The 271,615-nt window shown below is 32.3% G+C and overlaps 19 protein-coding genes, 1 long non-coding RNA gene and 2 other non-coding genes across 33 annotated transcripts; 17 read left to right on the plus strand and 5 right to left on the minus strand.

Annotated features, from left to right (window-relative positions):
• Positions 1-3,343: 3,343 nt before the first annotated feature.
• LOC103491871 (laccase-7) lies at positions 3,344-7,125 on the plus strand. The gene is made up of 5 exons (XM_008451990.3): positions 3,344-3,499; positions 4,335-4,486; positions 5,002-5,375; positions 5,460-6,428; positions 6,863-7,125. The coding sequence occupies exons 1-5, from the start codon at positions 3,401-3,403 to the stop codon at positions 6,991-6,993; spliced, it is 1,725 nt and encodes a 574-aa protein (XP_008450212.1). The 5' UTR covers positions 3,344-3,400; the 3' UTR covers positions 6,994-7,125.
• Positions 7,126-11,283: 4,158 nt separating this feature from the next.
• Positions 11,284-13,903, plus strand: LOC103490917 (fructose-1,6-bisphosphatase, chloroplastic-like). Its single transcript, XM_008450669.3, has 4 exons — positions 11,284-11,871; positions 12,730-12,954; positions 13,046-13,552; positions 13,697-13,903. The coding sequence occupies exons 1-4, from the start codon at positions 11,437-11,439 to the stop codon at positions 13,766-13,768; spliced, it is 1,239 nt and encodes a 412-aa protein (XP_008448891.1). The 5' UTR covers positions 11,284-11,436; the 3' UTR covers positions 13,769-13,903.
• A 530-nt stretch (positions 13,904-14,433) lies between these two features.
• Positions 14,434-16,887, plus strand: LOC103490926 (fructose-1,6-bisphosphatase 1, chloroplastic-like). Its single transcript, XM_008450682.3, has 4 exons — positions 14,434-15,110; positions 15,607-15,831; positions 16,093-16,599; positions 16,687-16,887. The coding sequence occupies exons 1-4, from the start codon at positions 14,688-14,690 to the stop codon at positions 16,756-16,758; spliced, it is 1,227 nt and encodes a 408-aa protein (XP_008448904.1). The 5' UTR covers positions 14,434-14,687; the 3' UTR covers positions 16,759-16,887.
• Positions 16,888-17,748: 861 nt separating this feature from the next.
• On the plus strand, positions 17,749-20,713 carry LOC103490936 (uncharacterized). 2 transcript variants are annotated; one of them, XM_008450702.3, is made up of 5 exons: positions 17,749-18,358; positions 18,775-18,953; positions 19,328-19,631; positions 19,754-19,857; positions 20,344-20,713. In XM_008450702.3, exons 1-4 carry the CDS (start codon positions 17,942-17,944, stop codon positions 19,832-19,834), a joined length of 981 nt encoding a protein of 326 aa, XP_008448924.1. In that variant the 5' UTR covers positions 17,749-17,941; the 3' UTR covers positions 19,835-19,857; positions 20,344-20,713. The 2 variants fall into 2 exon arrangements, with proteins under 2 accessions (XP_008448924.1, XP_008448915.1); XM_008450693.2 differs by having other exon boundaries at positions 17,809-18,358; positions 20,216-20,713.
• Positions 20,714-32,771: 12,058 nt separating this feature from the next.
• On the plus strand, positions 32,772-34,472 carry LOC103490949 (L-type lectin-domain containing receptor kinase VIII.2). Its single transcript, XM_008450712.3, has one exon. The coding sequence runs from the start codon at positions 33,031-33,033 to the stop codon at positions 34,147-34,149; it is 1,119 nt and encodes a 372-aa protein (XP_008448934.1). The 5' UTR covers positions 32,772-33,030; the 3' UTR covers positions 34,150-34,472.
• A 1,086-nt stretch (positions 34,473-35,558) lies between these two features.
• On the minus strand, positions 35,559-37,790 carry LOC103490956 (tubulin beta chain-like). The gene is made up of 3 exons (XM_008450721.3): positions 37,086-37,790; positions 36,713-36,982; positions 35,559-36,437 (listed from the first exon to the last, which is right to left on the minus strand). The coding sequence occupies exons 1-3, from the start codon at positions 37,477-37,479 to the stop codon at positions 35,761-35,763; spliced, it is 1,341 nt and encodes a 446-aa protein (XP_008448943.1). The 5' UTR covers positions 37,480-37,790; the 3' UTR covers positions 35,559-35,760.
• A 3,604-nt stretch (positions 37,791-41,394) lies between these two features.
• Positions 41,395-46,274, minus strand: LOC103490964 (uncharacterized). Its single transcript, XM_008450732.3, has 7 exons — positions 45,925-46,274; positions 45,605-45,811; positions 44,871-44,937; positions 43,664-43,995; positions 43,329-43,470; positions 42,993-43,118; positions 41,395-42,036 (listed from the first exon to the last, which is right to left on the minus strand). The coding sequence occupies exons 1-7, from the start codon at positions 45,944-45,946 to the stop codon at positions 41,652-41,654; spliced, it is 1,281 nt and encodes a 426-aa protein (XP_008448954.1). The 5' UTR covers positions 45,947-46,274; the 3' UTR covers positions 41,395-41,651.
• A 2,251-nt stretch (positions 46,275-48,525) lies between these two features.
• Positions 48,526-52,399, plus strand: LOC103490980 (mitochondrial uncoupling protein 1). The gene is made up of 9 exons (XM_008450752.3): positions 48,526-48,923; positions 49,639-49,851; positions 49,940-50,018; positions 50,704-50,837; positions 50,913-51,011; positions 51,136-51,240; positions 51,393-51,467; positions 51,585-51,671; positions 52,037-52,399. The coding sequence occupies exons 1-9, from the start codon at positions 48,840-48,842 to the stop codon at positions 52,073-52,075; spliced, it is 915 nt and encodes a 304-aa protein (XP_008448974.1). The 5' UTR covers positions 48,526-48,839; the 3' UTR covers positions 52,076-52,399.
• A 3,794-nt stretch (positions 52,400-56,193) lies between these two features.
• Positions 56,194-56,289, plus strand: TRNAY-GUA (transfer RNA tyrosine (anticodon GUA)). Its single transcript has 2 exons — positions 56,194-56,230; positions 56,254-56,289. It is a non-coding gene; the product is annotated as a tRNA-Tyr (tRNA).
• Positions 56,290-68,298: 12,009 nt separating this feature from the next.
• Positions 68,299-73,563, plus strand: LOC103490986 (acetyl-coenzyme A carboxylase carboxyl transferase subunit alpha, chloroplastic). Of its 4 annotated transcripts, none has more exons than XM_008450757.3 (12): positions 68,299-68,572; positions 68,852-69,279; positions 69,374-69,448; positions 69,565-69,672; positions 69,776-69,936; positions 70,160-70,274; positions 70,345-70,499; positions 70,663-70,714; positions 70,804-70,872; positions 71,435-71,512; positions 71,598-72,750; positions 73,033-73,563. In XM_008450757.3, the coding sequence occupies exons 2-11, from the start codon at positions 68,953-68,955 to the stop codon at positions 72,747-72,749; spliced, it is 2,292 nt and encodes a 763-aa protein (XP_008448979.1). In that variant the 5' UTR covers positions 68,299-68,572; positions 68,852-68,952; the 3' UTR covers position 72,750; positions 73,033-73,563. The 4 variants fall into 4 exon arrangements, with proteins under 4 accessions (XP_008448979.1, XP_008448988.1, XP_050945273.1 ...); XM_008450766.3 differs by having other exon boundaries at positions 68,314-68,699; XM_051089316.1 differs by having other exon boundaries at positions 68,314-68,699; positions 73,185-73,563.
• A 3,540-nt stretch (positions 73,564-77,103) lies between these two features.
• On the plus strand, positions 77,104-89,027 carry LOC103491007 (uncharacterized). 4 transcript variants are annotated; one of them, XM_008450800.3, is made up of 19 exons: positions 77,104-77,428; positions 77,565-77,604; positions 77,729-77,954; positions 78,385-78,520; positions 78,837-78,988; positions 79,255-79,338; positions 79,441-79,503; positions 79,868-80,002; positions 80,139-80,345; positions 81,998-82,120; positions 83,824-83,873; positions 84,292-84,454; positions 84,577-84,714; positions 85,740-85,862; positions 85,947-86,045; positions 86,947-87,036; positions 87,122-87,206; positions 88,176-88,303; positions 88,387-89,027. In XM_008450800.3, the coding sequence occupies exons 3-19, from the start codon at positions 77,826-77,828 to the stop codon at positions 88,528-88,530; spliced, it is 2,049 nt and encodes a 682-aa protein (XP_008449022.1). In that variant the 5' UTR covers positions 77,104-77,428; positions 77,565-77,604; positions 77,729-77,825; the 3' UTR covers positions 88,531-89,027. The 4 variants fall into 4 exon arrangements, with proteins under 4 accessions (XP_008449022.1, XP_008449009.1, XP_008449017.1 ...); XM_008450787.3 differs by having other exon boundaries at positions 77,123-77,428; positions 86,947-87,039; XM_008450795.3 differs by lacking the exon at positions 77,565-77,604 and having other exon boundaries at positions 77,124-77,428; positions 86,947-87,039.
• A 2,480-nt stretch (positions 89,028-91,507) lies between these two features.
• On the plus strand, positions 91,508-97,715 carry LOC103491031 (protein DEFECTIVE IN EXINE FORMATION 1). Of its 2 annotated transcripts, XM_008450821.3 has the most exons (13): positions 91,508-91,909; positions 92,112-92,222; positions 92,374-92,456; positions 92,562-92,679; positions 92,788-92,948; positions 93,105-93,649; positions 93,746-93,816; positions 94,223-94,479; positions 95,053-95,234; positions 96,208-96,491; positions 96,590-96,707; positions 96,789-96,971; positions 97,097-97,715. In XM_008450821.3, exons 1-13 carry the CDS (start codon positions 91,767-91,769, stop codon positions 97,412-97,414), a joined length of 2,574 nt encoding a protein of 857 aa, XP_008449043.2. In that variant the 5' UTR covers positions 91,508-91,766; the 3' UTR covers positions 97,415-97,715. The 2 variants fall into 2 exon arrangements, with proteins under 2 accessions (XP_008449043.2, XP_008449053.1); XM_008450831.3 differs by lacking the exon at positions 91,508-91,909 and having other exon boundaries at positions 92,120-92,222; positions 92,358-92,456.
• An 8,385-nt stretch (positions 97,716-106,100) lies between these two features.
• LOC103491042 (uncharacterized) lies at positions 106,101-117,029 on the plus strand. 2 transcript variants are annotated; one of them, XM_008450842.2, is made up of 20 exons: positions 106,101-106,283; positions 106,379-106,597; positions 107,090-107,198; positions 107,294-107,638; positions 107,725-107,780; positions 108,285-108,531; positions 108,605-108,660; positions 108,768-109,005; positions 109,177-109,340; positions 109,434-109,576; positions 109,651-109,752; positions 110,128-110,266; positions 110,404-110,490; positions 110,554-110,715; positions 111,895-112,242; positions 113,941-114,125; positions 114,214-114,332; positions 115,334-115,650; positions 116,068-116,256; positions 116,459-117,029. In XM_008450842.2, exons 1-20 carry the CDS (start codon positions 106,239-106,241, stop codon positions 116,921-116,923), a joined length of 3,735 nt encoding a protein of 1,244 aa, XP_008449064.2. In that variant the 5' UTR covers positions 106,101-106,238; the 3' UTR covers positions 116,924-117,029. The 2 variants fall into 2 exon arrangements, with proteins under 2 accessions (XP_008449064.2, XP_008449072.2); XM_008450850.2 differs by having other exon boundaries at positions 115,349-115,650.
• Positions 117,030-130,024: 12,995 nt separating this feature from the next.
• Positions 130,025-132,544, plus strand: LOC103491096 (protein OCTOPUS). Its single transcript, XM_008450928.2, has one exon. It carries the CDS (start codon positions 130,169-130,171, stop codon positions 132,212-132,214), a length of 2,046 nt encoding a protein of 681 aa, XP_008449150.2. The 5' UTR covers positions 130,025-130,168; the 3' UTR covers positions 132,215-132,544.
• Positions 132,545-144,206: 11,662 nt separating this feature from the next.
• LOC103491116 (pentatricopeptide repeat-containing protein At3g09060) lies at positions 144,207-147,330 on the plus strand. Of its 2 annotated transcripts, XM_008450949.3 has the most exons (3): positions 144,207-146,755; positions 146,843-147,016; positions 147,113-147,330. In XM_008450949.3, exons 1-2 carry the CDS (start codon positions 144,716-144,718, stop codon positions 146,972-146,974), a joined length of 2,172 nt encoding a protein of 723 aa, XP_008449171.1. In that variant the 5' UTR covers positions 144,207-144,715; the 3' UTR covers positions 146,975-147,016; positions 147,113-147,330. The 2 variants fall into 2 exon arrangements, with proteins under 2 accessions (XP_008449171.1, XP_050945275.1); XM_051089318.1 differs by having other exon boundaries at positions 144,207-147,016.
• A 176-nt stretch (positions 147,331-147,506) lies between these two features.
• LOC103491104 (uncharacterized) lies at positions 147,507-148,938 on the minus strand. The gene is made up of 2 exons (XM_008450938.3): positions 148,339-148,938; positions 147,507-148,227 (listed from the first exon to the last, which is right to left on the minus strand). Exons 1-2 carry the CDS (start codon positions 148,672-148,674, stop codon positions 147,787-147,789), a joined length of 777 nt encoding a protein of 258 aa, XP_008449160.3. The 5' UTR covers positions 148,675-148,938; the 3' UTR covers positions 147,507-147,786.
• Positions 148,939-153,381: 4,443 nt separating this feature from the next.
• On the minus strand, positions 153,382-155,807 carry LOC103491137 (uncharacterized). 2 transcript variants are annotated; one of them, XR_007823299.1, is made up of 3 exons: positions 155,658-155,807; positions 155,018-155,500; positions 153,382-153,677 (listed from the first exon to the last, which is right to left on the minus strand). It is a non-coding gene; the product is annotated as an uncharacterized LOC103491137 (long non-coding RNA). The 2 variants fall into 2 exon arrangements; XR_538016.3 differs by having other exon boundaries at positions 155,639-155,785.
• Positions 154,254-157,153, plus strand: LOC103491128 (laccase-4-like). Its single transcript, XM_008450958.3, has 6 exons — positions 154,254-154,379; positions 154,766-154,917; positions 155,035-155,279; positions 155,381-155,509; positions 155,624-156,550; positions 156,686-157,153. Exons 1-6 carry the CDS (start codon positions 154,293-154,295, stop codon positions 156,814-156,816), a joined length of 1,671 nt encoding a protein of 556 aa, XP_008449180.1. The 5' UTR covers positions 154,254-154,292; the 3' UTR covers positions 156,817-157,153.
• A 738-nt stretch (positions 157,154-157,891) lies between these two features.
• On the plus strand, positions 157,892-157,964 carry TRNAA-UGC (transfer RNA alanine (anticodon UGC)). The gene has a single exon. It is a non-coding gene; the product is annotated as a tRNA-Ala (tRNA).
• A 2,662-nt stretch (positions 157,965-160,626) lies between these two features.
• On the plus strand, positions 160,627-163,167 carry LOC103491144 (transcription factor DIVARICATA-like). Its single transcript, XM_008450974.3, has 2 exons — positions 160,627-161,926; positions 162,404-163,167. Exons 1-2 carry the CDS (start codon positions 161,508-161,510, stop codon positions 162,882-162,884), a joined length of 900 nt encoding a protein of 299 aa, XP_008449196.1. The 5' UTR covers positions 160,627-161,507; the 3' UTR covers positions 162,885-163,167.
• Positions 163,168-196,855: 33,688 nt separating this feature from the next.
• LOC103491152 (BAHD acyltransferase DCR-like) lies at positions 196,856-198,508 on the plus strand. The gene has a single exon (XM_008450981.3). The coding sequence runs from the start codon at positions 196,984-196,986 to the stop codon at positions 198,397-198,399; it is 1,416 nt and encodes a 471-aa protein (XP_008449203.1). The 5' UTR covers positions 196,856-196,983; the 3' UTR covers positions 198,400-198,508.
• A 28,937-nt stretch (positions 198,509-227,445) lies between these two features.
• On the minus strand, positions 227,446-238,655 carry LOC103491156 (shaggy-related protein kinase kappa). Its single transcript, XM_008450985.3, has 13 exons — positions 238,449-238,655; positions 237,651-237,889; positions 237,376-237,468; positions 237,216-237,275; positions 236,852-237,124; positions 236,304-236,378; positions 235,302-235,358; positions 235,075-235,215; positions 234,942-234,992; positions 234,405-234,500; positions 228,335-228,418; positions 228,152-228,254; positions 227,446-227,821 (listed from the first exon to the last, which is right to left on the minus strand). The coding sequence occupies exons 2-13, from the start codon at positions 237,813-237,815 to the stop codon at positions 227,733-227,735; spliced, it is 1,287 nt and encodes a 428-aa protein (XP_008449207.1). The 5' UTR covers positions 237,816-237,889; positions 238,449-238,655; the 3' UTR covers positions 227,446-227,732.
• Between the last annotated feature and the right edge of the window lie 32,960 nt (positions 238,656-271,615).

A 271,615-nucleotide genomic window follows, 5' to 3' on the forward strand; every position in this document is an offset into this window, starting at 1 on the left:
CGACGTCCTTTTCGGCGTCGAGAATGCTCCATTTTCTTGTAGTGAGAGTGAGGGATCTATTTATAGTGTGGGGGGATTACCAACGGTCATATTCACAACGATTACAAATTAATTTTGTAAACAATCAAATGATCAAAAAATTAATTTTGTAACGTTTAACGGTCAAAAAATTAATTTGTAATAAACATTTCATAATTACTTACAAATTTTTCATCCAATAAAATGTAATTGTTTATACGGGATTTTGGGAGAAACGTAATTTGTGGAAATAAATTTTGTATATTGATTTATATAATATTATGGATACAATCTCTAGTATTTACTCATTTGATTCCTTCTCTTGAATACAAATGAAACTTAGAACTTCTTAATCTTCGATCTTCAAAAAGTTATGGTTACAAGTCTATTTGAACTTCAATCTTCTAGAATTCAAGGAAAGTTTAATCTTTCAAGTCTTCGATCTTTTAGAAGATAATGATCTCGAGGTTGGTAGAAACTTGTACGTCTTGAGAGCTTTTAGAAGTTTGTCTTTAATTCTTCATAGCTTCAATTCTTCCTTCAACCAAAGATCCCCAAGTGAATGACAAAGGTCTCTATTTACAGAGAAATTTCATGGGCTCTAGGTGGGTTTGGACCCATTTTCTTCTTAGGCTTGTGCTAGGGTCCATTTTCTTGGCAGACTTAGGCTTGAGCCCATTCGCTTGGTGGGCTCAAGCTCGGGCCCACTTGTTTGACGGGTTCGGGTCCATTATTTCTTTGGCCTAAAATCTCAAATATTTTGGTTGGACCTTTCAAATATTTCAAGAATGTTAGTAATATATAATTAAATTTACCTTGCCCAATAACTTAAACTTTTGGGTGAATTAATGGTTTAATATAGTACCCAAACTTAAAACTCTTTAACCTTATATCTTTTTTATAATAACGTACAAGGAAGAGTTTCTTGTGAGTGTGTTTTTTAACATGATTTCACACTCTAAGAATAAATAAATAATAGAATAATTTAGGGGTCTTTTCAAAAATATAAAAAAAAATGGCAAAGTATTTATACTGTATAGAACAATTCCGAAAATGGAAAAAGCTCAGAGACCCAACATGTAAAATACCTAAAATGCCCTGCCAACAATGCGCGTAACATATCTGGTAACGCGATTTGGTACACGATCGTTTAATTAATTAGGTTACACGATCGTTTAGATTTGGCAACCTCAAATCTAAACCTTTTTTTAAAAAAAATTTGGTATACGATCGTTTAGATTTTGGGTTCCAAATCTAAACGATTTTTTTTTCAAAATTTGGTATACGATCGTTTAGATTTGGCTACACGATCGTTTAGATTTGGAGTTCCAAATATAAACGATTTTTTTTCAATATTTGGTATAAACGATTTTTTTAATATTCTTTATACACAATATTTTGATTACCCTAATTTAAATGTATAACCAATTTTTTTAAGATTCTTATACACCATCAGATTTGGTTACCAAATTTAAACGTAAAAAAAGACAATACAATGCATGCCATGAATGAAAAAAAAAAAAGAAAGAGAAAGAAAGACATGCACGCATCTAAAAAAGAGAAAAAAAACAAGAAAGAGATAGAAAGAAATAGATTAGGTTACCCAAATCTAAAAACAAAAAAAAATGGAAGAAATCGCAGCTAATACAAAGGAAGACGATTAAAAAATTAAAGAGAGGAGAAAAGATGGAAGAACAAACCTAACAAACCTGAAATATTTAAATATTTCACTCATTTGTTATATTTAAGAAAGTTTCCCAATAATTTACGTGAAAACAGAATAAAGATTTAAATAGACACAAACAAAAAAAGAAATGTAGATAAAAGATTTCACAAAAATTATATTGTGAAGGGTACTGTTAATTAATAAATTTATTTTGAAAGATATTTTAAAATAATAATATTAAGCATCATGAAGAAGTCTTCTTTGTAAATAAAATATTTAATTAAGTGAATATTATTCACTGCCTAACTTAAAAAGAAAATTCTAAGAGGGTTTTGCTTCCAATTATTTATAAATGCTACAATATTAATTTTATATATGTAATGGCCGCCTCTTAGACTTATGTCTACACCAAGTTTTACATTATACATGTTTAAGAAAAAAAAATTTACATTTCACAAAATTTGAATTCAAACTATTTTAATTTATTTAATTAAAAATCGAATGAACTCGTGATTAATTAATTTAATGAAAAAAATTTGCAAACAGTTTTGTTATTTGAAATTATTTTCTAAATATCTTCAAAAGGATAGTTAATTTTGTTATAGTTATGGAATATAGTTCTATATATAACGTTTTTTTTAAAAAAAAATGAATTAATTATAAATTTAATTTAACTATTCTTAATAAATCAAAATCATGTTGTAAAAATACATCAACTAAAATTATATATTTGATAGTAAAGAGACTATAACAATATTTTAAAAATAATATAGATCTAAAACTACCATACTTCTTTACTTAGTTATGGAAAGCAAATATATGTATATTAATCTAACAATTATATAAATTTGAGTTTATGTATTGAATATAATGGAACCATAGGCTCTAGCGACAATATGGCTAATAATAATCATCTTAGTTTGTTATTATTAAATATCAATCCATATTTCTTTTAGAAAAAGCTAAGAGAGGTTTCATGTACCTTACACCAAATTGACAATAGTAAAAAAATAACACATTTTAGATTAAACGTGGGATCTTTAACATATAACTTCTCGGGATGACATTGATTTGAACAATCTCTCCCGACTACTTTTTAGATCAAATTCTTATTTGAATTATAAAATACTCTAAGAAGAAAATTTATTATTAAATAAGCATGAATTCAATTATACTGATTAAAAATTCAATATAATTAGAAAAACGTGTAAATAATAGATGATTAACACAAAAACTTACATATTAGTATAGTTTTATATAAGTACACACCCTTTAATATATTGAGACTAGAATCATAAATAGAATAAAATAGGAATACAATTTAAACCATTTCACAACTAATTTATCATAAAATTGTGGGAAGAAGACAACCATTTTAGTTAAGACCTTATGTTGGGTTACATGTTGGGGATTTGGTGGGATGTTTTTTTAATATATATTCAATATCCAACTCTAACTGGTTTTTCTGTTGAATAACGAAAAATTTGAGTAAAATTATGAAAATACAAAGGGCCACCATTTTCAATTCCAATGAGCTGAAAATTAAATATATTCATTTAATTATTTAATTAGGTAAAGCTTTTAGAACTCATCATCTTATTATTTAATTCTGAGTATCTCTATAAATATAAGACCAATTGTGTCAGTTTTCTTGTTCCATCTCTCTCTTTTCCAATCGTTGATCTATTTTTAAAGTTCTTCATTTTAATTATATTAATGGCTTCTTGTTTGGTTCTTCTTCTTCTTCTGTTTCTGGCCTCTTCTTCTTCTTCTTATACAATGGTTTCTGCTGCCATTGTTGAACATTCTTTCACTGTAAAACATCTTCATTCCTGTTTCTTTTTCTGTCTTTATTTTTTCATCTTTCTTCTTTCATTTCTTTTGTATTTTTTCTAAATAATAAATATATGCATACACCATATTAATTTTTATGCATTCATCATAATATACGAATATACGAATATTGCATGCAATAGACAAATATACGAATATTGCATGCATTAGACAAATCAAAATATTAAAAATACCTAGAATTAGAGTTTACTTTAAAAAGTATATAACTTCAAATTGGTTTGATTTTAATACATTTTTCTAATAAAAAACTATTCAAACTAGTAGCCTTTATGTTTTCTTCAAAATGATTAATTTTATACATACAAACATACCAATGATTAAGTTTGGTTAATTTGGTTTGGTTTGTTACTTTTTAAAATAAAGAGGTATATATAATTCATTATAACCCCACAATGGCATAAGCCATAAACTGTTTTTTCTTTAAAAAAAATGATGACCGTTCAAAATCTTCCCATTATTTGATATTTTGTAGTGTGAAAATTTATGTATTTGAGTCCAATAAATTTTAAATATTTAAAATATACCATAAGATTTTTTATTTTTGATTTCATAATGTCTATGACATAGTCAAATTTTAATTTTTGTATTTCGCTTGAGTGTCTAATTTTTTTTAGAAGGTTGAATATGTGAGATAAAGTTTAAAATCTAAGGCATATCCAACAAAAAAAAATTGAAGATGTATAAACATTTTTTAAAGTGAATGAAATGAATACGGGTAGACTAAACTTGATATTATGAACTTGTTTATTATTTTCATTTATTTGCTTAGAAAATTAATATTTTACTTTTCCCAAAGGTGGAAGATATGAGCGTTCGACGACTTTGTCGTGACCAAGTGATAACAGCGGTCAATGGTGAATATCCGGGTCCAACCATTCATGTTCAAGATGAGGATGTTCTCGTGGTCCATGTTACCAACAATTCCCCACATGATTTAACCATTCATTGGTAATTTCTCTCTTAAATACAATATTATATATGTTGAAAGATCCCAATAAATTTTGTTGTTTGTTATGACAAAAAGAAAATGATCAGTAGTTTGAAGTTATTTTTCAACTCTATATTTACATTGGTATATCTCCATTAATTACTTATATAGCCTTGTCATATTAATATAACTTTCAATTAATGCATCATAATTTGAAAACATATATATTAGTAAATTTAACTTTCTTTTCTTCTCTTCTTACCATTCCAAGCACAAAAAACATTCATATTTCAAATATATCCTTTTCTTTTCAAACAAATTGTAAAATCCTTAATTTTATCTCATTAGTTAAAACTTTTTCTTGAATCCAAATACAAATTAATGGTTAAAAACAAAGAGTTTGATGTTCTAAAAATACTTGATTTTAATTATTATATATTTTCATTTTGATCTAATATAATAATATAGTTTATAATCCTTATTTGAGGGACTAAACTTGTATGTAATTTAACAATGATCGCGAAATAATGCTTAGGCACGGAGTATTCCAGTTGCTAAGCGGCTGGGCAGATGGGCCGGAAAATATAACTCAATGTCCGATACGACCAGGTAAAAAGTACACATATAGATTCAAAATCAAAGGACAAGAAGGAACTCTGTGGTGGCATGCTCACTCGTCTTGGCTACGTGCCACCGTCCACGGCGCCCTTCTCATCCGACCCAAGTTTGATCTGCCACTACCGTACCCAACGCCATACAAGAAAATTCCAATATTGTTGGGAGAGTGGTGGAATGCCAACGTTGTCCAAGTTGAACAGGAAGGCCTCGCCACTGGTCGAGGTCCTAATGGCTCTGATGCCTACACCATTAATGGACACCCGGGAAATCTCTACCCTTGCTCCCAAAATCGTAAGTTAATTAATTCTCTATAATATTATTATAACAAATATTATTATATAAGAAATATCTTCTTGACTTTTTGTTGATATATAGAAACATATGAATTAAAAATGGTACGTGGAAAAACATATTTGCTTCAAGTAATCAACGTTGCACTCAATAACCAACTCTTCTTCAAGTTGGCCAATCACAAATTCACGGTCGTCGCCGTCGACGCAACCTACACCGACCCTTACATTACCGACGTCATCGTCCTAGCTCCGGGCCAAACCACCGACGTCCTCGTCAAAGCCAACCAACCCATCGGCTCATACTACATGGCGGCGCGCCCCTACGCCGATACACAACCCCAAATAGGCTTTCCGAACTCCATCACACGCGCGGTCGTAATCTACGACGGCGCATCACCCTCCACCACTCCAATAATGCCAACCCTCCCAGGTTTCAACGACACCCCAACAGCACACAAATTCTACACCAACATAACCGCTCTCGTTGGGGCCCGCCACTGGGTCCCAGTCCCTCGCCATGTGGATAATCACATGTTTGTGACGTTTGGTTTGAACTTGGCCTCGTGCGGGGCAGTTAACGGAAGCACGTGTGGTGGGCCGAACGGGCAGCGACTATCGGCAAGTATGAATAACGTGTCGTTTGTGATTCCAAACGACGCCGGATTGTCGATGTTGGAGGCGTATTTTCATAAGGTGGAGGGAGTTTATAGTAGAGATTTTCCGGATGAGCCGACGGTGAAATTTGATTATACGAATTCGAGTTTAGGATTGGATAATTCTTTGATATTTGCTCCAAAGGGGACGAAGGTGAAGAAATTGAAGTTTAATTCGACGGTGGAGATTGTTCTTCAGAACACAGCTTTTATTGCGAAGGAGAATCATCCAATGCATCTCCATGGATTTAATTTCCATGTTTTGGCTCAAGGATTTGGGAATTACGACCCGATTCGTGATCCCTATATGTTCAATTTTGTTAACCCTCAAATTCGGAACACTATCGCCGTCCCCGTCGGCGGCTGGGCAGTCATCCGATTCCAAGCCAACAATCCAGGTCATTATTTATCTATAATATTTTTATTCAGCCTTAGGAACAAACTTGAAAGTTTTGATAGAGATTGAGAATGTTTTGAAAGAACACATTTCGGTCCATTACCAAAAAGTTCTTAATAACTTTTCAATTCTTAAAACACCTTTTTATTGCTCTATTTCATTTTAGTCTATATTATTAATTTTATCTGTCGTCACATATGTTTTACTTTCTTTCATGAAAATTGTTATTATTATTTAATTAATTTAAAAAAAAATTCTTTAGTGATTAAATTTAGGATTTATCGAAAATAAGCTAATAAAATGAGATAGTTGGTTTATCGAAAGTTTAAACAAGGATTGAAATTCTTACGAAAGTTCACTTGATGATCATTAAAATGATATTTCAATATTATTTAAAATCTTATTTAAAGGAATTTGAGTGTATTGAATGCACAGGCGTTTGGTTGATGCACTGCCATCTGGACGTTCACTTACCGTGGGGATTAGCCATGGGTTTTGAGGTCGAAAATGGACCAACTCCGTCGACCAGGTTGCCTCCACCGCCGTCCGATCTTCCCAAATGCTAAGAATATTGTAATATCGTTGATAAAGTTCCTCCAAATTTGAAGACAATCAAGAGTTATATAATTGTTTCTTATAGTTGATGTTTTACCGTTTGAAGATGAATCACATGAGTATAAAATAATTGTTTCATTTTATATACATTCCTCAAATTTAGTTTGCATGGGTCAATAATGTATTATTTTAATTAAAGCAAACTATAGTTATTAAAACTATAACAAAAAATAAAAATAAATAAAATATTCGGTTCGAAATTGTTATAATTTTTTGAACTCATTTCATAGATTTGATGTATATTGTTTTCTTTTTTTAAAGTAAAACAATGTAAGATTAAAAATCGAACTCCAAACAATAAAGTTAGTGTGTTAATAACACTATGCTTTGATCGATTACTTTAAAATATGGTATTTTCAACAAAGATACACATGTTTAAGTTTAATTGATATTGAAATAACGATCAAACATTATTCCAAATTAAATAATGGAATGTGTGAACCATAGATTTGAATCTCTTACTGTTTTTGTGAGGAAAATATTTATAAATATAGCAAAAATTATGATTTTAGTATTTCATTATATTTTATAAATATTTTTATTTATTTTCTATTTTAAAAAAAATTGTGCCTTAAAAGTGCAAAGTGAATATCCAATCTAACATCTCAAAATTTTAACAAAACTACTAATATAATAATATTATAAAAATTTCAAGAGACTACATATTTTATTAAATTGAATAAATGAAATAAGAAAATATCAGAATCACAATCTCAATTAGAATGCTATATTAAAACTGGGTTTTAACTTTAAATTAAATTAAGTTGGTTAACAAGATTGACTTCCTGATGTTATTAAAAATGTTGTTTAATATTCAAACACAAAAGTTTTGATAATAATCATGTCTACAATTTGGATTAATATGAATTAAGAAAACAAAACATATAAATTCTTAATCTAGATTTTGGCTTTGACTTTGACTGTTGTTGTTGTTATCTTGAATTGTCCAACTAAACTAACAATCCATTATTCACCTCCTGCTAAAAAAACAATAAATTATAATACTAAAATCAAATAAAATTTCTATCCATTCTTTTTAAAAATTTAAGGGTGGATGAGAAAATAATACAATTTTTTCTTTTTATACTTTCCTATAAAAGGATGATATCCCACCTCAATTGACATAAAACTAATCTTAGAATTGAAGATCTATTTCTTCACATTACAACATTATAATTATAAAAAGAAATCATCTAGCCATGTATATATATTTCTTTTAATGGAATCTTTTTAAAAATATAAAAAACCGTCAAAATATTTACACCTTATAAAACAATTTCGAAAATGAAAAAAAACTAAAGGTCCACCATGTAAAATATCAAAAATATCCCGTCAACAGGGCGCCTAATATATTTGCGATCGTTTAGATTTGGTTATTGTTTAATACATGATCGTTTAGATATGACTACAACACATTCGTTTATAGATGGCTACAACGTGATCGTTTAGATATGGCTACAATTTCTATGCGATCGTTTAGATATGGGTACAATTTATCTTTTCAATTCCATCCTTTAATTTTTTTAAACGATTGTTTACTTTTTTTACACGATCGTTTACATTTGGCTACTTTAATCAAATGATTTTTTTCAAGATTTTTTATACACTATCTTTTATTTTTTTTCACAATCGTTTATGTTAATGATTTTTTTTTCAAGATTTTTATAGTAGAAGGAAGACGAATGCGAGTAAAAAAAGAAAGATAGAAGGGTAAATCTGGAATATTTAAAAAAGGATTAATTTTATGGACTTTGTTACAAAGGTAGTCTTGGTGGTTTTGGTGTTTTGTTACATTTACACAAATTTCCCTTTTCTAATCCCAATCTAGCTAAAAATGGGCTTTATTTCTATTTTAAGTTTTTGTATTTTCGTTTTTGAATAATTTTTAAAAAATTAACTAACTTTAACTTTAGGAATTATTTTGAAAGATAATTAGAAAAGAAAAAAAAAGGGGGGGAAATTAGGTATGAATTTTAAGGTCAAATTAAAAAAACAATAATAATTAAAACTTCATCAAACGCTTTTTAAGTTTGACAAATATTTAATTAGGAACTCATCAGGGGAGGAAAACCAAAAAAAAATAAATAATAATATATACATATATAATTTTTTAGTATAATAAATTGAGATGAACAGACGGTTAGCACAAACACAAACTATTATCTTTCATAAAACAAAGGGTAAACCAAACATCAAAATAAGAATATATCATCAAGACATTTTAGTATTTACTCCATCTTGGCCAACCAAAATTCTGCCGTCAAATTTGAAGGCAAATTTATTCCTACAATTACCTAAATTATGATGATGAACATTATTCATCACATTCTAATTCTCACCACATGCTTACATTTGACAACTACTTATCAAGTTTGGCACAATGCAAGTGTTTATTTTTTCTTTTGTTTCTTCTTCTTCTTCATATATATATATATATATATACACTCTTAATTTTAAAAATGAAAATAGTTATTAAACCTAGGCGTTAACAATTTTATTTAATCTTTTCAAAACTATTTCTTTTAGGAGACATGACAAATTGAACTATAGATCTCTTTCTTTTTTTTTTTTTTGGTCACAAATACATCTATATGTCACTAGCTTATTTAATTAATTTCAAATAGTTATTTAGATGTATTTTGGAAACTTTATTAAGAGATTGTGGTTGGTTTTTAAAGTTAATTTAATTAATTAAGTTAAATCTATCTATCCACTCAAAATAAATAAATAAATAAGGATCATTCCAATTATTTTTTATCTCTAATTTCACGCTATATACACGAGGTTGAAGAATCAAGTCATTAACTTTAAAAAGTCGATAATACAAATTTTATGTAGGTTAAACTTCTTCGTTTAAAGTTTAACCTTTTATCATTATTTAATTTGTATATTTTAAAATCGTAAATAAACTTAAACTTTTTTTCTTTTTTTACATGCCTGCCCAATTTTTCATTTTACATCATCAATCTTAAAAATAATAACAATAATTAAAAAAAAAAGTACTACAAAAAAAAGTGTCACATTTCTTCTTCTTCTTTTTTCCTAACAAGAAATTTGAAACAGTCTAATTTCTTATACTTATAGCAGTTAGAAGTTAAAACAAATGAGTTTATGTTTAAATGGGTGGTGTGAGACTTTAATACATTATTGTTAATTAACTGTCTAATTATATTAGGGTTAGCAAAGTAACTAACTAGCAATACATGTCAATATATAAACTAAAGAGCAGCGCTGCTCTCCCTGTTTCCTTTTATGTAAATTCGAAAACCATTTCCTGAATTTTCCAGTGACCTGCAAAATTAAAGCAACACTAATTGTTTTATTTTACACCCCATAATTTCTCCTCTCCCAATCTCTATAAATCTATGTTTATTTTTCTTCTCTTAAGTCTCACTTAATCTCTATTATAATAATAATTCTCTCTTTAATTCTTTGTTACTTCTTTGGCTCTTCTCCTCCTCCTTCTTCAATGGCTTCTGCTGTGGGGAAATGCGTCGGGAGAGGATCTTCCGACGCCTTGTGTATGGTTCAATTGCAAAATCAATTGTCAATAAAATAATTAACTAATCTACCTTATAATAACTACGAGATCCCTTTGTTTTTTTTTTCAACGTGAGAATATTCTTAAAGAAAAATTTTGTCTTTATAAAATAGCAATGAACCTTACGGTAATATATTACTCGCACACTATCTTTTAAATACACCACTGTTGCAAACATAAATAAAAATAGTATGAAAAAAGTTTCATAGTATTGAATCCTATAGCTAGAAATTTTCTCCCCTAATATATGAGACTATTTTCTTTTATGTATATTTAGGAGTAAAAATGTAGCTACTTTTACGCATTTTACTCTCATTTCACGTACAAAAAATTTGAATTAAAAATTTTCACAAAAAAATATAAAGAATTTGTCACGTGACAAATTATGATTAGACAATTTAACGTATACACAAAGATATGCACAAGATGATGTACCTAAATACATGTAGAAGGTGTTCATGAAATGCACCTAAGTAGTTGTTGAAGGTCTTCAAAGCTTCTAAGTTTCAATTTGAGATTTAGATTATAAACCTTGAAATTACTAATGCATTCTTAGGTTAATTGAGTTATAGCCTCGTGGTGATATTTTGTTAAAAGTAGAAATAATTGGGCTTGAAGAGGCCCAACAAAGCCCAAACAAGAAAAGGAATCTAAAAGCGGATCAATCTTGCATTGGACTCTAGAGGAAGGATCATCACAGAAAAGAGCGAGATAAAGTGGGTCCCAAATTCGCCGAAACGGTTGCGAACCTCACAAATCCCCTCAACACTCAAAAACTATGTAACTAAATCAATCACAAAGAGAGGAGAGCACGAACAGCAACAACAACTAAAAACAAGAAGATTCCTCTTCAATGGCTTCAGCCGCAGCGACGCCGTCGCCTTGCCATGTTTCTTCACCAGTAATCTCTCGTTCTCTCTCTCGCCTCTCTCCATTCCACCTCTCCCTCTCATCCGCCGTCCATCCCCCTTGCCGCGGAAACAGAAGGCACGGTGGCAGCACTGTTTCTTCTACCATCCGGTGCGCGGCCGTCGGAGCTGCCAAAGAAGCGGAAACGAAAAGGAAAGGCACGTTTCAGATCGAGACGTTGACGAATTGGTTGCTGAAGCAGGAACAGGCCGGAGTGATTGACGCGGAATTGACTATTGTGCTTTCGAGCATTTCGATGGCGTGTAAGCAAATCGCATCGCTGGTGCAGAGGGCGAGTATTTCCAACTTGACCGGAGTTCAGGGAGCCGTCAATGTTCAGGGAGAGGACCAGAAAAAGCTCGATGTCGTCTCCAACGAGGTTCGTTAGTTTAGTTCCTACTTATCTACTACAATAACTAGAAATATAAAAAATTAACAAACATCTAATTTATGTGTTTATATAATTCCTCAGTATCCTTTATATATATATATTAGTAACTACTGGAGAAAATCTAAAAGAAGTAGGATTTACTTCTTTGGGTGTAAGACATGAAAATTTAAATTCTAGATTATAAAAATTCGTGATATAAGACCTTAAATTAGCAAAAACTAACCATCTTATTGTTATTATTTAGTTGATAAAATATTGAGTACATGAACCAATGTAACCTCTATCTTGATATAGCTGAAAGAGGTTCGTTTTATTAAAAATATTAATTATATTAGTTAAATTACGGTGAGTTGATGAATTGATATTGATAGGTATTTCATTTAATATCTTTTGAAATGTTTTTCATAAAATGCTCTATTAGAGCATGACGTAAACTTGTAGATTATAAAAATTACTCTTGAATTTTTTCATTTACTTAAAAAAGGTTCTAATATTTTTAAAATTTGCAATATTACTTTTAATTTTTATTAAGTTCTCAAAAATATCTTTGAGGTAGAAGTTTTTTATAGTTTGAACTGTAATTGAGATTTGAAATAGTGTAGTAGGTGATGTAGGATGAAGATTTGAAATGGTGTAGTAAGTGATAAAGAACAAAAATTTAAATCATCATGTAGTTTTAAGTTATCTCCACACAACTCTAAGTTTCAATTTAGGTTGAAAATTCTAAACAATTTATGAAATGTTTATAAAGATTAAAGAATAATGTTGGAGAGGAATTTTGAAAAAAAATGCAATATAAATTGAGTTTAGAAGTTCTAATACAACAAGACTCATACATTGCAATAGGTGTTTTCCAATTGCTTGAGATCAAGCGGGCGAACGGGGATTATAGCATCGGAGGAAGAAGATGTGCCAGTGGCCGTAGAGGAGAGCTACTCCGGCAACTACATCGTCGTTTTCGACCCCCTCGATGGCTCCTCCAATATCGACGCCGCCGTCTCCACCGGCTCCATCTTTGGCATCTACAGCCCAAACGATGAGTGCTTGGCTGACATCGGCGACGATTCCACTGTAAGCCAATCCTCATTCTCTTTCCCGCAACTTCCCCTCCCAAAAAAATGAGCCATCACAACTAACTGTTTGATGAAATGCCGAAGAGCAGCTAGGCACAATAGAACAAAGATGCGTTGTGAATGTGTGCCAACCAGGAAGCAACCTTCTCGCCGCCGGCTATTGCATGTACTCGAGCTCCATAATCTTCGTGCTCACCATAGGACAAGGCGTTTTTGCGTTTACTTTAGACCCAATGTATGGAGAATTTGTATTAACACAAGAGGACATCAAAATTCCCAAGGCTGGGAAGATTTATGCCTTTAATGAAGGGAATTATCAATTGTGGGATGACAAGTTGAAAAAGTACATTGATGATTTGAAGGATCCAGGCCCGAGTGGGAAGCCATATTCTGCTAGATATATTGGTAGTTTGGTGGGTGATTTCCATAGAACCTTACTTTATGGTGGAATTTATGGGTACCCCAGAGACAAGAAGAGCAAGAATGGGAAACTGAGGCTCTTGTACGAGTGTGCACCGATGAGTTTCATAGTGGAACAAGCTGGAGGCAAAGGCTCAGATGGCCATCAAAGAATTCTTGACATACAGCCAACAGAGGTTAGTTTGTCTAATCCATTGCTTGATCTATTATTTATTTATTTATTTGGTCTAATAGTGATTTAACAGAGAGTTAAATGGGAATTGTGATCTGGGTTTGATTCGAGTTTGTTATTTTCATTTGCTTTTGTGTTGTTTGAATAGATCCATCAACGTGTGCCTCTGTATATTGGAAGTGTGGAAGAAGTGGAGAAAGTGGAGAAGTATTTAGCTTGATTGATAAATGTGGGAAGACAAGGTAATGGGATTTTGGTTGATTGGGGATGAAGAAAAAAGGTATATCAGTTGTATTCTATTCTTGTAAAGTTTATTTCAGTGCTGAATAAAACATTTGAAGTTTTGTGTAGTTTATATTTGCTTCCATATCAACTCTTGCCTATTTCTATTTTGTAACATTTTTGTGTTTGAGAGTAGGAGGGATTAAAGATGAGAAGGTTTCGACAACTATATAAGTTGAGAATTCAATCCTTGTTTATTCTATAGCAAATTAAAGAAAAATGAATTAAGTTCATAAAAATACAACTGATAATAATTATATACGATACTTATAGAAATTATAATAATATTACCATTTTAACGAGGAACATACCTTTTAATAATAACTAATTTCAATATTTTACTTTTACAATAAAGTATAACATAACACTAATTTTGTAACTAAAGACGCGTGTTTGTAGCATAAAAGTGATCACAAAATAAGAATATTGTTCCTTGTCTTATCATGCTAGAATGCTACTAGCAAATTTTCTTATACTAATATTAACATTTAGAGATGGACATAATCAAAACAAACATTATTAATAGATTCAATAAATATATTTTTATGTTTTCTATTAATATTCAAGATTCGCCTATTCGAAACCCAAAGCTCAAAATTTTATAAAAAAAGTAGTCTTCAAAATACCTCCCAACGACAAAAATATAGAAATACTCGATCTATGGTTCATCTTAAAATCATGAGAATTGAGAATGAGAACTACATTTGTATTTCATACTTGGCAGCCATGGAAGCACAAACTGTTTGATTCAACCAATCAGAATCACACAATTGTTTCACAAAGAGATAAGCCACAACCACAAACACACAAACAGACCCAGAAGAGAGAGAGAGTGAGGAGAGAGAGAGAGAGAAAGAATGGTTCGTACGATTTCATCTTCGCCTCAACAAACTCTCTTCTCCACCTCTCTTTTCTCCAGCTCCCGCGGTTTCCCTTCTTCCAATTTCTCCATCCCCCGCCCTTACAGATTCTCCGGCACCCCGGCAGCCAAGTTCTCTACCAGAGCTGTGAGCTTGGGGACGACCGAACCGGAGATACGATCGAAGAACCCGACCCGATCCGGATTCGATGTGGAAAACCTAACCACGTGGCTACTGAAGCAAGAACAATCGGGACAAATCGACGCGGAACTAACCATCGTCCTCTCCAGTATCTCTCTGGCCTGCAAACAGATTGCTTCGTTGCTGCAGAGATCCAGCATTATCAACCTCACCGGCGCCCATGGTACCATTAATGTTCAAGGTGAAGATCAGAAGAAACTCGACGTCATTTCAAATGAGGTGATAATTAGAGTATGAAATTAAGGATTTAAATTTAAACTTAAATTTTATTATTGATAAAAATAATAAAATTTAGTTATTTATGACTTTTTAAAATTATTTTAAATTGAGATTAATAATAAATACGAACGGAAAGTGTTTGCTTACAATTTCAATCATATCTTACGACTAAATATTTAAATTCTAAAACAAAAACTATTTTGAGAAATTATCAAAATTTTACTATATGTTCATTTCGAAAATGTGCATTCTTAGTCAAATTCATCTACTACTTTTTTGAGAACGTTGTTTTTGTAATTATCAAATGTTGACTTGGTTTCTGAAAACATGAACAGAAAAAAAGTAGATATCAAACAAGAAAAGCAGAGACGAAAATTGTGTTTCTAGATTTAATTTAAAAAACGAAAAAGTAAATACGATATGGTTATTATACGTTGTTAGAAATAAGGCCTAAAGGGTTATGGAAAAATGTTTGAGATGTGGGAAAATGTTTCAGTTGTTTTGCAGCTGCCTGAGATCTAGTGGAAGAACAGGGATCATTGCTTCAGAGGAAGAAGATGTGCCAGTAGCAGTGGAAGAAACATACTCTGGAAACTATGTGGTTGTGTTTGATCCCATTGATGGCTCTGCTAATATCGACACTGCATTGACCACTGGTTCCATTTTTGGGATTTATGCACCTGATAAGCAATGTCTCTTTGACATTGATGATGACTCTGTGGTAACTTTTATTATTCCCCATATCTCTTCTATCAATCATCTCCTCTTTTTAAACCCTCTCTGCTTCTCAGGTTCAATCTTATCGTTAAAATTACTAATGATCTCGAAAGTTTAAGTTGATGGATCAACAAACATACAACTTATTGTTTATATAAGAGATGGTTGTTTAATGTAGCACACAGAGAATCAACAGATTATTAGTTGAATAAATCATATTTCCAATAGATAGAAATATGATCGTTGATCTTCTACATTACTACAGCTTAATCAGGAAGAACAAAAATGCATCATGAATGTATGTCAACCAGGAAACAACCTATTAGCAGCTGGCTACTGTCTCTATTCAAGCTCAGTTGTCTTCACAATCTCTATTGGAAAAGGAGTTTTTGCCTTCACTTTGGACCCTACCTATGGAGAATTTGTGTTAACTCATCCCAACATCAAAATCCCAACCTTGGGTAAGATCTATTCTTTCAATGAAGGGAACTACGATCTTTGGGACGACAAGTTGCAGAAGTACATCGATCATCTCCGACAACCGACGTCCTCGGGCAAGCCTTACTCTGGACGCTACATAGGTTGTTTAGTAGGGGAAATACATAGAATGTTGCTTGTTGGAGGGATATATGGAAACCCCGCTAATGTTAACAATAAAAATGGAAACCTTAGATTGTTGTATGAGTGTGCGCCGATGAGCTATCTGGTCGAACAAGCGGGTGGGAAGGCGATAGATGGTCAGAGGAGAATACTCGACATCGAACCGACCAAGGTAATGTGACTATATATGTATGGTACGAATAATGTGTGTGTGTGTATAACTATATATATAGTTTGCTAATGTGATGCTATTGGGCAGATTCATCAGCGCTCACCAATATTCATTGGAAGTTCAGAGGAAGTGGAGAAACTGCAGAAGTTTTTGGCTTGATTCTTTTGTATTTCTCAAATGGTTTTTTTTTTCCTCTCTAGAAATCTCACTTTTAATTTCCTCATGAAGTTGAATTTTTCTCAAATTCCAATATTTGTATACATCAATGAAATAGTAGAAATTGTTGTACATCATCTATTATTTAACTTAGATATTTGTTATAATTCTTTTTTAGAAAAAGAAAATGAGATTTGCAAATCTAGCTTCTTTTTTATTATTTTTAAAAACCTAGCCTCATCTATTCTTTTTTGTGAAATTTTATAAAGGTTGGAGCATGCATATACAAACGAGAGGAACCGAATCTCTAATCTCAAAATCTATATTATATTATTTTGATAATATAAACTTTGCTAATTGTTATAATTTTGAAAAAAAACATTACTTTCGTAAAAACAATGTTATAATAAAATCTTTCTATGTACTTTCAATTTGGTAACGGTTTAGACTTAGAATTTTGATTTGTAACAATTTAGTCCTTATACGTTATAATTTGTAATGATTTAGTACCTAACTAAAGTTTTAATAAATATTTTTGAATAAATAAATTAATAAACTAATTAAAGACTTAATGTTATTATAAAATACAAAGTCAATACTCAAAATGGCTATAAAATTAAAAGGTAAAAGAACTCGCTTACTAATAAAGATAGTTGCAAATGTAGCAATTATATTTAAAATAATTAAGTATATAACAACATTTTAAAAAAATTACAAATATAGCAAAATCTATCAAAATCTATTATTGATATGAGTCTATCATTAATAGACCATGTAGCAAGTGATAAGTCATAACAGTCTATCAACAATAGAAGTCTATCACCGATAGACTTTGCTATATTTTCAATTTTTTAAAAATATTGCTACATAGTTAATAATTATTCTAAAAAATGATACCTACTATAATGTTTAATGTTTGGGGGACCAAATCTATTGTAGGGTTATAAATGAAAGTTACTAAATTGGGGCTTCACATTCACTTTCAAATGGGCTCAAACTATCCAGCCGGGCCCAAGAAAACGTATCACCTATTCTCAAAGCCGACAAATCGGCTCGCAACCCAAATTATCTTCTTCATCAACCAAACGACAAATGGGAGTTTCAATAACGACCACTCATCGGCGTTTATCGTTGCCGGCGACTCCACAGCCTACCCAGTAATTGGAAACTTGTTTCCGCAAGCACAATGGCCTATGGGCTTCTGATTTGGAGCCCAATTTCCCTTTGCTCTACCTCTTTACCTGCACTTTCCTTCTCTCTCTCTTCTTCCAGACGTACCCAATTATCAATATCCGCCTCCGTCGAAACCCCCGCCGCCGCCGCTGATGATGTTCAGCAGCTGTCGGCAAGGGATCGGAGGAAGCTGAGGAACGAGAGAAGAGAGATTAAAACCACCACCAATTGGAGGGAAGAAGTAGAAGAGAGGCTCTGCAGGAAGCCCAAGAAGGAATTTGCCACTTGGACTGAGAAGCTCAACCTTGATTACCTCGCTAAATTGGGTCCTCAATGGTGGGTTATGCGTGTTGCTCGTGTTCGAGGCCAAGAAATTGTCGAACGCCTTGCTCGTTCTCTTGCTAGGAACTACCCTGACCTCGATTTTAAGGTGAAATTTCTTCATTCCACTGTTTTGAGTCTGGGTTTGTGGCACAAATTGTATGGATTCTGTTGTGTTGCTTTCGAAATTCATTAACAGAACCCAGTATATGAAAATCTACTGAGTTCCATTGTTTGGGAACTGGAGGGAATGCTTAAATGTTTCTGTAAACATAAATGTATATCTATATTTCATTAGCTTGATTATCTTACAATGTAGTATTTAGATTGGAGAAGAAAGAATTTGAAACAACAGCTAAAAGATTAAATAATGAGGTGGTTTTTTTTTTCAATTTTATATAAGATGCCAAAGAAACAAAGGTTATCTAAAAAGGAATGAAGAAATGGGATTTATTTTTTTAGTTGCTACAAATGGTAGAGACGATAATGTATATCAACATCTCAAGTTCTTCGGTTGGATTGCAGATATATTACCCGTCGGTTAAGGAGAAGAGGAAATTAAAGAATGGTACTTACACCGTTAAACCGAAAGCTGTTTTTCCTGGATCTGTATTTATAAGGTGTGTCATGAACAAGGAGATTCATGACTTCATTAGAGAGTGTGATGGAGTTGGAGGCTTTGTTGGTGCGAAGGTCGGAAACACGTGAGTCTTTATTGTTTTCTTCTTTGTAAAATCAGTTGAGCAATTATTTGTTTTCTGGGAACACTCTACTTGAAATTACTTGAGACTCCCGACAGGGAATGAGGGAACTGTATTGGCCCTTTGAGATTATGTAATTTGTATTTCTTGTAGTCTATAGATTCTGGAGTCTAGGAGGTTATGGCACTTAACTGATTCATAACTTGATCTGGATTTCAAAATTAGGAATAATTTTGGATTCAAATTTCAGATTTTCATACTAAGATTGACGGTAGCTTTCATCCGAAATTTTAGATAAAGAAAGATGTATATTTCTCTATGTCAATTATGTGTTCTCAGTCCGTCTGTTGTTCTGATATAGTTTTGGCAATATACAGTAAACGACAGATAAATAAACCGAAGCCAGTATCCGAAGCTGACATGGAAGCAATCTTCAAAGAGGCAAAGGAAGAGCAAGAAAGACACGACCAGGCTTTCCTAGAGAAAGAGCAAGAGGAAGCTCCAAACTCTAGCGCACTCAAAACTGACTTAGATACAAATGGTACTACTGCTACGAAGCACAAAGGAAGAGGCAAAAAAGCTGTTAATACTTTGTCGCCAGGGTCAACAGTTCGAGTGGCATCAGGGACTTTTGCAGAATTTGAAGGCTCTCTTAAGAAGCTGAACCGTAAAAGTGGAAAGGTTTGCTGTTTTCTTTTAGATGAAGAGTTTGCTATAAAGAGAATAATTAGAAGAAAGTTGTGTCCTTGAGACCAGAGGGCTTGTTAGAAATCTGTTAACCATAATTGATTTCCTTCATGCAGGTAACTGTGGGATTCACACTATTTGGGAAGGAAACCCTTGTAGATCTTGACATTGGTGATATTATAGTAGAGACAAAATGAATGAATGTACTTTCTCAGTCATGGTAAGTAAAGTAATCACAAGACCCATTTATTTGAGGTTTCTTTCTTATATTTTGATGCAAAATGGTATAATCAGTCAAAACCTATACCTATTTCATGTAAGTACAAGTGGAAAACAGAGAAGCCATATAAACCATTAGCCTTAGTCAATTCATAATCATCACAAGAACTTGCTAGGATCTTGTTTTGGTCTTTCAAATCATCCAACAAACTGTTGAAATCGTTAATAATAGGCCTTTATTTGTAATGAATCTTTTCCAAATCACAATAGATGCAGATTTAGTAATCATGTCTGCAAGATTTTGGCAAAAGATATCATGGTTTTGTTACTTCATAACGCTTCGTACTCAATCTTTGTAGGAGTTGTGGATTTAAAGAAACGGAAGATTTTTCTGAGAATATTGTTTCAAGATTTGAGTTGTTGGAAACGCTAATCGGAGCGTCTTTGATAGCTGGACACTTCACTTTACTCTGTCACTGTTTTGCAGTAAAGTGTGGAAGAAATTCTCGGAGTTGGAGGATAAGCAAGCAGCTCCAGCTCTCAGCTCTCAAAGCACATCCATGAACCAAAGAACATGAAAGTACTGTTGCTTGAATTGCCAAACAGCTCACGTTGATGAACATGTCCACAAATCAGCTTTGCTTCTTTGAAATTACTCTGCATTTGGAGATTCTTATTGGAAATCAAATAGAATCTTGAAGGAATTGGCAGCCAAATGTATTCTTGTTAGACTTTTGAGAAAATCAAACTAGGAAATATTATGATGAAATCATACCTGAGTAGCACTTGTAAATTCAAATATTTCTGAAGTCACAAATTCTAACCATAATTATAGAGGTGTTCATGGTTCGATTCAATCTAACTGTCAAACCGGACCAAACAAAAAAAAATGGTTTTGGATGTATACCAAACCAAACCAACTTGTTTGTTTGCTCGAAACCAAAGTGAACTGCAAATATCCAGTTCAATTATAATGCATATATGTATATATACATAGTTTATTTTGGTATTTTGTTTTAACTTTTAACTAATAGAAACGGTTTGATTCACTTTTTTATTTTAACTAATTTAAATGGTTGAATTCTATTTAGTTTTTCAAATCCTAATTCAAAATTGAACCAAACTGGTGTTCCAGTAAAAATTTAACTTTTGGTAATGTACGATTTTGTTATTTTGTTCTATGGTTGCCTTAGTTGAGGAAAATATTGTACAAAGTAGCTATGTTCTAAAAGTATTTCCAAAATTGTGTTACCATAGATTGATTGATGTTTGATCCCCTATTCAATCTGTACATGCAAATATTCATAACTTCTCCAAAACTTCAATAAAATCTAGAGTTTGGATGGAATCTGTGGCCTTCCATGGTCCCATCATTTAGTTCCAACCTCCATTGTTTAAAAATGGTAAGAACATAAAAGAAAAATGTTGATAAACAATAGGGATATGAGCTGCCCAATGGATTACAATTCACATGGGCTGCTGTCCCTTTTGCCTCAAAATCTTAATTTAATGTAAACATGTGGGTGTTGTTGTTAAGTCACTACCTCTCTTTCTTTGCCCCCACATTACAACCTTCACCCTTCTATCCAACATTTTTTTTTTTTTTTTACTTTATTTCTTTTTCTTCCTCTATTTGATGCTTCCATGGAATCTCGAGTTATAAAATGAGAAATCAAAGGAAGTGATAAGAAAGTATGAGAAGTAGGGGTGTGTGGTGTTATTATATAGGACAACTCACTCATTTTATTATGGGACAACTCTTAATGTTGGTATCAATCTATGATGTGCCTCCACACATCTATTATATGTGTGTAGACCCCATCAAATAGTTGTCTTATTTCCAACCTATGTTTTGTTTCATTTTTATAACAATCACAAAAACATTTTTAGTTACTTTAATTCTTTTTTTAAAAAAATGTAATAAATTAAAGAAACACGGGACCATGCTTCCATTTACATTTCTTTGTCTTAAATTCGAACACTTTGTTCCAAATATAGCAATTAGATTCAAAATATTAGTATATATATAATAATATTTTAAACAAATTGCAAATTTAGCAAAATATGTCAAAATCTATCTCTGATAGATCAGATCGTGTTGAAAATAGTGGTCTATCATTGATAGACTATCAACAATAGAAGTTTAATATATATATGTTGCTATATTTCGATTTTATTAAAATGTTTCTATACACTTAATTATTATTTCTAAAATTACAACTTATTATAATTACTCTAAAAATGTGTTTCAACATTTTGTTACGTAAACTAGAAGAAATGGATTTATGCTCGGGAGTGAGGTAAATTATGCTCATGTGAGTTAGATTTCAAGTGCCAAGTAGCATCTAGATGATATGTCTAAGTGACTTAATTTAAATGTATGGGTATTTATAATGGGAAACAATTGCAAGAATAATAATTAAGCGTATACCAATATTATAAAAGAATTACAAATATATTAAAGTCTATTGGTGATAGACTCTTATGGTTTATCAGTAATATACTAATATTTGCAATATAGTCTATTAGTAATATAGACTTCTATCATCGATAGATTTTGACAGATTTTGTTATATTTGTAATTTTTTAAAATATTGTTATATATACTAATAAATTGAATTTAATTTTTATCGATAAAAACAACCATTTAAGAGTACAACAATCTTTAGTGAACCATTTTTAACAATTTCTTATAGATGTAGTTAAAAAGAGATTATACATTTAAGAATATAATATATAATTTTAAGCTCCATTTAGGGAACATTTGGTTTTTTATTTTTTATTTTTTAAAATTAAACTTATTTCTTCCCATTTTCTTGCAAGTATTTTCATCTTTCCTTAGTATAACTACGAGAGGTGAAGTGTTAGCCAAATTTCAAAAACAAACAATCCTTTATAACTATTTTTAAAAAACTTGACTTTGTTTTTTGTCAAGTTTTTAAAACATAAGTAAAAAAGAGTGGATTGCAAAGTAAAAAGTTTAGAAGTGGAAATAATATTTATGTTTATAAACTTAAAAATAAAAAACGAAGTGAGTCCTACTTTTGTTAGTTTTCAAATTTTACCTTTGATTCTTTTAATTTTTAGTTAAAAAGTTGTAGCTTAACATAAATCTAGAAGTAAAAAATGTGTAAGTTCGTACAATAAATTACCAAAGAAGACTTAAAATAGTTAATAAATGAAACCTAAGAATCGAATTTGGTATGAAATTGAAATATTTATAAAAGAAGAGGGAATAATTTGATATATTTTTCTTCTCTGCTCCTATTCATCTCTATTAGTCTCAACATTTGTAAAGAAAGATTATTAGATGATCAAGTTATTTTAATTAGAACAAGACAACTTATTTTAACTGAAAAAAAAAAGGAAAAGTGAAAGGTAAATGTAAATATAAAGGTATGATGACTAAAGGTATAAAATATATATTGATATTTTTCGATTAATTTTTGTCATATCAATTGAATTATGTTTACTATGATGTTTTAATTAATCGTTGTCTTTCATAAAAAATGATTATAATACTTGTTCTTATTTTTACTTGTTAAACTTTACCGTCAATTTTTTTCAAAATAATTTTCAGTTGAGATATACGATTGTCTTAATAATTTATATTAATTTACTCATACAACAAGGGAAGAAAATTAGTTGATGCTATAATATGTTTTGTGAAATTTTAGAAGAATGGATTATTGATATGTAATATAATAATGTAAAATAAAAAGTTAAAAATGATAAAAGGAAAATTCTATTCAACACCAACTATTAATCATCAACGTTAATAATGTTATGAAAATTATTATTAACGTTAATAATGTTAATAATGTTATGAAAATTATCAATACAACAAAACAAGAGAACATGTATGTATATAGATTTGAGCCCAACGAATTCACGTTATCTCTTAAGACAAATTTAATCACCCTAGTGCTTGAGTTTTTAGAGTAATTGTCTCCCAGGATAGGACAGATTACCTTTCTTATAAGAGTAGCACCCCGTCTAGAAGATCAGCGAACAAAACTTTGTGGATCTACCGAACGTGAAGATCGTGGATAATGGAAAGAAAATAGTTTTTGGAAGAAGACAAATGATAATAAAAATTTTCCTCTTCTTCAACCAAATAGAAAATGACCTATTTATAGACTTATTCGTAGTCATTCGAAAAGTCGTGTCCTTTTTTCTATAACACTTTTCATGAAGCGATGCATCCACTCATGATGCATCCGTTCATGAAGAAACACAGATAGTTATTGGTTTTCATGAAGTGATGCATCCATTTATGATACATCCGTTCATAATGAAACACGAACAATAACCATTTATTCCAACAATCCCCCCATAAATGATAAGTTGACAAATGGAAGAAAATAAGCATTCGGTATTTTCTAATGGAGAACTTGCATTAGGATAAGTAGTATAAACTTTGAACTTTCCCTAGTGAACATCAATCAAGTTTACTTGGTTAATCGGTGGACATGATGCCTTGAACTGTCAACCGTTCTAGAGTAAACTAAAATAATAGATATCACACAACTTCTCATTATAACAAAGTTTGTTCTTATGGTTGTGTTCGTTTTGGCCTTGAACACTGCCTGGTCTCATGAGTGTTTTAGAGAATTCGCCTTCAAATTCTCACAGAAGCGGCCCTCTCACACTCACATAGGTGATTCCTGTATAGAATATCATATATGCTCTTTTTTATTAATAATTATCACTCACATAAATCATTAAAAGCACGATGCTTACCCTAAAACCATACTAGCACTACCTCATCATTTTATGGGTGAAAGATTTTAATGCAGTGCTCATTATGTTACCTAGAGATCGGTTTTTCCATTGAACCTAGATCTTGGGATCTCCAGTCAACTAGGTTGGGTTGCCTCTTTAGGTAACTTCATATTATAGGCTTTAATCCCATTCTTTTTTATGAACTTTCAACCAACTTCCTAGTTAGGCCTTTCGTAAGTGGATCCACAATATTATCTTTTGACCTCACAAAGTCAATTTGTGATAATTCCACTAGAGAGTAGTTGCATGACTGTATTATGTCTATGTCGTATATGTCGAGACTTACCATTATACATAATATTTTGTGCCCTTCCAATAGTTGTCTGGCTATCACTATGTATACATATTGCAGGCACCGGTTTAGACTAATTGAAAATATCTTCCAAAAAATTTCGAAGTCATTATGCTTCTTCTCCAGCCTTATCTAAAACTATAAATTCATATTTTCATTGTGGATCGTGCTATACATGTTTGTTTGGAAGATTTCCAAGATATAGCCCCACCTTCAAAAATAAAAATGTAACCACTCGTATTGTGAGATTCATTCATTAGAATCAAGAGAATGTTTTTTTGTAACCTTTCTTCACAAGACATTTTGTGTGGAAAAACATTCTCAAAGAATTTGCATTCCTTGATTCCATGTTTGTATTAACATGTATATCTTAAATATCTAATTTATGAACTAGAAATTGATATGCACAACTGTTGCTAGCATAACCAATGAATATGCGATCAACAATTTTTGGTCTTATTTTTAACCATTTCAGGTTTAGGTATTGCAACCTTTGCTAGGCACCCCCACACTTTTAAGAATTCGTATGAAGGTTTTCTTCCTTTTCATTTTTCACAAGAAATTTCCTATGTTTTCATATAGGAAATCCTTATACAATATATAACTAACCTTCAAAACATGGGGAGACATCACAAAATGTGTCATATCGCAAATTTGGAATCATTCATTTAAAAGATCATAAAATTTCCAACCATCAACTTGATTGTTATGACATTTCTTTCGTGTGTGTATGTATGCATGTATGTATGTGTATATATAGCGTACTAATGATTCCCATAAATTCTTGTCAAATCCACCACAATAATCATTATATAGTGTGTTATCTAATCCACTCTAAGTGTGATTGTTGCATACATATTTTGAATATAATTTTTATCCCTCAAGTGCAAGTAATTTTGTTTTGCTGACTTCTCCTTCAACATTGCAATAACATGAATTTTCAATATTAAAGTCAAAGAATAACATTTCTTATAGCCAATACACACACATGTATTAATACAAAATTAGTGCATAACATAAAAAATAATCCACTGCACATATGTCATATGCCATATGGTGAACTTATGCCAAAATTATATAAGTGGCAAAAGAAAATTATTAAAATATTGCCAAAGGGAAAATCTCAAAAGTCATTTACCCAAGATTAAAGTACATAACAATTCACTAAAATTAAGAATCATTTGAAACTCTTCATGCAAATATCAATTGAATGAAAACTAACAATAATTTTCAGTTAATTTGTGAAGTTATTGTAGCTATGATTTAATTTGTTGATTTATGTTGTTTTGAAAATTTTGGGCCTAATGACAATTTTCTTTTTTATGGTTCAAAAAGTTTTGATTCATTATAATAGTTTTTAAGTGGATCCCACAAAGTATAGGAACTTAGAGTGGAAAGAAAAATGGACAAAATTGATATCAAATGGTCAATGCCATAGGAGACGAGGTAGGTGAAGAAAAATGATATGATGTCTAAAGTTTAAGGAAAATGAGAAGTGGATAGATTATCTAAAAGACAATAATCTATAATCTCAATTTTAATCGAATTATGATTTCTTATTTATCATAAAATGTAATCAACTAAATTCTATTAAACAAAATCATTTAAAATCGAAAAATCTTAAGAAATAGTATATATATAAATTAACTCAAATGAATTATTTGTTTAGGAAGGGTAAAAGTTTAATTTTTATTTTTGAAAAACCATTATAAAAATTTGTAATTTTGAAAATAAAAGGATAGAAATATAATCCTATGCATCGTGGAAACAAAAAGCAGGAAAAAGAAAAATTGTATTTTGGGAGGGAAAAAGGAAGAAGTGAGAAAATGGCATAATGAGGAAATAATAGAGAGAGAGAGAGAGAGAGGGAATTTGAAGGAAGGAATAGGAGTATTGAGTTTGTTGTCGGACAAAGGCTTTGTTTGTGTTTGGTAATGCCAAGACGACAATTCAAAAGCACGCGCACTGTCGTCGTTAAATTTTTCTATGTGAAAAGACCGCACATGCCCCCCCCCCCCTCCGCCTCTTTTCCTGTGCAATGGTCCCCCAATCCGACACGTCGTCCACTAATCTTCCCATCCCACCAATTCACTTTTCTTTTTCCTTTAATTTTTATTATTTGCTTCACCTTTCCCCCATTTTAAATTCTCTTCCTACTTTTTCCCATAAAATCAATCCTTTTTTTTTTTTTATGAAAAATACCTTTCCTATCTTACATAACCTATAAAAATATTTAAATTACCATACCATATTTCATCTCATCTCTATCTCTATTTATCAAACCTTAAAATGTATTTAAAAATTAGGTGATATTGGAATAATTTCTAACATAACACAAAGGTTAATCTTTTATTTATTTACACTGTATATATATTGGTCTTCTCAGTTATTAGTAGTAGATCTTACGTGATTGCATGTCACTTCAACATGTTTTATTAAAAATAGTATAAGATTTATTAGTTTTCATGAAACATATTCATAACGTATCGAAAAGGAGAGTATGGTCTTTTATAATTTATAATTATTTTTAGAAGTCCTCTCTTTTTATAATTGATTTCATAGTTAGATTTTCTGTTGTAATATATTTGCTCGTAATTGAGATTTCTTTTAATAAGAGTGAACATATATTTTCATCCAAAAGTTACATTTTATTAGTGAACGTGGTTTAGGAAGTTTTTATGTTCAATCCTTATATTGTTAATTATTTTCTCTCTCAATTGATATTATTTTTCACTTGTTAAGTCTTTCACATATTTCAAGTTTTGGCCAGGTGATAAGAGAATTCTAAAGAAGAATAGTCATATCATCCCACAAGATCTCCTTCCTCCCTCTCTTTGTCCAACTCCTGTATTCACTACCTTTCTGATTCTGTGCGATATGAGGTAGTCGGGAATTTTGACTCAAACTATCTGTCTGTCTGTGTCAGCATCTTGGCGAACTACCACCATGTATATTCTAGCTTTTTCTTAGAAGGGGATGAGACTGAAGCCTTTGTCAGTTTTTCAGGACTTGGAACTATATGCCTCCGGGCCCATTTCATAACCGATGCTTTCTATCATGACGAAGCAGCCTTGGCATATCTTCCTGCTCAGAACAAAACCTGGTTCACAACATCATCTAAGGCTATTAATTACATGAGTTTAAGATATTTGAAAGATACATCTTATTCTGGGTCATGGGGTATTGTTTAAAAAGTCTTCAAACATAATGGTAAAGTTATATAGTGATGCTAGTTGGATTGGAGAGTCAACTTATCATAAATTTACATTTCACTTGGAAAAGCAAAAAACAACCGGTTGTAGCTAGAAGTGCTGTAGAGATTGAATATTGAGCTCTAGCTTTAGGATTTTGTGAAGGGATGTCGATTCAAAAGCTTTTGGATGAACTAAGGATTGAAACTCAAAGTTCATTCAAAACATTTTGTGACAGTCAAACAACAGCTAGTATAGCAAAGAATTGTATCGATCATAACAGAACAAAATATATAGAGATCAATCGACATTTCATATATGGGAAGGTCAACAAAAATACACATTGAACCTAAATTATGTTTTGTCTCACTGTCAAATCGTCGATATTCAAATTCCAAACATGGAATGTATTCTATATACAACTCAACTGCTTGAGTGGAATGCTAGATTTGTGTATATGTAATCATTTATAGTTTTTTTTTTTTTAATTTATAAATGTCCTTTCCTTTTATAATTAAATTCTTTAAATAGAGTTTCTTTTGAAATATATTTCTTTCACTATTAGATTTTTTCATAACAAGAGAGAAAATAAAATATTCATCCAAAAGTTACAATACTCGAAGTATACTATAAATTCTTGTCTGTAAAATAAATATTGAACATATAAAGTATGTTTATATTTGTGCTTCTCATCCAATTGTTTACCCATAGTTTATTGTCTTACGATAAATTTTTATTGCTTCTTTAGTTTCTTTTGTTTGAATTTATTTCAAAATGCACATTTAGCATTCATAGGTCCTATTTGTCACATTTTTTTCATTATGGTCATCTTTAGGATCATCATAATTAGTTGTGATTTGATATCAAATCAATTTTTCGCAAAATAACTCTACTAATAATCTTTAAATATAGACAACGAAATCTTCATTTTATCTTTACAATGATATGATATCGTTCATTATACATGATAAGCATACATGACAATATCAAATAATCATATATTTATATGATACTTTCGACTCCAAAGAGGGTTTGTTCTCGTAAAAGTTAGCTATTCTTTTTTTTTTTAGTAAATGTTACACTACATCTCTAATAAAACTTAACCATATATTGTTATGACTAAATTTGATGAGGTTGACTATCTTTCTTCATCATCACTCAAAATCACACACAAGCATGTATGGCTAAGTTTAGGGACGACAGTGATCTAATACCAATTGTAATTGTTTAAAATTCTATATAACTTTAAACTTACGTGATATTATGTCTACTTTTCGAACATGAACTCTCGTATCTTTACCTTTTTATTTTTATTCAAATGATCATCTCATAAAAATTTAGATATTGTTCTTTTACTTATATACTTGAATTAGTATTTCAAAAACTCCAACCATAGCCTCAAAATCATTTTAAGATAATTGCATTTAAATAATTTTATTGTTTCAAAGTTCATGCATGCACTCTTGTGAATCCATTTTCCTAATGATCTATTTCTATAATAATTTTAAAGAATTTATGATGGGTTCTAGAAATTTGTTTGTAAAAAACTAGGATCTTTCACGCTATTTGATAATAAAAAAAAAAAATGTAATCTTGCTTAAGTGAATTTAGCTCTTTTCTCTTTAATTGTTAAATATAATTTAAATAGATCTTAATTTGCACACCTAACTTAAATTCTATACTTTAAGTTTGTTGTGTGTGATGTTTTTCAAAGCATATTAAAAATTATATCATAAGAAATTGAAACTAAAGTATAGCTTAAAAATGCATCTATCATGATGTTAAAACCACTTTTCTTTTTCTTTTTTGGCTCAAAATTATCTTTCTGGGTTGTTTAATAAAAAACACTTTAAAGAGTGAAAAACCAAACATCAAATTAAGTGTGTTCTTGTAGCCAAAATCAAGTTGGGGATCATATTCCTCCAGAAGAAAAGAACATAAAGTTGGTCATGTTGTGGTACTTTGGCATAGACATTTGTTCACGGATATTTCTTCCATATATATATATATATATTTGCTAAAATCACTTATCTTAAGAATATATGTATTTAATAAGTTTGTTTTTTCTTTTTTACATTAAAAATCAAATAATTTCAACTCTATTTGAGGATGAAATATATGTGTTATTTATTAAATCAAGCTTATAAACACTTTTCTTTCTTTCGATTTGTAAGTTTATTTATTTATTTTACGTTTTTTCACCTTTTGTTAATATTTTCATAAACTAAACCTATTTGAAAACTAAGACTCCGTTTGGTAACTATTTGCTTTTTAGTCTTTTGTTTAATTTTTAAAGATTAAATAAATATATTTTCTTCTCATTTCTTAACATGATTTGCATTTTTTAGATGCAATTGTTGAATTGTTAGTCAAATTCTAAATTCCAAAAACAACTTTTAAAAAACTATAATTTTTAGTTATCAAATTCCAGCTTTTGGTTTTTTGAACCATTAGTGAAAAGTAAACTACAATAAACTTCTTTTTTTTTTTTTTTTTCTTTAAGTGAAATTTTGCTTAGAAGGTAAATGTTTCTTAAACAAATGGTGAGAACAAAATTAAATTAAGTAGACAACAAAAAGAAAAAAAGAAAAAAGAAAAAAGAAAAGTAAAATTTGTGACTAAAAAGGATAGTGCTTTTAATCAAACTTTTTCAAAAAAGGAAAAAATAATTGAAGAAATTTGTATGAAGAATTTGAAATGGGTTTGAAAAAGAAAGCGTACTCGCTGCCTCACTGAAACAACTGTCCCCATTCCATTCATTAATATTATTATTAATAAATAGATTTAAAAAGAAGCAAGAAGCGCGTGACTTTACAACACTCTACTTCCCCCCCCCCCCCACCCCCTCTGCCCTCTGTCCTTTTCTTTTTTCTGAACAACGGTTAATTATGTTTCCATTATTTGCTAAATTCCCCTTTCCATTTCCCTCTTTTTTCAATTCCCCCCATCATTTTTCCTTTCCTTCTAATTATTTCCCCACCTTTCTTCTCTATTCATTATTTCCCCCCCCTCCCCTCTCCCCCTCTCTACCTTAATCATTCTTTCCCTTTTTTACTCTTCACCCCTTTTCTTCTTCAACTTACCCTCACACTACCCTTTAACCTATATTCAATTTCACGTTTTAAATTAATCGCCAATTATAAAATTAACTTTTACTTACCATTGTACTCTCAAACATTTATAATTAAATTCTCAAATTTTAGTTGAATAATTGGGTTTTTAAATTTTTTATTCTATTATAATTTGACCCCTCAAACTTATCATAATTGTAAAATGAACAATTAATTATGTTAAAACTTAATCATATAAGTTTGAGAAGTTTAAAGGTATAATTATAATTACTATTATAGTTTTTGTAATTTGGTCTTAAATTACTAATTGCATCAATCTAACCATTTTGTTTTATTGTCATTATCGCTCTATTGTATTTAAAATTAGTTAAAAAAATATTTTGAAATATAATTTATTTTCCACATTCATTTTTCTAGATAAGTAGAGAAAAATAAATGAAGGCAGCAAATGAAAAAGTAGCTCAATTTTAATCAAAGAAAAATGCTACCATCCATTTTAGTTCTCACATTTCTCAATAGTTTTATACAAATGTGAATATGTTATCTATTAATAGTTTTGAAGCAAAACTACAAAAGAGTTTAATTCACTTAACATAAAGTTAATTGGAAAAAGTTTGAAGGTTTTGGTAAGGAAAATTTGGGGGAATTGGGCAACCTTAAAGCCTAATTACACATGAATTATTAAATCACAAGTGTTATTTTCATTTTAGTTAAAATTTTACCCTTTATTCACATTTAGATTGATGGATTAGGTTAGGTTAAAATGGCCTACAGTTTAGGAAAAACCTTTTCTTTTCTTTTCTTTTTAGGTTTAAATTTGTCACATGTACGGATGCTATAAATAAGGATAATGTAGAATTATAGAACTCAACTTTTGAATTCATAGCATAAACACAAATTGCACTTAAACTTAACTTTATGAACTTCTTAGTTATACTCCTAAGTATTGGTCACATGACCTCATACATTCAAATAGTAAAAAAAAAAAAAAAAATTAAACAACTTTTTAGATGAATAGGCTAAAAATAAGTAACCATATATTCTAACCTATTGAGTTAAGTTTTTGGATCAAATGTTATTCATTGTTCAAACATATATGGAATTATATGGCTATCTTTCGTTCAAATTCATCTATTATTTGCAAAAATAATTTCTTTATTATTTTTGCTTTCGTGTAAATTTTTTAATCTATATATTCTAGTATTTTCTTTCCAATAGAATGTGATAGTACAAAATTGAATCATTGAAGTATAAGAAATGTTACATGTTTAATGACCAATTCAATTTTATTGCAATCTACGAAATATAAGAATCTAATCTATTGTCGGTAAGTTGATAGTACACAATTAAAGTATATCTATATTGGTACGTGTAAATGACTTTATACTTGATTGGATTACACGAGTTTACAAGTCCTCAAACTTCATATAACTTTATCCTAAACACCCAATAGTGATTAGATGGTTAGGGTAAGAATGAGGAAGATGAGCAGTGAATATTAGAAAATGAAGGGGCATATTTGAAAAGTGAAAGAAGATGAAGGGCATGGTGGCAAAAAGAATGAAGTAAAAGAGTGCATTTAATTTCCTCAACCTCCGAGCCCACCCAACACCCAATGTCCTATATTCTTTACTTTCTTCTTCAGCTTTCCATCTATCTTCAAACCCTAGTGAACCAATAAATCAATACAAACAACTTGCAGAAAAAAAAATAATAATAAAGGAAAAAGCTTCATTCTCAGTTGAAGAACATGTTTTTACTCCACAATCCAAAGCAACCGCACTAATCTCCTTAACCCACAAATCATCTCCTTCAACTTCTCACACACTTCATTCATGGCCGCCTTTCATTTCTCTAACCCTTTCCCCTCTCCCATCATTTCCATCTTCTTATTCTTCTTCCTCTTCTTCAAATCTATCCATTCTCTTTCGTCTCCCTCATTTTCCCTTTCTGGGTTTCATGGAGATCCGCAGTTTGAGCTGAATGTTGCTCTGTACGGCGGTGCGGCTGTTGTCGGCGGCGGTGCTCTCCAGCTTGCCAGTTCTAGCGGTGGACGAATCATTTACAAGAAACCCATCAGGCTTCTTCGAGGTAAACCGAGGAGATTGATGTCTTTCTCTACAGATTTCTCGTTTTCTTTATCTCCAAATTCAGGGGAGAATGGATTGGGGTTTGTTATTGTTCCTAGTAGTTTCAATGTTAGTAGTTTTGGTGATGGACCATTTGGGTTTCATTTTGGATCGGAGATGAAACAGAAGTTAAATATGATCCTTGTTAAGTTTACTACTTCTTCTGATGCTGAAAATGGTGATCTGATTAAAACTTTGGTGGGAATTGATGTGGGTTATAAGAGTAATAAATCATTAGCGGATTCAGGCAATTTTTCAAACAGTTCGTGGGCGTCAATTAGAGGGAAGAATTTACACGCTTGGATAGATTACGAGGTGGGTTCTAGGCAATTAGAAGTAAGATTAGCTGAAAACAGTAACAACAAAAGACCATTTGCGCCATTGCTTTCGTACCCAATTGATTTATCTCAAATTTGGGGTGAAAATGAGGAAGTGTTGGTGGGTTTGAGTTCATCAAAAGGGAACCCATCCCAGCCATGTTTGGTTTATTCCTGGAGCTTCAAGGTCAAGAGCATACCAAATTGGATGCATTCAGAGCCACTCGATCCAAAGACAATCGCCGTTGCGAGGGAATCGGATCCGGAAAGTGTTGTTAAAGAGGAGGGGAAGAATTGCTTGATGAAAGTGGTAGCAGCCACGATTTTTGGGACTGGATGTGGGGCATTGACAGCTTTTGTTGGATTGTATTTATGGACAATCTTTGGCAATAGAAGGCCGGTGGTTCCGGAGGAGTTTGCTGTGCAGCAGATGGATGTTAAGTACAAGAAAGTTGTGGTGTTGGATAAAGCCATTGAAGATGATGGTAGTAGGAATGCTGATGTTTGAATTTGAAGAGAAGGGAAAAGAAGAAATTTGTGTTGTAAAAATCCAATTATGTTTTTGTTTTATTTTATTGTATTTGAAGAGGGTTTTTTTTTTTTTTTCCTTTCTTTTTTGTGTTGTTGTAATTTGGGTATCAATTGTCTAAAGATGTAGTTTTTTTTTTTTAGTTACATTATGTGCAAATGGAAAGCCATTCCCATCTGGCTAATTGTACTGGGAATGTAATTACCCATTTAATGGAACCAATCCTTTTAACCCACCCCTCAATTTGGGCTGATTTCAACCTGTGGGATTTTTTATGAATGATCCAATTCTAGCCATGTTAATACTTAATTGCAATGATCCCATTTTAGAAAACTAATCGCACTCATGTCATGTCACAAAGCACTCTGCCACTGCCTAGAAACACTAATGCAAATTTTATTTTTAATCACCAGATTGTTAATTAAAAAAGATAAAAAGAAAAATGCCAATGATAGAATATTCAAAGTATGTCATACTTTTCATTTTGTAAATGACTTTTTTTTTTTTAGTATATCGTGTGTATCAAGATATCAAGTGTATTGTGTGTATTCAATAAATATCACGTTATTTCTCCTTTTACTTGTTTAGAGATGTAACTGAGCTCAACTATTACTTGTTTAGGGATGTAACTGAGCTCTATAACTTGTTTAACTTTCTCCTATTACTTGTTTAGGGATCCAATAGTGCTCTATAACTTGAACAGAATGTCAATTTTCATTCTACATAAATGCCTCTGGAAATTGATCGTCCATACACAGACCTCTATTTATGCCACAGTACTCTACATCAACAAAACATCAGTTTTCATTTATTCTCTAGTGGTAGAAATCAGTTGTCCATACACCTCCCTCCAACCAAAAAGATGCAAGTTACAAGTTTAGTCCAAACACAAGAACAAAGCGTCTGTAAACCTTAAAACTTTTTGGAACTCATTATTTAGCTCCAAATAAATTATATCCTTTCATTAGAGTTGAATTCAAATTTTCAGTATTATTACCTATTTGGAAAATTCATCTCTAGTATCTAGTCTTTTATAAAATATGTGACCATAAACTCACGAGTCCAAGAGACATTCCTATTGTGCTACTAAAGGGATCCTTTAATTTTCACTCCAAGGACGATGAGCAGTGATGATTTAATGCCATCATTCAATGCAAATATATCTGAATCATAATTCATAACACAACTTTCCCGTGAAAGCAAGCCATAAAGAGAAACCAATAAATCATATCAGTTACCTGCAGCTGCTCTAGATTTCTTTTTCTGGATTTAAACATCTTCAATGTATTTGATCAAATAATTCAACACTACCAAACAAGAGAACAAAGAACAGTAACACATGTCTACCGTGCGCGGCTATTTAAATCAAAAGTGATGTTTCACATATGGGATTCGAACAAAATTCATATTATGTAGGTTAAAAATTCAACTGTCCGAAGACAAAATCAGTTCAAAAGTCAAGCACATAATAAAAGACAACAGAAAAATAGACAAATCCACATGACTGGCAACAGATAGTTGCAAGAGTTGCAACATATTACATCCCTACAAACATCATTCATAAAACCCCATCATTATACTATCTTCTTCTTACACATTATCTTCAACGTCATCATCTTCTTCTTCGTAATACTCATCTTCGGCTGTGGCGTCTTGGTACTGCTGGTACTCAGAAACAAGATCATTCATGTTACTTTCAGCTTCAGTGAACTCCATCTCGTCCATTCCTTCTCCTGTGTACCAATGCAAGAAAGCTTTTCGTCTAAACATGGCAGTGAATTGCTCGCTCACACGGCGGAACATTTCCTGAATTGATGTGGAATTTCCAATGAAGGTAGATGCCATCTTCAAACCAGTTGGAGGGATATCACAAACAGTCGACTTGACATTGTTTGGAATCCACTCAACGAAGTAAGAAGAGTTTTTGTTTTGCACATTGAGCATTTGTTCATCTACTTCCTTAGTACTCATCTTCCCTCTAAACATAGCAGAGGCGGTTAAGTAGCGTCCGTGTCGTGGGTCAGCAGCACACATCATGTTCTTGGCATCCCACATTTGTTGGGTAAGCTCGGGAACAGTCAGAGCTCTGTATTGCTGGGAACCACGAGATGTGAGAGGAGCAAAACCCACCATGAAAAAGTGGAGACGAGGGAATGGAATGAGATTAACGGCTAGCTTTCTGAGATCGGAGTTGAGTTGTCCCGGGAATCTCAAACAGCAAGTCACACCGGACATTGTTGCAGAGATCAAATGGTTCAAATCACCAACTGCTCCAACCACACATGTGAAACAAATTAGTACAATGAATAAATTAAACCATCTTCTTTCCAACAATACACTAGAAAAAAAAAACATGAACCGAAGATGCATTTTACTAGCCAGATCTCATCATTAATTTACAACAACTATCAGCAGATCAGCTTTAAGGCAGTGTATTAAACTCAGTACATGCTAGAGATTAACAAACAAAAAGCAAACTACTAAACAATATGATAAAAGTAAAGAAGAAAGTTCAAGAAGCTAAAACGAAGTCAGATCTTACAGCTTGGAGTGGTGAGCTTGAGAGTACGGAAGCAGATATCATAAAGAGCTTCGTTGTCAAGAACCATGCACTCATCTGCATTTTCAACTAGTTGATGAACTGATAGAGTAGCGTTGTAAGGTTCAACAACAGTATCAGACACTTTGGGAGATGGAAAGACAGAGAAGGTAAGCATCATCCTGTCGGGGTATTCTTCTCTAATCTTGGAAATCAAAAGAGTTCCCATTCCAGATCCAGTTCCTCCTCCTAGAGAGTGGCACACCTGAAACCCTAAAAACCCCAAAACCGCACCAACGTTCAGCCAAAATAAAAGAGATAAGTACAAAAAGAAAAAAAAAACACAACCAGAAAGAGAGTGAGGTGGAGAGCCAACCTTGCAAGCAATCACAATTCTCGGCCTCCTTGCGTACAACATCGAGAACGGAATCAATAAGTTCAGCACCTTCAGTGTAATGACCTTTAGCCCAGTTGTTTCCAGCACCAGATTGACCAAAAACAAAGTTATCGGGCCTAAAGATCTGTCCATAAAGGCCAGATCTGATACTATCCATAGTACCAGGCTCAAGATCCATAAGAACGGCACGAGGTACATACCTACCACAACTGGCTTCATTGTAGTAAACATTGATCCTCTCAAGCTGAAGATCGGAATCTCCCTGGTACTTTCCGGTAGTGTCAATGCCATGCTCGGCACAAACAACTTCCCAGAACTTAGCACCGATCTGGTTACCACATTGGCCACCTTGAACATGAAGGATTTCTCTCATTTTGGGAGAAGGAATTGGGGGGATGGAGAGAAATGAAATGAGGTTTGTAGGGACAGAGAGGGAGAGAGAGTGAAGAGAAATCTCTTTACAGAGAGAAATGAAGGGTTTGGTTATAAAGGGGGGAGGAGAGAGAGAGAGTGAGAAATTAGGGTTTTTTTTATATATATATATCTTTTGTTTGTTTGTTTGTTTGTTTGTTTGAAGTTTTGAAGGGTTGGAGGAGAGAGATGAGGTGTGAAATGGCAACGGGCTACCTGGTGGAGAGGTAACGGTAAATGAAATGCGCTGTAAGGGTTTTTTTCAAAATTTGAAATTTGAATTTGCATTTAACAGCTGGAAAAGACCCGGCAATTTTCCCCAAATCCAATAAATATATTTTATTTATTTATTTATTTATTTAAATAAAACTAAATATTCGGATATGTGTGAAGCTGTTAACATTTTCTATGAGTTAATTAAACACACACACCATAGCTATACTAAAAATATATAAAAACGTCCATGTGAACTTCTCTTCAACTAAGATAAGAGATGCCCGCTTTACTTTTATTTTAAGAAAATAATAATACTAATACAATTCTCCGTAATTTGTAGGAGTGTTCAAAATATCTCATAACTCCACCGACCTAATTATCCAATTCAAATAGTAAGCTTTTGGGTTGGGTTGAATTGGAAAATTGGAGAAAAAAATAAGTTGAGCCAAGTTGCGGGGTTGGGTTGACTTAGCTCAACCCAATTATGATATATATATATATATATATATTCTTGCATCTTGAATGACAATTTGTTCTAGGTTAAAAAACAATACTAAAGTTTATCTAAACCATGGAGAGATAAAAAAAAAAAAAACAACCCACAACTTTTTTTATAAGTTTTAGAATAATAGGTTATATCAAAATTCATTAAGTAGCTGTGGTTTGCGTTTGGATGTTTGTCTATGTTACTATTGGGTGGTTGATGCTTATATCAAAATCAGTATTTATATATGGAAAAGAAAAACAGAGTGTAAATATGTTTTTGCAAGAATTGCTTGTGACAATAAACTAACTAGTTTTAAGCTTTGTTGGGTGTAACATGGCCTAAATTTAAATATTTGAAACTATTATTACTTAAATATTTTGTATTATACATTTTTTTTTTTTTGTATAGATGGGAGTTTCATAATTTTCTTTCTTTCAATTTTGAGATATTTTTTGTGGAGTGTTTGTTTGATATTTCTAAGTTGAGATGGTGACATAGATTTCTTTTTCTTTTCTTATGATACACTACTTAGCTTCATAGATGGAGATGTGCTATTTAATTTTATTTGTCACTACTTAGCTTCATAGTTGGAGTTGTGCTATTTAATTTTATTTTATTTTAGAAAACAAATAATAAGGAATTTAGGAGAAATGTAGCTCTCAATGTGAGTTGTAATTTGTGATTTGTTATTGTGTTTTTATTCTTTTGAAAACAAAATGTCACTTCTCATTCCATTCTTCTAAATTTTTTTTTTTAAAAAAAATCAAATTAATTAAAAGGAAAATCAAGAACAAACTTGGGGATTGCCTTTTAGAAAAAGAAATATATAAGTTTAGTGGGGAAAAACATTGGTTTTGTATATTACGAGTAATAGTGATAATGAATGGAATAAATCAAATTTAGGTTTGAAATTATTTTTTCTCTATTTAGTAAAACAATCGTTTAGAATATAAATTCTTATAGCAAAATATTAAATATATTGGTAAAATGTTAAATAAGGTAGGAAATAATTTTTTGTAATATTTTATAAATAGTATTTTTTGTTATATTTGAAAATGTCTCAACTTAGTCACTATTTCATCGTCCAATACTTCAACATTGACGAAATTGTGTCAAAATAAGTTTAGTTCAACTAACTTCTTCATACATATATCATTGAATATCTTAGATTTGATCCACCAAATATAAATATTACTAACAAAAAGTGTATATTTCATATAAACGAGATAGAAGTTTGAATTTTCACTATTCGTTGGACTAACAAAACGTTATCTAAAAATTCATCTCTTCATTCTCTCATTCCACTTTCACCGTTACAAACTACATATTCAATATTTTATGTTTTTAAGTTGATTTTTCGACAATTAAGGACCAATCATAGGTGACCTCCAAATTACTACATGATTCATAAAAAACCTCTGCATAACCTATAGAAGATCTTGTCATCTTATGGAGAAACTTTGCAATGACTCATAGTAGAACCTTACAGTTCCACAAAAGAATATAAGGGCCTATAGAATCCTATGAAAGACTCGTATGGTCTCGTACTAAAGGATTGTAAATAACCTCTATTCAATCATAAAAATGACAACAATAATGACTCCAAGCATCATTTGCATGTAAGGATTCGACCTACTTAAGAAATGTGGACAACTTATCAAACACACACCAAGATTTTTCATTATATTCACTACTAACTCAAAGTGTCAAAATATTGGCATCACACTAATGTTCAAATTACTTTATATTGTAAATAAAAAAATGAACACTAATTTTGTAGCAGTCATCCTTTTATATATATATATATCAAACGATGTTAGATATATATGTGAGGCTTTGATTTTGGTTATTATTGCTATTATTTGTATAGAAGGAAATGAGGAGAAAGGATATTAAAGATTGTGGGAGAAAATCTAAAAAAATGAAAGGTTAAATGTGACATTTAACAATCCAATGATTTACCATTCCACCTTATCCTATGTTAGTGTGTTACCCAAATATAGAAGAGGAAGAGTTAGACAAATATTATTTGGGATATTAAAATTAGCACCCACCCCTTATATAGGGACCTATGCTCCAATTCTCTTAAATGGAGAGGGACATTTTTGCAACCTTTTCTTTTTTCTTTTTTCTTTTTTAAATAAAATATGAAGAAAAATCTCTTCCTTAATATCACACACACACACACACACACACAAATGTAATTAGAATATGATATATAATGAAATTTGAAAATATCTATCTGTCATACTCATAGTCTTAATTTTACACCTTCGAATCACATAATTTGATAAACAATAATTCCTTTATTTTCTTTTTCTTTTTATGAAAAAAAACCAATTGGACCTTAAAATGTATTGATTAAAATTCTGAACTGATGATTATATATATCAATTTAAATTATTTTAGTTATTTTTATAGTTATGTTTTTTTTTTTAGTTTTGTTATTTACAATGAATTCCCAATAAGGTGAATTATTTTAGTTAAATTTATAGTTATGTTCATTTGATGATATTTTAAGTTAATTCAAAATTACCAACGTAAAACTCTTCTTCCCCCAAGATATAATTAAAGTAGCAAGATAATTATTATTACACGATCTTAAAAAGAAACAAAAACAAAGGACAAGATAAAATATCTCTATCTATGTCTACATCAGTTTCTCTAATTTTCTATTGGTATTGGATTGATATGGAGTTATTTTAAAATTGGTTAAATCAAGTTTATGTTTGAGTGATTTGGAAATTGTTGAAATTACTTTTAATTAGTTTAAAGTTGTTTAAAAACTTATACTTGGTCAATCAAATATAATTTATAATTTAATTTTACATTTTTAAGTTGTTAATTCTTATGTAATCAAAACTGATTTTGAATGATTAAAATTATGATTTATTCCTTCTCACAATCAATTCTAAAGTATACATACATTCAAAAACTGAAATTAAATTTTGAGAGACTAAATACATGTTTTTTTTTAATGATTTTTGTCCATTTCAAAATCACTTAGAAAGAATCTGAAAGTTATTAAAACTGATGTTTTTCTAGAAATACCTTTTTACCGGCACAATAGTAGCTCGGAATTCCCCTCTTTGTTGTTAATATTAATAAAAAATTGAAAATGATTTTAGATTCTCATCCAATGAAATATAGTTTGAAAGATAAGAGAGAGTGATGTATATGAAGCCAAACTTTGAAGCAAAGCAAAACCGAGAGGGTTCTCACACTCACTCTGAAAAGCACAAAGCCAAAAAGTAAAGGTTTGGCCAAAAAGATAACCCATGACAGAAGGCAACATTTGCCAAAGTAAATAAATTTACACAACAAAGAAAGAAGAAGAAGCCACCCCATTAGGAGAATTCAGAATCACATCACAAATCTATGAACTGGCAATGGCAGTAGCCACCCATGTGATGTGGTGGTTATCTATATCTTTACACCTTCAACCACTCCAAGCAAGGACATAGCCCCCAACAGAATCTTGAAGGGTAGTAATCCTTCAAGTAAACTTCCTTACTCAAACCAACAATGTAGAAACTGAAAAACCTACCACGCTCAGCCATTGTGACACGGGTCACAGGTACAACTGAGATGATATGTCGTTCGCATATGACACGTGCAGTGGGAGAGAAAGGTGCTCGATCTGCTATGACTTCAGAAGAGAACTTGTTGAGGAAGAAGGAATCTGCAAAGAAAGCTGGTGTACATTGATAGGCTTGTGTGTTGCATAACTGAACCCCTTTGGCTCTGTGGAACACTTCGTCGGGTACAGATGCTGCTCCGCTCATAGCGCTTACTTTTCGAGTTGAAAGTGTCCTCCTGAAAAAGAAGAATTCCTTTCTTGTTGTTGTTACACACATCTTTCAACAAGAGAGAATATAGAATCTGGTTAAATAAACAATCCAATTAATTTGTTTACACTACTGTTGCAGTCTTATTAATCTACAAAATGTGTTCCATATTCCAAATCCCAAATCATGATAAGAGGAGAATAGGAAGGTCGACTGACAAAAACTGTGTACTATAGCCATGAAAATATGGGGTAAAGGAACAATGGGAAAAGTCAGATTCTTCATGTGGGGCTAAGCCTTGAGAAGTCGTAACGTGGGGTGGGAGCAGATTTCATCTACTTGCAGCTTTCTTTGTGGTAAAGGGGAAGAAACTCAAGTTCATATGCTTGTGCAGTGCCACTATACCGAAAAGTCATGGACCGTGGGGCTTTTGTTTATCACCTTTAGGAAGTACTTGGGGAATAAGAGAGTTGGAAAATATAGAATTGTGAACTTCATTCCTTGTTTGGCCCAAAGAGTTTGTGGGTTTAACAAGCATCGATTTTATATCTTATCAACATTTTTAATATTGTGGACTCTAAGAGTTTGCAATTCCATCCCTTGCCTCAAATTCTCCTTTAGTAAGCTCTAGTTCAATTGTTAATATAGCCGCTAAACGTCTCTTTTGGAAAGTATGAATTAAAACAGAAGAGTTTTCCATGATAAATTCAGAAGCATGTAGAATATTTGAAACTATCATAGTTTTTGTGGGTTTTCTTTGGAGCTCTTTGCACCGCTATCGTGGCAAGGATTCTTTTTCTTTCATTAAAACTAACCAACTGGATTTCTTTTCTTTGTAATCCCTTTCCTTCTCCGCTTTGGGTCGGTCTCAAATTTCTCTTTTTATTGATCATATGAATGTTACTGTTGCTTCCTATCAGAAAAAGAAATTATAGCTAGGGGAAGAGCAAGTTCTAAAAGATGTATCAGAATTAGTATGCACACCATCTAACCACGGCAACACTCCGAGTCAAAAGAGAACCGGTATGTTGGCAAGTCTCGCACTTAATTAGGCCACGAGATCCACAGGTTGCACAAGGAAGTTTTCCCTTCCCATCACATTTTGCACATCTGCACATGACAAGAATTATTCAGCATATACAAAAATAATTAAATTTCAAACAAAAGTTATCAAAATATCAAATACAATGGTAATGCCATTTTGAGTTCAAAGCGCTGATATCATAGCTATACATCAAAAGTTTTACAAAGAGTCTCGTGCAAAAAGCCACTAGTCTAATAACCGCACAAGACATGAGAATCTACCGTTAAATAACTTACATGGTGTCAGATCCATCTCTATGAGCAATCAAACCCCGACCATAACAAGAAGGGCATTGAACCATATGATTTTCAACGTAAAATCCAGGTTCTTGATTTGCATTACATGTCGGACATACAAGATCTCCTCGTCCTGCACAGACTGCAGAGTTTTTCAAACACAAGTGTTAAAATCGAATGATAGTGAGTCTAATAAATGTTTAGCATTGTTTTTGGACCCATAAAATTTCCACTCAAGTTACTAGGAATCATCGATGGGTTAAATCAGAAATTCCCATCAAGTAAGAAGTAAAAAGCATTCCAACAACTACTTATCTAACTTCCAGGGTCATCACCTGAACACTTCTCAACGGTTTCTGAATGGGGAATCCTTTTCCTTGATTCTTTGGAAGGTACAAAAAGAAGAGGGAAGTCAGATTTCAAATCCAATTCCCAGATTCCAAGTTCAGGTCCATTGTTTCTTCCATCGATTGTGCCACCTCTATATGGCTCAGTTTCTTTTATAACATCCCTTTCCTCAATAAAAGTATCCAGAGTTCCCACATAAACATTACAGTCTTCCACAGCACTGATCTTCCACCTACGAGCAGGACGACTTCCCCAGCAACAACGATGACCAACATGATCAATAAGCAGTTCTCTTATCTCTACTTCATCCAATATTTGTCTGCATATAGGTCCATTGAGGAGCCACATTAATGATTTGCTATTGAAAGATAGACTTCACTCGTCACCAAAGAAAGCAGGGGTTGTCTGAAGACTGTTTTGGATAAAGAGTTTACAACTTTTAAATTTTTATTGGAACAAAAATTAAGTAAAAACATGTTTGAATAAAGGTTTCTTCAAAATTATTTTCTCTTGATTTTGTTTCTTTAGGGTATTTTCATAAATGATCTCTACCATCAAAATACAAGTACCAAGTCTTTTAAAATATTGATTCTAATACACAGTAAACTTAACTCTTAGCAAATCAATCTTTTCGAATGCATTTCATGAAACAAAAACAAAACTGCTTTCAATACAGCCTCTAAGCTTTGAGATAACTAAGGCCCCATACAAAAACAATTTCAATTGTAATTTTCTGTTTTGAAAATTTATGTTTGTGTTCTCAATTTCTCTCTTGACTTATCCTAAATAGACACTCGATTTCCTAGTCAAATTCCTAGAACATAGTTTTCAAAACTTAACTTGAACATACTAGGAAAGAAGATAAGAAAACATAGAAAATTATTTATGAAGTAATGTTTATATGCTTACTTTTTAAATTAAAAAAAATGGAATGGTTATCAAATGAGGTCAGAAAATTTGAGTAAGAGTCTCATCATACAAACAAGAGAATTTTGAAATGGCAGATGAATAATGAGCATGTAAAAATTAACCGGACTTGTTATAGACACTATTTTCCCTGCCACAATTATTACTGTCTACTGATGGGAATACTTAACTCAGGCAACGACCATATTTATCAGCCTATTCATTATCTAGTGATCTACATTTCTCAATGCTGTACAAAAGAGAAACTAAATCCTTTACCCTTCTTACCTTCCTAAACTATTACCGGTTTGAGCAAACTCTCCTCCATAGCCACCTTGATAAAAGAGAACTTGATCTGCAACAAACAGCTATTCATCAACTCATCCATTATGATTTTCACAAGAACAAACACAACTTTACGATCCTAAAGATTTTATTTTATTTATTTTTATTTAGTTTATAGATTTTAAGATTTTAGATATCAATTAATATTTATCCCTTTTATTTCTACTAAGTCAAATAGTATTTGGTTTGATTCTCTATAATAGTGGTTAGTGCTTTCCTTAGTTTTTGAGTTTTTTTAGTTAAATTGTGAAAATCCAGAAGGAATAGGAAGAATTGCACACGTTGAACTCTCCATAAATCAATTGGGAAGGTTGGGAATACTCAAGGTTTGAGGTTTAGACTCGCTCGAATGAATTTATAATCATTTGTATAATTTTATTATAATCTCTTTTCTTCCTTCTATTTCCTTTCATCTTGATTTCGAATTGGGTTCGTAACAGCAGCAAAATTCTTATGATTGTAAGCAATGTTCATTATTTCTCTCAATTTCTAAACAGAAAGAGTCAAATCTCTGACCATACTTAACAGGAAGCAATTCATAATCTAAATGGAAAATTCAAGCAATGAGTAATATCATCAAAGTCCAAATTTCTCTACTAACGCTAAGTAAAGCTTCCATAAAAGCTCAAAATCATTAATACCCACAAATTGATCTTCCGTAAAAATCAATTTCGTACCTCTAGGATCAGGCTCCGGCGAACTAACCAATGCGCCATGAAGTGAAGGCGGGTAATAATGAGAAACATTAGGCGCCGATCGAATTTCTTCAACGCTAACTTGGGTTCCTGCAAATGAATCGATGGGGTTTGCAGAACCAGTTGTTCTCAAATACTGATAATGATTCAACTGATCCCTCCCTCCATCTCCCAATTCGCTTCGATTTTCTTCTCGAAACCATGGTGAAATAAGAAATGGGGAGAACCCCACAAACAAAAACTGTCAGCAAAGCCAATTGGGTGTCTAGAATTTTCGATTGCAAAGAAAAATGAAAGTGTACCTGAAATCAAAGGTTCCTCCATGTCCGTATCTTGGTGGACACGATTTGGGACGGAAGAAATTAGCGTAATAACAAGTGGGTTTCCTTCACAGCGAAGAAATCAATCAAATTTTTGGTGATGCTATAGGATTTGTGACGCTGATCTTGATTTTTTGATATTCCTCCATTGTTTGGTTTTTTCTGTTTGGTCCACGTATTGATGGAGTTATTTCCATGTCTGTCGTCTTCCGTCGGTTGTTGGTCTTCCTATTCGAATAAAAATAAAAATCGATCTTGTTTGGACGATGGCAATTTTCGTATATAGAAGATCAAAGAAGAAATGTCTTTGAATTTAAAGTAGGTGAAAATTCTGTTTTATCATTTCAAAGTTATCTCTCTTTTTTTTTTTCTTCCTTCTTTTATAATAAGCTAACAAGATGAATAAGAGGATACTTGCAACTTCGAACTTCAGTAATAACTACTCGTAAATAACTCAAATGAGAAAATGATAGGATGGCAATGTTGTAGTTGTTGATGACTAAAATTTTCCTATAAATTATGCACACATATATCCAATTTTGTATTGTTCGTTTTAATTTGACAAAAAAAATTCATGAAAAGAACGACAATTTAGATCTGAGAAAATATACAATTAGATAATTGAACGGATTAAACAACTCAATTAGATAATTGAACGGATTAAACAATGACGAATATCAACTGTAGTGCTCCTCGAAAAGCATATCAAAGAATGATGATATGAGTGGCTCATAAAGCTACTAGAAGCTCAATAATTATTGATGGTTTAATGTTTCTCTCCTTTTACATCTTCTTTTTTCTCGGTGGTTGAATCTAATCGAAGAGCGATGGTGGAATTGTTTAACTACTACTTGAATTTCTTTACTCAATGTTGTAGTTATTGAATCAAGAATTTGACAATTGGTTGGATTTTGTCTTAACTGTGTGTGATATGGATATTGTCCGAGTAATTTGTTAATCATATTACTTTTTGGAACTCTTTTCACTTTAGACGATGTTGGTGCTTGGACTTGCAATTTCTTAAGTTAGATTTTAAATATCATTCTTAATGGTTTGTTAGTTTATTTGGTCATTCAAATAGGGAAAAAATCTTTTAATCTCTAAATTTTGAAAGAAACAGAGACATATGAAAGATTGAGCATAAATGTTGATATAATATAAGATGCAAGCAAATATTTGAAAATGGATGGTATGGCTAACATATATCAAAGGACAGTAGGAAACAGGAATGGATTCTCATCCAAAAATGAAAGCTCCTGAATATGGCAGCCCTATTTTCAATGCAAATGCAAGTGGCCTATAACTATTAACTGTTAACTTTCCATTTTGTAAATAATTTTATTATTATACTATTTTTAAGAATATCCCTTCAAAAAATGAATACTAGATTAGAAAAGAACAAAAAGAAATAATATCTAAAAGAATGAACATTAAAGAAATTTATTTAATAATTTTTTAGTTGAGGTAGTTATTCTTCGACTTACTCACACCAAGATGTATCTATGGCTTCAATGGACAAGATCGACATCTCGATTTAATTAAATTCTGAATCTACATTGGCCACTTAGACTAGAGTATGCTTGAGACATGTTTTATTAGGAATTTGGTGAGGCTCAATCTTGCTTGAGTCAGGCATAATAGCTTGGGCCAAGTCCTAACTCATTAGTTAATATTTCTCCTAAACCCTCTTTAGTCTGATGTAGTTGTCCTAAACGTGAATATAAGGAAAAAGTTACAAACATTATAAAGATGTACAAGAGACGATATTAAATGTTTTTTTCAGGAATTGTTTGGATCACATATATTGTTTTATGAATATAGATATTAAATATACGAACTTTGAATGTATGAATTTTAAATGTTTAGGATAATTAGTGTATATATTTAGACATACAAAATAATTGGTGTATGAAACCTAAAAAAAATTGTGTTTAGTTCAATAATTTGTAAAAAAAGGAATAATAATTAATCACTTAAGTTGAGATCAATGAAATGTAATATAAAAGAATTTATTGCTATATTAATTAGTTCTTAGTTAATAAAAGAAAAAAAAACCTTTTAAGTATACACAATTAAATCAAATAGTGAAAAAAATAAAATTAAATAGCAAAAATTAATTAGAATATGAACAATTATGAAGAAATAGGTTATGGTTTGGAGATAGAAGTTTTGAAGCAGCCACATAAAACCACGTCACCTCCAACTCAATTTTGCTTTGTCCAGTTGGATGGTCAAGATTGTCAATTTCCACGTGGGCATCTTTAAATTTGATAGTCAATGTTGATCCATAATCCATATAATGCGCCACACAATTAGCTTTAAAAGCCTAAAACCCACTTTATTATTTTTCTTCTATAAAATATAAAATATATTTAAGTAACAAAATTAAAACAATTTATAAAATATATTTAAATTCAAAATAAAAAAGACTGTTTTTTCCAAAAGGAAATGGAAAAACATTTTAGTAGCTATATCATTTTCACATACTAAAATTATAATTTAAATACACTTAAATTATTAAACATACAATCTAAACAATATAAAATGCATGTTATCAAATAATAATTAAAAAAAAATCTTTCCAATTTTTTTATTTTTTCTTAGCGAAAATTGGAAATAGCAGAGATTGTCAGAGTGGCGTAGTAGACCGAAACCCAAGAAAAAGGAATTGCCAAGACCAACAAACAAAGCTTCGCTAACCCCATTTCTTTCTCGTTTTCCTTTGCTTTTCCCCAGATTCCCACCTCAACGACGAGACCCATTATTCTTCTTCTTCTATTCCTTTGTTCTATTTTGATTTTTGTTGCTTTTCTCTCTGAATTCCTCCTGATCTTCTTCTCTCCGGTTCAGTCTAGTGGGTTTCTTTTCTTTTCCCCTTTGGGTATTCCGGTTTAGCCATGGTTGCCGATTCGAAAGGCAAATCGGACATCTCATTTGCCGGCACTTTCGCCAGCAGTGCTTTTGCTGCTTGTTTCGCTGAGGTAATATATTACATACATATTCTGCGCTGCATCTTCTTAAACCCCCCTTTTGGTGTTTGTGTTCTGTAGAGTTTCTTGTTGAAATTTTGTTTTTGTTTACTTTTTTATTTGGGGTTAATGAGTTTAGTGTCTGGTGTGTTTTGTAGTTGTCAAATTCAAATTATAAACTGGGTTTGTGAGATAATTGGCTGATTTTATCTCCATCTTGACCATTTTGAACGTTGGTTAGTAATGTACTAGGATTGGCTTAAGCGATTTTGGTTTTAAAAAGGTTTTTTTTTTTTTTTTTTGATGGGGTTGAAGTTTGACTGCTGTTTGGAGGGATCTTGACCATCATTAACAATTGGAACTGAATTTTTATTACTTTGATTGATTGAAAGTGTGATTTTGCTACTATTTGATTTCTTGTGTTTGTTTGGGAAACCATGGAAATCGATCTATATTGTTGTTAACGTTTGCTAGGGGCTGTTTCTTGTTTTTAGAAATTTGCTAAAATCGTACAAGTGTTCTTAAAAGGCGGAATGCTAAACAAATAACATAGCTACCTACGAGTAGATATTTTGAACTTAATGATCGAAAACAGGTAATTGAATCTAAAAACAAAATTGTTATGCTTTATGCACTCAAGAAACTGTTGCGATCTTCATCCACCTTACATTGTTGGATCTTGTAATGATTTTTGACAATAATTGGCATGCATTTGATATTGATGCAGATATGCACCATTCCATTAGACACTGCCAAGGTTAGGCTTCAGCTGCAAAAGAAAGCGGTTGCTGGTGATGTCTTACCAAAATATAGGGGCATGCTGGGCACAGTTGCAACCATAGCCAGAGAAGAAGGTTTGGCGTCCTTGTGGAAAGGCATTGTTCCTGGATTGCATCGTCAATGCTTATTTGGAGGCTTAAGGATTGGGATGTATGAGCCTGTAAGTTTTTGAGTCCTGTCTGGCCGTCTCTACTGTTTTGTCTTTTAGCTCATATCTAACACAAACTTTTATATTGTTTACATCACAGGTCAAAAACTTTTATGTGGGCAGCGACTTTGTTGGTGATGTTCCTTTATCGAAGAAGATTCTTGCTGCACTGACAACTGGTGAGGATGGATTGAACTTGTTGCCATGTGGAACAGTTTTTCTTGAATCCACCATTGCATGTCTATGGTTGCAATATTTGTTTTTAGCATTCATGCCTGTGTTTCTTGTTGAGAGCGATAGAAAAATTTCGAAGTATCAGGATTTAGAGTTTCTCAAATATCAAATAATAACAATAACAGTAAATAAACCATCCATAAAGAAAAAGAATTGGCCTATAAATTCTTGATCAAGACATGCTCTTCGTCATTCCTCTTCCAAGTTATAATAGTCTGTTAAAACTCTTATGCAGTCATGTCCTCCTCATTGCCTTTAAGCTAAAAGAAAACTATGAATAAGTGGATGTTTTGATAAGATTGAACCAGAGAAAATTTGAAATAAAGGAAGAAACGATTTCATTGGCTTTGGAAGTAATCGGGTGCTAAATAAACATTTCTTCCAAGTGGTTATTGTATTCAACTCTCGCTCATGTTTTAGAAACTCAACCAATTTGATGTAGTAAAACTAGACTATTTAAAGATCTGGTTAGAATGACCCTTAAGGGCTTGAAAACAATTTTTTGAACTTATTGTTTCTTTAAGTACTCAAAAAGATGTTCCATACAGGGTTGGTCAACTAAAATAATCCAAAAAAAAGAAGGAGCGGGAAGTTAATTTAATAATTTTCCTATCCTCCTCCTGTTAACAGGTGCTTTAGGGATCACAATAGCTAATCCAACTGATCTTGTGAAAGTTCGACTTCAAGCGGAAGGAAAATTACCTCCTGGTGCGCCTAGGCGTTATTCTGGGGCATTGAATGCTTATTCAACCATTGTGAGACAGGTTAGCCATTTGACCTTAAGATCAGAGAAAATTTTGTTGCCATTTCCATTAGCTTGATTTTCATATAACATATAGGAAGGAGTTGGTGCTCTATGGACTGGCATCGGACCAAATATAGCAAGAAATGCGATTATAAATGCTGCAGAACTAGCAAGCTACGATCAAGTGAAACAGGTAAAGGCATTTGAAATTTGTGTTCTTAGAACTATTTTTGTTTCCTGCCCTCAATGCATCACGTGAAATAGGTAAAAGCATTGGACTTTTTGTGCCAATTTTTATCTTATTCTGTTTGTTGCAGACAATTTTGAAAATTCCAGGTTTCACGGATAATGTTGTTACTCATCTTCTTGCTGGTCTTGGAGCTGGGTTTTTTGCCGTATGCATTGGCTCCCCGGTCGACGTGGTAATCTTTCTATATCTATGATATAACACCTCTTTCATAAGGGTTTTCTTCTAATGGTTTCTAGGTGTCACACTCTCTTTCGAATATAATTCATGCCGATTCATGGGACTCGAAGTCATTTGCACATGATCGATCATATATCTCTTTGACAGGTGAAGTCAAGAATGATGGGAGATTCAACTTACAAAAGCACACTTGATTGTTTCATCAAGACTTTAAGAAACGATGTATGTTTTCTTACTCTTCCTTTGTTTTCATTAACTTACTTGAGTTTGTTTCTTGATTATCTGTTTGTTAAATTAAAACAAAGTAAAAATATATTATCTGGGATTTTCATTTTGCAGGGACCTCTAGCATTTTATAAGGGCTTTATCCCAAATTTTGGTCGGCTGGGATCATGGAATGTGATCATGTTCCTAACTCTAGAACAGGTACTTCCTTTCGACCCCTATGCTCTTGATGTCAAATTGTCATCAGCTACACAATTACTTAAAGATTATAAAACATGTTTCTCAGAAACATTCTTTTCTTTTCCTTCTCAATTTCCAATACTAAATCAGTCTCTAAAATTCAGAAACCTCAATAACTCTTCTTATTTGGGTTAGAACCAAAATGATTGAAAATTAAACTAGGAAAGAAGCAATACGTCAAAAAGAAAGAATTTGCTGATTCTTTTTCTCCTGTCTGAAGATAACCAAGAATTGTCAAAGTCATTGTTATCTAATTTTCTTCTAAGAGGCAATACATACATGTAATCTATTGAGTCATTGTGATTCAATTGTTTGTTATGTGATAGGCCAAGAAGTTTGTGAGAAATATAGAATCTTCATCTTGAGCTATGGGGGAAGTGTTGTGCAAGCAGGATTGCTCCCTTTTCAAACCATTGCTAAGAGAATAAAAAGCACCCCACAGGAATAACTTTTACTTTCTGTGCTGATTCCATTGATGACATTAAATATTCTGCTCCGGCCATGTGAGAGAATAAGATGAAAGTAATCCTCAGACCGATGGTTCTTTCTCAATGTTGCCATTCATTTTCTGTACTACGTGCAAAAGAATTCATTCTGCTAATCAGAGTGACAATGGTCTAGACTACAATCTTCTTGTATTTTAGTCCATTTGAAACATCTTTAAACGAAATTTTTTGAAGTTCCAGAGATATTTGGCCTTTTTATCTATTTACCTTCAGTTAGGAAGCTCAAATTTACTTACTTAATATATTGATTGTTTGGCCTAGTGTGACATACAGGTTGTGTGGGTATAATAAATAACTTTAATTAGGGTGATTGCATACCTTAGATTGAATATCTTACATATATTTTTTAGTATCTCAACACCTTGTGAGAGTCAAACAAGTTATCCAAAATAATTAGATGGTATATTTAACATGCGCTTATATTTGTCTACCATGCAAATTACATAAAAAAAAAAATAGAGGTCTATTTTTAACCACATGCGTCATTGAATAAAACAAAAGCATCTTACCTAAAAATAATCGCAAATAATCTTAAGAGAGTTCATTGTTCAATAAAAGAAAGAATTAGGAAAAAAACATAATCTTACCGATACTAAAACAATCCTAATCTCTTCTAATATCTCTCGTTTCTTCTTCTAGGTCTTCTGATTCTTTTAATGTCTCGTATCTTTCTTCTGCCAAAATGTTTTGAAGTAAATCGAAATTCAAATATTCTATTTGATGCACATAGACTTCTTTTGATTTTTGGTTATGATCTTTCTCGTTGATTTTCTTCCTCGTACTGGAAGGATTATACCAACAAAAAGAAAAAGTCATAATTAACCATACACAATAGCTCTCCATCCTCAAAAGGCTTTGATGAGGGTAAGGGAGCCCCGATTATTTGGTATGTATCAATAACAAGTCGTTGGTTATGAAAAAAGTTGCACAAACACTACCATTAAATTGCTTCCAGGATTCATGGGAGGTGGAGCAAGGACCAAATCCAAGACAAGATCTAAGACATCACTTAATTCAATTTGTTCAGTCTCTACATTTTGAAAGTAGAGCATGTATGATATGCTCATTTTTTAATCTTTTGTTATTCCTATCCGGTAGATGCCATCATTCAAGTAAGCACCGTCGCCGCAGATGTGAGGAGGGAGAGAATGGAGTTGCCTCTGTTGGTTATCGTTATGATTAATTTCACTTCTACTAACTCGAAACAATTACAATTCAATTGTTTTGTTGTAAGGTTAAAACCTAAATCAAAATCTACGTCTGGTAGTATATCAAAACGACATCCTGGGATTAAGATCAAGGTAATTGAGATCTCTATTGCATATGAAAAGAAGAAGGCATTTGCGTTTGTAAAAAAGAATTAACTGAAATAATGAGCATAATCTATATATAAAAGCTTATATGTGGAAAAACTTTTTTTATCTCCGTTATATCCATTTTCTTAATACATTATCTATGTTACTACTTGGGTTTTATAGTAATTCTCTTTTTAAACCTTAGTATTTTGTTTTTACAATAAAATAATAGGCTTTTAATGAATAATTGGTATTAAATATCAATTATGGGGTTTGCTATTAAAAAAATTTTCAAGTTGAAAACAATAACGTCTTTTATTGTTATTTTTAATTTAAATTTGAGAAGTTTACATTGAGAATTATTGAATGTATTAAAATAGATTCTTCCTTTTCCAAGTTGCTTTCAATTTCCTTCCTCTTTACCAGTATAAAACAATTATCTCTATTCACATAGAAGAGGGTGAATAAAATCTAGAGATTAATCTATCAATAATTGTAAAGTTTTTTAGTTTGTATCTTATTTTATCACTTATTATGATAAATTTTAATAAACAATTTATTATTTGAGAAATTTATTAGGTTTTCCTTTCGTTCAGTTGCTTTCTCCGTATTATTATTTCTAAATGTTGAATTTACTTAGTTACAACTTTGGTTTTATTATAATTGTCATTTTCATTTCATTTTATTATATTTATAATTAATTATTGCTTTTAACTGAAAAAATGAATATTAAATATTACCTTCACTTTTATTTTCTCAATACCCAACAAATAATTAATAGTTAATTGTTTTTATTATTTTTTTTTGCAAAGATTTATTTTAAATAATTAATAGTTAATTGTTTTTTCATAAACTAAGCTTAATTTCTTTTCCATTATTTAAAAATACTAACTACTAATTATTTATATTTTTTTTCACTATTTCTATGAAAATGACAATAAAAAACACTCGAACCTAATGAAATTTTAAGTTGTTATTGTTTATTTATTATAAATTTACATAAATGAATTCTCAAAAGTAAAAAAAAAATCCAAATGTAAGCTTTGGGAATATGAAAATAATTAGTTGTATTTTTTAAATATTAATTATATAATTAACGATTCTATATTTAATTATATTTAATAACTGAATTTAAGAGTTATTGAGCTCCTAGTTTTACAAAGAGTTATCATCTACTATCTTTTTTTCGAAAATTTTAATTCATTTTTCTTAATTTGTTTGTTGTGTATTTTTTTCTTAATTCATTCTCTCAATTTTTTCAATAATACATAGCAATATTTTTGTATTAATAAGATATGTATATATATTTTGACAAATGTTGTTAAACTAAGGTTTCAATCATTTCGAGTTCCATATGTATTTTTAAGTTATTTTATATAATAGTCTTACATCAATAATAAAAGGTTGTAATCTTTTTTAACTCTTTTGCTATAACATTTTTCAATAAACCTTCTGGTTATAACTATATCTATGTAAAGTCAACATTTCCTTTTATTCAAAATAAACTTTTTTTTTGTTTTCTCATAATTCACTTAGTGGTAATTTTGTCATTCAATAATAAATATGTAAAAAGGTTTCTCCCATAATTTTATTTCTAAACGGTTAATAAAATAATTTTATGTATTTTTCTAGATTTTTAAAGTAGTTAGAATGATTCTTAAATTTAATCATAATTAATATTATAATCATTCATTATTACATTTAAGTAAAACAACTTAATAAATAAATTAGTTACTCAACAACGAAGTTACAAAATCATTTATTATTGACTATAAAAATTCATACTATGCTATTTATATAAATTTCATTTTTTTATATACTAAAATAAAATGACAAATTTCACGTGCAATATACGTGTTACTAACTAATCTAAAATAAAATAATTCCAAGTTTTAGAGACAACCCTCAAGTTCACAAATTGGTATGGAAGCCCTCTTCCTAACTATTATCCAAATCTCAACAAATTACTAATTAATTTAGTTTCAAAATAACAATGAACCCATCTCATTTAAGTACCCAGAATTTGGGCTCTTTTTTTATTTAATTATTTATGAATTCAAACATTAATTGTGAATTAGATTCATATTAAAACTACAGATTAAAATTTAATGTATATAATACACATTAATAGATAAATTTATATTTGAATATGATTCAAATTCGTATTAAATTAAATATAAGATAATTTAATTAAAGTTATAGGTTACGTGAGAGGTTCTTTCATGTATTGGTGTTATAGTAGATATAGAAAATAGAGAAAGTTTCTAAGCTATAGTGCCCTAATACCGGTGTTATAGTAGATAAAAAGATTTCAACTAGAATAAGTCCCTTTTTTTTTGTATTTTTTTTATAAAGCATGTTTAGCCTTATAATAATTTATTTATGTATTTTTTTTTTTTCAAATGTAATGATATTTTTAATTTTTCAAATAAATTAAGTGTAGGGTTATGTTAAATTATTCTACTTTTTTATCCGTTCATTGATATCTTACAATTCTTTTTTAGTATCTTAGTGTTGTGAGAGTGAAACAAGTTGTGTAATAAGATTGAATATGATATTTTATTATTATAAATGGGAAACATAGAAACTTTAATTTACCACTTTAGACATGTTTTTCATTGTAGTGAATGGGAATGGTATGGATCATCTAACTTTATTTATTGTATATTTGTGAATCACAAACCGACCTTAGCTCAGTTGGTAGAGCGGAGGACTGTAGTTGGAATTTCATTCCTAAAAGCCATCCTTAGGTCGCTGGTTCGAATCCGGCAGGTCGGATTTTACTTTTTTTATTTTATTTTATTTCATTCTTTCCTGTAAGTGTCATGTGATAAGTAAATATTTGTTTATAATATTTTACATGTTCTTGTGTTTTGTCATTTTTGCAAATTACATTAGGCTTTTCTATCCACGTGGTTGATTAAAACAAGATACAATCTTATCTAATTTTAAAAGTGTTTATCGTTCAAAAAGGACTAAGATCCAAAACAACGTTCAATTTGTTTAGTTTCAACATTGAGAGCATGTATGATATACTCTTTTCTTTTCTTTTTATCTTTTGTTCTTCCTACCCAATAGATAACTCTATTCAGGTAAGCACCATCACTACAGATCTGAGGAGGGAGAGAATGGAGTTGCCTCCGTTGGTTATGATTATGGTTAGAATAAGTTTTGCTTCTTCTACTGAAGGTTAAAACATCCATTATTGACAATTTATTGTTATGGTTACCATCAATAAAGAACAAGCGAGTAACTTGAAATAATTTGTATTGCTTCCTTGTAGGGCTAAAACCTCATCCAAAGAAGTGAATATCATTGTCTAACTCAAGTCGAGGAACTTAGAGAAACTCATTAGTTATAGGATTGAATATGTCATCACAACGAGAGTAAAAGGCGCATTTACAAATAAAAATGAGGTTTTTGCAGGAATTATTCACCATAGAGATAAAGGACCATTCACCATCAAAATTTAATGAGTGATTTAGTTTTGATTTTATATCAAAATCTACGTTTAAATCCAAACATAGTATTAAAACAGATATAATGCATCTTAGGATTAAGACTATTGCAATCAAGATCTCTATCGCATGTGGAGAGAAGGAAGACATTTACGTTTGTAAAAAAGAAATCACGAGAAGAATGGGCATAATCTAAAAAAATGATTCCAAGTTTAGAGACAACCGTCAAGTTCGGCAAATTGGTGATGACAAACTCTACCCAAGACATATCATTTCAAAACTTTCAAATTCTTTTTTATGGAGTATATTATTTTTATAAAATTTTCGACGACATAATCTTGAAAATTTGAAAGCCCAATTTTCTAGAATTCTTGAGGTGAGGAAATGAATTTTTTGGAAATATGGGATCAATCTTCAATAGGTTTTATCTCAATAGGCTATTTTATGTTTATTTAATTTGATGTTTCTTTACTTCTGTTTTTACTTATCTAATCTTTATAGATCTTTCTATTGAATTTTTCAATGTTTTAAAATTCTCATAATTTAAATTTCTCTACGTTTTAAAATCTTTCACAAAATTCTTTTTAAAATCATCTAAATTCTTTTTCTTTAATGTTATAATTTTTTTATATTTTTCAAATGTTAAGAATTTAATCTATGAATTCATAAAGTTTCTTACCCCATCTTTTCTAATAATTTTTTTCTTAAACAAAGTCATACGATGGAATCTAGGATATTTGGGAGTCCGATTTTCTTGAATTCTTGAGATGAGGAATAATATCTTTGGGAGTCCGAGATTTGATCATAAGAAAAAAATATTTTAATTAATGTTTTTAAAAAATATCTCTTTATTAGAAGGCTATTCCTAGGACATATTTTGAAAATTTGTACTAATGTCTCACTTTTTTTAGGTTAGATTTTTTTTTCAATATAGTCTAATTGATGGAATGCTCTATACTTATTTTATGAGATCATTGCTTCAAATATTGGAGTATGGGGTAAAATAAGACATTATTCTTTAAAAAAATTAAAAATATTTTTAATTCAAGATTTGAAATTTTGGCCACTGTTTTCTAAACAAATGTCATGGGATGCTAACACTCTTCTTCATACACAAATGACTCCTGAACTTAACTTTAGTTTTTGCAGACCATTTTCTATTATTTTGTTTAAAAATTGTTTACTTCATTTCGGTGTCCAATCACGCTATAAAAAATTTGGTGACTACTCTTTTTTTGTTTTACCATTTTGAGGACATTGGACGCTTTGTGTCGTCTTGGACACGTGGCAACACTAGATAAAGGAAAACTTGCCGGTTTTGCTTGACTCATGTAGAAACTTTCAAGCACTTTCTCTAAGATGTGGTATGTAAAACTTCTTGGATGCTCAGTCTCAAACTATTTGAATTTCAAGAATTTTCTTTGCTGGCCCCAAATTCTTTATGGTGAAAGATTTGCTCAACAATTGTTTCTTCAAATGATCAATTTTCGAAACATTCCTGCCAACAATTAAAATATCATCAACATAGAGCAATAATATAACAAAATCATCGTTAGAAATTTTCTAAACAAAAACACAGTGATCAGAAGTAGACTTTTTGTAGCCCTGCTCCCCTATAACTAACTCAAACTTCTTTTTCAACCCATAAAGACTTTTCTTTAGTTTACACACCAGATGCTTTTTACCTTTCTTCTTGAAACCCTCTAGTTGTTCCATATAGATTTCTATATCTAAATCCCCATGAAGAAATGTAGTCTTAATATCCATATGCTCAACCTTTAAGTCAAGACTAGCTGTAAACCAATAACTACACGTATGGAAGACATCTGGACAACTAAAGCAAAAATTTCGTCAAAGTTGACACTTTTCTTCTAACTAAACCCCACACAACCTCGTTTTATAACGTGACTTTTAGGTATGTTCTTCCTGTTTTACTCTGTATACCCACTTATTTTTCAGGGAAATTTTTCCTTTAGGCAACTTCACAAACTCAAAAAGTGTGGTTTTCATGTAAATACTTCATCTCATCTTTCATTGCATCTTTCCACTCTCTTTTATGCTCATCTCCTATGGCCTTTTCATAACTCTCAGGTTTTCTCTAGTCAATAGCTAATATTCATTAGGTGAGTGTCTTATTGATGGACGTCGATCTCTGACAGATCTTCTAAGTGAAACATATGTAAAAACTACTATTTCTGACAACTGTTCTTAAACATTGTTCTCTGCCTTAACTTGCTTAAAACTCTCATTTGTATAAACAAACTGTTATAACCTCATCTTCTATTTGTGTACAAGGTTGTGTAAAAAAAACTAAACTCAAATCAATAAGATTATCATTGTGCTTAGACTCTAGTTTATCTGTCTACTTAATATCTGTTCTCGTTTCGTCTTCAACAAACACAACATCTCAACTTATGTGCTTCTTTTGAACTGGATCATATGGTCTATAACCAAACTCATCTAGGCTATAGCCAAGGAACACGCATGGTCTAGTCTTTGCATCAAGCTTCAATCTCTCATCTTTAGGAACATGGATGAAAGCTTTACAGTCAAAGACACGTAGGTGATCCTAAGATATATCCTTATATGACCATATTCTGTTCAAAACTTCTGATCCCAAAGGAACACAAAGTGTGAGATTTAAAATATGTACAGTTGTATTTAATGCTTCACCCCAAAACAACTTTGGCAACTGTGACTCAAAAAATAAGCATTCCACCCTCTTAACTAGTGTTCCGTTTAATCTTTCAACTATCCCATTTAACTGAGGAGTCTTATGAGGTGTCTTTTGATGTCGAAATGCCATGATTTCTGCAATGCTCTCCACAATACTCACCTCCATTATCAATCCTAACACACTTACGCTTTTTACCAGCTTCTCTCTCAACAAGGACAAAATTCTATTTAAACACTTGTAACACTTTATCTTTAGTCTTCAAGGTATAAACCCACGTTTTTCTTGAATGATCATCAATAAACTTCACAAAATAAGATGCACCCCCAAGTGTTTTTGTTTTCATAGGACTACGCAAATCAGAGTGTACTAACTCTAGTACATTTGGTTTCCTTGAATGCTGAGATGACTTAAAGGTAACTCTTACTTGTTTTCCTACCAAACAATGAAGACACTATTTTGGAGGTGCACTTTTTATACCATGAAGATGATTTTTCTTGGCTAAAATTTTCGAACCCTTCTCACTTATCTAATTGAGTCTCTTATGCTAGAGCTCAGCATTCACTTCAACATTCACTATATTTATATCACAATCTATGATTTTAGCCTACATGTAATACAATGCAAATATTTTTATGCCTTTAAGCTACTCCCATAGAGCCTTTGGTAAGCTTTCATTTGCTGTTATCGAAGGTATTGCAGAAACCTTTGTCATCAAGTTTACATGTGGAAATCAAATTCATGCTGATATCATGAATGTGCTTCAAATTTTTCAAAATCAACCTAGAACTATTTTTGTACTTCAAGTGTACATCTTCAATGCCAATTGCATTTGCTGATCCGTCATTACCCATCCTATAACTGCTAAAATCACAAGGTGTATAGGATGCAAAGAACTCTCTCTTCGATGTAGCATGAACTAAGGCACCACTATCAATCACCCAACTACTATGTTGTGGAGCAAGATTTATAACATCACCATTAAATAAGATGTAGAAATCTTTGGCGGCTATGGTGATTGTATCTGCAGTACTATCATCATCATTCTTCTTTTCTTTGCACTTCTTTGACCTTTACTCTTACTCCTCCTCCCCTTATTTTCAATAACTATAACATTTGGCTGTGAAGAATCCTGTGACTTTCTTCTCATCTCCTCGTTCAACACGCTACTTTTTACTAAGTCCGTACTTAATACACCATTTGGGGCTGATCCACGAGTCCGATAATGTACTAATAACTAATAACCCATAACCCATCTATCTCATCCTCAAACTTGATATTCATCCTAAATAACTGATTCAGGATACCTTGGAATGTATTCAAGTGATCTAACATAGGTGTTCCATCTTGATACTTTAATGTTTTTGTTGTTTATTACATAAAAATGGTTCTCATCATCTACGACCATGTGTATGGGTGTAGTAAAAAAAATTTACAACAATAATAATTATTTACATAATTAGAGTATTTTTGAGAAATATTATTCTTAGTAAATATTATTCCTAGGAAATATTATTCATATATATTCTTTCCTTTAGTGTCTTTTAATTTGAGTATATATAGGGTTGTAGTCTTTGATTATTATTAATGCAATACCAATATTCTATATGAACTAGCCGTTGTCGATCTCCATTTGATTCCATCTTCTCCATCCACAAATCATGCCGGCTAACGCCTATTTCCATATTTGACCTTACCTAGCTGCCGCCACCTCTTACTCGTACCAGACGACTCCTTCTGGTTGAAGACTCACAAATCTGACGAAGAAGGTAAATCTCCTTTCAGATCCACGATCTTTCGCTCCCCGCTTCAGTCAACTATTGAACAATGTTCAGATCCACGTTTTGCATGCTTTGCCTCGATCCGACGCTCAGATAAGATCTGTTCCGTCCGAATAACCCACTCAAATCCACGTTTTTCTTTACTCCATCCGATTTCGTTCATCCTCCGTTCGCGAAGTTCGCCGCTGCGAAGAACGCCGTAAAGGCCTTTGTTCACGATTGTTCACCCACCAAAAAGTCTGTCTTCTTTTTTTTTTTTGCTTCAGTTTTGTGAAGAGTTTTGCTCATCTTCAACTGTCGAATATTCATTTATATTGTGAGCATCTGTTTAGTTTTTCTTTTGATCCAACACTGATTCGTTTAAGACACCCAGTTAGATTCAGTTTTTGAAGTAGGTCTAGTTCGGTTCAAATTTTTGGTTCAATTCATTTAATCTAGTCTAGTTCAATTTTGGTTTTAACTGTGTTTTTGTCTAGTTCTGAATATATATATCTTTGTTATATTTTCAAATCAGTAGTTCTTGGATTTCGTTATAGATCTCTCAATGGGGATCTATGTTTCTATCTCGGGAGTTCTTCGTGGGTCTGTCTTTAGCCTAGAAGTTCCTTGTTTTTTTGTTCTTTATGGTTTTCTGATTCTATCCTAAATCTATTGATTTGATTAAGAAGTTTTCTTAGCAAACTCAAGTTTCTGATTTTAGCAACTTGAGTTTGAGGAAGGGTATTGACATAATTAAAGTATTTTTGGGAAATATTATTCTTAGTAAATATTATTCTTAGGAAATATTATTATTATATATTCTTTCCTTTAGTGTATTTTAATTTGGGTATATATAGGCCGTAATATTTTATTATTAAAATAATAATATCAATTATTATTATTGTTATTATTTTATTTTATTTAAAAGTAACGAACACGAGAACATGAAAAAAAAACTAATGTGAACATGAAAAAAAAAAGATAACTAAAATTTTTTATTAGGAGAAATAGAACATGAAAAAAAAAACTAAAATTTGCTATTAGGAGAAATAGAACATGAAAAAAATAGAAATTGTTCGGTTAGATTTTCCCATGCCACTAACCATGTTTACACAACCCTACCCCATGGGTTTTGACATTATTTTTGAAACTCTACCCCGTGGGTTTTTGATAGAAAAAGAGACATGTGTAGCGGAAAAAGATCGAAATTCTATTCTAATTGCATCTAAACTATTTTAGAAGATTAACATGCAAATTACCCTAATTAGAACAAAAATAGAGTTAAAGGAATACTTACTAGTTATCTTTGAAGATTTTTCAAATCCTCGATAATAACCTCACGAATTCGAACTGGGACCATCACTATAATTAATCTGCTATTCTCCAGACTTAGAATCGGGTTGTGGGACTCGTTCAATGAAGGTAATAAAAAAATGATGGATGAAAATTGGAGAAAGAATTTTAGGGTTTGAGATTTGGGAGAGAGAAAAACTTTAGGTTAATTTTGTAAATTTAAAAAGAATAACAAATTGCCCAAATTTTTTTACTAAATTCCAATAGAAATATTTATAACCTAATTACATGCAAAATTGCATGTAATTAGATGACAAAATCTCAATACCTAGTATTCCACTAACCATTAATGGAACTTAGTGAGCTAGGTGTTTGCATCTTATATAGTCATCTATCCCACTAAATATTGGGTTATCCAACAAAATGTTGGATTTTTCCACTAACCAGTCTAAGGGAATTACAGTCTTCTGACCAATTTAAGTCAAAGTCAAAACTTTGACTTTTCCAATCAAAAGTCAATATTTTAGCTTTTTAACATTTTATCCGTCTTAACTAATTTCGACCTCTCGAGCATGAATCTGCGTTCACTTTCTAAAATTCAAATCACATTTGAGTATAAAACCAGTCAAAGTTTAACTTTTCAAAGTTAAAGTCAACATTTTGACTTTTTACAATTTTGACCATTTCCATCAATTTCGAGCTTTTAAATATGAATTTGTATCCATATCTTTAATATTTAAATCACATTTAAACATAAAACTCTTTCTTAAAGCTATAATCGATGACTATATCACATATACTTGTCGGTTTCTCTCTCTTTACCTAATTCAAATTATTCCAACATGTTGTTTTAAGTTAAATACCTATGAGCTAGTAAGAGAACCCAAAGGATCTATAGATCATGGGCTCCAACGATCTGAGATTAAATGACTAAACCTTTTTAGACCGAGCTAATCAACATTCGTTAACTAACAAGTCATTCCACTAAAGTCCCGTAGTTGCACTCCCCTTACTATAGATATATTTTTGTCCATCTGATATAACCACGATCAGTAAGTTAATCACAGGTTGTTCGTAACCTCGATTGGATCAAAATACCATTTTACCCCCGAGACTACATCTTGTTCCTTAAGTCCAACTGATTCACTATTAAACAATTGATTTAAGGTTCAACCTATAAACCAAATCCCTGCCAATGAGAGAGTGAGGCGCCTTGTTCAAGTCTTGGATTCAATCCTTAAGGGAACAACCTATCTACTAACCCTAAAGCGGGTAGAAGTGAATTCCGTCTTACACTCTATGTCCCTACCCATCCACCCGGTCTTACCCTTAAAATGGGAGGCTTGTTGGGCCAGCTACGTTGAGCTGCCCTCACCTATGCAGATCTAAGGATAAGATCATTTAAACAGAAGTTCATAGTTAGCTCAAGAATAAGATTAAGTTACCTAGGTTATCATAATAAAAATAGTCAGTTTTATATAGTGTTATAACTTAAAAATGACTATTTCATGATTCCAATCTTATGTAAATTCTTTACATATGACGCCCCTAATCCCATGTCTCTACATGAACAATTCAGGATCACGTCGTCTGTACTAACTACAGAGCGAGCCACATATATAGCATTCCTAGAATAAGGCGCCCAACCTTATTCATACACTATAGACTATTTGGGTTATATACTCGAACTTGATCCATGTTTATGTCTCCAATAAAGTTCAAGTCTACACTAGATAGTCTCGAGATCTTTGTTTATTGGATTCAAGCTTATAGTAATTAATTTTCATTAATAAGTCCTGAATAACTAATTTATTGAATAGAATGTAATTTAAACTACAAACTACGAGTTTTAGGACACAAATTCCAACCGTTTTGGCATTATTTCTGCACCGCTTATTGCATGGTATTTCGCGACGGACACATCCCTCTTAACCTGCAATGCTCCTCTCGGCCGCAGATGAATATGGATTCTTTGGAGTCTCTACTTCCAACCCCATATTATGGATAAACATTGATTAGTTTTAAAAAGAGTAAAAAAAAATTCAAAAACACTTCTTCAAGTATTTTTAAAATTTAAAAGTAAAATTACATAGAAAAAATTTGATTAATGAGATCTTTTTAAGTTTAAGAATTAATATTTATGAAACTTTTAAATAGTTAAGTGATTCTTTTTAAACAAAACTTTTAACCATTCCATCCAAAACTAACTAGAGGTTTTAAATATTTTCTAAAGTTTTAAAGTATTTTTTAAACTTTTGAATTTTAAGGTTTAAAGTTTATTTGTAATACCTAGAGAACATTCTACAAAAAAAATGAGTCAGGTCTGATCCAGTCTGACCCATCCGACCCTAAAGATGTATTTTTTGTTGTTTGTTATATAAAAATTGGTTCCCATCTTTTTCGACCATGTGCATGGATGTAGTAAAAAAATTACAATAATAAAATTTAAAAGTTTAATTACATTCTTTCAAATTAATTTTTAGAAAAAATTCAATTAATGTGAATATTTTTTTAGTTTAAGAATTAGTATTTATGAAACTTTTGAATAGTTAATTGATATATTTTAATTAAAAATTTTAACCGTCTCATCCAAAACTAATTAGAGGTTTGGAATATTTTCGAAAATTTAAAAGCATTTTTTAAACTTTTGAAAGTTTAGGATTTAAAGTTTATTTGTAACGCCTCGAAGATCCAACGTTATACAAAAATTAGTTAATAGACGGGCCTAGTCCAATCCGACCCTAAAGATGTGTTTTGTTGTTTGTTATATAAAAATGTTCTCATTTCTTCAACCATGTGTATGGGTGTAGTAAATTTTTTTGTAATAATAATAATAATATCAACTATTATTATTATTATCATTGTTATTATTATTATTATTATTATTATTATTAATAAAAAGTAACCATATGAAGTAAAAAAAAAAATGACTATGTTTACCAACTCTACCCCATGGATTTTGACACTATTTCTGCAATCTCATCTACCCCATGGGTTTTGGCACTATTTCTGCAATTCCATCCTACTCCATGGATTTTGGCATTATTTTTGCACACCTCTTGGCATGGTATTTCGCGACCAACACATCCACAATGGCCTGCAATATTCGATATAGATTTTTTTGAGTCCCTTATATTATAGATAAACATCGATTACTTTTAAAAAAAATTAAAATCATATCGATTAGTTTTAAAAAAGAATTAAAAAAATCATTCAAAAACAGTAAAATGTTTTTAAAATTTAAAAGTAAGATTACGAATTAATTTTTTTTTAAGAAAAATTCGATTAAATGAGAATATTTTTTTCTTATTCTTAAAATTTAAGAATTAATATTTATGAAACTTTTTAAATAGTTAAATAGATATTTTCTAAACAAAAGTTTTAATAATTTCATTCAAAATTAAGGAAAGATTTTGAATATTTTCGAAAATTTAAAAGTATTTTTGAAAGTTGAAGGTCTAGAGTTTTTTTATAATAGCTTGAAAATCAAACCAAATCAAACCTTCTATAAAAATAAGACAATGGACAGGTCTGGTTCAGTCCCACCTTTTTTTCTTTTTTATTATACAAAAATGGTTCCCATCTTCTTCGATCATGTGTATATGGATGTAGTATGTCTTCATATTTTTAAACCATTTTTACAAAAAGTGTTTAAAAAATATATTTTTTAAAATACATTTTTCCATAGATCATCAAAGATACAATTTGAATCGTGAGTTTTATTTGGAAAACATGTTTTTAAAAATCTAATTACAAATATGTAATAAATAGGCTATTTATTAAAATTTACTTATCACAGCTCTTTGTATACAAATTGTAGGTAACTCAAACATCATACATGTAATAATGATAAATAAATTATTAAACAAAAAGATCTTCAATTTATATGAGAATAAATTAAATTCCTAATAATTTAACTAGTGTTGACCTTAGACTTGTAACGATACCATTCATATTAATTATAGCACTAATTCGAACTAATTGATAGTTTACTTTTTATTTATTTGTTTATATTTGAATTGTAGTTTCAAATGTTACCTTTTTAGTAAATATTTGGAGTAATAAGTATTTTATAGTCTTGAGTTATAATAGTTTGTATTTGAAGATATGAAGTATTTTAATTTGAATAGTAATAGTACGTGTTTTTACTATAGATTATTTTAGTTCAAGAACAAAATAGTAAACATGTACCTAAGAATAAAAAATGATGAACGTTAAAAACAGTAGCAAATTATGGATTTTAAAATATGAAGAATTTTAAATAATATTTTACATAATACTCGCCTTAAACAACCTATAAATTTTGGATTTAATTTCAATTTAATACATGTTTCAAAATATTACGATTTGATTTACACAAATAAGTTTAATTTTAATATTTGTTGTTAATGTATATTGATCAATTTACACAATTCCTTCTAAGTCATTTTCATTATTCCTTTCAATCCCTCTATTTCTTCCTCAAATACGTGGTGTTGTTATTATCATCATTGTTATTTTAATACTATATCAAAATAAAATTATCAAATGAAATGAAGCCTAATGCAAGGACATTTTGTACGATAACTTGTGATCGTCTATTCGATTGAACCGCATGATTCATTTTTGTTTTGGTTTTCATTGATTTTTTTTTTTTTGCATTATTGTGATGTACAATGTAATTGACATTCACCATTTAACTACATTTGAAAAAAAAAAAAAAAAACAATTGTTTCCCATATTTTATTTTGTTTCAATACTATTATATTGGTTGTAGTTTTTTAAATCAATTTATCGATAATATTGCACTTACAACATCAATTTAAAGAAAATAGATGTAATTTTTTGACACTGAAAGCTTGTATACAAAGCGTTCAAAACTGACATCATATTTACGAAAGCTAATTAAACATGTTTTCTAAAAAAAAATCTAAATTTCAATAAATAAAATACAAATATTTGTGTATTTGATTAAAGTACAAATTTTTAAAAATACATTTCTACCATTAAAAAAAAGAAATAATAATTTTTTTTTTGTCATAATCCTTCTCCCAAACAAAGATTATCTTAATCATTCTATAATCTTCCCACCTATTCCTATCCTAAACAAGGATTATCATACTCTTTTCCTTTTCCTAATATTTTACTGTTATTCCTTTCCTTCCCCCTAATGTCACCTAATTTCTTAATTTTCCTCGTCCCTGAATTTATAAATTTGTAAATATAAGCATATAAAAAATGAAGTAACACGTGAAATATTATTCCTACCAAACCTAAATGGTAAGAAGAAGGGGTGTATGTTTCTTTCCACAGGAGGGAAATAGAAGGAGACAACATTAATCATTCTAAAAAATGGCAATGCATAGAGAAAGTAGGTATAGAATGAATGGAGGGAGGTTTAGAGATAAATAAACAAAAAGATTAAAGATGAAAAAAATCATGAAATTACAATTTAGATAATCCAATAATTGGGGAAGCTAAGACAGGCGATGAGTGAGAGAAGCCCTAGGAAGAATAGCATCGAAATCATCGAAAAAGAGAGGCACGTGCCTTAGTTGGACTGGACACGTGCCAGTCTAAGGGCTCAAATAAATAATGAATTTTATAAAAACAAAAAACCTTCATTTTTCCAAGACCTTCTTTCTTCCTTCTCGTTCAACTGCCTAACAGAAAAAGACTGCCTCTTAATACCCCAAACCCCTTTTCCTCTCTCTCTCTCTCTCAATATACTCTCACTTCCTTAAGAACTATCGCCACTTCTTTTATCATCTCTCTCTCAAACCCCAAAACACAACGCCCCTCGTTTATGACGATCTCTTCGATGCTAGATTAGTTCCTCCCTCTTCATTGCTTTTAAGACAGATCCTCCTTTCCCATCTTTCCTCGCCCAATTTCCGGTATTTTTCTTACACAATCTACTGCTTTTCGTCTGAGTTCTCAGCTTTGATTTTCATTCATGCATTCCTTATTCCAACTGGGTTCTTTCTCTTTTCTTGATCTGGAAATGGGGTTCCTTTGGATTTGGTATTTGTTCAATTCTTCTTTTACTTCACCTGAATCTTGGATTTGGTTGATTGGAGTTTTTTTTCCTTCTTTTCTTTTCTTGTAAGATTTTGAGTTTTCATTGCGTTGATGTTTCTAATACTCTCTGCATTCTATTTCCCTGCTCCTTTCAGATTTGTATTTCCGGAGGCAATATATTGTGGTTGTTAGAGGTCTCCTTGGTGGGCGTTTTTTTTAGCTGAAAAAGTAATTCGTGTGCGATTTGGAGAAGGGAATGGCGTCTATTTCTACTCCCCCAGCTTCATTCTTTAGTTCTTCGGCATCTGATCTTCTTCGTAGCTCGAGTAATGGGGTTAGTGGTCTTCCTTTGAGGGCACTAGGGAGAGCGCGATTCAACCCAAGAAGGAAGGATATGTCAGTCAGTGCAAAGTTAAGGAAGGGGAAAAAGCATGAGTATCCATGGCCGGATGATGCGGATCAGAATGTTAAGGGTGGAGTTCTTACCCATCTCTCACATTTCAAGCCTCTGAAAGAGAAGCAGAAGCCTGTTACTCTTGAATTTGAAAAACCACTTATTCTTCTTGAGAAGAAAATTATTGATGTTAGTATTTCCTTTCACTAATCTTAAGTTGCTTCTTCTAGTGGGGTCTCTGACATATTTTTTGACAATGATTGTCTTTTCATTCTTGATACAGGTGCGGAAAATGGCTCATGAAACTGGTCTAGACTTCAGTGATCAGATTATTTCGTTAGAAAATAAATATCAACAGGTTGTTAATGTTATTACTATTCCAAGAATTCTTATTCCAATTAGTGTTGAAAATCGATCTTTTCCACATAAATTATCCTCAATGAATTTGGTTACTTTTCTTGTGGCTGGCTTCAGGCTTTAAAGGACTTGTACACTCATTTGACTCCCATACAACGTGTCCATATAGCTCGGCATCCTAACCGGCCAACTTTTCTCGATCACGTGTTCAATATCACCGAGAAGGTTTGGTACTCATTATATTCTGTTGAAAGTGATATTGAAAGTTTTGGATTGTGGATTTGCTCATGTTAATGCAAGAAATATGTTCTACGTCTCTGCCTTACAGTTCGTTGAACTTCATGGAGATCGGGCAGGGTATGATGATCCTGCCATTGTTACTGGTATAGGAACTATAGATGGGAGAAGGTACATGTTCATGGGTCACCAAAAGGGTAGAAACACAAAAGAAAATATTAAGCGAAATTTTGGAATGCCTACACCACACGGGTATGTTGTCATAGAGTCCCATGTTGTTACAGATTATTATATAACAGTATACAAGTTTAAAGTAGAAAAGAATATGAGAAGTTTAAAGTAGAAAAGAATATGAGAAGTTTAAAGTAGAAAAGAATATGAGTTACTGCTAGTTGATCGCCAACTTGTTGGAGAATATGAAGTTTGGGTATTGGATATTTAGTCCTGATTGTAAGTTTTGCTTACTTCCTAACAGTTACCGGAAGGCACTTCGCATGATGTATTATGCAGATCACCATGGTTTCCCAATTGTTACTTTCGTTGATACGCCAGGTGCTTTTGCGGATCTCAAATCTGAGGAACTGGGTCAAGTATGTAAAAATTTTTCCCCATAGAGCTCTTCCTTTATCTGGAGAACTGATTTGCTTCATACATTTGCAGGGCGAAGCTATTGCTCATAATTTGAGGACTATGTTTGGCCTCAAGGTACCAATAATTTCAATTGTCATTGGAGAAGGTGGTTCTGGTGGTGCCCTGGCAATCGCTTGTGCTAATAAGTTGCTAATGCTCGAGAATGCAGTTTTCTATGTTGCCAGGTGCATTTCATGTCTAGCGCTTTAGTAAATTAAGATAACTTCACTATGATATCTTGTAAATTGCTGGATTATCCTTTACTGATAACCAGTGAAATCTTAAAATTGTAAACATGCATGGTGATCAAGCTTTCTTCTTTCTGTGATTGTCTATTCTTCATACTAGTCCTGAAGCCTGTGCTGCAATCTTGTGGAAGGATTCAAAAGCTTCCCCGAAGGTTTTATACATTGAACTCTCACTATCAGTCATTTGAAGGTTTATATGTATTTGTTGAGTTTTTATTTATTGATTTATATTTCTTTGCAGGCAGCAGAGAAGCTAAAAATTACTGCAACTGAGTTGACCAAATTAGAAATTGCTGATGGCATAATCCCAGTAATGATGCTTTTGCTTTCCTTCACATATTTTTAATTGCATGCTTTTTTCTTTTCTGTTCTATCCTAACTTCAGGACCATTTGTAACCTCTTAGAAATGAATACAGGTGAAAGAAAAACATTTAATGCTATTCAAACGTTTCAAAATTTTATTAATGTGTTTTTCTTTTAGTTTGTTCTCTCCTCCACAATAACTGCAACTCTGAATTGAATGGCTTTTCTATAACTTCCTCTAATTTTGAATTTAGGCTTTCCTCTTACATCTTATTGTTTGGATAAAATCTTGTATGTTAAACGTTTTTTTTTTCCTTTTTTTTCCTTTTTTTGTTTTTTGTTTTTGTTTTTTGTTTTTTGTTTTTTTCTTAAGAAACATAGCTCGTAATAGTTTCAACCATCATTGAGCATTGAATTTAACTTTAAATTAATGTTTCTCCATAACTTCTTTTAGCCTCTGGTTGAGGCTTCCTTTGTATATTTCATTATTTTGAGAAACGTGGTCTGCTTTTCCCCATTTTTTTCGTTTTAATGATTATTTGGATGTTTTACGCATGATTGTTTACAGGAACCTTTGGGCGGCGCGCATGCAGATCCTTTGTGGACCTCACAACAAATAAAACTTGCAATAAATGAGACCATGGATGTAGGTTCTTGAATTCTTCTAAAACAATGAAACCTGCTCGTGGTATTCTGTACATTAATGTGTTTTTCTGCACATTTCATTTCAGGAGCTTTTGATGATGGACACAGAAAAACTATTAAAGCATCGAATGCTGAAATTCCGTAAAATCGGAGGGTTTCAAGAAGGCATTCCAATTGAACCAGAGAGAAAATTTAAAATGAAAAAGAAGGAAGAACCTATCGTTGGGAAGATCTCAGTTCAGGAACTAGAAAGTAAGGTGGAAAAAGTGAAACAACAAATATTGAAAGCCAAGGAATCCTCCAATGCGCAATCAGATGTGGATCTGCATGAAATGATTGAACACTTAGAGAAAGAAGTTGATTTTGAATTTTCTGCGGCAGTAAAGGCCATGGGACTAAAGGACAGACTTGCCTCGTTGCGAGAAGAATTTTTGGAAGCCAATTCATCCGACCAACTTATCCATCCAACATTGAAAGAAAAAATTGAGAAACTTCGAGATGAATTTAACCAGGGGTTATCTAAAGCTCCTAACTACGAGAATCTGAAGAACAAACTTGACATGTTAAAGGACTTATCTCGATCCAAGGCTCACTCAGTAAGGGATGCCAAGGAGGCTTCACTGAAGCAGGAAATCAACAAAAAATTTGCGGAGGTTCTGAGTCGACCTGATATACAGGAGAAATATGAAATGCTGAGGGCTGAAATTGAAAATTTGGGGGCGTCTAAATATACAGATTTAGACCCTGAACTGCAAAATAAAATGGACAAAATAAAGAAGGAAATACAAGGGGAGTTGGCAGCTGCCCTCAACTCCTTGGGTTTAGATGTTGAGGTATTAGCATCAAAAGCACAAGTCCTTAGCGAGCAGTCTTCATTGTCGCTGTTCAAACCAAAGATAGAAATGTTAAATGAGGAACTTAGTCAGGGAATTGAAAGTGTCATTGCAAACAGAAAAGATCTAAAGGATATGATTGAATTACTGAAATTAGAGGTAGCTAAGGCTGGAAAGACGCCAGATGCAACCTCGAAAAACAGAATTGGGGCTCTCAAGCAGCAAATAAAGGAGAGGCTTGCTGCCGCATTGGATTCTTCAGACTTGAAGAAGAAACATGAAAAACTGAGGGAAGAGATATTAGAAACTGCCGAATCAGGGTTCGATCCTACGGAAGGTGATAGTTCTGTGTATGGTGATGCCAGAATTCAGACAAATTCGGGTGCTGAACATACATTTGCTTAATGTGAGTTTTTCAATCTTTTTAACTGCACGTTTTAATACAGAGAAATACTCGTAGAAACTTGAAAGGCTTAGTGCATCAAAAGCTTCAAAAAAAAAAAGTACTCTTTCCGTTTTTTCATTTTCTGATCAACATTGGAAAATACCAATATCTCAATAGTTGTGACATATTCTCTTAACCTCGAGAAAGTAAGTAGAACTCGGATGATGGAACAGCTCTTTGCTAGTTGATGGAAAATGACTACGTTGAATAGTTTTACTTATTTAACTTTTCAAATTTTTGCAGTGGTTTTTAACACCAGTACGGATGACCAGGACCATGTTTAAGAAGAAAAAATTTGATGTAACTGGAAATTAGTTAGAGCTTCTACAATGGCCAGAAAACCAAGTTAGCCATTTCCGCTTCTAACCCGATACGACATTGCATGGTTTTGATAGGTTACAAGATGTAGCATGAAATGAAATAGGAGCAGGAGAAGGACACGGCAGAGCTACATTTTCATTTTTCCTGTTCTCAGGGATATTTCTTTCCGAAATTAGATCTCTTGAGTTTTAAATTATTTAATCTGGCTTCTGGTTTTGTTGTTGCTGTGTTTCTTATTTTTTCATGAATAGATCCAAATAGCTTTGTATAGATTGCAATAGTATCTTGGAGGCTAATAATGTTTTTCATACTCTTTAAGTGACACATTTCCCACTTTTGATGATTGATCATGGTTGTTCAGAAACTAAACATCCACCCTGGTTAGAACATTAAATTTGGACCAAAGGGTTTAATGGTCTGTTCCAAATGCAAGAGTAGCAGCTTCTCTTTTAATTGTCCTTGAGGTATGCTGGTTTACAGTCTATTTGGGCTCAAACAAGCATGTCAGCTCAGCCATACTTGTGATAGTTGTTACTTGTTAGACTCTTTTTCAACTCGTTTCAAACTTTTTAATGAAAGTTTCATCTCTTATCTTTGAGATAATCCTTGTCTTTGTGATAATTCTCATGTATCTTGCGATGTGACATTTTTTACCCATTTAACTCTACTGATGTGTCATCTGATTTGACGTATACTCTTGATCAAAAAGTTGTCTCTCTCATCCTAGATGTTGTTGAACTAAAAAGGGACTACTGGTTCGACAAAGCTCTACTTTTAGAAGCTTTTGCAACTATCTTTTCGGCATTCTTTACGTGTTTACAAAAGTCTTGTTGTTCTTACTTATCCTTTGTCAACTTTATGCAACTTCAGCCGGCAAAAATCATATATGTGCTGCAATGCATCCAGGGAGATGATTGATAGTAAATTTTCACTCACATATGTCTTTCTTTTTTTCTTTTAATTTAAATTATTGTATTGGAGATTGGTATTTGTTATTGTTATGGCTTGTTTTTTACTGAAACTATATATAAAAGAATCATTTATATATATATATATATTTTTTGGAAAAAATATATTTTTCCATTTATTTAAAATCATATCCCTGTACTTTCGAAAATTCAATTTACTTTTCATTTTTTATGAACGTTTCATACAAATTCTTTGGAAGTTCTCAAGGATTTCAATGGTGTATGTCATGATCTTTTACAAAGCTGGGAGGTTTTTTTATCAATCGAGTTTCTTTTTATACAAATGAAAGGATAACGACCATAAAATTAACACAAATGTTGTGTTACTATCAATTATTGTTGTTATAGATATTTTTGGACTACTTACATAATCGACTTAAAAGTGAAACATAAGTAACCTAGTCAATAAAATAGGGCCAAAAGTAGCCTTCCAATACCAAAATAAGCCTAGATCCAAGCCAACGTGCTCATCCAAGTTAGACCTAACAAAATGTTTAACGGGACATGCACACCAAGAACATCATCCTAATACCAAAATGGGCCTAGGGGAAGGAGGGGTTAGGGATGAGCCTAACAAAATGGCACCCAGACATGCTTTTTGTATGCTTCTAGAGTTATCTTATAACGCAACTCTAAAATCAATAGTTTAAGTCATCTATTCATATAGAAAAATCATTGTAGCTCAATTACGTCGACTCACCTTCAAGTCCTAAAACTTCACATTTTTGTTATTTGACTTAACATTGATGTGTACAAAAGTTAATCCTCACTACAATAATATGTAACTTTTCATTTCTATTTGTATGTCACATTATTTATCTCCTCAGATAAATTTATGGTTGTTATCACGTAAATTTCACTATTTTCTACAAAGATTGGTTTTATCATTCACTGCTATTACTACTATTATTTTGACAAGTACATAGACGTCACCAACAATTACCAACTGCATGCTATTTTCAATAAATTATTGAAAAAGCATTGTGATCATAATCTTGGTCAGTAAATTATTACTGTAAAAAATTATTGTCTTCGTTATAAAAAGTATCGTGCAAGATAAATTTTTTTAATCAAAACTACATTTTCTTCTCTGCCCATTAATTAAACTTGCCTAAAAGTTTAATTATTATGTAATAAATGTAACATGCCACGCAATAATAGGTCATACCTATTTAATTCAAGTGGCTGGATTTAAATCTAAATAGTACTGTAAGGACCATGTTGACTTATAATTTTTTTTAAATAACTAATTGTACAATTTTTTCATAAATTATTTGCTTACTAAAAATGATACTTACAAGTATTAACAATAAAGGAACTGCATTTTTTATTTAATTCCAATATTATATATATATATATACTTCTCTTTTTTCCATTTTTTAGGGGTTGGTGTAATAATTTAACTCTGAGGTAGATTTTGGTTATTAGGTATATTTGTTGTGGGACCTAAAGAATACACACCCAAATGAGAGGACTCCCTTAATTAGCTTATAGTATCGGTGTTTATCTATATTTGTTTTAGCTTTTCACCGAGGGTAAAGCTTGTATGACAACTAACTCGAGTATAACTCATTGAATTATATATTAGTGGCTCCTACTCTAAAGGTAGTTGTTGTTTTGATCTTCGACCTTAGCTAAAAAAGTTTTGTGTGGCACCTCAATTCAAATTTTATTTGTCGTGATAATTTTTTTTATAGTAAAAGTTTCTCAAGTGGTGATTATTGGATGAAAATTTTGTAAAAAGAAAAAAAAAACATTATTCTCCAAAGCATTCAGACGTTGATTATTTTGGAATGTGGATGCTTCTTCATATACCTATTAATTGACCGATGGGTTTGAATAGGTAAATGAGGATATGCCTACATCTAGATTGCTTACTTGACTATTATTTGTTGGACAAGTTTTGCGTTGAAGACTGTAAGGTTAAGGTTTCCAAATAATTTAGAGTTAGACCCATAAAATTGAATAACAAATGGATGCTTACAAATACAATCATACAAATGGTTAAGGATGCCTTGACGTGTTAAAGATCAAGAGGTTTATTGTTTTGAATAATATTTATGGTTCAATTGAACTAAAAAAGAAAAAAACTAATACGTATTTGAGAAGTTTTTCCAAATAAAATTTCGAGCTTGTTAACTTTGTAAAAAAGTGTACTTACGTGAACAATAATTATATAGACATACATATTTTTTACATAATTTAAAACATGCTCACCAAAGAGAAAGGTGAAATCATGAAGATTTGAACACTCTCATCATTGTGATACCTCTCGCCATGGTTATTCGAGTAATAATAAGCTATGTATAATTAAAATGAATACTCTTATATGTTACTATAAGAATGACATTTTTTTTATCATATGCTAATTGAATATTTTATTTTAATACTCGTAGAAGATCTAATTTCCGACTGCGTGAGGTGTCACAATTCAATACAAATTTTTGTGCATCCCAACTATCGATATTGATATATTGAAAAAATCTATGCTTATTTCGAACTATATTTAATTATCTAAATATAAATTTGAATTTGAATTTGATGTAAAATGAATTTAGAATATTTATTTCATTCAAACAGGTACAAAATATCACACTTAAATTAAAACAGTAATTTAACACCAACAAAGTTAAAATGATTTCTTTTTTGTTTTTAATATAATAAGAACAATATAATATGATATAATTAAAATTCTACAAAATATTTTATATTAAAATTTGAGTGAAAAATATCAAAAATAAACAAAATATATATTTTTTACAAAAACAATAAAAACAAAAATATTAAAATCAATAAAATAATTGATAAAATTACAAAATTGTCAATTGAAGGAAAAAATAGAAAGAAAAAAAAAAGAGAGAAAATTGAATGAAAAAGAAAAGAAAAAAGAAAAGAAAAGAAAAGAAAGTGTTACCATTTAATACCCAAAAATAAATAATAATAATAATAATAATAATAATAATAATAATAATAATAATAATAATAATGGTAAGCTTCTCAACCTGCTTAATATTTTGATTTGGTATAGTTAGTCCATACATCTTTTTGCACCCACGTTTCTTCCTCTCTCTTCCCCCGTGACATTGATTATTAACTATCATCTTCTTTCTTTCTTTCTTTCTTTCTTCCTTAGGGTTTCCAATGCGATTTCCACTCCCCTTTCTAACCTCAATTATGTAGCTTTCTTCTTCTCCTTCTTCGATTTTTCATCTCAATCTTTCTTCCACTACCCCTCCTTCAATTTCTGATTTCCCTCCTTCTCTTTTTTCTTTTACTTCCTTCTTCACCCCCGCCGTTGCTGGATCTTACTTCCGGCACGGGTTCATACTCGATTGTAATTGCTACCCCAGGTTCGATTCCTTCTCTTCTCTTTTCCCTTTTCTCTTTTCGTTTTCTACTACTTTTCCTTTTTATTCTTTTATTCCTATGTTCTTTTTACGTATCTTTTTCTCTTCCTTTGCTTGCTCATTTGCTGTCAATTTGCAGAATCGAAACACCGGGAGTATGGGATTTTGCTTTCTTTCAGGTTGTTTCGTTATTTAGGGTCGTGGGTTTTCGTTATATGAGTAATGCGGTTATTAGTTGGGGTAAGCGGTAGTTGTTGTGATTTTAATTTTGCGTTGTTTTGGGGGTTTTTTTTGGACTTGTAGGGTTGTGCAGAACATTGGGTTGTTAGTGAAGTTCAGGACTTTTCATGTGTTTGAGGAATTGGGAGGTTCGGTTTAAATGTTGGTTGGTAGACGTTGAATGATTGTTTCCATGGACTTAAATGCCTCGCCGGTGCCTGAAGACGATGAAGAGGCGTTTGAGAGGCATGAAGAGGTGTACATAGCTCCTGAGGAACATATAGTGACTGGTGTCAGTATAGCACGGCGGGTATGTGTGTTTCTGCCTTGTTTATTTTTTTTTATATGAAATGTAAATGTTCAATGTGGAGAATGAAGGAAAATTTTGTGCGAAAATACTGTTTCTAACTTCCTCTTTGTTTTTTTTTTATACGACGACACCTCATTAGAATTTAGAACTATTTACACGGACTAGTGGATAGAGATAAGGTTGTTGGTTTTCTATGTTCTCTTTAGTAAGATTTGATATTCGAAGATACCAACTCCCGTTAAGAAAAATGCTAGAATATAGCGATGAAAAAAAGGAGATACTTATGGACAATTGAGAGATGAAACTTTGTCTTTTTGTGAGTGCATCTGTGTATTATTGTACTTGCATGAACTCAAGCAGTATTCATGCATACACGTTGATATCTGGACGTGCACTCCATATTGATTGTGCATCTATTCATTTGCTTTAGGAGCGAGAAGAAAGAAAAAGGCGGTTGAAGAGAGATCGCTCTCTCGAGAGACCGGTACATGAATACCAACAACCTGCACGGGATCAGTTTTACCCTTCTAAAAACCAAAAATCTGATAGAAACAGGCTTCCTCCAGGTGAGGCTCTTTTTCTTTGGATTTCACCTTTTTCCTTCTTTTACTCCTGCTTTAAGATTTACCAATGTTATGGTTTCGATGGATGTTACCTGTCGTAAATAATTCACTTTTCAACTGATCAAACAAGAGGAGGTTCACGAGTGGTTTATTATTCCATTAATTTTTTCTGGATCTCTTACATGTAAATATTTGAGGCTTTAAGTTGAGTGCTCATGCTAAAACATAGACCATGTCAAGCAAACATTCCTGTCAAGAAACTTTCTTTTCTATGCATTTTGTCGTGACCATATTTTTCTAACCGCACTTTTACTTGTAGGTTGGCTGGATTGCCCTGCATTTGGTCAAGAAATATGTTGGATGATTCCTTCCAAGGTTCCTTTGGGGGAATCCTTCAATGATTGTATAGCACCTGGTAAAAGATACTCATTTAAGCAAGTGATCCATCAGCAGAGAGTTTGGGGAAGAAAAGTAAGTCTCTATTTTCTCACCCTCCGCCACCAAACACATGCACACATAAGAAAATACAGTAGAGAAAGAGAGAAAAGAGAACTACAATCTTTTAAGGGATGTAGCATCTTAATATTGAATCATAAAGAAAATAAAAGAAATCAACATATGCCCAGTTGTTCTTATGTTTATGGATAACCAAATGACAGAATATGGTAATAAAGGATTTGTTATTTTGCTCATTTTACCACGTTGTAATAACAGATTATTTTGAACTATATTTTCAGCTCGGTTTGGTGATTGATTTGACAAATTCTTATCGTTATTATACAACATCAGATTTGAATAAAGAGGGTATCAAGTATGTTAAGGTGAGTAATGGAATTTGGGATAATATCTTAATTATACATTCTAATTGTAGGGATTAAACTCGACTAATTTTCCGTGATCTCTGTTCTTCATGTCGGGGGAAGATTCCTTGCAAGGGGAGGGATTCTGTACCTGACAACAAGTCAGTCAATACATTCGTTTACGAGGTTTGTACCATTTTTCTGGACACACACTGAGGAGCTTTTGTCATTTTCTTAGAAGTGATTTCGTTATTAGATTTTGAGGGGAATGGGTTAGCTTTTGTTTGATCTTTTTTTCTGGGAATATTGGGTACAACGTGAAATAAGGAACTGAACAATATCAATACTTGTTTCTGGTATATTGCTGTCTAGCTACTGTACCAAATTTCTATCAATGTCCACCAATTTCCTTAGAAAGCAGCATCTTTGTCCTTGCAATGACCATTAGGTCTTAGAATAGTTATCCACTGTATCTGTTTGTTTTGAAAAAAACAAAGTATGCTGGCATGTAGCATGCATGCTCACTTCCATATTTTATTTTATTTTTCAGGTCATTCAGTTCATTTCTCGTCAGAAACAACAATCGAAGAAATATATTCTTGTCCACTGTACACATGGCCATAATCGCACTGGATATATGATCATAAATTATCTTGTGCGTGCACTATCCATTTCTGTTACCCAGGTTAGTCAGTATACCTGTAAAATAAATCAAGTGTGACGATTGCTTCTTAATTTAGCTTTGTTCGTCTCATTGATTCATATCTCGTTTCGATTTGCTACCCCTTGAGAGGGGGTGTTGGGTTATCTCCATTGTACAGGCTCTTAAAATGTTTTCTGATGCACGTCCTCCTGGAATTTACAAGCCAGACTACGTTGATGCGTTATATACCTTTTACCACGAAAGAAAACCTGATGCAGTTGTTTGCCCATCCACACCCGAGTGGAAGAGATCTTCGGATCTTGATCTCAATGGGGAAGCAGTTCCAGATGATGACGATGATGGAGGTCCTGCTGCTCTTTTGAATGTAAGCAATTTTTAAGGAGTACACATTCTTATCTAATTTCATTTCTTCATATTAATGGAGCTGATATGTAATAAGTGTAGAGAATCTTATATACATCATTAGTTAGTGAAGAGTATATAGATTTTTTGTGCTTAATTGTCTTTTCAAGTAAAAAATGAAATCATAATTGCTCGATAGGAAAAAATGATGACTTCTTCTAGAATAACCCTAATTAGGATCCAAAACTTGTAGGGTCAATGGATTTGCAAAATTCCTATGGCATAGGCTTAGATGGATAGAGTCACAAGACATTTGCCCTTTTCTCTTTAACACGACAGGGGAAATGGTTGTGATTGAAGAGTATCAATTTGAAACTTTTGCGCTCTTTTTCATTGTTTTTTTTTTTTTGGAAAAAAGTTCCTTTTGACACGTGGGTGTAAATCATAAATTTAGTCTCTCTGTAGGTGGGTGGAAATGGAATCCTGGCTTTTGTGGGTACATTTGTGGGCTAGCCCTTGGTTTTTTATCCCGACTACGAGCAAGATCAGAAAATCCAATTATCTAAGTAGCTTGTGAAGGAAACTAGCTTCAGAGACTAAGAGCAAAAGAAAGGAAAGGTCTCTTTACCTTAAGCCTCCGAGGATCTAAATCCTTTTCTGACATGCCTATTTGAATAGTTTGATTGCACATGGAATCCATCAGGTTAATCCTTGCATTAGGCTCCATCCCAGTAATCCATACATTTGCACTCAGTTTGCTAGTTCATGGAAAGATCAGACCGTAGACATGGTGTATTGCTTTCCCATGGCCAGGTCCCAAGCTCTCGGCCAATATGGTACACTACTCTCTATAGGTTTTCTTGAACCCTCTCGGGCAAGGAATTAGAAGAGAACTAGTTCATGACATTTATAGGTTCGGAGACCAGGTCGTTTTCTAGATCTATGGGTCTGTTTGGTGGAGAAACATGGGTTCTGTTTCATGTTTTCAAATTCACTGAGTTAAGTGAATATACATGTGTTTGGTAGGTAATCTAGATTTCTTTTTGGAACATGTTTTCAGATGATCTGAATCATCTGATCCAAACCGTGCACATTCTAAAAAAAGTTTTTATCTTTTTAGCATGTCTAGATTTTGAATTTGAAATTTAAAATGCAGAATTATATTAAAATGAACAAAACATTAATAAATATAGTATTTCATGCCGTAGATTAAACTTTTTTTTAAAATTTATTTATTTTAAATAAATATATATATGGCAATACAAATTATATGAAACAAAACAATGATTATACAATTTCTTTTTCATGAAACGTGTGCATAATTTAATTAATATTAGTTGATAGTCAACCTAATATCATGTGGGTAAGTATAGTTTTATGGTTTACAAATACATCATTAAATATCTTTTGAACAATGTTTAAATTAGAATTCAATTTTGAATTTGCTACCAAACAAATATATGAAAATATGAAATACAACTATGTTTCTATTGAATCTCTTGTTTCCAATTTAGCTTTCAAATTCCCTACCAACCGTGCCCTTAATTAATGTTTAGATGTTTTTTGTGATTAATATAATTCCTTGTTTCTTATTAAAAAAACTGTTTGGATTTAGCTTATTTGAATTTTTTAGAAGAATTATTATTATTATTTTTTTTTTTTTGTTTTTTTCAGGAAAATCATGATGATGGTGCTCAAGTGATGACAAATGATGATGTTTTGGGTGATGAGATACCTGAAGACCAAGAACGTGGTTTGAAACAATTCTGCTATCAAATGCTTAAATTGAATCCTGGAGTATGCTCTCTTAGACTTATTTTTTTGTTTTTTTCCCCTCCCCTTTTTTCATCATCTTCTTCTATGCCTGCACTTTTATACCAAACTATGGCCAAGATAATCATTGTTTCTCTTCCTTCATTGAATCTAAGCATCTATTCCATCTAATATTCGGATAAGCCTGCTGTAGAATTTTACATGGGGGGCTGTTTTTTTTTCCGCTCCTTAATGAACAATCTTGCAATTTCACTCAAACTATCTAATTACAAAGCTGCATTAAAAATTACAGGGAAATGTTTTATTTTTATTTTTATAAGCTTTCTTTATTAATTTCAGAAAAGGTTAAATTACAAGTCTAGTCCACGAACTTTGAGGTTTGTGTCTATTTTGTTCTTGAACTTTCAAAAGTCAATAGGCTTCTAAACATTAGTGTCTAATACCTCCCTAACAAATTCAAAAGTTTAAAATTAATAGATATCTTAGATATTAATTTAAATTTATCTAATGGAGTCTTAAACTTTTAATTTTTTGTTTGATAGATTTCTTAATTTCAAAAAATTTGGAAGCTCAAGGACAAATTTATAATTTTAAAGGTTCGGGCATCAAATAGACACAAACCTCAAAGTTGTGGGACTAAATTTGTAATTTATGCTATAAAATTATCTTTTGGTTGGATTGTTGGTCATTGTTATTCTTTTTTGCAACTCATATTTAGGAATCATATGTTTACCAACTCTTGTAATGATCCCAACTTAGTGTGTTGAGGATTTTGAACTTAGAAGCAGTTGGCTTATTTTTGTTGGTTGTCCTATTCAATTCTTATATACGTCATTAAGATATGAGGATGATGAATGATCATGTGAGTTTTCAAATTGGATAATAGGGGGGCTGAGGAAGGACAGCTCAAGTGCCACTGGGGCTTGTCCCCAATACAACAGTAATTTTCGGGTTCCAATACCCTAAGGGGAGGTGAATAAGAGGAGAGGGCAGCCCTTGCTCCTTGATTGGTTTGGTGGGTGTTCCGCTTTGGGGTAATTGAGTCTTCTTTACAGTTCCTCCAAAAAGGAGCAATATAAAAAAGACCTCTAGCAAGGCTTTAAACTCTTTTACGTCCAATAGCGATTTGAATATGGAGATACTGAATTCTTCTAGTCTCCAGTTTCCTACTAGTGGAAGTGCCAGGAAATTGGTTTCTGTTTGCCTATCGAGGATTTACATCTCCCTCCCTCCTGCTGAAAAGTACAAGATAAATCTTTGGTCAGAGTATGGAATTGAGTGTTGCAATTCATTCCTCCAGTGCCACACACACTAGGCCAAAAGATGTTCATTTCATCACCGAAGGAAATCCAAAACTTCATCCATACTATCATATCTCAGAATTTCTGCAGCTAATGCTTAGTGGATAAGGGGGCAGAGTGGAGAAAAGAGAATAGAACTTATTTCTATTTTATATGAAACAACCATTTCCATATTACCATTTAAACAATATGAATACTCTTGCTCTATCAAACCCATCCGTCGGGTTTGTTCAGTTTGAACCTATTACTGAAGGCAACATGCATGACTCATGAGTTTATGCAACAATATTTTATAAAAAATTATAGTTGGAATGTATCCACAAGATATATTATTGTAATTGAAGCACTTGCATGTTTAGATTGCTAATGCATAGCCCATTTTTTGTGGTTGAACTTTATTCAATATTTAACTATTTTATTTTACAGGCAAGAGCAAATTTGCAATTTCCAGGGTCGCATCCAGTGTCTCTGAACAGGTCCTGTTTCGGCTAGTTGCTTAACTCACCAAAGATTTTTGTTACATTATTATAGTCTGCAGCTTCTATTGTAATTCAAGAGATTTGACTATTGTAATATATTTGTACCCTTTTGTGCTTTGAATTGTTATTTTAGTAGTAGAGGGTCAATTTAATCTTTTCCAACATGTTGAACACAGAACTTCTAGAGCTATTTTAGAGATTTAGGAGCATTCTCTTTTGTTTTTTAAAAGCTGCCACCTCCTCCTTTTTTTTTTTAATTTTTTGCATATAAATCTTGGAATTTAGCCCCCCTTTCTCGCCTCACACTCAGTTTCTTTTGGTGATGCTAATGCTTCTTATCCTGAAAAACTTATTTGGTTTTCTATTTAAATTTAGCCTCGTGATATTGAGTTCTATTTTATTTTATGGCTTGCAGAGACAATCTTCAACTGCTAAGGCAACGCTATTATTATGCCACATGGAAAGCTGATGGAACGAGATATATGATGCTAATTACCATGGATGGATGCTACTTGATCGACAGAGGTTTTAAATTTAGAAGAGTCCAAATGAGATTTCCGTACAGAAATGCAAATGATGTACGTTAGCCTGATCCTTCACTGGAGATCTCTCTCTCTCTCTCTCTCTCTCTCTCTCTCTCTCTCTTTGTTTAATTGTGTCTGCATTCAATCTGATATACACTACTCATTTTGGTTTCAAGGGCCAAGTTGAGAAGATTCACCACTACACACTACTTGATGGAGAAATGATAATTGATACTATGCCAGACTCGCAGAAGCAAGAGAGAAGATATCTTATATATGATATGATGGCGATTAATTATGTTTCGGTCATTGAGGTTTGATTTATATGTTTGCTAACGATGAAAATTCTTCTCATGGATGAATTGTGCTTGTGCATGTTTTTTTAAAAGGGAGCGAACCTTATGTTCTTTATGTAGTTTTTAACCAAAAAATGTTCTGCTTAAATTCATATATGTATATATATGTGTGTCAGTGTGTGTGTATACACACGCGCACATACATCTATACTTTGGGTTTTTGCCACCTCTATTGCATTGCACAACTTACAAGACTAATGTGATTACAAACTTAACCGTGGCTTCTGATGCTTGATTCTCTAGTTCAAATCTAGCTAAATAATCAGTTTGGAGGCCTTAGCTCCATTGGGTGCTACTGAAGATGTTTTCTTGTGATTGTTCTTTGTTGTCCTTTCGCACTAATGAGATAGTTACTTCTCTGAAGAAATGTGCTAAGAATCAAGGTAGTATGGACTGCCTTTGACTCACATTGGTTAGAATGGGATGACCAATGTGATACTTAAGTGGCATGGCTCTTCCACTACAGTAGCTAGCTTTTGGGGTGTGGTTCTTTAAGGTGCTTAAGTTCCTAACAAAATGTCCTGTTATAACCTTATAATCTGATTAGTGCTAGGAATTGAGCCTTGGGAATTGGTTTGCTACATAAGCTTCCATCAAGTTGAAAAAGTGTTTTCGCCCATAATTTAAAATCTTTGAATTCCTTGTTTAGTGGTAAGCTTATCATTTCCTTCCTGTATTATTCTGACCTTATTTAATGTGTCATACTACTATCTATATCTTCTAATTACTTTAAGCAACTATGCTCCTATTTCTACCATTCAAGATGCACCTGGTAATATGTATTTAAGAAACGTTCAACGGTATTTAAAATTTTTGGTTTGTATGGTCAATGGCCGACTTTATAAAACTTCCATATTGACTGTTTGGTTTAGGGTTTTCTCCCTCCTCCTCCCATACTGTCCAACAAATTGTGTGCATATATACGTCTTAGTGATAAGTTGTTATTTCTTTTTTATAGCTCTAATAGCTTGCCACTGTTGTAGCGTCCTTTCTACGAACGGTGGAAGATGCTTGAAAAAGAAGTGATTGAACCTCGCAATTTTGAGCGCCAGAATATTTATCAAAGCAGAAACCCGCATTATAGATATGACCTAGAGCCATTCAGGGTTTGTATCCATACTTTTCTTGTTATTCCTTTCTTCTGGATGTGGCTATTGGTTCAAAATAAATAAATAATAAATACTCATTAGGTGAGGAGAAAAGATTTTTGGTTGCTCTCTACAGTTACCAAACTTTTGAAGGAGTTCATACCGAGGCTTTCTCATGATGCTGATGGTCTAATATTTCAGGTAGTTGGACTGTTGGTATTTAAAATATTAATGGATGGCTTTTCCAATTTTGATAAGATTTTAACCGTCTTATGTTCCAGGAAACTTGTTTTCTTCTTGCAAAGCGAAGTAATTTCATTAAATAGCTCCAGGAACTATAAAAATTGTCTCAAATATAGAGTTGTAGTATAATTATCCATAAGGAAATATGATACTCGTATTATGGCTCAAAGTTTACTAGCATGTAATCTCTTGTAAGTTTGTAACGCCTCTATTTAATAACATTGCTTCTTCCATTTATTCTCTGTTTTCATTAAAAATAAAAAATGACATTTTACACTCTCGTCTTTTGTTTGGGGTTGAGACTATGGACAATCCATTTGTACCCTTAAACATTTCAAGCTGACTATTAAAATCTCAAGCTTTTCATAAATAAATTAATTTTGACCCTGGTTAGTAATTCATAACTGTTTATACAGGATTTCTATTTAAAATTAACTCAACGTTACCTAAATAATACTAATCTTCTTCCAAAATCCTATCAAAGTAGCATGAAAAATTATCATGTAGCTTTTTAAATAACAAGATTGAGGTAGGAGAGAATGAAAAATGCCCATTATAATGGCATTTTCTACTATCAAGCAATTTCATCATTTTTCTCTAATATTTTGTTTATCTCTATATTTGAAGAGGTCTTAAACAGTGAGTTATGCATTAACAATTTTGAAACAAAAGCAAAAATGGCCGGTCTAAATTGATTCACTAATAAGCTCTCGAGTTTTAATTGTTACTATCATTAGTGCCGAGTTTAATTGATTTAATCGGGGAAGTTTGGGGGTATAAATTGATATTTACCCGACTTTTTATTTGGAAATTTGTTAATATCATTGTGATTAAATGATTTTTCATTTTTCTTTTCTAGGGTTGGGATGATGCTTATGTTCCTCGAACACATGAGGGTCTTTTAAAGTGGAAATATCCGGAAATGAACTCAGTCGACTTCTTATTTGAGGTTGTAAGTAATTTCTTGAGTGTTGAATTTAATTGTTGCTGCTGTAGTTGACACTGAAGTAATTTGAAGTTATTTGGCTCGGCAGTTGGGTGAAGATGATTCTCAGGTTCTTATTTTGTTTGAACGAGGAAAGAGGAAGACCATGGAAGGAAATCGGGTTAAGTTCAAAGGTTGACGCAAATAGTTTCTGCCTCTTACTTTGTATACTCATGTTCTCTTTGCATGATTATATCATTTAAATCATTTTAATGATCTATATGGTTATTTGCAACTTAAATGAACAAATGTACACTTGGCCACCCATTGGTCAGAACTGCAATTTTATTGTGAATCATCTGGATTGTCAAAGACTTGGGGGATGGTGGAAAATTATTCTGAGGTTTATCCGTCTCTGTTTTTAAAATTGAAGAGTTTTTATTGTTGTTGTTTTCTTTCTTTTTTTCTTTAAATAGTAAAAAAGAAAAATTGAAGAGAATTTATTGAGAAACTTATAAGTGAGAGGAGTGTCTGACCTGCCTTCTAAATTGAACCTACTGGACTAGATCATGAAGCAAATTCTTTCATTAACTCGAGAACCTTTCTGCTGACGCTAGATGTTGGCTCAGTGTTGCTATACAATCTAATCACTATAGAACTTCTCTTCCGTTCTTCCTTAAACTATAAGTCTGACGCACTGTTGGATTCTGCTAATGAAATCATGAACCCACACTTGTACTCATTTATCGTTTTATAGATAATACTGGGGTTATGTAGCTGAATCTTTGCTACTCGAGTGCTTTGATCATCACTAGCTCTTGTATATGTTGGCTAATTCTGGCTAGCAAGCTATCTAGCTTTCTCAACCTATATTCTCAGGCTTTTATAATATATGCCATGGTTCCCAGATAACTGGGAGGTCATTGGTTTAAAATCCTTGGATTTGTTGAATGAGATTCTAATTTTGAAGGAAATAGTGTAAGATTGAATAGTAGTCTCCAGTCCAAATCAGCTGACCTTCTTTTTTTCTTTTTCGGGACATGAGTACATTGATGTGTCACATGTTTCTTTCATTCTTGTGTTCAATCGACTGGGGATGAATAGTCCATAGATATAGTTCTTCAGTGTATATTATTTCAAGTCTTATTTTGAAAATTTTGCAGATGGCGATCCCTCCTTTTATTCAGGAAAGATTGTGGAGTGCTCTTGGGATTCTGATGAGCAAGTATGGGTCTGCATGCGAATTCGGACAGACAAAACAACTCCAAATGATTTCAATACTTATAAAAAGGTTCCTCTGCTGCCAATTTGATATAAAGTTTTGCTGATAGTTTAAAACCTGCATCAACTGATATTTCTTGATATTGAAAACAGGTAATGCGGAGCATTAGAGACAATATCACGGAGGAGGATTTGTTGAAAGAGATTCATGAGATCATACGCTTGCCCATGTATGCAGATAGGATAAGGAATGATAGTAAAGCGGCTCAACATACGAATTCAACACGACGGAGGTGATAGCTAGAAGATGGTGCACAGATACAGAAATTAGGCAGTATTAGTCGGTAATGTTCGGATGAGATGCTCAAAAAGGGTTCCTATGTGTCTTGCTTGTTCCATCTCTGTTGCCAGCTAAATTTATGATGTCTCCTTGGTAGAGTTGTGCATATATATTATTTAAAAGGTGACCAAGATGTCCGCCATTAGCTTCTTCTTTGTGCTATCCTTTAGTGTGTGCAAAGCCTGGTGAGTTGTATGATCCAGTCATTGCACTTGATAGATGTCTTCAATTAGGGCTTTGAAAATCCATTTCTTCTAGTTTTCCAGGTGAAGAGATGTAGGATTAGGATCCATCATGTATATTAGTATTATTTTTACTTTCGTTATTTAGCAATTGCTAAGCAGCAAATTGAAAGGCAGTCATTTTAAGTAAATCTGAGCCAAATTTTTATAGCAAGGTTTTACATTTTACTATTGTGAATAGCCTTTTACTTAATGAACATGTCTCTTCTCTCTTTCTGTTTTGCCCTCTGTTTTCCCTTCTACTATATTTTCATATTTTGAACTAGTTCTTGAGCTGAGAAATAAGAACACGATCTGTTATCTCAGTTTCAATTCCTGAATACTGTTCAGTGGTTTGTTTGCCATTTCTTTGCAGAAAAAAAGTCAGAAAATGGGGTTCATATTGAATGGAACTCCATTCACATTTTTCAGGTTTTTATCATCTCAAAATGGAAGACGTCAATTTTATTCAGTTTCATGAATTTTTTGCTATCAGAATGGAAAAATACAGATTCCAATCACATGCTCCATATCATTCATTTTTGTATAAAACAAGCATGTTTATTTGCTTTCGCAATCTACGAGAATCAGTCAAAAACAGTCATTGGCTTGTAACAAGAGAGCATTTTATTTTTTTAGAATGGAGATGGAAGTTTTTGTCATATGACTTGGTTGGATGAGAAATGAGTTCACTACCTTTTTTCTGGTTCATTTGGTAAAATCTAGGTGGTTTAAGGTAGGTATCTTTGTTGGACATCTTTACTTAGTAAACTTTGGTGCATTCTCATTTCTATCTTTATGCTTCCTTGCCTATCCAAACTACAATTTATCATTTGATAAACCTTTTTTCTTTCCTTTTCTTTTCCGTTCAAAATATAATAAATAGTTGCAAGGATTTGCGTTCAACTAAAATATCCTTGTTGTAACTAATTTAACATCTGCCATTACTTTGAATATTATGTTGGGTAGTTGGCAAAATAAAACTAAGTGTTGCTCAATATGCATTCAAACCTTGATAATTGGTATTTAGTCAATTGACATTTGTTTTTAATCCTTTTGAATACATCAGTTGGTGGAAATGTAACCATTTACTCTAAGCACATCTGATTTTCTTTTTTTTCTTTTCTTTTTCTTTTTTTTTTTTTTTTTTGACAAAGGTATTAAACTTCAATAAAAATAGCCCAAGGTTAAGACAAATTCAAAATACAAACTCTACTAAAGAAAAGAAGAGGAGAGCAATAACAAAAGATCAAATACATTAATAGTACACACACAACTTCAAGGGGAAAAAAACCTAATGAAAGTTTCAAATCACTAAGGACAAAGATAAAATCTTACCTTATAAGAATACTAAATAGTAATAAAGGTTATGCTTGCGTTGATAGAGAATGACACATTAAAAGTCTTGTCTGAATTTACGCATTAAACAATTAGTTGTATTAAAGTGACAAATTTGATTGAGCGATCTTGTATGTACACTCTTCACAAGAGCATGGTCCTTTAGACAATCGGGTTAAGAGGGCAATCAAATAATAAATGATATTTGATCTCAACTCTACTAGTACACAAGACACACCATTGTAAATGCGAGTATTACATGATGCTACAATCATGCATGTGCAATCAATTTTAAATCCCAAGCCAAATAATGAAAAAATGTTTGGAAATATAACCTCTTAAATCAGAGAATGTTAGACCAAGTCACCACAAGATGCCTAAGGGGGAAGAACTTCCAAGCACCAATAATTAGAAATACTTCTAAGTGACAAGAAAGTTAGGTCGCACGATCTTCTCTTCCAAACTCAATCACAATCAATTATACGTGCTTGAAGAGATCAACCAATTCTCTTTAAGTTAGAATATCAATTCTAAGTTCCATTAGTATGGAGACAATTTTCAACCTGGAGTGGAATTATTCACATTCAAACTAATAACGATAGTAAATTGTTATAGAATATAACGTTCTAACCAAAGTTCAAGCTAAATTGAAAAATGGTGCCGATCTCCCGTAAGAATCAAACCAAAGGTGGATAGCCTACCAACACCCAAAAGAAAATCTAAAGTACCCAAGCCCAAATGCTTTGATAGGGCAAACTATACACCTCCACCCAGGTGACCTAAAAGATGTACATCTATTCATTTTTTCCTTCTTCATCATTCATCAATTTGAATGTTAATTTGTTACATAGTATTGTATATTATCTTCTGTAATTTATAAATCGACACTTTTTTAAAAAAAAAAATTAAAAAGTAAATATAGAACATTACAGAGGATAGAAACTAACTTGAATCTTTCAACGTTTAAGATATTTATGATTGGAAATTAATGTATTTGATCCTCCAACCACCATCACGTAGTATCCTCAAATAAAAATAGAAAAATCAAACCAATTTTTTGAATCATAATTATTATCCCACAAGTCATTCCATCGTAATTGTGAAAGTAAGAATTGAAACAATGTTTTACAAAGCAGAAACGAGATACATTTTATTAAAGATGGATGTTTGTGAACACAACAGATGATATTCATTGACTTTCATTTTTAGAGGGTAGAAGTTCAATATCTTACACTACCTAGAACGAAAAAATTATATATATATATGTGTGTGTGTGTGTGTGTGTGTGTTGTTTCCTTAGATAAAATAAAAGAAATCATGACGATATAAAAATTAGAGGTATTAATAATGCCAATTAACCCCACAAATTAGAAAAATAGAATAGTCAAAATTTTTCGTTCTAAAATCTTTTTCATTTCATTTCATAGTCGCAAAGCGGAAAGACGCCACTGCAGTTGGAATTACACACATCATTTTTTGGCAATTTCATGTTTTGTTGGTTTTGCGTTTCATCTTGCGGAGTCTCGATTGAGGGTCTCCAAGGCCGTCCTTCCCTCAATTTCCATTGATCTTTTAGTCGAATTCGAGTTTTCGATTCTTTCTCTTGTTCCTTAGGCTTCGGTGGTGGCAGATTCATGAAATTCTCGGTGATTTCAGTTCTTTTCATTTGTTTCATTCTCTTCTCTCCGTTGAAATGCATTCACGGCGAGGAGGAGGCTAATAAAAACAAATTTCGGGAACGAGAAGCCTCCGACGATGCCCTTGGATATCCTGAGATGTAAGTTTCGTATCGTTTGTTTAAATTTTTTCATTGTGCGTCTTTTGTGACCTGCAGTAAGTTAGTTATTTGAGATTAAATTGGAATCGAGATTTTTGGTGTATGTGGTTTGGTTGCTGTGAAATTGGCTGGAGGGTTTTTGGGGGAATGATTCGGTTCAATTTAAAGATTTGACTTTTTTTACTTTCGATCTTTTCTTTAGAGATGAGGATGCTTTGTTGAATACACAATGTCCAAAGAATTTGGAGCTAAGATGGCAAACAGAAGTGAGTTCTAGCATATATGCTATCCCCTTGATCGCTGATATTAATAGGTATAGTAAGCCTCTCACTAGTAAATTCCTTATTGGCATGAAGCTTAACCAATGTGTAAAGGATTACTTACAGTTTTAATGCTATGACAATTACACTTGGGGTGCGACCTCTTTACCTAAGCTTTATTTTTCTAGTTTATCTGTTTTACAGTGATGGGAAACTTGAGATAGTGGTTCCATCTTTTGTTCACTATCTTGAAGTTCTAGAAGGTTCTGATGGAGACAAAATGCCAGGTAAAAGTTGTGGTTGTTTTTTGGGGAATGCCAATTTATCTGGTTGATGATATGTTCATGTGGATTGAACCAAGCTATCAGCCTAAATTATGCATTTTTTATTAGGGTGGCCTGCTTTCCATCAGTCGACTGTGCATGCTAGTCCTCTTCTATATGATATAGATAAAGATGGTGTAAGGGAAATAGCTTTGGCCACATACAATGGGGAAGTACTCTTTTTCAGGTGCTTAGCTTTGCATCCTTTCACACACAAACCATCCCTTACATTTTTTATAGTTCAGTCCTAAAAAGGATGCGTATATATACTCCTAAAAAGGTCAATTGTTGTTAGGGTGTCAGGATATATGATGACAGACAAGTTAGAGATACCGCGTCGTCGTGTGCGCAAGAATTGGTATGTGAGTTTAAATCCTGATCCAGTGGACCGGTCTCATCCAGATGTTGATGACGAACAACTTGTCAAAGAAGCAAATAAGGCAAAATCAATCTCTCGTGAGTATATATCATCCATTGGACTATTAGTTTGCCTTACTTTCTCTGAAATCTACTGTTCATCTATGTAAATATTGAATTTTATGGCTGAAAACAATGTTATGATTCTCGTGAGATAAGGCAACTGACATCACAGTGTAAATATTGTTCCTGTAGAAACAAATGGAAGCGTTCCAGAGTTAAACCATACTATTGAGACCACAATGAATGGAAGTGTGACTGAACTAAATACTTCGTCTACAATACCAACTCATATGTCGAATATTTCAGACACAGTGAATAATAGTACAGTGAATGACAGCAAACTTGAACCGGGTATTGTCCTGCCTACAAGCTTAGCCAGTAATCCTTCTGTGAATGCTACAACTGGAATACTCGATAATAAGAATGGAACTGGGACAAGTAGACGACTTCTGGAAGTTAGTGACTCCAAACAATCTCAAGAAGATGGTTCTAGGTCCAAGGCAGATGGTAGTGGAGATGAGCATGTTGCCACAGTTGAAAATGAGGAACCTTTGGAAGCAGAGGCTGATTCATCATTTGAGATATTCCGTGAGAATGATGAGCTGGCTGATGAGTATAATTATGATTATGATGATTATGTTGATGAATCCATGTGGGGAGACGAAGAGTGGACTGAGGTTAAGCATGCAAAAGTGGAGGAATATGTGGATATTGACGCACATTTATTGTGCACCCCTGTAAGTTAACTCTTATACTTCAAATGAAGTTCTGTGTGATTCCTTACTAATCATATTACTCATTGTAACGATCTTTTAATGGTCACTAATTTCCAGGTCATAGCTGACATTGACAACGATGGGGTATCTGAAATGATTATAGCTGTTTCATACTTTTTTGATCACGAGTGAGTCCTCTTCGATACTGTCTCTTGTCTTTGGTGCTTCCTGTTTCTCACACATTAGATTGTAATGAGTTTCTCAGACATTAGATTGTAATGATTGAGGAAACTCAAATCAGGACACTTCTAAGTTTTATGTTTTATTTGGACTAAGTTTTTCGATGTGTATATTCAAATGTACATCCATGCACTTTTTGCAGTGTTTTTTGGGGGGGTCAAGAACTTGGTATATTTACTTGGAATCTTTATAATGCTCTGGGTGTAAATAGACTGTCTACTTTCATTTCCCTTGGCAATTACAAATGTGTCTTTTTTTTTCTTGTCTCTGTGTGTGTGCATTTGTTGGGGGGAAGCTTTCAATTATTATTTTGGTATTGATTATGGAGGAAATTAATGACCTCTATAATAATAGGTACTATGATAACCCTGAGCACAAGAAAGAATTGGGTGATGTTGATATTGGGAAATATGTAGCTGGGGCCATCGTTGTTTTCAATCTGGATACAAAGCAAGTGAAGTGGACGACTGAACTAGACTTGAGCACAGATTCTGCAAACTTTCGTGCTTATATATATTCCTCCCCTACAGTCATCGATTTGGATGGTGATGGGAATCTGGATATTCTTGTTGGCACATCCTTTGGCTTGTTCTATGTCTTGGACCATCTTGGTAATCAATTCTGAATACTTATTTTATTGTTTTATATATGTGTACTCTTAATTTGCTCCTAAAGCATATAAATTTGGGGAACATATAATTGGTTTTTCTTTTGGTTCCCTTTTGTTTTTCCTGTTTTAGGATTTTATACACTTTGTCAACTGGAAAAGATTTAAATGAATATCTTATCTTCAAAATAATGTACTGGCCTAACCTAAAGTAGCTTGTGGTTGTTTCTTCTCATCTTTAAATTATCTTTCTGATGCTTAGCACTTCATTACCCCCTGCAGGCTTTTACTGTACACCTTCTTCTTCCTCCTTTTTAGAAGATGACACTTATCTCTTGAATAGTATACTAATTTTCAGTACGTCCTCTGTTATGGGCCCCTGGCCTTGCTGGTTTTCCCATAGTAGGCTGATTAAATTTGTTTGTGCATTCTTGCATGTGCAGCCCATGGCTTGCTGTTGCTGGTTCATAGTACCTAATTATTAAATTTGTTCACGCGTTCTTCAAATTGCAATCTTCCACGAGTAACCTCTCTTCCTAATTTCCTGTAATTTGAATCTTGATTTCTATTTTTGCAGGCAAGGTGAGAGAAAAATTTCCCCTTGAAATGGCTGATATTCAGGGAGCTGTTGTTGCAGCTGATATCAATGATGATGGGAAAATTGAACTTGTGACTGCTGATACACACGGAAATGTTGCTGCTTGGACTGCTCAAGGTCAAGAGATTTGGGAAGTGCATCTAAAGAGTCTTATACCGCAGGTGAACCTCCTGTTTCTTGCTAGTTACTCTCTGCATGAAAGGATGCCAACATCAAGGTGCTGGTATAACATTCATGCATGACCTAGGATGAATCATGGATACTTGGATGCTAACACGTTATCAAAATGTGCAATTTTGCAAAATGATAGAAAGTAGAGTTATGTCTTCTGTTCACACTACCTTGAGGTGACGCTCGTTTAGGGAAAATTGAGATAGGAAGGCTAATGTTTAGATCGAGCTTGCATCTTTCACTGAATTTCAATTATATCATTTGCTGCTGTACTCCAAGTTACTTTCATTCTAACTTTTCAGATGGTGAAACTCTTTTCATCCAAATTTAGAAAAATAAACGAAGGAATTCATTTCATTTATTAACCCCTTGTGTTTTTCTTCTGTTTTTATTTTATTTGAGTTTGAGCTCTGTTTTAGTCAATGATCGGAAATGGCTTTTCTCAGCCATGATATCGATCATAGGTTCATGTGGTTTACTGCTGAATCCTACTGTTTGGAGAAATTGAATTGAGATAGATGGCTTGTTTTGAGATGGATATTTTTTTCCTAATGCTCATACAAAAAAGAAAAGTAATAAATAAATAACGTTGAGAAGTGCTGAAGTGAGACAAAAAAAAAAAAATGATAATGACAGAACCAGCTATTGCAGAGAGAGAGAGGTCAAAAGATCGTTGTGAGTTGAGTGTTGGGATTTAGGAGCCTGTTTGGATTCACTTTTTAAGTGCTTAAAAAATCTTTTTGCATTTAAGAATAATTTTTCAATCTAGGCTTCCAACTGAAATTGATGGCCGCCCTTAATTAGAAAGTTAATACAAACAGTCCCTTATACTGGGTTATTGATCTGGAGTTGTGTGTCTGTTTCTTGGAGATCTCTGTTTGTTGCACACGCAGTATCTGATATTTTCTTTTATAGGCCAGTATTTATTTAGCATTGTTTTTATGCATAAACTTATTTTCTCAGGGTCCATCCATTGGCGATGTTGATGGGGATGGTCATACTGATGTGGTGGTGCCGACGGTATCAGGAAATATATATGTTCTCAGTGGCAAGGATGGTTCATTTGTTCGTCCTTACCCTTATAGAACCCATGGAAGAGTGATGAATCAAGTTCTTCTTGTTGATCTGAATAAACGCGATGACAAAAAGAAGGGGCTTACTCTTGTCACATCATCGTTCGATGGGTATTTATATCTCATTGATGGACCTACATCATGTGCTGATGTTATCGACATTGGCGAGACTTCGTAAGATATTCTCTAAAACCTATGGGTGTTGTGACCAAATATCTTCTTTTGCTCTCCCTTCTTCAAGATTTCACTATCAATGCTTTCTTCCATCACAGATATAGCATGGTTCTCGCTGACAATGTTGATGGTGGTGATGATCTTGATCTCATTGTCTCCACCATGAATGGAAATGTTTTCTGCTTTTCCACTCCTGCTCCTCATCATCCTCTCAAGGTATATGATGATCTCAATCTGCTTTGCTGAATTCTTTTCTCACTCTCCCACATAAACTTAACATTACTTCTTTTGATTTAGGCATGGAGATCAAATAATCAAGGAAGAAACAATGTAGCAGTCCGGCACAACCGTGAAGGTGTCTTTGTTTCACATTCATCGAGAACCTACCGTGACGAGGAAGGCAAGAACTTCTGGGTGGAGATTGAGATTGTAGACCGTTACAGAAATCCATCAGGGACTCAAGCACCATATAACGTCACTGTAATTCAAACCCTACCTCCGTGCTTTTATTTTTCAAGTTTTGCACTTTGGAGTTGTTCTTTGAGAATTTACTCATTCTCTTTGGAATCGTGATTTTGATTAGAATATTATGCTAAAACTTGCAGACAACCTTGATGGTTCCCGGCAATTACCAGGGAGAGAGAAAAATAAGACAAAACCAAATCTTCAAAGAACCCGGAAAGCACCGGATAAAACTTCCGACGGTCAGTGTTAGAACAACAGGCACTGTGTTGGTGGAGATGGTTGACAAGAATGGACTCTATTTTTCGGACGAGTTCTCCCTCACATTCCACATGTATTACTATAAGCTTTTAAAGTGGCTTCTCGTCCTCCCAATGCTTGGAATGTTCGGTGTGCTCATGATCCTTCGTCCACAAGAGCCCGTACCATTGCCATCATTTTCCCGGAACACTAACCTATGATCACCGGCCCATACAGACAGATTAACATGAATGGACAAGGTATCCCTAAACCAAGAGCTGGATTATGCACGAATTTTTGTAATACATGTGTTTAGTGTTGATTGTTCATCTAATCTACCGACCCTTCGGACTTGATTAGGATTGGAAATTTTTGATGATGGAGTAGTGGGGTTTCTTATGAACATATATCTGGAAGTTATACAATCAGAAAATGTTGCAAGATCATGTCGATTTCGAGATCAAAAGGATTAAGTAGGCGATACATTGATATATTTATATGCAATCTATGTCCTTCTACTGACCTGTACTTCATTTGTTATTCTTGTATGAATTGCACTACTTTGTTTAGAGATGTCTTTGTTGGGATTTACCTACATCTACACCAACACAGTGGTCAACAAATCCATTTGGCGCAAAATTATCTTCAAAATTATATGAAATGAACCTACTTGTTTGTTGATTGAAATCAAAATTCACTAATTTTGTTCTATTTTAGTCTCTAAATTTTAAAAAACATCCATTTCATTTGGAACCTTTAGGGGCTGTTTGGGGGAAAGGTTAGTACTGTGGGCTTGGGTTAGCCCAACCCTAACCCCCGTTTGGTCTACGGTTTATGGAAATCCTAGTTTTAGGATTTCTTAAATACGATTTTCTTCTCCTCCAACCTGGCGTACGTTTCGTCTTCAACGCGTGTTTCGTCTTCCCCTCAATCGTCGTCTTCAACCCGTGTTTCGTCTTTTCTCATGAAATCCCATCAATTCTCCCTCTTTCATTGTCTGGTCTCCCTATTAAAAAATTAAATATAAATTAAAAGAATTATTAAATAATTAGGTACACGGCTATCCCAATTTTTTTTTCAAAAATTTGGTATACGATTGTTTAGATTTGGCTAGAAGATCGTTTAGAGTTAGTTAGAAGATCGTTTAGATTTGGCTACATGATCAGATTTGGCTACACGATCGTTTAGATTTGGTTGAAATCTAAACGATTTTTTTTTCAAAATCTAAACGATCGTGTAGGTAAATCTAAACGATTGTGTAGCCAAATCTAAACGATCGCGTACCAAAATCTAAACGATCGTATACCAAATTTTGAAAAAACAAATTTTGACACGGTTTTGGATACTGCGGAGTCACCATTGTCTAATTTTACGGTAAGTTAAATAATTTGATGATTAACACTTTCTTTTCATTGTAGGTGGTGGAATTATGTCTTTCGGCTATGGAGTCTAAACTATCAATACAATGAAAATAAAAATTACAATAGAAATGAAAATGAAATGATGCCGTATAACACAAATTTTTGTGTGCTTGGCTATTCAAATGTAGATGGTTCGACGCTGACAATAACAAAAATCATAAAACACATATGGAACTAGGCTATAAATCAATCAACACATTTTGTTTTTGGTTCGACACTTACATTATATTCATTTCCAAAGTAGATTTGAACTTTTTAAATTACAACCAATACAATTAAATCTCATTATCCTTTATGAGCTAGGAAAGGATCTAATGGACCTACAGATCAAAAGCTACAACGATATGAGATTAATTGGCTAAAATCATTAACCACGTTAATCAATATAGATATTCTTTTATATAGATATTCTTATTTTTTTTTCATATAAGTATTATCATTCTCACAAATCTTTCCAATTCTTAAAATAATTTTCAAAGTTTTATACAATAACCACTTTGATCACTACTTCGTCGTTCACCTTACTTATCATCGCAATCATCTTAGATCAACATGCTGATACCACAAATAAAAAATCGCGTCAATATATAGCCACTCTATCAAATCTTCGAGATCTTCTTTAAAAAATATAGATAAAAGATTCATATTTATGAGAAAGATCTTTTATTTTTAAAACAAATATCTTTTTAACCTCTTTATTAAATAAGGGAGTAGGTGAGGAAGAGTTTGGCTTTTCCAGAGGATAAGGTTTGCATCTTGAGAGAATGTCTAATATGAAGTTGACCGTCAAGCTTACGTCTCAAGTGGAACCCCAAATCTAAACGATCGTGTAGCCAAATGTGAACGACCATGTAGCCAAATCTAAATGATCGTATACCAAATTTTGAAAAAACAAATTTTAGATTTGGAATTCCAAATCTAAACGATCGTGTAGCCAAATGTGAACGATCGTGTACCAAATTTTGAAAAAAAAATGGTTTAGATTTGGGGTAGCCAAATCTAAACAATCGTGTAGAAAAATATAAACGATCGTGTAGACAAATTTAAACGATCGTGTACCCAAGTAATTAAATGATCGTATACCAAATCGCGTTACCAAATATATTACGCGTATTGTTGACGGGACATTTTTGGTATTTTACACGGTGTCCTTTACAAGGCCTGGTCTGACCTGTTTTCGTTCTGTCTTCTCTCAATCCATCTTCTTCCTCGTTCGTTTTGTGTTCTCCCTCAATTTGAACATCTCCCTCCTTCGTCTGACGACCCTCTGTTCTCCCTCATCAAAAAGTTTTTTTTCTCCTTATTTCGTTCTCTATTTTTCCTCGATCCGTTTTCATGCAAATTTATTTTTCGTTGCGTTTCGCCGATTGGTGAGGATTTCGTGTAGCCGAATCTCTATCTACATCTCTCTCATCCGTCTCTCTCACTCTCAAAAGGGTATGTCATTTTTGTTGAAGCCGACCCTTCCACGGCGTTGGCTCCAAACACGACAACCTTTTGGAGTATAGGGTTTTGCCTCCAAATAAATTTTGTTGAAGGCGACCCTAACAAAAAATCCTTGCCGCTCGAGTTTCCATTGTTGCAGCTGGATGTTTCGTTTGGCTTGGTGTTGTTCCTTCACTGATAAGGTAGATGCTTTGACACCATCGTTGTCTGCCAATGGTTGCCGAGCTTGGTAGGGAGGTATTGGACTATTTTAAATCCAATTTCAAAGCCGATGATGAGTTTCATGATTGACATATACTGATTTTGTTACATTTTTTGTTTTCCATATATGTATGTAGCTTGATTTGTGGAATCTGTTCTACTTTAATTACTAATTGCTGATGTATATGGGATTGCATTTTGTCTTTTGGTTAAGTTTTTTCTTAAAAAATGTATGTTGGCCTTATTCTGTTCTTTTTCGGTTGCTTTGTTTCGGTTACTTTGTTTGGTTTAGTTTGGTTTACTCTGTTGCTTCTTGTTACCCGAGCATGGTAGGGAGTTACTTCTGAATTAGATTTGTTTCATTTCTGTTTTGTCCCTTTAATTTTTGTCTTATCTTTTCATGTGTACTTGGCTGCAAAATAGCTTCCAATATCTACTTTGACTGTTGTTTGACTTTGGTTTACTTGTTGGATAGGTTTTGTTTGTGTGGGTTTAGTTTGGTTTACTTTCTCTCCCTTCAAGTTGTTTCTGCCCTTCATTATGTATATTACGATATTGGGAAAATCTCTTCATTTGTGTTTTGTCTCTTCAATGGTTTTTCTTATCTTTTCATGTGTACTTGGTTGCAGAATAGCTTGGTAAATCTACGTTTGACTGCTGTTTGACTTATCTTGTAGCCTACTTTTGCAGAGATTCTCCTGACTTTTCTTGGTTGGGTAATTTATTTGCATATTTAATCCCCATATCCTCTCTATATAAAACCTTCTTTTATGCTTATGACTTACCACTTCCATTTCTCTTTGCTTGGCTCTTTCCTTCATATTTTTCTTCTTCTTTCATAGGTAAATGACTCTTTCCTTCATATTTTTCTTCTTTTGTATGTCCACTATGTTTGTATGTCTTGTTCTCTCACGGTTTGTATGCCTTCTTCTCTCTCAGTTTCTGCGTTGTTCTCTCACCGTTTATGTCCTCTTTTGTATGTCCAGTATGTTGTATGTTATGGACAGTTTATTTATATACGTTGGTATCATGTTTATCACCTACTTTCTGCCTATTTTTTTACATGTGTTTCTGCATTTTTTTGTTTGTTTTTTTATCAATCTTAATTGATGTTTCAACCACTATGAAATCTAGTTCAAGTTATTGAACCGATTTCTAAACACTGAGGTTGCTTAACATTTGTTTTCAAATTTTATTTTTTGTTTTCAATGTTTTTTTTACCGTTTCAATATTGGGTTAGTGATTCTCAATACAAGGTATGCACTTCTTCCATTTCTTTTTTTTTTTTTTCAATTATGTTGCATTTGAAAAAGTATATTGTTTTTGGCCTCACTTGTATATTAACTTGTTCATTTTTTTTCAGAACGTCCCCGGTTATCCCACACTTATAAGAGGTATTATGGCTTAGGCATACGTACATTAAACTTCCATGTTCTATTTCTTCATTTCATTACATTATAAATTATGTATGTACATATTTTTATAGACTATTTGTTTTGTAATAATTTATTTTGAGGGACATTTCATTTATATACATTCAATAATATTAATTTTCTTTCCATTGTATGTTTTCAATATCTATTTAAATTAAACTTTCATGTCCAACAATCGCCCTTTGAACAAATTTTCATACCAATGTTTATAACTAAGAGAAATAAAACAAATAACTTAACAAATTAACATACCAATGTTTATATGTTCACAATTTTTTTATGAAAAAAGTTTTCAAAGTTTTAACGAACCTTGTAAGTAAGACAAATAAAGCAATTAACTTAACACCATACTATAGTTATAAGTTCACAATTTTTTTTATGAAAAAAGTTTTCAATGTTTTAATAATCCTTCTAAGTAACACAAATAAAGCAATTAACTTAACACCATACTACTTACAAACCAAAGACGTTCTTCTCTTACATACCAAAAAAAAAGTTTGAAAATAATATTTTTATCATAACGTTCTTCTCTCACATATGATTTTTCTAATACCTATAACACGTTGTACTTACAATTTTCATACGGCCTTTAGAATGCAACCTGTATTTTAAAATAACGTTCAAAACAAGTTATTTGTTTTATGTTACACAAACGAAGTAAGATTGAAACATTTGTACATATGCTATTTGTTTTTTGTACGTAAGTTTTAAGTAAAGTTACAACTTTTTGTACATAAGATGGAAACATTTCATACATGTCATGTATCGCATATTTTATAGGGGGGTTTAACAAATTACTAAGTTTAGAGTATTAGTAAGTGCGTAATAAGCTTTAATTAGGGACTTTTCACAATGTATATGGATATTGTACTAATTCACTTAGTACATATTTTTTAGGAAACTTTACATAGTTTATAATGGACCAACAAACACTCATTGGCGTCCTAACTGCATTCACGCTAGCCCAACGTCAGATCTTACTAATGTTGGAGCTACTAATGAACGACAATAGGCGTATCACACATATACCGTCCGATACACGCCATAGAATAAGGCAGCTTGCGTACTTTTGCATGATACACGAGTTAGATCTTATGTGTCGGCAAAGCACGCGAATGAACAGGCGAACATTCGCAATTCTATGTCATTTACTTCGGATTGTATTTGGTCTTTTGTCCACCGAGATTGTCGACATTGAGGAAATGGTAGAATTGTTCTTGCACGTCCTTGCCCATGACGTGAAGAACCGCATCATTCAAAGGGAATTTGTACGGTCCGGTGAGACAGTATCGCGACATTTTAACCTTGTACTATTGGCTGTCGTTCGACTATACGAGGAGTCGATAAAGAGACCTGTTCCGGTGACAAACAACTACAATGATCAACGTTGGAAGTGTTTCGAGGTGGGCATGGTACAAGTTTAATGTATTTGAGCTTAATGTATAGGACACTTATATCGGCGTGTTTATTACAACCTGTAGAATTGCCTTGGCGCGTTAGACGGACGTACATAAAGGTGAATGTCCCCCCAACGACGTGTTTATTCGTGGAAAGTCGTACTATCCCCTGCAAGTCCAGTGTCGTACCATACTAGCATGTTGCTTGCTCCACAATTTGATCAACAGAGAAATAACATATTGCGACGACGTTGACGACATGGACGAGGGAGACTCCATGTACGCGACGACCACCGCTTCATAAGACATTCACTACATTGAGACGACAAATGAGTGGTCTCAGTGACATGACGAACTAGCCGAATCGATGTTCACTAATTGGCAGTTGCGTAACGCTTAGATAAGACAATTTTATATTACAAGTCATCGATTGTATGCGAATTTCTATCACCTGTAAAATGTACTGTTGCATATGAAATGTACGCGTGCCTTTTGTTTGTGACTGTTAAATGTGAAATTATGAAATTACTAACGTACTCCATGTATTTCTTGTAATTTGTCATTCTTAGTATGTCAATCTCAAACCGTGCCCCGAGACATGTCTGGACGGAGGAGGAGGAGGGCACTCTTGTGGAGTGTTTAATGGAGTTGGTGTCAATGGGGGGATGGAAATCGGATAATGGTACGTTTTGGCTAGGTTACCTGACCCAGTTGGTACGCATGATGGCGGAGAAACTACCTGGACGTCAGGTCTGCGCAACGACTGTAATTAACTGTAGAACAAAGACACTGAAGCAGACATTCCAGGCCATCACCGAAATGTAAGGGCCAACGTGCAGTGACTTTGAGTGGAACGATGAAGAGAAATGTATCATTGCGGAGAAAGAATTATTTGATAATTGGGTTAGGGTAAGGAAAATAATATAAACGTCACACAACGTTCGCAATGTATATTTACTTAACAATTTTTCTATCAGTACTCATAAGTGATCTTTTTTTTCCTCGCAGTCGCATCTTGCAGCGAAGGAACTCCAGAACAAATCGTTTCCATATTACGACGAACTTACATATGTGTTCAGTCGCGATAGGACGACAGATCGGTTCGCTGAGACATTCACCGACGTGGGGTCTAACGAGCCTGGGTGGTATGATGGATTTGATATGGGGGATGGAAACGAGGAGTTCCCGCCCGTGTATAGCCAAGGGATTGACCTGTCGCAGAACAATGTACGCGCGTCACAACCTTCTCGCGCTTCAAAGGGTAGGATCGGATCGAGTGTGTCCAAGAGGAAGAGGGTAAGTCAGCGGGAGGTGGATGTTGAAGGCATACATCTGGCGCTTGACCAAACAAACGAGCAACTCAGGATGATTGCGGAATGGTCTGCACGCCCCCTTGCCAATGACAACCATGTGCGCACGAAATTGTTATTGCGTGAGATGCCAGAACTAACGAGTTTGGATAGGGCGCTATTACAAAGGCATCTTCTGTCTCGTATGGACGACCTTCGAGGTTTCGTACTTATGCCTGAGGATGAGAGAGAGAGATTTTGTAGAGTCCTCCTATGAGACATGACGAGATAGTTTATGTTTGTACTGACCTGGGTTGCTTCTTATTTGCTTACTTTTTTTTTTTTTGTATGATATTGACTGTTTATGCTTTTGCTATTGTAGACAACTATTTTTTTCCTTCATAATGTTTATTTAAAATTAAGGAAAATAGTCACAATTTCACCCAAGCTTTATACCAGGTAGTTATATATGTTCAAAATATGGGGGCATCGCTATCGCCAATTACAAATAGGAAATAATTAATGTCTTTCTAAAAAATGAATTTTAATAAAATTTTCACAATATGTTCAGAAATTAATTCCAAATTGGACAACTGTCTTTACTAATTTAATAACAATACACATACAATAAATTATTTGCAATAAGACGGGTTTAACGCTTTCGTAAAAAAATATGCAATAAGATTTTTTTTTTTTATCTTATTTACAATCTCATTTAAAAAATATTATATTACATAAAAAAATTTTATTAACCCAAGCCATATAACACTTTCCCCAAATAAATTTTATCATAAATTTCACATAAACCTACCCACCTAACCGTTCCCCCAAACACATCTTATCATAAAATTTACATTAACCCTTCCGACCTAACCCTTCCCTCAAACACATTTTATGATAAAATCCTCATTAACTCTTCTCACCTAACCCTTCCCAAACATATATTATCATAAAACTACATTTCTAAACCCTTCCTCCAAACAAGGGTCATGATAAAACTAGTTTTTTTGGAATCATAACACTAACCCTTCTTTAAATTAACCCTTTCCCCCAAATGCACCCTTAAGTTTTTTTTTTCTTTTTTCTAAAATCTATTTGATTCATGTTGTAAATATGTCATTAATGAGTTAATAGAATGAGATATAATCTAAAATTTAGATGACGGAGTAAGTGTGCCATCAAATAAGCATGTGTAGCTATTATACAAAAATTTAAGATATATGAATATTGCTTTAATGGGAAAATGTATGACGATCATGACACGAGGCTCTATAAAATGGGCATAGGGAGAAACCCAAAAAACATAAAGATTCGAAGAATACAAAATCGACCTTCGGCAACTCTTGGCGCTAAAACGGATTATGTTAGAGAAATATTTGTATAGTCGTAAAATACTTTGGAGGTTTATTATAAATAGTTATTTGTATAAAAAGATATAAAACAAAACAACTTTTTTGAAAAACATTAAAACTCAATCTTTCAATCACAACATCGTTAACTTAATCATTGAAACCAAATTAGATACTTTTACTAAAAAGGACATTTTAAATATTTAATGACTAAAAGAAATGGAAATTAAAAAAATGATTCAAAGTTGAAAGTTTCAAATTATATAATATTATGTATAGATGGCAAGAAACAACCACTTGTCCACGTATTTCCTAATTCATTTTTTTAAAACTTTATTACCATTATTTTTCCTTTTCAATTTCCGCAAATTTCCCGCCGTCGTTCGTCCATTCCATTCCACTCCCGACTGTTTCCTCAAATTTCCTTCCGAGCAAAAACCTCCGTCCCATTCTTGAAGCTGATCCTCCACAGTCAACCAAATCATCTCTTCTTTTTTTCTTCTTTTGATATGAAACCGAATCGCAAGCTCAAGAAAACCGATTCAACTTCAAAGGTATCATCAATCTCTTTCTCACTGTTTCTCATTTCAGTTTCCTGTTATCAAAGCCCATTAGTTTCATTCTCCTTTCCGTTTGTTGTCTCTGTTAGCTTGTATTGGAGGAAATTATTGGTACCACTACAAAGAACAACAATGGACTGGCTTCCAACGTTAATTCTGCAATCTGCGTCTATTTGGCCGGATGCGTTGTTGTTGTGCACAATGTTGACTCTGGTACTCAATCACATCTCGTGGTGCCTCATCGGTCGTGTAAACCTTTGAGCTGTGTGGCAATGTCCCTGGATGGCCGCTTCGTGGCTGCTGGAGAGGTGAATTTTTCTTTCTCCTGATTGTTTGTTGTTTTTGCAGTTTTATGAACGGAACTGGGACATGATTGTTTGGATAATGTTGATGTAAATGCAATAATAGATTTATTCGATAGATTGGTTTTGTTTATGCAAATGATTTTACCTGCTTTAAGAATTTGCGTGCATATGGTTTTGTTGGATATGATTGATGTGCATGAGTGCGTCCTGGGGATTCTATACGTAGTGGTTAAGTAGTCAGCACGATCACCAAACAACGATCAAATTTCATTGACTGGGTTATGATGGAAGTTCAGATTCTTGTTTCTTAGGACGTTTTGATTAAGGAATTTGTCTATGAAGATGATGCCTTCAAGACAATTGATATATATTTATATACATAATCAAAAGCTGAGACACGGCCTTTTTCTGTTCTGCAGTTTGCCATGTGAAAGATCAAAAGATTCGCTTATTATGCATACTTTTCTTACCCCATGTTCTATATTATTTTTGCAGTCAGGGCCACAACCTGCAGTATTTGTGTGGGAATTAAGTGGCATGGCCTTTGTATCAGAACTGAAAGGTCATCTGTATGGTGTTGCTTGCCTTGCCTTTTCACCTGATGGTAGTTATAAAATTAGATTGATTTTGGCTCTGCTGCTACTTGTTCACTTTTTCGTTTCCCATCTTAAGGAATTCGTTATTCTTTATTTATGTCAGGGAAATATCTAGTGTCTGTCGGGGGATACATATATATTTGGGACTGGCGGACTACAGCGTTGCTAACAAAGCTCAAAGCAAGTTCATCTTGTACGGCCATCTCATCTGTTTCCTTCTCATCAGATTCAAAATCCCTTTTAACTGCTGGGAAGAAGCACTTGAAGTTCTGGACAATTACATCTCCTAAGACCCACTTTAATTTAGGGACAAGTTCACTGTCTTTGCATGGAAAGCCTGTTAATCTTGGTCCACATCAAGGAAGCTCATTTGTTTCTATTGCTTCTGGATTTTGGGAGGATGGTAGTTCAAGTGAAGTTTTTCGGATGTATGCATTGACTGAAACAGGTTAGCTTTTCTCTGCATGGCATGTACATTTTTCGATTGATGTTTCTGAGCCTTGTTTCATTCTCGTTCTTTTCTTTCATCAATAGGTGAACTCTGCCTGGTGAACTCTGGATTTTCAGTAACAAAGTTCGTCAATTTAAAGGTACATAGGGCTTCTGCATCTTATCTTAAAGATTTCTTATCTTCAGAATTTGAAGGCCGAGATTACTTGTGGAGGGTCACAATTTCTTTCAAAATTAAAAGAAGAAACTTACTTTGAGAGGCTAATGTGCTCAGTTATGGAGGACCAATTATCCCCAATTATTTTATATGAACCTACCTTTGTTTATTTCCTTTCTCTAAGTTTGGGAGTCCAAATATTTCGCAATGGTTACGTAAAATAACTTACATTTTGACGAACAAAATTAAGAATGATCGCTGGAGAGGGACTATCGGAGTTTTATGGCTATATACCGCGGTAATAAAATGGAGTGTTAAACAAACACCTGCATAATAGTTGCAGTTGCGTCTATGAATCAAAATGTATGTGATATAAAATACAAGTTTATTGAGGTCGACATCTGAAGGAAAAAAGTATCTTTTGGTTGCATGTTTGAACTCACATTCGAATTGCTTCCTGACTCTTTTGAAGCATGATATTCATCAGGTAGATAAAAGTTTCGCTGTATCTGCATCGAGCAAGTTAATTGCTTGTGCTTGCAGCAACGGAATAGTACAACTTTTTGATGCTGAGAATCTTCAATATGGTGGAAGTTTAGTCTATTCAAGATCTAAGCAATTCGACGGTGCAAGCAATATTGTTTATCCTATGAAAGATGATGGAAATGTTCTACAAAACTTACCTGCCCTTCCTGATGCTATTGCATGCTATTTTTCAACCTCAGAAAAGCTTGGTGCGCATTTGAGTAATGAATTTAGAGTAATCAAATCCCCCTTGTTTGAATACTGATTGATTCTGCTTTGCAGTGGTTATTTATGGAGATCACTATCTTAACATATGGGACATCCATGACCCGAAGCAGGTGCTTATTAATTATTACTAATTGTTGCGACAATTTTATTGTAAGGTTTCAGAGTCATGCTGGAGTTTTTCTAAGTTCGTTCATATTTCTTTTGTACATTTTCTTAGGCTACCAGGACTTGTGTGCTAGTTTCACATTCTGCTTGTATATGGGATATCAAGGTTCTTTGTTGTGAGAACATGCACGATCCATCTCTTGCTTGTGTTGCGAGAGGTTGTTCAGGAGGAATGTCTTTTGCAACGTGCTCAGCAGATGGTACTATAAGGTTGTGGGATCTAGCTCTGGAACCTGATTCAGAAGATGCAATGGACAGTCAAGTTCGACGAGCGAGCACTACACGATTTGGTAGAATCTATTTTAACCCTCCATAAGCTGTAAACAAATATATAAAGGAAAATTTAAAGATAATTATTAAATGTTAAATGTATGCTCAATGTTCTATGTAGTGAATTTTCTAAATACTAAGTCATGGTTGTCACATTTTTTAAAATCCCTTTTATTGGGTCATTGTAACAGAGAGTGCTGGAATATTTGAACGAGAAACTGTGGAAGCTGGTTGTAGCACTCAAAGCTTTCGTTCTCTGGCAGCAAGTTCAGATGGAAAATACCTCGCTGCTGGTGACCTTGATGGAAACATTCACATATTTAACCTGCTAACTTCCGATTATACATGTCTTCAGGCAAGCCCCAATATTTACTGCTTGAATGGCAGACACAGGCGTCCATGTCCTTTATGAATTAATCAATAAATAAGACATGTTTCATTCTTGTAGGGTGCTCATGATGCAGAGGTCCTATCATTAAGCTTTAGCTTGGTGAGTAGTAATGAAGCTATATCTAAAAAAGTTATGCAAGGTCATTACTACCTGGCTTCAGCAAGCCGAGATCGAATTATCCATCTTTACAATGTTGAAAGGTACAATTTCTTTTATTGGTATTCCTACTTTTCGATCTGTATTCTTAATGCTACATTTTTTTTTTTCATGTCAGGAATTTTGATCTCACTGATAGTATTGTCGATCACTCAGCAGCTGTAACTTCAGTAAAGATCAGTTGCAATGGACACAAAATTATAAGCTGCAGTGCTGACAGGTGTAATTGTAAAAGCTTTACTTTGTGCGCACATTATTTATTTGATATAGGAAGTTTATCGGTATAATTTGTTGCTAGTTAGTCTACAATATATCCTGGGCTTGCTTTTGACTTTTTTTGTCTATAAGCTGGATGCTTGATGGTACCAAATCGATACATGTATAAAATAAAGAAATTATGTCATAGAATGGGAAGGAAATTTGAGAGCCCTCGTCTACTGTTCTAATCACTATTCACTAATCTCTATTATTTAGTCTTTTATGTTTCTATGTCTTCTCCATGATATAAGACAAATTATCGACTTGATTCAAGAGGCAAGGAAATTGCACAATTAATTGCATTCATCAGTCATCCATTACTGACTCTTACATGCAGGTCTTTGATTTTCCGTGATTTCACCACAACAGATAGTGGTCATATGATATCCCGCAGTCATCACCAAATGGCATCTCAGGGCACTGTCTATGATATGGCTATAGATCCTAAAAGAGACGTTGTTGTTACAGTTGGGCAGGTATGTATGTTAATTGCATTGCAGTGTAGTTGTTCAGATTATCTGTTAATCAGATAATGTGCAACTAGGATTTCTCATGGTTGTTAAATACCATTTCTGGAGACTAGAATTGACTCCGTTAGTTATCCAACATGTAGGATAAGAAGATCAATACATTTGATGTTGCTTCCGGGAAGCTAATAAGATCTTTCAGGCTGGAGAAAGATTTTGGAGAACCAATAAAAGTAAGTAATGATGTTTGTCAGATTTTCATCTCGGTGTTGTGCTGAACTTAAGATTGTGTACAGGTTGCAGTGGATCCGAGTTGTAGTTACCTTGTTTGTTCCTATTCAAACAAATCTATATGCATGCACGATTTCATGACGGGGGAAATGGTTGTACAGGCAATGGGGCATGGTGAAGTAATTACTGGTGTCATTTTCACACCAGACTGTAAACGCATTATTTCTGTAAGTTCCATCTTCTTTTTGGCCTTGTGTGACTTCTTCTAGTAAGCCTGTTTTACATGCTTTTAGTTCAGCGCTCGACTTTGACTACTTTCCTGTTTAAAACTTTTACGCTCATTTTATTTATGATTTTAACCATAGGAAGGAATGAATGATGTGCCAAAATTTCAAATCAATAGCAACTTTGGACCTACCTGATAATGTAGTGCAAACTAATTTTCTTGTGACAATGGAGAATTCTTCGTATTCATCTGAAGAAGAGTACCTCTTACATCCTAGGGCGGCCCCCCTATTTAAAGTCTACAAACCCAGCCTTTGTTTCTTAAAAAAGAGTAACTAAACCAAATAGTAACTTAACCAAGATAAAAGCATTAAAAAAACATGGCAAATGCTAAAACAGAAACTAAAAACTATAAAACACCAACGTGCAAAATGATTTGCATAATATTGATGATTGAGTGGGCGAGGAAGAAACTTTTTCCCCACTCCAAGTAAATACCGCAGAAATTTCAAAATTATCTTATAGCAATACTGTGAAACATCAGAACAATGTTGCAAGATTGCCAACATTCTTGAATCCAGTTTTTTCTTTATAAACGGAAGTTGAGGAGGGGAAGTAGAGCATGTTGAATAGGGAAGGGTGGCTAAAGAGATTTTATTTTGACATATCTAGAACCTTAAAATTTCCATTAATGATGATATACTTTTCCTTTGTTCTTAGAACCGTGTGACCACATTGTGGTCTCAGTACCCGGTCTAAGTATTGAACAGTAACTTCTTTTGATCGCTCAATTTTTTTGTTAGACTAGTTATCCTAAATTCCTTTAACTGGATTTCTTAACATTTATTTAATGGTTTTTTCCTATTTTCTAGTCTTGGGTCTGGAAAAAAGTTTAACTGCAGATAAGAAGCTACATAGACAGAACTCCAGTTGGTTTCTCCAAGTTCTTCTTGGAAGTCTCAAATTTATCCTTGGAAAGATGGATGGTCAATTTAGACCAATCATTTGTATCGTGAAATTGGAACTTCTATCATATTTGAGCAGTTTATAGTATGAACTTTCACCTTTGTGTGCAAGTTAAACTCTCTTAGACATACTAATCAAGGTTACAATAAAATCCTTCAAAATATTTTAGTGTTCAAATGTCGCTCTTATTTTTCTTACTCTGGTTATGCACACAGATAGGAGGAGATGGTTGCGTTTTTGTATGGAGACTTCCTGCATTTTTATCTTCAAGTATGCATCAGAAAATGAATGAAGGTTCTGGTCCAGTGTCTCCAGGAATCATGGCTAAGCCTATACCTTTTGGTAGAACCATGATTTACGAAGAGGATGGAAATGAAGCAAAGCAACATGCAACCTATTCTGGTGATGATTCCATGCAAAATGGTTTTCAAGTGCTTCATCAAGGAGAAGCTGCTCCGGAGGCAACATTTAGATTTAGCATTTCAAGACTGCCCAGATGGGCACAATATAAAGTAACAAACTCTGACAGTGCCCAAATAAACAATGAGTCCACACCTTTGCAGGTACATGGAGTTCTAAAATCTTTAGCTAGATGTCGGATGACATATTAAAGTACTAACCATAATTTTGTTTAATAAGAAGTTAGGATTTTTCTGAGATATAGTTGTGTTCAACAAATCAGGAGAGAAAGCCTTGTTTTCTTGAATATATATTCTGTTGCTTGAATTCTTAAGGACTTTTTAGCATTTTGATGGTTTACTTCAATACTTCCTGACTAACATTCTGCCTTGTTTAATTTGCATTTGTTGGCTTACGTTCCACTAGCTATCTTAGAATAGTAACTATTTTGCTTGAATTCTTTTCTAAAACAGGTCTACCTATGGTTTTTCGAATTTCTCTCTGCTTTTGTTGAAATTCTCTATACATTTTTTTAAAAACAAAATCTAGCAAGTACAAGCTCGAACATTCTACATGGATGTGTTGCATGTAGTTGTTTGTGTTTTACTTGTAATTTATTTTTCAAGGTTTGATGTGAGGGGAAGTTGATAAGGATTCTCATTCCTTTATCTCATTTCATGGTTAGAATGTGTGTTTGCATACATAATTTTTATTCAACTTTCAATTTATAGCACGTCTGGGAGTGATTTTTTAAATCACTTTGATATAAGCTTTAGCAATTCAAAACCAATTTTGATGGAATTAAAATCATATTTGATAGTATAGAATAGAACATCAAATTAAATTTGAATGATTAAAGACATATTTTGGATTGTACGAAAAAAGTGATTTTAACTATTTCGGGATTAATCCCAAACATGTTCTAGTCCTAGATCCACCGAGCCTTCAATATGTTCACTAAGGAATGCCTTGTCTTTTTGGTCCACACTTGTGAATGCTAGATTTTTGTGGTCAAAGTTTCTTGCCGTCATTTTGATGTAGAACATCCCTTTCTTGATGTTTTTTTAAAGTTCTTTAATATTTCTTTAGCTAATTCTTGAATATCTTGAATTATCATTCTTGTATCTTAGATTAGTTACTCTTAGTTAATTCTTGTATCTTGAGTTAGTTCTAAAATAAACTAACTCAATTCTAAAAAGTTAGTTCTAAAATAACTAACTTCAACAACTCTGGTAATTTTCCAGCCAATATAAAGGTTTTTCCTCTCGTTAATAAAATACATCGGAAGTATTATTCGGTAAAATTCCCTAAAGTTTCTGCATTACTGCATCACATTCTGTCAAGAGTCATTTCCAATCACCGGTTCGTTTGCTTCAGAATCCAGATGTTAATATCATTGCGTTGAGTATTATTTAGTTCTTTTATGGATGTGAAATGTGTAACTGTAGAATGCATAGTAATGTAATACCTAATATTAGAAATGTTTCTTCATTCACATCAATACTTCATGCAATGGACATGGACATACTATTCTACATTTGTGCCCAATATACTTGTCCTTAAACAAGGGATACACAGACTTCCAGAAAGTAAGGATATCATATTACTGGAGATCTATTTTCATAAATCAGTTTCATTATAAAGTCATGGTCAAGTCATAGGTGTACAAATAAGAAATTTCTCAATGATTCAGCGTGGTTGTCTGACCATCAAGAATCAAACTTGATTTCTGTATGATTGCATGTCCAATGTAAAATCACATAGTTTAGCAAGGTTTTCTCGATTATTGGCTACCCTGCATAAGTAAATAATCAGACATTTTCATGCTCGGTCCAATTTTTCTGTTTCTGTGATATAAACAGAAAAGTCGCTGTTCTTTGGTTGTTGATGATCAAGGAAATGCTCCTCCACCTCCAGAATTTCAAATTTGTTGTGAGTCTTCCGATCACATCCTTCGATCTGTTGACTCCTGCACCAGCAGCTTATCCGGAAACTCTTCTGATTATGGTGATACTAATGGTTCTAATGTGCCTCAAGAAACATTTAGGTAATGGGTTCAATAAACTTCGAGTCATCTTTCTTTTAAATGAATCTGTTTTTTAATCTCCATGCTTACAGCGCATGTCTGACTTCAGTGGCCATCCTGGCATGGAAAACCGCTGGCTCTCTATTTATAACGTGTGTCTTGATCTACCGAGTTCTCCTGAAATGCAGAATTTTATGGACAGGAAATCAGTGTCTTCCACTAATGGACGTAAGGTCACATTCATTTTTTGCTTAATCTTGATTGGGTAATACTCTCTTGAGAATTGATTCATTTGTTCGTGATGACTTCGATGTTTGCATCAAAAGATACTTGCAGCTTCGATCACTAGGAGAAATGCTTTATAGCCTATGAATTTTAACTATCTAAATGGTTTTTCACAAGGATCAGCTTGCTTTCACATGTTATTGAGCTTTATATTTGTTGGTTGCTTTCATATGTCATTGGGCTTGTATTTTTTTTTAACAATCTGAATGATTACTTCTAATTATTTAAGTTGGTTGCTCAAGGTATTGTGTTCGTTATCTGTTACTAGTACTTCTCCCTTCTGGTTGTTTTTATAGAGTTGAGTTTATCTCACTATGCAACATAGAGAGTACTAGGGAGGGACTAGTTGCCTATCCTGTCCCTACACCAAGAGCGACCGTTTTGAAGCATGAGTTGCATTCTAAGGCAATAAATTTCTTCCATGCAAGAGATTCCAGAGTGTTGTTATTAATTATTAGAAGGCAATTGGTGTTTTTGAAAATAAAAAAAGTATGCTGATTTTGTTTGGTATGTGGGATAGTTGATTTGTTACTTCCTCAACCAACCTTTTTTGGAAGATAGAATGCGATTTTCCCTTTAATGTAGATGTGTATGGAAAAAACCTCCAGTCAATAGAAAACAGCCAGAAGGAATGGTTATTGCAAGGAGGCGTATGGTGTGTGTCACTCTATGCTTCTGAGCCTACATCTTTAGTTTGATGTTTGCATAATGAGAACCGTTACAAAACCATCAAGTTTGAATACCTTTTCTCATATATCTGTATTTTGTTTGGTTTGGATTGCGAGCTCTCCTATGGTCTAGACATTAAACAGCAGACCAGGTTACAATTTCAGTGACCTGGAAGTAGAAAGTCTTCCTATGCGTAACTGCACCTGTATTTAGTTACTATTATGACGATTGACGAGTCATTGCAGTAAAATTTGTTTATCCTTTTTTCTGAGAAGGGTTGTGCTTTGCAGTACAAGATGCACCAAAGCTACCAGCTTCTAATGGATGCTCTTCTGGTCAAGCTAGTAATGATATAGATATTGGGGGAGAGTTGACTTCCAGTAAGATTGCTATTTTTCACAAATCTGTACCTAGTAAGCGTGAATCTCACACGAGAGTGAATGAGGTTCATTCTGGGGAAATGGGAGAGCTTCATTCCAGCAATGTAGAAAGTGAAAAGCAAGCAATTGGAGATAGTATTCCGTGCCACATTAAGGCTGAAGATAGTGATCTATTCAAGCTACATTTCGGCAGTTTGTCAATGTCACACAAGGTTAGTGGAAATTTGAGTCCGTAAAATTAGCGGTCATGGTTTGGGAATTCAACCAAAATGGGGAAGCTGTTTTGTCAAGTGTGTTGGGGCTTCTCTTCGTATATCTCTTTTCAATTTCTCTTCTCAGACATACTATAAAGCATTCAATTAGTCTGAGCCATATGCAACATCTAAGAGTTCTTCATAGCTGAAGATATTTTCAGATAATGTTCCGCCCGTAAAGAAATGGTCTTATTGCGTTAACTAATTTTCTTATTCTGTTTAAACATAGGTGATAAATTCTAATCAGAAAATAGATGGGAAGTGGAATTTTAAGCAACCTGGATTGCACATTCATTAGTTTCATAGTGTAGTTGAATTTTTTTTTTACTTCTAATCCAAACTACACCATTTAATTGATGGGTATTTATTATGCAGAGAAAGAAATCATCAGCAAGGGGAAGATACTTTTCCAAATATGTTTTGCAGGACTGTCTTGGAAGCACCAAAAGACTTCGAATGCTTCCTTATGACTGTGGTAGTAAAACTTTGAATTACATGGACGAAGCAACTAATCATTCTCCATCAGAGATATTGCCAAGTCAGGTTTTGGCAGAGCAACCATTGGTAGGTTCTTTCTAACTAATAATAATGATATTATTATTATTATTTTTGTGAAATAAATAAAGAAAAAAAAAAAAAAGAAGGCTCTGAATGAATGAAAGGAGATATGGCCGGTCAAGATTCTCACTTCTCATAAATTAATTCTTTTAGTGCGAAAATGACTTCAATGGACCAATATTAATGTTATGAGTTGCCAATTATGCAGGGTATTACAAGAACGACAGATACCTTGCTAAGCTCAAAGTCGTCACGCTTTACACAAAATGAAAGCTATCCAGGTGAAAAAGAGTCAATAAGAGCAAAGCTGACAAAAGAAGGAAATAATGATAGTTTTCCAGTTCCAAGTGTATTGCAGGAGAAACCAACTAGTTGTAGGGAAGTTCTACTTGGTCTGGATGCTGCAGCTGAGAACGCAGTTCAGTTCTTCTCAAGATTAGCTACCCCGGCTTGTCATGAAGATAGTTTACCTTTACAGGATTCTGGATTGGAGTTCTACGATGAAGCAGCAATGTTACTTCCCTCAATTTTAGAGAAAATTAATGCAGTTGCCAAGTTGGTACAATGCAAGAACAAAGATAAATGTGAAAGTACGAAAAATGTTACTATTACAGAATCTAAACCTCTCTTAGAAACATTTGCTAAGAATCACTCTGAAAAGGTTGAAATATGAGGATGAATCTTGGTAGGAATTCACAGTTTTCTATAAATACATATGGACAATGAAGTACCTCCTAATTATGGTAAATAAATTCAGAGGTAATTCTTTGGATATCAAAGCCGTTGACAGTTAAATCTTTTTCTACTTGTTTTATCGCTCTTGCCTTGAGTTCTTGTTTTAGGACGGAGCTCTTCGGAATTTTGCCAAAGATGCCACTTCCTAGCCAAGCATGACATCAAGGGTGAGAACTCTAAATAATAGTATATTATTTTTCAAGAGAGCTAATTTGCAAATGTACTAGGCTCCTGATTAGCGTAAGGAACCATACTTCCATGAAAAGAAAAGGAAAATGAACTGCATTGTTCCTTTTCTTTTCTTTTCATTTTTAGTTGTAGAATTCCTTATTTTCTTTTATTTTCTGTAGGCATAGTTCTTGTTTTCCAAACTTTATAACATTTAATAATGAAATGGGAATTAAAAAATAAAGAAAAAGGAAAAGGCAAAGACCAACTTTTCTTTTTTCCCTCCTGAATAAAAAAAAAATAAAGCTTTTCTTTTTCTCTCCCTTCACTTTTAACACGTTTCGTAGTTCTGATTTTCATGTATTTCTAATTTTAAAATGTTTAGAAGCACCTTTTTTTTTTGTGAATCTCTAGGTATGCTAGTGAATAATTATCTCTCCAATAACTTACAGATACCGAAGGCCTGTTGGAATATATACAAATCCCTAAGAAGGTATGCCTAGAAACTAATCTCTAGTATCCTCATTCCCTTGCCTTTCTTTCTCCATAGTAACATGCCAAAACCCATATACTTTCTTGGGATTCCTTCACTCCACTCGTATGATGTAGTGTTTTTTATAAGCCTATCGTAGTAGTTGCCTCGAGGAAGTGGCAATAAGAGGTCTATCCATTTCATGCAATGCTATCTGGGCTCATCATGACCATTTCAGGCACTATGAACGATAGGGACCATGAAAACATATCCAGAAAAGAAAACCTCTAATGGTTATCGTCCCTCCCCCATCCACACACACTCGGATCAGTAATCAATGATTACTATTCTAATTAGTCGTTGTCATTATTATTATTATTTTTCGAGTAATCATGGATCAAAAGACGGAAAATCCCTCACATAATGCCAGGCATTGAAAGAAATGAATGTGTTTGAGTATGACATACTCAATTCCTTTTTCAGGATATAGGATTAACATCTGTTAAGTCTACTTTTCTCTGTTTCTCTTATTTCTTCCCGTTTTAAATCTAAAAGGGAAGAAAAAACGGTTCACACAGCCTAAAGCCTTCCAGAATTTCCTTTTTACAACTTCGTTAACAAATATTTCCAAGAAAATAAGCCTCATTCTCTGTAAATTTTGAATTGAAAATTTTCACATGTATATGGGGTCCAAGGTGGAGGCTCTCTGTTAAAGTCCGCTATTATTTATACATTGTTTTTAATCAGAAAGCAAAATGGGAAAGGAAAAAGCCTCTGATTTATATGAGCTGTATGTATGTGGGGTAAAGGAATGGGGGTAAAGGGACTTCATTTGATTGTCCTTTTGCGTTCATTTTTCACTTGTAATGATGGGTTTTTCTCTTTTTTTCTCTTCTTTTGTTTCACAGCTAGACTTGTTTTTGTATGCTATTTTCTCTTTACTTAATAAACAACAAAAATAACCAAAGGAAAAGAAGTTATTCCACTTGGAACTGTCACTTGGGACTCACTTTTTGTGTGAATATGGGTTGCCTTGCCTAATTATGGGCAATAATAATCTAGGCATTAAATTAGACAACATTATTTGATATTATAACTTTGGAGAAATTTTTGAAAATCTTTAGATGCGCATGTTTATGCTCTATCTGCTTCTCATTAGTTTTTATTACCACTGGCGGATTGTCGCTGTAATATGTGCTACACAGTTCACACCATTTTACCCTCATTATGAATCGGAAAAGGTAACTTTCATAAGCCCAAGATTATGTTACCTAGTATTCTAATTATACTGTTTACAGTCTGCTATACATTCATGCAATCAGGTCATTGTTGTTCCTTTTATGAAACCTTTTATGCCCTAATTATTGATAAATTCAGCTTGTGCCAGAGGCTCAATCCCATTTTGCAGTTTTAGATTTCTCCATTTAACCCACCAGTTTGGTCTCTATTAGTTGAGATGATTGCCAGAGTCTTACATTTTTTTCAACACAACTGGACGCTTTACAGGTATCTTTTTATGTAGTTCACTTTATTTTATTTTATAAATAAGTAGATTCTACACAAGTTTATAAATTAATATCACATCAAGAAGCAGGTATCCTAGGTACTAATATGGGAGCCAACTACTTTTGTTCTACTTATTACCCTTTTAGCCTCTTTCAACTTTGGCGTGTTGATTAAATTGAAAAATTAACAACTGTTTAACTTTAAGTATCAACTAATTAGAAAAATTAAGAGAGGAAAGAAGGCAATATTACATTGGATTCAATTGGATTGTATGAGAATATATATTTCCTTTCAATCAACTAATTAAATCTTTAGTTAATGGCTCTAAAAGAGCTTTGGATTCATTATCTCTTACTGTTAATCCCCACTGATCATGAAAATAATAACAAAATCAAGTCTTTGTGACACACTGATGAGAAAATGGACTGATTATGCTACTGCTTTTTTTGAGTTTTACAATATTTGGGTTTGTGGATTTAAATATCTCTGTCTTTTAATTTCAATAAATGCCTAATAAAGTTATGTTCAAGTTGGTTGCTATTAAAATGAAAAAAACCCAATATTGATGAGAAAAAACTGATTATGCATTTTTTTTTTTTTTTATGAGTTCAACATCATTTGGGATTAAAGGATTTTGATCTCTAACCACTTAATTGATGATATATATCTAAGCAAGTTAAGTAATGTTCAAGTTGGCTTGATTACATGGGTGATTAAATGAAAAATGAACTGATTATGCTACATTTTTGTTGTTTTTTATTTTTGGTGTTATGCTCAAATAACTCAACTTGGCTTGATTATGATGCTCATTACATGAAAAAAAAAAACCCATACATTTGTTGTTAGGTGGAATTACGCTTAAGTTGCCTTGATTATGCTGCTCTTTACATGAAAAAAAAACCCATACATTTGTTGTTGGTGAAACTATGTGTTGTTTGGAGAGGTTGCAATTGGAATATATTCTTGAGTGTGGTGGGTGGATATGTGAAACAAAACTGGGAAACTGTTTCAGATTTCTATGCCTTTTTTTTTTTTTTTTTTTTTTTTTTTGCATAGAGAAAATGACAAAGAACTAAAGAAATGAAGAAAGCTCATTCTCACTGCGTAAAGCAGCACGGGAGAGACAAAAACTGCACACTCTGATCCTTAGAATCTGCAGTTCCCCCCTTCACTAAAGAACATGAACCAAAGCCTAATTCAATCTCTTCCCTTCCTTTTGCCAAATCCAAATCTGTTATATCTTCTTAATCTCAGTTTGCCAGGCCTTTGAAATTCTTATTTCTTTTTTTCCCTTGCAAATCTGACTGCTCTAGCTTAGCTACATTTCTGTGGCTTCATTTCTCTCTCTCTTTCTCTCTGTTCTGATTTTTGTTTTTTTTTTTTTTTTTTCTAGTCTTGGTGTGGATCCATAGGCATGCATGAATTTATTATTATTTTGGTGTTTTCTGGGCACAGGTGATTGAAGTTTTGTAGGCAGTTTTAATATTGTTTTTAGGATCATAATAATAATTCCATTAGATTGTAGTGTGAGAAAAATCTTTGCCAGATTCTTTTGCTGTCCATTAGCATAGGAAGGAGAAAACAAAATGAAATGATTGAGTTGCTTTATTAATACTCTTTTAGATCCATGTAAGACAATTTTAAACTCTTCTTTATCATTGTTATTATTATTATACTCATTAATTTGTTTATAGAGAGAGAAGGCCAAAGAAGATAAACCATATAAAAATCTTGTTTGTGGTACTCTAACAAGCATGGATACCGATATGGTACGACACGGGACAGTAAAGGTATATTTATTTTTATCATATTTGTGTTTATCAGTCTATCAAACATCAACAAGTGTTTGATATATGTCTAACAAGTATTAGAATGTCCAAGTATTCAACATATATAGAAGAGGGACAAGTTAAATGAACTAAAGTGGCTATACTTATTAGACGGTAGTAATTTGTTGAACATTACATGAATGGTTAAAGTTAACAAAGCTCTAATGTATTTATTTCAGGTTAAATAATATTATTTGATTAAAGAGTTGTATAAATGAAACATAGTGGAATTTTAATCTTCATCTTATTACTAATGTCTTAACTATATGGTTCAATTACAAGGAAAACTTAATTATATCTACTTAACATTTCTCATCCCATCTAAACATTTATGCCAAAAAAGAGAAAACTCAAATCATTGGGATTGTTAAATTTCAAAAGACCAACAATTTTGGAAATGAGAGAGATACTTAAAAGAAAAAAAAAGAGAGAAAGGGAGAGAGAGAAATCTAATTGTATCTTAGTGGAGCATAGATGGGAATGTGGTTGATTATTGTAAGATGTGGGCCATTATCCCCACAAGTTGAAGAATTTTGGTCCCAAATTGTAAATTTTTTTCTCTCTCTGAATTTCCATGCAAAATATATCCTTATGGGTCATATGAGAATGATTTTCAATAATCCAAAAAAAAAAGCCCAAAAAGACAGATCACTTAGACAGAAAAAAAAAAGGGAAAGAGAAAGACAAACTCTTAATCCTTTATTATTATATTTTCTCCTAGAAAATTTAAAAATTCTTTATTTCTTTCTTTATTACTATTATTATTATTATTATTATTATTATCATTATTGTTTTTAATGAACAAAAACTCTTGCTTTATTAATAAAGGAAAAGTTAAAGATAGAGGACATTTACACACTTTACGCCTCATATATTCCAGCCTCAGCCTCAGCCTCAGCCTCTTCCCCAAATATTAAAAAAATTGCACACACACACACACACACCCACAAAATTGCTATTCCCAACCCCTCAATCAATGAAGTCGGTGTTAATTACCATCATACCCCTCCCTCCACTTTGAGCCTCACAATAATATATATATATATATATAGTTTTCTTATTATTTATTTATTTTAAATTTTTCTTTCATGTGATTGTTTCCAACGGTCTAATAGGATTATGCCATGGCTGGCTGCCCCCAACCGCCTCCTCTTCCTCGTGACTTTGCGGTGCTCTAAACCTCTTTTTTCTTATTTCACTGTTTCTTTCATTTTATTTTCTTTTCTTTTCTGCCATCTCTCTCTCTTTTTTTCTTTTTTTTTTTTTTCTTTGGGTCTTTTCATTTAATTTAAAATTTTGTTTGTTTATTTTTTCCCTTTTTCTACATGATGGTAAACAATGGTCTCGATTAAATACTAAATTTGTCCTAACTCATTTATGTATCTTTTATCTTTTAGTTCATTAGTGATTTAATTGGATATTAAAATCGGTGGTTTGGTGTTTGAGTTCTTGGAATTTTGTTTTGACGACATCTTTTCATGCTCATAATACGTATCAAGTATGTGACTAAGATATTGAAGTTATCTTTCTATCTTATTTGTTTTATTTTATTTATTATTGAAATTTTTCCATGGATGTCCCATCCTCAAAAGTTCAACCGAAAATTGATTCAAAATTTTAAAAACATAAAAAATAAAAATTGACATTTCGCCAATGTTAATTATATGCAACAAAATACTCACACTTGACTTTACTTTTCCATGAGATCCCTTCTTGATCCTCATTCAACATAGTTACAACTTTCTTTTCCTTCGATAAATTGTGGAGAACGAAAAAGAAAAGAAAAAAAATTGCAAAATAGAGAAGGCAATAAAAAAGATTAGTTTATATTCTTTATAAATAAGATTATAAGCGAATTTCTTCATTCATGATCAAAACCTAATTGGATGAAAATGAAAATTAAAAGAGGAAAAAAAATATCTTTAAAGATTTAGGTTAAAATTAAAGTTTAGTGAGTTTGAAGAAAGATTTAGAATTGATAGTAGAAGCTCGTATAATTGAGGTTGGGGGAAGATGATTAAAAGTTGTAATTAGGAATTATTTAATGAATAAATTTATTTCAGAATGGGAAATATTAAAAATGAAATAGGTGAACCAAATGTTCCAATAATAATGAATATGCATATGTGTGTAAGTCTAATTGTAATATAATAAAATGCCACGTATATATCCACCACACGTGAGAACAGATCACTGCTTTCCTCTTTTTTTTCATTAAAGAAAAGGAACGAAGAGATCAGGTGCGGTCGGGAACATGGAAGTAGATATGAGTTTTTCATGTGGGCCCCGCCCCCCTCCCAACCCAAAAATCTGATGTTCGTGAAAATTGATATTTGCAATTTGCCACCGCACCCCTTTGTACATTCAATCATACGTAATCCTTACGTATGCACGTGTGCGCTTTCATTTCCTCATTATTATTATTTGTAAATTAATTAGCTTTTTTGTTATTTTTTTTTTATTATTATTTTGAGTTTTCATTATTGTTGTTTTTATTTTTAGTTAGTACAATTTATTGTTATTGTTGTTGTTGTTATTTTATTGTGAGTTTGTTTTCATAATAAGGTAGAAGAATTATTGAAATTTATGGGTAGTTTGAGAGAGAGACTTATACACCTTCTTCAAAATAATTGTGATCAAATGGGTGAATTTGGAGAAAACACAATAATAGTTTTTTTAATATGGAATAAATAAATATGATATATATTTCTCAAAATCAAACTTCAAAGATGATAAATATGTTTTATTATTTTTATACTAATTATTGTTACTTAACTCCTGATTTTATGCACACAACTTCCTTAAGAATGGTGTACCTTTTCTTTTTCCTTTTTTAACAAACATTCCATTTATGATTGGAAAATTAATTGGTGAAGTGATCATTTTGGGTGGGATTTTATTTATTGTGGTTGGAAGCGTGAGTCATTTGTGGAAGGGAAAAATGTTGTGTTTTAAGGTTTTGGCTCGATTGAGTAGAGTCGGATAATATAAATCACAATTATAAGATTATTTAGATCCTTCGTGGAAGAGACTCATCAAATGAATACGAATATTACAATAAGCTTTGAATCATCTGACAGTTTCTTAGGTGTTAAATATGACGTTATTTGGATCTTTTTTTTTAATATTAGTTTTGATTGTTTTCTATATGTAAGTTCTTAAAAAAAACCATAAATTTACGGATGCAAATTGTTTTCTAGAAAAAAAAGGAAAAGAAGAAAAAAAAAACAAATAGTTTTACGCAACATTCAAATAACCAATCCTAAACATAGGTAAGATGTTTGTTTATAAGGACTTCTAATATCAATAAAATCAATTTCTAAGTACACATAATTAATATTTTAAAAAACATATGTGAAATTGAAACATTTTAAAAAATAGTAAAATAAATTAAGATTTTAGAAACTATAGCAAAACTTTTTGATTCTATCAATGATATAAATTGATAGGCTTCTAGCATTATCTATTGATGCCACTGATTGTTACTTATAGAAAGATATCAGTGTCTATCAAATGTTTGTTATTGATAAGATTTAAATTTTTCTATTTTGTCAAATTTGCTATTTTTAACGATTTCTTTATAAAATTTATAATAAACAAGGTAGTTATGAACAAATAGAAAAAAAAAATGTGTAATATAATTTAGTGATTTTTATCTAAATAGGTTTTTTCTCTATTTTTAAAAAAATTATATTTAAATAAGAACAAATTATTTTATATAATTATAGTAAAATACGAAAGATTTAAGAATAGTTGCCATGTTTAGTACTTTGTAATTATTAATTAAGTATATGTCCAACATTGTAAAATTAGATCGACAAATATAACAAAAATACTTATCACCTAGTGATCACCGATAAGATTCTTATAACTAATATAGCTTAGTATTCATACAATTCATGCTGAATCTAACTTTTATTATATCCACTAATATTTTAACTATGATGGTTGTATTTACGACCACCCAAAATTTAAATGAAAAATATTTAGATGGATTCTAGACATTGTCTATTTTTCAAAGTCCTACTAAATTGTCCAATCAAAAAATTTTATATGCGAATTTTTTGCATTTGTGAATATGATAATTACTTGTGTGTATATATAAATGTAAATGTATGTTTTCCAATTAGCTAATAATAAAAAGGACATGGTTGAGACTTAAAAGTAGATTGGAAGATATTATTATGTATATATATATAGATATATATATAGAACCATTTAGAAAATTATTTGATATGACTACTTATTTAGAAAATGAAAGGTTCGATATCCATCCATCCTACAACCATTGCACTAAAAAGATGACCACCCTAATTTGAGTTTCTTAAAAGAAAATAAAACTTATTGGAGTGTTTAGAAAACAGGAAAAGGCATGCCAAAGCCAAAATACCATAAACGACGTCGTGGGATGATTCATGTCTTATGTTTACTTTTTTCTTTTTTTGAGTTTTAGAATGGTAATTTAGTAAAAAGACCATATTACCCATTTTCTCTATTCCAATTTCATTCGTTAAAGAGTCTTAAGGTCGTATTTTGATTCCATGTCTGTTAATAATAATATTGTTCATGACCTTAACTCAAATGTGGTTTCTGTTTTGTTAATTAAAGTTTAAAAGTTATTTAACTTTCAATATTTAAAATTGGTTTCTTTTTTATAAATCATATTGAAAATGATGTTTATGTTTTTTTAAGTATAAATTGAGGATAAAAGAATCAAACAAAAATCAAAGATTTAGGGCATAGACGAATGCTAATTAAACTTCTTACCAATTAGTGATTCTTAGTATAAGTTTTTTTGAAAAGAGAAAAAGAAAAATAAGCATATTTGTCAGATGTAGTGGTGAACTTTGCTATAAAGATAAAAAATGTTTAGTTTAAAATTAAATTTAGATACATTAAATCAAATGTCTTAGTTTCTAGAACTTATTTATGATATAACATAAGTTCAAATATCATAGGCAAAGTATATTTTATGTTGATATTTGTTTATGTTTTTAAATTTTAAAATTACTACTGAAATACCTGATGATTTATGAGTTATTTTAACGGTACATGTTTAAAAGGTAATAGTTATTAGTTAAATAACGACTTCGGAAGGAGAGATCTTAGGTACCATGATTTTCATGTAATTTTTTACTTGAAATTATGATTCTCACTTCGCAGGGTGAGCTTAGTTTGTTTAACTGCACCGTTTCCTAAGTTTAATATTTGATTTTCCATCTTTATAATTTTTCACTAGAAAGACATTTTTCTAAGTAAGAAATGCTTATCATATTAATTAAACTATGATATTGCAAATATGTTAAATTGCTATATATATATATACACACACACACACACCTATACATATATATACACATATACACATACGTATCTACATATACACATATATGTATATACATATATATCTACATACATACATATATATATCTATACATATCGTACATACACACACATACATATCATACATACACATGCAATGTGTATTGTAATATAACATTTCAAAATTAATATTAATTAAAATATAAAGATCGATAATGTGAGGGGCCTGATACGTAGATAAATATCTTAAGAAAACATTTTTCCCACAAAATTTCAAATAGTCTGACTAAAAGAATAATAAAAGAATAAATGGTCTCAAGACTCAACCTCATTAATTAATGAAAAGGAAAAAATGCATTCAAGATACAAGGATACTACTAGCCTATACAATCACACGTTTGAAGCAAATTCAAAATAGCAAGCCATGCAATTAAAAGCATTGTCTTGAGATGTTACCTCCCAAAACCAAAGAAGATTAAACTAAGGCATCCAAAGGTTCATACGATGGGAGGACTCTTAAGCATTAGCATAAAAAAAAAACACTTCCGACTAACAAGGGAGTCAAGTCTCGTGGTCTTTCCTCCCAGCCTTACTCACTTTATGTCATACTCACTACCATAGTTAAACCAACTCTCTAGAATTAGAAAGTCATGCTCAAGTCTTAGTCCACCGAATGCATGAAAGAAATCATACACCTTGGAATGAACAAAACTATGCCTTTGAAAAGAAACATCTCAAACCAAATAGGAACTAATGACCAAATCAAACCAAATAGGAACATCCATCTTAAAAAGAACAAATCTAATGGTCGCAAAAAAGATAATTTGCCAACACAATACGAAAAGCTAGATGAATGGATTGTCTATGTACTTTTATAATTATGTTTAAATGACCACAAACTTATTTGTTCTAAGTGAACATGACGACCAAGACCATAAACTTTTGGTCACTTATTTATTTATTTAATGTTTTAGGTCTCATTAATGACAAACTTTTTTTTGTCTGAAAATGTATTGTGATATAATTTGGGATAGGGGAATTTGAACTCGAAGACCACTTGTTCTCAGGTACAAACATGTGTCAGTTGAGTTGAGCTCATGTTGGCCATTAATGACTATTTAATCTTTTGTTTTTAATTTTTTTAAAAATTAAGTTTATGAAATCTAGTTCCACTTGCAACTTATTTGCTTTTAATTTATCACATTTTTATATAAATATTTATAAAAAACAAAACTAACATTTGAAACTAAATCTGTCATTTTCAACCATTTGTTTAAATAAATTAACTCATTTGTTACACATGAAATTGAATTTTGTGGCTGATAGAACGTTTAACTTTCAATTTAACCATTTTATATGAGATTTTTTAAACGATCAAATAAATTCAAACTAGACACAAAATTAAAAACTTAAAAAACACATTAAACACCATTAAAGTTTAAAGATCCACCGCCAAAAAGCTAATAGCACTTGTTATTAAAGTTCATGACTTCAAAATTATAAGAGAGTAATTTTGTAATTGAAATTAGATAGATGCGACGAGTGACAAAATAGGAAAAGTAAAAAAGAAAAGGAAATTAAAAAAGGAAACGATCCTTCAAACTCAAAGATGAAACGTCAAATTTTGTTACTTGTTATTGCAAAACAAAACAAACACAATGCCAAAGAGTAACACAACCAAAATGAAAGATTGGGATTTGGGAAGCAACCCTATATGTTTGGGCACAAAAAAGAAAACAAAGAAAATTGAAAGAAGAAAAAAAAGAGTGAGAAAGCCATAAAAACCAAAAAGAAAGCCCTAAAACATGAAAAGAAAAAGGGTGTGGGAAAAGAAATAAAAGAAAAAGATGAGAAAGCAATGTGAAAAAAAAAAAGAAAAAAAGAAAAAAGAAAAAAAAGAAATCAAAGCCAACTCTATAGCTTGATTTAATTAAATAAATAAATAAATAAATAATTTTCACCTTTGTTATCATCTCATCTCAAGAATCTTTTTAAAAGGAAAATTCACTATAAAAGTAAATAAAAGAAAGTACAGTGTTTTCTTCCCTCAGTTTCTTTTTTTTCTTAAAGTTGATGATCATTTTTCCCTTTTTATTTCTTTAATTTGCTTCCCATTTCTTAATTATGTTTTTACTACTTCTTTTGGTAACATTATGTATAACTTCACTCTACTTTTTTTTCTTTTCTTTTTTTAAAAAATGTATAACTTCACTATAAATTATAAATCTATATATAAAGGAATCTTATAACTAATATTTAAAATTGAAATTAGATTATTTTTTCTACGATTAAATTTAAACTTTTAAACTGAAAAATAACAATATCGATAGAAATATACGTTGAAGGTTAATTATACCGATGTGTTTTTTTTTTTTTTCAAATTGGTCCAAATGCCTTAGAAAAATCTAAAAGGAGCTTCATCCATGAGCCTAAAGCTACAACGAGATATCAATTTTACATGTATTGATGAAAATATTGATAGAACGTGAATGTTGGTGAATATTTATAAAATAATTGTAAAGACAAAATTAATAATTATTTATATTACTTTTAAGGAACATTTAGAAATAATTATACGAAGAATTTTACTAATGCTAAACATCGATAAATTTTTAATACTATTTATCAATATGGCTCATAACAACATGTCAGTGTCTATCAATATCTATCGTTGATAGAATCTAAAATTTTATTATATTTTGTAAATATTTAATCAAATTGTGATTTTTTACGATTTTCTCTATTTTTATTTATATTGAATTTACACTCATGAAACTTTCATGTTGATTATATTTTTCTTTTACAGTATATTAAAAATGTCAATTCACCCGGTATTAACATTGAAACTATATGAAAATACTCAAATTGTAAAACAAAAAATTATAAAGAGAGAATAATTAATTCCATGTAAAATGATATTTAGGTTAAATTTACAAGTTGATTTTATGTCCATTGAGATTAAATTAGAAATTAATTTAAAATTTCAGAAATGACCAAATTAACTTTGTAATTGTTTTTTTTTTAAAATTTAAAAATATTTAAAAGATTATAAAATATATAATTTTAGAAATTATAATAAAGAAGATTTAGTTTATTATATAATTACATTACATGATACATCCATAAAAAGTGAAAAGTATATTAGTAAATGAAAATAACAGGAGTAATGTAACCAAATTCTGAAGACGTAGACGTAAATATAGTCCTTGGAACATAAATAGAGTGTAGTGTAGATTAAAACACAAAATTATTGGAAAAAAAAATATTAGAAAATTGAATTTCTCATGAAAAAAAGATTACCCAATTTCTGGTTGTCTTTTTATATGTTGAGGACCATTGTTTGGTAACCCCAACCAATTAGTATAACATAAGTGGTACACTATATTATTAAAAATAAAATATAAATACATGAGAAAAAAGAAAAAAGAAAAAAAAATGTGTTTATTCAAAAATGAATTGCTTTTCATTAAATTAAATTAAAAAAAAAAAAAAAAAAGAAAAAAGAAAAAAAAAAGGTTAGCCATACAGAAGCTAGAAAGTGTAGGCCTGGGGGCAATAAGAAGGGTACAAAATGGTAATTTCGCAGAGGCGCATGTCCCTAGAAGAGTAATTTTCCCTTCTTTTAACAAACGCTGAAAGGGAAAAATAAAAAAGAAATAAAAAAACAAGAAAAAAGAAAAAAGAAAAAAGAAAAAGGGGAAGGGGGAAGCGACACTCAGCTTGTGGACCCCACTCGTAAAGAATTTCTCTCTCTAAAATGTTTTGCACTTCGTTTTAACCTTATTTTCTTTTTTTCTGTCCGTTACACTCAATCTCTCTCTCTCTCTCTCTCTCTCTCTCTCTCTCTTTGGAACATGACCATCCCCTGTTCCTTTTCTCACCGGAAATGAATCCCGTCACGGAGGCGCTACCACCCTTGCCGCCGCAACCTCACCGTCCTTCTACTTCCTGTGACCGTCATCCCGAAGAGCGTTTCACTGGTTTCTGTCCTTCATGTCTTTGCGAGCGTCTCGCTGTTCTCGAACCTTCTACTTCTTCTTCTTCTTCTTCTTCCTCTTCTCGGAAGCCGCCGATTAACTCCTCTGCTGCCGCTGCCGCTCTTAAGGCCATTTTCAGACCTTCTGCTACTGGACCTGGAGCTGGAGGTCCTTCTTCTCGGAATAAACCCTCTTCCTTTCTTCCCGAGCTTCGTCGGACTAAGTCGTTTTCCGCCTCTAAGAATGAAGGGTTTTCTGGTGTGTTTGAGCCTCAGAGGAAATCTTGTGACGTCAGGGTTCGGAATACTCTCTGGACTCTTTTTACTCAGGATGATGAACGGAACCCGTTGAAGAATGAAGCTCCGAGGCTTAGCAATGCCGCTGCTGGTGTTCACATTGAGGATGAACGTGAACCTAGAATTTTGGCTGCTGCTTCTTCTGTTGTTCGAGGTCCGGTTTTGGAACCTGAGGATCAAGAAGAAGAGGATGACGAAACTGAACCAGAAATTGAGATTTTTGAGGAATCCAATGCCGGTAATGTAGTGGAGGAGAGAGTTCAAGAAATTCTTGAAGAAGAGGAGGAAGAAGAAGAGGAAGAAGAAGCAGAGGAAGAGGAAAATGAAGAACCAATTAGGCCTGAAATTGAAGTTGTACAAGACGACTTCAAAAGCATAAAGGATCACATGGATCTCGATTCTCAACCCAAGAAACCCTCCGGCCGGGATTTCAAGGAGATTGCCGGAAGTTTCTGGTCCGCTGCTTCTGTTTTCAGTAAGAAATGGCAGAAATGGAGAGACAAGCAGAAGCTCAAGAAGCGCAGAAATGGCGGTATCTCCGCTACATTGCCGGTGGAGAAGCCAATCGGCCGTCAATTTAGAGAAACACAGTCGGAGATCGCTGATTATGGCTATGGTCGCCGGTCCTGTGATACAGATCCGAGATTCTCACTTGACGCCGGGCGAATGTCGTTCGACGATCCTCGTTACTCCTTCGATGAACCAAGAGCTTCTTGGGATGGCTATTTAGTAAGCCGTACTTTCACCAGAATGCCGACGATGCTCTCTGTTGTTGAAGATGCTCCTATTCATGTTTCTCGAACCGATACTCAAATTCCAGTCGAAGAACCCGCAAATTCCTGCAATGACGACGAAACTATCCCGGGTGGTTCGGAACAAACCAGAGATTACTACTCCGACTCCTCCTCTCGCCGGAGAAGAAGCCTCGACAGATCAAGTTCGCTAAGGAAAACAGCAGCGGCCGTCGTGGCGGATATGGACGACATTAAATCATCCTCCAACGCCAAAGTTTCTCCAGCCACAGCCGATTTCTTTTCCGGCCCGAAATTGGTAGTTCCAGACAACAAACTCCAAAGAGATTCCAACTCGAATTCCTTGCGAGACGATTGTTCAGAAACCTTCGAAATCCCTTTCAGAAACGGCGACCGGAAGGAGACGAAAAAGTCCCGCCGGTGGGGGAAAGGCTGGAACATTTGGGCATTCATATACCGTCGAACCGGCAACAAATACGAAGACGAAGACAGATACAGCAGCAGAACGAACGGCGTGACGAGATCGTTATCGGAATCGTGGCCGGAATTTCGAGGCGAACGGAACGGCGAGGTTAGAGGAATCGGAGGAGGAATGGGGTTTAATCCAAAAATGATGAGAAGCAATAGCAGCGTGAGTTGGAGGAGCTCACAGAGCAACAATGGCGGACCGTTTGGGAGTATGAGAAAGAGCAATGTGGAAACAAGCGGGGGATTCTTGAGGAAGAAGAAAGAAGATTTTGTGCTGGAGAGAAATCAGAGTGCGAGATTTTCACCGAATGAAGTCGTCGATAATGGGCTTTTACGATTCTATTTGGCGCCGATGAAGGGAAGCCGGCGAGGGGGGATAATGAAAAACCGGCCGAATCCTGCTCAGTCCATTGCTAGAAGTGTATTGAGATTGTACTGAAGAAATTGAAGAAGAAGAAGAAGAAGATGATGATGATGATGAAGAAGAAGATTTTAGTGCTTTTGTTAAATTTGGTGGTGAATTTTCTTTGTAATTTTTGTTGGAATTGGATTCAAAAAAAGCACCATGAAAAAAAGAAAAAAAAAAAAAAAACTGCCTCTTGATGCTGATGCTAATTATGATTTTACCATAAAATTCTCAATTTACTGAAATAACAAAGATTTCAGTGTTTCTTCTTCCTTCAAATATGTATATTTTTTCTTCTATTAAAATTGTTATTACATTGCATAAAATGATGGTTTGGGTTAAGATAGTGTTTGATTTTTGAGACCCTTTTGATCAAATATTTGTTTTTCTTTAACCTAAGTTGTTTTTCTGCAATTACGTACAATTAAATTTAAGGATATAATTGTAACTATATCTCTTTAAAGTAATTTACTTTATTCTTAAACTATTATGTTCTTGTTCAATATCAAAATTATTGTACATGCTCTCTTTTGAAAATATGATGCTTTGTTTTCAAGGGACATATCTTTTTAAGATGGTGTTGAGTATTTTTATCGGCCAATTTATTCAAAGTCAATTAATTCAACTCAAGTGGACAAATTTTTCCAAAACATAGATTAGATTGATTACTAAGACAAATGCATGCTCAATTTGAAATAGCATTATTATAGGAAAATTTTGATTTTCATTTTGTATCTTCAAGTTTTGAACAACCAAACCAAGTACGTGCGTTTTAATATTAGTTTTTATCATCTTTTCATAAGGTTGAGATGAAATGTAACTCACCATTATTAAGAACCTTACATGTGTGTGATTCAACTTTTAATTTTGATTCTTGATCTCAACTACTTGCTATCTAGTGTTGTGTATGAATGACAACTAAAAAACATAAAAGAAAAAAAATTCATCGAGTAACAAGATTGAGAAAAGAGTATCAAGACACATAAACAAGTCACAATACATCAATACTGTAATTTCGTTATATATAATGCAAACCGAAGATTATAAAAACATAGACTTTTAAAAGTTAGGTCATATTTCATTTGAGAGTTATCACAACAAAGATTTGTTAATAAGTTGAATCACATTCATTCCGGCTGCTCGTTCTCTGTTTTTAAACAAACGACAAACAATAATTATAAACCTTAAACAAAATAGTAGTGGGCGAAATTAGACAAGTTGAGAAAAGAAAAATGTGTGTTAATGGTATGTAAGTAATAGAAATCTTTGTGTAAAGAAGGAATTTTGATAGAGGAGGGCTCGAATCCCATGATATAAACAGTAAATAAAGGTAAAGTAATGATTTTGTCTTGAAGAAAAATAAAAGAAAAAAAAGAAAAACAAAGATTGATTAGGAACACAAGAGATGGAAGAGTCAAAGCAATCAGACATTTTATTTATTTTATATTATTAATCAATTTTCAGATAATGTTTTTTCTCTTTTTCCTATATGTTTTACTGAAAAAGCAAACTTTAGACAATTTTGTGTCTAAAGTCAAAAAGACATACTACCCATTTATATTTATATATATAATATGAAAGCCTTAGCAATAGCGCCAATTTCTAAAATATTATACTTTATAATTAAATTCTTTTATGTACCGATACAATCAATAATTACAAATATAACAATTAGACTTAAGTATCGATAAAATAGTATAACTTAGATCGTATTAGATAATTTTTTTAATTTTTTTTAAATATTGTTGTATATTTAAATTGTTATTCTAATGATATGTGGAGTAATTATCGATAAATAAAAATGCATGCCACAAAGTTAAAAGATGACACACTACTACTAGAATAATTTAAATTTTATTTATTTTGGTATGTTAATTTTTTATGTTGTTCTTTTGATATAGTTAAAGTGATTTTTGGTTAGTAATATTGTTTTTTTTTTTTAATTTATAAAAATGAGCATTTAAAAGAAAAAGAAGGAGTTGCTAAAAAATGTAGCAGACCACAGGCCCAAATTTTGGAATTGGGCTTTTCCCAAAATGTGAAGTGACCCTGTGAAACAAAATTGGGTATAAAGTAATCTTTTCTGGAGAAAAGAAATACATCTTTCAGTCTTCAGTTTTTGTTGCAATTTTCACTTTATACAGATGAGATGAGCATTTTGAACCTAAATCAAGATTAAAAGTGTAAATTTTGACATATCAAAATGAAATAAAACAAAAATTTTAATTATAAAATTGTAATATTTTTGTAATCTATCAACTAAGTCGAAATCAAACTTAAAACTTTTTTTTTTCAATTAAGATAGAAATAAAAACTAGATCTAAAGCATAAAAAAAAAAAAGGTATTTGATGTCTAAAATATATAGCATACACAAATGATAAGAACTTCTAGCTTTTATATCATGTGTATTTTTTTAATAGGTTTATTTTCTCCTTCATTGCAACTATTTGAGTCGAAGTGATGTGGCTTTTCATTTATATATGTCATCTAGATCATAAATTTGAAACGCTGAAAGGGTTATCTAGAACATAGAGATGAAGCATCACAATTTAATAGTAGATATATGTTCAAACTTAGTATATATAAGTCAGGTTGGTCCGAGTTGGCAAAAAAAATATAGGTTAATTCGATATACAAGGATCAACCAAAGTCAATCCACTCCATTCGATATAATATATATAAATGACTTAAAATTATTTTTGTTGTTGTGGAGAAATTATCCTGTTACATTTTCTTATACCACTAACGTTTAAAGGATCCGATCCATGGGTTTAAGGTATTCAACAAAACACATCCACAGTGTCCTCCGTCTCTACAATTCTTGGAGTCTCCACTTCCAACCCTACTATACATAAACATTAGTTAGTTTTGAAGTAAAATTAAAAAACGGTTAAGAGTGTTTTTAAAATTTAAAAGTAAAATTACAACATTTTTCAAATTATTTTTTTAAAAAAATTGGAATATTGTTTGAAGTACCTTTAAAAATATTTATAAAACTTTTCAATAGTTTATGGATATATTTTTAAAAAAAATTAAAGAGTTTCATGCAAAACTAATATAATGGAAGTAGTTTGAACCATTTTTGAAAATTTAAAATCATCTTTTAAACTTTTAAAAGTTTAGGACTTAAAGTTTTTTTTAAGACTTTGAAAATCAAACCTTCTATAAAAACCAGCCAATGGACGGGTTGGTCTCGATACATTGTGTTATTTGAGGGAAGGAACATGAAAAGAAATAGAAATTGTTCTGTTACATTTTCCTAATGCCATTAATGTTTAACCGACCCGACCCTAAGGATTTAAGCATTCAACACCATGGTATTTGGCATCGGACACATAGTAGAAATATTGGATTTCTTGGAGTCTCCACCTCCAACCTCATCATGGATAAACATTAATTAGTTCTAAAAGGTCTTAAAAAATCCTTCAAAATATTGGACACATCCACACACTTTTTTAAAACCATTTTTACCAAAAAAAAAAAAAAGTTTAAAAAGTACATTTTAAAGAAACATTTTTACATATTGGAAGAGATTGTTGATAAATTTGAATGAGTTTTATTTGGGAAACATGTTTTTAAAAATCTAATTACAAATATGTAATAAATAGGCTATTTATTAAAACTTACTTACCCAATGGAATTACAAACCGTAAGTAACTCAAACTTCATATATATATATATATATATATATATATAATAATAATAATAATAATAATAATAATAATAATAATAATAATAAATAAATAAATAAATAAATAAATAAATAAATGATTAAACAAAGAGATGTTCAATTTATATGGGAATAAATTAAATTCCTAATAAATTAAGCAGTGTTGACCTTGACGTCTACGCAGTCAATTCATATTAATTACAGCACTAATCGAAGGTAATCGATAATTTAAACTTTTTATTTATTTGTTTATAAATTTCAAATGTTATACTCTTACCGTCCGTTTGGGGTTTGGGATTAGGGTTAACCTAACCCTTGTTTGGATCAAAGATTAGGAAAATCCTAGTTTTAAGATTTCTATAATTCCGGTTTTACCCTCAATTCACTCTCCCTTAATATGCCGATTTTGTTCTTCCATTTTCATCTTCAACCCGTGTTAACCCTTCACGTCTTTCGTTCTGTGTTCTCTCCCTCATCTTCTCCATTTGCATGTTCGGTTCTCAAATGTCTTTTCTAAACCCTCATTTGTCCATTTTTCTCCCTCATTCCCTATTGAAACCATGTCGATTTATCTCCCACATCTGTCGATTTATCTCCCACCCTAACCCACGTTTTCTGTATCTTTTTTCCTTGATTCAGCCGTTGCGTTTTGCCGATGAACCCTCATTTCGTGACGCAAAATCTCTATCTACATCTCTCTCATTTGTCTCTCTCAGTTTCGAAAGCTTTTCTCGTGTTTGTTGAAGGCTAGGTGACCCTCTAATTTTCTCCTTGCCGCTCGAGGTTCCAGTGTTGCAGCTCGGTGTTTTGCTTGTTGTTTCGACTTTTCCTTCGCCGATAAGATAGACACTCCATATCTAAGTCTACCAATGGGTGCCGATCGAGCTTGGTAGCGAGGTATTGGACTCTTTCGTTTTTTTTTGTTAGTCGATGATGAGTTCCCATTCTTTTAAATACAACCTGATTTTTGTTTTCCATATATGTATGTGTTTTGCATTCTGTTCTCTGTTATGCTTTACTTTCGGTATGCTGATGATTTTCCATTATTTCTTATCATGTCTACCTTTTGTTTTCCATATATGTATGTATACCATACCAATTTTGGATTCTATATGCTGATGATTTCCAATTCAGTATGCTCTATTTTATTTTGGCCTTCGATTCTGTCTTCTTTAATGATTTACTTAGTTTTTTTCATAAATGTATGTTGGCAATAGCTCGTATGTTTCCTTATATTGCCCGAACCCTTCATTTGCTATCAATTCTGTTGCCTGATTTGGGGTTTAGGTATTATGTTTGAAGTTTTTTACACACTTTTCTTGCATCATTGATCTTTTGGGTTAAAAATATGTGGCTGCATAGAATCTCTATGTCTCTTCCATCTATTCAGATTGTCTATTTTTTGTGTAGCTTCCAATACATAGCTTTTGACTGCTTGGACTTTCCTATGCTTTTAGTCTCGCAGTTATTGGAGAGATTCCCTGTCTTTTAGTCCTTTATTGTATTGATGTATGTTGCAGTCTATTACTTAGTTAATTACTTCCCTCTATATTTTTTGGTTAAAGCCATCCTAACTTTCCTCATCTTTTCATTTATCACTTTCACTTCTGTTTCCCTGCATTCTTCTCTCTGTTTGTATATTCTCCTTGGTTAGGTACTTTTTTTTTCTCAGTTTCCTCTTAATTTGGGTTCTTTTGTATGTATCATGTTTTTCTCTATTGTATTCATGTTCTCCTTATATGCTCTGTCCTCCTTTCTCACTTCCTTGGATGTTTCTAATGTATTAGCATTGTTCATCCTCTTGTTTGTTATTTTCTATTTATGCACGTTGTGTTTATCCGTCTATCTTCTTTGTGTTTTTTCCATTCCCATTGATGTTTCTACCATTATAAAATTCCACTCATTATTTTGAATGGATTTCAAAACTCTGAGGCGTTTTAAAAAATTGCATTTTCTTATTCGTTCCATGCTAATTATTAATGACTTTACTCATTTATTGGGGTCCTATTGGTCGTCATAGAAGGTATGTATATGTACTATTCTTTCCATTCTTTTCTTCCATATCGTGTAACGTTGTTTATCTTATGCAGAACGTCCCCAATCACGAGTATACTCTTCTAAGAGGTACTATTGTAATGGCCGTTTGTAGACATGATTTTATTATTTTCATATTTTATAGTCGGTTACACTTATGATTGTAATTTATTTTATATTGTTACAGACTTCAATTTTTGTTTTGTTATTTTCTTTTTTCACAGTTTTGTATAAATTTGTTAGTGCACATTTAGTTCAACATTGATATTATGCTTCAATATATGCACTATTTACTATCAAAATCTTCTTTACCTATTTTTTTAATATGCACGATCAATATATGTTTTTCTAAAACTAGTATCTTCATATTATGCATTTAACTACTATGAATGAAATTAGTGTAACAATATTGAAGGTACCTATAACACAATAATCGAGTAATGTATATTTAAAATTAATTAACGTAAAATCCTATTTTCCATAATAAATACCAATTTACATCACTCCTTACCATTATCATTTGAAAGATGTAAATAATGGGTCGTACTATGTTACAAAATCAATGAAATAAAATTCGAATTCCTTAACAAGAAAAATTTCAATAAATTTACACATGTTAGTTCTTCCTAATTATTTCATACCAAAAAACAAATATGTAAAATGGATGTTTATGTTTTCAAATTGAACCCCAATTTTTTATTTTAATATCTTTATACTAGTTTTCATAAACTTCATGATTCACTAAATTAAGCTATTTCCACATACGTACAAAAAAAAAAAACTTCACCGTTCGTTTCATTATAATTTCTTTAATATGAATAAAATATTGCATTCATTATCAAACTTAATTGTATAACTTTTTTTACAAATCTAACTCGTATTTTTGTATGTAATTTAATTGGAAACTCAATTTAGTATAACTTTTCATATAATGTTCAAAATAGTAATGAAAAAAGGTATTTGTTTTCGCGAGGGTGTTTTTCAATTATCGTAAACTCAATGACTAGAAGTAAACAGGAAGCACTTTATATGTACTAACTAATGAATAGTTTTTTTCATACATTACGTAAACATGTGTTGCCATGGTTTTCACAATATTTGTTTCGGAATACTTCTTCGTATCTTCCATATACTAACTTTATGTGCATTGTATATGAGCATTGTCATAACATACTTAGTAACATATTTTTTAGGACAATTTAGGTAATTTCACATGGATCAACAAACCCTTCTTGGAGTCCTAACTACGTTCACAATGACCCAACGTCAGATGCTCCTAACGTTGGAGGCACTAATGAACGAGAATAAGCATCTCCCACAGACATCATACGATACAAGGCATAGAATTAGGCAGCTCGCGTACTTTCAAATGATACACAAGTTTGATTTTGTGTGTTGCGAAAGCACCCGCATGGATGGGTGAACATTTGTAATTCTACGCCACTTATTTAGGATTGTAGCTGGTCTTTCATCGACAAAGATTGTCGATGTTGAGGAAATGGTTGCGATGTTCTTGCACGTCCTTGCGTATGACGTGAAGAATTGCGTAATTCAACGGGAATTTGTACGATCCGGAGAGACAGTCTCGCGACATTTTAACCTCGTCCTGTTGGCTGTGCTACGACTATACGACGAGTTGATAAAGAAACCTGTCTCCGTAACAAACAACTGCACTGATCAACGTTGGAAGTGTTTCGAGGGGGTGTAGTATATGTTGTTAATTTGTCACGTATCAATATGTCACAGTAATGTAAGCCTCTTTGTCTAAACCTGCAAAATTTTCTTAGGGTGTTGGACGGGACGTACATAAAGGTGAACGTGCCCACAGCAGATTGCCCTACGTTCAGAATGCAGAAGGGGGAAATTGCAACTAATGTACTCGATGTCTGCGACACCAAAGGGGATTTCGTATATGTCCTTGCCGGTTGGGAAGGATTCGCAGCAGACTCGCGAATTCTCTGCTGCGAATTCTCCGTGATGTCCTTGCCCGACAAAAGGGACTGCAAGTGCCAAAGGGTATTTACAATTATCATTTCCGTAGCCCTCTTTGAAGTTACATATGGAATGCCCATAGATGATTGCTTTTTCGGTACAAGATATTATTATCTATGTGATGCGATTATCCAAATGTTGAGGGATTTCTCACCCCATATAGAGGCCAGCTCTACCACTTGCAAGAGTGGCATGGTGATGGAAATGCCTTAACGACTGCAAAGGAATACTTCAACATGAAGCACTCTTTGACACGAAATGTGATTGAGCGTGCTTTTAGTGTTCTTAAGGGTTGTTGGGTAATACTTCATGGGAAGTCCTACTATCCCCTCCAAGTGTTATGTCGCACCATCCTTGCATATTGCTTGCTCCATAATTTGATAAACAAAGAAATAACAAATTGTGACGACATTGACGAAGTTGACGAGGGGGACTCTGCATACGCCATGACCACCACTACAGAAGACATTCAATACATTGATATGACAACCGAGTGATCTAACTGGCACAACGATTTAGCTGAAGCAATGTTCACAAAATGGCAGTTGCGTAACGCTTAGCTAAAATGCATTTAAAATTATAACCCATCGATTGTATGCCAATTTAAATTACGTAAACTTTGTTGTTATTTTATATGTAATGTAACCATGCATTATATACATATATTATATGTCATAATATCGTTTCCTCTTCATTTATGTGTCGTAAATGTCGAAATGTAAAATTACTAACGGGTTCCATGAATTCTTTGTCATTTGTCATTCTCAGTATGACAACATTGTCGCGTGCCCCGAAGCATGTATGGACAAAGGAGGAGGAGGACACTTTTGTAGAGTGTTTAGTGGATTTGGTGTCCATGGAAGGATGGAAATCGAATAGTGGTACGTTCCGACCAGGTTACTTAGCCCAACTGGTACGCATGATGACCAAAAAATTACCTGGATGTCGAGTCCGGGCAACCACTGCAATCGATTGCAGAATAAAGACACTTAAGCGGACATTCCAGGCCATCGTAGAAATGCGAGGGCCAGCGTGTAGTGGGTTCGACTGTAACGATGATGCAAAATGCATAATTACGGAGAAGGAACTCTTCGATAACTGGGTAAGGGTAAGAAACATAAATTAAACTTCCCACTACTTGTGCAGTGTACATTTACTTCACAATTTTCGTATGAGTACTTTTAAGTGGTCCTCTTTTTTTATGCAATTGCATCCTACAGCGAAGGGGCTCCTTAACAAACCGTTTCCCTATTACGACAAACTTGCATATGTGTTCGACCGCTATAGGGCAACGGGTTGCTTAGCTAAGACATTCATGGACGTGGGATCTAACGAGCCTGTCGGGTGTAAGGGGTTTGACATGCTCGATGGAAACGAGGAGTTTCCATCAGTGTACAGCTAGGGGATTGACATGTCCTAGGAGGATGTATGTGCATCACGACCTTCTCGAGCGCTTGAGGGTAGAGCCAGATCGAAGGGAAACAGGGGAAGCCAGCGAGAGTCCGAGATTGAAGTCATACATATGGCGGTGGAGTGTACGAACGACCAACTCAGGACGACATGCGGGGTTTCGTACAGATGCCTGATGATGAGAGGGATAGCTTTTGCAGAGTCATCCTACGCGACATCTCTAGATAGTTTATGTCCTGACTTTGCTACATTCGTTGTTATTTTGTTAGTACATTTCACTATGTTGTTGATTTTTTTGTTTTCCTATTGTAGAACACTTTTTTTTGTTATGTTTTGTTTTTCTCCCTTTTACATCAACGGCAATTCGGTTGAACATGTTTATTTTAAATTACGGCAAATAGTAACAATTTGCGCAATATTTACTTCAAGTCCTACGTAATTTAATCAATAAATATAAATATGGACATTGCGTTAGAGCAAACAAATGTAGGACGCTACCGCTAATTACAAATAAGCAATAATTAAATTTGTATTTCTAAAAAATGACTTAGAATAAAATTAGTACATTTTGTTAACAAATTATTTTGAAATTGACAATTGTATTCACTAATTTAACAACATTAGACATAGAAAAAAAATTGTAATAAAAGGGGTTCGACGTTTTCGTAAAAAAAATAAGCAATAATAATTTCTTTCCTATTTCTACAATGTGAATTTAAAAAAAAAAAATTACTACATAAAAAAAAATATATTCATAACCTAACCTACATAACCTTTCCCTCAAACATATCTTATTCATAACACTATCGTAACCTTTTCCCCAAACACCTCTTTATCATAAAACTACATTTCTAAACCTTTCCAAAAAAAAAAAAAAAAAAAAAAAAAAAACTAAGTTTATCATAACACTAACCTTTCCATAACCCAACCATTCTCCCAAATGCATCCTTAGTTATTAAGAGGTGTTAATTGGAGTAAGGAGTGATTTATTATAGTTTTAAGTTATTATAGTTAGTTATAATAGTTTGTGTTTGAGGGGTATATTAATTTAGTTTAAATTATAATAGTATGTGTTTGTGGGGTAGATTATTTTAGTTAGTAAAGAAAATAGTAAACATGTAGCTAAGAATAAAAATGATGAATATTAACGGTAGTAAATAAGAAAGTCACATCTTTTTTTTTTTTTCAATTAAAATTATTCGAATTGACATAGTTACACAATTATTACCTTCTTATTTTATAGCATAATTCGGACCATAAATATGAAAACATGATAGACAAAAGTTTTATTTTTTTTTTACTATCCGAAATTTTTATTTTAAAAGAAAGAACACTTATTTTTAACTCCATTCAAATAAAAAAAAAAAAAAAAAAGATAACTTTCATGCCAAATAAAAAAATAACTATTGAGATATATCTCTCAATAGAATTTATATGCACAAGTTCCATCATTTTTAGTTAACTATCTTCAACATTTTCAATATAGGAAGATGCATAAGCAATATTGTAGTTTCTATTATAATTATCAAAAATCTGAATTAGATACTCGATCGGAAGTCCTCTTTATAGTATTAGACATGTATATTTTAATACAAACAATTTACAATTATTTTGCAATTTTCATGCAAATCTTTCATGTTATTTCATTTTATTTTGTGATTAATTATCAACATTTGATATTATTTTGCCAAATCGACCCTATCTCAATTGGCACATACAAGTGACATTAGTAACACATGACCTAAAATAGGTATTGTTTTTTTTCTTTTCTTCTCCCTCTATTTTTTTTCTTCCTTTACCTCTTTCTTCGAATATGACATGACCAGTACTCCATACGGGTAATTTCAACACGACCAACTTTGATGAAGAGAGAAAGTGCAAGTGAGAGAGAGAGTGCAAAGGTGAGGGAAAGTAGCGAGGGAAAATGATAGGGGTGTAAACGGGTTGGGTTGGGTTGGGTTGAGAGACATTTCCAACCCAACCCATATTTTCGGGTTGGTTGAGTTGACAACCCGAATAACCCATATTATATTCCTAACCCAACCCTTAAAATATGGGCTGGGTTGGGTTGGGTTGTCGAGTTGTATTATTATTATTTTTATTCTTGATGTTTGTACGGTTTAAAATTGTTGTACGATGTCGATAAACACTCATATCCAAAATTTCAAACATCTATAAATTCAAAGTTTCAAATATCTATAAAAGTTCAACATTTTAAACATTATCCATAAATATTAGATAAATAATAAAATATCTATAATATAAATATAAATAAATATATATAAAAGTTATTAATTCGGGTTGGGTTGGGTTGACCCGAATTTTTCAACCCCCAACCCGAGACCCAACCCAACCCAAAAAAAAACCAAAATTTTCAACCAAACCCAACCCACATTTTAAACTAACCCAACCCAACCCATATAATATGGGTTGGGTAGTCCGAGTTATTGGGTTGTTCGGGTTATTCTTACACCCCTAGAAAATGATCATGAGTATGGAGTGTAAATGGGTTGGGTTGGGAAGAATTTTTAGACCAACCTAAATTTTTTGAGTGATCAAATTAACAATCCAAATAAGATTTTCAACCCAATCCAACCCGAACGGGTTGTTTATTTATTTTCTTTTATTAAGTATGTTATTTACTGAACTTAAAATGCTAAAACTTGTCTATTAACACATCTTAATAACTAAAATTTCATAAAACTCAAATATTTAAATATCAAAATTCAACGTATTTATTACAAACGTCATAAATAATATGTATGGATTATAATATATATTTTAATAATATTAGAAATTTTGTTTGGGTTAGGTCAACTTTGATTTTAAAAAATTCAATCGGAATCTAAGCTAACTCGAAAAAGACATAAAAGTCCTTTTAACTCTAACCTAACCTATCCAAAATAAGAACTAAAGTAGAGAGAGTGGGGGAGAAAGAGGGAGAGAGTGGGGGAGAAAGAGGAAGAGCGTAGAGCAAGTTTGAAGAAGAGTGAGCTGACCCATACAAATTTAAGTGAGAGCAACGTTGATCAAAATGGACGCAGAGTTTCAGCGAGAGCAACGCTCATCTTGAGCATAGAGCAACACTCATTTTGAGCGAGACGGCTTTTTTTTCAAATGCTTGGAGTGCATTTTATTAATAATTTTAGTCGAATTCAACATCACGTCGCACGACGTCTCGGGTCCTTTTTAACATTTTCCCCCCAATTTATTAATCATTCATCCACCATTGGACGCCAATTTACATTCATTTTCGGAACTTGAGGTTGTGGCTGGCATGGCCAAGGCCAAGGCCAACTAGAAGAGAAGATCTTGAAGGAAGTATCGATCGTAAGTCAAGGAACCAATGCTTCCCGCCGGAGTATCACCTAATCATCATACCATGTCCTGAATCGATACAGAAACTCCAATTATTAGCACCTTTGCCATGGTTGAGCTTCCAAAAGTTCTTTCCCCTGCACTGGTTCTGAAGCTTCTCAAAGCAGAGAAAAACCCCAATGCGGCACTCGCTATATTCGACTCGGCCTGTCGGCATCCTGGTTATGCTCACTCACCATTCGTATTCCACTATATTCTACGGCGACTTATCGACCCGAAGCTCGTTGTTCACGTTGGTCGGATCGTGGACCTGATGCGAGCTCAAAGATGCACCTGCTCCGAAGATGTTGCACTGACGGCTATCAAGGCGTATGCGAAATGTTCAATGCCCGATCAAGCGCTGAATTTGTTTCAGAACATGGTTGACATTTTTGGGTGTGAACCGGGAATTAGGTCATTTAATTCTATGCTTAATGCGTTCGTTGAATCTAATCAGTGGCGCCGAGCTGAACTCTTTTTCACGTACTTTCGGACGGTGGGCATGTCGCCCAATCTTCAGACTTATAATATTCTGATCAAGATTTCGTGCAAGAAGAGACAATTTGAGAAGGCTAAGGGATTGTTGACATGGATGTTCGAGAATGGTTTGGACCCTGATGTTTTAAGCTATGGTACATTAATTAATGCACTTGCGAAGAGTGGTAACATATTGGATGCCGTGGAGCTGTTCGATGAAATGTCTGAGAGAGGAGTGAATCCTGATGTTATGTGTTATAATATTCTGATTGATGGATTTTTCAGAAAAGGAGATTTTCTGAAGGCTAATGAGATTTGGAAGAGATTACTTAGAGAGTCTTCAGTTTATCCGAGTGTGGAAACATATAACATTATGATAAATGGTTTATGTAAGCTCGGGAAGTTCGATGAAAGTATGGAGATGTGGAATAGAATGAAGAAGAATGAAAGGTCGCTCGATTTATTTACTTTTAGTTCCATGATTCACGGCTTGAACAAAGCAGGAAACTTCGACGCATCCGAGAAAGTTTTTCAGGAGATGATTGAAAGTGGATTATCCCCTGATGTGAGAACATATAATGCAATGCTCAGTGGTCTATTTCGAGCTGGGAAACTAAGTAAATGCTTTGAGTTGTGGGACGTAATGAGTAAAAATAACTGTTGCAATATCGTTAGTTATAACATATTGATTCAAGGGTTGCTTGACAACAAGAAAGTGGAACAAGCGATTTGTTATTGGCAGTTCTTACACGAGAGGGGCTTAAAGGCAGATTCAACAACATACGGACTGTTGATCAACGGGCTGTGTAAAAATGGATACTTGAATAAGGCTTTAAGGATATTAGAAGAAGCGGAAAATGAGGGAGCTGATTTGGATACTTATGCGTATTCATCAATGATTCATGGGTTATGCAAAAAAGGGAGGCTCGAACAAGCCGTAGAACTGATTCATCAGATGAACAAAAATAAACGTAAACTGAATTCTCATGTTTTCAATTCACTGATTAATGGATATGTCCGAGCTTTTAAACTTGAAGAGGCTATTTCTGTTCTTAGGGAAATGAAAAACAAAGACTGTGCCCCTACTGTAGTCTCCTACAACACTATTATTAATGGATTGTGTAAGGCAGAAAGATTTAGCGATGCAAATCTTTCACTGCAGGAGATGCTGGAAGAGGGTTTGAAGCCTGATATTATTACTTATAGCTTGTTGATTGATGGTCTATGTCGAGGAGAAAAGGTTGACATGGCACTCAATTTATGGAATCAATGTATTAACAAGCGTCTTAAGCCCGATGTAAAAATGCACAATATAATAATTCACGGTCTTTGTACTGCCCAAAAAGTTGATGTGGCCCTGGAGATTTTTACTCGAATGGGGCAGGTCAACTGTGTTCCAGATCTTGTAACACACAACACCATCATGGAAGGTCTTTACAAAGCTGGAGATTGCGCTGAGGCTTTAAAAATTTGGGACAGCATTTTGGAAGCGGGTCTTCAGCCTGATATTATTTCTTATAACATTACTTTTAAGGGACTCTGCTCTTGCGCTAGAGTTTCAGATGCCATTGAATTCCTATATGATGCTCTGGATCGTGGAATTCTTCCAAATGCCCCAACATGGAACATTCTTGTAAGAGCAGTTGTTGATGACAACCCTTTAACGGAATATGCTCTTATGACAGAGTCTCTGACGTGATGTGATTCTCATGTGATGCAGATCTTGGTTGTTCTTGCTAGGAAATTATTATTTGATAATATGAGATTCCATCACAAAACTAATTGGCAAGGAGAGAGTGCAAATCCCCTTGGTATTTCTCCATGGGATTCTCAACATTTTAACAATTATTGACGATATGTCTTCAACTTGATCTTCGTTGAAATGAATTATAAAGTAAGTGTCCCTCCCTCCAAATGATAGTTTTTTCAATTAGATATCTTCTAATGATTTATACTGATTCCTTTGGCTGTTTGCTCTCTTGCTGGGTAGCTGTGCCAGATCTGCTAGTACATATGCTTTTAACTAGTAGACCGCACTTTCTTGGCATACCGAGTACTTCGAAGATGGCTGGCCAATGATGTTCAAGGATTTCAAAATTTTCATTTCCATTGTGATATATTTCATAGAGCCATTCATTATTAATAATTATGTCACTAGAAGAAAGACGATTCTGATTCAAATTTAAAAGCTCTTCAATTAGGCACCAACGTCCTACTTTTTCTATTTTCTTACTATTATAGATTTTGAATTGATGGGTTGATGGCAGGAAAAATATGATCTGCTTTCTATTTTATTTAGCTCCTTTGGAACTTGCACTTGATTTTCCTCTGCAGTGAAATAACTCATAAACATACAAAAAGGGGTTTTTATGCACTAAACAAACTACTGCAAAAACAGTTCATGTAATTATGTTTAAGATATTGATACAAGATCTTTTCAAATACTAGTCATGTCGATTCCAAGCATCAATTTTTGTAGTTCATTACAAAGGTCGTGGTGATTGAAGTCATAATCACCAAGACCAAATGTTATCGATGCAAAAGTGAAGTAGCTTGATGTATCAGACCCGAGCAGAGAGGATTCGCTTGGAGTTTATGTCTCATGCTATAGTTATTATTTTCTATCTTTTCCTCATGCTTTCAGCAATAACAAGACTAACTTCTTCACTCTTTTTCCTCAGATTGCTCTTTGATTTCTGTTTTTTCTATTTCAGATGACATCCTTTGCTCATAAGAAAATTGAGAAATCAAAGCAATAAGCATTGCTCCAAGAACAGCGACTTTTCGCCAATCAGGTGAAGAAAGGAATGATTCGGCAATTGCTACGACTAGCAGGCCAATGAATGCAAGATAGATATATCGCCTCGTCTTCGAACCAGCATTTTCTTTCGTAAGCTCATTAATCTTCTCCATCTCCACTTTAGCCTTCACTATGTCTGCAGGCTTTCTGGGCCTAAGATTCTTAAAGAAAAGACCTTCATTTCGTTCTTCTTCAATTTGGCCTTCAAATTTTGCCAACATATCATCATTTTTCTCTATTTCCTGTCTGTTCAACTCTATAGATTCCTCAAAGACCTGCATCTGACTCTCAATGTTCTCCATAATCTGTCCATTATTAAAGAAGAAGAAAAAGAAAAAAAAAACAAGAAGTGGGTCATATTCAAAACCACAAATTTCGGTGACAAATGAGAGAAAGGAACGGAACATAAAACCGACCCGTGCACTGGCTTCGTCTAGCCCTCTGAGGGCATCTTCACCAATCTTCTCAAACTCTGCATCGGCCTCTTCAGCAAACTGAGTAAGATCAGCAGATTTTTCGTCTAAGAAGCCGGTGAGACGGAGTTTTTGAGTTTGAAGTTGTGCAATTCTAGCAAGTATCTCTTGCTTTTGGGGATCTCCTTCAGGTGGTGGTGTGGAAGGAGTTGAATCAGAAGTGTTGGACTGACAAAGGCAGAAGAAGGAGTTCCTTGAAATGGGGAGTTTTGGTGTGTGTAATAAGAAGGTATTTTTGTGGACTGTGAAAGAGGTTTGAATTGGGTTGAAAACTATCATCTTTGTTTATCTTTCTTTAGAGAGAGAGAGAGAAGGAGAACTGGGAGAGGGAGGAAGAAAATGGAGAAAGCTTGAAATTCTTCTGGACCTCTCATTTTATGTTATTGATCATTGATTCATATTGGGGTTTGCTTCGTTTTCTTATCCATTCCAAAGTTACGATAGTTTCCGGTGGTCTAATTCAGTTGGCCAAATTAAAAAATAAATTCTTTTTTTTTCTTTTTTCTAAAAAAGCCTATTGATAATCTTTAATAAAATCTTGAAATTTTTTTTGTTAATTTTTACAGTTTCCCTTAATTAATTGACCCATATATGAAATAATTGCTAAGAGATATGGTTTGTTAACAACTTTTAACAAATGTATTTATAAATCATAAAACTTGTTTTAGTTCTAAAATAAAGAAATATAAATTAAATTAAATTATATTAAAAAAAAAAAAGTCTCTCACTTACAATATTCTAAAATTAACTAAAGTTTCAAAAATACTTTTAAAAATGGTTGAAGGGTATTTATAAACAGCTAAAAAATTAAATATTTTCTATGATTCAAATTCTATTCCAATTGGGGGTTAATTGGATAAGTGGGAGTGAAAATAGAAACTAATTAGAAAAAAAAAAAAGAGTGGGTTTCAAACTAATTGGGAGAAAGGGTAGAATTTTTGTGGTTTTGGGAATGCATCTCTGTTAAGAAAAATGGCTATTACAATGTGTCTCTTCAAGCGGATAAAAAGCATTATTTGGCGGCTTAGCTTAGCTTATTGCATGTTCTACTCCATTATCGCTACATATTTTGACACACTAAGGACACACCAAGTATATTCATATTCATTTAAATATTACTTATTAATAACATTTAATTTTGTTGATTCATTCATATTTTGCATTATATAGATTATGTGGGACCCATACATTCATCTCATCTAAAGGTTGTTGACATATTACCTTGGTAGTTATCAGATATGGATTTTCAGTGTCCACTCTTATGTTTTTTTTTTTTTTTTTTTTGTTGTTGTGGTAGAGTGGATGTTTTCGAATCATGTGATGCGCCAATTTGGGGATGGGTGATACAATTGTTTGACTGTATTTAGGATGATCTACTAGGCATGCATGAATAAGATTGGATTAGACATTTGACTCCTCAAATATCAATATAGGAGACAACGAAAGTCATTGAAATTTGCACAACGTATGACTCAAAAGCCACAACATGAAAGAATAATAGGCCATGTGCTCCGCTAACCCCTATATAAATTTGTTGAAGGAATAATAGATGATCTTCTTCTTCCATGCACGAGTTTATCAACATTTTTCCCTTCTAATTAGTTGAGTAATGAAACAATATCTAAACTCAATAAATCTACCATAATCAAGATCAAAACAAGAGAAAAGGGAGGGGAGGCAAACAAAAAAATCCATGATAAGATAGAAAAATGGCAAACTCTAAAAATAGATAAGTGGGGGTAAAGAGATGCATCCTATGGTTTCCATCAACCCCAATCTTCACCAATACTTCTCTTAAACAATATTATATAAGAAATTTAAAAACATATAATATAATTAAATGGTCTATAAAAGAAACACATGCAACACAACAATTGTAGAGTAGAGAATCAAAATTCTATCTTCCGAGAACGAAACTTATAATCAATACTATTCCAACATGCTCGTTTGGGCAGTGCCACACTGTTTAAATTGAGCACAAATTCAAATACCCTCTTCTAATTTATGACATTAGTAAAGGATGGATCATCCTATGTGGTAATTATCGGTTGATTAAGATTTTTTTTTTTTCAATTGTATGTGAGATCCCTAAATAATTACTTTTACCCTCGAACCTTAAAAACCAAAATGAAAAATGACTAAAATGTTTCACTATTTTCTTGTCAAAAAATTTCATCCCCTCCATACTATTTTGACACACATTTGTATGGTTAAATAACTTCAATTCTAGAAAACAAACACCCTTTTATCATTAGTGTCTTTTGTTTAAAAATATCCAAAAAGTAAAAAAAAAAAAAAATTACCTAAACTTCACACATTTCACCCTATCCTTATGTCCATCCTATTGGTTTGGTATCATTAAATATGGGTCATTACTCACATCAAGCATTTTAGTGGGCCAACCATAGGCCCAAGTAAATTAAGGCATATGAGAGCCTTTCTCCCCAAACTTATTGCACCACAAATTAAAAACATATATATATATATAAAAGAACAAAGTTTGAAACTTAGATTGACTAAAATGACAGAGAAGTAAAATTAAAAGCAAACCTTTGTTTTATCTTTTGAAAAAAAACACAAACAAAAACCTATGACCTTTTTGAGGCCAAACATGATTGTTGTTCTCAACCTAATCTTTCATTCACCATATTTACTTTTAATAAATTATGAATTTTCAGTTTCATTCTTTTTTTCTAGATGTCAATCAACCAAAACTACCAATTCTAGTTAGAAAAAAAAAAACAGTTCAAAAGTCCAATAAAAACAACTTTACCATATATATATATAATCAAACATATTAAAAACATTTCCTTCACCAATTTAATGTCCGCATTTCATCACTTTTACATTGGACGATTGTAATATTAGCAAATATAATACAATACCAACACATTTAATTATAGAAAAGTTTAAATTATCATTGATAAGATTTATTATATTTATAATTGTTTGAAAATGTTACTAATACTTGGGGATTAGTCATAGCATAAAAGTGGTACTCAATGCGGTTACTCTTTTAAGTATAAATTCAAATAGGTTTGGTTTGGAGTAGGGAAATGAGTGCAAAATTATGTTTTTTTTTTGGAGAGAGTGTAAAATAAGAAGAATGATAAATATTGTTAATTTGAAAGGTATGCCCAAAGTAGAGTATATACAAAAAGTTGAAAAGAAATAATTTTATACGCTTACTTTGGTAAGTAATTAAATTAATGTTAACACTTCCATCTTATAAAGTTTGAGCTTTAAATTTGGAGTGTTGATGAAATTAATATCCTCAATTAGCCCAAATTTGAGATTTGAGATTTGAAGCTACGCATAGGTATGTTCCTAATCACAAATAATGGCTTTTTTAGGTTTTATAATTAATCTACTAAATATTTATCCAAATCATTTCACAAACCATTTTTTCAAAAATATCCAATGACTTCAAATGTTTTCATTTTATTTTTGTACAATTTTAATCTTTCTTTTTTCTTCTTTTGTCTCTCCATATTTATTAATTTAAGATTTTCTCGAGTAATTATTTGATTTTTTTTATTTCTTTTAAATAAGTCAACGCATCTTCCGTCTCTAAATTTCATTTTATTCTTTGTTATCTATTTCTAACTGTTAGAACTAATCAGTGCGAAGATTTACCATAAATATTCTTTTCTTTTTTATTTATGTTTGTGTATTTTTCTATTTATTGCCTCTCCTCTTGTACATATTGTATGATTATCATAAAATAATAAAACTAAAAACAATGTGATTTTTCTCCCAATTCTTGAGTTTTCATGTAAGCCGGTTTCGTGTTTATTGCTTTCAATACTAATCAATATTTTCAAATTTTGAAAACTAGAAATATGTTTTTAAAATAGATTTTTCGAAAATAGAAAAAAAATGACAAACTATTTATTCTCTATATAACAAAATTTATGTAAGTGATTATATGTTTGAGAAATTCTGTTTTTATAAAAAGTTGTTTTTGGAATTTGGTATGAGTTTTTTAGGTAGCTAAAATGTTCCATTTTGGGCCTAATTTGATTAGGGGCTGTTTTAGCTTAATTTATAGAGTTTGATTTGAGTGTTTTTTTGGCAACTTATGTGTATGGTCACAATTCAATGTGTTATACCTACATTTTTCATTTTTCATTTTTCACCTTTTCGCTCCATCTAAATATCTCTTTATCTCATATCTTCATTCCTTTATTTCTTACTTTTACTTACTTCTCTAATTAATTCATGATTTTAGTCGTAATGATTTCGTTCATATACATTTTTAAGTTTATCCTTGAACTCCTAACAAATACAAAAAACCAAAATTTAAAAACTAAAAAAAGTTAGCTTTTCAAAATTCGAAGAATTCAATCATTATATTTATATAAAAAATGCAAATGATTGTAAAACAATAAAAATTTTGTTTGATTTTAAAAAACATAAAAATAAAAAATCAAATTTGGTATCTTAAAATTTAATACCGAAAAATGTTTATATGTGACTCCATGACATTTTTAGAAATCATAATTTTTATAAATTATTAACGACAACCTATTACGCAATCAAAATCAATTTTTCTTTTATAATAGAGTAAATTTAAAAGTACAAAAATCAAATAGTTATTTATTAAAGTTTGTGGACTAAATAGCTACAAAGTCGAAACTATCCCATAGATTCAAATACTAAGTATACTTTTTAACCAAAAATGTAAACCTAACAAAGTATTCAGATTAAAAATTTTGAGAAAAAGAAAAGAGAAGAGAAATCAAAACTAGAATTAACCAACCCAACTAAATACAAATGCAAGAGTAAGAAAAAGGAATTGTTTTAGCCTTCAAATAAAAATTAGGAAACCATAACAAACAATAGTATTTAAATCCTAAAATAATAAACTATAAGTTTAGCATTAAAAGGGTTCTTAAAATAAGATCAAAACACCAATGGGTTGAATCTTTATCAACAAGAAACATGATAGATAGAGACCTACTGCTGACCAATTCAAACTCCAAATTCCATAACCCAAAATTCAAATTACTAACTTTTTTCTCACTTATTAAAGCGAGAGAAGGTACACAGACCCACCAATGGTTTAGTTTTAAGCATTGAAGATGGAAACCATTAGTTGGGTTACTAATTTGAAGCTGACTTGAAAGCCATTTCTCAACAATAAAATAATATAAATATATTTGAATGGATAAATTCAATTAACTTTTTTGCAAAATATCAATTCTCTATCTTACTTGAGAATGCAACATACCTTCATCTCATCTCTGCACTTTCTCTTCCATTTCCTCTTTACCAGAACTCTGAAAATGACAACCAAACGTTATTAATCTCAAACATTTTTTTTATTTCTAATCTCTAAAGCTAAGCTCTCTCTAACCTTACTATTCAGTATTCACCTCCTTCACCCTCACATTTCTCAATTTGCTCGTAACAAACATATATTACAGTAATTATACCCGAGTTAAAACCATTCTCGAGTATAATGTTTCCGTCGTGTGAAGAACGACAGGAAACATACGCCTATCTCGATGGCTAGAACAAATTCTAAAATGTGAATTATGTAGAAAATATGAAAAAATTGTTTCATAGAATACAAGCAACCAACGCCTAATACATTAGTGTTCAGGAATGAATTGGTTTCCTGTGGGAGTTTCTTGGCTTCCAGAACTATACCGATTAGTCCATCAGAGGGGAAAAAAAGCAACTTTATGTGAAATGTAAGGTATCATTGAGATACATACAAGAGAAAATTGTTCAAGAAATCTTGAGACCTAAGAGAAACTATAGCTCTATCATTCACCTACCATGCAAAAATGACATTTGAGCTAAGCTTTATATAAGGGAGGATTCTCTGTTATTCATTCCCCACATCTAAACAAGGCTAATAACCAATAGAGGGAGAGAAAGAGAGAAATATGAGTTTAATATTTCGAGTTTTGGTTCTGTTGGCCTGCATTTTCCCAGCTTTGGTCGAATGCCGAGTCCGGCATTACAAATTTGATGTAAGTCTTGGTTCTTTTATATCAATCACAAGCAAAAGGCAGGACCCTTTTGACACACAATTGCTAGCTTTGTTTATGTTATTGTTCACTTTTTCAATTAAAAAATGATATGGGAAGACAAAAAGTATAAGCTTTTCTTTCATTTTAAATACTCAAAAGGTTTCGTTTGTCTTTCAGAAAATTGCAGAACTTTCAAGGATCTACATGACCAACTTTATACTTTTTTTTGCCAAATTTATTTATATAATTTATGCTGACAACATATCATATTGTTTTATTTATCCACCATTTCGATTGACCCATCAATCTTTACCGTGTACTTCTGAAATAAAGACAAACCCGACGTACTTGGGAATTCAAATTCTTATTCTGCATGTTAATGGCAGGTGGTTTTGAAAAATACTACCAAACTCTGTTCCAGTAAGCAAATCGTCACCGTTAATGGGAAGTTTCCAGGGCCTACCATATATGCTAGGGAAGATGACACAGTGCTTATTAATGTTGTCAACCACGTTCAATACAACCTTTCCATTCACTGGTGAGTCTTCCTCCAAAAATTCTATTTCTTTCTCTTATGTGATGAAACATAAATGACTTGTAATAATATGTAGAGTAAGTGAAGGATGATGCTTGCTTACTTTCTTTTTCTGTTCAGGCATGGAGTTCGGCAGCTTCGAACCGGTTGGGCCGATGGACCAGCATACATTACACAATGTCCCATCCCATCAGGGCAGAGCTATTTGTATAACTTCACCGTTACTGGCCAAAGAGGCACCCTTCTTTGGCACGCACATATTCTTTGGCTGAGGGCGACTGTCCATGGTGCTTTGGTCATCTTGCCCAAGCTCGGCGTGCCATATCCATTCCCAGCTCCTAACAAAGAAGTCGTCGTTGTATTAGGTAAGTAAGTTTGAAAGTAAAACAACATCGATCTTTGGCGTCCTTTTTTATCTTTACTTGAACCTGACTGATTTGGTTCTAAAACATGATCCTGCTAATAGCTGAGTGGTGGAAATCCGACACCGAAGCCGTGATCAATGAAGCTCTCAAATCAGGATTAGCTCCAAATGTATCTGATGCTCACACAATCAATGGTCATTCAGGACCCATCTCAAAATGTTCTACACAAGGTACAACATCAATCAAAACACAGAACATGAACAACCATTATGCATCGAAAACTTAAAGTAAAAAACTACAGTGAATTGTATATACTTGAAATTAATATCAATATTTCTCCTCAGGGGGCTTCACATTACCTGTCAAGAGTGGACATACCTACTTACTGCGCATAATCAATGCTGCACTCAATGAGGAGCTCTTCTTCAAGATTGCTGGGCACAAGCTCACAGTTGTGGAAGTAGATGCTACCTATGTGAAACCATTCAAAACAGACACAATTGTGATTGCCCCAGGCCAAACCACCAATGCCCTCATAACTGCTGATCAAACCTCTGGCAAGTACTTGGTTGCAGCCTCCCCTTTCATGGACTCTCCAATCGCGGTCGACAACAACACCGCAACAGCCACGCTGCATTACTCCGACACACTAGCTACAACCGCAACGACCTTAACCGTTCCGCCTCCTCAAAATGCAACCCCAGTAGCCAACAACTTCATAGATTCTCTTAGAAGCCTTAACTCAAACACCTATCCTGCAAAAGTCCCATTGACCATTGATCACAACCTTTACTTCACAGTTGGGCTTGGAATCAACCCTTGTCCCACCTGCAAAGCTGGGAACGGAAGCCGAGCAGTAGCTAGCATTAACAATGTCACATTCGTAATGCCAACCACAGCCTTACTTCAAGCCCATTACTTCAACATCAATGGAGTTTTTACAACTGACTTCCCAGCTAACCCACCTCATGTTTTCAACTACACTGGGAGTGGGCCGTCGAATCTGCAGACAACAAGGGGGACTAAGCTGTATAAGCTGAAATTTAACTCAACGGTGGAGCTGGTTTTGCAAGATACCGGAATCATCGCCGCAGAAAACCACCCTATTCATCTGCATGGGTTTAATTTCTTCGTGGTTGGAAGAGGAATCGGGAACTATGACGCTAAAAATGACCCCAAATCGTTCAATCTCGTCGACCCTGTTGAGAGAAATACCGTCGGAGTGCCTTCTGGTGGATGGACGGCCATCAGATTTAGAGCCGATAATCCAGGTAAATCATCACCTAATTTGTTTTTAATTAAAACCTTTTCAAATATTTAATAGACGCAAACACGATCCTAAAACTCTCAAAACTTGGTTAGTAAATGTGAATAATTGTGTAATGATTTGTGGTTATCTTTTGTAGGAGTTTGGTTCATGCATTGCCATCTGGAAGTGCACACAACATGGGGATTAAAGATGGCTTTCTTAGTGGAAAATGGAAAAGGACCAAACGAATCAATAATTCCACCTCCAAAGGACCTCCCAAAATGTTAATCCACAAGGATCCCAATTTTCAGAAGAACAACCCATTTCCCCAATTCTAAGAATAATAATCACATCATCAAATATAAAGCCCATTGAGAAGACAAAAGAGAAACAAGAATGTAGCCATTGTTGGCCCTTTTTCTTTCCCCTCCCTTTTCTTTAATTCTACATTTTATTTTTATTTTTTTGCTTAAGCTTGCTGAAATAAATTTCACTTTGTAATTTATTTGTTTTAACAAAAAATTCTTTTTTTTTTTCTTCACTTTCTTTTCTTTCTCAAGAGTTTGTATTGAAAAAAAAAATAGTAGATAATAAAGTTTAGTGTTAGGGGTGCTTTTGTTCCTCATTGCCTCTACCAAAGATCAATTTTCGAAGTCAAAGCAGCGATTATATACAAAATAATAATGTAATCTTTCCATCAATAAGCTCTTAAGAATAGGTTTAAGGTCTTTGAAGTAACATATATATAACCTTTTATTACTTTACATGATGATAACAAATTTTAAATCTAATAATGTAATATTTTTTTTTATAATCTTCCTTAATTTCTCAATACCATGACAAAAATTATGTTTTCTTCTAAGTTAAAAGCGTGTCTAAAATAAATTTTCAAATGTAAAAATAAGACATTTTGTAAAAAAAAAATTGTGCTCGACAACTATTCAGAATAATTTGAAGTGTAACTTAAATTACTTTGATCAAAAGTATTTAAATAAGAACGAGTATTTGTTTGTCGTCCCTAGTCGATCTAAACGGGCACTGAGCTTACTGGACTGAATACATCATGATTGGCCCATTAAATAGCTCAATGGGCCTTTACTGGGTAGCATGCAGTGTAATAGGTCGTTAGGGCCCAATACTATAGAGATAACCAAGTTTCTTCTTCTTCTTTTTTTTTTTCCCCTTTTTCAAATATGTTATATTGTTACTGGGTGGAAATTTCTGGTTGGATTAAAAAAACAAACAAACAAAACCCTAATTAAGTAAATTTGATATTTCAAAAGTTTTGTTTTACTAAGTTTTCAAAGGTAGATTCTATACATTTTACAAGAAAAAGAATTAAATAAAACTTATGAGCACAGATGGGGATGTAGCTCAAATGGTAGAGCGCTCGCTTTGCATGCGAGAGGCACGGGGTTCGATCCCCCGCATCTCCATATAACGTTGTAACTTTTCTTAATCTATGTTGTTCAAACATAGATGTTTAGGGTTTTGTTTAAAGAAGATTTTATTCTTTGTGACATGAATGCATTTTGAAACTTTTTTAATAATCATATAAATCAAAGTCAATTAATTGCTAACAATGTCCTCTTCAATTATATTAGAGGATTTACAAACGGAGTTGTTTACCCAAAAACCAAAACCAAGATGTTTTAAAGAGAAGGAAAAAGTACACAAGTTAAACTCAAAACAAGAAAAAGAGAATAAATGAAAGAGACTCTAGAAAATTAATATACGATCGAGTTACAAAAGCGTTGACCACTCAAAAAACCGAATATCAACAAAAGAAGAGATAATATTAAAATATAAATTTATGTAAACATTTTAGTTCATAAATTTATCCACCAAAATTTTAAGGTATAATTGAAATTAGTAAAAAAAAAATTATTAAGTTAATCTAATTATATTAATTTCAATAATGGCAATTAAACATCAAAATCACTTAACAAAAGAAAAGTAAAACAAATGCATATGAGTTGCTAGGTGGACAAGCACTCACAAACACACAAACAAAAATAAATAAATAAAAAAACATTTAATGATGGAAAAAAAAAAAAAAAGAGAGGAAAAGTAGAGCCAACAAAAGCACTTCACTTATGCACAGTTACACATGTCCCCTTTCACTCCATACATGAAATAATTTTTTACTAAAATAATAAACTTTGTTTTTCCTTTTTAATTATTTTATACTATAAAAATTAAATAAGGCTGCCAGAAAAGAAAAAAAAAATTGAATATTAGAATATAATTTGTTAGTGGTTTGTTATTTTTCATTCAAAGTGCCCAACATATTAGAAAAGCAATCACATAATGTAAAGCCAAATGTAGGAAATGGGACAAATTATGCATCAACTTCAATGTCCAATTTTTTTATCTATGAAAAACATAATATATATATATTTTTAATTTCTTTCTTTATTCCTTTGATACCTGTAAAATGTTGGTTGTGTGGGACTATACTCATTGTTTTCTTTTTTTTTTTTTTTAATATAAATTTTGTTTTAGCTAAGATTGTTATTTTAATATTAAGACTATAATTATAATATAAGAATGTACTTCATTCCTACCTAACCCATTAGATCTTGTTTATGATTAATGATCAACTTTTAAACTCACTTTTAGGGTCATTAATGCCCATAAGTACTATGAAAATCTCCTTTTTCATCAAACCACCAATGGCATTTGCTTTAGTGTGTCCCTTATTGTTTGGAACTCCCAACTCTCCAAATCCCTATGTCTTAACTTATCAAACCTAATTTTACTAATAATATATCATCCAAATTATTTATATCCGTAAATTATTTTAAAGGTTTTATCATTTAAACACTAAACTTTTATAAGTGTATCAATTTACACTTTGTGTGAAATTATGATTGAATCAATTATCTAGACTTTTCATTACCATTACCTTTAGAAATCATCAATGCATTGATTCTCTAAAACATGTTAGAATGTTTAAAATCTTAGTTTTACGAAATAGATGATTATAGTAAATGGATGAACCGTTTGAAAATGTTTTACAAAAAGTATAATTAAATGATTATATTATGGATTTGATCAATAAAAGTTTTTCGTGAATGTTTTTTCAAGCATATATCGTAATGAATAGTGTAAATGATACACTTATAAAAGTTCATGGTTTAAATTAATACAACCTATAAAATTTAGGATATAAATCATTATTTTTTTCTATATAAATTATATTAATTAACATCGTTGTTACTTATAGCGTTCAACATAGTTTAAGTGATTGTGAATAAGTTAGTTGTAGGTTCAAATCAACATTCTTTATAGCATTATGGTATCTTTAAAAAAGTTGTTTTTTTAACGAATTTTTTTTTCTTTTTGAACAACTTTAATTATATGGGTGTGTTTTTTTTGTAAACCATAAGTTTCTTCATGATAATTTCAAGTATATAAATGTAATAACATTAATATGTCATTTGATCCAAAAATACTCTACAAATTTGCTCTTCAAACCAAATTGACAAAGATTCTTAATTATGTACAATGTGTGAAAGAGAAAAATTCTAATTAGCCTTTTTTTTTTTTTTAATTTTGCAAATATTAAAGGAAAAAAAAAGTCTAGATTCTTCTCTATCTTTTTGGGTTCTTTACTCTATTGGGCAATAGTGGTTACAATTATTATAGCCACCTTTTCATTGAGATTCCATTTTCACCAATATCTATTTAATTTTGGTATAAGCATATATTAAACAAGTGGTGGATTTGTGGGATTAATATTATGTAATATGTCTTCTTATATTTGAAGTTTTGTATCAAAATATTTATAGAGCCAACAGACTTTGAAGAAAAAACCACCCTACCTTTTAAACCTAAATTCATAGCCATGTGATGAGGGATCTCTCCAAACAATATACAATGAGTTGAAAAATGGGCATCTTTTGGTTTAATTAAATGTCTAAACCCCTTTCAACTTTTGAATTATTGTTTAGAAAATTCGTGTAAATTTTTTACTTTATCTATTAATTTAAATATATTTTTTAAGATTTGTTTTTACAATTTTTGAAAGATATCTTATGACTATTCATGTTTTATGAACATTTTCAGTCTAAAATTTAAGGCTGGATGGCCTAACACCTCAAACTTAAACTCAAACTTGGGCATTCAAAACAACTTTTGAAATCAACCTTTTGAAGTTTAGTCATCACAACCACCATTTTGATTTGGAATGGTTTGGCAATTGGCATCTCTTTGTCTTTTTTTTTTTTTTCTTTTCTTTTTCTTTTCTCTCTCTAAAACTTTTCTGTGAAGAATCAGCTCCCACAATCACCAGACCCACCAATTACAACTCAACACTGTTGACCTTTCATTTTCACTCTCTTTAATTCTCTCTGCATTTCATTCCTCCTTACATAACACAAACTCACACTACTCAAGATCCCAACCCCCAATTTTCCCCATCCATTATCACTCCCATCACTACCTACAAGAGCTAGGGTTTTCTCATTCTCATACACCTCAATTTCCCTTTCATTTTTCACCATTTTTCTGTTTTAAATCTCTTGGGTCTTCCATTTTTTCCATCTGGGTCTTCTTCTTTCCCATTGATTTCACATTTTTCTTGCTTTTCCTCTAATGGGTCGACCTCTATTCACTGTTTTTTGAAACATAAATAGTACCCTTTGTAATTCTCTTACAATCCCAGCTTTAACTATGGCGACGAAGGATTATTGATTTACTGTAATTGTGTTTTGTTGTTGTATTGGATCTGAAACTGAGTTTCTAGGGTTTTGTTTTGGTCCTCTCACGAATCTTCCTAGGGCTCTGAAAAGTAAAAGAAGTCTTTTCAAGATTCTCCAAAATTTTCTTTTCTCTGTTCTAAGTGAAAAGGCTTCACTGATTCCTCTCAGATGCTCTTGTTTTTAATGCTTTCATGACCTAAAAAAGCTCTCCAGTCCTCTGCATTTCCTCTCTGGGATTTTGAGAGAGAGTTTTTTCTTTTTTATTTTTTGGCTATGGAATTTCTTTCTCCAGCTTCTTATCTTCGAAATTCTAACTGGCTATTTCAAGAAACTAAAGGAACCCAATGGACCCCCGAGGAGAACAAACGGTTTGAGAATGCTTTGGCTTTGTACGATGAAGATACTTCCGATCGATGGTTTAAAGTTGCCGCCATGATTCCCGGGAAAACCATCGGTGATGTGATTAAGCAGTATCAAGAATTGGAGGAAGATGTTAGTGATATAGAGGCTGGTTTGATCCCAATTCGTGGATATGCTAATCGTCATTCGTTTACATTGGAACGAGTTGATAGCAGCCATGGGTTTGATGGGTTGAGCCATTTCTATGGCTCTGGTGTTAAGAGAGGAACCTCTACTAGACCTTCTGATCATGAAAGGAAGAAAGGAATTCCATGGACAGAAGAGGAACACAGGTAAGTTTTAGCTCTGTTCTCTGTTTTGTTATCATTCAATGAGAATTTTCATTCAGATTGTTGTTATCTTGTTTCTTGATGCTAAAATGTTGTATGATTTAGAGGATTGTTGTTATCTAGTTTCTTGATGAAATGTTATATGAATAGAGGGTTGTTTAGGACATTTATCGAGTTAAAATAACTCCAAAACATGCCTTTAATCATTCCAAATCAATTTAACATTTAATTCTGAAGAATTCAAGACATGTTTTAGAGTAATTTTAAACATGAAATAAAAATGAATCAGACCATTTTAAAATTAACCACAAACATGCCCTCAGTGTTTTGTCTTGCTCTGTCTTGATTAAGAAATTGTGTAAAGGAATATATATATATATCCAATAGTTCCATGTCTTTGTCAGTTGAGTTTGTGTTTTGTTGGCATCTCATGGCTGTTCAGCTTTTGATTTGGGGTTGTGTTTTGTTTTACTACTACAGGCAATTTCTGATGGGTCTTAAAAAATATGGTAAAGGTGACTGGAGAAACATTTCTCGCAATTTCGTTACAACAAGAACACCAACACAAGTCGCTAGTCATGCTCAAAAGTACTTCATTAGACAGCTAAGTGGTGGAAAGGATAAGAGAAGATCGAGCATCCACGACATCACGACCGTCAATCTCCCCGATGTGAAATCTCCATTAGGAGATTGTAACAGACCTCCATCCCCAGATCCTGCTGCAATGGCTACACACCTCCATCAGCTGTCGAAAATGGTTGGCAGCACCGAACAGCAATTGGACTGGGAATCTTTGAACCAAGTTCTTGACTCGTCGAACGGTAACATGTTTATGGTTATGCCTTCAAATGGAACTCAGCAACAGGAACAGAACTTGCTGAAAGAAACCATTCATGAATCTCCGATTGCACCTTACTATACTATTTTTCAGATGCAACCAATGCACCAACATTATCATTGAACTTTTTCCTTTCATTTCTTTTTTCTTTTGGGAGATTTTTGATTGTTAGAACTTAGGATATGGTTATTAATTAAAAGAATCAATCTCATTTAGCAATCATGGATTGCTCTATCATATGATTGTTGTGTATCATGTTGCTCTGATGTGAATATGTTGATGAGGAGAACTAGAAAACTTAAAGCTAGTGCATTGTTGTTAGGCTTTACGGAGAGATTTGCTTTTGCAGATCATGATTCAGGGTTAACTTTATGAATGATCATTTCTAGTGATTTTGTTTTTCTAACATGTTGAGAATCCAAGGCCTTGATCAAACGTCAATTCGTCGAGAAAATTGATTTTTGCTACATACCATTAGCCTTTTACTGTGCTCAATGATTTCATATAGAAAGCCATCAAACAAGAGTGAAAAATCTGCAAAATTTATTTGCGAAGCTAAGTTAACTAAACAGTAATTAACATGATCTTCGGGATGGAAGATTCGATCTCTTAAAATGTACTAAAAAATGAAAACTAATGCCTAAAAATATGAAAACTAACGCCTAAAAATGATCATTGACCTGTACTCAATTATACTATTCTCATCTGCCAATCGAAATGTATATATATTGCTGGGTCAAACTACATATTTGCACTCAATTATTTTCACTCATTTGTTGTAACGAGGCTTTATTCTTAGACCCACATTGATTATTTGTTAGGGTAATACAAATGTCCATCTCCATCCTTTGCCAAGTAAACAAAAGAGACTATTTTCATATTAACATTAATATTTAATAAGAAAATATTCAATGAAGCTTAGTAAAATGGAATTATGGTTTCTTTAGGTGTCATAATCGGCTTTTCTTTATTTAATTCACTTCCACATTATGCATATCACTTGAAAACATTGTCTTCTATCAAATAAACTCCTAATTAATAATCTATTAAATACTAAAATTATATAAATAAATTAATTCGGACATTGTGATTTATTCTCTTTTCAATTGAATTAAGAGAAATTATTTTTAAACGATGATTTTTAAAATATTTATATTATGATAGTCTACCATCTATATCTATTTATATTCGATAAACACATATGGTAATCTATTTTGGTCTATCGCGGTTCATTATAGATAGACTGTAATATTTTGTAAATATTTTCGTTCATTTAAGTATATTTGAAAATAACTCATAAATTAATATTAAATTATCTAACGATGAGAAATGTGAAATGATGAAACCAATTCTCATAGAAAAAACTACTATTCATTATATTCCAATATTTTTTTTTAATATCTTGCGTTAATTATTGCATTTACACAAGTTATATGGATGTAGAAATGGATTAGTAATAATATTCTTTTGAGAAAAGATCAAAGTTAAATAATGAAATCTTGAGAGATAATCTCAATACGCCACACCCAAATCTCAAACGAGGAAGTTTGGTCATGTTCTTCTTTTTATTCTATGGTTAAAAATAATAAATAAACAATTAGAATATTATGACTAACTCTTTTAAGTGAATTTGACTCAGTGGTATTGACATGACTTCAACTCTAAAGAGTTAAGATTGTATCTTTTGTCCTACCGTTGTTATACTTTTAACTCCTAATGTTTTGAGATATATAAATCGACTTTTATATTCTTTTTTTTATAGCAATATTTGGAGTCCAATAAGAGGAGTTGTACATGAATCAAACACATACTTTTTCTACTTTTTTGTTACATAAACTTCAATAAAATATGAAAGAGTTCTCTTCGCCCTACCAAAATAAACATTATTTTGAATGATCATCTAAAAGAATTAATCTTTCTTTAATCAACCTTAATTGAGAAAGAAAAAGTTTAAACCTTAAACTTGTCATGTAAAAAGTTGAGCATCCAATACTTAACTAACCCTCCCCCCCCCCCCCCCCCCCCCTCTCTCTCTCTATATATATGTGTGTGGTTGTATTAATCCACAAAGGGAAAAGGAAAAATGCAATTTAAATAGTAATCTAATCTAAATGGAATATTCCTAATAGTGGTTTTAAAAGAGAAGACTTTAAAAAGTTTTCTCTTTTGTTTATTTGTTTGACAAGACAATAACAGTTGTCTCTTCTATGCCCTTTATATATATATATATATATATACATATATATTATGAGTTCTTCTTCCAAAAGGAATCAAGCATATCACTTTGACCCCTTTTTAAAAGTTTGTGAATTTTCAATAACACAATTGAAGAGTTCTCAAAAATGGAAGAATAGTCTATATGTATGTTTAATTTATTTGCTTGTTTGACCAATGAAAAAATTAACGAAATCTCTAGGTGATAAAAAAAGAAATTTGCATTCCCACTCAGACTTGAATAGGAAAACTGTAACATGTGTTTAAAGATTAAGTTCATCTTGAGAGATTTCGTTATTGACTTAAAAAATCGACATATCCAATCATGAGATCAAGCTTTATCTTATAATAATTTTGTTTGGGAAAGGAAATGCTCTTCTCGACTAAAAAATGGGCATACATACTAGTAAAAATATTAAAGTTTAGATATATTATATTAAAAGGAATTTCATGAGTGAGAATTAGTATTACTTTCGTTTGTTATTTGACGTCTATATTCATAGAAACTTTAAATCGCTACTTTCATCAACTCTCCTTACTTTGAGCTCCATCTTTGCTGAAGTAGTAATATAATTAATCTATTATAGTCTATCATCTTCCGTCTTTGAAATTTTTATAATGCTTGATGTTACGAAATCGATAAAAAAAAAAAAGAATATAAATAATGTAAAGAATAATAGAAAATCAACGGATAGATTTACATAATTCAAAACAGTTTGTTAAATAAATCTATAGGATTGAAGGAGAACAATTTTAATTTATTAAAGAGAATGTTACATAATACACAAAGCACTTAAAATGAAGCCTCTAGAATTAGAAAGTTTATATAGTGCACTTTTTTTCTTTAACTCTAAAATCATAATTGTAAATAATCATAAATAATTAAATGTGTCAGATACAAATGCTAAATAAGGTTGTGGGTCAACACTCTTCTTTATCATTCGAACCACCATATAACAAATTACATATATATATCGTGCATTCAAATCCTAATAATATTATCTTTTTTTCTCTAATATATGATATTAATTTTCATTTGTTAGGATTCCCACAACTGATCTAAGTTGACAAATGAGTTGTGATTTAATGCTCTCCTACCATCAACTTCCGACATGATACTCTATTTGCTCATCATTGAAGCAGCCTTAGTTTGCCCCTATTCTATTTTTCTTTCTAAAAGTATCTTTTCTTAATGCTCCAAACCAAAAAAAAGAAAAAGTAATAATAGTAGTGCAATATAAAAGGAGTAAATATATATAAAATGTTAGGGTTCATATTTAGTCACTATCACTGTTTGAATTTAAAATTATAATGGAAGTTTGTTGAAATGATAGTGGGAAGGCCCTTCTTCCTGCACCTTTATTGCTTCCTCATACTATTTGTTGCATCCAACACCACACAATAATCCTCCAAACAAACCAAAGAGAGACGGATAGAGATGTTCCTTTTAACTTTTCTTAAAGCAAGCTGCATTCTTTTGTTAATTAATGACTACAACTCGATTTAAGTTAGTTCTTAGCTAACACAAACACAATTTAGTGGTAATTCACGTGTAATCCTTTTCGTGAGATTAGAAATCTAAATTTTCATATTCTATATTTGTTGTATTTAAGGAAAAAAAATCAATTGAACTATGTTTAGATTGACAAACATAGACTGGGTTCCCATCATAACCAAACCATTAGGGGTTGACTAATGGTAAAAAGAAGACATGGTCTCGGTAAATAGTAAAAAGGTCAACAATTAATATAATTAGTCGAAGTGTGTATAAACTAGTATAGACATTCACAAATATATATAAACTAAGCTTGATCCTAATTTTCATGAGAAATATGTAGGTTCGAACCTTTGCCTTTTAATCTAAAATTTAAATATTCTTTAGAAAGGGTGTGGTAGAACTTGGGTTTTGCTTTTATTAAGTATGGTGAAGTGAATATTCAACCTCCCAAAGATGTTAGTTCATTAAAAAACTAATAATAAATAATAATGTTGTTTAAGGGTTGGATCCAACTATGTTTTTATATATAAAATGTAAGAGATGACATGCATTCTCAAATCATTCAATATAAGATTGTTCAAAGCTAAATACGTTTAATCTATATTATTGAGTCATTTGGAAATGAATGTAAACTTTATTAATTAAATAGGATCTTCATTATATTCCTTTAAATCTTTTTTAATCATACTTTCATATATATATCTTCGGAATCTTCTTCATTTGAATGTGATATTGGTTCATCCATATCCTAAACACAAAGCATTAATTGTAACTTAGGTTTTGTTAGGAGTAATTATTCTCCGTATTTCCTTATTTTTGTTGTGTATAGGTTAGTGTATTTAACTCCACATTGTTTTAGGTAAAATACACAACAAAAAATCAATAAAATATTTACCCACATTGATCTTGAAAAAAGGGTGTTATAGATTGATACTTGAGGGGAAGAGTGTCAGATTTTGAAAGAGGATCGATGACGAAGGCAACAAACAAGAGACGACATACAAAGAGGAAGACTTTGATTTTTTTTAAACTACGGATGGATGTGAGTAAACGTGGGGTGAAAACAAATCCAAATGATTAATCAATTTACCAACTTCAACATACACCAATCACGAATCAACTAAAATATTATGAAAAAAGATAATCGTTCTAAATAATAAAATCATTGAAATTATTTATAAATATAGACAAAATTTCATACACTTCATAATATTCTATAATATTTATATATAAGTTTGTTCATTCTATTGTTCTCAGAAATCATATATGTTGAATTTTAAAAAAACTCTAAATGAAAGTTTATTCTTAAAAATAATAATAACAATTAAAAAGAGAGAGAAAAAAAAAGAGATTTAGATGGGCTCAAGCCGTGATCTTATGGGCCCGATAATGTTAAGAAAGGCTTCAACGGTCAACGTTGGAATGGTGTCTCTTGATCTTTTTTATTTTCTTTTTAATTACAAATGTTTAATGATTAAATTAAATTATTTATTTACAAATTGTGAAAACCAAACCACTAACCTCCAAACATATATAATTTTTATGATATTATTGAATGAAAAATTGGTAAGAAATTATGAAACGATTTAATGTTTATTACAAATTAATTTTTTGACTGTTAAACGTTACAAATTAATTTTTTAACCTTTAAAACGTTTTATTATAATAAATTTGTGACATTCCACAATTAAATTCTTTTGACCGTTGCTGATCCTCCACCACTATATATAGATCACTCAGTTTTCATTTCTAGACACAACAACATAGAAAAACGATCTTCTCTTCATTCACTTCATGTTCAAGTCTCCCAAGCTGTGTGTGTCTATCGAGCTTGAGTGATTTATAGATTACAAGTTTGATTTCTGTGCAAAATCAACTGACGAGTGAGGTTGTTCTATCCTGGGGACGACGGGACAACAATCTGTTTGCACAATCCAAAACAGAGTCGCGAAACGTCTTAAAGAGAGTGAGTTCCGCGACTCAGCCATCTACTAATATAGTTTTTCTTTTGCAGTTTCTGTTCTTTTATCCATCTGTTCTGCTGCCGTTCATTTGTTGTCTTCTTTTCTTAATTAGTGGTAGTCGGATCTGGACCAGTTTTGTGTTTTCTAGACACAACAATTTTAAAACGATTCTTCTCTGCTATGATGACCAGACAATTCCAATCTAATTTGATGTCTTCCGATTTCAACCGTCCATTTTGATTTGAAAGAGCACATTCCAAAAGGTGGAAACAAAAGATGTTATTTTTTCTCACACTAAAGAAGGAGGCCACTGCTTATACTACTGAAAACCGAATGTCTCAGAAAAAGATCCTACAGAGGAACAACTAAAGAACCTCGCCACCTGGACAGAAATCGACTTCATCTGTAAGAACTTAATTCTTAATGGTCTTACTGATGAACTATATGACTATTACAGTACCATGACTACTGCAAAACAAGTGTGGGATGCGCTGCAAATGAAGTACGATACTGAGGAAGCTGGGTCGAAGAAGTATGCTGTCAGCCAATACCTGAGATATCAAATGACTGATGACAAATCCGTGGAAGCACAGTCACATGGAATCCAGAAAATAGCCCACGAGATTATCAGTGAAGGTATGCCACTCGTTGATCAATTTCAAGTTGCTGTTATTATTGATAAATTACCTCTACTGTGGAAGGATTTCAAGAACACCCTAAGGCACAAAACTAAGGAGTTCTCACTAAAAATTCTAATCGAAGTTCTCACTGGAAAATCTAATCACGAGACTAAGGATAGAGGAGGAAGCAAGGAAGCATGATAAAAAAGAAGAGGTGAACGCTATCTTCAGAAAGAAGCCAATTGCAGTTCTGAAACCAGACCTGAAGCCGAAAGGAAACAAGATGAAACGATGATCCAACAAATAGAACAACCCCCAATTAAGAAGTACAGTAAAAATTGTTTGTTATAATTATAATAAGTTTGGTCATTTAGCTAGAAATTGTAGAAACATGAGTCGTCCTGCTTCGCAAGCGAATCTAATAAAAGATGAATTAGTAGCTATGATTTCTAAATTTAATGTACTTAGGGGGCCTGAAGGTTGGTGGCTAGACACCGGTGCATCCCGCCATGTTTGCCACGACCTTAGTCTTTTTAGAAAATATAATGAGGTTAAGGATAAGAATATTCTTCTAGGAGATCATCACACAACCAAGGTGGCCGGTATTAGAGAAGTAGAACTGAAATTCACATCCAACAAGACGCTTTTGTAAAAGGAAGTTCTGTATACTCTAGAAATTCGAAAGTATTTGGTCTCCGGATATCTCCTCAGCAAGGTTGGATTCACACAAACCATAGGATCAGACTTGTTTACCTTAACTAAAAACAATTTTTTTGTGAGGAAGGGTGATGCTACTGATGACATGTTCAAATTGAATCTGGAAATTAATAAGATTGTATCTTCTGCTTACATGTTATCTTCTTTTAATGTTTGGCATGCTAGACTTTTTCATGTTAATAAAAGGTTAATTAGCAATACGAGTTGGTTAAATCTTACACCTAAGTTATCTCTGCATGATTTTGAGAAATGTGCATGTTGTAGTCAAACTAAGATAACTAAAACCTCGCATAAGTCTGTAACTAGAGTAACAGAGCCTTTAGAATTAATTCATTCTGACTTATGTGATTTTGATGACACTTTAACTAGAAACAGTAAAAGGTATGTAATTACCTTTATAGATGACCGTTCTGACTACACTTCTATTGATCTGCTTAAAAATAAAAGTGATGCTTATGACATGTTCAAAGTTTTTGTAACTGAAATAGAGAATCAATTTAACAAAAGAATTAAGAGACTTCGTAGTGATAGAGGAACTGAATATGATTCAGTTGCTTTCAATGAGTTTTATAACTTAAAAGGAATAATACACGAAACTACTGCACCTTATTCTCCTGAAATGAATGGAAAAGCAGAAAGAATGAATAGAACTCTAACTGAGTTAGTAGTTGCTATCTTACTTGAGTCAGGAGCTGCACCATCTTGGTGTGGTAAAATAATTAAAATTGTTAATTATGTTCTTAATAGGATTTCTAAATCAAACAATAAAACTTCACCATACAAAGTCCTTAAACATAAAACACCAAAGTTGTCTTATCTTAGAACTTGGGACTGTCTAGCTTATATTAAAATACCTGATCCAAAAAGAAGAAAATTAGCAAGTAGAGCCTATGAATGTGTCTTCATAGGATATGCTGAAAATAGTAAAGCCTATAGGTTCTATGATTTAGAAAACAAAGTAGTCATAGAATCAAATGATGTAGATTTTTTCAAGGATAAGATTCTTTTTAAATCTAGAAATAGTAGGGGCCTAAATAGTCAAACTAGTAGGGGCTTAAGTTCTAGTAGTCTACCTTCAATTAGAATCCAAACCCAAGACAAGGAAGTAGATCCTGAACTTAGAAGAAGCAAGAGAGCTATAACAATAAAAGACTTTGGAGAAGACTTCGAAATGTACAACGTAGAAGATCCAAAAGATCTAACAGAAGCCTTATCCTCAATAGATGTCAATTTATGGCAAGAAGCTATCAATGATGAAATGGACTCTCTTGAATCAAATAGAACTTAGCACCTAGTTGACTTACCCTCTGGATGTAAAGCTATAGACTGCAAATGAGTTTTAAGAAATAAACTCAAACTTGATGGACCAGTAGATAAGTATAAGTCTAGATTAGTAGCAGAAGGGTTTAGGCAGAGGGAAAACATAAATTTCTTTTATACTTTTTCCCCGATCACTAGAATCACGTTTATTAAAGTGTTGATATCTATAGCTGCCATGAACAATCTCTTAATCCATCAGATGGATGTCAAAACTATTTTCCTAAATGGTGATTTAGAAGAAGAGATATATATGGAACAACTTGAAGGTTTCATGGTTCACGACCAAGAATCCAAAGTTTGCAAACTAGATAAATCCCTCTATGGCCTAAAACAAGCTCCCAAGCAATGGCATGAAAAGTTTGACAACTTACTCATGTCAAAAGGATTCAAAGTAAATGAAAGTGACAAATGTATCTACTATAAGACTAAAGGTAGACTATGTATTATCATATGCCTATACGTAGATGACATGTTAATCTTTGGATCAAACTTGCATGTCATAAAAGATGTAAAATCTATGTTGAGTGCAAACTTTGACATGAAAGACCTAGGTGAAGCTGATGTAATCTTAGGCATCAAAATTACAAGAATTGAAAATGGAATTTCTTTAGATTAATCTCATTACATAGAAAAGATTCTAAAGAAGTACAACTACTTCGAAAGTAAACCAGCTTGTACACCTTATAACTCTAGTGTGAAATTATTCGAGAACATTGGTGACAATGTTAACCAATACGAGTATGCAAGTATCATAAGTAGTTTGAGGTATGCTGCTGATTGTACTAGACCAAACATAGCTTACGCCATAGGATTACTATATAGGTTTACCAACAAACCCAATCTAGAACACTGGAATGCAATAGAGAGAGTAATGAGATCTACCTTAAGAAAACCCAAAACCTAAGATTACATTATAACAAGTTTCCAGCTGTATTTGAAGGTTACAACGATGCTGATTGGAACTCCCTCTTAGATGACTCAAAGACTACAAGTAGCTATATTTTTAATATAGCAGAAGGAGCTGTGGCTTGGAAATCCAAGAAATAGACAATCTTAGCCTAGTTAACGATGAAGTCAAAGATGATAGCACTAGCTACTGCTAGTGAAGAAGCAAGCTGGCTTCGAAGCTTGCTATCTGAAATTCCCACATGGAAAAGACCGATACCAGCCATACTAATCCATTGTGATAATACTGCAGCTATTGCAAAAGTTCAAAACCGTTACTATAACGGTAAGAGATGACATATACGTCATAAGCACAGTACCATTAGAGAATTGCTCGCTACTGGTGTAGTGATACTAGATTATGTACGGTCTGATGATAACTTGGCTAATCCTTTGACGAAAGGACTCGCTAGAGAAAAGGTTTTTAAAACCTCAGAAATAATGAGACTCAAGTCTATTAAAACTTGAATTACTGTGAGGTAAACCAAACTTGAAAGACTGAAGATCCCAAGAAACATGTTCAATGGGTAATAACTGATCACAAGTAATATGAGGAGAATCATGCTAAATAAATTAGAAGTTTCATTCTTATGATTTAGTGATTAGCATGACATCCTGAAGCGTATGATGAGGTTGAAATCTGTTCTTAATGAAATCTATACTTGATATTAAGTAGGGTACCTAGCTACAAAAGTACTCTTGATAGATTCACCTTTGTGAATGTGGAAGTGAGGGCCGCTTCCTATGGAAGTTTGGGTAGATTCCTAGAGCATTCACTAAACTTGGATATACGTGCAAGGCCATAAAGCACGAGCTATTTTAGAACTTCACTCAAATAATGATGTGTGTGCGATAGCGTTAGAAGTAAAGTTCAAAACTACAAGTTACTTTACAGTACTCTAAACTATTGGCACTATGTAAAGGTTCAAGTCATCAGACACCTTTACCTAAGCACAACACTATAGAGACAAACACTGCTCGATGAAAATATTTTTAAAAATTTTCAAGTGGGGGATTATTGGATGAAAAATTTGTAAGAAATTATGAAACGTTTTAACATTTATTACAAATTAATTTTTTGACCGTTAAACGTTACGAATTAATTTTTTGACCGTTAAACGTTTTATTATAATAAATTTGTGATGTTTCACAATTAAATACTTTTGACCGTTGCTGATCCTCCACCACTATATATACATCCCACAATTTTCATTTCTAGACACAACACAGAAAAACGACCTTCTCTTCTTTCACTTCTTGTTCAAGTCTCCTGAGTTGTGTGTGTATCTATCAAGCTTTGAGTGATTTATAGATTACAAGTTTGATTTCTGTGCAAAATCAACTGATGACTGAGACTCTTTTATCCTAGGGACGACGGGGTAACAATTTGTTTGTACAATCCAGAGCAGAGCCGCAAAACATCTTAAAGAGAGCGAGTTTCGCGACTTAGCCATTTACTAATATAGTTTTTCTTTTGCAGTTTTTGTTCTTTTATCCATCTGTTTAGCTGCCTTCTTTTCTTAATTACTTGTAGCTGGATGTGGACCAATTTTGTGTTTTGTGTTTTCTAGACACAATATATTTCAATATGAATAGTAACCTATAATAATTATAGAAATACATGGATTTGTCACTTTAATCGTATACATATTTTTCGATTAACAATATATAGATAAGTACATAGTTTATGTTGATTGAATTATACTCATGTTGGTCATTGAAAAGGTATAATCAACAACACTATATTAATTTTGAATATTTTATAATTAGATAATAAGAGAATTTTGTTTGTTTTTTGTCGTGTCGTCTTTTTTCTTTTAATAATTTGAAATGATAAACTTTGTATTCATGAACAAAAGGTTCATTTTTTTATTTTTTTAAAATTTATATCAAAGAGTGACTAAAAACTAGGAAAATTGCCAAAAATAGGTTAAAAAAGGAGGGTTAAATGAATTTTGGGATAGTTTTTGAAAAAGAAGAATTTTAGGAGAATTTATGGGTGAATTGACAAAAATGCCCTTCATTAAATTTCTTATCCTCTTTCCCTTTTCCTTCTCTTCCACGTAAAAAAGCTTTCACTTTTCCTTCTCTTCCACGAAGAACAGCACCTGTAAAAAAAATCGCTTTTGAAATTTTCCGCTCTACTTTGATACTCCACTCCAGTGCCGTTTGTCGGTCCTCCAATGCATTTGTTGCTCCTCCTTTTTGAACCATTCAATCATCTTTGAGTGTTTTCTCTTATTTTGGTGAGTTTCATTTCTAACCCACTTTTAATTTATTTGCTGTCAATGTTTGGTTTAGGTATTTTTTATGAGTTTCATCCGTAAATGTTTGTTTTAGGCTATTTTGGAATCAACTTATTTGCTGTAAATTAGATAATCAACTTGTATATCTGTTTTTCCTTAACGAGATTTTGAAACCAAATATGAAAAAATAAGGGATGAAATTCGTTTCTTTTCATCATACAATTCTAAAATCAAACCAAGTGTAGGATATACAGTATAACTATGTTGGTGTTTCTTTTATTAGTTAATTAATTGAATATAAATGTATCAGAACGAAAGTAGGGGTTCAAATTCAGGGGAAACTTTTGCTAACAAATTGATTAAGAGGCTAGCTAAGCGGAGAGGAATGACTGTGATGTTAGAATTTGATTCGATTGGTCCACTCGGGTAGGTTAAGCTATGAACTTCACCATTTTAGCAAGCTGGTTTGGATTTTGTCTAACTTTACTTTGGAAATTACCATCCAGTAATTTGGTCTCACTTGCCAAATGTTATTTTAATCAACTACCTGTAACTAGTATTGTGCTTACTGTTCACAAGGAAAGGCAGTCAGTTGATCAGTTTAGAGGTTTGAATTGAATCTTGTAAGATTGTCTACTTGAAATTGCATCATCTTTTCTGATATTTGTAAAATTCTCAGGTTTTGAATTACACTTGAGGCTGAATTCTATTTCAGTGAAATGATTTCTACCTCAAGAAATCGAAAAGCAGCAAAGGGTGATAATGATGAGCTCCTTGCAGCTGTTGCCTCAGATGACTGAAATGTAGAAACAAACTCAAGAAATGGCGATGTGAACAGTCATGATAAGAAAGCTCTTCTAAGTTCAATTTCCATTGTACCGAGACAGCTTCCAGAATCAAATCTTGGTTGGCCCTTTCGACAGAGGAGTTCTCAAGGAGGTTGAGAGGTTATAAGAAAAGGAGCTAGAAATGTGTCTGTGGTTCAATGGGTAATGAGTTTGCCTAATAGATCAGGTGTAGGGATACCAAAAAGGCAGAATGATATGACTTTGGAAATACCAAAAATTTCTTTACAAAATAAATCCGAGGGGATGGAAGAAACCAATCATCTAACGCTTTAAAACTTTGGAAATGAGGCTGGGGATAGTGATGAAAATTTGAAAGGCGGTGAATTTGTTAATGAATCCAAACGCAATGCAAATATGGGCCTTTCATTCAATTTCCTTTTCCCTTCTTATCAGTTTAAATTCATTTCAACTTCTGTATGTTTCTTCATATAATTTTCCCTTTCAATTTTATGTATATATTGATGATTGAACAAGTTCTACAAGTCTTATAAGTAATTATATGAATTTGTTGAGGTTTTTTATTTTTTGATATTATTTTCATGTTTTCATGGATGGATTGCTTCAAACAACAACCAGATTAGCATTGCCATTTAAACCTCTAACAGTTGTGTTTCAAGACTTGCAGTATTATATGAACATGCCATTGGTAATACTTTTAAGATGTGTTTTGACCAATGAGTTGAGAAGTAGAACAAAAGAAAAAAAAAAGAATTATGTATTTCTTCTCTTGTTGATCTCCTGTGAAACATGACACCATGATACCAATAAGCTAAAAAATTAAAATCATATAGCACAAATATGCTCTATCATGCTTTGCTCACTTGCAAGTTTTGAATGCAAGTTATATAGCTTGGTGACAACTTCTATTTACCTACAGGTAGTTTTGCAAACAAATATAATATTTGAATGTCATCAATTGGTCATTCATAAACTACGCTTTCTCTAATTTATATAGAATCTATACTTGTGCATTAGAGAAGAATCGATACTTGTGATTTAGAGAAGAATCGATACTTGTGATTTATGTACATATTTCGCAACATACATGATATACAACTCCTACAAAACTCGCAACCAAATTCAATACATAGGAGTGTTGGTCCATAATTGAAATGCTAATTGTTTTCTAAAGTAGGACATGTTTTCTTGACATAATGTATCTAAATCAAAATCAGCAGCTATGTACTCAAAATACTTGATGATGAATACGCCACAATCACTATTATTTCCTTGTATGTCAATTACTCACCCCATTACTTGTATCATCCTCCTTTGACATAAAAATGATAGGAAGGATTAATCTTGTACACGGGTCCGTTAGTCGATGTCGATGTCATAACTGAAGCCTGAATAAAAAAGGAATAAATGAAATATAATTGAAAATGAGGTGTAATAATAGCATGGTGAAAGTTTGGAATGTGCAAGATGCATGCGGGATACGTGCGAGATAAACCATGAGGGCCTAAGAGACTTACTAAACATGCATAGAATCACTCCAAATGGATTAGGTGAGACACCAATTTGATTTCGAAATAAATAGTGAAAGTTTGGAATGTGCGAGATGTGTGCAAGATACGTGCGAGATAAACCATGAGGGCCTAAAAGACTTACTAAACATGCATAAAAACAATTCAAACTATTGCATAAAGTTTGGAATGTGCGAGATGCGTGCGAGATATGTGTGAGATAAAATATAAGAGTCTAAAAGACTTACTAAACATGCATAAAAACAATCCAAACTACTGCATAAAAAAATTGAAAACAAACAAATACTTTGGACAAACAAATACGTGTCCATCCTTATGTGAATGTAATCTAAAATTATCAACTCACATTCAACTATTTACAATCTTATTAATAGACTTAAGTCTTAATTGTTCATTCATTCTCCTTTCTTCTTACAAACAAACTACCTCAAATTAAATAGAGCAGTTCTTTAAACCTTTTATTATACTCATGAGCTATATGGACCATTACATCATTCATAGTATTTCAAAATTCGAAGTTACAGAGAAACCCAACAAAAGTGCAAGTGGTAGAAAGTGATCAAAGAGGAAGCCATAGTGGTTTGAGAAGCATCCATAGCGGCATGAAAAATTGCTCACAATATAAGACAATACAAAATAGATAGAAAGCAATGTAGATAAAAAAAAAAAAAAAACTCACTGCTGAATAAAGAAGCTTCAATTGCACTTCTAAGAGGCAACCAATCCAGAGTTAAAGAAGGGATCCAAAGAAAAAGGAGCAAAATGCCAACTATATTGCAAAAGTCAGATGTTTACACCTTTGTGACAAATCAGACGACAAAACTAGAGTTAGAAGAATGTTCCAAAGAGATAGAATAAAGGAGCTTCAATCACACTTATCTTCAAAAGATCACCTCAATCATTTCCTATGTTAAGTTAATCGAAGTCATCTTACCTTATTTGATCGTGTAAATAATGTAAATAGTGAATAATTCTCTTTCCAAGTACAGATCAAACCAATTTCTCCTCTTGAACCCTCTATTCCTATTGCTTACTCCTCCTCTATTTGACCCAACTAAACCCTCTACTTCAATTCATTTCACTACCCATTTAACTTTCTAAGAACCTAAACCAAACTTTGACTAAATTAATTTACAGCAAATAAGTCGATTCCAAAATAGCCTAAACCAGACATTTACGGATGAAGCTCACTACAAATGCCTAAATCAAACATTTACAGCAAATAAATTGAAAATAGGTTAGAGATGAAACTCGCCGAAATCAGAGAAAACGCTCAAAGTTGATTAAATGGTTTGAAAAGGAGGAGTGACGAAATGCACTGGAGGACCAACGCGACGAACGACCGGAGTATCTTCGAACGACATTGGAGTAGAGTATCAAAGTAGAGCGGGAAATTTCAAAAGCCAAGAAAATGTTTTTTTTTTTTTTACTTTAGGTGTTCTATGCGAAAGAGAAAGAAAAGGGAAAGTTGTTTTACGTGGAAGAGAAGGGAAAGAGAAAGAGAAAGAGAAATTTAATGAAGGGCATTTTTGTCCATTCACCCCTAAATTGTCCTAAAACTCTTCATATTCAAAAACTATCCAAAAAGTCTTTTAACCCTCTTTTTTAAATCTTTTAACCCTCCTTTTTTAATCCTTCCATTGAAACCAACCAAACCTAAAATAAAATAAAATAAACTTATATTTGAAATGTTATCGCATATGGAAAAATAAAATTTTGAATCATATTTTATTATTATTTACTCTCTTCATTTCATTTCTTTGTCTTCTCTCTTCACCCTTTTTCCATTTTTTTTCTTTCATTCTATCAAATCATCTCCTACTCTTAATTAGCCCTTTCTTTTCTTTTTCATTTCTCACATTCTTTTTCTCCTGTTCATTGCACTTCTCTACGTTAATATGTCGAAGTTATGAAAGCAAACAAAAAACAATCGACCTACTAATATCAATCGGTCGAGGTGACTAACATCTCTAAAACTGACATGTTATAAAGTAGTAGACACAAGTTTCTAAATCAAAACTAATGTGATCAACTCTATTGTATTTAGCTAGATTTTAGTCCAAAGATTAAAAAACGAAAAATCACACATCACGTGAATCATTGATGTGTTTCTCCGATCTTCAAATTTCGAAGGTTAATGGTGTGTTTAGATTACATTTTCAAGTATTTAATTTAGAAAATAAGTTATTTTGAAAAAGAATTAAAGTATTTGGAAGCCACTCAAAATATATTTTAAACAATTTTTAGAAAAAATAGTCTAAAAAAATGAATTTCTTGAAAAACAATTTTTTCTTCAATTAAATATATCCATGATTATTTATTTTTTATTTGAATGAAAAAGGTGGAAAAAGTAGACATAGTCAAACATTCAATTATCAAATCAATGATTAAATAGTCAACTAAGGCAAAGAAAATAAAAGGTTTTTTGTTTTGTTGTTGTTCTCTCGCAACCACCCATTTTTCTTTTTAGTATACATACATTCCACAAGTTTTCATCTACCAACCATATTTGTTTTGACCTAAATTGTACAAAATACTCTTATATCTTCTTCTAAAAATATCTTTATATATCATACATGGATTTTATTATTACTTTTCTTAAAAAAAATTCATTAACATACCTTTCAAGCTTAAAACAAAATTTAAAATATGAAAATGTCGACCAAACTGTCAGATTTTCTAAAATCTAATCCCTGAGTTTCAAGCATGAAAAGCTAAATGGTGAATTATTATATTACATACACATAATTGGTAATGAATAATTATTCAGATGCATTGTTACACTTACATTAACAGATGGAATCAACAAATGTCTAAAACATCCTCATTTCAACCGATATTGTATTTGATATCAATTCTTTTGTTTAAATTTGAAAGCTCAACAAAAAAGAAAAAGAAAAAAGAAATACATAGGTTTTTTTTTCTCTTATTTTTTTTTCGACTTTGATTAATTAGATTTTACAAATATTATAATTAATCTAATTAACATGTGATGTTCATTGTAATTCTATGATAATGTATCACATAGTAATTGTCTTATGTATAATTCATTTAATTTTTTTCGTTGATGATAAACATTATTGTAAAATATTAAAATTATCCACGAAAATAGGTCAGACAATTCTCATTTTATACGTAACTAAAAAGGTTATACCAATCAAATTAAGGCAATTAAAAAAGAAAAAGAAAAGAGATAAAATAATAATAATAAAACAAAAAGAAAACAATAATAGTCTTTTTGGTCCATAAATTAAATTCCACATTCATGTATGGGATGTGTATATAATATATATACTTTACTTTAATTAGTTTGTCGTCCATTTCAATGGCCTCATTATCAATATTGTTTTGTTGACATAAATTATTATTAGCCGAAGATACACTTGATAATTTTTCGTTTTTTCTTTTATTTTTCTTCTAAAATTAGGAAGATAGAAAGGTTATTTTAAAATCAAACGCAACATATTATCACTTTAAAATTTAAAAATTTAAAATTTATATTTTAGTTGTATTCTTTTATTTTTCTTCTAAAATTAGGGAGATAGAAAGGTTGTTTTAAAATCAAACGCGACATATTATCGATTTAAAATTTAAAAATTTAAAATAAAAAACTAATCCCAAGAGAAAGTAAAAGAAGTGGAGAAGAATGAATAAAAGTAAACAATACAAGTTACTGTATGATCTTTTATTTTTAATTATAATTTCTTTGTATGTTTTATTTTGTTTTTTTTTTCCAATCTTTCCGTAATGGAGTGCTTTTGAATACTATAAAATGAATCCAGATAAATTTGTGTTAGATTTTATTATATTTATAAATATTTTCAATTATTTTACTATTTATTATAATTTTCTTTCATTAATATATGGAACGTTGCTGTAATTCATACTTAAAAGTTAGAATTACGTACCATTGAAAATAGATGAATATTATTTTCGTTTGAGTGCAATTTTCTTTCGTACTTAAAAATCATTTTCTTCATTAGTATTCATGCGTATTAATTAATTAAAAAATTAAAAGATTTGTAACTAATTAAATTTCACACATGTTGCTTAGCACAACTAAAATTAAAATCTACTTCATAATTATTTGAAGTGAATTATTTTTTTTTAAACAAAGTATACTAATTGTTTTTATTCGAAACTAGCGCTAAGAGTATTACTTTTTTTCTAAATAACATTATTTTAAATTTTGTTTAATTTTTAAATTTATGCACTATCAAATATTTAATTTTAATCTTCGTATTTCTAACCATTTTTAAATTTAATTTTTCCTCAAAAATTAATTATCACATAATTAGAAAATAAACTATGAAAATATATTTTAAAGTAAATTATAATAAAAAAAAATCAACTGTACGTTAAAATTAAAATGACTAAATTTAAGATTTATTGAAATCACATGAATTAAAATTAAACAAACTTCAAACGAAATTAAAATAATATTTTAATCTATTATACATATAATTTTGGGTTTTTTTTCTTTGACATTTATTTTAAAAAGGTATGTGAAAAAAAGAAGAAAAATGAAAAGAGAAGTGTGAAGTCTTTACATGCACACCTACATGTTGAAAGAAAGTAGAGCAGCCTTCCAAGTCTTTGCCTCTTCTATTCTCTCTCTCTCTTATGTTATATATATATATATATTTCTTTTTCTAATTTGCTTCAATTTGTTGGCCAACAAAAATTGACCAAACACACTAACACTTCCTTTTTCCTTTTGTTTTCTCCATGTTCTTTGGTACATTCATCTTCCCAATATCCTATTTTTCCTTATCCCCACATTTTATACTTCCAAGAAGACTAAAGGATGATGATTTGACAAAAACATGGCGTTAATTACATATTATACATTTATATGTTGTTAGGTTGATAAAACAATGTTGTGTTTTAAACCATACAGTACACATCGTCTTTATTAATTAGTTTAATCAACATGAATAGATGTTAAGCATTCAAATTATTATGGGTTCTTCGAAGTAAGATTGATTAGTAGTATTATTGGCATGAAAGGTGACACTAAAGGTTGAATGTTCAATTTTTCATCAACAATTGTTTTACTTAAAAAGTTTATTATTAATCTTAAAATCAAACATATGAACCCTTTTTCTTATATATGTCAAAGCAATAACATTATATATATATATATATATATATATATATGGTCTTAATTATAGTTAGTAAAAATGAAATTCATCATTAAACTAATTAAGATTACTTCTAAATAACAAAGTTTCATTTTCAATATATGAGGGGTCTTTTCTTTTTCTTTTTTTTTTTTTGGAAAAACTAAGCACATTTACTCTAGAAAGAAAGCAAATATTGCTCCTTTAATTTGAAAAAGAAAAAAGAAAAAAGAAAAAAGATAAAGGTTCCAAAGAATTATTTTTGTTTATGAGGGATTTGGCAAAAGTTCAAACAATTAAAGAAAAAAAGATTAAAAAACCAAAATGAAATTGAGTGAAAAGAATGAAGAGGCTAATTGTTTAAAATAAATGGTATTGTTAATGAGGATTAGAGGTTGTAGTTAGAAGAAAAATGAAGTTGATGAAGAAGATTGCCTTATCTCTTCTTGTGAAAGTTCTTCAAAATATGAGCCATTAAAAGAATGATATTGGTATTTGAGCAAAAGACAATTTTATTTTGATACATTTGATATTGGAATGTATTTGTGAATTTCAACTCTTTTTATTGGATTTGTCATTTAATGATGTCATTATCAAATAGTACAAAAGTTGTACAATCTTTGTAGTGGAAAACAAGTCAACATAATACTTATTGTTTAAAAAATGATATTTGGTTTATATATATATATATTAATTGAGTTATTTTCAAATAAAGTATTTTGACATAAATTATGAAACAAGTAATTATACAAAAATATTTTCTTTTGAGACTTTAAAAAGAAATATATTTATATATATAATTCATACTACTAGTACTTATATTTAATTTATACTACGAGTAGTTTTAAGTGAAGGAAAAATAATTAAGTTATTTAGAAAAAATGTTGTGAAGTGTTTCACAATTTAGAAAAGATTGATTTTGCAACGAAAAAAACACCACAAAAGATTGGAAAAAAAAATTTCTTGACTACTCCTCTAAAATCCAATCAATTTTTAAATGAAATTTATATTAAAAAAATTGCAATCAAATTTGAAAATAATGAATCACGTTAAAAATAAAAAATATCATAGTTTTTATTAATTAAGCCCACCTATGTATATTTTATTAACTTATTAATTTTGTTAGTATAATCTTGTTAGTAAGATGTAGTTTGTATCTTAACTTTAAAAGAAAAGAAGTTGATATCAATTATCATTTTTGCATCCTCTAAATTTACTTTGGATAGGTTTGCTAAGTTTAAATATCACACAATAATTTTGGTAAAGTCATGATGGGGTTGGACACATACATTGAATAAAATTATTAGATGATTAATATTATGAATTCACACATCTCATTCATATTAATTGTCACGTCAAACATCAGCATCAATTTAAACGATAAGAAACTCTTTGATTAATTACACTTTTTGCTTAAAGAAGTTAATAATAATTATAATAATTACATTTAAACTTTAATTAGCATGACTATTGATAACCCTACCATTTTTGTTTTGGGTTGCGTACCCACTTGATTTGGTTCCAACTTATTTAAAATTAATCTTTTTAAATTTTTCTATTGTTTGATTTTCGTGATTAACTACTTCTAAAAGTTATGTGAATAGTTTGGCGAGAGTGACTAAATCAATTAGTTAGACTAAATAATGGTAGGTTAAGAAATAATAGATGTGATAACTTTTAAATTTTGGTTTTGATAATGAAAGACTTTATGCCGTGACAGATTCAGAAATTTTGTATAAGGGGCATTGTATAATAAACACACTAAAAAGAATGAAAAAAAGTTATTAATAGCTTCAAAAATTAATTAATTTAATACGTATTACAATCGTCTTCTACGAGTTTTAGAATTAGAATTAGTTTATCTAACTTATCAAATAAATATTTGTTAGAATTAGTAAGGTTTTGCCCTATAGTACTTTTGGAAAGAATAATATATAAGATTTTATTTCCTAAAAATTTCCTAGATCTTTTCCTTTCTTATTCCTATTGTACTCTATTTATTCTTCCTTTGTACCTATTGTATTTTGTTCATAAGAAAAATAATAAAAACTAAAGTATCGTGGTTTTTCTCCCGGTTCTCGGGTTTTCACGTAAGTCTCGGGTTGTTGTTAATTGCTTTTAATATGGTATCAGAGCAAAGCAATAACGAAATCCTAGAAAATAACCTAGGAGAAACCTAGATCGAAACTGAAACTGTCACTGCCGCCGCCGCCATGGAGAAACTACTCCTAAACCTACAGAAACTGCCGATCTACCCAACGGGAGTGGTTTCGCAGCTGTACGCGCCACCGTCTGACCAGAAGATGATTCACGCGTCGCTCGTCCGACGCGTGGGCCCACGTGCCGCCGCCGTTTCACGTCACCGCCCAGCCCATTCTCTTCGACGCGCCGTCGGATGTCCAACCGTTAACCCCTTTCGGCCATCTGCATCCTCACGCGCCGTCTATGAGTTCCGGACAGCAACCCTCAACCGTAAATCTGTCAAATCTGTATAATAAGCATCCGCTGTACGTTGACTCTTTACAGCAACCGCTGTTTTTGGTAACAAAATTGATCAACTCCATAACAGATCGGACATTGAAGTGGGCGAATCTTCGACGCATTCCAAACCAACCGAGTTGCCGATGTATTCCAAGAACTCGGTAACTTCATTTCCTAATTTACCGTCAAATTATGTAACTGGCTCTTTGGGTTCGTGTATAGGGAATTTTTCAGGTGAAAAATTAAATGGTCAAAATTATTTTTCTTGGTCCCAATCAATAAAGATGTTCCTCGAAGGTCGACACTAGTTCGGCTTCTTAACTGGAGAGACTGTACGTCCTTCACCAGGAGACGCCTTGGAACGACTCTGAAAAGGAGAGGGATCACTTATTCAGTCCATTCTGATTAATAGCTCACAGTACACAATTTTGTATAAGGGGCATTATATAATAAACACACTAAAAAAATGAAAAAAAGTTATTAACAACTTCAAAGATTAATTAATTTAATACGTATTACAATCGTCTTCTACGAATTTTTATGTTTTGAAATCAATCCATGATAAGTTTATTATCTAACTTATCTAATAAATATTTGTTAGAATTAGTAGGGCTTTGCCCTATAGTACTTTTGGAAAGAATAATATATAAGATTTTATTTCTTAAATATTTGCTAGATCTTTTCCTTTCTTATTCCTATTGTACTCTATTTATTCTCCCTTTGTACCTATTGTATTTTGTTCATAAGAAAAATAATAAAAACTAAAGTATCATGGTTTTTCTCCCGGTTCTTGGGTTTCCACGTAAGTCTCGAGTTGTTGTTAATTGCTTTCAATATGGTATCAGAGCAAAACAATAACGAAACCCTAGAAAATAACCTATGAGAAACCCAGATCACGTAAGTCTTGGGTTCTTAGGTTTCCACGTAAGTCTCTGTCAAATCTGTACAGTAAGCATCCGCTGTACGTTGACTCTTTACAGCAACCGCTGTTTTTTGGTAACGGAATTGATCAACCCCAGAAAAGATCGAACATTGAAGCGGGCGAATCTTCGACGCATTCCAAACCAACCGAGTTGTCGATGTATTCCAAGAACCTAGTAACTTCGTTCCCTAATTTACCGTCAAATTATATAACTGGCTCTTTGGGTTCGTCTACAGGGAATTTTTCAGGTGAAAAATTAAATGGTCAAAATTATTTTTCTTGGTCCCAATCAATAAAAATGTTCCTCGAAGGTCGACACCAGTTCAGCTTCTTAACTGGAGAGACTGTACGTCCTTCACCAGGAGACGCCTTGGAATGACTCTGGAAAGGAGAGGACTCACTTATTCGGTCCATGCTGATTAATAGTATGGAACCACAGATCGACAAGCCTCTACTATATGCAGCCACAACAAAAGATTTGTGGGATACAACTCAGACCTTTTACTCGAAACGACAGAATGCCTCTCGGTTATATACACTGTGAAAACAGGTTCATAATTGCAAACAAGGGACCCTGGACGTAACTATCTATTTTAACAAGCTCTCTCTCCTCTGGCAAGAGATGGTGCAGAGAGACAGTTGGGACACACCAAATGACAGTACACAATATGCTAAACTTGAAGAGGTTGACCGTGTTTATGACTTCCTTGCAGGACTTAATCCCAAATTTGATAATGTTTGTGGTTGTATACTCGGACAAAGACCTCTTCCCTCCCTAATGGAAGTTTGTTTTGAAGTCCGCTTGGAAGAGGATCACACTAATGCCATGGGTGTATTGACTACCTCTACCATTGACTCCGCTGCCTTTAGTGCTCGGTCCTCAAATCATGACAGTGACAAGAATAATGGAAAGTCAATTCCTGTGTGTGAGCACTGCAAGAAACAATTGCACACCAAGGATCAGTGTTGGAAACTCCACGTCGTCCCCCAGGAGGTAAGAAACGGTCCTCCAACGAGAAACAGAACTCAGGACGTGCCTACATTAGTGAGACTACCCCTGCTAGCACTTCTCAATAAACTGATCCTACTGTGAGCCAGAACAAGACTCCGACTCTGGGTGTCATTGCTCAGTCAGTTATGCCTCAATCCCTTGAGCTTATTAGCGTTGATAGGAAGAATCCCCAGATCTTAGACTCGGGGCTACAAATCACTTGACAGGTTCTTCGGAACACTTTATCTTGTATGCCTCGTGTGCCGATAATGAAAAAATCCGAATAGTTGATGGCTCTCTAGCTCCGATCGCTGGCAAAGGACAAATAGTTTCCTTTGACGGTTTTTCTCTCCAGAACGTTTTGCATGTCCCTAAACTGTCTTACAATTTGTTATCTATAAGCAAGATCACTAGTGAGTTGCATGTAAAGCTATCTTCTTACCTGAATCGGTTTATTTTTAGGACATGAGCTCGGAGAGGACGATTGGCACTGCCCGGCATAGCAGGGGACTTTACATCCTTGATGATGATACCTCGTAGTAGTTTTTCTAGGGTTAGTTTACTATCATCCTACTTTAGCACTTCTGAACAAGACTGTATGTTGTGGCATTTTCGACTGGGCCACCCAAACTTTACATATATGCAATATTTATTTCCCCACCTTTTTTCTAAACTTGATGTCTCTTCTCTATCTTGTGATGTGTGTATCCGGGCTAAATAATATCGAGTCTCTTTTCCCTCACAACCATATAAACAACAGTCGTTTACCTTCATCCATAGTGACGTTTGGGGTCTTTCCAAGGCCACCACCTCCTTGGGAAAGCGGTGGTTTGTAACTTTCATCGACGACCATACCCATCTTACCTGGGTCTACCTTATCACAGATAAATCTGAGGTTCCATCCATTTTCCAAAACTTCTATCAAACTATCAAAACACAATTTCATACAAAAATTGCAATTCTTCGAAGTGATAATGGTCGGGAATTCCAAAACCATAACCTTAGTGAATTTCTAGCCTCCAAGGGGATTGTTCACCAAACCTCGTGTGCCTACACTCCTCAACAAAATGGAGAGGCCGAACGAAAAAACCGTCACCTTGTGGAAGTAGCCCGTTTACTTATGCTTTCCACTTCCCTTCCATCATACCTGTGGGGAGATGCTATTCTTATACAGTCGCTCACTTAATCAATAGAATGTCTTCTCGTATCTTCCACCTTCAGACTCCCTTAGATTGTCTTAAGGCCTTTACCCCTATACTCGCCTTGTTTCTGAGGTTCCTCTTCGTGTGTTTGGGTGCACCGCTTATGTCCATAATTTCAGTCCTAATCAGACCAAATTTACCCATCGGGCTCAGACCTGTGTGTTTGTTGGGTATCCCCTTCACCAGCACGGTTATAAATGTTTTCACCCGCCGTCTAAGAAATACTTTGTCACTATGGACGTTACTTTCTGTAAAAACGGACCTTACTTTCTCGTTAGCCATCTTCAGGGGAAGAGTATGAGTGAAGAGTCTAATAACACCTTTGAATTTGTTGAACCTACTCCTATTACCGTGTCTGACATTGATCCTCATCCCATAATCTTACCCACAAACCAAGTTCCCTGGAAAACATATTACAGGAGGATTCTCAGAAAGGAAGTTGAGTCCCCTATTAGTCAACCGCCGACTCCAGTCTAAGATTTCGAACATCCTCGAGACCAAGGTATGGAAAACCTTACAAAACCTTGTACTAATAATACGATGAGTGAGAATGACAAGTCTGATGTTGCTGTTCTTGAAAATATGGAAGAAAAGAACCGTGATGATGAGACTGAGGTTAGAATAGAAACCAGTAACGATGAAGTTGAACAGGGTCATACAAGGAAACTTGATGAGTATGATCTCTCTCTTGACATTCCGATTGCATTGAGAAAAGGTACCAGATCCTGCACTAAACATCTCATTTGCAACTATGTTTCGTATGATAATCTCTCTCCACAGTTTAGAGCGTTTACAACAAGCCTGACTCTACCATAATACCGAAAAAAATCTACACTGCTCTAGAGTCCTGAATGGAAGAATGCTGTTATAGAAGAGATGAAGGCTCTTGAAAAGAATAGAACTTGGGAGATCTGTGGTCTACCCAAGGGACATAAAACTGTAGGATGCAAATGAGTGTTCTCTCTCAAATACAAAGCAGATGGCACGCTTGATAGACACAAGGCAAGGTTAGTTGCAAAGGGATTCACTCAAACCTATGGTATTAACTATTCAGAAATTTTTTCTCCAGTTGCTAAATTGAATACTGTTAGAGTCGTGCTATCTGTTGCTGTGAACAAAGATTGGCCTCTATACCAGCTGGATGTTAAGAATGCTTTTTTGAATGGAGACCTTGTGGAGGAAGTCTACATGAGCTCCCCGCCAGGATTTGAAGCCCAATTTGGTCAGCAGGTGTGTAAACTCCAAAAATCCCTATATGGTCAAACAATCTCCGAGAGCATGGTTTGACAGATTCACTACCTTTGTCAAGTCCCAAGGGTACAATCAAGGGCACTCTGACCATACTTTATTTACAAAGGCTTCCAAGACAGGGAAGATTGCTATTCTAATAGTTTATGTGGATGAGATTGTTTTGACTAGAGATGATCAAACAGAAATCAGTCAACTAAAGAGGAGAATTGGTGATGAATTTGAAATAAAAAATTTGGGAAATCTGAAATATTTCCTTGGAATGGGGTGGCCAGATCTAAAGAAGGTATTTCCGTGTCTTAGAGAAAATACACCCTTGATTTGCTAACCGAGACAGGTATGTTGGGATGTCGTCCTGCTAATACTCCTATTGAATTCAACTGTAAACTAGGAAACTCTGATGATCAAGTTCCAGTTGATAAAGAACAATATCAGCGCCTTGTAGGTAAATTAATTTACTTATCCCATACTCGTCCTGATATTTTCTTTGTTGTAAGTGTTGTCAGCCAGTTTATGCAGGCTCCCTATAAGAAACATATGGAAGCTGTTAACAGAATTCTCATATACTTGAAACATACACCTGGTAAAGGGTTGATGTTTAGAAAAACAAATAGAAAGACCATTGAGGCATATACTGACTCAGATTGGGCAGAATCTGTTATTGACAGAAAGTCTACCTCCAGTTATTGTACTTTTGTTTGGGGCAATCTTGTAACTTGGAGGAGTAAGAAGCAAAGTGTTGTGGCCAGGAGCAGTGTTGAGGCTGAATACAGAGCTATGAGTCTGGGAATATGTGAGGAAATTTGGCTCCAGAAAGTCTTGTCAGATCTTCATCAGGAATGTGAGACACCATTGAAGCTTTTTTGTGATAATAAAGCCGCTATTAGTATTGCTAACAACCCAGTTCAACATGATAGAACTAAACATGTTGAGATTGATCGGCATTTCATCAAAGAAAGACTTGACAGTGGAAGCATATGTATTCTGTACATTCCTTCAAGCCAACAGATTGCTGATGTTAACGAGGGGCTTATCAGACCACACTTCGACCTTTGCGTTAGCAAGTTGGGACTCATCGATATTTACGTCCCAACTTGAGGGGGAGTGTTAGAATTAGTAGGGTTTTGCCCTAGAGTACTCTTGGAAAGAATAATATATAATATTTTATTTCCTAAATATTTCCTAGATCTTTTCCTTTCTTATTTCTATTGTACTCTATTTATTCTCCCTTTTTACATATTGTATTTTGTTCATAAGAAAAATAATAAAAACTAAAGTATCGTGGTTTTTCTCCCGGATCTCGAGTTTCCACGTAAGTCTCGAGTTGTTGTTAATTGCTTTCAATAATATTTATCAATAAAGCTATAAGACAATCATTCATCCATTGATCTTCCATTCGATTGTACAGTCGAGTCTGCACAATATTCATAGCAGAAAATGTTCTCTCTACAGTAGCTGTTGCAACCGGTAAAGTCAATGCCAATGTGAGCAACCGATAAACTAATTGGTAGACCTTATCTCTTTTCGTAACAACCATTTTCACTGCAAGATCACCAATGTTTTTTAGTTCAACAAACTCTGAACGCATATCAATAATGTAATTTTGAAGTTGATCCTCAAACATAGAGAGTTCAATAGCTGAAAAGTCTCTTGGATAAAACTGAGAAAGTTGACTAAGTTTTTGTCTATGAAAAGCAGCAAGTGAATTTAACACGATAATGATGCAAATTTGTTATTAGTTGAGATTTTTGACTTTTTCGTCCTCGAACTAAAAACATAGCATCCATTTTAAGAACGTCAATGTTTTGACTATTGCAGAAATTAGAAACTCTTTCCAATAATGAATCATAACCAGATTTTCTCATTGTTTGCAGCCTACCTTTACAAATGTTGACTAAATTCATTGCATTCACAATATCCTGATTTTTTCTTTGTAAGACTTAAGACAAATCATTTGTATTCCCAATATATTTTTCATAAGATGCATATTGAAAACAAAGTCAAATGAGAAGATTGAATTCATTAGAATTTGTGCTTCATATTTTTGTTATGAATTTGATTCACCGTCCACAATTGTCTCAAGCACATCAAATACTGAAGAGAACATTGTCACTAAACTCGTGAAAGTGTTGTAATGTGATAGCTATCGAGTATCTCCTAGTCTTTCAATTATTATCTCTTGATTTAATCCTCGTCCATTATTTAAAGCTTCAAAAAATTTCATGTTATGTTTCTCTCGTAAAATATCTCGACGTTTCGTTGATGCTTTAATAACATTCACTACATTTGTAGCAATAAAGAAAAAACCAGCAATTTTCACATGATTTTTTTCTAAATATTTGTTAGATAACAAATGACGACGGTTAGAAAATAAGTTAGAGTTTTACCTTAGTTAGGTTTTTTTCCTCTTATTAATAAATTATCTTCCTTTTATGACATTACTGAAATTTGTCAATAAAATTGACATTGGAAAAATAAGATTATTGAAATTTGGAAAGATATTGATATTTTGGGAAAGAAAATTAATGATGTTTGGAATAAAATATATTTTGTGAAAATTTAGGAAGAAAATTGATATTTGGGGAAAGAAAATTATTAATATTTGAAATAAAAACTATTTTGGGAAAAGAAAATTAATGATGTTTGGAATAAAATATATTTTGTGCAATTTAGGAACAAATTTGATATTTGGGAAACAAAACTATTATTGCAAGATTTGAACAATATTAAAGTATTATTTAATATATATTGTAATCTAACACTTCAAAATTAAAATTAAAATACAAAATTGATAATGTGAAAGGGGGGCAGGTACCCCCGCTGGCCCCTTATAAATCCGCCCCTGACTCCATATCATTTTGAGAGTAGGCCAAAGGTAGTATTATTTCAAATTAATTAAGAGTGTTAATGGCACAATCTTGGTATCATCTAAGCATTGTTAACGATAACTCTTTTCGAAGTGTCATTAAATAGCCTTTCTTGACATGGGGCTTCAATGAGGCAAAAATTATGTCATTGAAACTCTTTACGACGTAAATTTTGTATCATTAAAACCTAAATTTCTACTAATGTAAAAAAAATCTACCAATTTGAAGATTTTTTTCTATAAAATAATCTCTTCTTCATCATCCATGGAAGACACAAAACAAAAATCCACAAAAAAAAAAAAACTAGAGATTTTTACGATCTTCACATCCCCTCTTCTTCATCAAAACCTTTAGCCTCCATAGCCACTACTCTTCATCTCCTCTTAGAAAATGAAAAATCAAAAGATCTACAAAATTCCTTTTGTTTTCTCTTCTAACAACCTCTTAAATCTTCATCCTTTTCCAAAAAGCTCTCTACAATACCAAAAATATAAAACACATAATAGAAGCTCTAATTTAGTTGGAAGTATATGGTAGAGTTTTGGTCCCAATGATCAAACTCTAATTTTATAGAATTCTTGAGGTAAGGAATCACATCTTTGGAAGTCCGAGATTTGATCCCAAAAAAAAATATTTTAGTTAATGTTTTAAAAAATATATATTTTATTAGAAAGCTATTCCTACGAAGGATTTTAAGAAATTGTATAAATTTCTCATCTTTTTGAGGTAAGAAACTTTTCTTCCATATAGTCTAATTAATGAAATGCTCTTTGCCGGTTATTTTATGAGATCATTGCTTCAAATATTAGAGTAGTGAGGGGTAATATTTTTAAAAGAATTTGAAGATTATTTTCAATTTCAAGATTTGAAATTTGGCCATCGGTTTCTAAATTGATGTTGTAGGGTGCTAGCACCTTCCTCATGCAAAAATAACTCACGAACTCAACTCTAGTTTTTGCAGACAATTTTTTATAAATTTATTTTAAAAAAAATTTATTTTAAAATTAACCAATTTTGAGGACATTGATCGCTTTGCCTATGTTGAATAAGAAATTTTGGCCAATTAAATCGCGCCACATCATCACAACAAAATTATGATGATTATAATTTGATTAGATTTTGATAGTCAATTGAGTTCAAGCCTCTGATGAAAAATTAGGTCAAAGAAATAATGGCCCGACCCGCCAAACAAGTGGGCCAAGCTCGAGTCCACCTTGTGCATGGGCCCAAGCTCAAGCTCAACAGTCAAATGGGCCTAAGCCTAATAGTGAAATGGGTCCAAGCTCAAGCCCACCTAAAGCCCATGGAAATTCTCTACAAATAAAAATATTTACCATTCATTTAAAGTTCTTTGGTTGAAGGAAGAATTAAAGCTCTAAAAAATTGAAGATTCAAACTTAAAAAAGCTCTCAAGACGTGCAAGTTCTTATCAACATCGAGATCATCATCTTCTTAAAGATTAAAGACTTGTAAGATCAAACTTTCCTTAAATTTCAAAAGATTAAAGCTTGAATTGACTTGCAAATCCAACTTCCTGAAGATCGAAGATAAAAAAGTTATATGTTTAAATTGTATTTGAGAGAAAACATGAAATGAGAAAATACTAGAGATTACATCCAAAACACCATATAAATCAATACAAAGTTCAATTCCACGAATTGCATTCTCCTTAAATCTCGTGTGAACAGCATCATCTCAGACACATTGCAACATTGATTAATTTCTTATCTTGAACCACTAGCTTGTATGTATAACAATTACACACCGGTTGAACTTTAATTAGAAATTCAGTTTCTTGTATATACAAAACATTAATGTGTTAGGCCAAATGACTCATCTTCATAACTTATACAAAGAAGGTTATATATCATTATTAGAGATGAATTTTGTACTAAAGGTGTAATCCACAGAAAAGTAAAAATAAAGGGTAGAGAGATAACATGATTCCAATCGAATGAGACAACTTAGAATTAAATGATTAGGACCTAGAAAAAGGAATTGACTTGGACAAGTGTGATTGATCTCAGAAATACCAAATAGGGCATGTCCTAGCACCCCTCGAGCGGATACTCTATGCAAGTACTCTCAAGGAGACTATCCCTCTCAGTGGGGTTCCTCAATCGATTTCTTTGCACCTCATTCTTATATATAGTATATCGAAATGAACTCCTCTTTACCACATTTCTTTCTCATTCTGACCCTTCTTTTGGAGTCCAATAACCTTTCCTTCAATGTTTTCTAGAATGAAGAATTTGATTGATTTAATTTCTAGGATTTCAGGAGTCACAAATCAGTGTAACAAAGAAGCTACGACGTGTGGATGGATAGAGCTTAAATCAGCATATATCTATTTTCCTTGGTGGGAATAGCTTTCCTTTCAGCTATAACTCCAAATCCTAAAGGGAAGGACTTAGGTAAACTACCCTTCTATAAATATATGTAACAATAGCTCCAGCAGAAAGGAAGTTGATTCTTATATTCAAACTCTTTAACTTGCAACACAACTACACTTTTTAACTTAAGCATTAAAGTTGATATGACAAGCACTACATTCACACGCAAATCTTTTCATCTCGACGATTACACTTTTTTCTTTAAATTACAAGTTTACCATTATTGTCACGTGATAGATGTGTTTTTTCTTGTTGGTATCAGTAACTATAAATACCCTAATCTTGTTATTTATTTAAAAAAATACTCCTAATTTCAATATTTATAATATATCATAAACTGTTATTAGGCATTCCAAAACTATTTTTGGACAAAAATCTCATGTCATGAATTGTTAAACATATTTGACTCATGCTTTCACATCTCAACTTTGATCTTGTAACTTATAAAAGAATAAGAATATTTTTTAAATAAATGACGAATATGATGATATTATTTCTAATAATATAATGTAGCCTAAAAAATAAAAGTTTTTGGGAGATATTCATGAATGTTAGGAGAATTTTCAAATTGAATTGTTGTCTGGGTATGCAGAAAAATCACCAAAAGTGTGGATATGATAATATTTTCTTTTTCCCTTTTGGGTCTTCACATCCTTTCATATTTGAATTCATGCATCCAATTAATAGCCTTAATTTGGCAAGAGTGAAGAAGAGTCCAACCGATGGCAATATTGTAAATATTATTCATTTTCTCACTAGAAAAAGTTTTCAATTTTTCTCTCTAAATTTTCAATTTAATCAATTTGGTTCTCTAACTTTAATAAGATTTTGGAAGTTTCAATTTTAACTTAAATGAATATTGCAATATTCATCTTAAACTTGAATAAATGTGGCCATTGTTCTAATTTTTATATTTAAAACTTTTAAATATAGTAAATGATAAAACTACTTAAATATTTATAACTATAACAAATCATGGAAGATATTTTATTGTAGTTATAATTTTTTCTCTTTTCTTGTTATATTTAAAAATAATTTATTATTATTATTATTTCTTTTTATCAAACTTAAATTTATACCCAAATTTTTATAATTAAACGAATTCTATAAGAAAAACCATATTTTTCTTAAAACCCCATTTTCAAAAATTTTAAAATAAATAAATTAAAATTTGCCACATGTTAAAGTTGGAAGATGAAATAGATGAAGAAATGTAGATGCATATAGTCAAGTTCAATATATTTTCCCAATTATCTTTACACGTTGTGTTTTTTTTTTTTAGAAATTAAATAATAATAATAATAATAATAATAAACCATCGTTATTGATGTTCATAAAAAAAAAATGTTTTTTCTTATTAAAAAAACAATAATTGGAATTGACTCACACCCATTGACAAGAATATATATACATAGATAAAGCAATTAATTATTGATAGAAACAAATACTAAAAATCTACAAATAAATTTGGCTTATCTTAAAAAGGCAAGTTGTTAAATCGTCAAAATCAGACAACTTTCTCAACTTGCATAAAAGTTAACCTATGAAGTTTTTTATTTATTTATTATTATTATTTTCGAAGCACGTGTAAAACATAGTTAACTTTTGTGTGTGTATATATATATATATATGTAAGAAAATGTAATTTAAAACTTGTAACCATATGGTATAAATATATATATTAGTTTCATTGACATTGACGTTTTTAATGAGACGAATGATATTGGATATATTCATTGAAAGCATATCACATGTGGAAAAGGGAGAAGCATTTAAAATTATTAATGTTGGATTGTCCATTTCACTATTTGTGTATTTTGCTACACATATAATAACCCCTCCCATCCATCTCTCCCTCCCTCCTTTTTCTTACCTTCTTCAAAAATTTGGGTATTCCTCTAAGTGGAAAGGTGAGATGTATAAGAATGAATGCATTCCAAGTATTAACTCTTTTTTAAAATGGCGTATTGTACTATAGTTTACTTTAATCACATAATAATATTCGTCTCATTTTTGTGCATCATTTCTCATCTCTCACATAAAAAATATGAAAATATTAAAGAAGAGTAAAATTTTGTCACATAATGAGTTATGATCGAACAATTTGAATATGAATATTGCTCAGGATGCTCTTAAATATTTTTCATATATGAATATGTGTTTGTCACATAGTGAACACGACTTAACAAAAACATATATCGATGTATTTTAACCTATACTTATTTTTGTGTATCTTACCCAATTCTCTGATCAAATAATGCCACTTGACATACTCTTCTTACTTCATTTTAGTTTTTTCTATTCACATTATGATTGGGTAAGGTGTGATGCATAAAGTTTGATGTATGCTTGGATATATCAAGTGTTGTTCTACCTCAACTGGTAAAACATGTATTACACAATCCCATGAATGGAAGTTTGAATTCTCCCACCTCGTGATAAACTCAACATAAATATAAGATAGAGAAAGAAAAAATGGTTTGTCTTGTACTGAACTATAGTTTTAAAAAATTAGCAAACAATATCAACTAATTGCATGTTTCGATTGACAATATAAGAAAAAATTATAAAAATTGTTTGAAATAAAATTTGAGAATGTTTCAAGATCTATTTTGAGTCACTACCAAACTTTTCGATCTTTTCGAATGAAGTTAATTTCAAATTAAAAACTTGAAAGTTAAACCACTTGTTTCCTCATCAAAATATTTTAATTATTCTTTTATATATATATATATATATATATATATATATATATATATATAAATAAGGATAACAAATAGGAATTTTAGGAATAAATAATTAAATTAGATATAACAATATTTTTAAAACTAATTGCTATATGTAGTGCTATTTATTTATTTATTTATTGATTGATTGATATTGTGGTTAGGGGCCCATAGAAGGGTATTATTTTTTTCTTTTTCAATTACAATTAAAAGCCACGTCGTCATCTTCCCTCATACATATCACCCTTTTGAAACCTGTCGACATTACCACTTACCCCTCGTGTGCAAAATGCATGAACTAACTACCGATGCTTTCTCCTATATAAACCCTAAAATCTCACACCTCCAAAATTCAAATCAAACTCCCAATCAATTACTCCCCAAATCTAAATTTCATTTTCAATTTCACAATGCCTTCTTCAACCACCGCTATTCTCTCAAACTCCACTGTATTTCCCGATCGTAAATCCACCATTAAAAAACTCAAGCTCTCCGTCTCCGACCTTCCTATGCTCTCTTGTCATTACATTCAGAAAGGCGTTCTTCTCCCCTCTCCTCCCTCTTCCTTCCCCGACCTCATTTTATCTCTCAAACGCTCTCTCTCCGCTGCTCTTTCTCACTTCCCCGCCCTCGCCGGCCGCCTCACCACCGACCACGACGGCGCTATTTACCTCCTATGTAACGACGCCGGCGTCGATTTCATCGAAGCTAAGGCAAAACACCTTTCGCTCGACTCTCTTCTTTCTCCTCTTGATGTTCCGGTTTGCTTCAGGGCATTTTTCGCCTTCGATCGGACTTTGAGTTATTTAGGCCATAATAAGCCTTTGGCGGCGGTACAAGTCACCGAGCTAGCCGATGGCGTCTTCATTGGATGTACAGTCAACCACGCCGTCGCCGACGGCACTTCGTTCTGGCATTTTTTCAATACGTTTGCAGAGATCAACTTCGGAGAAGGAAAAATCTCTAAGTCACCGGATTTTAGCCGGGACACGCCGTTTAACTCGCCGGCGGTGTTAAAGTTTCCTCCCGGTGGTCCGACGGAGACGTTCGCCGGAAATTCGCGGCTGCGGGAGAGGATTTTTCATTTTAGCAGAGAAGCAATTTTGCGGCTGAAATACAGAGCCAATGGAGGCGATTTCCAACGGAAACGAATGAGTAACGGAAATTGCGAGGCCGTTGAGTATTTCGGCAAGCAATTGAATGACGGTTGGAAAACCGTTAAGGGAAAGCGAAACAGCGACATTTCGGATGGGAAATTGGAAATTTCGTCTTTCCAATCTCTCTGTGCGCAGTTATGGCGTTCGGTGACGAGAGCAAGGAAATTGAACGCAACCAAAACGACGACGTTCCGAATGGCCGTGAACTGCCGTCACCGCCTGCAGCCGCCGATGCCGTCGCTTTATTTCGGAAACGCAATACAGAGCATTCCAAACGTGGCTCTGGTCGGCGAGCTTCTGTCCAAAGACTTAGGCTGGTGCGGCACTTTGATTCACCGGAATGTCGTGGCGCACAACGATGCGACCGTGCGTCGTGGCATTAGTGATTGGGAGAAAGAGCCGCGGTTGTTTCCGCTCGGGAACTCTGATGGTGCGTCGGTGACGATGGGAAGCTCGCCGAGATTTCCAATGTATAATAATGATTTTGGATGGGGGAGGCCGGTGGCGGTTCGAAGCGGCAGTGCGAATAAGTTTGATGGTAAAATGTCGGCATTTCCGGGGAAGGAAGGGAATGGAAGTGTGGATTTGGAGGTGGTTTTATCGCCAGAAACAATGGCGGCTCTTGAAAGTGACTTAGAGTTCATGCAATATGTATCGATTACAGTGTGAGGGTTTCTATAGTTTTTGTTGTTACCATGGAAATAAGATTTAGGAGGGTTTTCATAATATTTTCACAATTTTCATGTATAAATATAATTAATATTTCAATTTCTTTAAATATGGTTAAAATTAAAACTGAAATTAATTCTATTATAATCGTTCTATGAGATTGAGTGGACATATTGAATGGACATACTAGAGTTCGAAATACGGTTTATTATCTAAATCATAACTAACTATATCCAAATCATAATTAACTACATAGATATGGACATACTAAAGTTCGAAATACGATTCATTATCCAAATCATAATTAACTACATAGATTTGATTATTTAAACGTTCAAGATCAAAGTTAAATAAAAGCTTAACCTGATTTATAATATGAAAAGCAATGTGGACACAATACTTGGGTTGCTTATCCTAAAAGTTTAAATTGTATTGGCCAACTTTTGATTACTTTTATCTATCATCTTTTAAATCAAAATTTCATATCTTGATATTCAATATTTTTTCGTACTCATACTATTACTCATTGACAATATATACTTTCACTTAAACATCATTCTTTTAACATGCTTTTAAACCAAATTAATTGGTACTCATGTTCGGTCATCAATTCATTTGGGCACTTAAAAGCATTTTGTACTAAAATTGATGAAGATAGGAATATTAAACATCAACTTGATTTGTGATTGAACACTTCTAAATCAAACACACACCCAATAAGTTGTACTTTTTCCATAGTCTAAATGAGGCCTTAGAAATGCTATTGAGAAAACCAACTTTTGGAATTTCGTTTTCAAGAGGTTTCCATAAGACTTGGTCAACTTTGTGAAATCAAAATAAATACTATCTCTCTAGAGTGAAGAACAATATTGTGTACCACACCGTCCTAAATAACATACCAAGGATATTAAGAGACTTCTCAATAAAAATATCATCAATCCCAACTTTGCAACCTTTTACATTATTGCATATATTAAAAGAAAAGTAGAGGTGCATACAATGACGACCCAGTAGGACAACATCATTTTCTCCTCTCAAATGTGAATACTATTATCAAAATATTAAATTGTTATATGGATAAGTTTATATCATATAATACATACATACATAAATTCACGTTAAATTAATCATACGTTAAAACCCAAGCGGGGTGTAGAAAAGACAAGAAATCGGGCTACTTGTTTGACTTTGTCAAAGTAGAGGTTGAAACCCCATTTTAGTGAATGAAGTGGATTAAGCGTACGCATGTTCTGGTCAAGATCGATACTTAGACTCTCATTCTAGTGAACAAAGCATGTTAAATGCTTTTTTTTTTTTTTTTTTGCCTAATTGCTTTGGGAATTAGTTTAATTTACATAATTTTGAAATCCTAGTTTGGGCACTTTAGGTCAAACTTTTTATTTAAATACATCAATTATTATTTGAATAAGTAAGTTGATTATCATTCTCAAATCTTAAAACCTCTTCAAACTATTCATCATTATTCAACTTAAACGTTAAACTAGTATTTTCTCATCAAACTTGAATATAGAAAGATAGAAAGAATATTATTTTATTAAATACAACCCGATCCATAATTTTCTCCACCAAATCAAAAGAAAGAGAATGGTCATTAATGTTCTAGCATGTCGTGATGTACCCCAACCTATCTATATGTACTAAGTGTCACCATATTGTAATCTCAAATTAGAATTTCCCCTAGTTTTGAATAGTTCATATGAATGGCTAGAAGAACCTCAACATAATAGTACGTATAACTCCAAATTAAATTTTCTATAAACAAAATGAATACTTATTATTATTTGAAAAATGAAGAGTGATGTTAATTTTGTGGGAGTAGCCATTACCAAACCTAGGTAGGCCGGTGGCCGGTGGCCGGCAGGAGGACTCTTTTGCAATATTATTATTTATTTCTTCCCTTATCTTTTCAAAATTACCGAATTGCCTTTTAATTATTTTACGTAAATTAAAGTTTTAAACCACTGTTCTTTAAGGCTTATCTGTCCCTCTCAATTGGTTTATGGTTGCCACGTCGATGCCTTCCACGGTTCACGTTTTAGAATGCTTTAATTGTTGTTTTGTGTATAAAATTATCAATAGATTAAGACATTTTAAATATCATTATTATCATTTTATTCATATGTTTATGCTTTTCTCTTTAATACATGTATGATTGATCGATTTAGAGATATGGTTTAGTGGGAGTTTGAAAGTCAAAAGTTTGCTAATATTAAGTTAAGTTTTTATTTTACTTTTTCTTCTTTGGTGTTAAAGTTGTAAAAAAAACATCTTAAATTTTGTAGTTTAATGTCACCTTAGACTGTGCATCCAATAAAAAAGAACTTTGGTATGGAAAGAGTTTAATAGTTATTATAGCGAAAAATATATTTAATGGTAGAGGACATTAGTGTAAATATGGGCCTACGACGAAGGCCTTCTCTGTTGGAAGCCCTTGATTGTATTTCTAAGCTTCAAAAAATTTTGGGTTGGAAAAGGCCCAACAAACTGACGAGTAAAAGGGCTCATTTTTAATGACAATCCAAGTGCTATTTAATGGGCTCAAAATTGGAGGCCCATCAAATGCAAGTTTAGGCCCAGACTCCGTTACTCCTTTTCTCACCATTAGGTATTTTCTTAATTGGAATTTTTTCAATAGGAATCTTGAAAAATGATGAATGTGGTGGGGGGAAGATTGTCCTTTTTACCCTTTTTCTTTAGTAATTGAGAAGATTGAGGTAGACAGTATCCTTCAAACAATGGAGTTGGTTGGTTGGTTGGTTGGTTGGTTGGTTGGTTGGTTCCTCAATTTCTTAAGTTGTGGTAAATAACTCTATTTCATCTTTTTCATTCTTTTTACTTTCCAAGTAATTTCGTTTTTTTCCTTTTAATCTACTCATCACAATTATAAAAGATTTTTATTTTTTACAACTCTACTCTCTAAACACAACCTTATTAATTCCAATATATTTACTGACTTATGTTTGGTGAGTCTATCCCAAAATGTTCCAAAAGAATTTCTGTGTTTTCCCTCCATGGGGTTGTTCAACAAACCAAAAATCTCTCCTCTTTTGACCTTAATTTTGCACCTTTCTCTCTCTCTCTTTCTAAATATTTCAAAATCTCTCACTCTAAATCTATGCTTTTTCTCTCACTTCATTTATTCTATTTCCTCCTTTCACTAAATTTATATTCATCAGTCATTAGAAATTACTAAATAAATATTATTTAGTTTTCTTTTTCTTTTTCTTTTTTCTTTTTGGAGAGAGTCAAAACCAAAATTGTTTTCAAAATAGGGGGTTTGCTATTTTAAATCAAATTTTGACTCTCAATTCACAAATGTTATTTAAAGAATGAAAAAGGAAAAATAATGAGGGGTGGCAATTTTGATATTGGATACCTACTAAATCTTTATTATTTTTTCTATTTTTGAACAAAATTATTTATTAATGTCTGGCCATAAATAGATAAAGAAAAAAAAAAAAAGAAAGCTAATTAATAAATATATAGAGACATGTAGGGATGGTAAAATTTACTATGTCTCACCTAGGTTAGAGAGCTACCCCTCAATTTTATTATCTTTCATTTTTCGAAAGAAAAAAAATTAAATTGTATACTATATGTGTGGAACGAGAGAATTCAATCGATCCATCTATAAAATCTTGCCTTAATTATTGTGTTATATCGTCGTGTACACAATTCAAAATTTAAGAATCTACATAATTTATCACATTTTTAGATTTTTATCGCATAAGAAGACTTGCAACTTGAAAATCAAACTCAATATTGTTTTACTTTATTTATATTTCTGAGAGAAAGTATTCTAAAATAAAAGAAATTTCTGTACGAACAAAACTTGTTTAAATCTTTTGAATGATTTTAGAGAGAATCCAAAAAGAATTTAAAATTTGTAAGGAAAAAACACTAAGGAGATTAGAATATTTAAAATCCATTCAAACGATAAAATTTGTTTCTTAAATGACAACCATAACTAATGGAAAGAAAAAGAGAAAATTATTTTAAATAATAAAACTTTTTAATATATTTACAAATAAAATATTACAATTTATTTGTGATAAATTACTGTATCTACCATGATAAAAATTGACACATATAGTAGTCTATCATAGTCGATCGTAGATAAACGGGGATATTTTGTTATACTTTATAAACATTTTATTTTATTTTGTTATATTTAAAAATAATCTTTAATAAATCATTAAAAAATGATTCAATATAAGACATATAAAGATCTAGAAAAAAGTTACATTGTTATTTAACTTTGAAATATGAACAGTTACATGTGAATCTTTAGTAATTCATTTTTTTTAAAAAAAAAGATAAAATAGAATAAAATTAAAATTAAAGCAAAATATGTGTTAGTAGTTGACATTCCTCATTGATTTTCTTTAATATATATTACACTAAATTTAGGATCTAAAAACTTTTGGGGGAAAATGTTGTTTAAACTATAATAATAATAATAATAATAATAATAATAATAATAATAATAATAATAATAATAAAACATTCTAACAACTTAAATATTATTAATGCTCAAAATTATTGACTAAATTATTACCCATTAATATTTTAAATAGGGTTAGTTATAATAATCTATATTTAGGTGTTAACTACTTTTATTTTGATAGAAAATAATAAAGGTTGCAATAAAAAAAAAATAGATAATGAATAGAAAATAGTAAATAATGTAACAAATAGTATTTAAAAAAAAAAAAAAAAAGCTAAAATTTTTCAAATAGTAATATTGTAATTAATTGCATGTCATAACAATATAAATGCCTAATGAGTTCACACCTAAATTGTTATTAGAAGAAAGGTTTAGAGATTAAAACTATTGTAGACATATTATTTTTTAAAAATATAAACGCATCAAATAAAAATGGGATGTTCAACTATGACTTAAAAATATTTACACATATATATCAAAATTCAATAGTATCATTCGATGAATAGATCTATAAGAACCATAATTTGAATCTAAATAAGATTACCAAAAGGCCAACACCATCCATAGATTTATATATATATATGTGTGTGTGTGTGTTGTGTGTGTATTTCTAAAATAAATAAATGAATGAGATCTTGGTCAGAGACAGCTAGCTAACTTAAAGGCACCTTTGAAAATGAAAAAATAAAAATAAAAAACAAACATTATGTCTTTTTTTTTTTTCACTCACTTCTAAATTGCTTTTTTTTCTTTTCTTCCTTCCCTCTCTCTCTCTTCAAATATCATAACAAATTCCCCAAAAAGAAAAGAAATGTCAACAAAATTAAGCTCAGGCAGAAGAGTGAGTTTCAGCTCAGATCAGTCGGCGGCGGGGAAGTCAAGAAATAGGAAAAGGCCGATCATCGTCTTTTGGGTTTTTCGGCTGCCGAAATCCGGCAGATTCTCGCCGGAAAAGTTCCTCCGGCGGCTGGGAGCTAAAATGGCTAAAGTTCTACGGTATGTTTCGTTGAGAAAGAGATCGACTTCTTCTAATAACTCTTCGTCTTTGAAAAATAATGGTTCTTCCAAGTTCAACAGATCGCATTCGGTTTCGGATTCCATGGAAGAATCTCACCGAGCTGAAGCTGTCAAAGATTGTATTAAGTTCTTCAATTCTTCTAATTCTTCTTCAGCTGTTTGAATTTCTTTCTTCTTCTTTTTTATGCAGTGTAATTGTGTTAATGTAATCTCATGGTTCTTATAAATACTACGTTGAGTTCTTTCTATCTTTAGGTTTTTATGTGTTTGTTATGCACTTTTACTATTAATTTTTTAAAAATCAAAGTTCAATTTTAGAATTTTATAAGATACATATAATAATGTTTCAAATATAGTGATTTTTCTTTTTAGAATTTAAGTATATACGAATTCAATTTTTCTTTTAATGAATGTGAAAATCTTAATTGAAAATTTACGAATTTGAAATTCATATTCCTTTTCTTTTTTCAAATTTTCTTATTAAGTTTCCTCAAATTTCAAAAATAAACTCTTTGATTTTCAAATTTTAACTTGTTTCACAAATTAAAATATTGGTAGAAAGGATTAGGATGGAGAGAAATAAGTCTCTAATTTTCAAATTTTAATTTCATGTTTTTCAAATTAAAGTATCGAGAGAAATAGGTATAACTTATTGATAGAAAAATAGTGTTTAGAAACTTATTTTAAAGAGAGAGAAAAAAAAAAAAAAAACTAATTAGCTTTTAATTTCTTTCTTTCAATTTGAAATCATTAAGTTAGGAACTTAGTGTATAATTAATCTAATCAATGCAATAGAGAATTTTTTTTAATATAAATTGAGGTGGAAGATTTGAACTTGAAACTTCTTATCTTCAAATACATATAAACATGACACTTAAATATGAAAAATAAATTATATAGGTAAGATTTGAACCTAGGTGGAAGGGGGGCTGACAATCACAACAACCACTAAGCTAATAGTAAATATTGAAATTAAGTAGCTTTTTTTATATATATTATATAATAGCAATAAAGTTGAGGGGGGGCTCGAGCCCCCCCTGGGCCTATGCTAGATCCGCCGGTGCGTGGAAACATAATTACAAAAGTTGATAATTTTATTATAATTTTTATAAATGTACGTAAAATTAAATAAACATAATTTATAATATCATCAAACTCTTTAAAACTTTTTAAAATAGAATAATTAATATTTTCTAAAAATGTAACTATTAAAAATTAAACCTTATTTATCAATCTTGATTAGTGAATTCTTAATTTAGGTTTTGTTATTGGGTCATAATGATTCTTTTCTTTTTAAATTGTCAATGACAAGAAGAGAAATTGTAGAAAAGTTAGTGAAATTGGACATTTTCATTTCAAACAAAACAGAAATTTGTCTCATTTTAGGTATATTTGTTTCCATTCAAAAAAGTTACACTCCATTATTATTAATTGTTAATATAATACTTAAGAATATATAACTATTGTACTTTTTTTCAATAATGAAATATTATGTACTTGTACCTTTTTCATAAATTATTAAAAAATTCAGTCGCTTTACATCTATATATCTTATACAACATAAGAATAAATAAAAAGAGAAGTCTAGAAAATTTTGAAATAATAAATAATTTATAAAAAAACAAAACTATTGTAGTTTATCTTTTTTGTTAAAATATAATTTTAATATCTATATTTTGAATTTTACTCATGAGAGAATAAACTGTTTGAAAAAAAATCATCAAAAAATTAATTGTGGGGACTAATTGTAATACTATAGACCAAAATCTAAGGATTGAAAATACAAGAAGTGAAATTAACAAAATTTAAAATATAGTCAAAAGAATAAATTTATTAATTATTCCATGTAGAGATAAAATTGAATGATAATATATGATTAGGGTTGGCTAAATGATAATATAATTTAAATTGGTGGAAAATAATAATAAATAAATAGGTGAATTGGAATAAACTATTATCATAGAAAACCTAATTAATTAAATGAGGATCAAGTTCTTTCATCATCACGAGTTTAAGTGGTTGAGAACTTTCAATGATTGAAGTTGATAATTGTATCATGTGTTAAATAGTAATTAATATATTAAATTGTATTAATTTTTTTAATAATGATATTATAGCAAAAGTCTTTGTAATTAGTTGTTACTCTTCTAGGTTGCCCCAATCTAATCTAATTAGGGTATCATAAAATCAAACAAAATAGCCTCATCCTAGATTAAGACATTATTTTAGTGTATTTATTTTTCGTAATATCGTGGAAACGTGAAATCAAATACTTGATTTCAATTTTAAGTTAGTTGAATTATAATTTTATCTTTATATTTATTCTACTATTATATGACTAGACATAGCTTCTCTTTAAAAAAAAGAAAAAACTATCATATAGTTGAAACTTTTGATTTCATAGAATTGAACTCTATCGTTGATTAAATAATGTTGCAATTTAACATAAGAAGCATTAACGAAAGTTTTATTTTTCCTTTTTTGAATTCATTGAGTTTAACAATATAAAAATTAATTACTTTGCCTTACCTAAATTTACATTTCAAACCTAAAGTTATATATAAGAGTAAAAGTTGTAACTGTTTTTAAAATTTAAGGTTAAGATTATAAAAAAAAAATTGTTTAACTTTTTGGTGGAATTTAGTGGAATTGAAAGTTTAGGGTAAAAGTGATGCAAATTGTATTTATTTATTTTTATTTAAAACTAATAATTGTATTATATTTTATAATTAAAGTCTTAAAAATTAGTTGGTACTCTAATTCTAGGTTGTCCCAATGTAATTAAGGTGTAACAACATCAAACAAAATAACCTCATCTTAGATTAAAGTTGTAGTAGTCTTAGTGAATCTTTTCTTTTTCTAATTTGAATAATATTGTCGAGTTAAGGAACTAAATTTTTTACTTTCATTTAATTTTGAGGCAGATTTTGATGGGATGAAAATTTTAGTTTAGTGTGAAAATGATACAATATATTAGAATATCAATAATACATAATTAATATGCTATTTGAATTAGATTTCGTTTTGATTTTTTCTTTCCAATGAAAATTCCAAGAGATTTAATTTTTTTCTTTTTATTATTATTATTGAAATGGTGTGAAAATTTAGACAAACTTGAAGAGGGAGGGAAGATAGAGAGCAATAATTGAAGATTCATTAATAACAATGATTTTGACAATTCTAACCTAAAAAAAATTTCATTGGACCTAAGAGCATTAAATGGGGTATTATCAATAACATATAATAAAAGAAACTCTCTTCCTTATTTTTGGAGATAATTAAAAATGCAACAATTGAGAAGGGAAAAACAAAATTAAAGTGAGAAATGTCTTAATTAAATTGAAATGGAAATTAATTAGAGAGAGCTTCTCTCCATTGTTAGCTAATTAGCTTCGAGTGTTGAAGCTTTCATTTGAGGCCCACTTCAAACCAAACTTCTCCCTCAACAATTAGAGTCATTGAATTTGAGGTGTCAAAATCATAGCCATTTTCATAAGTCTCCATCCCTTTTATAAATGTTTTCCATATTCAACTTCTAATTTTGTGATACCTAATTAGATAATAATTTTGGGTATGTTTGGACCGTTGTGTGTTAGTTTTATTATCATAGTCTATAGATTATAGAGTCTATGTTTCCGACGTATTGTTTTAATTTGAATGGATGAAGAAGAAAGAGAACATATAGTAAACAAGAGAGTTTTGAGAACATAATAATATAATGAAAAGAGTAGTAGCTATTATAATTAAAAGCCTAAACCATGAATGAATTATAGACAAAACTTGATTTAATTAAAAATTAAGACCGGGTTTGTTTTTCTTGGTTTTTAGTTTTTAAAAGTTAATACGGTTTGGTAATGAATTATTTAGATTGTTGTTTACTTTTTATGTATACCTAAGCCAATTTCCTTTATAAAATAAATCTAATTTTGAAGTAATTGTATTTTGGATTCCGTTTTGGTAACCATTTATTTTTTAAGAAATTAAGCCTATAAACTCTACTTTCATCTTCAACTTTCTTCCTTTGTTATCTATAGTTAAAAAAACTAAACCAAAAATTTGAAAACAAAAAAAAGTGTAGCTTTCGAAAAAATATTTTTGGTTTTTAGAATTTGATTAAGAATTGAACTATTGTATTTAATTAGGAAAAGTGTAAGCGATTGTAAGAAATATGGAGGATAGGGGTGTAAGAATAACTCGAATAACCCGACAACCCAAACTACCCAACCTAATTGAATTGGGTTAGTTTAAAATGTGAGTTGGTTTGGAGGTTTGAAAAATTCAGTCAACCCAACCCAACCAAAATTAATAATATAATATAATAATATAATAATAATAACAATAATATATATATATATATATATATATATATATATATATATATTTTGTTTATTTATTTATATTATAGATATTTTATTATTTATTTAATATTTATGGATGTTCGAAACCTTAAATTTATGAATGTTTGAATTTTTTTATGTGAGTATTTATCGACGTACAACAATTTTAAACCGTACAAACTCAACCCATATTTTAAGAGTTGGGTTGGGAATATAATTAGAGTTATTCGGTTGTCAACTGGTTACCGACCCAACCAATCCGAAAATATGGGTTGGGTTGGAAATGTTGGTAAACTATTTTATTTTTTAAAATTTAAGTTTATTTTCCCTCCAATAGAGGGTGTAAATGGGTTGGGTTGGGTTGATGGACATTTTCAACCCAACCCAACCTGTGTACACCCCTAATGGAAGGAAAAAACTTAAATTTTAAAAAATAAAATAATTACCAAACGGAAACTTCAATTTTTGTTTTTAGTCCTTAATAAAGTTGTGCTTGATTTTCAGATTTTTCCTATATAAACAGTTAAACGTTTGAATTCTTAATTTAATTCTAGAAACAAATATATATTTTAAAAATCTATTGTTGTATATTTTAATTTTTAAAATTTGGTTTTAATTTTGAAAACACTCGTAAAGTGTAGATAATAAAAATAAAAATCATACGTAGATGAAATTAATGTTTATAAGTTTTTTTCTTCTAAAAAACTTAACCAAAGATCAAATAAAAATCAAATCAGGCCTCAAATAATCTCAATTTAAATAGAGAAAAAAAAGTCATCAAATATATTTTCAATTTTTAAAATGATTGTTTTTTTATTACTATTCAAAATTATTCTACTTTCTACCAACTTTCTATTCTAGTCTCTATTTTGCTTTTATCTAATTAATAACATAGTTTTAGTTAACGAGTAAATGCATACGAACGTGTTTTAATTATGATGATCGTGATTTCAAACCATATAATTAAGTTAGAGGTAAGGATATTTTGTTGTTGCACTTCGATCTTAACTGCAAAAAATCGTTCAAGTTCGGTAAACAGTGGTGAAAGAAAATGAGGCAGCAACTGAACAAATTGTTAAAAGAAACATAAACTGGATTAACGAAAGGTTGAGTCGCGAAACAGGCTCTTTTTAAGACATTTCGCGGCTCTGCTCTGAATCGTGCAAACAGAATTATGCTTCGTTGTTCCTAGGATAAAACAACCATTTTTCGTCAATTAGTTTTGCACAAAAGCTAAATGGAACCGAAACACTAAAAAAAGAACACAACTTGGGAAACTTTGTAAGAAATGAGAAGAATGTTTGTTGTGTGTTTTGAGAATGAGAGTGAGGGATCTATTTATAGTGTGGGCGGATTACCAATGGTCATATTCACAACGGTCACAAATTAATTTTGTAACGTTTAACGGTCAAAAAATTAATTTGTAACGAACATTAAGACGTTTCATAATTCCTCACAAATTCATCCAATAATCCCCCACTTGAAAATTTTTTACTATCAGTCCCCCATTTGAAAATTTTTGAAAATTTTTTAAAACATTTTCATCGAGCAGTGTCTGTCTCTATAATGTTGTGCTTAAGTAAAGGTGTCTGATGACTTGAACCTTTACGTAGTGACAATAGTTTAGAGTATTGTAAATCAACTCGTAGTTTTCAACTTTACTTCTAACGCTATCGCACACACAACATTATTTGAGTGAAGTTCTAAAATAGCCCGTGCTTTATGGACTTGCACGTATATCCAAGTTTAGTGAATGCTCTAGGAATCTACCCAGAATTCCATAGAAAGCGGCCATCGCTTCCACATTCACAAAGGTGAATCTATCAAGATTACTCTTGTAGCTAGGTACCCTACTTGATATCAAGTATAAATTTCATTAAGAACAAAGTTTAGCCTCATCATACGCTTCAAGATGTCATGCTAATCACTAAAACATAAGAATGAGACTTTTGAATATTTAGCATGATTCTCATCATCTTACTTGTGATCAATTATTACCCATTGAACTTGTTTCTTGGGATCTCCACACTTTCAAGTTGGGTTTACCTTATAGTAATTCAAGTTTTAATAGGTTTGAGTCTTATTCTTTCTGAGGTTTTAAAAACCTTTTCTCTAGCGAGTCCTTTCATCAAAGGATCAGCCAAGTTATCGTCAGACCGTACATAATCCACTATCACTGGACCAGTAGTGAGTAATTCTCTAGTGGTACCGTGTTTATGACGTATTTGTAGTCTTTTACCGTTATAGTAACAATTTTGATCTTTTGCGATAGCTGCAGCACTATCACAATGGATTAATATGGTTGGTATCGTTCTTTCCCATGTGGGAATATCTAATAGCAAGCTTCGAAGCTAGTTTGCTTGTTCACTAGCAGTAGCTAGTGCTATCATCTCTGACTCCATCTTTGACTGGGGTAAGATTGTCTGTTTCTTGGATTTCCAAACCACAGCTCCTCCTGCTATATTAAAGATATAGGCACTTGTAGCCTTTGAGTCATCAGAGAGGGAGTTCCAATCAGCATCGTTGTAACCTTCAAGTACAGTTGGAAACTTGTTATAATGTAATCCTAGATTTTGGGTTTTCTTAAGGTATCTCATTATTCTCTCTATCGCATTTTAATGTTCTAGATTGGGTATGCTGGTAAACCTACATAGTAATCCTACGACGTAAGCTATGTCTGATCTAGTGCAATCAGTAGCATACTTCAAACTACCTATGATACTAGCGTACTCGGATTGGTTAACACTGTCACTAGTGTTCTTGAATAATTTCACATTAGAGTCATAAGGTGTACAAGCTGGTTTACTATCGAAGTAATTGTACTTCTTTAGGATCTTTTCTATGTAATGAGATTGATCTAAGAAAATTCCATTTTCAGTTCTTGTAATGTTGATGCCTAAGATTACATAAGTTTCATCTACGTCTTTCATGTCAAAGTTTACACTCAACATAGATTTTACATCATTTATGACATGCAAGTTTGATCCAAAGATTAATATGTCATCTATGTATATGCATACGATAATACATAGCCTACCTTCAGTCTTATAGTAGATATATTTGTCACTTTCATTTACTTTGAATCCTTTTGACATGAGTAAGTTGTTAAACTTTTCGTGCCATTGTTTAGGAGCTTGTTTCAGGCCATAGAGGGATTTATCTAGTTTGCAAACTTTGGATTCTTGATTGTGAACTATGAAACCTTCAAGTTGTTCCATGTAAATCTCTTTTTCTAAATCACAATTTAGGAAAGCAGTTTTAACATCCATCTGATGGATTAAGAGATTGTTCAGGGCAATTATAGATATCAACACTCTAATAAAGGTGATTCTAGTGACCGAGGAAAAAGTATTAAAAAAAAATTCATGTTCTCCTTTTACCTAAATCCTTTTTCTACTAATCTAACCTAATACTTATCTACTGATCCATCAAGTTTGAGTTTCTTCCTTAAAACCCATTTGCAACCTATAGCTTTACATTCAGGGGGTAAGTCAACTAGGTGCCAAGTTCTATTGGATTCAAGAGAGTCCATTTCATTATTGATAGCTTCTTGCCATAAATTGGCATCTACTGAGGATAAGGCTTCTATTAGATCTTTTAGATATTCTACATTGTACATTTTGAAGTCTTCTCCAAAGTCTTTTACTATTCTAGCTCTCTTGCTTCTTCTAGGTTAAAGATCTACTTCCTTGTCTTAGGTTTGGATCGTAATTGAAGGTAGACTACTGGAACTTGAGCCCTCACTAGTTTGACTATTTAGGCCCCCATTATTTCTAGATTTAAAAGGAAATCTATCCTTGAAAAAATCTACATCATTCGATTCTATGATTACTTTGTTTTCTAAATCATAGAACCTATAGGCTTTACTGTTTTCAGCGTATCCTATAAAAACACATTTATAAGCTCTACTTGCTAATATCCTTCTTATTGGATCAGGTATTCTAACATAAGCTAGACGACCCCAAGTTTTAAGATAAGACAAGTTTGGTGTTTTATGTTTAAGGACTTCGCATGGTGAATTTTTACTATTTGATTTAGGAACCCTATTAAGGACATAATTAACAGTTTTAATTATTTCACCCCACCAAGATGATGTTGCTCCTCACTCAAGTAAGATAGCAGCTACTAACTCAGTTAGAGTTCTATTCTTTCTTTCCATTCATTTCAGGAGAATAAGGCGCAGTAGTTTCATGTATTATTCCTTTTGAGTTATAAAACTCATTAAAGGAAACTGAATCATATCCAGTTCCTCTATCACTACGAAGTCTCTTAATTCTTTTGTTAAACTGGTCCTCTATTTCAGTTACAAAAACTTTGAACATGTCATGGACATCACTTTTATTTATTTATTTTTAAGCAGATAAATAAAAGTGTAGTCAGAACAGTCATCTATAAAGGTAATTACATACCTTTTACTGTTTCTAGTTAAAGTGCCATCAAATTCACATAAGTCAAAATGAATTAATTCTAAAGGCTCTATTACTCTAATTATAGACTTATGCGAGGTTTAGTTATCTTAGCTTGACTACAACATGCACATTTCTCAAAATCATGCAGAGATAACTTAGGTATAAGATTTAACCTACTCATGTTGCTAATTAATCTTTTATTAACATGAAAAAGTCTAGCATGTCAAACATTAAAAGAAGTCAACATGTAAGCAGAAGATGCAATCTTATTAATTTTCAAATTCAATTTGAACATGCCATCAATAGCATAACCCTTCCCCCCAAATACATTGTTTTTAGTTAAAGTACACAAGTCTGATCTTATGGTTTATGTGAATCTAACCTTGTTGAGGAGATATCTGGAGACCAAATTCTTTCAAATTTTTGAAGTATGCAGAACTTCCTTAAGCACAAGCGCCTTGCTGGATGTGAATTTCATTTCTACTTCTCCAATATCGACCACCTTAGTTGTGTGATGATCTCCTAGAAGGATATTCTTATCCTTAACTTCATTATATTTTCTAAAAAGACTAAGGTCGTGACAGACATGGTGGGATGCACCAATGTCTAGCCACCAACCTTCAGACCCCCCAATCACATTAACTTCAGATATCATAGCTATTAATTCATTTTCTATCAGGTTCGCCTACGTAGCTGGACGACTCCTGTTTCTACAATTTCTAGCTAAATGACAAGGCTTATTACAATTATAACAAACAATTTGTACCGTATTTTTGGATTATGGGTTGTTTTGTTTGTTGGATCCTCGTTTCATCTTGTTTCTTTTCGGCTTCAGACCCGATTTCAGAACTGCAGTGGGCTTCTTTCTAGGGATAGCGTTCACCTCTTCTTTTTAATCATGCTTTCTTGCTTCCTCCTCTATCCTTGACCTCGTGATTAGACTTTCCAGTGAGAACTCTTTGGTTTTGTGCCTTAGAGTGTTCTTGAAATCCTTCCACAGTTGAGGTAATTTATCAATAATAACAGCAACTTGAAATTAATCATCGAGTGGCATACCTTCATTAATAATCTCATGAGCTATTTTCTGAATTTCATGTGACTGTGCCTTCACAGATCTGTCATCAGTCATTTGATATCTCAGCTATCGACTGACAGGTACTTCTTCGACCCCGCTTCCTCATATCGTACTTCTTTTGTAGAGCATCCCACACTTCTTTTGCAATAGTCGTGGTACTGTAATAATCATATAGTTCATCTGTAAGACCATTAAGAATTAGGTTCTTACAGATGAAGTCAGTTTCTGTCTAGGTGGCGAGGTTCTTTAGTTGTTCTTCTGTAGGATCTTTTTCTGAAACCTTCGGCTTTTCAGTAGTACAAGTAGTGCCACCTTCTTCAGCGTGAGGAAAAATAACATCTTTTGTTTTCACCTTTTGAAGTGTGCTCCTTCAAAACAAAATGGACGGTTGAGATCAGAAGATATCAAGTCGTATTGGATTTGTCCGGCCATCACAGCAGAAAAGGAATCGTCTTAAAATTGTTGTTGCACTTTGGTCTTCAATGTAAAAAATCGTCCAAGTCTGGCAAATAGTGGTGAAAGAAATGAGACAGCAACTGAACGGATTGTTAAAAGAAACAAAACTGCAAAACAAAAACTGGATTAGTGAAAGGCTGAGTCACAAAACACGCTCTCTTTAAGACGTTTCGCATCTCTGCTTTGAATCGTGCAAACAGAATTATGCCTCGTCGTCTCCAAGATAAAACAGCCCTCTTTCATCTATTAGTTTTGCACAGAAACTAATTAGAACCAAAACACTAAAAAAAGAACACAGCTCGGAAAATTTTGTAAGAAATGAGAAGAATGTTTGTTGTGTGTTTTGAGAATGAGAGTGAGGGATCTATTTATAGTGTGGGCGGATTACCAACGATCATATTCACAACAGTCACAAATTAATTTTATAAACAATCAATTGAATTCTTAAGAGTCAAACGGTCAATTTAATTCTTAACGGTCAAACGATCAAAAAATTACTTTCGTAACGTTTAACGGTCAAAAAATTAATTTATAATAAACGTTAAAATGTTTCATAATTCCTTACAACTTTTTCATCCAATATATTTGATCAACGAATACTATGCCTCGTTTAGCTCTTAGGTCACCATAATTAGGGATGAGAATAAAAAATTCATGAGATTCATTCCATTAAATGATGTTTACAAACTTTTCGGTGAGTATCAACTATGAACTGATCTACTATTTTTATTAATATCAAACATGTAATCACATTTCTTCGTTATAGATATGAATCAAATTACAATTGCTTGATTATCTGAAATCCGCTTGTTTCTTCTTTATTCATCTGCTTTATCTAATTTCTCGCATCTCTTGTTCAAGCACAATCTTTCTCTTACCTTTTCTCCCTTGTTTAGTCTCCATCTTTCATTTTCCTCCTTGTTTTTTTTTCTATGTAAAACAAAAGTTATTTTTCCTCTCTCTATTTCTATTTACAATCTTTTTTCCACCAAAGAAAAAAATTGATTCCAAAGTCATCAAGGTGAAGAAACAACAATAATAGTGAGCTAACCAAATTTGAAACCAATTTGTCTTAATGAGGGTTTTTTTTCATTATTTTGTAATAACTATTATCTAAGTAAAACAAAAATATTGTTTCACCTAAAAATCTTCATCGAACTAGAAAATCTAAATCATAGACCTCTTAATTATTAACACGTCTACATATTAATTACAATATGTTTATTTTAATGAGTGTAATACAATAAATAATAGTAATTTCACTTTTCATAATTTTTACTTTTTCATTATTAGAAAAAATGTATTAATTTTTTTCTTAGTATATAAAAGTAAATACAAATAAATGTATTTATGTATCTTCTAAATTAACTAGAAATTTAAAAGAGCATCATGCTAATTATACTTATTTAATCTCCTAATTTCAACTTATTTTAATTATGATAGATGAATAAACATCATCAATCGGAAAAATCAGTACGTTTTCAATTTATTCTTCTTACAATCGACTTCTATTACAATAACAAGATCTTAGACTAAAAAAACAATACAACAGAAGCTATAAAATGATTATACGAACAAAAGAAAGATTAAGGAACCATAAAAAGGAATTATGAAAGTAAAAGGAACTTGAGAAATGAACGGTTCTTAGTGATATATAACAGTTGTAGCGACAGTTGTGTACAAACAATGAAATTAGAATAACATGAAAGGAAACAAGCAACCCATCAACATTTGTTAACCCAGTTCGATGTATACGCATCTACATCTGGAGGGTTGTTTGCTTAGGATAGAATATTGTATATATTATGAATACAAGACATGTTGAATACATAGTTATGACTAGAGGAACAACACTCTACACTATTATCAACGTATTGTCCTAGAACTGATTCATCAAAACTAATTATGAAATAACATGATAATCATAACATGTAAGAAGCTCAGAGAAATCTCCCTCTTAATTTCTGCACTAATCAGAATGTATTCAACTCAAACAAAAAACCACTTAAAATCTTCTTCTATCGGTTTTTCTTATTTTTCATCAGTCAGTAAAGAAAAACTTACCGTAATAGGTATATATACTGGATTCTCACCAACCCATCATCTCTCTTAGGATATTACCAATATATAAGGCATAATCCTAACCACTTGTGGGACCATCCTTGAAGGAAAGATCTTAACCAATTCCTTAACTAATTTTCAAATAAACAATTCAAAATACACGTGCTAAAATAAAATAGGTGGGACAATTTGCTAACAAACTCCCCCTTGAGACCACCTACCTTTATTTCTGCAGACAAGCACACATTATTAAGGATATATATGAAACTGCCAAACAACTATACTACCATACAACATAATTCTGAAGACAGCCATAAGCAACAGTTTTCATACTGAACACATAGCCCATGTAGCAAAAAATAATATCTTCATTTCAATAAACAGAGGGAAAAAAAACAAAACAACCATTCATCACCAGAAGGTCCAAAATCAACTGACACTAGACCGGAGAAAGTAACAGAAGACTAACACCCCAATAGCAGATCAAACAAAAACTACCCAGATAAACAAAAGAAACTAACAATGAAATTGAAAGTCAACCCTAACTCCCCCTTGCTTGTTTCCCTTGCTTGTTTGCAAAATAAAGTTAGCCCTGAGGATCTGTAGGCGAAGCATGAGACCCCAAAGTCGCTCGACGAAAATCACGCTAACACTTTTCAGCACCGTTCTCCTATCAGAGAGTTCGTTGATTTGTCGAGTTAGGAAGCGAGATTCAACCATCAATGCTTGCAACAGACAATTTGCTAATGGCACAGATACACAAGAGGTTATCCAACAGTAGGATTGGTAGCAGCTGTAGCCCTGAACCGTCCAAGCGCATTGTCAAACTCAGCAGAGACATCCGAATATGGAAGCCTTGAAACAGACGCATATTGAGGGAGTTCTAACAACATCGACCAAATTTAAGATAGTCAGTTGTTGAGACAAGAGAAATCCACTCATAAGCCTCGGAAAGCAAAATGGGATATGAATTGCAAAAGTATCAACATGGCATAGTAAATGATTAAACAAAAATTCTTCAACATTTACCTTTACTTCAGTAGCCACAAGAAAGATAAAGTGACCCAATGAAGTGGAGATTTTAGACGCGTGCAAAGAGGGAATCCAATTTGAAATACCAATCTAATGGAGAATCGCATATTTGACTGTTAAGGACGCAATAGGAAGTTGTCTATCAATTGGCCAGATAGGCACCGTTTCCCCAGTAACTTATTCAGCCAAGCGCTCGAAAGTGGGATAGAAAACAGCATAGTCATCTGGTAGTGTGATCCCAGAAATTGATTAAGTAGTTCAGGAGAAACATTAAAGCACCCACCTCGGATATGAACTTTGTGGAATTCCTCAGCACTAGGGTCGTTGAAGTCAGATGGCAGATTAACAGCCAATTTGCGAATTAGTCGTGGATAGAAAGGACCAACCTTAGAGACAGTTCGAATCAAACGAGCATTACAGATCAAGTCAAGTATGACAAGGTAGGATTGATACTGGTTAAAGATGTTCGACTCATCAACAATGCACCGTCTGACTACATACTTCCACTTGTAAGCCCCTTTCTTAAAATGAAAGGACACACCATCAATTGGCATAAAGGGAACATTAGGGGGTATCTTTCGACAACCTGCCTTGGTGGACACTACCTGTTGTCCTTTGACTGGGGGACGCGAGGTCTGGAGAAGGAACCAACATGACCTTGGGGTGATAGTGGATTGGAAGATTCACCAAGCACCTCAGTTGACTAAGGCTCAGGCATTCGATTGTTAAGAAATGGAGCAGGATCATCACAAAGACAGTTGTTTCTTCTGATGCGGGAGTTTTTTCAAAGATAGGGACGTAGTCCTCATCAGTATCATCACTTGTCTCTTCATCATTAGTTTGAAGTGATTCGTGTGGGGATGGAGGAGATAGTGGGGTAACATGGGACTTACCACGATCTGTAAAGCGAGAAGATACATCCTGAGGAGGTGAAACAGCACGAGACGGTTAACGAGAACCCTAGGCAATCAGAGCTGGAGCGGACAAAGGGGCAGATCAATTCCCAGGCTTGAACCAATGAAAGAGTTTCCAGAGAACAACATAGTCATCACCATCCGACGAATCGAAATCTAAAACCATTGTTTCAATTGAAACCCTAAGTCCCAGAATAGAGGATGAAGTAGATGGTTGGGTGGTTCTTGGTGGAGAGACATCAGGAACCTCCTTCTTTACAGTAACCGACGATACAGGGTCAGAGGGCTTACTTACATGTGCACTTCGAGCAAGAATTTTCAATGGAATGTAGAGATTTTTATCAGTAGCCGCATCTGAACGACGAACTTTCTTGAACAGACATCGCAACGGAATGCCTTTGTAGCTCTTACCCTTAGCAGGTGGCGCATTCTTTGTAGGTGATGGAGCCAAGGAATCAAAAACACGAGTTCCAGAAGAATAAGGAATAGAAGAGGAATCACGGGACTGATACGATTTGAAACGTGTGGCTACCATGGTATGAAAACTGTCGTAAATATAGTTATGCAGGAGTGAAGGCTAAAACTGCAAAGATAGATCGCAACGAACTAGAGAAGATCCCAAGATACGAAGAGTTTTATGGCTGATAGTGTGAAATCCAACACAATTTAAATTTATGACTTGAGTAACAGGTAACCCAAATGGGCTCGGATTACAACCTTTAGGCCCAAACACATAACATAAGCCTTGAGAATCTTCAAGCACCCAACCTATTAATTTCTATTATGGGTATTGATAGACACCAATACCAGTCCTTAATCCTTCGAAAGCGGATACATCCAACGGCTTTGTAAAGATATTGGCAAATATCTTGACAAATTATAGAGAACTTCGAACATGTTCTTGACAAATGACATTATCTTCAACCAGCTTACGAATAAAATGGTGACGTATGTTGATGTGCTTAGTGCGACTATGTTGGACTGGATTTTTGGAGATGCTTATGACACTCATGTTGTTGCAGTAGAGAACCATGGAGAATTGAGTTATACCATATTCTTCCAACATTTGTTTCATCTAGAGAAGTTGCGAGCAGCTACTCCCAGAAGTAATGTATTTCACTTCAATAGTCGATAATGACACACTGTTCTGTTTCTTGTTGAACTAGACGGCTATATTATTGCCCAAAAAAAACATCCACCAGAAGTGCTCTTACAATCATCCGAACACCCTACCTAGTCTGCATCACAGTAGCCTACAAGAACTGCAGTTGTATCAAACATATACCAAATACCATAATTAAAAGTACATGTTATATATTTCAGTATGTGCTTGACACTGTGAAGATGAAACGTTCGAGGATCGGCCTGGTAGCAAGCACAGACTCCTACTACAAAGGCAATATCTGGTCTGCTGCTAGTTAGGTAATAGAATCAACCTTTTCTCCAGTAGTGTCCTTCGTCATTTTAAGATGAGCAACTACTGGTGTGCGTTTGGGCTTGGCTTTATTCATACCAAATTTTAAGATTAGATTTTTAGCATATTTCTCTTGAGAAAAGAAAATACTTGTTGCTCCTTGACGAATTTGAAATCCTAGAAAGAATGCCAATTCACCAACCATACTCATTTCAAATTCTCCCTTCATTTGACTGACAAACTTTTCAACTTAAGCTGAAGATATACCTCCGAATATAATGTCATCAACGTAGATCTGAACAATCAGGAACTCAGCGCCTTGACGATAAGTGAACATAGTTTGATCTGCACCTTCTCTCTGGTATCCTTGTTGTAACAGATATGTTGAGAGCCTCTCATACCAAGCTCTAGAAGCTTGTTTGAGACAGTATAGTGCTTTACATAGTTTATATACATGGTCACGATGAACCAGATCGATAAAACCTTCGGGTTGAGCGATGTACACTTCCTCTGGCAGATATCAATTCAGAAAATCACTTTTTACGTCCATCTGAAAGAGTTTGAATCTTCTAAAACATGCAAAAATCAATAGTAGTTAAACGGCCTCAAGCCTGACAACTGGAGCAAATGTCTCCCCAAAGTCAACACCTTCAATTTGAGAATACCCCTAAGCAACCAACCATGCTTTGTTTCGGATGACCCTTCCTTGTTCATCAGTTTTATTCTTGAAGATCCATTTAGTTTCGATGATATTTTCCTGAGATGGTTTAGGAATAAGATCCTAGACATGAATTCTCTCAAATTGCATAAGTTCTTCCTGCATCGCTAAGATCCAGTTTTCATCAATTAGCTCAGCAGTAACTGTTGTGGGTTCCATGGTAGATGTGTAGCACACATTTGCAACCATTTTAGTGTAATCTCTTCTTTCCTTCTTTCGTGTGGTAATACCACTTTGGACATCTCCAATAATGGAACTGGAAGGATGATTTTTAGTTATAGGTGTGGGAGGCATCAACTTGTGCGTGGAAGACTCAGCAGTGTCAGTTATATCAGGAAGTTCTAGAGGGCTCGATTGTCTATTGATAGTCAGAGACTAAAAATTCACTAGAGCCAGCTTCAAGATGATCAGCTGAGGTGATCGCTACAGGCACGATTACACTATTTTCACTAGGTCGAGAGGGCGAGCTATCTTCTGTTAAGGAAGAATATTCGGAGCCTGAGGGTCTAATTTTCTGGGAATAGGGAACCCAGAAAAGCTCATGTTCTTTATCAAGACTACTTTTAGACGCTTTACCATAATCATCCACAAACATTAATGGATTCCATAACTGTTCTGGTGCACTGATTGTAGACTCTATAGGCGCGACTGTTGGTGGAGTAACCCAAAAATATTCCTCTATCTGACTTTAAATCCCACTTGCGGTGTTGATCCCTATCACTTAAGATAAAATAGGTGCTGCCAAAGATGTGGAAGTACTTTACATTCAACTTCCTCCCTTTCCATAGTTCATATGAAGTGGAAGTTGTCCCTGGTCGCAGGGTGACCCTATTGTGTATGTAACAAGCGGTGTTTAAAGCTTCTGTCCAGAAGTGAATAGGTAAAGTTTTAGTGTGAATCATTACATGAGCCATTTCCTGTAGTGTCTAGTTCTTACGTTCAACTACACCATTCTGCTGAGGTGTTAACGGAGTTGAGAACTCATGCCATGGTCACTTCGTATACTTGTGATACCTACATTCTTTTCTCTTTGAAGTTGTAAGCACAAGGTATGACAAACTTTGAAGTTTTCAGTTTTATCACGAATAAACTTTATCCAAGGATAACGAGAGAAATCATCTACACATACCATTGCATACCTTTTTCCCCTAGGCTTTCAGTTTGCATTGGTCCCATGAGATCGATGTGAAGAAGTTCAAGAGTGCTTGTAGTAGTAGGCTGAGTTGTAGATTTATGCAATTGATTTGCTTTCCAACTAGACAATCAGAGCAACAATCATATGCATTAAAAGTGAAGGTAGGAAGTCCCAAAATGGCTTCAGCATTAGTAGCTTTAGTGATGGATGATCCACTGATGTGACCCAGTCTCTTGTGCCATAAATTTGCTTCCTCCGTTTTTGACAAGTTACAAAAATTCACCTCAGAGTCCCAGTGATAGTAGTTATTGGACAGCCTTGTTCCACTAAGAATAACTTTATTTTGACTATCCACTACATTGCATCTGTCTTTGCTTTAACTAGCAAGGTACCCTTGATCAGATAATTGACCGATGCTGATCAAATTTGCTGACAGTCCCTGTACTAAACGAACATCAAGCAGGTAAGGTAGTCCTGGGTGGTTGATAGTTCCTTTTCCAATAATTCTTCCCTTTTCTCTATCACCAAACATAACAGATCCTATGTTGCACTCGCTAAGCTCTGAGAAGAATGATGTATTTCCTGTCAAGTGCCTGGAACATCCACTATCAAAATACCAGTCAGTAGAGTTAGGATTGTGAACAGAAGTATGGCTACCATGTAGTTTTCCATATTGACTTTAGGTCTTCATTTTGTCCTACACCTGTTCATATATTTGTTGTGTTTGTTGACATGTTTATGATAATGAAGACTTTTGCAGCTGGTAACAATATGGCTGAATATGACCAATTTTTCCATAGACATAGCAAATTCATCATTTTCATTTATTCAGAGACTTACCCGGTGAAGTAGTATCTTTTGTCCACTTCCCTTTTGCAGTCTGGTTGTCATACCTATCAGACTCACGCACAAATACAGTTTTGTTTTCATTTATGGCAGACTTCCTCTCTGAAAAACCCAAACCTCTTTTGTCATCGCATCTTTTCCTTTGGCCAATCAGATCATCTATTTTTTTAGTTCCGTTTGTCAGCATTTTCACAGATTTTGAGAGCTCCTCGAACTGATTTCTTGCTTCTTTTAATTCAGCTTTCAAAGTGGCTATTAAAGACAAGAAGCTTTGGTTTTATTCCATAAGACATTGTATTCTATCTTGCTAATGCACAATTGTAGCTTGATCTTCTTCCCACTTTCTTTTTAGTGTGCTTTCGCTGATAGATTCGTTTGGCATTGCTCCTTGCTAATCAAACACTTGGTTATTCACACTTTCCACTTCAGCTTCTTTTGTTGTGGAGATACTAATTAGCGTCCTTCTAACTTCTTCATCATCACTTTCCAAATAGTCTTCATCATCTAAAAGTGTCACTACTAGACTTTTCTTCTTGCAATTGAGATAGGTTGGGCATTCGGTTTGAATGTGTCCAAACCCCTCACACTCATGGCATCTAATCCCTTTACCATGCTTTTCAAACCTTGAAAATCCGTAGTCCTTCTCGCTTCATTCGTGATCTTTCCTTCTGTATAGTCCAAATGAGGATGAAGAATTGGATGTTCTAGAGTGATATGTCGAACTAGAGTCATGACTGCTTTGTTGACTATTGACTTGCTTATGAAACTGACTCTTAAGTTTGGTTACCTGCTTTGTCAGTAACACAATAGATTCAGCCAGGAATTCTTCATTTGTAGACACCTTGGGCTCTTCTATCAATTCTTCCTTTACAGAGGTTAGAGTCACGTCAATTTTCCTTCTGCTTTCATCTTCTCCTAAGTGTAGTTCAAACGTTCATAACGACCCAAACAACTCATCCAGCTTCATCTTTGACAGGTCATTAGCTTCTTCAATTGCAGTGATCTTCATATTGAACCTGGATGGCAGAGATCTTAAGACTTTCTGGACAAGTTTTGAGTCATACATCTTTTCTCCTAACGCATCTGACTCGTTGGCAATGTCAAGTACTCGGACATTGAACTCAGCAATTGTCTCATCTTCTGTCATTTTAAGCGCTTCGAAATGTGAGGTTAAAATCTGAACCGTGACATTTTTACTTTCAATGTTCTTTCGATGTTCCTTCATAAGCAACCTTCAGGATATCCCATGTTATGATCAACGACATTAAACAATGCATTTAATGCACGTGAGTTGCCAACAGCTGCATCATCTTCTTCACTTGTCCACTTCAATTTAGATTTTCGAGTAACTTTGCCAATTTCATCCTTTTCAGTGGGATGCTCCCATTCTAAAATAATGGCTCTCCAACTTCTCATGTCCAGAGACATAAGTAACACAACCATGTGTGCTTTCCAGTATCCATAGTTTCCTCCGTCCAGAAATGGTGGCCTAGTAGTAGAGTTTCCTTCACGAATCTTGTCCATGATGATAGATTGTTAACCCGCTCTAATACCAATTGAGAAATGAATGGTTCTTAGTGGATATATAACAGTTATGTACAAACAATGAAACTAGAGTAACATGAAAGGAAACAAGCAACACATCAACATTTGTTAACCTAGTTCGATGAATAAGCATCTACATTTGGGGGGTTGTTTGTCCAGGATAGAAGATTGTATATATTATAAATACAATACATGTTGAATACATAGTTATGACTGGAGGAACAACTCTCTACAATATTATCAACGTGTTGTCCTAGAACTGATTCATCAGAACTAATTATGAAATAACATAATAATCATAGCATGTAAGAAGGTCAGAGAAATCTCCGCCTTAATTTCTGCACTAATCAGAATGTATTCAACTCAAGCCAAAAACCACTTGAAATTTTCTTCAATCGGTTTTTCTTATTTTTCATCAGTCAGTAAAGAAAAACTTACCCTAATAGGTATATATGTTGGATTCTCACTAACTCATCCTTTCTCTTTAGGATGTTACCAATATATAAGGCATAATCCTAACCACTTGTGGGACCATCCTTGAAGGGAAGATCTTAATCAATCCCTTAACTAATTTTTAAATAAACAATTGAAAATAGACGTGCTGAAATAAAATAGATGGGACCATTTGCTAACACATAACAAACTTATAAATTAATTAATCAAAGATCAAAGTGTTCAAATCTATTCCTTTTATATATTGTTAGTATATATTATTATTATTATTGTTTATTCATTTTATCTTTTACAGTAGTTTTTTTCAAGAGCATGTACAATTTGTCTTTTATATATTAACACACATTAATTAGCAATTTTTTTCTAATGACCAAGTTGTTGATTTGATATAATCTAAACAGAACTTAAATTTTAAAATTGCCTTCTACATAAGAAGCAGCAACAAAAAAAATATTTTCCAAATTTCCTTTCATTCAAAAAAATTGCATCTTTTGGTTTCGTATTCAATGATATGTTAAAAAAAATCATTTATTTTTTTCAAAAGCTCATTTAAACAAGCATAACCTTAAAAAATAAACAAGAATATTTCCATTGCATTAGAAGCATATTTTTGGGTTAAAATCATTCAAAAATTAATTTAATATTTGATTTTGGATAATTAAAATTAACAAGTTTTAGAAGGATTTTAAATATAAAAAGTTAAAATAACTTTCAAATTTGTAGAACAAACTCTAAAGAAAAATTTGCCTTTAATACATTGTATTACAAAGGGTTAAGGGAAAAAGATATGATAATTAATGCAAGAAGAAAGACCGACTAAATATCATGAAAATCACTTCAAAGTATTGAATTTTTTTGTCAAAAGTTTACTTGAAAAATATTGCAAAACAAAATTTTAAATTTTCAAAAAATAAAAAAAATAAAAGAAAGAAAAAAAAAAGGAAAAAGAAGTGAAAACAAAACTCCAAAGAAAAAAGATGCAACAATGTAATCTTGTGAATGAGATGTGTGGTCCGATGACTATAACTGACAAAGATGAGAAGTTGAATGAGATCCTAAAAGGTGAGGCATGAGAATATGAAGTAAATAGAGAAGCTAAAAAGCATGGATATAGATGGAGAATACCGATATGATACGACACAATATGGACATATTTTTTTAAAAGTTTAGACGAACATAGTTATCAACAACCACACCATATACATTTTTTACAAATATATATCATTTTTGTTATAGTAGAAAATTTAAGGTTAAAATGTTTATGCACTTGTAACTTGTAAGCATAAAAGAAAATAATGACTATAATATGTATTTTGCTCCTATTCAATATATTGACTGACTTTGTATTATGTTACCAAGTTTTGTATGTGTGTTGATCAAAGTATTGGATTGTGTAAGTATTGGACACATGACGAATATGGGTTATACTAACCAAATTAAAATGTCTACATGAGGTTTGGACATGGATACACATTAGACCAATATTGGATGGTTCAAGTATCGGACACGGACAAGGACTATGTTAACCAAACAATTATTGCATTCTTGCAAGTATTGGACACAACATACACAGTAAGCTAGAAAGCGTCTAACTAATATGATGATATGTGGATGTGCCAAAACATGGACACGGCCAAAGAAAAAGAAAGAAGTTCAATAACTGTGCTCTTGTGCTTGGTAAGTGTTGGTGCCAAAAACTCACATGTGGGTCTTGGTTGTCCTTTGGCTAACTCCTTTAGTTGAGTACTATCACCACTGCATGTTGAGCCAAGTAACTACTTATCTCTTTAAGTTGTAATTGATGAAACTATTTATAATGTCCTTTCTTATTCTTTAAACTTTCATACATGCATGTGTCAAAATAGGTGTCACTTCAAAAGGGCGAGCTCAATGTTTTTTCTTTTCTATTTTTAGGTATATGCATGGAGAGATAATGATCCCTTACAAATGGTATAGATTCCCATAATTAGAAATGCAATTTTCTTATATCGTGGGAATTATCAATTTTCTCAACCACATTTACTGCCTATTGGTAGACCCAAAAATTTTATTAACTGAGAGATTTATAATTCAACAAAAATGTGATGAGTAGAACTTGGAGGTGTTTTCTTAAAAATAGAAAAAAAAAACAATTATTTACATCGAAAAAAAACCACTAAAAAATAAATTTCATTACACTTGATTTTCCTGTGGAGTATAAATAACATTTGACAAATTTTCAAACTTGAACCTAGGACTAAAAGACAAGATTTACTATTAAAATAACTAACAATATTAATACTAAGTCACTAATATATAGAGAAAAGTATAAAATTGAGAGGGACTTGAGCTTCTAGTAAATTTGTTCAAACATCTGAAGCAGGTGCACAAAAAATCGGAGTAAAATACCAATAATTTGATTCCTAATAAAAAGAACATATTCGTTAATGACTGTTGTTTGATATTAACTTTCCTTCTTGTTTATTTGAATGGTACCTAATACTGTAGTTCTTTATATTGTGTAATTCGGTTGCTATATTCAGAGGCCCCCCATTGTCTTGCTCTGCATTTTTCATTTTTTTTCTTTTTTTGTTTTGGACGCTTGCTTAAACTTTGCTTTTCTTATCAATTTTGTATATAGAAACTAAGATGAGATATTTCTTAATTAAATGTATCAGAACAATTAATAGTCATAAGTTTAAAAAAATCACTGTTATTTAATTAACTATTTAATCATTTAAAATAAAGAAATCATTATAAATTAAATAAACATCTATATACATGCTTATAGAATCAACGTTTATCTATTTTGATTAATTTTATAATGGTGACTTGATAGTAATGATATGTTGATATTAATTTATTAATTAATTAAGCTATATTTTTACCATTCAATCTCTAAAGTATAAAAATAAGGATGGGCTTAGCTAAATAGCAAAGTTCCTATATCCCATCCCCCGAGTTTTAAAAAACGAAAACTTATAAAACAAATAAAAACGTCACGATAAAATGTTTGAAACAAAACCCCTTGGAAAATCAATTCCAACAAAATTCAACATACAACAGAATTCGTTCCACTACGTCTATTTGATTTTTCTTATTTCAAAAAAGCTAAGCAAAGGCAAAAGGAAGACAAAAATGGAAGGGACAACATTGAACAAGAGAGAAAAACAATACAAGATGTAGGTAGAGGTACACCATTAAACCATATTATGGGTATTGATTGACTGAAAAATATACACCATAAATTATCCGTCTTTATTTTAAATACAAAAATATCTTTTCTTCAACCAAACACAAAGCTTCAGATTTCTCAAAATCTTTACTGCTAAACTCTTTTTTCTCACAGAATGCACCCAAACCATTATAGATATAACCCAGCAATGGAATGGTGGATTCGAGATGTTTAGTTTACAACCGACTTGGAGCAGAATGACCACAAGCAGCACCAATGGAGACCTCTCATCTGTAGCTCTAGGTATGCAAAGCCATGAACAAGTTCTGCTTACGAGCATGCTCTGGGATAAGTCGATTAACTGTATCGGGTGGTATGCCAGCAAGCTCTGCCAAACAAAATAAACCCAAACCTCAGCATGACATGCGTGCGTGGAAGTAGATGAAAGTGTAACTTAAAACAAAAATCATTTTTGATGTTAGAGATAAACTCATCACGATGACAGATTTAATTGACTGGTGACAGAAATTACGTTTTGCATTAAAACTTGATAGAAATGTTACAGAATACCACACAATAGATCTCAAGTTCATCGATAATGGATGGGGGGTTAATGTACATGCGCAAGATACCTAGTCAATAATTAATTATGCAAGTAAAAGATCTCTGTAGCTCGGAACAACTTAGCACAAAGCAAGAGGTAAAACTGCAAACTCACCTTGAGGTTTAAAATTAAACAAGGGAGGAAGTGGGCGGCCATTCGGAAGGCGTGTATTTGGGTCTCTTAACTCATCAAAGAAGGGGTGGACACAAGCTTCCAACTGAAGACACAAAAAGTATATTACAAGAAATGAATAATCCCTACTCCCAGTAAAAGTTAAAAGAAGGAAGCTGAACTTACAGCAGTACACCGCAAATTCGGCGAATACTGGAAAAACCTGCATACAAGATCCACAGCTTCAGGAGGTAGACGTTTCTGGAAAACCTGTCCAGATTATGGTATCCAAAGAAATTTCCAGAGATGTCAATTCCTTTGCCTTTTTTTTTTTACAGTTACTTAAGGGTATTTTACAGCAACGAAGTAGGACTACACTACAGAGAAAGAGCTGCAACTTTCTCCAAATATTAGAATGACAATGTGAGATGAGCAAACTGTAAGGTATTCCCTTACTAGTACTTTTATTAATATCAAAAGAGTGCCAAAAGGCTACTCAATTCATTAGTGAGCAGAGAGCTTAACCTCCCTTTCCTCAATACTACTGGTTTCCTTACCAAAAGCTTCCCCTACCAAGCAACATCTTATTCTATATATAGGTATACCACTCATCAGTCCCATAAGCCCTAGTGGTCCCCATTATAACTAACTCTCACTCATGTGGGATGAGCAAACTTTTTGCCCCTTCTAGAATATTTCAATATAATTGGGGCCCTAACATCACCCCAGGGTCAGATTAATCTTGTCCTCGAGGTTGAAAGTTGCGAATTGCTGCTGAAAATCCAGGGCTGCCATCCAAGTGGCTTCATGATCCAGCAGGTTCTTCCAAGTCACCAATAATTCAGCAATTCCGGTGTGAGGGTCCTTTCGAGATCCAACAGCATCGTTTGGTTCGGCGATCCATTCAAAATTCTAAGTCTCAGGGTGACCAAGCTGGACTGCGCATTTGTCACCTACAAACTTCTTCAACTGTGAGACATGGAATACAGGATGGATTGTTGGTTCAAGGGGTAGTTCCAGCTTATAGGCAACCTCCCCTATGTGTTCTACCACTTGGTATGGCCCAAAGAATTTGGGTTTCAGCTTTTCATTACATTTATTTACTATTGACAGTTGCCGATATGGATGAAGTTTTAAATAAACAAGATCATTAACTTCCAGAATTACCTCCCTCCGATGGCAGTCAGCAAACTTCTTCATTCTGTTCTGGGCAGTGGCTAAGGGTTCTTTAAGAGCATTCGTAGTGATATCCCACTCAGTAAGGTGTTGATTCAATGTAGCATTCATGGTGTTTTGATTCCCATAGAATAGCAAAGGAGGTGATGGTCGGCCATACAAGGCTTGATGCGAGGTCATTTTAAACGAGCCATGGTACGTGGTGGTGTTGTACCAATATTTTGCCTAGTGCAGTCATGAAGCCCATTGTTTCGGTCTCTCACTGTTGCTTACATAGGTATGTTTCAATTTCCTTGTTAACAATCTCCACCTGTCCATCTGTTTGAGGGTGGTCCACAGTGCTTCTTCGGAGTGTGGTCCCCCTTGTGAGCAGAATAGTTTGGTCCAGAAGTGGCTTAGGAAAATCTTGTCCCTATCTGAGACAATGGATCGTGGGAACCCGCAGAGCTTAACAACTCCCTTGATGTATTTTTCTGCCACTGTTTTGGCTGTGTAAGGATGTTTTAAGCCCAAAAAATGCCCATATTTGCTGAGTCTATCCACCACCACCAAAATGGAGTCTATCTCGCCGGATTTTGGGAGCCCTTCAATTAAGTCCATCAATATATCGTCCAACACCTGCTCCAGAATTGGAAAGGGTTGATGAAGTAACCCGGCTGAGCTCATGGCATCACTCTTATTTTTCTGACATACAGCACATTGCTCAACATGTTGTTTTGTATCAGCTTTCATTCCCTCCTAAAGTTCCCCTTGTAACCTCTTGTACGTTCATAGGAAGCCTGAATGTCCCCAATTGCCAAGTCATGATAAAGGTGTAGCATGGCTGAAATTAGTTTGGAGTTCTGTGAGAACCAATCTGTCTTCGTACAATAAATTGTCCTGGTGGGTCGAAAATTTTGAAGATGTAGCTAGGTCTTCATGGATATGATTCCAGATTGTCAAGAGCTTCAAGTCTTCCATTATCTCCTCCTTGGCCACTTCGATATCAATCAGACAAGGGACGCTTAGATTGGCTAAGTGGGCCACTTCAGGTACCCTAGAGTGAGCATCAGCCACTTTGTTTTCGGGTCCTGGGCAGTATAGATTTCAAACTCATATCCTAACAGCTTGGAGACCCATTTTTGATGCTCCAGTTGGACCACCCTCTGCTCAATTAAGAATTTAAGAGTGCTTTGATTCATACATATAATGAATCATTGTCTAAGCAAATATGGTCACCATCGTTGAACCACCATAACCACTGCTATCAATTCTCTCTCATCGACTGACTTTTGTCCAGCTTGGGGGGAAAGAGTATGGCTGAAGAAGGCCACCGGTCGTTGATTTTGCATCAAAACAGCTCCAAACCCAAACCCAGAGGTAGTGCTAGCACTGGGAGTGTCACCATGGATTTCTTTAGTTTCTGAAACGCTTCACATTTGCTTCCCAGCTCCAAATAAACCAGCCAGTACGAAATATTTGGTCAATGGAACGGCTAGACTGTCATAATTCGCCCCAAATCATCGGTAATACCCTTTCAATCCAAGGAACCCCCGTAACTCCCGTAGATTCGTTGGAGTTGGAAATAAAATCTTGGCCCTCAGTTTTTCTGGGTCTACCCCCCTCCCTCCGGCTGAAATCAAGTGTCCCAAATACTCCACCCTTGTCTGGGCAAATCGGCATTTGTGTCCGTTCAAGTAGAGCCAATTTTCTTGCCGGGATTCAAAACATCAATACAAATCTTGTACACGCTCAGAAAAATCAGTGCTATAAATCAGAATGTCATCGAAGAAAACAAGTATAAACTTGCGCAAATAGGATCATAATATTTGGTTCATCAATGCTGGGAATGTCGAGGGGGTGTTCATTAGTCCTAATGGCATAACCACCCCTTGTGAGTTCGAAAGGCTATTTTCTTGATGTCTTGAGTCTGCATCCTGATCTGGTGATAGCCCGATTTCAAATCTAGTTTGGAGTATATTTGAATCCCATAGAGTTGATATAATAGCTCTTTTACCAGGGGAATTGGGAAACAATTTGGGATCGTGATATGATCCAATGCCTGATAGTCGATACAAAATCATCGTCCCCCATCTTTCTTTCGTACTAATAGCATTGGGTTTGAGTAAGGACTCCCACTTGGTTGTATAGTTCCCACTTGTAGCATATCATCAATCATTTTCTCAATCTCGTTTTTCTGATGATGAGCGTAGCGACATGGCCTTACGATCACTTTGTGTTCCTTCCATAATATTAATCTATTGTCCACTTCTCGAACTGGTGGCAATTCAGTAGGCAGAACAAATAATTTCGAAAATTCACTTAGTAGAGCATATAACTCCTCAGGTTGGTCATTGGCAGTTGTGGTGGTTATATGAATATCCCCTGGGTCAATGTAGCCCTCTAAGTCTCGACATTCTACCAAAAATCCTTGGTCAATCTCTCCCCATGCTTTCGTCATTTTTTCTAAAGCTACTTTGGCCCGAGTTAACGATGGGTCTCCTCGCAATACAATCTTCTCAATCCCCTTGCCTATAGTTCATTGTTAGAGCCCTCCCATCCACTTTGGTTGTCCCTAATGTACGAAGCCATTGCATACCTAATACCACTTCCACATCCCCCAACTCTAAGGGTAGAAAATTTTCCACTATCGTCAACTTCCCTATTGTTAACACCACCCCTCTACATATCCCTTTCCCTCTGACTGTCGCTCCCGTTCCCATAATTATCATTTCAAATCAGAGGTAGCTCTAACTCATCAACTACTCTATGCACACGATGAAATTATAGGTAGCGCTGCAATCAATGAGGACTATTACTTCTCTATTCTCAACAATTCCTTTCACTTTCAGGGTGCCTAGCAAAGAAAGTCCCATACTGAATTCAACGACAGTTCAGCCACATCCACTACTTCTGCTGTTTGAAGCTCAATGGCCTCCTCATCACGTGGTACCATATCATCGAATATCTCAACCTTGTTTCTGTTTTCATCTACCACAAACATCCTCATATTGCATAACTCTTTCGCTTTGCACTGGTGTCCCAAAAAGAATTTCTCATCACAACAAAAGCATAATCCATTGTTCCTCCGACTTTTGAAATTCACATCCATGAGGCATCAGCCCAGCATTTCCCTTTCGATTTCCATCGTCACAGTACCTATCAGAGTGATTGTACAAGTGGTGAACTCTTTGCGTTTCCGACCCTCAAAGCTTTTGGCCATTTCCGTTTTAGGGTTTCCGACTAGCGTTGGGCCCTTCTTCTTTTTTTTCTTTTTCCTATTCTCAAGCCATTCCTTTATTTTCTATCTTTACTGCATCTAACGACATGGATTCCCAACACTCTAACTCAACCTTAATCACTGGTCCAGGCCCGTGACAAAGGTTTCTAGCAAGACTTCATCAGTAAGATGCGACAGACACCAGCGCCATCATCTTCTCAAAACAACTGCAGTACTCCTCAAATGTTGATTCCTGCTTAATCCTTAGGAACAGTCCCACTAACGTCCCCTCTCTTGACGATCAAAATCAATTCAGCAACCGTATTCTTAGATCGTTCTAGTCCTTGAAGGATTCACGATCCTCTTTACCGTTGTACCAGTTCAAGGCTACTCCCTCAAAACTAATCACCGACACTGTCATTTTTTCTTGATCAGATAGTTTGTGGATATGGAAATACCTCTCGGCTCAAAGGAGCCAAATGTCCAGGTCATCGCCTCAGAAAACCAGCATTTCAACCTTTTTGAACTTGCTTCAATTGACCACTTCCTCACGTCTTCAATCCAGCACTCACCTCCACCTTGTCCCCTTCCTGGTCTTCTTTTTCCTTGCCCTTCTTGGACAAAGACCCACTCACCACTTCCAAGACCCTAGCGTAGTTCCTGATCATCACGACCTCAGCCGATAATGCTAAAATCGATTTCAACAGTCGCTACCCCTTCTTTTAACTTCTCTACACTGCTTTTGAGACTCATGATCTCTTGTTCCGTCGCTTCTAGTTTCTCCTCAATCCTTTCATGTGCCATCTTCTTAGCTTTTCCTAGGACGAATGCTTTGATACCAATTTGTAAGGTATTCCCTAGCTAGTACTTGTATTGATATCAAAAGAAGGCTCAAAGGCTACAATTTCTAGAGTGTAGAGAGCTTAACCTCCCTTTCCTAAAGACTACTGGTTTCCTTATCAAAAGCTTCCTCTATCAAGCAGCATCTTATTCTATATATAGGTATACCAATCCTCACTCCCATAAGCTCTAGTGGTCCCCATTATAACCAACTCTCACTCATCTTACCCTTTTTACCCCTTCTAAAACATTTCAATATAATTGGGGCCCTAACACAAACATTATGAGACATATGTAGAATGCAACACCAAAATAGACAAAAACTTTTAGGGGTGTTTGGCCCAATGAGCTTGTGGATCCCACTACTAAAAAACATCGCTTTCATATCTCATTAACGCCTTACAGTACAACTCTTGAGACTTCCCAACTCCTTAGAGTTCCACTCTTTACAAACGGGCCCCCCCAGCCCCCCCAAATGAAAGAACTGGATTGATGATCTAGGACAAGGATGCAGACAACAGACAAGTCAATAAACATGTTCAAGGAAAAGGTTTGGAATAACAAGTCTTTCCTCTGCAATTATCCAATGTTCGAAAATTGCGTCTACTATACCTCTTAGGTAATTAACTAATTCCATGCACAAGCTACAGCCAAATACCAAGTGCTCATATTACTGAGGATTAAACACTCTCAGGCCTCAGGTATGCAAACATAATAATACCACTAGAAAGGAACCTCCAAAGGAAACTTTTTGTGACAACCAACACGAGCAAAGAACATGGATCAGAGGGGCTGGGGAAGAGATGATCCATCATTAATCCATCTGGGATACTAAGTAAAGATTATTCAAGAATAAAAAAATTACACTGGGAAGATCCAAATTGTTAAAGCCATGCTGTAGTGTATAATACAGCAATGAACCAAGACAAGACATGCCTCTTTCAAATAAGAGCCTTTTATTGGAAAATAGATGCAATTTCTTGAAGCAAAATATAAAATTACATTGAAAGAATTTGAAAGAGTAAGGAAACATAAACTTGCCTTATGCCAGGGATGAGGCTTAATCTGTGGGAATTTGAATTCAGTGTAGTTTGGGTTCATGCATTTTATTTCTTCTCTGGTTGGAGTTCCCAAAACCTGTATATGTGAATGAAATTTTCAAATGATAAGTTCAGCAAGATTTTGTAAATAAGATCAGTTTCCAACTGCAGACATAAATAACTGGCAGGTATCTCATTCAATTACATAGAACCATAATGTCAAAATTTTCCAGTACATTTGCCAAAAGTACAAGAATAACAAAAAGTAGGAACTTGATAAATGATCCAATCATAAGAACTACGGAGACCGATCCAAACATTCTAAAGCCAATATGATCCAACATAGAAGTTAAGAACCCCTAATTCTCCTAATCAAAAATACATACTACACATGTTATACCAAGTCGTACTAAAAGTATGATTTTACAATCTTGAATGCTATAGCAAACCTACCCAAGTCCACTTGAGACTTGAACTCAAATGAGAAAAGGAAAAAACAAAAATAAATTAAACGTGAGGAAATAAATAGATGACCCACCTTGATAATCTCAACTAGTTGGTCGACTCCACTTTCACCAGGAAAAAGGGGCTGAAAAAGTTAACAGGGTCATCACTCATCAGTATCTTGAATAAACAGGCGCAAGATCCAAATAATTTTTCTAGTAAACCACCTTTCCGAGAAGTAGCTCAGCCATCACACATCCAGTCGACCATATATCAATTGCAGTAGTGTACTCAGTGGCACCAAATATGAGTTCTGGGGCACGGTAGTATCTTGAGCAAATGTATGAAACATTAGGCTCACCTTTCACCTGAAAAAACGGCAAACAAGATTAAATAAATTCTGAAGAAAAAGACAACAAACTTCCACTCCGTAAAGGGTTCAAAAACTACTTACCAGGACTTTAGCACTCCCAAAGTCACAAAGTTTGAGCTGATGTGTATGTGGATTCACCTGGAAATGAAAAGTTCATCTTGAGGCATCACTCAAGGAGAGTTTGGTAAATGTTTAATCCATTTATTTTTCTCTTTTTAGTCTCATTTAGTCAAACCTCAAAGAAGAAGATAAATAACGGACACAAACACATTTGAATCCATTCTACTAAAAAATCCATTAACCCTAACTTCCCAGCCATCCAATCGAATGCTTATGAAATATGCATATAGGTGAAAATATAGACACTAAAAGACTTGAGGCCAAATTCTATGGCCGACCAGAAGTTATTACAAGAGCCAGCTCCTTGTATGGAAAGTAATAGTTACAGGAGCAGAACACAATTAATGCTGATAGTAATAACCGATACCATTGATATGCGTCCCATAGAGCCTTCCACTTTAAGTCAAGTTAACCACCAAATAAAATATCCTCATCTTATACATAATGTGTACAACTAATTCAATCAAGTAATCTAGAATTTTTTTTCAGTACCAAAACTCATAGCACGTGTAACCCACGCAATTCTCAAAATTCCAAAAAAAATAATAATAAAAGATTAATAAAAATAAAAACTAAAATTGCACCATGTTTCATTTCTTTTATGTTAGATGTTATCGTAAAACAAAATACTATTTCCATTATAAAATTAAAATAGATGAAAAGCTGGCGAGAAGGCTACCACCAAAGGAAGAAAAGGTAAATGTATGAAATAAGACAGTTGAGACTCAATTATGAAGGAGTAAAATACAGGAATATCCTCAAAGACCTAGCCAGATTCCAAAGTGATGGAAGAAAAGATCTAACACCGCATTAGAGGGGGCTTTTTCTTAGGGTGACATAAGAAGAAAAACATGTAAACATGAAACAATTATGAACAATATCATAGCTTATAAAACATTATGCTAAGTTCATATGCAACAAGTCTCAAATGTAAACCTCAAACTTGTGAGGGAAAAATCTTACAAGTAAGTTCTGAGGTTTGATATCCCGATGACAGATACCAATGCAATTATGTATGTAAGCAAGTGCCCTACATATCTGCACCATAAAAGACAAATGATATAAGACTCTAATAGTAAAATTATCAAACAATAAAATCCACATAATATTGATCTGGAAACCAAAATGCTGTTTGTTATTAACTTATAACATTGTTACATGCAAAAACATATGCTTCCCAGAAGCCTAACACATTAGCAGAAACCTTCAAATAGCAAGTCACACACAAATAATTCGACAAGAAAATGGAACAAGAGCCCTTCCACTACGAGGAGTGTAAATGTGATCATTTTCTATAAAACAGAGACACAATGTGGTGTGGCCACTGTAACAGAACTAACCAAACTTGTTCCACCAAATTTTACAATCTCAATTCACAAACTACCATTCCTCATACCTTCATTCACTAACTCAAATGATGCAAACTCTCTTGAAGTTGTAACTTGTACGTACCACAAGGAGGTATAAAGATGGAAAAATCAAATCTACTGCAATTATTTTCTATCAAATACCTGATAGGTATAAAGTTTAACATAGATTAAGGGCATCCGCTGACTAATCCTGCTGTAGTTCCTTGCAATACGGTTGACAGTTTCAGGAACAAATTCAAGCACTAGGTTCAAATAGACCTCCTCTTTGTCTGTTGTTGAAAAGAAACAATGCTTTAGGGAAACAATATTTGGGTGATCCAACATTTGCATAATCTGTAGCTCCCTATTCTTGTATCGCTTGTCTTGAAGGACCTTCTTGATTGCAACAATTTCTCCAGTTTCTCTACATTTTGCCTATCAAAAGTCACCAGGTTAACTCAATTTTTCAACTACGAAGTCACATGGAAGAAACATAGAATAAGCATCACATACCCGTAATACTTACTTGAAAAACAACACCAAAAGAACCGGTTCCAACTACATGTTCTGCGATATAACTGATATTCTGGCATACCAGCACAAAGCATATGTCATAGAGAACAATTAAGACACCATACTCAATGATCACATAATCAAATGCTATTTGTAACATGTTTGCCTCAAACCTGCTTAGATTGACCATTTCGACCACCGATTGTGGTTCTTATCACATGCCCTGCTTCAGCACCCACTCCGTCAATTATGTCTGGCTCACTATCCTACAGGAATGAAATCATAAAAATGCCAAAAGAAAAATGGGGAAGTAAAGGTGCCATGCTATCATCTATAACAAATAAATTGGCTAAAGCTTCTGCTGACTACAATAAGGGATTGCAAAAGTTTCAACAAACTATCAAAAATTGGGCAAGAAAATATAAATAACCAAAATCCAAAAACTTACTCTGTCCTCATCAGTGTCTGTCTTATCCCTTAGTCTCATCTCAAGCATCTCTCTCCCAAGCCAGTCCACTGAACTAGATGAACCCTTGAAGCCATTGATAGACCTAGAACTACCAACTCCCCCATTTCCTAGGCTTGCAGACGCCATTTTATTATCTCTGTTCATTAGGAGTACCAATATTAATTACCATCACGCGTCTTAGTACTCCTACACTCCACACGACCCGAGCACCAAGGTTTCTATTGAAATGGCAAGAAATAAAGTTAGGGACGAAACAAAAAAAAAAGGACAATTAGCGAAAAAGACGATGATAAAAACCCCAAGAAAAATATATAAATGGTAACAGATCGAAGGAGATAAATTCCAAAGATATTAAAAAAAAAATACGATTACGATACTCCGACAAAAACAGATTATGCTATTTAGTAAAGAAGGCAAACAAGATTCCCCCATTATAGTTCGTTTTCTTTTGAACACCGAAAATGGGTCTTTATAACAATCACAATCAGAATCAGAATGCGAATAAAGTATTCAACCATGATCTACCTACAGACTCAACCAATAAAGCAAACATCCTCGGTTGGATCTAAACTTCAATCACACAACCTCCATTTTGCAAAACAAAACCCAAACCCAAAATTCAATGAAGAGAGAAAAGCAATAAGACAAAAACATATGAGCGATAGAATTGAGTTAGGGATTAGAATCGGAAAGGATTAGAGATGAATTAGGGAAATCAACCCTAAAAACGAAGAGAGAATCGAAAATTAAAGCAGATCGATGAGAAAGCATATGAACCTGGTAGGATTTCGGCGGAGAGAGAAAGTAATGGTGGTTCATCATAAGAGTCCAATGAGAGAAATTGGTGGGAGAATTTTGTATGGCGATGGGTATGGTTTGTAAATTTATGGAGTGGCCATGGTGGGGGAGTGGAGGTTGGATTTTTCTCAGTTAGCGTGAAGTACAGTCAGGTAGAGGAGAGAGTGTGTGGAGCTTTGTGATTTCTTGAAATAAAACAGGATATCAAAAATAATAATTAATTATACAAAACCAATAATTTTTTGGTATCTTTTTTAAATATTTTCTTTATATTTCAAAAATAAAATACGCCATTTGAAATTTTGAAAGTTGTTATACTTTTTAATTGTGTAATCGAATTTCAAAGTTAGATAAAAAAAAAAAAAAAAGTTGATGTCCCAAATTTAAACAACTTAACATATGTATTATTTATATCATATCTATACTAACAACATTTTGACATTATTTTTTGAAAAATTGCACCCCATGACAAAGAAAATTTTAAAAAAATGTTGTCCATAGCACCTCATCTTGTATATTATAAATATAAAAATTATAACAAGTAATTAGATATATCTTAGGGCTATCAAAGGTTATTCGATTTTAAATTTACTATTTTTACAATTTAAAAAATATATTGACAAATAGATCCTATTATCATAAAATTTGTTGCTATTTTTGCAAACATCTCTTCTCTGTTCTTGTTTTTAATAGATTTTCTTATAATATAATAGAAATGTCGATGCACTTTGAAACATGATATTAATATCATATAGTAACAACCTACCTTAAATTTTAGTATTCTATAAATTTTTTGATACTCAAATGTTAAGTATCGAGCGAGTTTATCCAAAATTAATCAGAGTGTATATAAGACTAAGCTAGTTTGAATATTCAAATATATAATTTTTGATATTACTAATTTTTTAAGTTTAGGAATTTAAATTTATGGGGGAACTTTTTATATTTGTGTTACAAACCTTTAATGAATATCATTAATGAAAGAGGTGTAAATTGACCTAATTTATGATTTTAGATGGAGCATATAAGTAAGAGTCGTGGAAGCTTTTCAAAATCGAATATTATGATTAATGTTGTGGTTGGTGATTTAACATACTCCTTCCTTATTTGATAAATTTTTTAAAATATACATTTTATTTATTATAGAAAAAAAGTTACATTTTAATTTTGAAAAAAAAAATTATATTTTTAAGTAAAATTACTGTAAACGATCAAAATATTAAAAATAATTATAAAATATAACAAACTTTCAGATTCTATCGATAATATATAGTAATAGACTTCTATTAATAGTGTCTGATATGAGCGATATTGATATGTCTATCGTTGATAAAATTTGATATATTTTATAAACATTTTAATTTATTTTTTTATATTTGAAAATATCTCTATTTTAGTTTCAATAAAATTATTGTAAGAAGAAATGCAAAAACCAATCGTTTATGGAGAGATCTCTGCATTCTTCGAATATAAAATTCAAGAAATGCTAGTTTCAATAAATTTAAAATATTGAGTATGAGATAAAATTATTGGACCACCTAAAGATTGAACATCCGTCCATTAACGTTAAGAGTAATGTTGATGGAACTAAAAGTAGTAATTAGTTGATCAAATAAGATCATCTTTGGTAACAAGATAAATGGTAATGAATATTTTTTTTATTGAACTTGTTTCAAATCCTATGTGAGTTTGCATAGGCAAGCACATATTTACCTTCAATAATTTCAAGGGCTTTCACTTTGACACGTTTTCACCTGTGATTGCTTAGAGTCTATCTTCCATTAATAGTTACTTTTTACTGCATCAATCATGTACCCAATTATTGTATAACATTTCTCACGAACATCTACAATCGATCTAGTGCGTTTGATGATAACTCCTTCTTTAACAACGGTATCACTACTAAAGATAATATTCCCTACATTTTCGTTCTTGAAATTTAATCTAAGAAGCGAGTAAAAGAAGAATGAAATTGTGATCGATTAAGTTTAGTTGCATTATATTAGTTAGACTATGTTTTGTTTGGTTATTTGAAGACAGAGTTATGAATTGATTGACCAATAAAATTATATTCAAATAACAAAAAAGAAAAGTTTCTCAAACAAATTTAGTTTATGTGGTCTCTTTTCATACCCATTGGTTAGAGAAACAACTTTATACATGAATACAATCACATGTAAGATGGACTCTTTGGTCCTTTCATAAAGATAGAGTCCTCATTTTTCCAAAGCATTGGTTTATACCCTAAAAAACTTCCTCCAATTTTTCTCAATTTCCCATAATGCCCCTCTCAGCATCAATTTCCCATGCACCCGTAAGATAAAGTTTTCCACTTTATTGGTTTAAAATTTTAGACAAAGTGCAATTAAGTGCATAATGCGACAGAATTTTAAATCTCAAAATCTTTTTATATTCAAAATTTATTTTAATAATAAGCGGAACAAAAATGTAAAATTAAGCATTACACTGTGTGATTTGGATGCATCTAAAAGTGATTCAAATATCAAATTTCAAATATGACAAAAAGTGACGATTTTTAACGGTTTTTAAATCATTCACAAATAAGTAGTAAGTCTTTTTCCCTCGTCTCGCTCTTGTTTTGTTTTTCCAATAGATCCTACCACTTCATTTAACAAGTTTTTTAAAATTTCAACTTAACAATGCAAGAGAGTTCAAACTTCTAGTATAAGATCAAAATATATATACAAATATTTTAACTAATAGACATATACTTGAGTTGGTTAAAATTTTTCCATGTTCAATCAACACCACCATTAAATCCAACAATGTCAATTATAACCTATACGATTATATTTTTTAAAGTTTTATAATATATAAATGGTTGATTTTGAACTTAAAAGAAAAAAAACAACACTTTCATTGTCCTTCTCGAACATTTGAATAGTACTTTAAATAGTATAAGTTGAATAACATTTTAAATAGCACAATATGATACAATATCGATGATATAAAAGAAAATATGGTTGTTTAAATAAAATAAGACAATACATACGACATAACTCTTTAATTTGTTTCTAAAACAACTTGTATTACTTAATAATTTTACTAGGTGTATATCATTGTACTTCTATTTCTCTAGTTTCTTTCTACTCGCCAAAAGAATAAAAGAATAAAGTAGAAGATCAAAATCATCTACTTGATTGGTAAGAGTAGGACAACATATAGGAATTAGGATGAACATATTAGAGTTGATGGTGTTGAAATAATATGTATTTTTTTCATTTAAGAAGAGTAAATGTAAGATGAAGACAATGAAAATCTATCATAATAAGTCATAAATATCGTATTAAGTTTGTGGTATGATGATAATGATAAATGAAAATATTATTCTTCGACTTTCCACCAAAGTATTAGTGTCATGTTTGACCAATTAAGTAATGATATGATTACTAAGCTATGCTATTACAAACGTAATAGATATGGGGATTGTAGCTATTGACAACAACAAATCATTATTCTCTTCCAATAAGGTTTATTGGTGAGTTAGTAACATCTCTCCTTAATCAATCTACTTATACTTTCAACCATATTTAACATTTTTTTTTAGTGCAAAGTTTTCTATAATTGTTTAATCTTCTTCTTCACACTACTTCCTTTTTCCAAGGTTATTTCAATAAATTCGACCAATGACAACAAATCATTAAACTAAAATAAAATTTAAAAGATTACATAAATTAAAAGAGTCATAAACATTATAAAAAAGACAACCACTAGTTATGACTTCATTAATATGGAGATTTAAAATTAATTTTAAGAAGACTTTTTGGTCAAAGTTGATGGAGTGAACGTATATTCCACGTTTGAATGAAGCTCTAATATTATGATAGTTGATGTTTTCAATTATTGTAACCTACCATCAACTATAATTATAGTATTATTATTTAAAATCTCTCTTTTCTACTTATTCTCTTTGTTGTTGTTTACTATTTCCTATCAAGACTAGAATAAATCAACACACAAATTATTATATTTAAACTAAAAAATTCTACATCCCAAATATAAATTACCATAACTCACAAATTATAATAATCATCGACTATGATAACTAACTTAACGAGTCTAACACCCAAACACCCAACTAACAAATTTTAGATAATATAGAGTTTTATCTCGAACCGTTAATGAATAATAAATTCATGTAAGCTCTCATCATCTTTTTCACTCCAAGATTCTCACCATGTATATCAGTGTGATGTTATATAAATAAACTTAAATCTCAAAATTCACAATAAAAGCAGTAATTGATAAAAACTGCAAGGCATCCTCAAATTTCTTTTTTTATTTCGTGAAAATGTTTTTTTTTTTTTTTTTTCTTTTCAATTTTTGGAGGTAATTAATGTGGAATTATTTTCAATAATTTGTAGGGCATGAGGGATAGAATGGGAATTGTGAGTCCAAAATTAGAAGATAAGGTGATAAATAATGGTGGGGACAGATGCGACTAATACGACGCTGCCATGCTGACGTGGATATTTGTACTTTTGAGTGAATAAAATCTAAACCGCATGCCACGTGGGTTTATGTAAGCACGCAAGTGTTAGTGACGGATGATGTGTCAATGTTCCACTAAAAGAAATGGTTACAAGTGGATCCTATCTCACACATAGAAATCAAACGTGGATTCTTTCTTTCCTCTGGGTCATTTTATTAATCTCATGATGACACTTTTCGACTACACACATATATATATACACACATTTTATTTTATTCTTTTTATAATTATACCAATTTTCTCTATAAACTTTAAAATCTAATCCAATTGAATCCAATAATTACGCTTATGATTTTTACTTTCAACTCAACTTTTTCTAATTCATTAGCTAATTTTAAGTTAAGCAAAAATATAAAAATCTTCAAAAGCTTTGTACAAAGAATAGTTTTGCATCCATGTATGAATTAACCATTAAATTTTAGTTTAGGAGAATCTAGTAGCACACTGACCACATTTCGTTAAAATTAACCTTTAATGAGTCATTGGATAATAATATTATTTTATTTTACGAGATCCTATTACTCATTTTCAAAATATCTTTTAATTTTTGTATTTAGTGAATGATAAATATTACGAAAAGTGGACATATATATTAATCACGGTATACAAGAGTATCTATAATTAATATATCTTTACTTTCAAAAACATTTTAAAAAATAACAAAATATTGAAATTATTTACAAAGTAAAATTAATCAAACTCTCTTTAATCCATTTAAATTTTTTGCTTCATTCTGTAAGTAATTTTATTTTTTGTACTATCCATAAAAATTCTCCATACTTTTCGATGTGAGCAAGAGACCAAAATTTTGGATTTCAAAGTTAATAATAGGATTGATTAAACAATTTTTTAAAATATTTTTTTCGTTTTGAAAATAAAAGCTATTTAAAATAAACTTTGAAAATTTTAAAATTTTATTTTGTATTATTTTCAAATACACGGACAAAATGAACAAAAATAGCAAAATATCACATTATATTTACGATGGACCGCAATAGACTATCATTAGAGACAATAGTTCATCTTCATGTATATTACAATTTATATTACAAATAAATTATAATATCTAGCTCCATATATATATATGTATTTTTAGAAGTTTTGTTATTTAAAATATATTTCGAATGATTTTGAAGAACTTCGTTATTTCTCAAAATAACTTATTCTTGAATTGAAACAAACCGAAAGATACCAAATTCACGAGAAATGTGTATATATTCATAAAAGTATGTAAACAAATATATCTTTTTTTTACAACGTGAAACATCAAAACTCTCAAAATTTTGAAGTTAATAATTGAGTTATATTAATACAATTTGTGAGAATATAAAAGGAAAAAGAAAAAAGTAGAAGCTTTTGAAAATGAAAGCATGCATGCGAGCACAAACCCAACACATCTTTGCATCAAAATGAGTACAATGTCATGATTTACATCACCAATAAAGGCCTTTCACTTTCTTCTTTTCTTTTTCATTTTTAATCCTTCAACCTTTAATATTTTTTAAATGGTCAAATTTAGCAACGGTTTAATTTAAAATTTTATTCATGTTCAATCATAATCAAATATGATTCTATCAGATGATGCAGGAGACTTATATATTATCTTACCCTAAAGAATAATCAACATGCAAATTTGCATAATTTAATAGATTAATTAATTAAATAATAAACATCCTTTAATGTATTCATACAAATTGATTAATTAAAAATCAAATAATAAAATTCTCTTTTTATTGTTGAGATGTTTTAAGTTTAGTTCCTATTTGATTCTTATACTTTAAAATGTAATACTTTGTCCTTTAGAATATTTCAATAATATATACTTAACTTTAGTCTTTGGAATAACAAAACCATTGAAGTGAGGCTTAACGAAAAGTTAACTGAGATGATGTTGAATAAAATTTAAACGAAAGTAGATCGATTATGTAGTTATTCTAATATTGATTGGTCAGAAAATAACATTTTTTAAAAACTGAATGATAAAATTAAAAGAAACCGAAGAAACACATCTTCAAAATCCAATGTTTTTTTAAAAAGAATATTAGAATCAAATAATAATAAAATGCAATACATCTATGGTTCGTCTTTCCATATTAGATTTCAAGATGTGTTTGTTGAGTTACATTTCATTTAATTTTATTGTTCGGTTTTTAAAAATATTGTTCTTTTGTCCCATGAAGATTAAAACTCCCAAATAATCAATCTATTTTTGTGTAAATTTTATCATCTTTATGATAAGTCAATAAGATGACTAAAATTGAGTATTGTTGAAAGCCTAGGGGTGTTTGGCCCATGAGTTTGTGTTTGGACCATTGGAATAAAATTCTTGGGATTAAGAAACCAAACCATGAGTTTGAAATATGTTTTTTTTTTTATTGAATGTCATATGTTTTAGAAAAACTTTTACTTCAACCTCTTACCATTGATCATTGATGACCGTTGACAACAAATGTTAACCAACTTGACGATCAACCATAATGATCGATCGACGATCACGACGATCAATCATCTTAACTGTCGACTTCGGATCATCTTGATTATTGCCTTTGAATCGTCCTAACTGTCAATTATCGATCGTCAGTGAGCAATCATTTTGATCGTTGGTGACCTACAACTTTAAATGTTTTTGTCATCAGGTGAACACATGATCTTGATCGACAACGACCAATCGTTATCATTAATTATCGATGTCGTGTCTCTTGTCATGATGGTCAATGACCAATAGCCATGACCCTTGACGATTGATTGTCAGGATGATCGACGACCAACCAATTGTCTTAATTAAACATTGGCAACCATTGACCATCTTCACCATTGATCAATGATCGTCTTAACCAAGACTCCTTAAAACTATTTCCCATGTAAACACTATTTAAGCCCCTGAATTACCATTTTTTTTCTAATTCAATCTAGAAAATTCATCGGCCAACTCTGAACAGCACCCTCGATGACCATTGTCAGCTGATTATTGGGTGTCATTTCTAACAACTTCGTCGACGAACTTTCATACCACCAACTCCGTCAACCGTTGTAAACCTTGAAAAATTAATAAAAATGAATTTTTGAAATTTTTTTCTCTAAGTCATTTTCCAAATACGTTTTTGATTTAATCACAATAACATTTTTTTAAAATACATATTTTTCATTTTCTATTTTTTTTCTTTTTGAGTTTTTTTAATAATTATTATTATCATTAGATCATCTTTTTAAATTTTCTATTTTCTCTTATTTGTTTAAAACTAATATTTTCTTCATTTTAGGAGATTTTGTTTATTTTATTATATCTTTTAAGGTGAAAATCCATGAACTATCTATTATGATCTCAAGTATATATAAATCAAATATTAATATATTGGTAATATGGTAGAAATTTTACATATATATCACATGTACCATGATTTATTTTTAGTTCAGTAACATTTTTCATTTTCTTCGTTGGTCAATTTAACTAAAAGACTTAGAGCTGATGGGAATGACTATCATTGTACTATTTTATAAGAGTTGTAAATTAATAATTGTTATTATTTAATATATTTTATAACTCAAAAATCATAATTTATATATATATATATATATATATATATATATATATATATATATATATATATGTTTAAAGAAAAGTTTTTGGGTGATACTTTTTCCTTCTCAACAAAACAAAACCCTAATTTTTTTCTCTGAGCATTTTTCCTTCTGATTCTATTCCCAACTCTTACGAGTGTACGCTAGAGTTTGGAAGTTGTGTTAACCTTGGGGAGCAACCCGGCATATGCGATTTAGCACTGAGGTCGCGCCGAATTTTGCTTTCAATGCAGTGGTTCGACACGACACAACAACGATGAGCAACATTTATTTTTTCAACAATTGAAAGTAAAATTCTCAAATGTTGATAAGATCTTAAAAGAAAAAAAAAGGAAAGAAAAGGGGTTTTGGGCATCTTTTCCTGAGTCGAGGCGTGTCAAAACAGATAAGTACCACAACTAATTCATCTTCATTCTTGTGTTGGGTTGTTGGTAAGTTTTGATTTTTGTAATTCCCTTACTGTCTCTCTTTCTATCTCTCTGATTTAATGCTTATCGCTTGATATTTCCTTGATAAGGGTTGGTTCTGTTGAAGTTTTTAATGTTAGTTGTTTTGATGGAATTCATTGGGGGAATTTGACTGGGTGTGTAAATTGGTTACAACCTTCTACTAATGGGGTTGACTGTTGTTGTGGGAACACAATGGAAGAATTTTTCTCTATTAAGTGTGTAACGTGTCCAATATTTTGGTAAGTTAATAAAAGTTGGGCTAAATTTTAGGAGTAATTTTCTAAAATTATTGTTTATTTTGGTAAGTCGTTATTTATTTATTTGACTAAAAGTGTAATTTATTCATTACAGTTATTTCTAAAATTAGAAAATCTTGATGAATAATAAATAAATAAGTAATATAAATGATGATTTGTTGATAATTTGTTATGCATTACAAAATTGGAAGATATAGTGCATAACAAATCTTGAAGTTTTGGTTAATTGGCATTATGACATTAATTTAATTGTGAATATTTGGACATAATAAATTGAAAATTAATGACCAAAATAAATTAGTAAGCAACTTAGCATTTGAGCTTTCACTATGTAATGGAAAGTTTTTAGCTTACCATATATAATTTTTCTAAATATTGTTAATTTGGATAAAAATGGTATTGAAATATTCCTCAATCCTTCGACTTATTTCTTCCCTCAAACATGGATTATAAATAATCTCTCATAATCTTTTCACTTATTCCTTCCCTCAAACAAGGATTATTATAATCTTTTCTTTTTCATAATCCTCCCTCTCCTTATTCCTTTCCCCCTTATTCATTTCCTTCCCTCAAACACCCCTAAATGATTTTTTTCAAGATTCTTTATACACAATCTTTTAAATTTTACTATTTTTTGTACACGGTTGTTTAGATATGGTTACCCAAATTGAAACGATGTAAAAAAAAGAAGAGGAAAAGAATAAAGATGATGGAAAGAAATCACAACGAAAAAAAAAAGAAAGACGATGGAAAGAAATCGCAACGGAAAAAAAAAAGAGAAAAAATAAGAAAGACGATAAAAAGATTAAATGACGTAAAAAAGAATAGAAAAAGAAGAAGGACGATGAAAAGAAATCACAACAAAAAAAAAAGAGGAAAAGAAAAAAGACGATGAAAGAAATCACAGTGAAGAGGAAGGCGATGAAAGAAATCGCGAGGAGGAAAAGAAAAAAGATGAAAGAGCAAACCCGGAATATTTAAAAATGACTAACTTTATAGGCTTTGTTACATGAGTCGTAAATAGTTTGATGTTTTATTACATTTATGAAAATTAACCTTTTCAAAAATAGAAAAATAGCAGCAACATATTGAAATTGTTTAAAAAATATAGAAAAATTCAGAAAATTCTCTATATACTTTTACATTTTGACCAAAAAAATATGATATTAAATAAAGAGAAAAAAAATTAATATCGTATATCTACGAACAAAAATTCTAACAACAAAATTTGAAAGAAAAATAACTTGACTAGAGTGTTAAAATAACCACTACTTCTTTTTTTTTTAAAAAAAATATTTATTGTTTGATATTTTGATGAGTAAATAAATTTTGGAGAAATTGTCAGAAAAGAAAAAAAATAGGGAAACTTTACTAAATATAACAAACGTGAAATATTTACGGTTTGTGTACATAAAGTTAGACATTTTTTAAATATTACATGTTTGCCCTTCTATCTTTTTCTCTTCTCTATGATTTTTTGTCTTCCTCTACAGTCTTTTTTTAGCTCCGATTTCTTCCATTTTTTTTCGTTTTTCTTTTCCATTCACTGCATGCATGTCTTTCTTGTTTTTCTTTCTATCGTCTTTCTTGTTTTTCTCTCTTTTTTTAGATGCGTGCATGTCTTTCTTTCTTTTTTTTTTTCCATTCACTGCATGCATCGTATTGTCTGTTTTTTTTTTTTTTTTTTTTTTAACATTTAGATTAGGTAACCTATCTAATAGTGTACAAGAATCTTGAAAAAAAATGGTTAGACATTTAAATTAGGGTAACCAAAACTAAAAGATTGTGTATAAAAAATATTGAAAAAAATCGTTTATACCAAATTTTGAAAAAGAAATTCTTTAGATTTGGGGTAGTCAAATCTAAACGATTGTGTAGCAAAATCTAGGAACCCTAAATCTAAACGATCGTATAACCAAATCTAAATGATCGTATACCAAATTTTGAAAAAAAAAATTTAGATATGGTGTAGCAAAATCTAAACGATCGTGTAACAAATTAAATGATAGAATTGGAAAAACAAATCTAAACAATCGTATACCACAAATCTAAACGATCGTGTATCAAATCGCGTTACCAAATATATTACGCGCGCATTGTTGACGGGATATTTTTGGTATTTAACACATTGAGTCTCTGACATTTTTCCATTTTTGGAATTGTTCTGCAAATACTTTGCCGCTTTTTTATATTTCTGAAAAGAGCCCAAGAAAATATCTATTTTTTTAATGAAGAAATAAATTTGTTGATTTAGTCCTTATCCTTACTTTGCATCAAATTATTTTCTTTACCAGTTTTGGAAATTGTAGACATAATTTTATTAAAAGATAAAAAATTAAACTTTAAAGGAAAATAGGTATAAAAGATTAAAAAAGTCTAAAATAAAAATTTAATTAAATAACAATGATGGAAAAACCTAAAATAAAAAATAAATTAACTTGAAAAAAAGTGCACAATACAATTGAATAAAAAAAAAGAAAAATAATTTTATATTTGTTTATTATATTATATTATAATGAAACAAATATTAAAATGGTAAATTAAAAGAATTATTTATTACAAACAAGGTAAAAAGAGAGATCGGGGTTTTCTTTCATTGTTTTTTTAATAAAATAAATTAAATGACAATAACTTAAGATTGACATATCCAAAAAATTGACAATACGTATAGTTGATTTTTTTATAAATTAAAAACAATAATTTAAAATTGACATTAATATTATAAATTTAAAATTCGGCAAAGAGTATAATTGTCTAAAAATGTTTTCCCTTAAACCACTTTTAATATAGTAAGGATAAGGATATATATTTTTACCTTTAATAAAACAATATAAAATAAACTTGGTCAATATCAACTATAGAACATCTTTTATTTCAAAAAGTTGAGGTATGGAATTTTGAGGTAAAATTATTTTGAATATGTCAATGATGTTATGAGAATGAAAATAACTTATACTACTTCAATAAGTAACACATGTAAAATTTTGAAGTACTATTTTTATACCATTTATTTCAATAATATAATTAACACGTGGAATTTGAAAATATGTGTATGTATTGAGTGTGGATCAAATATCTAACTAACAATGCAACACGTGGCTTAGTTATACTCGTTGTAGCATAAAAATATATAGTAAAATGAGCTATCTTATTCACATATATAATAAAAGAATTTACTTTTTACCTAATGGAGATTTTAATTTGGATTTATCGCAATCTATCCCTTAAAGTAAAATTTTCTTATATTTGTAAATATTTTCGATTTTATTATCTAAAGCAATTTTCCTTCTACTTATTTTTTATTAGTTTGCCAAATGTTATCATTAAAACTAACAAAATATATCCAATTTAAATTATTTAAGCAAGCAAATTTTTTATTTTCATTTATAATAAAATTCTAAACATGAAATGAGTTTAATAAAATTTTAACATTTTTACATTTTTTTGTGTCAAATTAATCTTTAATTTTTTATGCGGTACAATTTTTAAATCACTTTATTACTGTATATATATTTGCAACATCTCCTTAATACATATAAAAACTTCAATTAAAGGTGGAAATTTTTAAATTCTATTAAACATATTTTAAAGCTCGAAATTTTTTTAGATTGATCGTAGTGGCCAAACTTTGGTTCTGAACCTAGGAATATTCGTTTAGCATTGTCAGCGGATGGAATCAACCCACACGGTAAAATGAGTTTTATATATAGTTGTTGATCCATAGTGATAGTTATTTATAATTTTTCACCATGGTTGTGCATGAAAAGAAAGTTCATGATGTTATCAATGTTGATATTGGGTCCCAGACAATTAGAGGATGACATTGTCATGTACTTAACATCACTAATTGAGGATTTAAAACTCTTACGGGAAAAATGTGTTAAATTTTATGATGCTAATCAAGAAGAACTGTTTAATTTAAGAGTTGTTTTGTTATGGACAATAAGTGATTTTCCTACACATGGAAATCTTAGTGGATGTAGTGTGAAAGGGTATAAGGCATGCCCAATTTGTGGAGATAATACGTCAACTATAAGATTAAAATATGGGAAGAAAATGACATACCTTGGACATCGAAGATTTCTAACACGCAACCATTTAATATACCGGCGTCAAAAGAAGTCATTTAATGATGAAAAAAAGGCTTAAAACAATTTTAGAACTTTTGTCTAAAGAGGCCATATATTCGAGAATAAAAGACCTTGAATTTCCAAAAGGAAAGAAGAAACAAAAAAACAGACTATGAAAGGAAGTGCAAGAAGTTATTGAAATAAAGTGTTTTCGTTTTTTGAGCTACCATATTGAGAAAATCATCATGTTAGACATTGTTTATGTTGGGTTTTATGTCCTAAAACTCGTAGATAGTAAATATAATCAATTGACCGTCATTAATAAAGTATTTTATTATTTAATTTCAATAAGTGTTATTGATTATTTTATTAGTTTTGTCTTAATAACCCAAATCCAATAAACTAACATCCTAAACTGTTTGATAAGTCTTGAACAGTATGTAGAGACATACAGGGATTAATGTTCAAGATCAGCTTAAAGAGTCTATAGTATAGGATTAAGGTTGGGTACCTTATCCTGTTAACACTATGGATACGGCTCACTTTGTATTTGATACAGACACATTGATCAAATGCGTTCATGTATGTGACATGCGAGTGAGGGTATCCTATGCAATGAGTTTGCATAAGACTGGACCACGAAATAGTAATCACTAGATGTAACTCCGTTAACTAGTTGGATTGCTATTTCATTAGGATGACCTAGGTAACTTAGTCTTAATCCTGAGTGTATTATGAGCTCCTGTTTGCGAGGGATTGTCCTTTGATTTATACGAGTGAGAGTGGCCAGATTGCCGACTCAATATTCTTATCATTTTGGGGACAATACCGAGTGGAGAGCTGGGAACATAATCACACAAGATGGAATTCACTCCTTCCCACCTTTAGGGTAAGTAGATAAGTGTTCCCTTAAATGGTGTCTCCGAGACTTGAACAAAGGGCCCTACCCTCTCAATGGCACGAGAGAGGTTTCTGTTTAATGGTTGGACCATAAACAGGTTGTTCATTAGAGGAGCACTGGTATTTAAGGACTAGAGGTAACCCAGGGGTAAAACGGTAATTTGACCCAGCTGGAGTTACGAACACTTGTGAAGGACTAACTTACTGGTATTGGTCTATATCCGTGGACACAGAAATATATCTACAGTGAGAAGAGTTCAGCTGTGAGTCTTTAGTGGAGTGTACACACAGTTAACGAATATTGATTAATGTGGTTAATGAGTTTAGCCAATTAATCTCATATCGTTGTAGCTTCTGATCTGTAGGTCCATTAGGTCCCCTTCCTAGCTCATAAAGAGTAATGAGATTTATTTATATTGGTTGTAATTTGAAATGTTCAAATTTACTTTGGGAATTAATATAATGTATATTGATACATTATAATATAAAGTTTATATTTTAATTAGACTTTATTATATAAATTTAAATTTGGATATGATTCAAAATTAAATTATGAGAGAATAAAATATTTGAATAAGTTCAAATATCAGTTTAATGTGAATTAGATTCATATTAAAACTATAAGTTAAAATTTAATGTGTATATGATACATATTAAAACTATAAGTTATGAGAGAAATTTATATTTGAATATGATTCAAATTATGGATTAAATTAAATATAAGATATTTAATTTAGAAATTAATTAATTGGAGAATTAATTAATAGTTTGTTTAATTTGATTTAATTAAATTTGATTTAATTAAATTAATTAAATTAAAACTATAGGTTATGTGAGAGATATTCATTTAAATATGATTTAAATGAAATATTAATTAAATATGATTTAATTATTTATTTAATTAATATAATTAATATAATTAATTAATTAATTAATATTAATTTAATATTAATTTATTAAATTAATAAGGAACGTGGGTGGTTTTCCCACGTTCCCAATTATTCTCTCTAACTTCCCTCTTCTTCCGACTGAAGAAGAGGGAATTTTTTGCGTAACAAATTTTTTTTTGAACGGGAGAGAGTTCTGCGAAGAAGTCTATCCATTCTCTCTAAAAAAATCTCTCCATTCCCTTATTCCAATTTTGGTTCCCACAAACCATCTCAATCAGAGAATAGGAAGGTTTTCAAGTGGTGGTGCCCCAAAATTTGGTGATTGGCAGATTCAGAGTCGTCAACGAGCGTAAGTTTTATTCTCTGTAATTTTTTAAAGCATGTTTAACCAATATTTTTTGCCAATGTATTGGTATTTTTAAGGTTCTAATTAAAATTGAGTTTCTGTATATTTTCCGCTGTAAAGGGTTTTCATCCCTTCAGTTTATATGTGATACATATAATGTTTGTATGAATATATTGGGTACACTTTTTAATATTCCTGGAAAAAGTAAGGATGGTTTGGATGCTAGACGTGATTTAGTTTATTTGAAAATTCGACCAGAGCTTGCACCTATCAATGGTGAAAAAAAAATCTTTATTCTTCCTACTTGTTATACTCTTACAAAGGAAGAAAAATATTGTGTTTTGAAGACATTGTCGGAAGTAGATAAGCCTAAAAAACTTTGGGCTGAGGTTGATGGATTAGTTGTTGGAGGAGCTGATGAACAAAATGTAGAAAAGCCTAAAAAACAAAGAAAGTGGGAATCTACGATTATGTTCGATGTGACACGTGTTCGAAGAGAAGATTAGAGAAAATTGGTGGAATACAATGAAGATGTCGTACCCATTGAAGAAAATAGGGTGAAGCTAAACTCTTTTATTAGGTCGTGTATACACTACCACATCTCATTAGCTATGCCCAATTAACTATGCATCATGGACAGATGTGTCTACAGAATTGAAGGAAAAGATGTATACCATAGCTGAGGTAAATTTGCTTATATTTGTTTGTACAAGTTTATTTCAATTGACAATATGACACTAACTGATCTTCAATCTCAGGCTGCATTTATAATCGACGTTAGGTCTAGAAAGAACATTCTTAAGTCTGTAGGGACAACATTATGTCAATTTAAGCATTGGTTGATGAAGAGGGCATATCTTGCCATTTAGGAATGAACTTGAACTTTTTAGATGACCACTAGACATGTATTCTTACATTAACCAAAAATAGTGGGAAGAATTTGTTAGATCTAGAGACAATTTTGAGGTATCAATGAATTTATTTATATTTTAGGTATTAAATATTTGTTAAGAAATTTTATAAAACTCCGATACAATGTTGTATTTGTGTAAGACAAAAGAAAAAAAAAACTTCAACAAGAGAGATGGAGGAAGAATAAGTATAACATCGAGTTTCAAGAAAAAGGTCATGCTAATATTCGAGAGGAATTGGTAAGAAGTAGTTTATGTTTGAATTAGTCTTAAAAGCTTCTTAATCAATCTAATGAATGTATATGTTGAAATGTAGAAAAATATACCTTTAGAAGGAGGTGATCTTGACCGAACTAGCTTGTGGAAGAAGGCTCGTGTAGATAAGAAGGGACAATACGACAATGAAAATGTCCAAGAAGTTGTGAATTGTACAGTAAGACACACATTACAATTTTACATTCTTTAAAGTTTTAAAGTTTTATGAAATTAAATTATATTTTTGTGCATTTTTAGGATGAGATCACAAAGACTTGTGTTGATAAAAAGCTGTCTCCAAACGATGTTTTGACACAAGCTTTAGGTACAGAAGAGAGTAGTGGACGTGTACGTGGAGTTGACGGGTTTGTCACACCAACTGCTTACTTCCACACAACAAAACACTCAAAGAAATGGAGTGAAGAAATTGAGAAGCTTAGTCAAAAGAATGAAAAGCTTCGTTTGTGAGTTCAAGAATTAGAGAATATTCACATATCAACACAATCTACATCGATGTCTGCACATGATCTTACTCCAGACCAAGATTGGAATATGAGATTCAATGTCAAAAAAATCTGGAAAATGAGAAAATGAATGTCAGAATGAAGGTGGTTAAAGAGGAAGTGAATGTGGATGTGATTAATTATTTTGAATGATAAACATGAGGATGCTATCGAGACACTACTACAGAAAATGGATTACTTGACGTTAATACAATGTCAAGTAAACCTTTACTTGACATTTTTAAAAGTGTCAAGTAATCGACTGTCAAGTATAGTCAGATTACTTGACACTAAAAAACCGTCAAGTATACCTTTACTTGACATTCAAAACACGTCAAGTATTCCTTTACTTGACACTAATCAAATGACTAGTATACGTTTACTTGATACTGTATTGACGTCAAGTAATCTACTGTCAAGATCGCATACTTGACACTATTTACACGTCAAGTCACTAGAAGAAATTTGGTCTTTAATGTCACTTGGCAACCGACATTAAAGGCCTCTTTAATGTCAGTTTAAAAATGACACCTTTGCCTTGTTCTAGGCCCGTTTTTTTAAATCTATTTTTATTAAATTATTTTATTATTGTCCATTTTTTATAGATCGATGTTGGGTCCGTGTAGATAAATATTTTTTCCTCACGCCAAAAAATCAATGAAATTAATATTATTTAAGAAACTATAATATTTTTCTTTTAAATTTGCATACACAAAATGAAATCTAATGTTGTGTTTATATATACATTCTACAATAGTACATGAAAAAAAGATCCTAATACAAGACTTAAATAATTAGAAATCTTAAATGCCTTCTCAGCCTTCAGCCTTCAACGGTCGCCTAAAGTAATCAATTTGAAGTCAGTAAGCAATTTCCTAATGTCTTGTGCACCAAATTTTGACCTATTAAAAGAAAATGAGCAATGTACCTGAGAATAGTATGAGAAAAAACATAATGGAAAGAACCGAATGTTGTAACTTGAAGTTAGTAAGCAAGAGAATAACTTGTTTAAGAAAAAAACACCCACAACTGACAAACTATTAACCCTTTGACCCATACTTGAGTAATACATAATTGTCTGGACAATTTCTACAAATCATGTGGTAGTAACAGTTTCAACATGGATCCAAAATTATATTGCCTAATTTACAGATACAACTCAACAAAGGATAGCATTTTCCAAGTGCCATAGTTGACAAGTCAAATATCCTCTGTTACAAATCTAATCATTGAAAAAGATGAAAAAAATTACAGTGTAGAAATTAGAGAATTTCTAGTTAATCCTCACTTATGAGCATCAATCACAAATCTATTTTTAAATCAATAATCGATCTTCACCAACTCAAGATAGTGCGTGCTTCAGTCAAATACCTTAAAGTCATCACTGCTTGATACAAGCATGGAAGGTTCAGAACGTAAAAAATCAACACTTCAAGCTCGTTTTTCATGTTCTTCGTACTCCATAACACTATAAAATTACTTAACAAGCACCTTTCGTTGAATGAATTAAATACATCCTCACCTCAAGCCAGCAACATCATGTCTCGATCCATTATTTGTAACAATAAATCTAAAAGAAATTCGAAAAATTATGTTAGGTTCAAGAAAAGTACAACAATACAAATTACATACCAACTATAAAGCCAGCAAAACAAGATCGAAAAGCATTCTCAAAGAGGAAGTGTACGAGTCATGTATTGTAACTAGCTAAAAGATGCCAACAACTATGGATGTTCACTTGATACTTTTATATCTTGAAGGGGATCAACAAAGATAATAAAAAGAAAAAATAGTGTGGGAGAAAAATACATAGATAAGTGTACACAGATGAAAACAAATTCATGGTTAAGTATAATGTAACTATCATCTCATGGTGTTTTATTATAATTAGAGGATGTGATTCTAGCCTCTGCTCACATGGCTTAAAAGCAATCCAAGACATGTTCATACGAATCGTGAATCGACTATGTAAGGTATAAGAAGTAACTTTTGAAGACCTGTAACGAAAGAACTTTTCTGAACCGCCTACTTTACCATAAAGCTACAAAATCAAATCACAAAGTCTAGGCTACAACAGCATTCATTGAATCATCGAGCTTGAAAGATCCATCAACAACTAATGAGAAGTGAACTTAAAGGGGTAAAAAAGAAATTATGGTGGCCATCATGCTGGTTCCTTCTTTCACTCATCTCAATCTTATATAGAAGCATATCTTCTTGCTTATATGCTTTTCTGTTTGGTGTTTGATGGATTTCTTATCTGTGCATTATCATAGATATGATAATTGAAATGTCTTCATAAACATATACTTACGCTAGCACTGTAAACACGAGGATCCCCACCAACATGTTGTTTTGGAGAATCTATATGTTTAAATTTTCCACTCCTGAAATGGTTCAATAATTTTAAAGGTCAAACAAACATATAATCAAATATTTACAAAAAAGAACAAAATCATCCCATCATACAGACCTTATACTTTGGATATTGGAGCTAAGCACTGGATTTTCACCTGCAAACATAACAAAGTAAACTTTTTAAAGGAAGAAATCCCATATAAAATTCATGATCAATAACTCAAGCCTTCAGATATTTGATTAAACCAAAGAATGAACTTTGTAAAATTTGATTACAGGTATTGGTTTCAGAAGTTAATAAACATACATCTAAACTAGTTTCAGAAGATAAAGACTCAGTCCACTGGCAACTTCCAGTACAAACTGATGCTTTGTTTGACAATTGTCTTCCTAGTTTGCTCAGAAATTACATATACAAATTACGATTTCAGTCAACATGATTAACTTGAAATTTGACACAAGGAGCAAAAACCTTCAATTCCCAAGTTGGATCATTGGATGACATAAAATAATTGAACAAGCTAACCAATATGGTGGAATTTGAAAATGAGGAATAGAATTCTAACAAATAGGTATGAATGGACGGTTATATTGAAGTAGCAAAAATTAAACAAAGACCAAATAGAAGGTTAGAAGAACAAGAAACGCTAAATATAATCTATTTCATAATCAAATTCAATAAAACAAAACATACAACCTTTACTTTACAAATCACGAGAGAATCCAAGCATTTTATTCCACCTAAGTACAATTCAATAAACATAAAAAAGAAAAAGTAATTATAAACAACTTAAACAAATAAAAGAAATATCACACATATCAGTTATAGATTACGTACTCGATAAACTTACCAAAAAATTACATAAAAACAATTCATAATCTAATTGTGAAAGACCTAAATACCGTTGTGGATTATAAAAAAGAATTCAGAATTCACCCGTCCATGTTTCATTGTGCTTGAACCAAGTATGCTCTGATCTTTCAAGTGGTGGTGGTTGAATCAACGTCCTAGTAAGTTACACAAAAAATTTGTAGGGACATTCATTAAACATATCTCTCCTTCATCTCCCAATCATGAATAATATATTTACAACCTACATGTAAGTTTATGTTAATCTATCATTTTCAAAATCATTAAATCGGTGATTGGAAAGAAAAAGAAAATAGACATATGATAAAGATAAAGGCAATGTCTAACCCACCAACCACCTCACAGTAAAATAATTTTTTTTTAAAAAAAACCTTACTATTTTGTCCTAATTCAAGATGAACATATAAGTTCTATAACTTTTTCTTAAACTAAAACAAAATTTCTAACTTATAAATAACTTGGAGGGCCACCCACCACAAGAAAAAATAATGGAAAGACTTTATGTAGCCTTCATTCATATCTTCAAAACATAACAAATGAAAAAGAAAGCTTACCAGTTCTCCATTGCTTGTAACAATTTATACTCATTCGTAATCAAATAAAAAATCGCAGCTACTATTGCCCAGAATGCTATTTCAGCAAATATCACATAACGCAGAGTCCCCAATTTTCTTGAATGCCAAACATTGATGAATATATGCTTTTGAATCCAATGAACTTGTTTACATTATTAATCATCCATCATTTCTTAACACAATCTAAATCATTTGAAGAATGCGTACAACGATTTTACAAGGAGTGTCGAGAGATGATGTTACTTACTACGGAGTTTTCAAGATCTTTCTAGTACCATCCATTGATAAAAGCTGAAAAATTCCTTGAGCTGCCATTACAAACACAAGCATTGCATTCATTCCAATCCATTCTAGAAATTAGAATGGCTTTGGAAAACCCCAAGCGTCAATCTGTGTAGATGAAGGAAGAGACAACAATGAAACAAATAAAGGATTGTACTAAAATGCTAGAGATTCAAAGATGAAAAAATAGGTTTGAAAGAGATTTGGATTCCATTTTAGAATGTAGAAACCTGAGAAAACTATCACAGCTGCAACTAAACAAAGGAATGAAGCAAAATTCTTTCGATGGTGAGCTATGCAATCCCTTAAGCTGAAAAGTAAATTAGAAGAGAAAATATGTATTACTTCTTGAAAAACATTTTCTGCATTAAGTTTGGAATAACGTTTTTCTGCACTAAGTTTGCATATGAACAGTTACTCCAAGAAAATAGAAAAATGTTAGCTTTATTTCAAATTTTGAGAACCTTTTGCAAGGATACAAAGAAAACATAAGGTTACAACGTTATTCCAAGAAAAAAACTTAGTTTACAAGAAAGTACTTTGCTGAAACACCAACCGTAGCAGTAGAGTTAAGATAAAACCACGGAATCCCACTTAAAAGAAAAGGATAAAGGGCAAAGAAAACATAAATCGTTGTCTCAGATGACGCTCACTTAGTTGTTCTGTAGGAAGTTATTCTTTCTCTTTTCTTTAATCAATAATGGCGTATAAAATTTTATGTATTACTTTCTTCTAATTTTTTTTTCCAGTATCTGTTTTTCAAATTTTAGTGGAAGACATATAGGCGAAGGTGCTTGTTAATAGTGTAAACCAAAAGTAATAAAAATAACACTCAAGAAATAAAAATACACAACCCAATCCAAGGTCATCTTTAAATTACGAATTGCGTATATGCAACAAGGAAATGCAACATAGATTCAAGAAAAATCATACAATATCATAATCGTGAAGATAAATGATTAGGCAAAAACAACTTACTAAAGGATAGAAAGTCAAAATACACATACCTCTTCACCTAAGGCCGAGCCACTTTAAAAATGGGTTGAGAGAATAGAACAATTTGGGTCAACACCTCCAATACCCAACTCCAACACCACCAAATTCGAAAACCCTACAAAATTGCAGAAAAATAAAAAAATAAATAGAAAGAAACCAGTGAAGTAGTAACCCATAAACGATTTTTAAAAGAACAAAAAACATTTAACACAAAGAAAGATTGAATAGGAGTTCCGACCTATAGAAGTTGAAAATCAGAGAGGAGAAATTGTTTGCGGATATATAACGGAGAGTGTGAAGAAGGAGGAGAATGGGAGAGAGTGGAGAGCGGGTAAATAATTAATTAATCTTTTTCATTACAAAGACGACGAAAAGGTTAGGCATGTGGTGGTTCGACGACAATAAGGTTGGGCACAACGGATGGCGGTATTGGATTCAACGACTACTGAGCACGGGTTGGCTTGACGAATTTCTTGCGGCGGTTGTTTGGAGTAGAGTTAGGGATCGAAGGCATGAGATAAAGATTGAGAGGAGTAGGAAAGAAATTGAGAAAGTGAGAAGGATTGTAAAATCGTATGGCTTGGAGAGAAGAGTAAGCTAAGAGAGAGAAACCATTAAATTTTTACAAAATTAAAAAAAAAATTAAAAATGAGCTTTAATGTTAATTTTAAAAAAGGAGAATGTTTAATGTCGGTTTAAAACCGACATTAAACATCCGCCTTTTGAAGGTGACATTAAAGCTCATTTTTCATTTTTCTACCTGACATTAAAGCCAAGATTTCTTCTAGTGAGTAAAATTGTATAGTTGACACTAAAATACCATCAAGTAAAATATTATATTTGATTCAAGTTCGTATACTTGACACTATTTACACGTCAAGTATATTTGTATAGTTGACACTAAAAAACCGTCATGTATTTAACGTTATATATATTGTTTATTAATATATTAAATATAAAAATTTTCTATAGAAGCCAAACAAATAGTAAATTACCCAAGACCTAAGTCAAGATATTAGGTATTTAATACAAAAACTAAACTAGTCCATCGATGTAACAAACTCGAAGTTCAAGGGGTGAAGAGACTTACTAGCTAAATGTGGCGGCGAGTTGGCGTGTGTGGCAGGTACAACCACGTTTTTAGATCTATCTTTGGCAGGTTGGCGTATGCGGCGACGATGTACAACAATGTGGAGACGGTTGGCGTGTGCGACCGGAGTACAGCGGGTCAGGTGCGGCGTAGAATGCGTGCAACGTAGAAGGCGGCGTCCAACAGTGCAACGTACAGCAGAGAACGACAACGTCTTACAGTGAGAGAGCATGGTGAGATTGAGGCGTGAGATGTGAGATGGAGGCTTGAAATGGATTTGGAAGTGAAAGGAGGAAAATGAAAAGGGTTAGGAGGGAAAGTTTTAATAAATTGTTTTATTAAAATAATTTTTAATAAGTTTATTTTAATAAATTTATTTTAATAAGCTTATTTTATTAAGTTTATTTTAATAAATTTATTTAATGAAAGGATGGAATAAATAGTATTTTTATATTTTATTTTTTATTATTTATTTTTTATATTTAACATTTCCGAAATATTTTTAAATAAAAATGTAAACTATACTTGACATTTTTTTTCATGTCAAGTAAATATTACATATACTTGATGCGACCACAACGTCAAGTAAAACTAACGTAAAATAATTCGACATTTTTATTTTTCTTCACACTATACTTGACACGGATATATCGTCAAGTAAACTCTCTTTTATACTTGATGCGAAAAAAACGTCAAGTAAAAGCCAACGTAAAAAAGTTCAAAAATTTCTGTAAAAATTCCGCTTTTTTGAGACTATACTTGACGGTTTTTCTTTAAAATAGTTAATACTTGATGTTTTTTTACTAAAAACGTCAAGTATATAAAAGTAGCTAATGTCTAGTAAGTAGATTTTGTAGTAATGAGGTGTGATTAGTTAAGTTTTGGCAAAATTTGAAGCATGAGTTTCTATAAGTCTTATAAAGCTTAGCAATGTTGGATTTATGACTTTCTTAGGTTCCCAATGAAAAATAAGTTGTCTATGAATCCAATATCAACAGCCCACTACCTTTGAATACAATAGTTATATTTGTTGAAAATGTAATGGACAAAGATTCAAGCATTCATTACCAACTACCATTCTTGTTGTTTGGTATCGGTAGAAAGACTTGTGTTCTTCAAGAAGATATTATTGATTTTTGTAACATGCGAGAAGTCAAGATTTTGACATTGGTGGCATATATGGTGTAAGTACTCATTCATCCGCTCCAGTCTCTTTTTATATAAGTACTTGTTTATGATGGAAAGCATACAATCGTAGCGGAAATAAGGATCGAAATTTTACCCTAGATGCATCTAATTAACTAGAGATTAACATGCATTAAACACAACTCTAAGTACACTAAATTAGGGTTAAAAGAAACACTTACCTTCGAAGCTCCCGATGCTCCAAATCTTCTCACGATCACGAATCCGAGACCACTACTAGAGTTGACCCACTATACTTCAGACTTAGAATCGGGTTGTGGGACTCGTTCAATGAAGAAAATAAAGAAAGATGAATGGAAATTGGAGAAGGAATTTTAGGGTTTGAGATATGGGAGAGAGAAAAACTTTAGGTTAATTTGCAATTCAAAATTACAAAACGGCAAAATCCTCTTCCATTTGAAAATTGCCCCTTAAATAGACTAATTATATGCAAAATTTGCATGTAATTGAATCACCAAAGCCCAACACCTCACAATCCACTAACCATTAGTGGATTGATTCACCATTCCATTTTCTCTTAGTGTATTTGGTGTCATCACCATGAACTTCCACATAGCCCACTAAGAGTTAGTGGGATTATCTAACAAAATATTGGATTTTCCCACTAACTTTAGTCAATGGGGAAAATATAGTCGTTTGACCATTCTAGTCAAAAGTCAACATTTTGACTTTTTACCATTTTATCCATCTTGACTAATTTTGACCTCCCGAGCATAAGTTCACATTCATTTTTTAAAAATTTAAATCACATTTGAATATAAAGCCGGTCAAAGTTTGACTTTTCAAAGTCAAAAGTTAACATTTTGACTTTTCACAACTTTGACCATTTCCATCAATTTCGAGCTTCCGAATATGAATTCATATTCATATTTTTAATATTTAAATCACATATATTCGTCGGTTTCTCTCTCTCTACTTAATTCGAACAATTCGAATTATTCCAACATATTGTTCTAAGTTAATTCCGTATGAGCTAGCAGGGAAACCTAATGGACCTATAGATCGTGGGCTCCAACGATCCAAGATTAATTGGCTAAACCCTTTTAGACCGAGCTAATCAACATTCGTTAACTAATGAGTCATTTCACTAAAGTCCCTCCCCTCACTATAGATATATTTGTGTCCATTTGATATAACCATGATCAGTAAGTTAATCCTTCACAGGTTGTTCATAACCTCGTCTAGGTCAAAATATCGTTTTACCCCCGAGACTATATCTTGTTCCTTAAGTCCCATTGATCCACTATTGAACACTTGATTTAAGGTCCAACCTATAAACCGAGTCCCTCTCGAGCCAATGAGAGAGAGTGAGATCTCTTGTTCAAGACTTGGATTCAGACTTTAAGAGAACAACCTATCTACTAACCCTAAAGCGGGTAGGAGTGAATTACGTCTTGCACCCTATGTCCCTAACCATCCATCCGGTCTTACCCCTGAATGGAAGGCTTATTGGACCAACGCCGTTGAGATACTCTCACCTATGCAGATCTAACGATAATACCATTTGAACAGAAGTTCATGGTTAGTTCAAGATTAAGATTAAGTTACCTAGGTCATCATAATCGAAATAGTCAATTTATATAGTTATGGGTGTTATAACTTAAAAGTGGCTATTCCATGGATCTAGTCTTATGTATAAACTCTTTACATAGGATGTCCCCACTTCCATGTCTCTACATGAACAATTTAGGGTCACTTCGTTTGTACTAACTACAAAGCGGGTTGCATCCATAGAGTTTCCAGAATAAGACGTCCAACCTTATTTATTCACTGTAAACCGTTTGAGCTATATTCTCGAGCTTGATCTAAGTTTATGTCACTACATAAAGTTCAAGTCAACACTAGATAGCCTCTGGACCTTAGTTTATTGGATTCAAGATTATAGTATTCTATTTTCACTAATAATTTCTCGATAACTACTTTATTGAATAGAATATAGTTTTAACTACAAACTACTAGTTTTATGACATAAATTCCAACAGTTTATTGACTTTTCTACCTTTCTTAGGTATTTGCAGTCAAAAGATCGTGTTTCAAATTACATCTTCGTTGACCTGTCCCTTATATCTGTTGGACAAAACACCCAAGAAGTTAGAACTCGCAACCTATGCAGTAGATTTTAATGGCTTCAAAACAAAACCAACTCATTCTGGCTACTTTTAATCCAGGGTAAGTAATACTATACTAATCAATTCATTAACATGTATATTGCTTCTTCTTCTATTGAAATTGAAACACATAACTAATACTTTTATGTGCTCTCCGTTTAACTTTTGATCCTATTATTTTTCTTCAAGAAATAAAATAAGCTATAGGTGATTTGTTTATTTGAATTGAACCTCTTCTTTATATTCATCATTTTGGCAAATTGTAGAAGCTAAGGGTTATGAATTAATTATGTTAAGGCAATCTTGAGGGGGCAGGGGTTCAACTTTTAATTGTTGTCGTCTTCTTTTGATTTGGCGTAAAGAAACCGATTTGTCATCTTGGTTATTTGGGTTATTTAGGTAGAGAAACAAGTATGAAATTAAGTTATATGAAAACAATCTACTTGTATTCTTTCTATGTGGTGGTTATTGGGCACTTCTAGCTATTAACGCATACGATGAGACAATTTATTATCTTGATTCATTTCGAACAACATCAAGGTAGATATTAGATATTTTACTGACACGTAAGTAAGTTTATTTCATATATGATGTTTTCCGTCTTAAAGTTCACTTCATTATAACGTGTAGTTGTTTCTTGGCAATAGAGCTATTACTATCTTCCGATCTCAAAAAATATTCAAACAAGTCGAAAGCAACTAATACGGAAAACAATGGAGGTAAGTGTAAACATATTTCTTTGTTAAATAAAAGTATACGATATATGCATTATATTGAGCTATTTGCACCATTAACTATTTTGGTAATTTATGTATTTACAGTGTCGTTTGCAAGTTATAGTAGTTGAATGCACGCAGGTACTATGTGATAAGATACATGAGAGATATAATCACTAATGAAAGCATAGTAGTCATAGATTCAGTATGTTGTATTTAAATGATTGTTTGAATTATTTTATATAATTCAAGTAATCAAAGTATTAACTTCAATATTTTGGGTTTCATATCAGATTGATACACGAAGCTCATATAGTCAATTCGATTTGGATAAAGTGCAAATGGAACTTACTGATATTTTTGGTGGTATGGTGATAGCTAAGTTGTTTTGGGTTAGATAGACAAGTTTTATTGATATTTGTTGATACTGAATATAGATGAACTAGTTTTGTTGATATTTTATTGATATTGGATATAAGTGAAAGACAAGTTTTGATATGGAACACCTTTAGGCTACACATATATTTTGTTTATATCGACATAAATGGAAAGTTTAGGCTATTATTAAAAGTTTGGGCTGCACGTATATATGTTATTATTAAGTATGTAATGACCAACTTATATATGTATGGTTCATTGATATATTATGCAATTTCTTTGATGCATATCAAGTTTGAGTCGATTTCAACAATATTGTTCAATTAATGTGTAGTTTAGCACATTTGTGTACTATCTAGCTTTACTTATGTTCGTCATTGTTTGACTTCAAAACACAAGATACATTATGTGGATATTTTAAAATATATATTTTTTCATTTGAAAAAAAAAAACTTGATATGCAAAGCATGTCAAGAGTAAACAAATTCTTGACATGTACAAAATATAACAAACCTTATATACTTGATATATGTTCATAAACTGTCAAGAATAAGTATACTTGATGCGTAAAAACTATATATAAAAAAAAAACTCTTATTCTTGACACTGAATTACTTGACGCATAAAAAATGTCAAGTAATCTCATGTCAAGTATAATTATACTTGACACTTAAAAAATGTCAAGTAAACCTCTCTTATTTTAGACATTGTATTAATTGACGCATTGAAAAGCATCAAATAAACAAATACTCAACCGGTAAAAAGCGTCAAGTAAATCTTTTTTCTTTTTTTGTAATAATGATTGTGGATGGAAACCCAAATCTCAAATTCACATTTTATGGGTAATAATAATCTATCTATATATCAAACTTAACACATCGCATTAATATTAATTTGATTGAAAACAAAATCAAATAATTCTGATTTGAAATCGTCTTTATTATAAATCTAATCACTACAAGAAAAAGGTCTATTATGACAATTGGTTCCATCCCAAATTGAAATAAGTGAATAAATAAATGTCTATCAAATGTCAAAAAGCGCATTTTTAGTGAAAAGAATGGTATTTTCGAAAATCACAAATACATGACAGTTATGTATAATATGTAAAGGCATTAAAAAACTAATTAAATATTTTTTAATTCAAATTTATTAAAATAAAACTTATTTTAAAATAAAAAAGAAAGAAAAGGGACCAAAACCCTCCATCTCCCCACGCAAAAACCCTCCATCCCCTTTCCTTCTTCAAATGCAAAATCTCTCCTCGTGAACGTCTCTGTCCCTGTTTCCATCTCCTCCCTCAACGTTGCCGGTCGCTGTTGCTACACTTAACTTCTCTGTCTTCAAACGCCGCTGACCACTGCTACCGTGAAGGTTCGAATGTCACCGCTCCCTTAACGTCCCCGTCCGCGTCTCCTCTCCCTCAACGCCTCTACTACCCTTCAAACGTCGCTCCTACCATTCAAATGCCGCTGTTACAATCAAATGTCGCCGCTCCCTGAAACCGTTCGAACACGTCACTCCCCGAAACCCTTCATAAGTCTTAGTTAAAAGTACACCAAACAAGACTTAGAAAAAACACAATAATGATACCAAAAAAATTGCTTTTTGTAGATGTGAAATATCTAAAAACATTTATCAAAGTGACCTCTTTCTCAAAAAACGTGTCTAACTTTTTCTCTTTTAAGGATATAAAACACCTAGTTTGCCCTCAGTTTTTAGACAGACACGTATTTCTTCATGTATATATTCAAAACTGTCACATACCATAAATTATCTAAGTTAAAAACTTTGTGAGACCATTAAGAAGCGATTGTAAAACTGTTTAAGAAAGCATTTTGACTCCCACAAACCATTATACATATTGTTTTTTTTTTCTCCATCCATATAGCATAGGGTCTGAGAAATCATCTATTTGGAGAATAGTCTATTGATTTTTTTTCTTATTTTATTATAAATTTATTCTTCCCTTTGCATATGTGTTATCAAAGCGGAAAATGTATTCAATTAAAAGTACAAATGATTATGTTAGGTATCAAGAGATCCAAGATGGGAAAGGTGCTATGAGAGTTATAGTGAAGATATTGAAGTTCTTCGAAAAATGACTTCTTGAGTTAAATGGTTGCAGGGGAAGCCACCTGAAGGATACCCAAAAGGCTATCCATTTGTAGCTGGAAGGTAACTTAAAAAAACAGGTTTGTTTCAGATACCCATTAGATACCAATTTACGTAGTTTCTAAAACACGTATCTGATATTCAATTTGATGTATCTGTTCTTACATGTGTCCCTTGTTCCATATACAGGAAGGGGATGCATTGTGACCTTTAAAAGTAAAACAATTCATCTGATATTTCCACGTTTGAGTCCCCACAAGGTAATGGGAGAAAAAACATATAAAAAACAAAACCATTAGAATCATCTATTCTTACTTTTCCACGTTTGTGGGTAATGCAAAAAATAACCCAACGTCTTCAACAATTCAACGAAGAAGTTTTTCATTTATCTATTCACACTTATATTTTACATGTTATGTCTTTTAGTGTATTGCATTTGGTATCTTTTTGTCTAATTTTCATATATACTAGATTTTTTAATTAAAAATAATGTATCCTCAATGTACCATTATATATCGTAATTAATTATATTTGTATTTGTGACTCATTGGCTCCACTTATAACGATGGCAATCAATATTAGTCAGCATGAACATGTTTTTGTTCTTGAATACTTTTGTTCTTAATGATCATTATTTCTTTCTATTTTACCTCAGAAATAATGTAATTGCATGTGCAAAACATTTTGTTGGAGATGGAGGAACCGATAATAAAGGTTTGAATGAAGGAAATACCATTATTGATTCTTATGATGAATTGGAAAGGATCCATATGGCTCCTTACTTGGACTTTATTGCTCAAGGAGTTTCAACTGTTACTTGGAAATCCCCTTCATGCTCATTTTCCATATATAATATATGTTCTCTCAAACATTTTTGCTTTTGTATTTTAGAAATTCTGTTCATAGTAATATAACTTAAAATTTTAATTGTTGTAACTTTCCCAATGAATATACTTTTCTAGGTCTCCAAGAAATAGAAGAAATATCACCTCCCTCTTTTAACCTATTCCTTCTTTTTAAAATTCTGAACTCTACAATTTTATAAAATCATATATATAGTGATTTAATATATTTCTAATATGTTTTTATAGTTTTTTTTTTTTTTTTAATGCGTGCACATTCAAGGATTGACCCTCAAATATTGAAGATGGTGGAAAAGAAACTCTTGCTTTAAAGGTAGAAATTGAAAGTGAGATAAAGGGAGTGATTAGTTTAGGGTTTATAATCATTTTTACTAATTATTTACATGTTTTTTTTTTTCTTTTTCACAAAATTTGAATTGAAGTTTAAAATCACAAAGTGATGGTTGCAAATCAAATTAGATTCAAGTTTGGTTTTGATAGAAAATAAATTTTTTTGTTTAAAATCAAAATTTTACAAATTTAAAATAAACATTAAGAAGATAATCAAATCATCTATTCTATATCTATTTATAGTATCTTCGATTTTCTCTCTTGCCCGTTTAGATGATGGTTATAAGACTATTCCACATAATTGCAATTTTTAATATTATTAAATTTAATTAAAAAAAAAAAAAACATCACCATCTCCAAGTAAAAAAAGAAAAAAAAAACTTCTAAAAAGCCTACATACTATTTGAATCTAAATCAAATTGTGAAAAACAATTATATACGGTATAAATTTAAAATAATATTTGAAAAAGAATTTAAAAAATCATATATTATCTAATTAAATTCCAAAAGGGGATACAAAAAAAATTATATTTAAAAAATGTCTCGTCCCATCCCGCAATGCGTCTTGACCCTCGCGTTGTGGCACGTGGACACAATTTATGTAATTCTGACGTCTCTAAGCGAAACTCTGATGTCTAAGCGAAACGTCGTAATGCTCCATCTTAAACCCTTGAATCTTACTCTTAACGTTTAGATTCAACATAGACTCTTAGAACTACTAAGCGATAGGGAGAGAATATCCACAATGAAAGGAAAAACAAACAAACTTTCTTTTTTATTAACTTAGCAACGTACTTTCAAATACCAAATACCTAATGCATGCTTTCTTGAATACAAAGAACTATAAAATAAGGCTTCCAAAAGCCTAGCCCAACTTCTTCGGAGTCACACTTAAAAACACCTACTTCTGTTCAAAACGCCTCTCATTTCAAAAGCAAAACTCTTTTATTCCAGACTCGGGTCTCACAACTGATCTCCCTTCCTTTAAGAATTTTGTCCCCAAAATTCTATCTCTACAATCCTTTTTCCTTTATCTAACATAGGGCCCCCTTGCAAAGACTGTTGGACATAGTGAGAAGCCACTCTTGTCTGCATTTGCTCATCGTCTAACTTGGTTCTCTTTACAATCTTTTTGATAATGTCCAACTTGTCCACACTTAAAATAAACAATATAGACCCCTAAGTAACTTTTACCGCACTCCATGCACCTTGGCTTTCGATTGCCAGTCTAATGCAATCCTTAGCTAAAATTAGACTTTGCTTGCTTACGTGATCCTTCAATACTCTTCTCTTCTTCTTCTCCAATACCCATAGATGTGCTCAACTTCTTTCCTCCTAAACTTTTATCTTCTTCGACCAAACACCTTTTAACTCACATAGCTGACTCAACTATCTTAGAAAAATTTGATCAATTAGCACTAATCGTTGTTGGGGCTCAAATTTTTGTCCTCAAGCCATCCTTAAAACGCTTACATTTGTCCGTCTCATCTATCACGAAGGCTAACGCATACTTAGACAACTTAGTAAACTTCTTTTCATACTCCGCAATAGTCATATCGTCTTGTACTAAGTTCATAAACTCATTCCTCTCTTAGCACCATAACGAACGAAGATAAAATTTACTTTGGAATACTTTTCTAAATTCCTCCTTTCTCTTGTCGCATGAAGAATTCGCCAGTCCTCAACACTTCCTTTCTTCATGGCACTCCATCACTCCAAAACACTTTACTATCAAACTTAGCCACTTCTTTGCATCAGTTGGGTTGGTTGTCCCTTTGAAAATCGTTGCTCTTAATGCCTTTAAGCTTTCAATGCTTAACTTCTTTTCCGATTCTCTCGTTAATCCATCAATCAATCTCTGTACTGAAGGGATAAAGCTCGTTGTAGCGGAATAATTTAACATAACCCTAAACACAATTTAATTGAGAAATTAAAAATACCATTAAATTAGAAATTACAGAGAAGAACACTTGTTGAAGTCTTTATGTACATACCAAATGCCAATTTTTGGAGTATCACCACTTTAAACATCCCTAATCTCTAGCTTGAAATATTGGTTTGTGGGAACCAAAATTAGAATGAGAATTTTTAAAATCCAGAGAATATAGAGTGATTTTTTTTTTCTAAAAAAAACTTTCTTGTGTAATGTTACCTACTTCTCCTCTTTTCGTCTTAAGAAGGGAAAGTTATTGAAAGAATACGGAATGCGTGGGAAAAGGATACCATTCCGCCGAATAACTCTTACTTCAATGGAGTTATTCGCTTAATTTAAATTAAATTAATTGATTAATTAAATTGATAATTAATTAAATCATATTTTATTAATATTTTATTTAAATATATTTAAATGAATATGTATCTATAGTTTTAATTTTATTAATTTAATCAAATCAAATTAAATTAAATTAAATTAAATTAAATTAAATTATTTAATTAATTAATTGCTAAACTAAATATATTGTATTTAATTTGATCAAAATCTGAATCATATTCAAATATAAATCTCTCTAAAAAACTATAATTTTAACGTGGATACATTAAATCTTAACATATAGTTTAATATGAATCTAATTCACATTAAATTA

Source organism: Cucumis melo, chromosome 8, assembly GCF_025177605.1.
Source record: "Cucumis melo cultivar AY chromosome 8, USDA_Cmelo_AY_1.0, whole genome shotgun sequence".
Lineage (NCBI taxonomy): Eukaryota > Viridiplantae > Streptophyta > Magnoliopsida > Cucurbitales > Cucurbitaceae > Cucumis > Cucumis melo.

Coding starts and splice junctions, on each gene's coding strand:
- LOC103491128 (XM_008450958.3), top strand. CDS start 154,293: ATGAGTTTAATATTTCGAGTTTTGGTTCTGTTGGCCTGCATTTTCCCA. Junction 154,918..155,034: donor TACAACCTTTCCATTCACTG/GTGAGTCTTCCT, acceptor TTTTCTGTTCAG/GCATGGAGTTCGGCAGCTTC. Junction 155,280..155,380: donor AGAAGTCGTCGTTGTATTAG/GTAAGTAAGTTT, acceptor TCCTGCTAATAG/CTGAGTGGTGGAAATCCGAC.
- LOC103490936 (XM_008450702.3), top strand. CDS start 17,942: ATGGCCTATGGGCTTCTGATTTGGAGCCCAATTTCCCTTTGCTCTACC. Junction 18,359..18,774: donor ACCCTGACCTCGATTTTAAG/GTGAAATTTCTT, acceptor GTTGGATTGCAG/ATATATTACCCGTCGGTTAA. Junction 18,954..19,327: donor GGTGCGAAGGTCGGAAACAC/GTGAGTCTTTAT, acceptor GGCAATATACAG/TAAACGACAGATAAATAAAC.
- LOC103490986 (XM_008450757.3), top strand. CDS start 68,953: ATGGCGTCTATTTCTACTCCCCCAGCTTCATTCTTTAGTTCTTCGGCA. Junction 69,280..69,373: donor TTGAGAAGAAAATTATTGAT/GTTAGTATTTCC, acceptor TTCTTGATACAG/GTGCGGAAAATGGCTCATGA. Junction 70,715..70,803: donor ATTCAAAAGCTTCCCCGAAG/GTTTTATACATT, acceptor ATTTCTTTGCAG/GCAGCAGAGAAGCTAAAAAT.
- LOC103490917 (XM_008450669.3), top strand. CDS start 11,437: ATGGCTTCAGCCGCAGCGACGCCGTCGCCTTGCCATGTTTCTTCACCA. Junction 11,872..12,729: donor TCGATGTCGTCTCCAACGAG/GTTCGTTAGTTT, acceptor ACATTGCAATAG/GTGTTTTCCAATTGCTTGAG. Junction 13,553..13,696: donor TTGACATACAGCCAACAGAG/GTTAGTTTGTCT, acceptor TTGTTTGAATAG/ATCCATCAACGTGTGCCTCT.
- LOC103491042 (XM_008450842.2), top strand. CDS start 106,239: ATGAAACCGAATCGCAAGCTCAAGAAAACCGATTCAACTTCAAAG. Junction 107,199..107,293: donor CCTTGCCTTTTCACCTGATG/GTAGTTATAAAA, acceptor TATTTATGTCAG/GGAAATATCTAGTGTCTGTC. Junction 110,267..110,403: donor TTGTTGTTACAGTTGGGCAG/GTATGTATGTTA, acceptor TCCAACATGTAG/GATAAGAAGATCAATACATT.
- LOC103490980 (XM_008450752.3), top strand. CDS start 48,840: ATGGTTGCCGATTCGAAAGGCAAATCGGACATCTCATTTGCCGGCACT. Junction 48,924..49,638: donor TTGCTGCTTGTTTCGCTGAG/GTAATATATTAC, acceptor ATATTGATGCAG/ATATGCACCATTCCATTAGA. Junction 51,241..51,392: donor TTGGCTCCCCGGTCGACGTG/GTAATCTTTCTA, acceptor TCTCTTTGACAG/GTGAAGTCAAGAATGATGGG.
- LOC103491096 (XM_008450928.2), top strand. CDS start 130,169: ATGAATCCCGTCACGGAGGCGCTACCACCCTTGCCGCCGCAACCTCAC.
- LOC103491007 (XM_008450787.3), top strand. CDS start 77,826: ATGATTGTTTCCATGGACTTAAATGCCTCGCCGGTGCCTGAAGACGAT. Junction 79,339..79,440: donor AGGGTATCAAGTATGTTAAG/GTGAGTAATGGA, acceptor TGTCGGGGGAAG/ATTCCTTGCAAGGGGAGGGA. Junction 87,207..88,175: donor AAATCGGGTTAAGTTCAAAG/GTTGACGCAAAT, acceptor AAAATTTTGCAG/ATGGCGATCCCTCCTTTTAT.
- LOC103491116 (XM_008450949.3), top strand. CDS start 144,716: ATGGTTGAGCTTCCAAAAGTTCTTTCCCCTGCACTGGTTCTGAAGCTT. Junction 146,756..146,842: donor CCCCAACATGGAACATTCTT/GTAAGAGCAGTT, acceptor CATGTGATGCAG/ATCTTGGTTGTTCTTGCTAG.
- LOC103491144 (XM_008450974.3), top strand. CDS start 161,508: ATGGAATTTCTTTCTCCAGCTTCTTATCTTCGAAATTCTAACTGGCTA. Junction 161,927..162,403: donor TGGACAGAAGAGGAACACAG/GTAAGTTTTAGC, acceptor TTACTACTACAG/GCAATTTCTGATGGGTCTTA.
- LOC103490964 (XM_008450732.3), bottom strand. CDS start 45,946: ATGGAGGAACCTTTGATTTCAG. Junction 43,471..43,663: donor AACCGTTGAGAAGTGTTCAG/GTGATGACCCTG, acceptor AAAACTCTGCAG/TCTGTGCAGGACGAGGAGAT. Junction 42,037..42,992: donor AGTGTTGCCGTGGTTAGATG/GTGTGCATACTA, acceptor CTTCTTTTTCAG/GAGGACACTTTCAACTCGAA.
- LOC103491152 (XM_008450981.3), top strand. CDS start 196,984: ATGCCTTCTTCAACCACCGCTATTCTCTCAAACTCCACTGTATTTCCC.
- LOC103490949 (XM_008450712.3), top strand. CDS start 33,031: ATGGCCGCCTTTCATTTCTCTAACCCTTTCCCCTCTCCCATCATTTCC.
- LOC103491156 (XM_008450985.3), bottom strand. CDS start 237,815: ATGAACAGAGATAATAAAATGGCGTCTGCAAGCCTAGGAAATGGGGGA. Junction 228,255..228,334: donor CGAATTTGCGGTGTACTGCT/GTAAGTTCAGCT, acceptor TTGTGTCTTCAG/TTGGAAGCTTGTGTCCACCC. Junction 227,822..228,151: donor GTTTAATTTTAAACCTCAAG/GTGAGTTTGCAG, acceptor TTTGTTTGGCAG/AGCTTGCTGGCATACCACCC.
- LOC103491871 (XM_008451990.3), top strand. CDS start 3,401: ATGGCTTCTTGTTTGGTTCTTCTTCTTCTTCTGTTTCTGGCCTCTTCT. Junction 4,487..5,001: donor CATGATTTAACCATTCATTG/GTAATTTCTCTC, acceptor AATAATGCTTAG/GCACGGAGTATTCCAGTTGC. Junction 5,376..5,459: donor CTACCCTTGCTCCCAAAATC/GTAAGTTAATTA, acceptor GTTGATATATAG/AAACATATGAATTAAAAATG.
- LOC103491031 (XM_008450821.3), top strand. CDS start 91,767: ATGAAATTCTCGGTGATTTCAGTTCTTTTCATTTGTTTCATTCTCTTC. Junction 93,650..93,745: donor CACATTTATTGTGCACCCCT/GTAAGTTAACTC, acceptor ACTAATTTCCAG/GTCATAGCTGACATTGACAA. Junction 94,480..95,052: donor CTATGTCTTGGACCATCTTG/GTAATCAATTCT, acceptor CTATTTTTGCAG/GCAAGGTGAGAGAAAAATTT.
- LOC103490956 (XM_008450721.3), bottom strand. CDS start 37,479: ATGAGAGAAATCCTTCATGTTCAAGGTGGCCAATGTGGTAACCAGATC. Junction 36,983..37,085: donor GAATTGTGATTGCTTGCAAG/GTTGGCTCTCCA, acceptor TGGGGTTTTTAG/GGTTTCAGGTGTGCCACTCT. Junction 36,438..36,712: donor CAAGCTCACCACTCCAAGCT/GTAAGATCTGAC, acceptor TGGTTGGAGCAG/TTGGTGATTTGAACCATTTG.
- LOC103490926 (XM_008450682.3), top strand. CDS start 14,688: ATGGTTCGTACGATTTCATCTTCGCCTCAACAAACTCTCTTCTCCACC. Junction 15,832..16,092: donor ACATTGATGATGACTCTGTG/GTAACTTTTATT, acceptor ACATTACTACAG/CTTAATCAGGAAGAACAAAA. Junction 16,600..16,686: donor TCGACATCGAACCGACCAAG/GTAATGTGACTA, acceptor GCTATTGGGCAG/ATTCATCAGCGCTCACCAAT.
- LOC103491104 (XM_008450938.3), bottom strand. CDS start 148,674: ATGATAGTTTTCAACCCAATTCAAACCTCTTTCACAGTCCACAAAAAT. Junction 148,228..148,338: donor TAGACGAAGCCAGTGCACGG/GTCGGTTTTATG, acceptor AATAATGGACAG/ATTATGGAGAACATTGAGAG.